General features: G+C 45.0%; 4 protein-coding genes, 1 long non-coding RNA gene and 1 other non-coding gene across 10 annotated transcripts in view; all 6 read right to left on the reverse strand.

Moving 5' to 3' along the window:
* Positions 1–6,886, reverse strand: part of LOC114583937 (cell surface hyaluronidase CEMIP2-like) — a 78,663-nt gene extending 71,777 nt beyond the window's left edge. Inside the window, exons 1-5 of the mRNA XM_077918920.1 lie at positions 6,818–6,886; positions 6,421–6,676; positions 6,125–6,268; positions 2,969–3,527; positions 110–279 (exon numbers count right to left, since the gene is read on the reverse strand). Coding sequence (XP_077775046.1) covers positions 110–279; positions 2,969–3,527; positions 6,125–6,268; positions 6,421–6,676; positions 6,818–6,886 — 1,198 coding nt within the window. The remainder of the gene's footprint in view (positions 1–109; positions 280–2,968; positions 3,528–6,124; positions 6,269–6,420; positions 6,677–6,817) is intronic.
* Positions 1–7,530, reverse strand: part of CEMIP (cell migration inducing hyaluronidase 1) — a 170,641-nt gene extending 163,111 nt beyond the window's left edge. The window contains exon 1 of one of the 2 annotated variants that reach the window (XM_028705289.2): positions 7,135–7,530. The gene's annotated coding sequence lies outside the window, so the exon portion shown is untranslated. Of the gene's footprint in view, positions 1–7,129 lie in introns of both variants that reach the window. The other variant, XM_028705288.2, reaches the window with a different exon arrangement.
* Positions 7,531–21,719: 14,189 nt separating this feature from the next.
* LOC144325506 (uncharacterized) lies at positions 21,720–28,045 on the reverse strand. The gene is made up of 3 exons (XR_013390660.1): positions 27,645–28,045; positions 24,529–24,795; positions 21,720–22,251 (listed from the first exon to the last, which is right to left on the reverse strand). It is a non-coding gene; the product is annotated as an uncharacterized LOC144325506 (long non-coding RNA).
* A 4,278-nt stretch (positions 28,046–32,323) lies between these two features.
* Positions 32,324–57,350, reverse strand: ABHD17C (abhydrolase domain containing 17C, depalmitoylase). Its single transcript, XM_028707221.2, has 3 exons — positions 55,614–57,350; positions 39,839–40,018; positions 32,324–33,842 (listed from the first exon to the last, which is right to left on the reverse strand). The coding sequence occupies exons 1-3, from the start codon at positions 56,132–56,134 to the stop codon at positions 33,623–33,625; spliced, it is 921 nt and encodes a 306-aa protein (XP_028563054.1). The 5' UTR covers positions 56,135–57,350; the 3' UTR covers positions 32,324–33,622.
* Positions 57,351–72,930: 15,580 nt separating this feature from the next.
* ARNT2 (aryl hydrocarbon receptor nuclear translocator 2) lies at positions 72,931–231,078 on the reverse strand. 4 transcript variants are annotated; one of them, XM_077918873.1, is made up of 19 exons: positions 230,753–231,078; positions 190,066–190,177; positions 182,686–182,733; positions 175,973–176,186; positions 172,842–173,055; positions 150,994–151,096; positions 144,288–144,353; positions 141,184–141,269; positions 121,771–121,847; positions 116,185–116,319; positions 113,900–113,974; positions 108,004–108,155; positions 100,620–100,692; positions 99,468–99,591; positions 90,379–90,478; positions 85,208–85,346; positions 83,668–83,833; positions 79,019–79,155; positions 72,931–77,956 (listed from the first exon to the last, which is right to left on the reverse strand). In XM_077918873.1, exons 1-19 carry the CDS (start codon positions 230,781–230,783, stop codon positions 77,858–77,860), a joined length of 2,151 nt encoding a protein of 716 aa, XP_077774999.1. In that variant the 5' UTR covers positions 230,784–231,078; the 3' UTR covers positions 72,931–77,857. The 4 variants fall into 4 exon arrangements, with proteins under 4 accessions (XP_077774999.1, XP_077774998.1, XP_077775000.1 ...); XM_077918872.1 differs by having other exon boundaries at positions 141,175–141,269; positions 230,753–231,077; XM_077918874.1 differs by having other exon boundaries at positions 141,175–141,269; positions 230,683–230,775.
* On the reverse strand, positions 138,588–138,664 carry TRNAA-UGC (transfer RNA alanine (anticodon UGC)). Its single transcript has one exon. It is a non-coding gene; the product is annotated as a tRNA-Ala (tRNA).
* Positions 231,079–245,203: the final 14,125 nt, after the last annotated feature.

Below are 245,203 nucleotides of genomic sequence, written 5' to 3' on the forward strand. Positions count from 1 at the left end.
GACATGAGATTTCTATAAACTGGGCGACAGCTCAAAAGACATACCCAGGGAGGAGAGAGAAAGCAGATAAACACCACTTGAACAAGAGATTAGAAAAGGGCTTAAAAACCTTTGATCCATCCGCTATGAGCAGCGATTGTAAAGACAATGCCTTCGTATGTCTTAAATTCTCTTGTCGCTGTTGCCAAACTTGTTGTCCCGTTGCGTTGAGAAGGCGTTGCATCCTCTGTGATGGAAGATGCATCACCGCCAAGGGTCCCAACCAGAACCCAGGGCTGCCTGGAGGAGGGGGGGAAGCAGACTTGTGATGCAGAAATGGAACACCCTGTTCACATCTGAACCTCAAATTCATTCAGATATTCAGTGTCCAGCATCGTCTGAAGGCCAAGTCCTGCTCCAAAAATTTGCAATCAAAATATACGACGCTCTCTCGGAAAAACACCCGCTTCCAGGGAAGTGGGACACCAGAAGAAATCCTCTAAAGTTTAGCTTAACAGTGGAGGTAGCTAACTCACGCTGCCGTGACGGACCTGCAGCTAGCTTTGAGAAATTCTGATTAAGCAACGAAGCACCGTAACTGCAAAGACCGACAGAGCCTAGCAGCTATTCTGCAGGCAACCTGTTGCCTTAGTCCACAAAATACAAAACCTGGAACTGAATATAAGTCATCTTGATCGGCGAGAGTATGGGCAAAGTCTCCACTGAGCTTGCACGCAGAAGAAGATGATGATGATTTTAGATTTGATATCCCTCTTTATCACTACCTGGAGGAGTCTCAAAGTGGTTAACATTCTCCTTTCCCTTCCTCCCCCACAACAAACACTCTGTGAGGTGAGTGGGGCTGAGAGACTTCGAAGAAGTGTGACTGGCCCAAGGTCACCCAGCAGCTGCATGTGGAGGAGCGGAGACGCGAACCCGGTTCCCCAGATTACGAGACTACCGCTCTTAACCACTACACCACACTGGCTCTCCTACACAACCCTGGCTCTCAGTTATCTCAGAAGGGGGAAATGGGACCAGCTTATCAGGCAGAAGGCAAACTCTGTCCTTCAAACAACACAACAGCAGCGGCAAAAAGGTAATAGGGGCTTCCGAGTTTTGATAGTTTCAAAACTGCACGCCGCATCCTTTAAATACGGGCGCAGGTTTTCAGCTTTGATGTCATTTGCTTCGGGGACAAACCTTCAGAGGAATGTGGAAGCCAAAAAAACTTCTTGCATGAATTGCCAAGCACAAAGGGGGAGGGGATAATCCTGTTAGATTGGACAGCAGTACAACAGTTAGGAAAAGGGGCCAGGAGCTGTCCATGGTGGCAATGTTAAGTTTTCCAACAGAACCATTTTCTGAAGGAGTTCACTGCTACATGCACCAAGCGCAAGCATGCTCTCTCTTTTACGCCAAGTGTCACAGGTTAATAGACCTAAAAAGGGTTTGCTGGGACACCCTATGCTTATCCCTAGAACCTTGTTTTAAACACCACAGAATTTCTGGTTCCTTGCACTCTGATCAAAATGCCAAGACTATCAAAAATATATAAGGGAGAACACCGTTCAGTTCAACTGGCAAGTTCCACAGGCACTGAACGTGGGGTTTTTTTAGCCCCAGAGTACCAAACCAAAGTATCCACATTGCCTATGGAAGAAAATGGGATTTGTGAGCCATCAAAAAAAGTCAACTCACTGCTTCTTAACCTTGTAGGGTTTCATTTGCTGGCAAACGCAGGTGGCGCTGTGGGTTAAAGCCTCAGCACCTAGGACTTGCCGATCAAAAGGTCGGCAGTTCGAATCCCTGTGGCGGGGTGCGCTCCTGTCATTCGGTCCCAGCGCCTGCCAACCTAGCAGTTCGAAAGCACCTTCGGGTGCAAGTAGATAAATAGGGACCGCTTACTAGCGGTAAACGGTGTTCCGTGTGCTGCGCTGGCTTGCCAGAGCAGCAATGTCACGCTGGCCACGTGACCCGGAAGTGTCTGCGGACAGCACTGGCTCCCGGCCTATAGAGTGAGATGAGCGCACAACCCTAGAGTCTGGCAAGACTGGCCCGTACGGGCAGGGGTACCTTTACCTTTACCTTTATGACAACCCAGGTTATTTTCGTTTCCTTCCCTTTCCCCTTCTTTGGAAACCACCATGTGCATGCACAACACTGAACCCAGGATGGGGAACATTTGGCCTTCCAGAGGTTGCTTAACTACAACTCCCATCAGCCCTAAGAAGCACTGCCAATGGTCAGAGCTGGTGGGAGTTGTAGTTCGGCTTCCTCTGGAGAACCAGAGGTTTTCGCACCACCACTAAAGCAAGACTGCAATGAACAGCCAGCTAATCCTAATTGCCAAGTTAGTGTTAACAGGCCATGCTTAGGAAACAAGCACAACTGAAACAAACAGCATATAATACTACTACTACTAATAATAATAATAATAATAATAATAATAATAATACAGTGGTACCTCAGGTTACATACGCGTCAGGTTACAGACTCCGCTAACCCAGAAATAGTGCTTCAGGTTAAGAACTTTGCTTCAGGATGAGAACAGAAATCGGGCTCCGGTGGCGCGGCAGCAGCAGGAGGCCCCATTAGCTAAAGTGGTGCTTCAGGTTAAGAACAGTTTCAGGTTAAGTACGGACCTCTGGAACGAATTAAGTACTTAACCTGAGGTACCACTGTAATAATAATAAAATTTTATTTATACCCCGCCCTCCCCAGCCAAGACTGGGCTCAGGGTGGCTAACAACCAATAATAAAAACAAGTTGATTGAAATACAATTTAAAAGAATAAGATACAACAATAAAATATTAGGGTGCAATCTCTTTGGATATATACATCCAAAAATCATAGCATGATAATTATCTAATGGGGGGAAATATGGAGGACATATCTGTGTAGCCCCCACAGCACAGGGCACCAGGATGGCCTACACGTTTGCACAATTGCACGCATGAAAGTAAGAAGCCACATTTGCAAAGTTACCTGTATTGCAGGTGCAGGACGTATTTGCTGTGCAGCAGGTTCTTGAGGAAGAGCCGGGTCTCCAAGGTCAAACTCTTGGCTGCAGAATCCCCCACTGCCACGGCTACTACGTGGCCCAGAGATTGGTGGGCAAGGAATTCCCTCAATCTGCGGCTCTCGTCCACAAGGAGGTGGGTGTCAAAGCGTTCAGCGGCCACTACCTGGGCTGTGCCCGCATCCACTACCCGGACATTGAGGCCACGACTACTCCAGCGCTTCTCAGAAGTGTACTGGCCGTACCGAAGTCCGCCCGGGTACAAGGTTTTGGCCAAAAGCGTCCAGGATCGAGGCTTCCTTCCGTGCAACTCCAGAATGCCACCTCTGCCCACTCCCATGAATTTTCTGCCATAGCCATCCACGTCGGCTTCGTCGGTGGCTTTCCCGTAGAGAGAAATGGTGGCCTTGAAACGGTATGGGCGGCATTGGGAGCCCACATACAGTGCCCCGCCATCCTCAAGAAGGATGCTGCGGGCTCTTAAGGTGATGGCTTCCTCCGGGTCATCTGCAAAAACTAAGATCCCTGGAAGGGAAGCAGAAAGAGGAACAACAATTTTCTCAAATTTGTGAGCTGGCATAGCATACTGCAGTGCAGGTGATGAATCTACGACCTTCCAGACATCCTGTTATATACTGAAGTTCTCACCCTGGGCCAGCAGGGGGATAATGTAGATAGTTTTCACTCAGGTCCACATATGCAAATAAGGGATTGAAAGTGATGTTCAGTGATTGGATAGTTACAAAAAATGGTTACTGTTGCGTTCTAGTGGAGCTCTATATAAGCAGGCTAGCTGAACCCTTCAGTTCAGTTCAGTTCTGTTCTGGCCTGTGAATAAAAAAGAGCTGTTTGAAGAATCACTGTGTTGTCTGATATGTTCACCCACAACTTAACACATCCCAAGACTACAAATCCCATCATCTCTGACCACTGGGCCACACTGTCTGGAGCTGATGGGAGCACAATAGCACCTGGAGAGCCACAGGCTCCCCACACCTAGGACTCAGCTACATTAGTAAAGAAAAAGCGTTTTTTATGCGTTATGTGACACCAGATGGCACTGTAGAGTTCCGTCTGTTGCCAACGTGTTTTCCCGCTTTGCGCTTTACAGCGCATTTTCCTAAAACACTTCTTTGATGTGTCTAGATCCAGCCTTGGTGTAATGGCTAAGCAACAGATTGGCAAGTCCCCAGTTTGAATCTCACCCAGCCAATTTACTAGGTGGCCCCCAGGAAGTCACTCTCTCAGTCTCAGACCCCGACATCTGCAATATTGATGATAATAAGGACTAGAGGAGGCACGGGCTCAGGAGTAAGTTCTAAACTGCACCAAAAGGTCAGACTTCAGCTATAAAACTTCCCCACATGTATTGTTCAAAGAACAGGGGATGGGGACAGGAATCACATTCAGGTGCAAAACTTTCCAGCACCAAAAGAGCCTAAAATATATTTGTGGTATCAGCTTACATCACAATAATGAGCCACAAAACATCCCCAATCTGCTCTTTGATGTGACAAACTAACACAGCCATTCCTCCACTGTACAGTAGAATCTGTACTCTTCTATTAGGTTCACTGGGCAATAGTACAATCCCCTCTTGGTTCTAATGTAGCTCTATGAACCTCCAGCATCAACATGCCAAATGCCTCCAAGTACCAGCAGCTGGGGACCAGGAAAAGGTAGCATTTTCCCGCTCCCCAGCTGCTGGTACTTTGCATGTTGATGCTGGAGGTTGCACAGAGCTACATTAGAACTAAGAGGTGACTGTACTATTGCCCACTGTGGTTTCTCAGCCTCACCCAGAGGGCCACTGGGTGGAGGAAAAGGATGCTGTGCTCAGCAGGTCATTGCTCTGATTCAGCAGGGCTCCTCTGATATTCTTATTTATGGAATTAATGCCAACTCTTCATAAGCAAAAATATGTTCTGAACGGAGGAGAACAATGCCTTTGCCCTTTTTAAAAATCGCAAATATAACAAGAACCCGAGAACGTTAAAGGGCAACCAACCCCCATTCAATTTATGTCACTGGAAAGCTCAAGATTGATTGATTGATTGATTGATTGATTGATTGACTGGCTGGTTTTATTGCAGTGATGTCCCACTTCCCCCCCCCCAAGGGGCTCAATGCAATATACATGCTTCTCCCCCCTCCTCATTTAATCCCCTCAACAACCCTGTGAGGCAGTTTAGGTTGAGAGGCATAATCATAATAACAACATTATTATTAAATATGACTGAGTGGGTTTTTGAACCTCGTCTCAAGGGGCCTAGTCTTACATCCTGACCCCTACACTTCACTGTTTCTCAGCCTCTTTCCTCCGTCTTTAGCTCCAAGTTACTTGCACCTGGTGCATAAAATGAAATCTGAATCAATTAGATGCATTAATCAATGCATTCGGTCAATACAAATGCAGAGAGCTTTATACAGCCAAGCAAATAAATAGTCATGAGATCAGTCAGCAGACCTATTCAAGTTTAAAGGTAAAGGGACCCCTGACCACTAGGTCCAGTGGTGGCCGACTGGGGTTGCGGTGCTCATCTCGCTTTATTGGCCAAGGGAGCCAGCGTACAGCTTCCGGGTCATGTGGCCAGCATGACTAAGCCGCTTCTGGCGAACCAGAGCAGCGCACGGAAACGCCGTTTACCTTCCTGCCAGAGTGGTACCTATTTATCTACTTGCACTTTGACGTGTTTTTGAACTGCTAGGTTGGCAGGAGCAGGGACTGAGTAACGGGAGCTCACCCCGTCATGGGGATTCGAACCGCCGACCTTCTGATCGGCAAGTCCTAGGCTCTGTGGTTTAACCCACAGTGCCACCCCCGTCCCTCTATTCAAGTTTAGATCCTATTTAAGTTTACATTTGGAAATAACCACCACCACCCGGCACATCTTCCAAGTTAAATACAGAAGTCAGAGAATACACACCTGAACTTAAACTGGTATGGGTTTTCCTACATGGGATTTGGCCCCTTGGAATTCCTTTGGAATTGAGTCCAAGGTTAAGTGGCACAGGATCGGGCGTAGCTTGAGCACCCACAAACACACACCTCCCTCCCCACCGCCAGCTTTCCCCCTCGAGGTTAACAGCCTGCTGCCCGCGCAAAAGCCTCTCCTCCTTACCTCCTTCCTGGATGAGCAGCGAGTGGAAAGTGGCCGAGCTCTCCAAGCGCAGAGCCGCCCCTCGGCCCACGACGGCAGCGTGGCTGCTGTTATGTCCCGGACGCCACGGGGCGAGGTGCGCGGCGGGCGGCGGGCAGGAGCTCCCTGCAGAAAGGAAGAGAGACCCCCAGGCTTCCATCCATCCTGGGCACGCTTCCCAGGGAGCAAGCGCTCCCGCCCCAAGCTCTGCGTGCAAGAGCACATCCCTTGACGGAGAGGGAGAGCGCGAGCGTGGAAAGAAGCAATCGAAGACCCACCTGCCTGCGCGCTGCGGCTCCGCTCCGGGATCGGGCGCTGTAGCGACGACCAGACCGCTGCCACCTGCAGTCTCCGGAAGGAGCAGCGCCCCGGGCTGTTGCGCCCAGCCCAGCCTGACCCCTCCAAGCGGATCCCGGCACCTGCTGGAAGAACAAGCCGGCCGGGGCGCCGCCGGAGGAAACACGCGTCCGCACCGTCGAGGTTCCTAACTTGTTGCAGCGATTGGGACGCGCGCCCCCTTCTCTGTTTCTCCAATCAACCGTCGGCCGCACGCAAGAATCCCAGTCAAGGCGAGCCCGGATTTCGCACGGGCGCGCTTGCCGCGGGAGAAGGCGGTGTCAAGCAGCACGTGGCCGCGCAAGCCGGCGTGCGATCCTGAGCCGCGCCGTTCCTTACCTCGCCTTTGCAGCCTGCACCCGCCTCCTCCTCCAACAATCTCTGCAAGAACTTCGTTATTGTCGTCATGATGATTGCAAAGGACAAGTTCTCCCTTCCGATCACACACCACAGACCACGCGCTCTCTCTCACACACGCACATATATGCACACGCGCGCGCACACACGGGAACCGGGCTGCTCGGTCTCCCTTCTCTGTTCGGCGTACAGGCTTACAAGCGTCTCTAACTCCCTGAATTTCCACCGGCAGCAGCGCCTCCTGGTGGCAATTTGAAGGGAAAAAAGCCCTCGAGAAAGTCCATCATCACGTACCTTACCTCGGCGCTCTCGGCAGAAAAGCGCACAACGCTTTTATTGAACCCTTTGGTAACAGAAGCAGCGAGGTTTTTTCTCCCCGTTCCCACCCAGCTCTCTGTTTTAGTTGGACGGTCTGAGCTGGTGGCGATCCTCTTTTTCCCCCCAGAAGCAATTAAGAGAAGCGACGTGGATTACTGAGAGACATCTATATTTTTAGACGGCTCTGGAGAGGGACAGACAGAGACGCGCTCCGGAACCCAAAGGCTTTCCTTCTCCTTTGAGCGCTCCGCTGCCCGGCTTTTTTTTTTTTTCCTGCCCGGCCACCAGCCTCGCTATTTATAGGCGATCTCGGAGCCGCGCTGTTTACACCAGCTGAGCGCTTGGCTCCTCCCCGGCCCGTGACGCCGCTTCGCATTCTGGACATACCGCGCGGCTGTTGGCGCCGAGTTGCCAAGAAAGGGGGGCGAGAGCAAACCCCGAAAAAAACAGGGGGGGAGAGAGCACCGCGCGGATCGCGATCTCTCTTCCTCTTAGTCGATCGCTGGACTTTCCCTAGAGCGAATCGCCCCCCCCCCCCTTTCCTGGTGTCCTTGGCTGCTACTCAGTTGCTCGGAAGCGAACTGGTTCAGGTCCAAGTCTGCGCCAACTTGGAGAGCGTTCGGAGCGAGGACTCCCCGGGATCCGCACCCCTGGGCGCCTCTTCTTCCAAGCAGCCCAGAAACCACACGTCGCCTTCCTTTGGCGCTGGAAACACTGGAGCCATGCGCTTCCAAAAGGAGGCTTGCGCGCAGGTTTGCGCCATCGCGCCTGCCTGGGAGAGGGGGTTCAAGTGTCAAGGCGCCAGAGACAGGTGCCACGCGATAGCCACGAACCCTCTGGCCTGCCATGCAAGCGGCACCTGATGAGATTTCCCTTCCTTTACGCTAGGTATCTTCAACCTTTTCAGACCCAGGACTCGCCTGCAACCCAAACGTGCATTTGGACACTCATTTCTGAATTCTTTATTTGAATTTAACCACATATTGGCACGGTGGCGATGCTCCCGTCGCAACGCACCTTGAAGCAGGAGGTCATAGAATGAGAGAATTGTAGAGTTGGAAGAGACCCCGAGGGTCATCTAGTCCAACCCCCTGCAATGCAGGAATCTAAACCGAAGCATCCACGCCATGACAGATGGCCATCCAACCTCTGCTTTAAAACCTTCAAGGAAGGAGAGTCCACCGCGTCCCAAGGGAGACAGTTCCGCTGTCGGAACAGCTCTTACTGCCAGAAAGTTTCCCCCTGGTTTTTAGTCAGAATCTCCTTTCTTGAAGCCTTGGGTTCCAGTCCTGCCTTCCAGAGCAGGAGAAAACAAGCTTGTTCCCTCTTCCAGCCCTTGAGAGATTTGAAGATGGCTATCTGATCGTCCCTTTCCCAACCCACCAGTTGAAGAGCAGTTCTCTCTGCACAACTACGAAAGGAGCCCCTGGCCAAATTTGGATGGGCTCACCCCTTCCTTCTTTGTATCATGGGATCTGAAATAAGCACCCATGTAGTGGCCGTTCTCCCAAATTTCATTCGTGCTCTGTGAGACACTAACATTTGCTGCCCCCCCCATGCCCCATCAACATCATTGTTGCAGCGCCCCCTGCACCCAGGGCAGTCATACTGGCCATGTGACCCTAAAATTCCCTCTGACTCACAAGCTGGGAATGCAAGTCCCATTGTGTTTTGATTAATCAGGACCAGCTTCAGATTAGCGAAGACATTTCTCAAGTGCCTCCCCATCCTCCCAGCAGCCTTATCCAGCAAAGAGCAGCATCACTCTGATCCAGCACTAGGTGTCTGCATCTGTGAGCCACCATTTTAATTTCCCACAATGCCCCACCACTGGAATGCTATGGCTGGGGCATTGTGGGAAATTAAAACAGCGGCTCTGCTTTGACTCAGCCGCTTGTTGCCAGGGGAAGGGTGGGGCTGTCCATGCTGGGTGCTGATGCTCAGCCTGTAAAAGGTAAAGGTAAAGGGACCCCTGACCATTAGGTCCAGTCGTGACCAACTCTGGGGTTGCGGCGCTTATCTCGCTTTACTGGCCAAGGGAGCCGGCGTACAGCTTCCGGGTCATGTGGCCAGCATGACTAAGCCACTTCTGGCGAACCAGAGCAGCACACAGAAACACCGTTTACCTTCCCGCCAGAGCAGTACCTATTTATCTACTTGCACTTTGACGTGCTTTCGAACTGCTAGGTTGGCAGGAGCAGGGACTGAGCAACGGGAGCTCACCCCGTCGCGGGTATTCGAACTGCCGACCTTCTGATCGGCAAGTCCTAGGCTCTGTGGTTTAACCCACAGCTCCACCCTGAGGTCCAGCCGGTACTTAATCCCAAATCACAGAATTGTAGAGTTGGAAGGGACCCTGTGGATCATCTATTCCAACCCCCTGCAATGCAACTGTCCCATATGGGGATCGAACTTGCAACCTTGGCATTATCAACACCACGCTCTAACCAACTGAGCTATCCAGGCTTGTTAGTTTGCCCAGGAAATACAGTCCTGGTTTACCTGTACCAAGCTCAGGAAAGAGATCAAAGAGGGCAGTTGGCTCAGGATGCCCATAGCAAAGGCGAAAGAGCAACAGGATCAACCAGCCCCTTTCGCCCAAGGTGTCATGCAGGGGGTGGGGAACAGGACCATTGCCCAATGGTAAGAGCACATGCCTTTCCAGGTAGGGTTCCCAGTCTGAAATCCATCTGTGCTGTTGCCTCTCAGTGTAGATGCCTCTGAGCTAGGTGGACCAATGGTCTGACTCAGTACAGTGCAGCTTCCTGTGTTTCTACGAATTTCTGTTACTCCTTATAATGAGACAGGATGTACCGTTTCTTACAGATGCTTATCAAACCTGAGATACAGACACACCCACAGTGGAAAATGCAATGTCTGCTGGCAATGGGAGGGCTGCAATGTAGCGAGACATACATGATCATAATTTGTACTAACATTTTGTTCTTTCTTCCAGAATTAAATTACCCAACTGACCACAGAAAAGGAGGGCTTGTTGTTTTCACCCACAATTTACACACACTTGTTCTTCATGTTACCACATTGCTTTTGCAGAATCGTGTAGCCGCAGGTCCCGATCCTGTGCAAATCTTCCTGGGAGCTGCTGACATCTAGCCCAATGGTTGCCATGAATTTGATTTTGAATTGATTTTTAAAGGAATTGATTTTAGAACGTTGTGTTATTTTTATTGTTGTTAGCCGCTCTGAGCCCGGCTTCAGCTGGGGAGGGTGGGATATAAATAAATTATTATTAATTATTATTATTATTATTATTATTATTATTATTATTATTATTATCCAAGAGACAATGGAGTGTGCCTCCAGGGGTGAAGTCTATCTGCTGAAGAATCACAGCGCCTGCTGTGGCTGCAGATACCAGCAGTAACTCATCAATGCTGCCTCTAGTGTTGTTTTTGTTATGTTAGCAGCAGCCAGGTGGCCCTTCCAAGGCGCAAGAATCTGCAGTGTGTATGGAGGCCCTGGGCTGCCAGATGACAAAACCCCTCTCTCGGCCTTGCTGATGTGGTCCAAAGGAAAGCAGGAGAATTATATTTTAATATTCAACCAGCCAATTATATTACCTTCATTAGGGGGCAGTTTTTCCAATACTGCCAAATTAACTTTGCACTTTAGAGATTCGTAAGGACTGCCTTCCGGCATCAGACCAAAGTTTCATCTAGACCAGGATTCTGCTTCCAACACTGACTGGCAAGATTCCCCTGGGAATCCCAAGGGCACAAAAGCAGATGCTTGTATTGAGCTGCCTTGTATCGCTGCCTTGTATTGAGAGATATACTGCCTCTGATAATGGATATTCCACTAAACCACCATGGCTACCAGCTGTTGATTGACCAATGCACCATGGATTTGACTAGAGTCCTAAAGGTAAAGGTAAAGGGACCCCCTGACCATTAGGTCCAGTCATGACCGACTCTGGGGTTGCGGTGCTCATCTCGCTTTATTGGCCGAGGGAGCTGGCATACAGCTTCCGGGTCATGTGGCCAGCATGACTAAGCCACTTCTGGCGAACCAGAGCAGCGCACGGAAACGCCGTTTACCTTCCTACCAGAGCAGTACCTATTTATCTACTTACACTCTGACGTGCTTTCGAACTATAGGGTAAAAAGGTAAAGGACCCCTGGACAGTTAAGTCCAGTGAAAGGCAACTATGGGGTTGTGGCACTCACCTCGCTTTACAGGCCGAGGGAGCCGGAGTTTGTCCACAGACAGCTTTCTGGGTCATGTGGCCATCATGACTAAAACGCTTCTGGGGCAAAGGAATACAGAGGTACCTCAGGTTACAGACGCTTCAGGTTATAGACTCCACTAACCCAGCGGGACGCGGGTGGCGCTGTGGGTTAAAGCCTCAACGCCTAGGACTTGCCGATCGAAAGGTCGGCGGTTCGAATCCCCGCAGCGGGGTGCGCTCCCGTCGTTTGGTCCCAGCGCCTGCCAACCTAGCAGTTCGAAAGCACCTTCGGGTGCAAGTAGATAAATAGGGACCGCTTACCAGCGGGAAGGTAAACGGCGTTCCGTGTGCTGCGCTGGCTCGCCAGATGCAGCTTGTCACGCTGGCCACGTGACCCGGAAGTGTCTGCGGACAGCGCTGGCTCCCGGCCTATAGAGTGAGATGAGCGCACAACCCTAGAGTCTGGCAAGACTGGCCCGTACGGGCAGGGGTACCTTTACCTTTACCTTTAACCCAGAAATAGTACCTCAGGTTAAGAACTTTGCTTCAGGATGAGAACAGGAATCGTGTGGCAGCAGCGGGAGGCCCCATTAGCTAAAGTGGTACCTCAGGTTAAGAACAGTTTCAGGTTAAGAACAGACCTCCGGAACGAATTAAGTTCTTAACCCGAAGTACCACTGTACCATGACAGAAACTAGAATGCAAGGAAATGCTGTTTACCTTCCCGCCAGAGCGGTACCTATTTATCTACTTGCACTGGTGTGCTTTTGAACTGCTAGGTTGGCAGGAGCTGGGACAGAGCAACGGGAGCTCACTCCATCACAGGGATTCGAACCACTGACCTTCTGATCGGCAAGCCCAAGAGGCTCAGTGGTTTAGACCACAGTTTAGAACCCTTCTGTCACTGGCTAAGAATTATAGAATCACAGTCCAATCCCCTGCAATGCAGGAATATACAGCTGTCCCGTATGGGGACCGATCCTGTTATCAGCACCAAGCTCTAACCAACAGAACTATCCATAAGCAGTGCAGCTCTATAATACATCAGCAATAGAGAAATTGCAAGTAATTGTGAACCTCCAGGTATAAGCTGGATGGTCACTTCACATGATCCCTGACCACAGGCCATGTTGGCTGGACTGATGGGGAAGCTGGGAGAGTCTGGAGACCACACAAGTTAACATATATAATATTTATTCTCAGGTATATGTGTATAAGGGTTGCAGCCTAAGCTATAAATCAAGGTGCCTGGTTCAAATGGACGCAAGGTAGCCATAGGGCTCACTCCCAGCCTCACCTCTGCAGTGATAATACTGACCCGCCTCTGAGGGCTGTTGTAAAGTCACCAGGCCAATGCATGGAGAGTGCTTTGAACACTCAAGTGCACTAATGAACTCATGAACAGGTTTCGAGCTATGAGCAACAGAAGTAATTAGATGATAATACAGTTTGACTGTGATTTAATAGCTAGAAGGTGGGATGCGGCAGAAGGGGAGAAACAAGAACTCCATGGGAAAAGGGGTGGGAAGTTGATAAGATTAAGAGAAAAGACTAAATTGTATTTTGATGGCATATGTTAAAAAAATTGAAACAATAATTTGGGGGGGGGGACCACTCAAGAGCACTATATAAATGCTAACAATTAACAGGACTTTCCCACCCCAAACTGTATGCTCCAGTATGATGGAGTACTTGCCCCCGCAGAGCAGGGGTGTGGAACCTTCCAGCATCCCATGGGCCAACTAGGGCAGGTGGGCGAGACCATGCACTTGTCAATCATCTGATGACAGCATTCATAAACTGAAATCCTGCTTTCTAAGCAGCGTTGAGCTGTGCATGGAGTTCTCTAGGATGATCTCCCTCAGGATTGAAAACCCCCCTCCCATCAGCTGATGGATGGAGTGGGTTCGATCCTGCTTTCTGCAGACGTTGGGTTATGGCACCTCCCTCCAAAAATGCCCTGATTATGAATTGCATATCGGGAACATGAATTTGATTAGTTGATTATGCATTGTATAAATGAAAAAGACCTTCACACCTCCCTTTTAAGATCACAAACCTGCTGCCAATAAATTTCAGTGGGGTCCCCAAATTCTTGAATGCTGAGATTCTCTTTGCTCTGGACAATTTCACATATCTCTGGATTCCATGTCATCTCTCTCTCTCTCTCTCTCTCTCTCTCTCTCTCTCTCTCTCTCTCTCTCTCACACACACACACACACACACACACACACACGCCCCTTTACAACTTAAACTAGGGACTGAAATCCACCTGCAGGCCTGGGGACTGAATATGGCCCTCAGAGCTCTCTAACTGGCCCTCAAAATTCTCCCCCTCACCAATCCTGCTCCACACCATCCTTGAGTGCTGTTGCCTGGCTGGATGGTGCAGTTTGATTGCAACCCTTGCTTTCCTGGACAGAGAACAGAGGGATGTGTGTGGAACCTTCAGACTTTTGCATGGCTGTATCGGTTGCTCCCCTTGGCCAACCCACTACAGTCGTACCTCAAAAGTCGAACGGAATCCATTTCAGAAGTCCGTTTGACTTCCAAAACCAAATCGCTGCTTCTGATTGGCCGCAGGAAGCTCCTGCAGCCAACCAGAAGCATCGGAAGTCCCGTCAGACGTCCGGGTTCCAAAAGAATGTCCGCAAATCGGAATAGTCACTTTTCGGTTTGCGGCATTCGGGAGCCAAAAAGTCCAAGCTCCAGGGCATTCATGGCTCCAACAGCCTTGGACCTGTAAAAAACTTGGCACCCAATGGAAAGCCAACCAATGCTCAGATGCATCATCCAACATTGTGGAACAGTATCCATGGATGTTCTCCCCAGCTGACCCCAACCAGGCTTCATGGGGAAATCCTGGCTGATTATTACCTAGTCATTAATCTGGATTCTTTCGTACTCAGAACTGAGGGGTGAAAATGGTTCCTCACCCCATGACTTAAACACACCTAATCTTTAATAGCTGCAGTGGCATGAGCTAACACAAGGACAGGGAAAGCATGTGGCCCTCCAGACCTCCCTGACTGGCCCTTGGGACTCTCCATAGGCCACACGCCCCTTGAGTGTTTTTGCCTAGCCAGGATATGCCCTTGAACTCTGCTAACACCTCCTGAGTGCCTGAATGGATAGATAGGGAAACTAGCCCACTGTACAAAGGTAAGGCTTACAGTCATTGCTTCATCAACCCGGGTCCTTCCAAAGTGTTTGTCCCCCCACGGGGGGGAAAGTCCAGTTATTAGTGGTCTTTGGTTAATCATGCCCATTCATTTCAATAGGTCTACTCTGAGCAGGACAAGCATTGGATGCAACCCCAAACATGGCTTCTTGGCACAATCCAGTTTATGTTTGCCTAGTCATTGCTCAGAATTTTCATGATTTTCCAATATTGTGGAATAGTGTCGCTTCTTAGGAAAAGCAGGTCAATGTTTACCTAATCATTCACCTGAATTATTTCATAATCCTTTATTTATTTTAGAGTTTGATGGCGCTATTTAAAGACATGGGAAATCTAAATTCCCCGAAATCATTATATTTTGCAGCACACACTCAACCAATCATGTTTACTGATAAGTCACCCCCCACAAATGTCAATAGGACTTGCTCCTGAGTAAATGCACAAATAACTGCAGTCTCGGACCATTTCTGATACACTTATTATATGCATAATCTTACTATTTTCATGTTGCTTTTATAATACCTAGTGTATCGTCTGAACAAACAATGTTTCTGGATTCCTCATTTCTTCGGGAAGATAAAATAAAAAGCCTCCACACACACACACACACACACACACACACACACACACACACAAATACAAACACACCACCCAACTATCTAAAGAGGTAGAGCCCTAGAAAAGCTTGGGCACATGATTTTCTTGGTTTTCTAAACTGGCTATGAATGTTAGCGCTAAAATTACAGGGGCGACAGAGGAACCCAACTCCCTAATTTTCTCTGGGTTTTTTTTACACCAATCTTCTTAGCTATTGGTTTATTAGGCTACAGAATATGATATGGCCGAAAGTGGGAGATGAAACAATGGCTTGGACTTAGGCAGTGCTTTTTTTCTGGGGGGACACAGAGGTAGTGTACCCCTAAAGATTTTGTGAATCTAAGTTTGGCCTCATTAAGGGGCAGTATTAAAATATGACTAGGAAAATGAGAGTACCCCTAAACACTTTTTTTTAAGAAAAAAAGCACTGGACTTAGGATAGGGACCGCTTCCTTTCTACCCATAATTAGGGGTGGGCGAATATGTCAGTTTTCCAATTTATTTCAGTTTCTTATTTTTCCAGTCTTAAATTGGATTCTCCAATACTTTCACATCACTTTGCTATTTTTCCCCTTAAAAAAAAAATCCTCAAAAAAATTCATTAGGATTTCTGTCCGAATTTCTCCTAATACTGTACACACATTCTTGCAAAGCAATTTCCCCCTAATATGTGGTTCTGTATGTTATTTTCAGTGATATATGCATTTATATGCACACTTTATCCTAGCAAATGCATCACTTGGCTGGATAACCGCTTTGCAAAATTCACAGAAGTGCAGAAAGAGGGCTTTTCTTACATTATTTCAGAAAGTGCAAAGTAAGTTCACATCTAAGTACAGACTGTATGGAGTTTCTCCTCCATCAGTATCCATAATTCGAGTGTGAATCTGGTGTTGGTGTCTCCTCATAAGAACCACCAATGGGCATGGTTTTCAGAGAAACCAAAGCTCTAAGATGCTTCCAACAACGCAATTCAAACATTTTTTTTTCCCTTTCCAAAATCTGGAAAGAAATATTATGCAGGAACAAAGAGGCGTGGCCCTTTCTTTTCTTTCTAGTCCACTCCCTCCTGACGGGTGTCCTGTTTCCTCCTGTTTGCCCAGATGGAGGAAGGAAGAACTAGTCACTTTTCACTGATGAATGAGGTTCACAGGGATCGAGTCAGTAACCCTGCAAATTTGACATTTCACAGAATATTCTCTCTCTGTGTGTTTTGCATTAGGAAGGCCCCTTTAAGATGTGCAACCCAATAGCATTTGAATGATAAACCACTGAGTTCGTTTGGACTACAGTGGTACCTCAGGTTACAGACATTTCGGGTTACAGACGCTTCAGGTTACAGACTCTGCTAACCCAGAAATAGTACCTCGGGTTAAGAACTTTGCTTCAGGATGAGAACAGAAATCGTGCTCTGGCGGCGCAGCAGCAGCAGGAGGCCCCATTAGCTAAAGTGGTGCTTCAGGTTAAGAACAGTTTCAGGTTAAGAACGGACCTCTGGAACGAATTAAGTTCTTAACCCGAGGTACCACTGTACATCTTTAGTAGGGATAGGGGAGATTCAGTTCAAACTTAACAATTTAACGTTTTCCGAAACGATACCCAAAATGAAACACAGCCCCTCTTTTGAAATCCACACTGAATTTTGCAGTGCAGTTCTTCAGCCACATAACGCATGTCCAAAAATGCATGTACTATATGGTACAGTGTGCATATAAATGCATATACTGGTGAAACATACATACAAAAATGTTGATTGTATTAAGGGGGAAATGGGTTTGCCAAAATGCCTGCATCAATCAGGCAAAATTGCAGATAAGAATTGCATATGAGAAATTCGCACCCAAAAATGCTGATGAACTTTTGTGAGGACGTTGGGGGGGGCAGGATTGCAAATTGATATTGAAACATGGAGAATTGGTTGGACAAATGAGCAACTGAGACCAGGTTGAAATATTATTAGCTTATACCTTCTTTCAAGTAAGTGTGGCTAGGATTCAGCATTCCCACACTTTCTGCCCTGACCAGGCATCTGTTGGACAAGGGAGCACATGGTATTAGGAACCATGTGTGGCCAGGCCTGCAAAATTCTATATCATTAAGTATCCAAACAAACCCCTGTGTTGCAAAGAGAACGTCAACAATGTCTAGGCAACACAATGATCATATACATATGTATTATATAATCTTTATAGAATTCCTTCAAATCATAAAAAGTTCAAAATGAAATCTTTAGTCTCAAAGTTTCTGAAAATCTTTAAATGAAGCGAGGTACCAAACTTTGTACGGTGGAAGACAAGCTGTGAAGCTTTGTGTATTCAACAATGATGTCCAACACTGAACAGTAATTCCGGATATTGACTACTGTTTCGTAGAATTCTTCGTCAGCGTGGTGGGTGGATATAGAATGCTTCATAAACCCATCTTATTTCGAATGAATGACTACATTATTACATGAGCACTGTTCCACAGCATTTGATATTTTCATTTAAGGGTATATACATTTATATACATTCCACCGTACAAAGTTTAGTACCTTGCTTCGTTTAAAGCTTTTCAGAGACTTTGAGACTAAAGATTTCATTTTGAACTTTTTATGATTTGAAGGAATTCTATAAAGATTATCTATTACGTATGTATATGGTCATCGTGTTGCCTAGACATTGTTGAATTCTAGATCATGGCAGAAACCGTATGACACGGAAAATACCAGTTGCCAGGGAACAACAGTAGGGGAGAGCTGTTGCCTTCATGCTCTGCTTGTGAGCTTCCCAAAGGAATCTGGTTGGCCATAGCAGGGGGGAAATGCTTACCCTCTGCTCCGATCCACCAGAGGCCTTTTCACGATTGGGCAAATTCACGGAGGACAAACTCTATCAGCAGGCATTGGTCACTGCAATTAAACTGAGCCGCCATGCTCAGGGAATAGGACGTTGCATTAGCATGGTCCTTTAGCCGGATCCAGCCAGGTTTTTCTTATGTTTTCTTGGCATGGTGATAGTTAGGCCAATAGTGAGCCAAATACCAGAGCTGTGCCTTTGAAATCTGGCCAGTAGATTATTCTTTTCAGATTTCACAATGGTTCAGTCTTTAGGAAGACACAAAATCTGCCTTTAATTGTCATGCCCTACAGCTAGAAATTATTGCAATTTGCAGGGGGGCTGGGGGAGATAACCAGGTTTCCCAACTGCATAAATTCCCCATCCGGCAAGTTACAAAAAGCCGAATGAATAGGAAGTGTGTTTTGCTCCTTGATAAATATCTGGGTCATATTTGCATCATACATTTAAAGGGCTGTGATACCCCTTTAAGTAGTCATGGCTTCACCCAAAGAATTCTGGGAGCTGTAGTTTGTTAAGGGTGCTGGGCATTGTTAGGAAGAGACTGCTTTTCCGCTCGGCATCCTTAACAAACTACAGCACCCAGAATTCTTCAGAAATGAAACAGGGACCCTCTGATCTGAATCTCACTTCAGCTAGGAACCCACTAGATAGGCAAGCTGGTTTCTCTCAGCCTCACTCTTCCCCCGCCAAATTTGCAAAATGAGAATAATGATCATAGCTGTCAACTTTCAGATTTGAAAATAAGGGATCAGCAGCCTCGAAAATAAGGGATCAGCAGCCTCACCTGTCCCGGGGACAGTCTACGGGATATCTAACAATCCAGGATAGGAGCAGGAAGCAGTGGGAAATGGTGCTGGAATAAGGGAATTTCCCGCAAAAAAGGGAAGGTTGACAGCTATGATAATGACACCATTATATGTTGCAGGGTGTTTGTTAAATGCTTTGAACACCTGAAAATACCATATACAGTGGTACCTCGGGTTAAGAACTTAATTCGTTCCGGAGGTCCGTTCTTAACCTGAAGCACCGCGTTAGTTAATGGGGCCTCCCGCCGCCGCCATGCCGCCGCCGCACGATTTGTGTTCTCATCCTGAAGCAAAGTTCTTAACTCGAGATACTATTTCTGGGTTAGCGGAGTCTGTAACCTGAAGCGTCTGTAACCTGAAGCATCTGTAACCTGAGGTACCACTGTAATGCTAAGTATTATTGGAACCTTCAAGCCCAGATCCAAAAGTTGGAGCTTGGACCAATGTTTTTGCCACGAAATAAAAGCTAATTGCCTTGTTAAGGGGAGTGGGGGAAAATAGAAAGTCAGAGAAAAGAAGGAATCAGATTTCACACCTTCAAAGAAAAAGAAAAGAAACATGGGACCCTATTTTGCAGTTAAGAATTAAAGAGAGCCCCCCCTCTGCACAGCGATCTTCTCTAAGAAAAGACTTAAGATAGACAGATTTATGCAAATATTTAAGGGCTGCAATCTCACTTTAACCAACAGAGGTCGCCTTTACACACCAATCACCTCCCTAATGCCTTTCCTATTGATCTTATCATGGAAGCAATTTTGCACCGGGGATCATCAATACGCTCTGTGTGTGTTCCACTTAAATCAAATTCATAAAATGGCAATTTTAGATGTAAATGCCATTTTGGATGCAAGCGCTTTGTCGGGGGGAAACAGGTTAATGAATGCCAACAATACGCCCGCGACTTACACACATTTAACTTCTGCGCATTCAGCCTTGCCCGCTTGGCAAAATACCATAATTTTCCATGTATAAGACTAGAGTTTTTTCCCTTAAAAATAATGTCAAAAATTTGGGGGCCTCTCATACACTGATAGCCATCTCCCTCCCCCCCCCCCATTTTATTAAATCGGACTCCCCAAAAATAGGGGGCCGTCTTATATATGTGGGCATCTTATAGACAGGAAAAATATGGTAATTTTTAAAAAATAAAAAAGGGGGTGGAAAGCAAGTGGACATCCAGAATAGAAGACTTTGGCAATCTCACCCACCATTGCACCCAATGTGTTTTGACTATACGTGATTTTGGCTTTAGGTGCAATCCCCAGAACATAACCCCCATGCAATATTTCCCTCTATTTATAATGTCCAGGCATGGAGTGCCCTTGCAAACAGCAAAAAGGGCACACTATCCACATAGAGCAGGGATGTATCAGCAGGCTTGGGGGAGGGGAACTCAAGTTTTGCGGGGGGGGGGACATTTTAGAAAGCAGTTTAGCAATCAATGCCACTTCCTAAAGAACCCTGGGAATTGTAGCTCTTTGAGGGGAAGAGGTGTCTCATAACAACACTCGGCGCCCATAACAAACTACAGTTCCCAGAACTCTTTGGAAGAAGCTGTGGCTGTTTAAAGTGGTATGATTCTGCTTTAAATGTGTCAGTTTGCATTTCTTAGTACAGAAAGCAATGATCTGATGTGTAGAGATCTTTCCTATTCTATTTAATGCAAGAGGGTTCTGGAAGCTTCTCTATGTGGAAGAAAGAAGCAGAAGGTTCCTGGTGTTTGGGTTATTCCTTCAGAGAAGCTGAGTACAGCTGGCTTAAACTGGTTCTGTTATCTCTTTCAGTCAAGGCAGGGGTCAGCAAACTTTTTCAGCAGGGGGCCAGTCCACTGCCGCTCAGACCTTGTGGGGGGCCGGACTATATTTTGAAGGGGGGGGAATATACGAATTCCTATGCCCCACAAATAACCCAGAGATGCATTTTAAATAAAAGGACACATTCTACTCATGCAAAAACAAGCTGATTCCCGGACTGTCTGCGGGCCAGATTTAGAAGACGATTGGGCTGGATCCGGCCCCCGGGCCTTAGTTTGCCTACCCATGACTCAAGGTCATGCTGACTATAAAAGTAGGACCAGAAGGAGCCTGGGTTTCACTTTATCTTTCTATTTCTTTTCCTTCTGGTGTGGTGTTCTGTACATAGTATGCTTAGTGTTGAGGTTTAGACTTATTATAAGTAATTGTAGGTTTAAGTAAAGTCTGCTGCAACTGGATTTCTTATGTATTGTGCCAGTCCTGAATGTATTGGATTAGTGACCATTATGCTCATTTGCCTTCAGTAGCAGTAAAGCTCTGCTGGATGAAATACAATTACCTCTGGTCTATTTTTGGGAATCCTGCAACATGTGTAAGTTGTTACAGTGGTGCCTCGCAAGACGAAATTAATCCGTTCCGCGAGTCTCTTCGTCTTGCGGTTTTTTCGTCTTGCGAAGCACAGCTATTAGCGGCTTAGCAGCTATTAGCAGCTTAGCGGCTATTAACGGCTTAGCGGCTTAGCGGCTATTAACGGCTTAGCGGCTTAGCGGCTTTAAGAAAAAGGAAACAAACTCGCAAGAACTCGCAAGACGTTTCGTCTTGCGAAGCAAGCCCATAGGGAAATTCGTCTTGCAGAACGACTCAAAAAACGGAAAACCCTTTCGTCTAGCGAGTTTTTTGTCTTGCGAGGCATTCGTCTTGCGGGGCACCACTGTACTCTGCTAATTATACATTGGAATCTACTCCAGATCATACTGAGTAGAATTCAATGACAAAAATGTATGGTGCAGATGGGGACTTCATGTGGCTCTCAGAATGGCTGAAAAGGTTCACACACAGAGCTATATCATGCTACAAACTCCGCCCGTTTTGGTTCTTGCCCCACCCACCATCAGCTGTGACTCCACCCCCATCCAAGACGGTCTCTGTGTGGTTTTCCACGAGTCAATGGCCCTTCACAAAGCAGCGTTCCCCCATCCTTGCCGCAGAGGAACATGCACAATCTCTTTGCACACCTACCATTTTGTTTCGCTTCAGGCCTAGCCAGATGTTTCTTTGTTTCGAGCATCCGGTTCCTTGAGGGCATCTTGGAGGGATTCATTTCGACCGCCACTCCCACATTTCTCAGCAGCCGATGGACCCAGTGTAAGAACGAAGGCTTTACTTTGGAATGCAAGAGTTTGTGAGGATTCAGTTGGATTTGGGGTGGGTCATCTGGATGGTCACAGCTCTGGCGCTGAACGAGAGCAGCAGCCAAGCTAGGCCCGAAAGCTTTCACCAAGACATATCGGGAAAACTTCAGGAGCAGATCACACGTTCCGCGCTCGACCTCCATCTTCGCCGTCAAGTTCTGACTTGTTAACAACTGCATTTGCTCCTCGCGACTTAGCGGGCTGTTACTTCTGAGCGGGTCCATGAATTTAGAAGATTCAGGGGCCTCTGGGAGAATCCTCTGAAACAGCTCCTTATAATCTGTATCCCATAAAGAACTGTTTGGATTCAGGCTATTTTCTGAAACAATCATAAATATCGTAAGAACTCTGTTTGTGGCACTTCGTTGCCCCTAAAATATTTATTTCTCCTATAGGTTATCACAAGATTCATTTGACCACATGCAGCTGTATTTAAAATGCACCTCATTGACATACACTCTCAGGACCCAGAATAACTTTTAGGTGTGTTTTCTCCCATTATATAAATATAATAAATGAATACGCACCTCCCTGTTCTGTAAGAGCAGCTCAGGAAGGTTCACGGAGGTCCAGCTTCAAGGGCCTTCTGCCTGGTTCCCTCCCTGCGAGAAGTGAGGTTGCAGGGAACCAGGCAGAGGGCCTTCTCAGTAGTAGCACCCGCCCTGTGGAATGCCCTCCCAGCAGATGCCAAGGAAATAACAACTATCTGACTTTTAGAAGACATCTGAAGGCAGACCTATTTAGGAAAGTTTTTAATGTTGGATGTTTTATCGCGTTTTTTAATATTCTGTTGGGAGCCGCCCAGAGTGGCTGGGGAAACGCTGATGAAATAAGGCACCAAGGAGATCCCTGTAGGGATCTCGGGCCATCTACTCAGACATTCTGTTCTCACAGCTGCCAGGACACAGATGTGGAATCTCAAGCTCAGATGTGGGCCTCTGGGTCTCTCTATTTGGCCCATTCCACACCCTCCATTGTCATGCTACACCCCTTAATGGCCCATTGTGTACCCTCCTCAAGTGTTTTTGCCTGGGTGGACTGTGTCCTTGCAGTGCAAAAATACCTCATGCTTGCCTGGATGGAAGCCAAAGTGATTGGGGTGGTTGTATGTGGAAACCTCTGACTTTTTCTGTACAAACTAAAGGTTCACTCCTGTTGCTCATTTCTGTCTCTGGTTCCTCCCAGCATTGGCATGTGGCCCCCAGGAGGTTGCCCAAGATGTAAAGTGGCCCTCGAGCTGAGTTAGATCCCCTGCTCCTGAATTAGAGGATCCAATTCCTAGGGGCCAAGGTCCCTTTGGCCCACCAATAAAAAAATTGAGGAGGCCACCCTCCAACCCAAAGTTGATGGGCATCACCAATCAAATACTGTGCATGTGAGATGTCTTGAGATCAATTATGTGGAGTGGAGCTCAGCTGCCCCCCAATAGTAATACTAATTTATTATTTGTACCCCACCCATCTGGGTGGGTTTCCCCAGCCACTCTGGGCGGCTTCCAACAAAGATTTAAAATACATTAAAATGTCACACATTAAAAACTTCCCTGAACTTCCCTTAAGCCTTCAGATGTCTTCTAAATGTCAGGTAGTTGTTTATCTCTTTGACATCTGATGGGAGGGCGTTCAACAGGGTGGGCGCCACTACTGAGAAGGCCCTCTGCCTGGTTCCCTGTAACCTCACTTCTCACAGGAAGGTAACCGCCAGAAGGCCCTCAGAGATGGACCTCAATGTCCGGACTGAGTGATGGGGTGGAGATGCTCCTTCAGGGATACTGGGCCAAGGCCATTTAGGGCTTTAAAGGTCAGCACCAACACCTTGAATTGTGCTCGGAAATGTACTGGGAGCCAATGTAGGTCTTTCAGGACCAGTGTTATGTGGTCTCAGCAGCTGCCCCCAGTCACCAGTCTAGCTGCCGCATTCTGGATTAGTTGTAGTTTCCGGGTCACCTTCAAAGGTAGCCCCACGTAGAGCGCACTGCTTTTATTAAAGTTTGCAGCCCTTCCCTGAATGAAGGGAAGTACAGTCCTACCTTGGTTGCGACTCGAACATTTTGGCTCCCAAACGCCACAAACCCGGAAGTGAGTGTTCCAGTTTGAGAATGTTCTTTGGAACCCAAACGTCCAGCACAGCTTCCGATTGGCTGCAGGAGCTTCCTGCAGCCAATCGGAAGCTGTGCCTTGGTTCTCAAACGTTTTGGAAGTTGAGCGGACTTCCGGAGCAGATTCCGTTCGACTTCCGAGGTACCACTGTATAAAAACCTAAGAACCAATGGCTCAGACCAATGGCCCATCCTCACAGTGGCCAACCAGATGCCTATGGGAAACCCACAAGCCGGATCTGAGCATGAGAGCACTATTTCATCATGGGTGCTTTACTGAGATTCCTGCATCACAGGGGTTGGACTAGATGACTCTTGGGGTCCCATCCTACTCTACAATTCTGTGCTCTGTCCTGAATCTTCAAACATTCCGCTTCCTTGTGCAAACAGCCCCATCCACAAAACTGGGAATTCACTTGGATTCCATTGGCCATGTAGGGGTAAAGCAGATTTATTTCATCAGGGAAATGGATTTAAATGGTTGTTTAAATGTCTTACGTAAGCACCTGGCCGGCGCGCAGGTAGACAGGAGGAGGAGAAAGCCAGCTAATGCCAGGACACTGGACACAGGCACGTGGTGGTAAGCTTGGTCCCTCCAATGGTGCCGCCATTTCTCAGGTCCTCTTCTTGGTCGGAGGGAGGGTGACTTTGGAAGTTCCCAAAGGAACAAATGGGTCAGACTGGTCCCACAAGGGGCTGTTCCTGCTGGCAGCAGCTTCTTAGAGGGAGGGAGCAGGAGAGAAGCAGCCCAGGGCCAGGGAAACCCTGCAAGAAACATAGAACACAGCTTTCCTCTCCAGAATCTGTACACTTTCTTCCTCAATGGGAGAGGATTTGCTTTGTAGGCGGAAGGTCCCGGTTTCAACCCCATGTCTCTCTAGGTCAGGGGTCAGCAAACTTTTTCAGCAGGGGGCCAGTCCACTGTCCCTCAGACCTTGTGGGGGGGTGGACTATATTTTGAAAAAAATAATGAATTCCTATGCCCCACAAATAACCCAGAGATGCATTTTAAATAAATGCACACATTCTACTCATGTAATAACACCAGGACTCACCCTGCTAAATCCCCCCCCCCCAATTATATACAGCACACACAATTCAACGTATGCCAATTACACCGAGTTTGACGATTTACCACATGCTATCATGTGGGGGAAGAAATGGAGGCAGTGAGAGATTTTACTTTCTTGGGTTCCATGATCACTGCAGATGGTGACAGCAGTCACGAAATTAAAAGACGCCTGCTTCTTGGGAGAAAAGCAATGACATACCTAGACAGCATCTTAAAAAGCAGAGACATCACCTTGCGAACAAAGGTCCGTATAGTTAAAGCTATGCTTTCCCCAGTATTGATGTATGGAAGCGAGAGCTGGTCCATAAAGAAGGCTGATTGCCGAAGAATTGATGCTTTTGAATTATGGTGCTGGAGGAGACTCTTGAGAGTCCCGATGATTGCAAGAAGATCAAACCTATCCATTCTGAAGGAAATCAGCCCTGAGTGCTCACTGGAAGGACAGATCCTGAAGCTGAGGCTCTAATACTTTGGCCACCTCATGAGAAGAGAAGACTCCCTGGAAAAGACCCTGAGGCTGGGAAAGATGGAGGGCACAAGGAGAAGGGGACAACAGAGGACGAGATGGTTGGACAGTGTTCTCGAAGCTACGAACATGAGTTTGACCAAACTGCGGGAGGCAGTGGAAGACAGGAGTGCCTGGCATGCTCTGGTCCATGGGGTCACAAAGAGTCGGACACAACTAAAGGACTAAACAACAACAACAAATTGTGTGGGGGGACTTGTGTGAAGGTTGCTGGGCTGCAATCGTGCTGTTTGGGAATCTGTAGTTTTAGACTTCGGACTTTGGAAGGTTCTCCCCTAGAAATGGTTTTAGTGAACAGCCTTTAAAACTGTAATGTCAGCCTGCTCCTGCTGCCTTGCGGTCCTCGCCTGCTCATTCTGCTGGACTTCTGCCCGCAGAGTACTGCCCTGTGGGGACCACTGCAGGACGAGTGAAATGACTCCAGAATACATTTTAGCGCCATCCCTGCAGACGGGAAGCTAATGCAGAGTTTTCCCTAGACAGGAAGAGCAGCTGCTAAAATCTCCTTGGGGGTTGGGATGCCCGGAACAGGGTCTCTCTGTCTCGCCGCCTCCACTGGTCCAGGGAATGAGCTTCATTCACTCTCACCGCCTTCAGGAAGGCGAGGCATGTTTGCAATGCTCAGGAAGAGGGGCGCGGGAAGGACCGTCTAAGGACAAGGCAACCGGCAACCGGCTGAGGCTTCCCTTGCAACAGCTTCAGCCGCTCCGATTCTCTTTTCAAGTCCTGAGCAGGCGGCGAATATGAGCCGCGCGCACATGGAGATGAAACGCATTCGGTGCGCACCCACCCCCCTTGGAAGAATTCTGGGCCCTGTAGTTTTCTAAGGGTTGGTGGGCATCGTAGCACTGCGAAGGGTAAACTACAGAGCCCAGAAGTCTTTGGGGGTCGGGTGGAAATAAATGCGCTTTAAAGGATTCGTGTTCCAAAACGCGCGCACGTGCCTTGGAAGATTGCTTGGCGCATCTAGGACTCCTATCCTGGATGACTCATTAACAAACTGCAAAGCGATGGAAAAGGGTAAAGCTGATTTGAAACGGATCCTCGTGAATTCATATGATTTTTTCATTCAAATTAAATAAAACCACCATGACACTGTAGACCATGTCTTACTCTGTAGGCAGCATAAAAAAAAAATCATGCATCCACTGTTTCGTGGGGCCGCAGGGGCGCAAAATCATGGTTAAAAAGCACGGATCCTCATGATTTTTGCACTAGATCAGCCCAAAGCGATCCTCCCCGAATGATGCATTGTGCATGTATAGAACGAGGTGAATGTGGCTTCGTGCAGTCCCGATCCCATGCATGGTTACTCGAGAGCAAGCTCCGTTGAGGTTTGCTCCCCAGCAAAGTGTGCCGAGGATTGCAACCTTGTGGCTCGATCCCCAGGCGCAGTTAAACTTGGCAAGCAAGTCCACCCGGCTAACTGAAATGAAGCTTACTCCCAAGGAAGCGTCCTTAGGATCGCAGCCGAGCTAGCCCATCCCAGCTTAGGCGCAGTTCTCCGGAAATCCCACCGAAGCCTTCCTTCCCATTAAGTGTGCCTAGAAATCCAGCCGGAGAGGCCCCGATTCACTTGTTGTCGTTACTCGGGAGTCAGCCGCAAGAAGGGGCACAAGACGTACTCTTCCTGCCCCGCCCCCCCCCCAAGGATGCCCCCATAGGATTCCCGCCGCCCGGCCCGATCCACGTGCACACGGGAGCCTGAGTAACGTGAGTGGACGTTTATCCCAAAACAGAACGCAGCGGGCCGGACAGCCTTGGTCTGATCCTAATAATAATAATAATTTTTATTTATACCCCGCCCTCCCCAGCCAAGGCCGGGCTCAGGGCGGCTGATCTGATAGGCAAAGAGAGGCATTTTTTCCAGCTTTTTGCGCCCTGATGAAGGAGTCTCCGGGAGGAGCTAAAGGACCAAGCAGGAGGAGCTTGGGCTGCTACGCTTTCCTATCGGCGCCCCCACCCCTCTACGTGGAACTGGGCTGCGGGTTCGAGTCCTACCCTCTCTCTCCTCACCTGGACGGTCGCGTCGTCTGTGCAACATCTTGCAATGGACGGTGGCAGCTGATCTTTCCCGCACGGCCTCTCTATCTCTCTTCCTCCTCAGCAGACGCCTCCGCCAACTGCAGCCAACTTGGAAGAAGGCAGTGTAACTAGCTGCTAGGCTTGCGGCCCTTCAGCCTCTTTGCATTTTCAGTGCCAAAACTTAGGCTGTCCCCAAGGCGAGATGATGCGAGGCCACCTCCCTCCCGCGTAGTTGCTTAGCAAAGAGCCATCTTCAGCTTGCAATCAATTTTGCACCCCGTTTCTATCCTTGCTTTTAGCTTCACCGTGTCTCCAAGGCACCCCAAACCATTAAATAAAAATAAAAGTAAGGATTAGTCATCGTAATAAACACACACCGGACGTGCACCTCGCGTCTGCTTTCCAAATTTACCCGGCGGCTGTACTCTGAATAACCTGGTTTGCGTTATTTATTTTCTCTCCTTCGCCGAGGTTTCAGGAGTTGCCGTCGATGCAAAATTCCAAGCCTGCGTGCCCTTCTTCCACACCTTCCTCCAAAACTAAACTAATCTTTAGCCAAAGAAAAACTAGGGCTGCTGCAGTTCTGTTCCAACTCACCTGGGACTGAGCTCCATTTAATTCAACGGGATCGAATTTGCAGGTGTTGAATTGTGCTCTCTGCAGGGCTATCAAGCAGTGATGCTGACACCGAATGATCACCTGTGGCTTGACCAATCAATTCAGGTTAGATTAAGGTCTAGACTGCTTTTGTAGACTTGGGAGTTGTATTGCATCTCTCCAAAGGCAAGATGTCCCTGCTGGCAACTTACTTCTTTTTGTGAATGGCTGTCAGTTACATAATACTGGGGGTCCTGCCCCAATGGTGGTGGGGAGATTGGGACAGGTGACATGAGAGGGGGCAGCTGGGCTGGCCGGGAAGTATGGCCAGGTCCCTATTTCAGGGTGGGAGTGAGGAGGGGGGGTTGCCTTCAGTGGGGGTGGGTGGGTTGAGTTTGGAAGTACAGTATTTTCAGGATGGGAAGAGGTTCGTGATGGAGGCATGTTGTTCTTGTTTTATATTATGTATTTTGCTTTTATATTGTGATTTTATGTTATGAACCGCCCTGAGACCTGCAGGTATAGGGAGGTACAGTGGTACCTCGGGTTACATATGCTTCAGGTTACATACGCTTCAGGTTACAGAGTCTGCTAATCCAGAAATAGTGCTTCAGGTTAAGAATTTTGCTTCAGGATGAGAACAGAAATTGTGCTCTGGCGGCACAGGAGGCCCCATTAGCTAAAGTGGTGCTTCAGGTTAAGAACAGTTTCAGGTTAAGAACGGACCTCCGGAACGAATTAAGTACTTAACCCGAGGTACCACTGTATACAAATTGTAATCATTATCATCATCCCATCTGAATTTTGCATTTGCATTTCCTTCTGACCTCTGTTTTCGCCACATATAACACACTCATAATGCACATTCAGGAGGAATTTTTGAACATTCCTGTTTGCCCAGGCATTTGTTGGCCGAAAAATACTGTTCCTGGCAACCTTGAAATTATTAGCTTATGAGGGCATGTGGGTGTTTTAAAATGCTTTTAGATATGTTTGTATGTGTTCTAACTAGGCTTTATTTATTCATCGCTGTTTGCTGCCCTGGACTCCGTTGGGTGAGGTAGAAATGTAAATAATAAAATGATGGAGTGGACTCATGAAAGCTTATGCCATACATTAGTTTGTCCTTAAGGTGCTACATGTCTCTCTAAAGCTCCTGTGATGATGCAAGGATTTATGACATCGGAACTCACTCATTTAATATCATGCACCCCAAACCAGCAAAATGTTGAAAGCTATGTAAATATCATTTTTGTGAGAAGGGATAAAAGTCTTCTGTAGGCAATCTTTTAAAGGTATTTACTGTGGCTGTATAAAGAGGGAATGAAATTCAAGTTCGGAGGATGAAAACTTACGGAGAAAGCGTTGGGTTTGTTTGGTTTTTTGCTAATTCCTCCCCACCAGTTATAAATTCAGCAGGGGGAAAACCCCAGCCTGCTGCAGAATAACACCTCCATAGATTTTTGCTATAAGGAATCTCACTGCAGTGGACTGAAAAAGACCAATTATCCCTTAAGGCCAAGAGGCAAATGAGAACTTATTCAGCATTTGAGCAGAATAGGTAGGTAGTACTATAGCAGTGATGGTAAACACATAGTGTGTGCACAAGTTGCTCATGAATAAGGGTTAATGTGCACAAAAGGAACTGCAGGTATCCACTTTTTAACGCAGGTATCCACTTATTAAAGATGCTACTTTGGTTGGCCAAAAAAGGGTTGCTTTTAAGAGTTTGAGACATTTCTTCTGTTCTTTTCTCTCATTTGAAACAGGGAACATGTAATCTAGTTACAGTACAAGAAAATGCATTACAGAATGTTCTTGAGTGAGGAACCTTAGCCAAGGGGAGCTGCACCCACAGAGGCCTTCATAGAATTTAAAAGGGACTAATCAGACCTTTCTCCTCTGGGTTTCTCTGAGCTGGGGCAAGTGGTTATTGGGGGAGAGGATTTTTCCAGCACTTTGTGTCCTGGCTTTGGAATGCTTTGCTGGCACCAGGCAAACCCTTAATATTTGTTTTACTTGGATTATTATTTTTTTGTCTTTTATAGGCTTGTATTAGTCATTTTATTTCCAGTTAGCCATGCAAATACAACTAAATTTTGTGGCACCTTAAAGAGTAACGGATTTATTAAAGAAACAGCTTCCATAGTGGAGCAGCAAGAAAACTGCTAGCACATTTGCAAAGCTAAGCAGAGTCTGGTATGGTTTCAAACTGGATGGGGAACAACATGTGAATATTCCTGTATTGCAGGGGGTTAGGCTAGATGACCCCTCAGGTCTCTTCCAATTTTATGAGTACACAAGAGCTTAAACCATAAGAAGTTTGGTTCATCTTTTAAAGGTGCCACAAGACTTCAGTTATTTTATGGTGTTGATAATAATTTGAAGAGTGGAGTACAAATCTAAATAAAATAAAAATAGCTGGATATAAGTTTAGAGCTAGACTGGCTATTTCAGAGATTGACTTGCTCCCCAGATACTGTGGATTAACAGGAAGACATTTTCTTCTCGTGTGTTCCGGGTACTGAAAGGAAGCACCACTCTAATGTTAATTACTCTGCCCCTGCGGTTTCGTGAAATCAAATCCGTACACGCTTGAAGTACTGACATGAGTTAATTGCATTCCTGTCAAAGCAAGGCCACGACGGCCAAACTGAAACACAAGTACCAAGCTGTGATTTCCAATGAGTGAATAGTTCCCTCTGAGCTGATCAAGTGTCACTCATAAGCAGTTGCATTACACAAGTCAAAAGGAAGGCTTCCGTTTTAGTGTACTGTACTGTAACGGTCACATTCCTTAACATGAGTATGGTGTGTCATAAATAGCCTTCGGGGTAGATTAGGCCAACAGCAGCCTGCATCCTGTGTCCCAAGGAATGGTGGGCTCAATCAGCAAGGAAGTTCAGAACAGCAGGCTAAGGATCTATGAAAGACAGCTTGCAAGCCCACTCCTGCTCTTCTGCAGCAATTGTGGAAGTAACTGCCACTGCTCCTAGAACATGCAGCAGACTGCAATGTGCTGCAAAGGGCCAATCTGTTCTGGTGATGTGCAAGGGGTCCATGAAGGCAAAAAGTCTGAATGCCCCTGGACTGGGATACAATGGCTGCCTAGTTCAACTTTGAAGATGAAGATGCCTTCGGCAGAGTCTCATCACCATGCCCTCCAACATTTCTCTGATGAAAATAGGGATGTCCTATTCTATAGTGGTAGGGACGCGGGTGGCGCTGTGGGTTAAACCACAGAGCCTAGGACTTGCCGATCAGAAGGTCACTGGTTCGAATCCCCGCAACGGGGTGAGCTCCCGTTGCTCAGTCCCTGCTCCTGCCAACCTAGCAGTTCGAAAGCACATCAAAGTGCAAGTAGATAAATAGGTACTGCTCTGGTGAGAAGGTAAATGGCGTTTCCGTGCACTGCTCTGGTTCCCTCGGCCAGTAAAGTGAGATGAGCGCCGCAACCCCAGAGTCGGTCACGACTGGACCTAATGGTTAGGGGTCCCTTTACCTTTACCTATTCTATAGTGGTAGTAATAATAACAATAATTTTATTATTTATATCCCGCCTAGCTGACATTAAAAAACTTCCCCAAGCTTTCAAGGTTGTAAAGTTATCTCCTTGGCTCAGGGGTCACATAACCCTCCCAACATTCCTCTGATGAAAATAGAGATGCCCATGGAAAAACAGGACATTCTGGGACGGCTTCTGTAAATCCGGGACTGTCCCTAGAAAATAGGGACACTGGGAGGGCCTGTGCCACTGGCCCATCATTTTAGGCCAGAATAGCCTATCGGCAGCAGGGAGAAAGCCAGAGATGGTTTTCAACATGAAAAGCATGCAGGCTACTGGTGACTAATGGGGAGTCAAGATTTGAATGCAGGACCCACTGGACTCAAGCCCAACACCACAGTCATTACACGACATTAACAGTCTCCGGTCTATACTGCAGCACAAAACTGTCTTTACATCTTCAAGTCTTCATCCTTTGATTGGTGTCAGTAATAAAAGACTTATATACGAGCTTTGTGTGGCTTTTGGTGCAATTTGACCATGGGACAAAGTGAAGCCAAGTCCAGTATTCTCTATTCCATGCATCCTTTATTCCATTACAATCACTGTTGTTGCATTCTGGCAACAAGAACACAAACCATAATCCATCGCAATCCATTTTTACAACAATCAGAGGCTTACAGTACATTTAAGGCCGTACAATTTGGGAAAAAACCTCAGGCCTCTTAGTGTAATGATTTAATTGTCTTGCATATTCTGTGCGATTCCAGTGTCAGAGAATGAAAAATTTCCCCTAAACAAAAAGGATCAGTTTCAATGAAAGTTTCTTACATAAATTTGTCAGAAACAAATGTGTAAATATTTTTAGTTGTCCTGGAAATCTTATAAAACTTTTAATAGCAAAATAATGCAGGGATAAAAACTTTAACAAAATGTATTCATATACAAACCAGAATTTGTTAACTAGACTTAAATTTTAAACTACCAATCAGGAGTTATGCATAAATGTAAATACACTTATGTACAATACTTTTAAAAACCTCTATAAGGAATGCTTTACACAAGGAAATGCCAAAGTTGGCTTTTATTCAGAGTGTAAACATCATCTGAATAACTGGGTTTAGTAAATTTACACATTTTTTAAAAAGTAAAAAGAATTAAAGGGTTTAGCCGTTCAGTCGTTATTCCTTTAGGAATATTTTGTAAATATGCAGAAAACTGGTGAAAGGTCATTTCAGAATTAGCCCCTTTAAAAATCTGTGACCCCGGGAAATTTTCATTAATTAATTTACTTAGGAAGGTAAGGTTGGCAAAAAAACAAACAAAAAAACACAATGAGAAATCACCACAAAAAAACCTTTCCAGTTATTACAATAGCACAGCTAGAAATTTTACATGGAGAATGCTCTTAGACTGGTTCCATAAATCAGTAGGAAGCTATCGTCCAGATTTCTTGCATTCCAGATTGTGGGAAGATTTTTTTCTCAAAGAGAAAGAAAACATTATAAGACAAGCAACTTGAAGGGTTGGGTAGGGAAAAAGTTGGAAGTATTATAACTGCTAGATTAAGTAGTATCCCTCAAGTTTAGCTAGCACCCCTTCTAAAACTCCCAGCTTTTCTAGCGTGTTGAAGGTAAAAAAACAATTGGGATTACAGTAGTGACTGTTAGAACAGTTTCCTGATATAAAAAGACAGCCGAGAGCTGATTGGATAAACCCTAATGAGAGGGCATTTATTCATAGTATAAAGCTATTACAGCTAAGCCAGTTAATGCATGTGCAAAAACAGGTAAATTCTTCCATTCACAGTTAACTGAGGTAAAAAAAAAAAAGAAGAAGAAAAGGAAAAGAGATCAAGTAGGTTTCTTCAGGAATTGGGGAGTTCGTGAGATATGAACTGTTTTAGTCGTTCTAGGTACTGTGCATAAAGCTCTATGTCGTTGTGGCCAGCCCCCTCCACCCACAGGGGCTCCACCGCCCGGGGACATCGCTCGTACATCGCCAAACCATGCGAGAAATCTATTACTTCATCTTCGGTACCGTGAATCACCAGGACGGGAGAGGTTACTTTAGAGATCTTGTCAATGCTGAGGATGTAAAAGACAAAAACCAAGAGAGCATTACTGGTTAAGTTCAGTAACCAGAGTAAATCAAGGTTGTCACAGTTGTTTTGGAAAACTCTGGGAAAGATTAATTATTATTATTATTATTATTATTATTATTATTATTATTTAAACCCCGACCATCTAGCTGGGTTTCCCCAGCCACTCTGGGCAACTCCCAACAGAATTAAAAGCACAATAAAACACCAGACATTAAAAACCTCCATAAACAGGGCTGCCTTCAGATGTCTTCTAAAAGTCAGATAGTTGTCTATTTCCTTGACATCTGATGGGAGGGTGTTCCACAGGGCAGGCGCCACTACCAAGAAGGCCCTCTGCCTGGTTCCCTGCAACCTCACTTCGCGCAGGGAAGGAACCACCAGAAGGCCCTCGGAGCTGGACCTCAGTGTCCGGGCAGAACGATGGGCATGGAGACGCTCCTTCAGGGATACTGGGACGAGGCTGTTTAGGGCTTTAAAGGTCAGCACAAACCCTTTGAATTGTGCTTGGAAACGTACTGGGAGCCAATGTAGGTCTTTCAGGACTGGGGTTATATGGTCTTGGTGGCTACTCCCAGTCACCAGTCTGCCACATTCTGGATTAGCTGCCATTTCCGGGTCACCTTCAAAGGTAGCCCCACGTAGACCGCATTGCAGTAGTCCAAGTGGGAGATAACTGGAGCATGCACCACTCAGGCAAGGCAGTCCATGGGCAGGAAGGGTCTCAACCTGCGTACCAGATGGAGCTGGTAAACAGCTGCCCTGGACACAGAATTGACCTACACCTCCATTTTGGACCAGCTGTGAGTCGAAAATGACTCCTGGGATGTGCACCTGGTCCTTCAGCAGCAGCACCTGAAAGAGAACTCTGTCTCCCATTGCAGATGCTCCTTAGCAGCAAATGGCTACAGGAGAGCACTGGGTATGTTCTATGGCCCTGCTCTGAGACAATAAGGGGCAATAAAGGTAAAGGGGCCCCTGACCATTAGGTCCAGTCGTGGCCGACTCTGGGGTTGTGGCGCTCATCTCGCTTTATTGGCCGAGGGAGCCGGCATACAGCTTCCGGGTCATGTGGCCAGCATGACTAAGCCGCTTCTGGCGAACCAGAGCAGTGCACAGAAACGCCACTTACCTTCCTGCTGGAGCGGTACCTATTTATCTACTTGCACACTAACGTGCTTTTGAACTGCTAGTTTGGCAGGAGTAGGGACCGAGCAACGGGAGCTCACCCCGTTGTGGGGATTCGAACCACCGATCTTCTGATTGGCAAGTCCTAGGCTCTGTGGTTTAACCTACAGTGCCACCCGCATCCCCTGAATAAGGGGCAATAGGGCCCAGCTATATATAAACTCAATATTTTAGAGGTAGACAACCTCTAAAAACCACCTGGAGGGAGGAAGAGAGAGGAGAGGGCAACTGTCTTCATTCCCTGCTTTCTGGAGACATCTTGTGGAGCCTTATGAGGAAGCAGAACGGTGGTCTAATTCAACGACTGGTCTTATCTACTATTCTTGTGGAAAGGGTTCCTGGCAGATAACTGAAAAGCCAGAGGGATACACAAGTCATCTGTTTCCAGCATTCTAGAAGGAGAAATGGCTAATTCAGCTTGGCCACTTCTGAAGCCCGGATGAGCGTTCATGCTCTTGTTGTTAAATTAGACTATTCTCATATTCAGAGCTTTACGCTCTGTGTCTTTCCATCAATATGTCCCGAAAAAGAAAGTGCCATTTGTTCATTCTTTTCTGCCAACACTGTCCAACTGTGCCTGGCAGGAAAGCTACAGCTGCTCTTTCTAAGAAGCCACTTGGAGATTCGCAGTGGATTTTGGAAATTCACAATGTAAATAAGTAAATAAAATTAATACAAGGAGGTCATTGGAGGCTCACAGTTCTCAGATTTTGAGGCAGACCTCACTGAGGCAACCATGGGCAGTTGTTGTGGGAGATGCAAGAACCTCCTGTTAATCTTTAAAGAGGAAGAAAGCAAAATATTATGTTCAGCCCTCTCTGAGTACAGCATGGAGGGCTGGATGTCAGCTCATGGCTATTGCTTTTATTAAAGAGAGGCAATATTCTGAACTGAGCAAAGGGTGCTGGCAGAAATGGATGTCCATCCTGCCTCCCACAGGAAATGGGGAACAGGGAAGGGGCCATTTAACCCTCTCCGTACCAGTGTGCACAACATCAAAGTCTCTTTCTGAAGTCTCTCTTTGTGCAACTCAGCAGCTGATGTCCATGCAAGAAGCAAATGGGAAGAACAGAAGAAACGAGTCAAGCATTCTGCCAAAACTTTAGATGCTGTTCCCACCAGGGAGGAGGGGGTTAGCAGGATATTTGCCTGTATGTTGGAGTGAACAGTTGAGGCACACTGGAATTCAATTGGAGCTGTGCTGGGGAGAGTGTGCATAGAAAACTGCCTTATACCATGCTTTATACTGACTGGCCATGGCTCTCCATGGTTCCAGGCAGGGGACTTTATCCGCCTTCCCTGGATATACCAGGGATGGAACCTGGGACCCTTTGCATGCAAAGCACACACTCTTTGCTTTCAGGCTTCCCATAGGGCACTGGAATAGATAGGCCATTGGCCTGACCCAGCAGCCAAACCTGATGTTTTCTACCACCGAGCCATGACCCTGGTTGCCAGCTGGCTACCCCTGCTGTACCACAGCATGCAGCTCCTTTTTGTTTTTTCTGCCAGCCGGTTTCACTATGCATCATTCTCTTGGAGGCACCAATGCTAAAGGGAAGTGGCATGGAAGAGGTCAGGGAAAGCCAAAGGGAATGAGGAATGGGGGTTGCTCTCATCTTGGATGGAAGGTCATTCTGCTGGCAGGACCCTGGGCGAGGGAGGGAGACCAAGGAGCCTCCAATGGACGGCAGCACTGGACATGTCCTGCATCAAAAAGCCTGCCACTCAAGTGCCTCAGATGAAGGGCAAAGTAAGCCGCCACTGTCCCTCTGCCTTGCTGGCATCCCAGCCCTCAGCTCCTGCCCTCCTGCCCTGGCTCTAGCCTCCACCCTGCCACTCAAGGGACTCACTGTCCTGTGCCACTGCTACTGACCCCTTGGGATAACCCCACAGCCCTCTGGAGGTCTGCCAGCCCCAGGTTGGGAACCACTGTTCTATGTCTTTTATTTCTAACAGGGTGGTGAACTGGTGTGAGGATTCAATGAAGACTCAGAGGGATCCTTCCCTAAATATATACCGTATTTTTCGCACCATAGGACGCACCGGACAATAGGACGCACCTTGTTTTAGAGGGGGGAGAACAAGAAAAAAAATTTATCTCCCTCTCTGCCCAGCGCCCCTTCAGCGAAGCGGCAGGAGGCGCTGCGCAGAGAGGGGGAGAATTTCCCCCCTCTTGTTTTCCCCCTCTAAAACAAGGTGCCGTTTAAGGTGCGTTCAGACGCCTTCAGGCGGCTACCTTGGAAGCCTGGAGAGCGAGAGGGGTCGGTGCGCACCGACCCCTCTCACTCTCCAGGCTTCAGGTTCCTTTCGACCTGCTCTTTGGGGCTGGCGGGGGGAAGTCCACCACCAGCCCCAAAGAGCAGGTCGGGGAGCAGCGCAAAGGCACGCGGCTATAGAGGCTCCTGCCATAGCCACATGTCACCTCTCCAGCCGGGAGAGGGTCGCGGGGGGCTTCTTTAGCCCAATGCGCGCTCTCCCGGCTGGAGAGGTGGCGCGCGGCTATAGAGGCTGCTGCAATAGCTGCGTGTCACCTCTCCAGCTGGGAGAGTGTCGCGGGGGGCTTCTTTAGCCCCGAGCGCGCTCTCCCGGCTGGAGAGGTGGCGCGCGGCTATAGAGGCTCCTGCCATAGCTGCGTGTCACCTCTCCAGCCGGCAGAGGGTCGCGGGGCTATGCTGTCTTTGCTCCATAGGACGCACACACATTCCCCCTTCATTTTTGAAGGGGAAAAAGTGCGTCCTATGGTGCGAAAAATACGGTATTTCTTTTAAAATGTATCTTATCCTTGCTAACTTACGTTTTCGAATCCTTGACACAGCCACAAGTGGGATTCTCCCATACATGTATTAATAACACTTAATGAAATTATGTATGCAAAGACTTAACAACAAGATTGTCAGTCCTCACTTTTAGGAAACTTGAGGGGGGGAAGTCTCTCCATTGTGGTGCTCACATAATTAGTGTCATTCATCCCTAATCAGGCATTTCAGCAAAACAATATTTACAGCTTGCTAAACCACTGGAAGGCATCCCACTGCCAGCTCAGCTGCTTGGGAACGCAGCATTCAGAAAGCACATTAGCCTCACTTGGTATTCCTAACCACACCGTTCTGCAGCTAGAGAAATCTACAGAGACTATCGGACATCAGCAAACACAAAAGATTTCTGTGTAAACTGCAATGAACAATTTTCTCTCTCTTACAAGGACAGGGAGGGGGGCATTCGTTCAAGTACCAAAGCATTTAACAGATCAAGTGAATTCAGACCATTGGTAAGAAACAGCTCTCGAGAAAGCAAAGAGAGAAAGTGAATGATATAATACCTCCGCTGTCTCTGCCCCGATGTTTTTCACCTCCTATTTGACTTGGCCTATTTCATCCAAGCTCTGTTCCAAACCTTGTGAATAATTTTTTAAAGCCTGAATGTTCAGAGGAAGAATTTGTCATATAGTAAATATTTGTAACTGTTAGAAAGGCAGGAGGGCAGAGGAATTATACCAAGACACGATAGCAAAAGCACATAATTCCAGCGCACCCCACCAGAAACGTCCCTCCAAGAATGGATGAACTGCTCCAGTTCAGCTCCGGTTCTCAAAGCTTGGCCCATTCATTTCAGTGGATCTTGTACCACCAAAATGCTTGTGCTCTGGACCATTTCAAACTTGCTAACCACAGAGTCTATTAAGTGCTAGGCATTCCCTCAGAACAAGACACAGGAAACCAGTTCAGCTAAGTGACTTTTCATATTCTGAAGGTGGGGGTGGAACTAGAACATCCATACTGAAGTGGGTGCCTACTATGGAGGCAGAAATGGTTTTTGTAACCAGTCATTGACTAATATTCAAGCACCGCTACAAGTTGCATGCAATTACACCCACCATTCTCACCTTCAAGGTCAATACAAGTTGAACTACATATCCTCTTCACAATTCTCCAGTCCAGTCCAGTCCCCACTCCCTCCAAAGTGGAACAAAGGCACACCCCACAATATTTTTAAAGAACACGCGAAAAGCATTTACAGGAGAAACACAGAATACCTTTGGTTTGCAAAGGTCAGCAGTGGATCCGCACTCAAGATGCCAATTCAAGTTAAGAAGTATATAGCAATATGTGAACATTTGAAGATATTTCTGTTGACCCAGAATGCTGGCCCATCTTGCCAAGCATGATCAACTCTGGCTGCCAGCGTCTTCCCACAGTATCAGAGGTCACTTTCTGCTCTTCACCTCCTCTGGAACTCCCTTCCCAGGGAAAATCTGGCAGTCCCCTTCTCCCGACTACTTTCAGGCAGAATTTTAAGACACTTTTATTTCCCCAGGCCTTTTGAAGGGAATAGTTACACCTAGGCACTGTGATTTTTATAGATCATTTTCATTATTGTATGCTGGATATGGTTTCAGCAGATTTTATGCTACTTGCCACCCTGGGCACCCTTCAGGGAGGAATATAAATTTAATAAATAATGTGAAGGTGCCAAGCAGTGAACATGGAACCCTCCTGGTATGCTTTGCAGGTGGTGTCTCCCAATGAGGCCACCCTCATTAAATCACCACCAACATACTTCATGATAAACATTAAATGAAGGATATATCTAGAAGAAAAAACCCTCAAAGCACCACCGAACAGGGGGCTTTTTACCCTCTAATATGCTGATATTCCTGAGGCCACTACATCTACTCTTGGTTAAGTAATGTACCCATGGACCTTGCTTAGTTGTTGCCATTTTGAAAGGCACATGTCCAATTTAAGTATTATAAATGAACAATGGCTTCCTGGGAGCAAGTTCTGTACATACCTTGGGAAAGCATCAAAGCAGTATGTTTTCCTAGTGTCCGGGAAAGCTACCCGCAACCCAGACATCAAGGGCGAGTGAAGGATTACAGCGGCACACTCATACCGAGATGCCAGGTCCACAGTGGGAACGGTTCCAATACTCTGTCCGTACAGAATGATGTTCTCAGGACTGACCCCATACCTGTAAACACAGAAAAGAGGAAAAGAGAAGTGTATTTTGTCTTTGTTTTTTATTTTTATTTTTTAAAAAGGGTATTCCAGGAAAGGGGAACTGGTGTTTTTATTCTCTAGATGTAAAATTCATATTTATTTTTTTTAACTGTCAATTCATGGGATTTTGAAGGTCCTTGCAGCCAACACAATGCCCTCTAGATGTTGCTGGCTGGGACTTATGGGAGTTGTAGTCCACAACATCTGGAGGGTACCATGTTGGTTACTCTTGTTTTGTATGGATATATGATATTTTAAGTGTTCAGTACTCTTGTTGGTGCTTTCAGTTCTGCGTGAGAGCTCATATGTAAAATACCCACTTGCCCACTTGGGATACAGAAACAGGAATGCACATGGGGAAACAAATATGGTGGGAGACTATCAAGCCTGCAGTTGGACAAGACCTGCCATTTTGACTTGGACCATGAAAAGCAGCTGCTTTGCTGCATAAACAAATTTAATATATAGCCACATTAGTAGAAATGCATTTGAGGTCAGGGACACCAACTGTACTGCTGCTGCTCAAATGTGTTTAGATTTAGCCAAGTGCAAAAGATTTGTATGGTCAACCCCCACAGCTGTTGGAGCTTCCAAGCCCCACATGCAGGTGGAAAAACAAAGAGAGAGCCGAGCAAAGAAAGGAAAGCAAGAAAGCAAAGGAGATCTTGACAGTGAACTGACTTAGTGCAACAATAAGAAAAAGTTCCGGGAAGCAAGTGCATTAAAAAACATAGAAGAAGAAGAGGAGTTTGGATTTGATATCCCGCTTTATCACTACCCGAAGGAGTCTCAAAGCAGCTAACATTCTCCTTTCCCTTCCTCCCCCACAACAAACACTCTGTGAGGTGAGTGGGGCTGAGAGACTTCAGAGAAGTATGACTAGCCCAAGGTCACCCAGCAGCTGCATGTGGAGGAGCGGAGACGCGAACCTGGTTCCCCAGATTACGAGACTACCGCTCTTAACCACTACACCACTCTGGCTTCCATAGACTTCCATTTTCAATCAAGAAGCAACACTCAGAATTCTTTACTAATGCACTGAGTGGCTTTGAACAAATAATTGTTCCTTGTTCAGTTTCCCTGCTTGCATTATGGAAACCGCTTTCCATTTAATAAGGCTGTTGTGAAGATACATTGTGAAGAAAGAACTACTAAATTCTACATAAAGAGTAAATAGCCATAAGCAGGACAAAATTTTAGCAAATATATCTTATATAATCAATAATGCAGGATGTTTTTTGAGGGGGGTATACAAGACAGCTTCCCAGATACTACTGAATATTCAACAAGGAAGTTTTAGAGCGCTGCTCCTGTACAAAAACATTTGACCCGCTGTATAGCTTGAAGCAGACTGTCCTAGTCAGCTCTTTGGTGGTCTATCTTAGAGAGAGTGCCCAGTGCATTTTCAAGGAGACTTACTGAGTAGCTACTAAAAATACCTTCCTTGAATCAACAGGGTTGTTGTCTCTTATAAAAACAGAAAACCCAATGGAATGTCCAGGTTGAAATTTATGGGTATGCAACTGAGTTGCTCCTGTAAAGATCATCTCCTCAGAACAGTCCCAAAAACAACAGATGGAGAGCACATTAAAAAATATGGAAGAGGGGAGGAGCACAGTGGAAAGATACTACAGTTTACTCTTTAGCTTTGTATCCTAAACAGTGTGTTGAGAAAGGCTGGCTGCAGTTACGAACAAGGTATTATTAATACATAGTTCAGCCAGAGAGTAGAAGGGGTGAAGGAAAAGGTCCAAAAGGTTCATTGCTCCAATGTACTTTATTGCTTCCTCTAATAATTCTTTTCAGCATTTGAACACATTTTTTTATTCCAAAAAACAGGGAACTGGTTAGCTGGCACAATTCTGCAGAAACATTGGTCTGGTGCACAAACTGAGTGTTTGTCATATCAAGCGATAAGTTGCATGTTTGAGGGAGCTGTCACATAGCTAACAACCCTCAGCAGAACTGGCACATCTCAAATGCAATGCTTTTCAATGGAGTGACGGTTCACACATTCAGCTGCCTATCATCAACTGCAGAGAAATCATCAAGCATGTGTACACCACCCCACAAATCTACATATAACCATCACACAGCCTAACCTCAGGTGTAATTAAAACTCAGCAAGTTCAATGGGATGCACGTGAAGGAAGAACGTTTACTCTTTCAGCCCTAAATGATAATGATCCACATTTTAAGTTATAGGTCTTGAGAACCATAACTGCAGAGATATCGGAAGAACTCTTCAGTTTAGAGATTGCTGTAATTCTCTGGTGCACTTGGAATGGTTCAATCCAATTCAGCTCAAAGCCTCCAGCCATGTCCCAATGCACATTGCTCTGATGGAAATTAAGTTGCGAATCTGAATATTTGTTGCTAGCCGATATTGGTTAGACTCACGAATTATCAACAAATTATTTCAGAGTAGCATACCCTTTATTCATATCCTCCTTTTAAAAAACAGTGTTTCTGCCCTATTTACTCTGAGTCAGAAACTAGTTGTACTGAAGTCACAGCAGGGGAAGAGCCATCTCTGCAAAAGAGACTGCTATAGTCAGTCTCATGGCCACAGAACCCACACAATGAGGCACAATGGGATTGATTATGGGTGAAGCCCCCCTATTAAGTCCATTTCGGCCGTTCTTAAAGTCATTGTGTGACGGCACTAGACACCTTTCCATACTATGAATACTGTGTCTCCGTCTTGTTAGATGGGGTGTGGGGAAAGGGTTCATTCATTCATTTGTGGTGGGAATGTAAGGAGAGTCAATCATTCTGGACCTGGGTTTTCTCAATGATAGTGACTATTACTCAACAACATTTGCCTCCAGATCCCTTCTTTCTTTATCAAATTATGTTAATCCTCCCATAACTTATAAAAGTCTAGTACTTATGTTACTATCAGCAGCCAGATTAGAAACCATCTAAAGTTCCTATGCCTGAAGCATGCTTTACTAATACAGTCATACCTTGGAAGTCGAACGGAATCTGTTCCGGAAGTCTGTTCAACTTCCAAAACAGTTCAGAAACCAAGGCACAGCTTCCGATTGGCTGCAGGAAGCTCCTGCAGCCAATTGGAACCCACAGATGTCACAACATATATTCAGGTTCCAAAGAGCGTTTGCAAACCGGAACAAACACTTCTGGGTTTGTGGCATTCGGGACCCAAAACTTTCAACTCACAAGTCATTTAAGATCCAAAATATGACTGTATATGGAACACTGCTTTATCTGAACAGATGTTAATGCACAGTTTGCAGCAAAACTAAATCAGACATTTTGACGTGGTCTGGTTTCCGGTTTTGAGTTAAATAAAGGAGAATCACATTACTACTCCTCCCATGACTCACTCTTCATTGTGGCTGGGCTATATAGACTCATCTTAAAATCTCAGCTATATGGAATTGCATCTTTGTAAAAAAAAAATTAATACTGATTATGCTCTGTGTACAGTTCTGTTATTGTTTGTAAGGTTATGTGCTTGTACATATGCTTATGATAAATCATATATATATATTTAAGAGACCCCTCTACACCACACAAAAACACATGCTTCTGGATTGGCTAAGGCAGGTATGGGGAGCCCATGGTTTTGTTGGATTAATCCAAAACATCTGGAGGGCCATAGGTTTCCCAGCCTTGGACTAAGGGAACTGGACAGCACTTCTTAGGTGGGTCAGATTTAGCCCTGGATCTACTGGTTGTTGGTGCCTACTGTATGTTTTAAAAGCATTTGTGACCCATGGGTTAATGGAAACAGCATTTAAACTTAAAAATTACTAGGTTGTCTTGCTGAACCATCCTCGTCCTTGAGACAGCATAAACACAATGTCCACATTCAAATGTCTATGCCATCTCTGTTGCCACAACAACATTTTCTTTGTGTATCAAAAAAGCCCAGCTGTTTTGACTTCGTTACTGATGACATATAGAGCTGGCCACAGGCAAGTGTCTTTTGCCCCACACCCTCCACAGGTTTTTAAGGTACTATCACAATGTGAATCCTTGGAATGGGAATGAAAATGTAGAATCAGGAAATAGCCAGTCAAATCTGTACACTAAGTTAAGCTCTTCATTGAAAAGTAAGCCAATCTTGAAAAAGTCTACAGCAATTTTCAACTGTATCTGTACAACAAAACTAACCTGCACTCCAAAGTTTTTAGAGAGCTAGATTGAATGAATTCATCTGACTGGCGAACGGAAAAATGCAAACACTAACAATAATTATCTTAAGAGAGCCCACCTCAGCTGGCCCTACTCAAGCACAGGGGTCAGAATGTTTAAGCAGCTTACATTCTGCTAATATTGAAAGCTGCAGCCCAGAACCAGTTTTGGTCCATAGTGCAGAGGGAGGAAAAGAGACGATACACAGTTCCCACTTAGGCCTGAAAATCCTTACTTTTACCATGATGTCCAAACCGCCACCGCCACCACTAAGAGAGAGTCCAGTGGCAGTGCAAGCACCACAAGCACCATGCAGAGCACTTATCACACCTACCAATGCAAGAGTAGGGGGGATGCACAATGACACCATGGTAGAAACCTGTATGGCTGCAAGCAGAAGTCTGGAACTGGCTGGAAACAGAAGGAAACCACAAACTGACTTGGAACAAAAACATGGAATGCCTCCTGCTATAAATAACCAGGGGAAAGTGAATTCCCTCCCCACCCCCACCCCCCCAAAACCTATGACCGTGCAAGCAGCTTCTCTTGTGTTGAATGCACAGCACAGATCTGCAGAGTTCACATGGCAAGACCAGGGGAGAACCAGAAGGTATGGAAAACAGCTGTTCTTTCTGCATTGGTATATTAAAACGGAACTTGGCGTACTGCGCTCAATTCCTGTGTATTTGCTCTATGGCAGTTAGCATAACACACACATTTACACTAGCTGCTTATTTAGGAAGTAAATGCAGAGCTTAATGGCTTTACGACTATGACTGCGGTGCTTGGGTGTTTTTCTCTTAATGATACGAATGAATGGAAGAGTTAGTTTGGTTTGCTACAAAATATACTTGCGTGCTTCAAAGAAAAATATCCTTGCTGGTGCTACCAGGTAACCCTGCTGTGATGAGGCTACATTGACACCAGAAGACTGTCTATTCTGCTATGAAGGAGACTCCGGTGGAAAGACTATCAAAGCATTTTCTTCCTTAAAAGTTCCAAGTCAGACAAATACAGTGGTGCCCCGCAAGACGAATGCCTCGCAAGACGAAAAACTTGCTAGACGAAAGGGTTTTCCGTTTTTTGAGTAGTTCCGCAAGACGAATTTCCCTATGGGCTTGCTTCGCAAGACGAAACGTCTTGCGAGTTCTTGCGAGTTTGTTTCCTTTTTCTTAAAGCCGCTAAGCCGTTAATAGCCACTAAGCCGCTAATAGCCGTGCTTCGCAAGACGAAAAAACCGCAAGACGAAGAGACTCGCGGAACGGATTAATTTCGTCTTGCGAGGCACCACTGTAAGGATGCAATGGTTGAGTCCCTAATTTTACTTTCTTTTCATTTGACTCCTGCCTTATGTGTGAAGTGTACACCTGGAGATTTAACCCTTTAAGTCTAGACAAGTAGCTGAGATGCTGTACAGTAAAGCAGAGAGGAAACAGTGGTATAAACAAGATAAAAGGGAACTGCCATGCCTTTCATAGGTCCTGCTTCCCCACCTCCATTAATGTTTTTGCCTGACTGTAAATGCATTCTTGAACTCTGATCATGCCTCTAGCTTGTCTGGTGGAGGGCAGACAGAGGTATGGGAACGTGTGCAGAAATTACCCTACTGTATAAAGATAACATTCACATTTGTTGTTCTGCCTCTGGCCCTCCTCACCACAGGTATGTGGCCCCTGGAAGGCTGCCCAAAAGGAAATGCAGCCCTGGGGGTGAAAATGGCTTCCCACTCCTGCCCTAAAGTCTAACAAATTTAGTATGGCGTAAACCTGCAAGGACCACAGTCCAATTCAGATAAATGAAGTGTATTCCAAAATTAGCAGGCGTTTATGCAGATGGTGGGAAGGTCAGAGGGAAATTAAATGCAAAGAGAAGAGAGATTGTGCATGTCTTATGAATTAACTTTTACTACACGACTTCCCTAACGTTATGGCTTCATTTTCCAAGGAACAGCGAGAAGATAAACACCGTCTAATATCATATCAATGTACGCAGCTTCATTTAGAAAACCGCACACAGAGCACTAAATTCACTTTAACTGAGTTAGTTGCATTTAATTAAACGTGACCTGTAGCAAAGGAATGTTAGCAACAGAAAAGCTTACTTACCACAGGCAGCAAGGATTTGCTGGTCACTAAGGAATCCCTTCACTGACCGAAGTATCAATAATTCAGAAGAGCTGAGCTACATTCCATTATATACTTTTAACTGGATTGGTGTATGAGTTCTATACAAAGCTACTCTCTGGGGAATTTTTCTGCAACAGATACCCCCGGACAAAGTTATCTTCCCTGATCTTTAGGAAAGTACAGAATTCACGATGTTTTCTGAAATAGGAAACATGTGTCTCTAAATAGTCTTTGCTATTTGGATTCCTTATAAAAACACACTTTCTCTGGCTTTTAAGTAGCCACTCACCTATGGTAAATAGTGTTCTGAGAATATATTTCCCCCTTGATTTAGAAGTATAAAAAGCATTGTAGAAGTAAATCAAGGGTCTCCAGGAAACCAGAATGGGTTTTTTGAGCACATGTATATGCAATATCTTTAGTAACTTGCCTATGCGTAGCAGTCTTAGTCTCTGTAACCAGATCATTTGCCTGAAACAAAAAATGTTTCAGTTTTTACCAACCGAAAAGTTGTTGCCTTTTCTCCTTTCCAATAGACAGTATTGTGACAGCAATTTAAGACTGTATAAATGGGCAGATTATTATTTTTTAAAGTGAACTAGCAACTTCTGTAGATTTTTTTTTACTCTTAGAACACAACCACCACTAAATGTGGTGCTTAACAGACTAAAACCAGGAAGAGATAGTCTTCTGTCCTGAAGTGCCCAATCCCAGTTAATTAAAATCTTGGATTTCTCAATTGAATTCTATGGGTAATTTCCACTTCTATCCCTAGGACATTTAAAAATAGCTTCTCTCAGTGTGAACCAGGAAATTATATATCCAGACAATGATGGATTTCCTTCCCATCCAGTTTTTATCCATGCAACAGTCAGCCAACCTGTTCAGTTCTGATTAAGCAGGGTCCCCCCCCCCCCCCGGAAGTTTTTTTTATACTATTGCAAACTGATTAAATTTACTTATACAGTGGTACCTCAGGTTACATACGCTTCAGGTTACAGACCCCGCTAACCCAGAAATAGTGTTTCAGGTTAAGAACTTTGCTTCAGGATAAGAACAGAAATCGTGCTCCGGCAGCGCGGCAGCAGCAGGAGGCCCCATTAGCTAAAGTGGTGCTTCAGATTAAGAACAGTTTCAGGTTAAGTACGGACCTCTGGAACGAATTAAGTACTTAACCCGAGGTACCACTGTATGCTGCTTTTCAACAATGAGCTGTACCCAAAGCAGCTTACAGCAAACATTCATAACATCAAAATACAGTGGTACCTCGGTTTAAGAACTGCCCTGTTTACAAACTATTTGGTTTAAGAACTCCGCAAAACTGGAAGTAGTGTTCCGGTTTGCGAACTTTACCTCGGTCTAGGAACAGAAGCCGAATGGTGGAAGGGCACCAACAGTGGGAGGCGTCATTAGGGAAAGCGCGCCTTGGTTTAAGAACTCTATTGGTTTAAGAACGGACTTCTGGAATGGATTAAGTTCGTAAATCTAGGTAGCACTGTACTTTCAAAAATGAAAAAAACAAAAACCCAACTATTCAACAAACACAGAATAAATTCAATACTACAAAGAGAAAAATCCACAATCTAGGTTTAGGTATATAAATACAACACAAAATAAGAATTAACTAACAATAAATGATACTGATATCTCCTCATATGGGGCTTTTGCTGTTTTAGCTACTAAAGCAATGACACTTAAAGAACTGATTTGGAATTATAACATTCAATATACTTGCCAGAATCATTTTGCTTCACTGGTCGTGCAGTATACTTTCAGGAATTTTAACGTTAGCTGACCAACACAAGCAATGTAGAACAATTATGGTTAATCTACCACTGCTGATAATCATATGCAAGAAGCTTGGGACAAATTTCCTTTAGTACTGCTAGTAGTATTTCACCCTCACTATAGTAGATTTTGACTAGTGTGCTAGTCCCCTTCTCTCTGGCAACGTGCAAGCCTTTTCCCACCTCACCCCCAACCATAACAATAGTTACCAACCCTTGCCAGGCTTGTTGGTCATATTAACATTTCTGACATCAGTTCTCACCAATATGTGATTCACTTTACTGTAAAGCTTGATTACTTGTACAGTGATACCTTGGTTCTCGAACTTAATCCATTCCAGGAGTCCGTTTGACTCTCAAAACAGTCTGAAAACCAGGCTTCTGATTGGCTGCAGGAATTTCCTGCAATCAAACATAAGCCGAGTCGGACGTTTGGCTTCTGAAAAACATTCACAAACCAGAACACCTACTTCCGGGTTTGTGGCGTTCAGGAACTGATTTGTTCGGGAGCCAAGCCGTTCGAGAACCAAGGTACCACTGTATATTTCTGGTTAATCCTACTAGTTAATCAGAAAGTGCTAATCCATCCCACTTTGCTATTCAAAATTGGAGCCCATGTCTTCCTATGGGGGCCTGAAGGAATAACTACTACATCCTGAAAAGAACAGACACCCATATTTTCAGAACATTCCATACAAGTACTAGGAAATCCTAAGTATGCTGCAGAAGGTCTGCCCAACCCGTTGCCCACAAGCCAAATGTAGCCTACCAGCTAAAGGCAGTTCCCACTTTCCTCTGCCACCTGCAAAGTAGTGTTGTTTTCTGCAGTCATAAACTGCACTCACATAGCAATCTCTGAAGTTCCCCTACCTTCCTTAAGTGGCTCACAGCAGCCTGTGACAAGCAAGGGTATTTACAGGTAGGAAGTGTATTCGGTTACACAAAGTTCCCGTCATGCTGCCCTAAAACAAAACCACGCTGGTGCTATCAAGCCAGCCTGGCTGCAATCTGAAGTTACAGTCCTAGAGTATTTAGGCATTTGAAACCGGATGCAGACCTCGCCAAGATATCCAATCCAACAATTTTCAGAAGCTTGTATCTAGGCAACTTGAATGCTTGAGGAATCAAGCTGGCAAAAGCACGTGGCTCTCCTACAGTTTGCAGGCTGTTGTACTACAGCTGCAGATTTCTAGTGAGTTACTGTATGCAAGGTGCAGTTGAGAGATTTCTAGACAATGCCCAGTCTGCAGAGCAGAAACAAGATGAGCCCCAATCCAGGACTCTAGACAAAAAACAGAAACAAAATTGAGCTACAGTGGTGCCTCGCAAGACGAAATTAATCCGTTCCGCGAGTCTCTTCGTCTTCCGGTTTTTTCGTCTTGCGAAGCACGGCTATTAGCGGCTTAGCGGCTATTAGCGGCTTAGTGGCTTTAAGAAAAAGGAAACAAACTCGCAAGAACTCGCAAGACGTTTCGTCTTGCAAAGCAAGCCCATAGGGAAATTCGTCTTGCGGAACGACTCAAAAAACGGAAAACCCTTTCGTCTAGCGAATTTTTCGTCTTGCGAGGCATTCGTCTTGCGGGGCACCACTGTATAAACAATTACAACTCAGCTGATGAGATCTACTACCAGCTGGAAGGGCAAAAGTTCACTCTATAGGACCCATCTCTTTGAGGCCTAAAACCAACCATCTCAGCTATTTCCTGATGTATATTTAATGGTCAGCTACTGTGTATACGACACAATCAATTTATTCCATGATGAATAAAAAGGCTACAAGACTAGTCTGGAAGAAAATAAGTACTTAATTCCTAGAAGTGAACAAACAGCACCTTTTTTTAAAGCCGTCTATAAAACAGATGCATGAGGTCATTAAGTTCCCTTCAGTAAGGCACCCACAAGAGAGGAGCTACACTACAACACTCATATATTGCAAGCTGTATTTGTTTCTATGTTGGTTTCTAACAACTTCTTGGTACTTCAAAAGTAAGACCAGCAGAAATGACTAAAGCCTAGTTTTTGTTTCCACACACTTAAGGGCCATAACCTCCTTCAGTATCATTTGGAAGGGATATTATGAAGCTGGCAGAGTCTGTTTTTCCTCATGCCACAACTTCAAGTGCTTCTGAAAACTGCTTTGTGCCCTCTTGGCATGTGGCAGGTTAACATGCTACGGCACAAACCTGTTATTAAAAAACCACAGGGACTAGCCTTTCTACTAATTTAGCACGCAAACAAGTTTTTGCTGTAACAAGACTTAAGAGCTTGCCAGTCGTGTTTCTTTTTAGGTCTGGCGTGGATGTGAGAATAGGCTATGGGGCAGCAATAAAACTGCTAGCACATTTGGAAAGCTATGCAGGGTTTGGTATGGTTTCGAATTGAATAGGGAACCGCATGTTAAGATCCCTGCATTGCAGAGGGTTGGACTAGATGACCCTCAGGGTCCCTTCCGACAATTCTATTACCATTTAACTATGGTTAGGAAATGGGAAACATGCTGCAGTCTCTTCCCTGCTTACAGTTAACCATGGTGCAGTGTTAGAGCTACACTGACCCCAACCATGTGTAACCACTAGTCAGGACTTGCAAAGAGTCCTGGTTCCATTTATTTTATACCTTGAACTACCTGAGCTCTATATTATACTCCATTTCATAGAAGCAGAATCATAAATATTCATCACCAGATAACATGGTGATCATTTTCTTTCCATCTCATAAGAAAACACTGACCTGTCCATTAACCACCAGACTTTGCTACTGGAAAGTTCTGAATACCTACAATAGAATTCTATGAATGTTTACTTGGCAGAAATTCTGAAATGGGACATTTCCAAATAAATGAATTTAAAACTGTACTCTAAGCAAATCGTCTTCCTTAGTAGCCTTGCTATCTTTCCCCTTGCACTAAAGAATATTTTTAAGTTTCATGACCAAAGGACTTATTTATGGCCCTAAATAAATGCTCTATTTAGACCTGGCTAATATGTTGTTTAAACAACCAGTTGGTATCATGCTTAATTAGGAAATTTTGAGTTTGTTTTCTCAGTTCATTAAAGTCCTTTCTCAGTTCATTAAAAAGAAGAGTTAAGGCTTTTCCTCCCTCTAATGCAGGAATTGGAAACCTGTGGCACTCCAGATGTTATTGGATTCCAGCATTCATCAGCCCTAGGAAGCCTCGCCAATGAACTGGGATGAACAGTTACCTTGAGGACTACAAGGTTCCCCCACACCTGTTTTAATGCCTTGACAATGTGAATGGCTGGTGGTTTACTTTTAACTTTATAATAAGTTTTGTTAGCACTTATATCAAGCAGCCTTGAAAGATTCCACAAAGGTTTACTAGCCCACCTGCACTTATATTAGTGATTTATGACAGACTGATGCCACAAAGGGGGGAAAGAACCAGTTCTCTGATTTGCAAAAGTTTCCCTGTTTGGTTGTTTGCAAGAGATTGTTACTAGTCATAGGGAACTAGGTACAGCTCCAAGTAAGTACGTGCATTTAATTTTTTAAAACCCACATATTCAGTGTAATCTTGTAGAAGACTTCACAGAAGAAGTTAAGTGCCACTGAATTCAGTGGGACTTACTGCCAGGTAAGTGTGTATAGGACTGCAGCTTTAACTGTAACAAAAATATAGGCCAGCTGTCTTAAGGGGTTATCACTCTTCTATTTATTACTATTCAACTTGGGAGATCTCAATGGAATGATTACACGCATAATGAATTTCTGGAAATTTAGTTGAGCAATTAAATGCATAATCTGTGTTATATATAAATGCTAAGTATGGAAGAAAATTAAGTGCAAGCTGTTGTTCTATTATGAGGGGTGGGAGGAGACAAAGAATAGGTGATAGGCACCTATTTAGCCATCATTTATGCACAATAACACACAGCTAGCCTAAGGTACTTTTATATTTCTACCAAAATTATTTTCCACTCACTGAAAACCAGATGCAGAGTTTAGTCAATACGTTAAAGATCACAATCTCAAATAATGAATACGATGCCATTTTATATTGTCTGCAGTAGAAAGAAAGAGGCAATTGTTAAAGTCCCAAAGAATTCAAATGCATTCAAGAATGCAATGTAAAAAATCCTAAGTAGATTGTAGTTAACTGTACATCTTGGCCAAAAGCTGGATTTAATTTTCTCCAAGTCAGGCTGAAATGCTCTTCACTTGTTCACATAATGTCATTAAGAGGTATTATTGAAACACACCATAAGCCTACAAACAAAAATCTATTACAGCAGGCAATTTTGTTATGAGATTACTTTTCATATCAAGAATTTCCTCACACAATCAAAACATACTATTTAAACTCATATATCCAAGTATTCCATTCTTCGAAACAAATCGAGGCAGTGTGACCTAAATTAAATTAAGCCTTTAATGCCGCACAAGTGAAGGTTGCTAGACAAGGAACTTTCAGTGGGAAAGCATTTACATTCTATTTATGCATTTACAACATTTATAATCTGCTTTTTAGAATAAATGTCCGCAGAAATTGGCTTCTACAAGACTAAATACAATTACAAATCACAAAAATATACAACGTGAAAAAAGCACAACCCAGCTAAGTCATAAAACCAGTCACACAACATTGCTTTTAAAGCCCATTTAAACATCACTAAAAATCAATAGGATCACAGCACTTATTTAGAAAATGCAACCTGAAATAACTTAGTGCCTGCCTGAAGGCTTTCATATAAGGTGTCTTATATACACCACCTGGGAGATAATTCCGTAACTGTAGGGCTACTGCTGATAATACCATCTCTCTCATGTCCATCTACCCCAACAAGAACTCACCGGCTGGCAGACCAGTAGAGCCCCCAAGGCCCATCTCAAAGCACAGGCAGGCTAGTACCAAGGGTGGCCCTTTAGACAGCTTAAGCCAGAAAGGTGTGTGGCCACTTTAAATCACCAGATCAAGATTTGATGCCAATGAACAGTACGTGGGTCCATCAAACCTACTCAGGAATCTTAAAATAAAGTACCAAGAATGAGTAGAGGAAATTAGGCATAGAACTTTACAAAAAAACAAATTTACCAGATCTCAGAAACCGGCTTCTAACAGTACATTCATCAGATGCCAAAGAATCATACAAAAACAAAAGGGCCATATTAGCAAGATAGCTTTCTTTAAAAATGTGAATGCAGCCTCTGTCATTAGCTAGTAGTCAGCTTGCGTGCCATTCATAGGAAAAATGTGGCACACAATTGTTTTAATACACCCCACCGCCAAATACTCAAGACAAGACTGCACAGATTTGAGATGTTTCAGTGGCCAAATGTCCTTCCTTGTGAATCCAGTCCCAAATCCCCTATGGGCTCCTTTCTGCCCTCTAATATTGTTCAAATTCCATCCCTCCTTGACTACTCCCTGAACATTCATTTTCAATTAAGACAGAGCCTCCCTAGCTCAGTTAGCCTCTTCTCAAACTGAATGGATTATCAGTGTTTCTTATTACATCAAACACATGCATAACCTATGTTAATTACATAACTGATTATTCTGTTCATGGGGAACATGCTTCCTGGGTTAGATAAGTTTGTTGTCAATCCTAAAGAAAGCTAAAGACAAAATGGCATGTAATTGAAGACAACCTCTCCCACTAGTCAAATCTCAAGCCCATAAAGGTGAAAACAAATCATTCTGAGCTGAAAGGTCACAGTTGTCTCATCAGGATAAGTATGTTTGTTTGGAGGGAGGAATGGGGAAGAAGAACACTTTTAGTCATTTATACAACCTGCGTTTCCACATGCAATGATGGGTTCAAGAGCCTCCCAGTTTAACTGAGTTTAAATCAGAGATGGGGAACTTTTGGCCTTTCAGATGTTTTGGGCTTACAACTCCCATCATCACTTGACCCTTGGCCATACTGGCTGAGGATGGTGCAAGCTGGAGACCAACAACATATGGAGTGCAACAGGTTCCCCCTACCTGATTTAAATGCTTGGGACAGTAAACAAAGCAAAGTCAAGAACTTTTTCACTTTTTTCACAGAGAACAAAATTACAAGACATTAAACTGGATTCCATTTGCAAGTGAAAAGTCTGTAGACAGTATTGAGAAACTGCAAGGAAACATGCAAGACACATAAGAATATAAGAAAAGGCTATTTGATCAAGCCAGCGGCCCTTCTTTTCCAGCATCATATTCTCACAGTGGTCAACCAGATGCCTATGGAAAGTCCACAAGTAGGACCTGAGCACAACAGCACTTGCCACCCCTGAACTTTACAGCAACTGGTAATCCGAAGCATACTGAGAAGTAACTGGTCTTCTCAGCCAGCAGCCAATCTAGCACAGCCTTTCAACATTTATGCTCAAAACTATACAGTATCTACTCAGCATTAGCTCCAAATCAAACAAGTTGCATTGAGGGCAAGATCCATCTTGGCGTCGTTGGAGCAAATACTCAAAACTACACCATCAACTACCTGCCAAGAACTAAATCTAAAGTAAAGACAAAGCCCTAGAAACAAACACTGATAGAAACTTCCTTGTTGTAGGTAGTTATCAAATGTACCTGAACTTTGGATCTTTTAAAAATAGACAGACTGTGTGGGTGAAAGGTCTTTGCATAAGTTCATCACGTACTAAATAGATTAAGAACTCTGAAGAGTGCAGCACACCAGCTCTGGTACTCCCATACTCACCTCAGTGCTGAAGCTGCATCATAGTATGCAATGATGCAACTGGTACATTTAATACTTGGTAATGCTACTAGCATTCTAAAATGTCATATTTTACCCTGTTGCGCTGTCCAAGAATACAAAGAAACCATGTTGTATAATAATTAGACATTACTGTTCTCTTGTACCATTTAGCTGTCATGAGTACATACAACAAGCTATGTGCTATCTCCGCTGCTGGAAGCAGTATGCGTTTGAATAGCAGTTGCCAGAAATCACAAGTGGCTATCACACTTAAGGCCTGCTTGTGGGATTTCCATGCACATCTGGGTGGTCACTATGAGGACAAGGTGCTGGACTAGATGGGCCTAAATCCAGCGGGGCTTTCCTTATGTTTCTTAATGCCATGTTTTTACATTGAGCATTTCTTGCTCCATGATCAGAGCAGCAAGTCAAGAATACCACCACCTTTCAAAATCTAGGATCTAAAGATACTTTAGGTTCAACTAAGACCCCCAGCATTCCCCACCACTCCAACTGTAGCTCGCAATGCTATGCTACAAGCTGCTTATGAATACCCTCTCAGTTTCAGGAGAGATTTGCTAAACAGCATGGGGGGCTGCCGTTCAAGGAACATAAACTCCCTTGAATGTCAGTAGCCTGTATGATTCTGAGGTAACTCATCATCACAAAAAAGGGGTGGAGTGGTCAACTTTACTGCATCAAAGGAGGCCAGTTTACAGTGATTCCACAACAAGGGAAAAGTATAGGGTCAAACAAGCAGCCCCAAAGAAATCAGAAATACCCTCCACCATGTTCATAGGCATGTTTACCCAACAGCCGTTTACCTTGTTCTGAGGGCCTGCCAAGCTGCATCGATGTCTGCATAAAGGTTTTTTTCAGATGGTTTACCAGTGCTCACTCCATAACCAGAGTAATCATACGAGAAAACATTGCAGTTGATGCGGGAGCCTAGACCAATATAGAAGCTGCACATCTGGCCCAGGTCAACAGCATTGCCATGGGAGAACAGCAGTGTATACCGGCTAGAAGGAGCACAGCGTACAAACATGCATCCCAGCCGGTTATCCCGGGCTGTGCGTGAAAAGAAGACTTCCACGGCATCCAGCTCTCTCTGGGAATACTGCCAGTCCGCCCGCTCAGTCAAGTGCAGGCTGCAGCTACCTGTCGGCGTCCCCACTGCAGCAGCCCCACCTTCCTGCTGTTCTGGTTGCATCACAGTGTACGTGGGCTCTGGGGGCAGAAAAGCCAGCTTGGCAGCTATGCGGCTGGGGCAAGGTGGGCAGCAGAAGAGCCAACATAGCTCGCCCAGAGAGAAACCGTTCATTCTGGGGCCTTGTTCTGGCATCAGAGGCGCTTGATGGAGAACCGCACCAAGGAGAGATGGAGGGAAATTCACAGCGGATACGGGATGAACTGTCTCACCCCAAGCAACACAGGCTAATTGCAACCCGTTTCATTAACTACCAGTCTAATTACTAGACTACTACTAGTCTTCCACACCCAACAAGCCAACTACCTGCAGGGAAACCCAAGATGACACCCAAAATTCAACACCATTCTCTATAGCTCCTTGAAAACTGCCTCCCACCCAAGCCCTCACAAAGTGCTTCTTTCTTCCAGCAACGTGAAGCCGCTTAAGTTCAATCTTTACACCCTGTAAGGCCCTCCACCTCATGCGCTACCAGGCCCTCCTCACCTCCCAACATTAAAACTGTCACCTAACCCAGATTTGGAAACCCCGCATGACCCCAATACAATCCTGTCAGCGAAGGAGCCCAAAATGCACCACAAGGGTTTGCTCTCCCGACCTGTGCTATACAGATCTATCTGAACTGAATGGGTAGAAGAAGCCCCTCCCAGAGCTCTGCCAAAATACCGGTCCTCCCCCCCTTTTAAAAAAACACAATTCCCCTTCAAACAGAAGACCATGAACCCTCCAAATAAAAAAGACCTTTCCAGTTCTTCCCAATATCTACCTAGCCCTACTCTGAAAACCTTCCCTTCTATCGAGTCCCATAGGGTCTCCAAGGAGCCTCGCCCCTTAATCGGCTGAAGCCCACTTGGCCCAACCTCAAAAAGGGAAAATCTTTTTTCCCCCCCTTCCTGCAGACCCCTCAGCCGCTCCCTCCTCAAAGGAGAGCCTCACCGAACACCTGAGCTCACTAGGACGCCCCCCTTCCGCCTCCCTCTCCACACTGAAGACCTAACCAGGCCACAAACAACACGCTCGCGACCTCCAAACTGCTCCCCCTACACTGACGGAGACCTCGAGGGGACGCCTAGCAGAGCAGGGCAGCAGCAGCAGCAGGAGGAGGAGGAGGCCGAAGCCCGGAGGGGAACAGCTGGAAGTCTGAGTGTCTGCCTGTCAGTCAGGGGATGGAGAGTCGCCCCGTTCCCGCTCGGCCGCGGCTGCTTCCCTGAGGCGGGCAGGTCCACTTCGGGGAGAAAGAGAGGCCGGGGGGTCGAATGAGGGCTCTCACACGGAGCTGCCGGCGGCGGCCATCACGTCTCGGGTCCCTCCTCGTCCTCTTCTTTTCCCCTCCCCACCTCCCCCCTCCCCCTGCAACACCACTTCCGGGTTAAGGCCCGCCCCCCCTCTTGACCCTCACTTCGCTGTATCTCTAATAAGCGGACCCTGCGGCGGTCGGCGGCGGAGGAGAGGAAGAGCGAGATAGCGCGAGGGAGCGAGGAGCCGGGCGGACCAATCAGGAGCGTGGGCCGACGGCGGCGTGCGCATGCGCCTCCCGCACCCCTTACCTTCCCCACACACACCCCGTTCCTCTCAACCATAGAGTTTTAAGCGCCATAAACTCTCTTCCGCCCCCTGGATTGGCGCAGGTGTAATAAGGCGTGACTGCGGCTGCTGCCGCGCCGGGACGCGGCGCTGGATTGGGTGAGGGAGGTGCCGGCCTCTTTAAAGGGAGCGGGCCAATCACTGCTCTGTTCTCTCCCCCTGACGTAACCCTCATAGGAGAGGGCTCGCGGAGTGTTTCATTTTCTGTCCCTCGCCCGCCGCAGCAGAGCGCGCTGCGCAGGCGCAGCTGGCCTTAGCCTTTTGCCCTGGCGCTGTAGCAGGAGGGGGTTTGCTGAGTTGCTTTCTCTCACTCGTGGGGCTGTCAGTCATAGAATTGTAGGGTTGGGAAAGGACACAGCGGGTCATCTAGTCCAACCCCCCCTGCAATGCAAGAATCTGGAAACGTGGTCTCCCATCCAATTTGAAACCATACCAGACCCTGCTTAGCTGTGCCAATGAGCGAGCAGCTTTATTGCTTTCGCTTTCCAGTAACTTACGTGTCCTTAAAGGCTCCTTGCCCCGAAGATTTAAAGTCCGTGGAGGTTTTCTGTCTTCCCTTCCCAGCTGACTCCTAGAGCAGAAAATGTGAAACAAGAATTAGAACCAGTCTGGAATCAGGACCAGTCTGGATAGTTGGCCTTGGTGAAGACTTGACGTTTTTATCCCCCCAAAAGTTTTTGATTTGAGTTCCTACTGAAATGAGGCTGCATTTTAATGTTGTATTTTAATCTTGTTTTTAAGTTGTATTTCAATCAATTGTTTTTCTACCTGGTGTTAGCCGCCCTGAGCCCGGTCTTGGCTGGGGAGGGCGGGGTATAAATAAAAATTATTATTATTACTATTATTATTATTACTACTACTACTACTATTATTATTATTATTATAGAAAGTGTTTCCTATTTAGAATCCTAGAATTGTAACGTTGGAAGAGAACCTGAGGATAATTATTAATATTATTATACCCCCACCCATCTGGCTGGGTTTCCCCAGCCACTCTGGATGGCTCCCAACAGAATTAAAAGCACAATAAACCATCAAACATTAAAAACTTCGCTAAACAAGGCTGCCTTCGGATGTCTTCTAAAAGTCAGATAGTTGTTTATTTCCTTGACCTCTGAAGGGAGGGCATTCCACAGGGCGAGTGCTACTACCAAGAAGGCCCTCTGCCTGGTTCCCTGTAACCTCACTTCTCGCAGGGAAGGAACTGCCAGAAGGCCCTTGGAGCTGGACCTCAGTGTCTGGGGGTGGAGATGCTTTTTCAGGTATACTGGGCTGAGCCCAACCCCCTGCAATGCAGGAATATGCGGCTGTCCCATACAGGGTTCGAACTTGCAACCTTGGTGTTATCAACACTACTCTAACTGATGCTTTTGAATTATGGTGCTGGAGGAGACTCTTGAGAGTCCCATGGACTGCAAGAAGATCAAACGTATCCATTCTTAAGGAAATCAGCCCTGAGTGCTCACTGGAAGGACAGATCCTGAAGCTGAGGCTCCAATACTTTGGCCACCTCATGAGAAGAGAAGACTCCCTGGAAAAGACCCTGATGTTGGGAAAGATGGAGGGCACAAGGAGAAGGGGACGACAGAGGACAAGATGGCTGGACAGTGTTCTCGAAGCTACCAGCATGAGTTTGACCAAACTGCGGGAGGCAGTGGAAGACAGGAGTGCCTGGCGTGCTCTGGTCCATGGGGTCACAAAGAGTCGGACACGACTAAACAACAACAACAATCAGGGATTGCAACAGATGTTGGCTGTGTCATTTTGCCAATTTCCCTCTAAAATAGCTCACAAGCGTCCAATTTATTTGGGATTACAAACCTCAGCAACTTTGCCAAAATCTGATTTTCACTTTTTGAAATACGGCAACCCTAAATAACTGCCCTGTTCCAGGTGCCGCATTATACCCGTTCCACAGTTGTAAGGAATTGATCTTTTAGTGCAGTGGTGCCTACACTTTGGAACTCCCTGCCCATTGATATCAAGAGCCTTCAGGGTACTTTTTTTTGCACCTGCTTGAAACATTTTAAGTTAGGAAAACCTATTCAGTTACATATAAGTCGATGTGTTTGAATGGCCTTTATTGTTCATTGTAATTATGCTTAATTTAAAATGTTTAAAACAGTTTATTTATTGGTGATTTTCAATATTTCTTGCAAACTGCTCAGAGGTTTTACTACCACCAAGCGGTACATAAATTTTGTAAAAGAAATCAAACCCTCCTTGGGTATTTTGGCCTGGCCATTGAACTTAGACAATGCTTTTTGTTCACCTTGAGGATAAAGTGGAGTGGGTGCAGAAAATAGCCTAATTTCGAAAGGTAAAAATTACATTCGTTGTTCCACCCATGCTTGTCTCTGGTTTCACCCAACAGCATTTGGCTCCTGGAAGGTTGCCCTGCAGGGAATGCAGATTTTGGGCTGAAATAAGGTTCCCATCTAGAGTTTCTACAATACTTTTTTATGCTCCTTACGCCACTGAATATTGTTCATTTCTACATGTAAAGCTATGTAAGGGGGAGGATTTGAAGCCCTCCAGACCATAATATCTCTCACACACCCCACTCCCAAGTCTGATCTCCCCTTGATAGGAAATGCTGAATGCTTCATTTGATAATCTGTGTTTCACCTCCAGGAAATTTTCTGAAGGTCACTGGAGATAATAGCTCCAGCTTCCACTCACATATTTCTACTCTTCTAACAGGAAGAGAAAAGTGAAAGTAAGCTTATGCAAACAGAACGTCTCCCAAGATTAATCACGGTCTGGCCGGTTCCTTTGGAAACTGCTGAACTGTTACCAAGGGAATCAGGCTTTGCACTTGAGCGGCGTAGAGGATTTCTGCTCTCTTCTCAGGAACCTCCAGCCTAGAGTTAGATTCATTTGCCTGCGGTGCTGGAAGACAGTTTAGGAGTTGATGCAGTCTCACAACTGCATTAGGATCATGGGGAGCTGCCTTACACCAAGTCAGACCATAGGACCATCTACAGGTAGCTCAGCACTGCCCATGGTGACTGGCAGAAGATTACTAGGATTTCAGACACAGTATTTCCCTACCTGGAGATGCCTTGGGCCCTTCTGCATCAAGAACCAGTGCTTTCCACTGACCTACACCTCTTTTCTGTTCTTCTGTTTGTTTTCCCTTCAGTTTTGTTCTGACTTTTAGAAATACGAATGAAGATTCAGACTAAGCTCAACAGATCTGGAGTTTTATTCTAGAGTTCCTTCCTTGCATTCACTCAAAAGCAGACTCCTGTTTTCCCATTCATAATCTGACTTTGCCCTTCCCTGCTGGTTTAAATCTTGGGTGGACTTCCTTGTGCTGAAAAAAGTTCCCAATCTCTGCTGCCAACAAATCTGAATTAATCCTCAATAAGTAGCTGCTAACCTCTCCCGCAAACATTGTGCAAACAGAACAGGATGAAGGCTTAATAAACAAGTTGCCTGGAAGTGACTTTCGTCCACAGCCTAAAATTATATTTAACTGCACCCCCGCTGTTTTCTCCCACTTGTGCAACATGTGAACGTTATGGTCTCCTTATTTCTGCACCGAGGTCAATGGCAGACGAAAGCATCATCACCTGGATTTTATCCACCAAGATAAAGCCTAGTTATCCACCTAGTTCCCTGAACCCCAGTAAATAAGCTACGTGGTTTGATCAGCAACTCACAGTTGGATCTTCGATCCCTGCATTAGCCACCCAGAATGTCTGGAGCAACCCAGTCAGATGGGTATTATTATTATTAACTCATGGTTGATACATCTAGGTCTCTTTGTTAACTGTCCACCAAGTGTGGCAATTATCATGATAGTTTTAGCCTGCCAAAGCTATCAGCCATATGTTCTCAAGGGTAAGATAGTTACAAATCACTAGCCCTATCTGGTGTATTTTTCGGGGTGGGGTGGGGGGGAATGTTTATTTCAAGCCACAGAAGCTGTTCTCTGATAAGAGACATCTGGCGCAACGAAGCAGAACTGCCATTAAGCTGCTTTGCATCTGTTTCCTCTTTCACTCATGTGTCCTCGTATGGTGTATTTATTTTTAATCTCCCCCCCTACTCACCCACTCCCACCCAGCTGTAATGCTTTGTAATTGTGCGTACATATGGCCTGGTCTACATATGCAGCCAAACTGGGGGGGGGGGGGTTAAGATAAAATAATCCCCCTATGGTAGAATGGACTGGACCATTTCAGACTATGGTAGTGGAGCCTGTTCTATTTGCACAAATGGGAGGGCTTTTCCACCAACATCAAGCCTGCCCTCAGCCAGCCCCCACCTGCCTGTTTGCTTATTCAGAGTTTCAGGAGTTGGTATTGCCTGTCTCCTTCCACCTCCTTAGAGTTGCCTCCTCGTAGAGCTCGGCAGGAAGGACGATGGAGACAAAACTGGAACTAATTGGCTCTGCCTGTCATTGGCTCTACTGCCACCTACTGTTGGCCTCCCTGCCTTCTGCCCAATAAGAGAGCTGATGCCACTGGAATACAGCAGATGTCCTCAGTAGCAATGAATGTTCACAAACATAGGAAGCTGCCTTATCCTATAGTTACCAGACGTCCCCGTTTCCCGGGGACAGTCCCCGGATTTACAAATCTTTCCCCAGACAAAATCCGTCCCTGGATTTCATTTAATGTCTCTGGATTTATATTTTAAGTGTTGTAGATTTATTAGTAGGGAATGAATGTTGTGTGATTGGTTCAATGGCACAAGACACATCATATGGGGACTTCCGGCGAGGCAAAATAGTGGGCGCCAGCGAGCAGCTCCTGAAGCCAGCCAAAGCCAACTGCGCTACGAGGCTGGCTGCTGAGACTGCCTCTACCGCTGCTGAGGGGAAACCAGGGACGCCCAGCGCGTCAACTCGAGGAACAAATCTGACCCAAATATTCCACCCGGCCACCCAGCCAACTCCCCAGCGGCGCTCCAGGGCCAGTAAAAACCCCGGGGCTGATGCAGGGAAGAGGAGAGGAGAAGGAGGAGAAAGAGGAAGAAGAAAAAAGAGGGGAGCCCCAACCTTGCGGCGCTGCTGCTGCTGCTGAGGAAGAGAGTAGGAGAGCACCAGGAGGGCAAGGACACGTGGCCGAGCCCAAGTCCGAGCCGAGCTGACTCCACGGCGGATAGCACTCCAAGAGATCAGGCCGGGGCCCAGAGAAAGGCTGCACAACACAGGAGTCCACAGAGGAGAAGATATTACTTCTTAATTTTTTCAAAAAAAGAAAATTAATAACTTTTTTTTCCTCACTTTTTTTTTTTTTAAAGTGTCCCCGGATTCTTTGAAAAAAAAATCTGGTAACCTTACCTTATCCAGACTCGTACAATTAGTGCCTCTGGCTGAAGTGTAAAATCCAGATTGCTTAGCCAAGGGCCATCATCAAACTATATAACAGTTTGTGTGGGTGGGTGTGTTTACAAAAAATGAGTTGGTTGGCAGCAATCTGTCTTGGGAGACAATGGAAGAGTGTGCCTTCAAACTTCTCTGAGTTATGCAAGCCCCTTCGCCACAGCAAGGCAGTGATCCAGCTCCCCCCTTATCTTTGTACAGTATAGCAAAAGTCAGAGGTTTCTATGGACAGCCACCAGCCAAACTATTGGTTCAAACTATTGGAGAGTTACAGTGCTTGCTGTGGCTGTAGAGAATGATATGGAAGAGACATGTTTTGTTGCAGGTGGGGCAGATGAAGGCATCCAGTTGTGCTGATGCAGGTGTACCATGGCGTTTCTTTCTGGGCTCCCCCCAGCATAACCCATTGCAAATTCCAGTCTAGGTCAGTATTCGTCAAAGCTCTCTACGGCTCTCCAAAGGTTGTTGGCCAGTGGATGGGGATGATGGGAGTTGGAGACCAACAACATCTGGAAAGCAACGGGTTCCCCATCCCTGGGCTAAACTAACTGGAAACAGATCTCCAAGGCAACCAGAGACAAGGGTTATTTCCAATGCTGGCTCCAGGTTTGGGCAATATATCTTCAATGGGCCCCTTTCCCTCACTGTCACTGTTGCTCATTCCCTCCACATCTGGGCCAAGTTTGCAGCAGCATCTAAAGAAGATATGTGAAACCCTTTTCAGCCTGAGGGTGGCATTCCTTATGGGCAGTCTTCTAAGTGCTGTATGCCAGCCAGAGGAAAAAGTGGCTGGTGTAAGAGGTGTGACTCTAATCTGTTGTTGTTGTTGTTGTCGTTTAGTCGTGTCCAACTCTTCGTGACCCCATGGACCAGAGCACGCCAGGCCCTCCTGTCTTCCACTGCCTCCTGCAATTTGGTCAAACTCATGCTGGTAGCTTCGAGAACACTGTCCAACCATCTCGTCCTCTGTCGTCCCCTTCTCCTTGTGCCCTCCATCTTTCCCAATATCAGGGTCTTTGCCAGGGAGTCTTCTCTTCTCATGAGGTGGCCAAAGTATTGGAGCCTCAGCTTCACGATCTGTCCTTCTGGTGAGCACTCAGGGCTGATTTCCTTCGGAATGGAGAGGTTTGATCCATGGGACTCTCAAGAGTCTCCTCCAGCACCATAATTCAAAAGCATCAATTCTTCGGCGATCAGCCTTCTTTATGGTCCAGCTCTCACTTCCATACATCACTACTGGGAAAACCATAGCTTTAACTATACGGACCTTTGTTGGCAAGGTGATGTCTCTGCTCTGGATCACTGCCTTGCTGTGGCGAAGGGGCTTGCATAACTCAGAGAAGCTATGAGCTATGCCGTGCAGCCCCCCTATCTTTGTACAGCATAGCAAAAGTCAGAGGTTTCTATGGACAGCCACCAGCCAAACACATTTCCCTGTTCTCCATCCAGCAAGCAAGAGGCATTAGCTCAGTCAAAGGTCACATTTGAGCTGGGCAAAAGCTGTTTATGGGGACATGAAGCAGGGCTAGCGAGAAGTGTAGCCTGGGAACAGAGGGGATGGGGAGCTCATGGCATGAGGCTTGTTTGTGTAATGCTATATCATATTTTTGCATTGTGTCTGAATGAGAAGGTTGTTAGCTGCTTAGGGGAGAGGTCTTTGCAACATGCAACCAGGCATATGCTTTGCAGCGTAAAGAAAGAGGTGTGTCGTGAAATAGTTTTTGTGCAGTTGAGGATATGGTACTTAACAAGGTTGTTTCTTAAAAAGAAAGAGATGTGAACAAAGTTTTTAAAAGGCTAGAGATGAAAAGGAAAACTTGTTTCTTTTCCATCTTCACAACCTTTTTGTAACAGTATGTTATGGGACTAATTACGTGAGTAGTCAAAGCCATTTACTGACTCATACTGAGTTCTGCTTAAATAGTATATGTTGGAATGCATCACTACAAAATAGTTCAAATCAAAGAGAAGACTTGTGCCATGGGATTGTGCCATGGTGGTCTCTAGCCTTGCATTATGCTGAACACCCCAACATTTATTTTGTGCTGAGATGGTTTCACTTTAAAAACTGAAAGTCTTGGTACACACACACACACACACACACACACACACACACACACACACCACTGGCAGATGGCACAGATGTGTCTCCCATAACCCCTGCCCTCTATGTTTAGGACTGCAGCTCAGATTTGCTTTCACTGCAGTAGGACTGATGGGAATGGAAGCATTTTCTGGGCCGGTGGGGGAATTGCATCCACTGGATGCTGCCTCCTCCCAGTCTGAATCAATTTAATTTTGCCGCTGCTTCACAATTCATCCCACTTATGAAGAAGTTACTAACCCTGAAATCCCAAAAGGTTTGTTTATGGATTTTTCAGTGGCACGGTTCTCGGCCGGCTTTTCTCCACTGAGGATGTTGATGCCTTCAGCTATTATTCCGTCAAAGGAGCATTAGGGAGGCATTAAAATGGACAGGAAACACAGGGGGGATCTCTTGCGTAACGACGAGGGCGTTGGCTTTCCCCATTTCTCCTGGAAACTGGATTTATTGCTGGGCACAAAACCACAGCTCACAAAGGAAGAGGATTGTTGACGCATGAATGTGCATTGAAAGTCCAGTCACCTAAACAAACAGTGCTCTCGGAAGAAGAGCCCTCTTGACGTCACAACGCGAGGAAATTACTCATCCTTTATTTTGCAGAAATTAGGCTTCGCTGATATTTTCTCCCCTTCCCTCCAAGAGCTTTCCCAATAGGGCTCTGGGTAGGGCCACGTACAGTAGGTCAGCGTTATCTATGCTTATTTGTTCTGTTCAAATATGAACTGGGAAGGCAGGAACACCACCTGGTTGCAGCTCATAGGGGTTAATATTTTCGTAGCTGCAGCCACACCAATCGCATCCTGATTATTCAATCTCACCATCAGCATCAACATTCAGAGCAAAGAAAAAGGAGGTCATGAAAGCAGAAAGGATGGGTGGAACTGGAAACAGACATCCTTTATCTTTCCCAGTGAAGCAACTTCCTTTCAGCTATTTGGCAGGCCTCAGAAGTGCTTTCTCTGGTACATGCCCTCCAACACTTCTCTGATGAAAATAGGGATGTCCGATTCATTCATAAATATACCCCACCTTCCGATTGGGTTGCACCAGCCGCCCTCGGCAGCTTCCAACATATATAAAAACATAAAGGACCCCTGACCATTAGGTCCAGTTGTGGCCGACTCTGGGGTTGCGGCGCTCATCTCGCTTTATTGGCCGAGAGAGCCGGCGTGCAGCTTCTGGGTCATGTAGCCAGCATGACTAAGCCGCTTCTGGCGAACCAGAGCAGCACACGGAAACGCCGTTTACCTTCCCACCGGAGCGGTACCTATTTATCTACTTGCACTTTGATGTGCTTTCGAACTGCTAGGTGGGCAGGAGCTGGGACCAAGCAACAGGAGCTCACCCCGTCGCGGGGATTCAAACCGCCAACCTTCTGATCGGCAAGTCCTAGGCTCTGTGGTTTTACCCACAGCGCCACCCGCAACATAGCAAAACATTAAACATTGGAAAACTTCCCTCTACGGGGCTGCCTTCAGATGTCTTCTAATGGATGTGTAGTTACTTATCTCCTTGGCTCAGGGGTCTCATAACTCCATACCCTTCAACATTTCACCAATGAAAATAGGGATGTCCTGAGGGAAAGACAGGCATTCCAGGATCAAATCAGAATCTGGGGTGGCTTCTGTAAATCCAGGACTGTCCCTGCAAAATAGGGACACTTGGGAGGGTCTGCTGGTATAAGCTCAGTGGCAGAGCTTATGCTTTGCATGCAGAATGTCCCAAGTTACGTCTCTGGCATCTCCAGGTAGAGAGAGCCCCTTGTCCACAAAGCCAGAGAGCCACCGAGCAAGATGGACCAGTGTTCTGACTCAGTATAAAGCAGCCTCCTGTGTTCTTGTTATTTTTCATACAGTTGTCCTACTCATGATTACTTTGTGGCAAGGTCAGGTCAAGAGTTTTTGAGCCAAGCACTGGGTCTTCCTAATAAAGAGTCTTTTATGAAGGTAGATGACTGTACTGGTATATTGGAGCTCTAGGTAAACATGGGAACAGAGTGCTTAAGAACATTATGATTATTGCTGTTTATTATGTCTCTTCATCTGTCTCCTTGCAAAAAGAGTCCTAAAGCAACTTACAAATGAGTAAGATGCAGCTGACATGAAAGGAACTAATTCTACAGCCCGGGAGTCATTTTGGACTCACAGCTGTCCATGGAGGCGCAGGTCATTGGGGTGGGAGCTCACCCCATCACGTGGATTCGAACCACCGACCTTCTGATCAGCAATCCCAAGATGCTCAGTGGTTTAGACCACGGTGCTACCCGTGTCCCTTTCACTGCCTGACATCAGGCAGGCCTGCTATAAAAACATATTGTGCTGCAAGCCTGTGTTTATAACCCTGCTTTATAGAATTTTATAGAACACTGTTGGGTTACCAGGACCCCTCTGCAACCTGAATTCAGTAGCATACCCTCCAACATCCCACTGATCAAAATTAGGACACTAATTTTTTTGGTCCTGAACTCTCTAGCTGATGAGACGCTAAAAATGAGTGTCTTTTGGTCCAGCGCTCTGCTGAGAGGCAGCTGACTTGCGCTAGAGTGCCAGATAAAAAAATGGGACATTCCAGGATCTGGTCAGAAACTGGGATGTGTTCTGTAATTCTGGGATGTCCCGCTCAAATCAGGACGCTTGAGGGGTATGCAGTAGTCAAGGTTGAACAAACAGTGCAATGAAAAGTAGATCAGTTCTCTCTGGAAGACGTGGTTAGGATGGAATCATTACTGCTAACACTTTAGAAACGGGCCTCTCTTAAAAAAAATATGAAAGAAAGCAAACCTCTATAGGCCACCCAAGTTTGGGAAAGTACAAAGTGGAGACAATGTGAGGTTTTCAGGGTTGTGTGCTTTTTAACGATTAAAAAACACAATTGCTTCATTTGAAAAAGCAAAATGAACCTGGGAGGGAATTTCTGGAAAACTGTTTCTGCCCTAAATAAAAAGACACACTAACACAATAATTAAAGAAAGATGATGGCGGTCAGGCGCCAGGAGCCAAGTGAAGAGACGTTCCAATTTACAGCAGCTCTTGGCTGAGGAACCTCCTCAGGCTCCAGGTTTTCTACTTTTGTTTTCTTGTCCAGTCTGAATCATTCACTCTGCCTTACCCTTCCCCGCTGATCGCCACACTTGTTTGTTTGCGTCATTTAATGCAGAAGCACTAGTAAACATCCTTTGCAAGGCTGGGAAGCGCCTACAACCTAAAAGAAACTGAGTTAAGACAAATTTGCATGGACAATGATTTTGCCCGCTGTGAAATAATAATTGTGTTCCTATAACCTCCCTCTCCTGCAGCTTGGAAAAACTGCACCAGCTCAAAAGGGACTAAACTGAATATTGGGGTCGCTCCAGAACAATGTTTTATTACAGCCTTATTCTGCAACATGTTCTTGATGCAAGAATAGTGCTTTAGTGATGGATTTAGTTTGCTTTAAGGCTATCTATACAGTGGTACCTCGGGTTAAGTACTTAATTTGTTCCAGAGGTCCGTTCTTAACCTGAAACTGTTCTTAACCTGAAGCACCACTTTAGCTAATGGGGCCTCCTGCTGCTGCCGTGCCGCCGGAGCACGATTTCTGTTCTCATCCTGAAGCAAAGTTCTTAACCTGAAGCACTATTTCTGGGTTAACAGAGTCTGTAACCTGAAGCGTATGTAACCTGAAGCATATGCGCCGCCAACATGCGATTTCTGTTCTCATCCTGAAGCAAAGTTTTTAACCTAAGGTACTATTTCTGGGTTAGCGGAGTCTGTAACCTGGAGCGTCTGTAACCCAAGTACCACTGTATATATTCCCTACACTTAGAAAAATGGCATGTCATGTATAAGATATAGAAGCTTCCCAAGGAAAGTTTTCAGACTAGTTTTTTCTTTTCGGGGGGGGGGGGGAATCATTCAGATATGCAGCCTCCTGCCTCTCAACATCCTGCTGCCAGAAATGGTTCTATACTCCAGAAATGTCTTACCACTCAAGTTGCTCCCTGGGCAGCCTGGCTTTGTTGAACTGCTCTTTAGTGACCCCAGAGCTCTCCTGCTTAGGAGACTTTTGCCAGCGTCAGCTGCACTTGTTTCAGTCCAATACACTTGGGTCTAGACTGATTTGGCATTGATGCAATTTGGCTGTGTCTCAACATCTCCTGTCTCCTTTTATTTACACACCTGCCAGCTCAGAGCATCTTCCTTCTCTTCTGCGTTGTTTTCTTAATGAGTCAAGTGTTGTTCACACTCTTGCACCATTGATTGAGCCCCCCCCCCAGTCACGCCCCTTGTGCAGTCTGATCTCACATAAGAGAAAGCATCTTGGTCACCATCCAAGATGAGCATGGGAACAGGCTGATTCACTTGTAATACCCTGCTCTGGGGGCAAGGATCACTGCCTTAGCCATCTCCAGGAACAAAGTAGCTGCGTTTGGATGTCACAATAAAACATTATGAGTTTGTGGGGTGCGAGACACCCTAAATTCCTGGGTCCAATAAAAGTTAGAATTAATCAAAGTTTGTGGAGTTAAACTGAGCCAAACTGCTTATGTTAAAAATACAAGCCAGGCCAACCTGGTGATCCATTGCTGAGTGTGGATCATTAGGGGAACAAAGCCTGAGAATGGAAGTCATCAACAGGACGCGGGTGGCGCTGTGGTCTAAACCACTGAGCCTCTTGGGTTTGCCAATCAGAAGGTCGGCAGTTCGAATCCCCGTAACAGGGTGAGCTCCCATTGCTCCCTCCTAGCTCCTGCCAATCTAGCAGTTCGAAAGCACACCAGAGTGAGTAGATAAATAGGTACCGCTGCGGCAGGAAGGTAAATGGCATTTCTGTGCGCTCTGGTTTCTGTCACGGTGTTCTGTTGCGCCAGAAGTGCTGAACATCTATTTCGCCCACTATGAGGCAAAAAGAGCAGATATCTCAGTTCCTGTCTGCCAGCCTATAAACTCACAGCCACTTGTTTTATATGACCATCAAGTGAAAGCTGCATTGCGGGCGGTGAATCCCAGCAAAGCTGCTGGCCCAGATGGTGTGCTGGGAACAGTGGTAAAAAATTGTGCCGATCAATTAGCAGGGGTCTTGATGAGGATTTTTAACATCTCTCTGCAAACCGCTTGTGTTCCATCATGTTTGAAAGCAGCCACCATTATCCCAGTCCCAAAGAAAACAGCAATTAACTGCCTGAATGACTATAGACCCATTGCATTAACATCTGTAGTGATGAAATGCTTTGATAGATTGATCCTTCAACACCTCAGAACATGTTTTCCACCGGACTTTGATAAACACCAGTTCACCTATAGGAGAAACAGGTCAACAGATGATGCCATTGCTACAGCATTTCACCTTGCAGTGAGTCATCTAAAGAGTCCAGGGAACTATGTCAGAATGCTGTTTATTGATTATAGGTCAGCTTTCAATACCATCCTTCCGGACTTTCTCATCAGAAAGTTAAGAGACCTGGACCTTTCCTCTAACATCTGTGATTGGATTAAAGACTTTCTGAGAGATCGGACACAAATAGTGAGGATTGGGCCTGTTACATCTACCTCCCTGAAACTCAGCACTGGTACTCCACAGGGATGCATGCTAAGTCCATACCTGTATTCGTTGTATACATATGATTGCATTTCATCTGACGCATCTACTGCAATTATTAAGTTTGCTGATGACACCACCATAATGGGTTTAATTACAGGCGGAGACGAATCTGCGTACAGGGGAGAGGTTCAAAAGGTATCCACATGGTGCTCAGAGAACAATCCGCACCTAAACATTGGCAAGACAAAGGAGATGGTGTTGGACTTTCGGAGGAAGAGAGGGGAGCTAGCCCCGTTGTATATTGGGGGGTGGGCTGTGTGGAGAGAGTCCCTTCCTTTAAATTCCTGGGAGTCCATCTTAGTGAAGACCTTACTTGGAAGGTCAATACAGCCCAGGTGGTTAGGAAGGCCCAACAGAGACTTCCTTTCCTTAGGGTCTTGCGAAAGAACAATGTTAGACAGCAACTGATGATTTCCTTCTATCGGTCCACAATAGAAAGTGTACTCTCATACTGTATTACGGTGTGGTACGCTGGTTTGACAGCCATGGACAGAAAGTCCCTACAGAGGGTGGTGAAGACAGCACATGATATCATGGGCTGTCCCCTGAGTCCGCTAGATGTTATCGCAGGAGACCGTTGCCTCAGAAGAGCGAGGAACATTCTCAGGGATGACTCACACCCTGGCCAGCACCTTTTTAATCTCCTGCCTTCAGGCAGGAGATATAGAAGCATGATAAGCCGCACCAACAGGTTAAAGAAGTTTCTACCTGTGGGCAGTGAGGCTGCTGAATGGAAGACAGCAACATTGCAGCTGACGTTTGGGGTTGGTGGTCGTACAACAGCACACAGAGTGTAACAAGCACTGAGAAATGGGGGGGGGGGCTCATTTAATCTAACAGTAAACAAGTGGTGCAGTGACAATGAAGTATTTCTATTAGTCATGCTGGCCATGTGACCTGGAAAGCTGTCTGCAGACAAACGCTGGCTCCTTCGGTCTGAAAGCGAGATGAGCACCGCAACCCCATTGTCACCTTTGACTGGACTCAACCATCCAGGGGTCTTTACCTTTTACCTATGAAATTAACAAAGCAATTACTCTGTGCCAGATAGCAGAGAGGTGAGTCCCATCTTTCTCTAGATAGGTAGTTAGGTAAAGGTAAAGGTACCCCTGACCGTTATGTCCAGTTGTGGATGACTCTGGGGTTGTGGGCATGCAATGAAGCTGAATGCTGGAAGATTCAGGATAGATAAAAATTGCAGCATTTTTCGCTCCATAAGACGTACCTGACCATAAGATGCACCTAGTTTTCAGAGAAGGAAAGGGGGAAAGCCCTGTTTTGGGGGGATCAGCTCACAGTTGTGCAGCTTCTTTTGCAAAGGGGGAAAGCCCCATTTTTTGAGGTTCAGCTCACAGTTGTGCAGCTTCTTTTGCAAAGCAGAAAAGCCTTGTTTTTTGGGGGGTTCAACTCACAGTTCTGCAGCTTCTTTAGGAAAGGAAAGGGAGCCATTTCTATAGTTTCCAGACAGATAATCTAATCAGCCAGTCACATGTCGCTGGGGAAACAAACAGCCTCCATCTGCAGAACATTCAACAATGGAGGCCCAGGCTGGGGCTGGAAAGGGAGCCAGTGATTGACCACACATTTGCTCCGTAAGACGCAAAGACATGGAATGGAAAATACGGTACTTCTTCATGCAGCACAAAGTTGAACTATGGAACTCACTCCTGAGGAGGGAGTGATGGCCACATAGATGGTTTTCAAAGATTAGAGAAACTAATGGAGGAAAAGGCTCTTGATGTCCACAATCTGCCTCCGTAGTTGGAGGCAGTAATGGTTCTGAAAACCAGTTGCTGGAGGCCACATACGTGGAAAAGGCTCTTGTGTTCAGGTCCTGCTTTCAGAGTTCCCCTAGGCACCCAGTTGACCACAGTGAGAGCAGAATGTTGGACTACATGAGACTTTAGCCTGATCCAGCAGGCTCTTATGATGTTCTCAGGTGTAGGAGAACATACAGTCTGAGGGACTTCACAGGGAGCCTTCTGGGAATCACATGACAGTGGTAGGTGGGCAAAAATGGGTGGATCAAAAGATGTGAGTCTTACTTTTGTACAGTTGGCTACATTGCAGCCATGTGAAAGTCGGAAATTCCTACACCACACCCACCTCTCTCCACACTCCGTCCAGGCAAGCAAAGGGGCATCGTCACATTTCAAGGGCACTGTCCAGCCCCACAAAAAGACTCAAGGAGTGTAGGAAGCAAGACTGTCAAGGAATGTGGCCTGGAGAAGAGACCTGTGGGCTGGCTTGATGGTTGTGTTTGGCTCTCAGGACGGAGGTTCTCCACCCCTGCGTTACACGACAGCAGCAGTTAACAACAGCTCGTGATGCTTTATTATTTTAATGAAAATTTAAAAGGCAGGTTATTAATTATACAGACACACAAAACTGGTTTTGCTATACAGAACACTTAGAAGTACAAAATACAGTTTTATCCACAACACAGTTCCACATTGACACCAAAGGGCTCTAACAGATACGGATGCAAATGGTAGAAAAAGTCAATTAAAACACGCACACACACACACCATTGGCATATATTTTTAAGGGGCAAAGGTATGGCACATAATCTGAAGCTCTGAACTGAGCACTTTCAGTTCTAAATGAAAGAGAGTTCCAAACGCCTGCTTACCTCTTCCCTGCTGAGGTCAATGAGGATGATCTTGCCATAGTTAAGCACATTGTTTTCAGTGGGAAAATACTGTTGATAATGCTTGGCGTTCAAAAAACGTTTCCTCCTTGCTCCCACCTAGAAAGGGGCCTGAGCTACAGTTGGAAGAATCTGTTCATTTTGGTTTTACTCAGGTTCTCATTTTTCCTATCTCAAAATCAGCGCAGATTGAGTTTCAGTTTGAAAATTCTTTGTTTTTAAAAAGTTCTTAGGAGAAACTTGCACTGAAATTGTGATGAAATTTCATAACATACACGTTTCTATGCAATGTACACTCTTTTATTTTTGCAAAGCAATTTTCTTTAATATAAGAATTTTTTTTTTAAATAACTCTATTCTATGCATACTTTACCCTGGTATATGCATTTTTGTACACACTACTTGTTTGGGGAACTGCACCACAAAATTTGGAGACGTGAATTGCAAAGGATGGCTGTGTTTTGTTTTGCGTATTCCCAGAAAGTGTGAATTAGCTATGTCCACCTTTAAATGTGAACTGTGTTGAATTCTGCCCGCCCCACAGGCAGAAATGAAGGATCAAGGGCAGAGTCAGGGTAGAAACCAATGTCTCGGGATGAATGGGCAGACCAAGGGGTGGAGTCAAGAGGAGGATGAGGCAAGTCATGGTAGTCAGAGCCTGCCAGAATCTTGGGTTTGCTGGCTTGTCAGATCTCTGTGCTGGTCACATGACAGGATGTGATCAGACCAGCAAATACATTTAGTTAATATACTTAGAGGGCACTTTCCCAATGTTCAAAGCAGTGTATGATAATAACAACAATTTAATGTAACAGCAGCAAATAATAATTACAGATTTAGTCCTCAACCAACCAAATCCCTGCCCCAAAACAGCACATCAGATTTAAAAGCATGTTGTCTGCAAGTCTTGAGGCCACTTTAGCAAAATGCCTCCTTTTCACCGTTGCAGTTTTAACTGCTTGTTGTGTGGACAACTCAAGCAGGGCATAATCAGCTGACCGCAACTGATACATGGGTTGGATATACTTAGAGATAGCCCTAATGGGATGCTCTAACTAAGTATTTGCTTGCCACTCGTTCCCATTAAATCAGTGGGGCTTTAGTGCTGGATTGGGTTCACTACAGTGGGACCTCAGGTTACATACGCTTCAGGATACATATGCTTCAGATTACAAACTCCGCTAACACAGAAATAGTACCTCGGGTTAAGAACTTTGCTTCAGGATGAGAACAGAAATCGTGCTCCGGTGGCGCGGCGGCAGCAGGAGGCCCCATTAGCTAAAGTGGTGCTTCAGGTTAAGAATAGTTTCAGGTTAAGAACGGACCTCCGGAACGAATTAAGTACGTAACCAGAGGTACCACTGTAATATGAAAAGTGCTTAACTTTGGCTGGATCATGCCAGGAGTTACTATAAGCAGAATGGCCTGCGTCCATGCAGTTGTTAATCCAGAAAAACAGGTTTGACAATTTAGCTCATCTTTTGCTCCCATATTTATAGCAAAACATTACCATTCTACCCTTTGCCTACCCATATTTAGCAACACCTTCTACCCCCTCCCCAGCCTAAAGAGCTAAGGGCCAGCCTTGCTTCTTGATTTCCAAGTTGAACACAGCCACAAAAACAAACTCACCAACTCTCAAACACATCTGTCCATTGCCCATCTTGCGAGGCTACAAATCGGACAGTATGACATTGATAAGGCATTGATGGCTGCATGGCTGAGTAACTTTTGGAAGGGAGAGGAAAAACAAGGATACAGGGTTGTATTCTATGTAGCGCTATGCAAAATGTTCCACTAGCAGAAGGATTTCTTCTTGCACAATGGAATGTTCTCTCCTCCTGCTGTGCTCCCTAAATCTGTTCTGGGGATTTCTCCAACCCTTCAGAGCAGATTTGGGGATGGCATGGGGGGATGAGAGGAGAAAAAACCCCACTGCACTAGTTTTCATCCTTGAACTAGTGCAACTATTTAGTTGAATGCTGTCCAGTGTGTAAAAATGCACATTGTGGTAGTAGAAGTTATCCAACATAGTGGTGAACACTGTACCAGGAATGAACTAGAAGCTTAAGTAACAGTAGACTTGTTAAGAGGTACCTGTAATTACATACTGTGCTTTAATGCAAAGAAAGGAAATCAAACCAAATATGGAAACAGATGGTTTAAATTATAGGTGGAACTACATGTTACACTCAGTGTGAGACTTCTGTTGAAAATGGCACTGCTGCACCAGGCATATCAGGCTCATTTGTAGAGTTGGATGAATTTGTCAGTTTCTGGTTCTCCAAGTTTCTCCTTTCCCCGCTCTTATGTTCATTTCTCCAGCAATTTGCAATGGGGGAGTGGGGGAGGGAATCCTCATTAAAATTTGTCAGCATTTTAGTGCTAACTTTTCCTAATATACACATTTCTATGTGCATTTCTGACCATTATACAAATTACTGCAATTTCCCTTTAAAAAAACTGCATGCTTATGTGTCATTTTCACCAATGCATGCATTTTTATGCACACTTTCCACCAATTTACGCATTTTTGTATGCATTTTCTGTCTGGAGAAACTCCATTGCAAAATTCAGAGAAGTGTGAATTCCAAAGGATAGTTGTGTTTTGGCAGGCTTAATGGTACAGAAAGCATGAATTAGGTGGTTTCTCTTTAAAATTTGAACAAAATGGCTAATCCCTTTATTGGAATGCTGCTGCCATTCCTTATGGGGAACGGCTAAGGGAGCTGGGCATCTTTAGCCTGGAGAAGAGGAGGTTAAGGGGTGATATGATAGCCATGTTCAAATATATAAAAGGATGTCATATAGAGGAGGGAGAAAGGTTGTTTTCTGCTGCTCCAGAGAAGCGGACACGGAGCAATGGATCCAAACTACAAGAAAGAAGATTCCACCTAAACATTAGGAAGAACTTCCTGACAGTAAGAGCTGTTCGACAGTGGAATTTGCTGCCAAGGAGTGTGGTGGAGTCTCCTTCTTTGGAGGTCTTTAAGCAGAGGCTTGACAACCATATGTCAGGAGTGCTCTGATGGTGTTTCCTGCTTGGCAGGGGGTTGGACTCGATGGCCCTTGTGGTCTATTCCAACTCTATGATTCTATGATTCTCTGCCCCAGCCAGGAGTGACCAATGATGGACAGGAAAGCATTCCATAATATGACCTCATGGCCATAGATAACTGATCCTACACATTACAGCTGAGCAGGGCTGGGGGTTAAATTTTATTGCAAGTGGGAGATTTGATAGCAGCTCTAAGCACAGAGTTAACATGTCTTTCCACCTTCCATTTGATAAGCATATTTAACTAGCCTCTTCAACAGAAGTACCACCACCATCATTTTGTTAGCTAAAGATGGCTAGGAAGCAAGTTAGGCTCCACATTAGAACCTGCCCCTTTCCAGAAACCAATGGCCCAACACAGCTGCTGACTCCAGCTATTGCTGCAATGTTGCTTGCCAATTTCTTGCTGAGCTTAAAAAGCAACGACAACCCACATGTTTTGTTTGTTTTCTAAACCACTTTCAAGCAGTATTATGGTCACAATCCAGCTGTAGGGTGCAAAGGCGCACTGCACAGAAACGTTATCATAATGGTTTGGCTGAGTGTTACCAGCAGATGAAACCGTAGATTGCCAAAGCCACATTAATTTATATAGCCGGTGGAGTGGTGTGCAGAACCCCAATGGGCATATAAGGATTTCAAAACGAAATACATGTGCAACCTGTCCCCTTAAGCTTGGACTGTAAGCCCTGCAAATATATTGCTACCCTCTTCAGGCACAGACTTCCCTTGTATATGGTAAAATAACAAATCCAAAACTCAAGATCCAGTTTGTACAACACCAGATATACAGATAGTACTAAAATGTACATACATTCAAGCCTAGCTGTGTTAAAATGAGATAGGAAAGGCGCTGGAATCTCCTGCCAGAAAGGACTAGGTTATAGTTACACAACCTTACATTCAAACTGGCCTAAAATGAGCATAAAAAGGATCAAAATGGCTTCAATCTCTGTTGTCATGGGGTGAGGGGACCATTTGCACAACCATGTACAGACACTCTCAGCTGTTCTGCTACCTTTCCAAGAACCACCAGAATGGAGCTCTCTGACCCCCCGTGGTCTATGAGTCACAGCTAGGGAGTCTCACAACTAGAGGTCTTGTCTTCAAGTAGCCAGCAGAGGACTGGAGTGCTTATGTCATTATCTGTTCACACAAGCAGCTTTCTCTAAGGAGGGAGGTTAGAAATGGTTCACATTCAAATATTAAGAGCTGAGAGAAAGTTAAAAATCAAAGCGCCTCCCTGCTCGTCCCCACCACCCGCCCCACCCAAGCTCAAAACCCTACCACAAATGGGAATGAAATACAAAATGAATCCTGGTGGTGAATGCCAACCAGGTGGCGTTAGGTTATTTCATTAGAACTTGCATGGTCAACACTTGGAAGGAGCGCAAGTGATTATCTGAAGTACGAGAAGGGGGCATTTCTTGTTTTATAGCTTCTATGATAATGTTAACACAGGGAAAGCAGATCTCATACTACCCTGGTATGCTGATTTCCTTTCCCAGAATGTCCTTTGCAGAGGTTATCTGGCTAGGTAAAATTTACTCAGAAAATGGAGGAAACATTCCCAAATCAGCAAAATCTTCAATGTTGTAATTGCCGGTCCCTTGGGTTGGATCTCCTGGAATAGGCAGCATATCCTGCATGATAAAAGAAAATGAAAGGGAAAGGTGATTTTTCTTGTACAGTGGTACCTTCAGGTTACAGACGCCACTAACGCAGAAATAGTACCTTGGGTTAAGAACTTTGCTTCAGGATGAGAACAGAAATTGCATGGGGGCGGCGGGAGGCCCCATTAGCTAAAGTGGTACCTCAGGTTAAGAACAGTTTCAGGTTAAGAACGGACCTACAAAACGAATTAAGTTCTTAACCCGAGGTACCACTGTATCCTTATCTAGGGCAAAGCCCCTTTAGCATCTCCCCCCTTTGTTGCTTAACTGCACCGCAGGCTTCCTCAACCTCGGCCCTCCAGTTGTTTTTGGCCTACAACTCCCATGATCCCTAGCTAGCAGGACCAGTGGTCAGGGATGATGGGAATTGTAGTCTCAAAACATCAGGAGGGCTGAGGTTGAGGAAGCCTGCTGTACAGCAACTAACGGCAAAAGCAGCAAGGAACAGTCAGCTTACAATTTAAGGAAAGAAGTGCTCTGTGCAAAATCTCAGGACTGGTGTAGTGCATTGCCCAGCCAGGTAAGCCCACCAGGGCCCACACCTGCGTAGGGCCACTTAAACCTGGAGCTGGCACCAAACTTCAGTTTCTGTAGCTCCACATACAGCATCTTGCCACCATCTAGCTTGGATGTGACCAGATGACCGACCATTTCTTTCCATAAGGAATAAACCAGGGGTAGGCAACCTAAGGCCCGGGGTCCGGATGCAGCCCAATTGCCTTCTAAATCCAGCCCGCCGATGTTCTGGGAATCAGCGTGTTTTACATGAGTAGAATGTGTGCTTTTATTTAAAATGCATCTCTGGGTTATTTGTGGGGCATAGGAATTCATTCATTCCCCCCCCCCCCAATATAGTCTGGGCCCCCCCATGGTCTGAGGGACGGTGGACCGGCCCATGGCTGAAAAAGGTTACTGACCCCTGGAATAAACGATATTTGTTGACAGTTTGCTGCCTTTTACACCAGGACGCAAAAGGTCACCTGCAAGAGACGGATCACCTTGCCATGCTGAATCACAGGTCTAGGGACTCACCTGGAACACTTCTGTCTGGCTGGTTTGCTGGTGAGGATGCTGCTCACTGTTTTGCTGGTTGTGATGTTGGCTTTGCCACTGGGACCACACCTCCGAAGGCCTCCCTTGGAACTGTCCGCTGCTTTGGCTGCTTTCAGCTGGAAAATAAAATAAGGTTACAAGAGTGGGTCTTTTAAAAGGTACTTCTGCTTTTCTTTTCTTTTTTGACTAAACAAATAATAATAATAATAATAATAATAATAATAATAATAAAGTATAAACGTAGCACATCTGGCTGGGTTTCCCCAGACTCTCTGGGCAGCTCACAACAGAATAAACACGATAAAACACCAAGCATTAAAAACTTCCCTAAACTGGGCTGCCTTCAGATGTCTTCTAAAAGTCAGATAGTTGTTTATTTCCTTGACATCTGCTGGGAGGGTGCTCCACAGGGCGGGTGCCACTACTGAGAAGGCCCTCTGCCTAGTTCCCTGTAACCTAACTTCTCGCAGGGAGGGAGCCACCAGAAGGCCCTCGGATCAGTGTCTGGGCAGAACAATGGGGGTGGAGACGCTCCTTCAGGTATACTGGGCCGAGACTGTTTAGGGTTTTAAAGGTCAGCACTTTGAATTGCGCTTGGAAAAGTACTGGGAGCCAGTGCAGGTCTTTTAGAACCGGTGTTATATTCATTCCTGCCGACCTTAGGTCTAGTCCTCTGTGCCTGAGGTTTGCACAGTGTTCCTTCATGCATTTAGGATTAACTTCTCCTTTATAAAGTTACACACACACTCACATGCATTGCCTGTCAAGGGCTAAAGGAGAGGCTCTGTTCTCGTTCTGCCCCCATCCGCACTATGCATTTAAAGCACTATGAGACTGCGTTAAACAGCCATGGCTTCATCCAAAGAATCCTGGGAACTGTAGCTTGTAAAGGGTGCTAAGAGTTGTTAGGAGATCCCTATTCCCCTCACAGAGCTACAATTCCCAGAGTTCACTGGGATGAGGAACTGACTGTTAAAACCACTCTAGGAATTGTAGCTCTGTGAGAAGATTATAGGTGTCTCCAAACATCTTTCAGCAGCCTTTACAAACTACACTTCCTAGGATTTGCCGTGACTGTTTAAATTGGTATGATACTGCTTTAAATGTATAGTGCGGATGTGGCATCTGTCCAGAGGGAAACTGAAAAAGACAGGGCCTTTCCTGTGGTGGCTCCCCAACCCTAGAACCCCCTTCCAAAAGAGGTGTACCAAAGCCAGACACTGCAATCATTTAAGCGGGGATGTGAAACCAGATTAAAAAAAAGTAAGTTATGTAGGCATTAGAGATTGTTAGGAGCTTTGCTCTGTATAACTGTATCAACCAATGAGATGGGTTCTAAAGTATGCTTAAAGACTGTATTTCACTGGTTTCTGCTGGTTAAATTTGAAAGCTGCCTTAAACATCTTGATAAAGTAGGAAGGATATGCTATGTATATACAGTGGTACCTCAGGTTAAGAACTTAATTCGTTCTGGAGGTCCGTTCTTAACCTGAAACCGTTCTTAACCTAAGACACCACTTTAGCTAATGGGGCCTCCTGCTGCTGCTGTGCGATTTCTGTTCTCATCCTGAAGCAAAGTTCTTAACCTGAGGTACTATTTCTGGGCTAGCAGAGTCTGTAACCTGAAGCGTCTGTAACCTGAAGCGTCTGTAACCCGAGGTACCACTGTAAAAAGTTACAACAATTACATAAACATATAAATAACATTCATCACCTAATCCCACTAGTCTGAAATCAAGGAATGGGTCAAATGCGTTATTTTTTCTAATTTTTTTTTTAAGCCAAATGCCATAGCCGCAAAATGGTTCCGTATCTGCACTTTTGTGCAAGAGTTAAAATTACTCCTTTTTCTTAATCATAATAGCAATGCCCTGAATATACAGAGCACATGCAGAACAGCTGCATCTGGAATCCCAGCAGTCGTGCGTGGGGAGGGCAGGACTTTAGGGCAGAAGTCAAGGGCCTCACTTAATGGAATGAGCAGGAAGCCCCCTCCCCACAATGCAGGTGGGCTGACTTGACACATTTTAAAATGTGAAGCAATCCTATGCATTATCTTCTGAAGAGCACCCCCCACCAAGACCATTAGGTACAGTCTTAAATGACCTAGTTTAGAACGCTGTGGAATCCCATGGGGAATGCAATTTGCCTGACTAATCTCAAAACCTTGCATAACCCACCCCTACCAATTGCATTGGTTAAATCAATCTCATCTGGCCCAACCTGACCCCATCCTTGGACAGAACAGCCACTTTGAAGGAGAACAACCTCCACAGATTCTGGAAGGTGCAGAGACTCTGGTGAATCTCCTGTAAAAAGGAAGAGAATTTCAAAGCTGAGAGGCACCCAGTGAGAAAGTCTCCCTGTGTCCCTTGAGCTCATGGATGGTAAGTTAAAGAGAGTATTATGGCCATCTATTATGTAAATAATTTGTAATACAGTGGTACCTCGGGTTACAGACGCTTCAGGTTACAGACTCCGCTAACCCAGAAATAGTACCTTGGGTTAAGAACTTTGCTTCAGGATGAGAACAGAAATCGCGTGGCGGCAGCGGAAGGCCCCATTAGCTAAAGTGGTACCTCAGGTTAAGAACAGTTTCAGGTTAAGAACGGACCTCCAGATCTGATTAAGTTGTTAACCCGAGGTACCACTGTACCTGAATTAGGAAACTTGAACGAAGTCTGGTAAGGTCAAAGCAAAAGACCCTTCCTGAATGGGAATATTTTGGTCGAGTTTTGAGCTTCTCTGAGTGTGACTTAAAAAAGCAACAGTAATAATAACCTCCATGCTTACGGGAGGCTTTGGTATCTAAGTGATCTCTCTTCACCTTTTGTTCCTGGCACTCGCCTTCAAACCGCAGAAATTGATTCATAGCCTGTCCTGAATTATCTGCTACAAACTCCGGGCTTGAGATATGCTCTTCAGTTTGCTGACGCGATAAAATATAAATTCAAGCTCTCTCCCCACTCAACACAACAGCATTTTCTCCAAGTGCAAACAAACTAAACAAAAAAAGACTGCCAGGTTTCAGGGCTCAAGGTGGATGGACTTTGTGATGATCAATGAGCGCCATATATCTCCTATGGACTGGGGTAGTCAGCATCTCTCTCTTGCATATGTTGTCGCACCACAATGCTCATCATCCCCTTGCTCTGCTGGCTGGGACTGATGGGAGCTGGGGTGCAGCAACATATGGAGGGCACCATGTTGGCTGCTGCCCCTGCTTTAGACAACTGCCTCTACACACACACACACACACAGAGAGAGAGAGAGAGAATAATGGATTTGACTATATCTTTTAGGCTTGCAGGTGTACAGTCGTGTCTCCTACTCATTTCTCTGCATTTATACCCCACCTTTCTTCCAGGGAGCTCAAGGCAATATATATGGTTCTCCCCCTTCTCATTTTATCCTCACAACAACCCCATGAGGTAGGTTAGGCTGGGAGAGAATGCCTGGCCGCAGGTCACCCAGTAAGAGGTTCACGGCTGAGTGCTGGATCTGAACCCTGGTCCTTCAGCAATTATTCCTTCAATATATATTCCTTCACTGCGAGAAGTGAGGTTACAGGGAACCAGGCAGAGGGCCTTCTCGGTAGTGGCGCCCGCCCTATAGAACGTCCTCCCATCAGATGTTAAGGAAATAAACAACTACAGTGGACGCTCATGTTGCGAGCGTGATCCGTGCGGGAGGCATGTGTGCAACCTGCAGTGCCACATCTGCGCATGTGCGGGTTGCGATTCGGCACTTCTGCACATAGCGCAATTTAGCGCTTCTGCGCATGCGTGACCACCAAAACCCGGAAGTAACCCATTCCGGTACTTCCGGGTTTTGGCACTTCTGTAACCTGAAAAAATGCAACTTGAAGCGTCTGTAACCCGAGGTATGACTATCTTACTTTTAGAAGACATCTGAAGGCAGTCCCGTGTAGGGAAATTTTTGATTTTTGATGTTTTATTGTGTTTTAAATATTCTGTTGGAAGCCAGCTAGTGTGGCTGGGGAAATCCAGCCAGATGGGTGGGGTATCAATAATAAATAATAATAATAATAATAATAATAATAATAATAATAATAATAATAATAATAATAATTATTATTATTATTATTAACCAAGCTGCTTTCTGGTTGTGCACCCTGGCTCACCAGTTTAGTCAATGCCCAGTTTAGTTACATGCCCACACCATACATATAAAGCACACAACCTTCCCCCAAAGAATTCTGGGAACTGTGGTTTTTAAGAGTTCTGGGAATTGTAGCTCTGCGAGGGGGTAAACTATGGTTTCCAGGATTCCTTTGTGGAGGGGAAAGGGAAATCACGACGGTTACAGTGGTAGAAATGTGCTTTGAAAGTGCAGATACTCTCTAGCCTCTTTAACTGGCCATTCTGCTTGCTGGGCCCCCAGATCACATGAATCGTGACAGCTGCACATCATCGTTGCACTCAAGTCTTGCTTGTGGGCTTCCCATTGGAACATCTGGTTGGCCACTGTGAGAACAGGATGCTGGACTAGGTGGGCTATGGACATGGGCCTGATCCACAAGAGATATGTTCATAGTAAGTCGAAGAGACCTCATTGTACCTTGTGGCGCTTTTGTTTTAGGCGAGGCAGCCAGGTTCGATACCTACCAAATCCTGCTGTCCTGTTAGCTAGGCTGGAGTAGGCATTCCCGCTCGGAGAGGAGGTAGCAGGACTGGACAGGGGGCTGTACGACGCTGGGTCAGCAGAGTAAGTGTGACTGGTTCCAATTGCAAAGGGAGAAGACTGAGCCTTGCCAGACTGCGAAGGAATTTGCTGAATGGGAGAGTGAAAGACAGCAACATCAAGGGGTTATCATCCTTCCCGCGGCATTTGACCCAAGAACAAAGTGGCGCAACAGACTTCCATCTCTATTTGGAAAACAAGCATCTTTGCAGAGCTAGTTAGGTGGGTTGCTGTGCTCCAGCAATGTGGGTTCTGGGCTGTTCAATTTCAAGAAACCCAAAGCATAGCTATGTGCTACAAACTCTTCCCAGGCTAATGGTGGGGAACCCCTCTCTGTCCGAAGGCCACAATTCCCTTCTGGGTGGGAATTGGGGGGGGGGGGCACATGCCAGTGGCCAGCCAGACCAGAGGCAAAAGTGGGTGCAGCACTGAATGTAAATGTTACCTTTGTACAGCACACACACAAACACACTCCATCCTCCATCCAGGGAAGGGAGAGGCGTTATCAGAATTCAAGGACACATTCAGCAAGGCTTTTTTTAAAGTTTGCCAAACTGCTTTTATTGCTTTTCCAAATTTTACCTAAAAAGCTAAAGGTACCTCGACTGTTAGGTCTCGTCACGGATGACTCTGGGGTTGCACGCTCATCTCGCTCTATAGGCCGAGGGAGCCGGCGTTTGTCCGCAGACAGCTTCCGGGTCATGTGGCCAGCATGACTAAGCCGCTTCTGGCGAACCAAAGCAGCGCACAGAAACGCCATTTACCTTCCTGCCAGAGCAGTACCTATTTATCTACTTGCACTTGATGTGCTTTTGAACTGCTAGGTGGGCAGGAGCTGGGACCGAACAACGGGAGCTCACCCCGTCGCGGGGATTCGAACTGCCGACCTTCCAATTGGCAAGCCCTAGGCTCTGTGGTTTAGACCACAGCTCCATCCGTGTCCTTAAATTTTACCTAATCAGCCACAAATTAAAATAAATTTAATACTTTTTGTGTGTGCAAACAATGGTTTCCTGCACTCTGTTCTTGATGCATCCAAAGTTTCCTCTTGTTGCTGATTTAGTTTCCTTGTTGCTTCTAATACACATTCCGTTAAACTTACCTATCCTTAACCATCAGCTATTCACTTGCCAATTCCTGCATGTACAATACTTTAACTGCTCTGTGAGGTTACTTGGCAAACGATCAAATCCACAATAAATCAGTAATTAACACATCCAACCAGGCTAAAGCATTCCGTGTACAAACAGAGCCAGTGAGAGATGGGGCCTGGGGTTTGTTCCAAGGACCAGATCAAGAGACCTTGAGGTTAGCTAGTGCTGGCTCAAGGCTTTGCGAGAGTCTTTAGGCGATATGTATTCAGGAAGGTCCCCTCTCAGAGTAAGACTCCTGTCTCTACTGCCTTCTCTCTTTGGGCTCAGGAAGTGAAACCTTTTCTATAACTTTTTCTATTAACTCTCCTACCTGTCCTGGAAATGGAGGGCGACTTCCCGTCCAGGCAACTTGACTCTGATTTAGCTGGCGTGAGATCTGGGACAGGTTCTGACCAGCTGATGATGACGACTGGATGTCGTTGACGCCGGGCACGTGGACCACAGACGAGCTTCAAAGGGAGAGAACAGGAATGAGTTTGACGTTATACGGATGCTCACGGGTTGCATCCAATGTTACTCATGGAATAGACCTAGCAAAATCAACAAATACCTTAGGTCCATTAATTTAATGGCTCTGAGGAAAACGTTGTTGAATGCAAACTACTGTTTACAAGAACACCTGTAATTACAGTTTGTAAACCTCCCAATCAACCAGTAAACCAGTTAACAAATCACATTTTGGGATACATGGACTACAACTCAAATGCAAAAAATGCAGACTATTACTTTTGCTGCATTGAACATCCCAGAATAACCCTTTGATCTTTTCCTAGGACGCATGGCAATATTTTAAAAGTATACAGGGTTTTTTTTTTATTGCCTGGTAGTCTATATCAACCTACAATGAAGATATATAGAAAGCTGAAGAGGGACCTTGATAAGCAATTAACAAGAATATAAATACAGTGGTACCTCCAGTTGCAAACGGGATCCGTTCTGGAGCTCTGGTCGCATGCTGAGGAATTCGCAACTGGAGGTGCTGCTTCTGTGCATGGCAAAACCCGGAAAAATACTTCCGGGTTTGCCATGTACGTATCCCAAAGGATACGTAACTGGAGGTGAATGCAAGTAGAAGTACCATTGTAGCTTATATGCACACAGATACTTTCAGAGTGTGCAAAAGGAAGGAATACCTGCCTTCAGAGATGCCCAATGCCCATTCTTTCTGCAGAAGTCACTAACCTGGATGTGCCTACAGGAAGGAAGTATTAAACCCGGAACAATTACTTGTGCAGAAATGCAACAGGCAAGTTCATCTGAGGATGAACCAATTCAGCAACGTTTCTGAACATTCTAGTCATATTTGATGGAGAATTGCAGTAGAATTCCCCCCCCCCCCCGAGGTTGGTTAAAGGGAGGCATGGCCAGGAGCAGTGAAACACAAAAACACAACAGGCAGAGATTCTGGGCTTGCAAAACACTCTTAATTATTTAATTTATTTCTCATGGTATGCTAGCACTGCACTCATGGCACACACAAATGTACCCTGGCAGTAATTTGGGGGAATTGCTCTAGTAACAGAGCCAGAAAGTGCCAACCAAGGGACTCAAATCTTGGCAGCATAAAGGAGAAGATGAAAACAACTCTCCCCCCAGCCTTTTGCAGGTGTTTTTAAGAGATCCTCCTCAGCCTACATGAGCACACACAATGGGCAACAGTCTTCTTAAGCAGACCCGTGCAACCTCCATTCCTTCATTTTACATGGATCAGTTCAGATATAACTGAAGGCTGGATGCAATTAATATATTTGCTATGGGTGATATTGCCTCCTCCTGCACTGGTTTCAGAAAGGATGCTATTCATAACTGCAGAATGCCCAAAAAGTATACTTTTCCTACAAAAGAGATACAAAACTTTTGTTTCCTGAGTTTTGTTTTTTGCAAAAAACAAACACAAAAGTGCTATGCAGCAGCCTAAAGAATATCTCCTTCCCCACTTCTCAGTTCATTATATATTTTCCATTTCCACTTTCTTCTCTGCAGAAAACAAAAAATAGCAACACACAGCATTTGTTTAACAAAGGCCAAGGGTTCAGAGTGCTTTGCAGGCATTCTCTCAGTCGCACTTAAAACCTTTCTAGAGGGGCCATAGCTCAGTGGTAGAGAGCACACTTCATATGGATCCAATCCCTGGCTCCTCTAGGTAGGGCCGGGAAAGACTCCTGCCTGAAAACTACACATGTGGTCTGTTGCTGAGCTATGGACCCTCACTGGTGGGCAGTCAGATGATGCGACAAAGTCATGTGCCCCAGGGCCCAAGTGTAACATTCTAAGGGTCATGGGATGCAGGCAAGACCCACCCAAGTCCGCACGCCAAGTAAATCAGATCACTGTAGCAAAACAGTGAGAAGACCCAGACCACAGTTCTCACAGTGGCCAACCAGATGTCTGCTGGAAAGCAGGACCTGAGCACAAGAGCACTTTCTCCCCTTCTGTAGTTTCCAGAAACCGGTGTTCAAAAGCATACAGCCTTAAGACTGTGGAATCACAGAGTTGGAAGGGGCCGCAAGGATCCTCTAGTCCACCCCCTTACAACACAGGAATCTTTTGCCCAAAGTGGGGCTCAAACCCACAACCCTGAGAGTTTCATGCTGTAGCAACTGAGCTATCCTCGGTCCAGTATACCTGAAGGAGTATCTCCACCCCCATTGTTCTGCCCGGACACTGAGGTCCAGCGCCGAGGGCCTTCTGGCGGTTCCCTCACTGCGAGAAGCCAAGTTACAGGGAACCAGGCAGAGGGCCTTCTCGGTAGTGGCGCCTTCCCTGTGGAACACCCTCCCACCAGATGTCAAAGAGAACAACAGGCACCAGACATTTAGAAGACATCTGAAGGCAGCCCTGTTTAGGGAAGCTTTTAATGTTTGATGTATTACAGTATTTTATTCTTTTTTTTTTTGAAGCCGCCCAGAGTGGCTGGGGAAGCCCAGCTAGATGGGCGGGGTATAAATAATAAAATATTATTATTATTATTATTATTATTATTATTATTATTATTATTATTATTATTATTATCGTCCCAAGTTGAGGGGTTGTAGAGTATTAATATCCAAGCAAACTCAAAAGTAAGCCCTGCTCAGTTCAATGGGACTTCCTCCCAAGTAGATGTGTGTAGGATTGCGGACTTAGGAAGCCTCACCATTACAGACTTTGAGTCTTTAAGATCAAAGAACCTGGGAAAAATAAAATACATAACTACTTTGTACTGCATGATCACTGTCTTGTTATGACTTCTATGACATGATGTACCTTTCTGGAATTTCCCTGAATGGAGAATTGAATCTGGTTCAAAATATACTAGCTGTGCAGTTATGTTACGTAATAAATTATGTTCTGCAATAAATTTGCCCTGTACAGATTACTAACACTACAGAAAAAGGAGATCAGAGATCTTCTGTGCTGGGTCTGTTTTCATGATTATGTAACATTCAAAAGCAAATAAATACTTCTTAACTATACCGGCCTCACTTTTATGTTGCAGGAGACACCCAACAGAATAGCATAGAAATCTACACGCAACCTTCAAAGAAAACAGTTCAGGAATCCCAAACCTCAGAACAGCCATGGGAAATTAGCTGCACTGTAATGCAGCCCTGGCTTCACATATCAGATTTAATTAAAGCATATTTTAATATTGGCAATATCCTCTAGGGCTACTTACTGATTGCTTTTTCATTCAGGCAATAAACACCAAGGAAGGTTTTTTCTTTCCAAGAAAAGCGGTTCCTTCCCAAGAACAACACTATCAATTATACGCTCAAAACAAAGCACACCACACTCATTTCTACAAAAACATAGCTGGCATTTGATTTCTAATTCCCTCTCCTGGGCACCTAACTGGTGAATGGCGTGCTCTCTCGCCCTCTCTCCTTTCTTGTTCATTGTTCAGCCTGCGTTACCTTTTTCGGCTCTGAAATTTAGGGTCACTACACAATTCAATGAAATCCTACTTGAATAGCTGCATGAGTTACAGCTGTTTAATGTGCATTTAGATGATGCACATCTGTGTATAAAAACAGGCGTTCCTTTTTTGGAAGAGGCATTTTATCAGAAAGAGAGAGACAAAGGGGTTGCCTCTTCTAAGACGGTGTCTGCCTTCTGCAGTTTTCAAAGCTGCGGTTCCCAACGTGGGACACACGCCCCACAGGGGGGCAATTTGATTTTTAAGAGGGGCAATTTGAGAATGAGTTAGACCAAGCCTTTTAGGCTTCCTCCATGTGAATAGGAGTTCACTTTTAGAATAATAAGAATTATATGTCATGGGGGGGGCAGCTGTCAGGATTTTAGAGATGCTTAGGTGGGGCATGGCCAAAAAAAGGTTGGGAACCACTGTTTTAAAACTAGTTGTATAAAAATTATATCACACACACACACACACACACACACACACACGAAATATAATCATTTTGATTATTATACCGTATTCCTTTTAATGATTTTATATTGCTGAATGTTACACTATATGAATATTTTTCTAAATAAAAAAGGGCACTTTTTTAATCAGGCAAAACGTTTTTAATCAGTTAATCTAACTAATAAATCTATTAAGCTGCTTCAGACTTTACCTTGTATTTCAACACCCCCCCCCAGGCTGTTGTTACTATTATAATGCCCCTCTTTTGGTTTGCTTCTGTTTCCATCTTGCTCCTCCTCCTCCTCCTCTGCAGTCCCCTTTTCGCTTCTTCTCATTTTGTCTTAATTCCCCCCCCCCCCGCATTCTACTAGCTGTCTTTTCTTTACTGTATCCAGGTGAGATTTATACTTTTGCGTCCCGAGCCAGGTTTATTAGTCGCTCTCTAAAAAGGCATTTACCAAATTTTATTTTTTATTTTTATTCCAAACTCAACCTTTCAGCAAAGACCCTCAAGAAATGGCAAAAAAATGATAGTCAGCTATATACATCAGGGCAAGAGACCTAGACTGCGACTAACTGTATTGTATCAACATTCCCAGAAGGTGAGCACAAGTCTATTACAGTGGTGCCTCGCAAGACGAAATTAATCCGTTCCGCGAGTCTCTTCGTCTTGCGGTTTTTTCGTCTTGCGAAGCACGGCTATTAGCGGCTTAGTGGCTATTAACGGCTTAGTGGCTTTAAGAAAAAGGAAACAAACTCGCAAGAACTCGCAAGACGTTTCGTCTTGCGAAGCAAGCCCATAGGGAAATTCGTCTTGCGGAACGACTCAAAAAACGGAAAACCCTTTCGTCTAGCGAGTTTTTCGTCTTGCGAGGCATTCGTCTTGTGGGGCACCACTGTACATTTGCAAAAACACCATGATGCGGCCCATACAAAATTTCAGATCCCGAAAAATCCAATTAGTGGATGATTCCAGGGCAAAGTGATTTCTGGAATGTGGCCACAGGGATTCTTTCCAATAGGAAAAATTAAGCCATGATGCTGTTAAGAATTAAGGGTTGTCGTCATCTATGACTCTTACACAATTGTGTTTCCTTTCTTGTGATTCATTCCGCTGCCATGTACAATACCTGAACGACTTTCCAGAATGTCCTGGCTGGAAGGGGCTCCCTTGAGAGTAGATCTGCTGGTTACCGGCTGTGGACGCTGAAGGCATCATCTTTTTATCTGCTGCAAGAACAAGCACGGAAAAAGCCATTTCAGGATAACGGGATGGGAACGCACAGGGAATGCACATTGCGCAGCAATAGGAAAATGGTCTCTTGTAGCTAAACAACAACTATTACAGAATGCACGCAACCAAAACCAAAAGTTGGTAGGGCTCCCTTTCAATGATACCTTTATAAACAATGTGGAAATTAACAACTTGTTTCAGGCCTAATGGGAGAATCTTGCACTCCAGTTATACTAGCAGGGCTGCTCCCAAGGTCACAGTTATGCCAATGCACACTTTTTCAGGCTAGTTACATTCACGGCCTTATGTGCAAGGCTGCTACAGACAGGTCAATTTTTTAACCACATTCCTTTAAGAATAACCCACCAGGAAGCTCTGCACATCCCATCAAAACTTTGTGTGTGTGTAGGGAGGGACTATGACCTGCCAGGGGAGAAGCTGAAGAAGAGATGCTGGAGGTAGAAGGGGAGGGCTTGTCACTGTGAGTCCAGGGCTGTCTTTGCAGGTGGCAGCAGCTGCACCCATCCTGAAGGAGCAGGCAGCTGCACACACAGATGGATCATAGAGTGAGAGTCTCATGAGTGAGCACACCCTGCCTCATCTTTAAAAGCTTGGCGGGAGGTGCATGGCAGTTGTTGGGACATCTTTGTAACTTCTGTTTGGGTCTTGCCATTGCCGTATCTCTTGCCTTCCCCACAGATCCTGAACTCTTGGCTCCTGGACCTAGTGCTTTCTACTAAACCTGTACTGCTATTAGCCTGAGTAAAGATCTGAATAAAGGCTGCTGGCCTTGTGTTGCAGGGCGTGGTGGGGGCAGGGGGTGGGAGATGGGGATTTGGAGTGTAGCAGCACACACTCAATTATCCACGTAGCACTATCCCTGTCTGCTGCTTCTCTGCTATAGTTCGGTGGTGGAGCACATGCTTCTAATGCAAAAGGTTCCAGGATTAATCCTTAGCATTAAAGCTGGATCAGGTAGCCAGTGATGGAGAATACCTCTCTCTAACTAAGACCCTGGGGTGTCACTGCCAGTTGAAATGGATAATCCTAGTGTAGACAGATGTACCCCTATGTCTGACCTGGAAAAAGCTTTTCATTTTGGACCTTGAACGGGGAGGTAGAAACAGTTCCCTCCCCAGGTGCATCATTACAATACAAAACGTACAGTACATACAATTTGGCACCTTTAACAGTGCTCAAAATCTAACATCTACAGCAGCTGCTTTGTGGCGCGGTGAGTGAGCACGTTCCTTATATGCATAGGGTTCTGGATTCTATCCATAAATTGCAACACCCTAGAGGTCCCGGGCCCTAAGGAAGTTAGATTAGCCTCAACCAGAGCCAGGGCTTTTTCAACACTGGCTCCGTCCTGGTGGAACGCTCTGCCTCATGAGACCAGGGCCCTGCAGGATCTGATTTCTTTCCACAGGGCCTGTAAGACAGAGTTGTTCCGCCTGGCTTTTGGCTTGGAGTCAATTTGATTCCCTCCCCCTCTTTCTTTTTCCTTTCTCCTCCTGCGATGGGGCTGCATTTTAATGTTTTAATGTTGTATTTTAATCTTGTTTTTAAGTTGTATTCATTCAACTTGTTTTTATTATTGCTTGTTAGCCGCCCTGAGCCCGGACTTGGCTGGGGAGGACGGGGTATAAATAAATAAATTATTATTATTATTATTATTATTATTATTATTATTATTATTACTACTACTACAGTGGTGCCCCACAAGACAAATGCCTTGCAAGACGGAAAACCCGCTAGACGAAAGGGTTTTCCGTTTTTGAGTTGCTTCGCAAGACGAATTTCCCTATGGGCTTGCTTCGCAAGACGAAACGTCTTGCTAGTCTTGCGATTTTTTCCCCGCCCCCCCTTTTTCTAAGCCGCTAAGCCGCTAATAGCCTTTTAGCAGCTAAGCCGCTAAGCCTTTAATAGCCGCTAAGTCGCTAATAGCGCTAAGCCGCTAAGCCGCTAATAGGGTTGCTTCGCAAGATGAAAAAAACGCTAGACGAAGAGAATCGCGGAACAGATTCTTTTCGTCTTGCAATGCACCACTGTACTACTACTATTATTATCCCTGACACCTCCAGTTTAGAAGGATGAGGCACACAGGAAGTGATGGGAAAGACAGCTCTCTGCTGGAGGAGATTCTGGCAAGCTGCTGCCAGTCAGAAAAGACAGGGTTGGACTAGACAGAAAAGGCTTGAAGGACCGTAGCAGAGTGGTAGAACTTGTGTTTTGCCAGCAGGTTAAATCCCTGGCATCTCCAGGCAGGGCCGGGAGAGAACCCTGTATAAAAGCTACTGCCAGTCAGTGTAAATAATAGTGAGATAGATGGATCAATGGTCTGACTTGGTACAAGACATCTTCCACCATTCTTAAATAATCAGACCTGATATAAGCCTGTGTTGCTTTGCTCACAAGCCGCAAGCTATTCTCCACACCCACAAGGTTCAAAATGTGAGTTTCTGTGCAGGAGTTGTGAGACTGCAGAGCCAGCAGCTGAAGCATGTGAGGAGAGGGCTGGCCTCACCGCCAGAATGTGTATGCTAAAACAGCCATTTGCCCGGCTCCTGGAAGTGAGTCAGAGGCAGTTAAAGACTTAGTTGCTGACCAGGGATGGATCTAGTTCAGTTCAGTTCAAGCTTATTTGTCTTCCTGGCCTTCGGCCATTAACAAATCTCGGGAACCTAAAACGCACTGCAAACAACAACTGCAACGTTACATAGAGCCGCAAATTGACCTGAAGGCATTGCACAACAATTAAAAAGCATTTCCTCAGAGCTTGATCTCAGATATTTGGAGACGAGTCGGTGGGCAGCTGGTAGGATTTAGCAGCTGTCAAAGCAAAACTGGTGACACTAGAGCACTGTGTGGAGGTCAAGGTGTCAGGGCTGCAGTTCTTCACCTCTGGGTCCCCAGATGTTGTTGGACTGCAACTCCTATCATCCCCAGCCAGTTTAGTTAATGGTAGGAATGATGGGAGTTGTGGTCCAACAACATCTGGGGAGCCAAGGTTGAAGAGCAGTAGGTTAGAGACTAGGGAGACCCAGTCCCAAATCCCCACACAGCATGCAGGTGTGTCGGTCAGTCATTCTCTCTCAGGCTAAGCTACCTCATAGGGTTGTTGTGTAGATAAAATGGGAAGAGAGAATTCATTGTATCACCTTGAACTTCTTGGAGGAAAGATAAGGGGAAAAGCTTAATAACTACATACAATGATTTTTTAACATGACCTCTTTGTTTCTCAATGTCAACTTTTGTCCATTAGACTCACATACATGCCAAAGCTCCAGAAACTGCTAAACAACTTCTGTTTTAGATTCCCTAAAATTGGACATGAACACGTAGTAGCATTTGTCGTCATTACTGCCGAAAGGAAATCCCCCACAAATGATTGTATAAAAACAAACAACTTCTGTTTTAGATTCCCTAAAACTGGACATGAACACGTAGTAATATATACCGTCATTACTGCAGAAAGGAAATCCCCCGCAAACAATTGCATAAAAAACGAAGGAATGTTTTGTGTTTGATCCAGAAACTACTCCAAGGTGCATGAAATGAAATTTAAGTTGGGTAAAATCTCTTCTTAATGAAAATTTTGACAACTGCAGCATATAAGGTTCTCAAGTTCACATACCGTATTTTTCGCCCTATAGGACGCACTTTCCCCCTCCAAAAATGAAGGGGGAATGTGTGTGCGTTCTATGGGGCGAATGCAGGCTTTCGCTGAAGCCTGGAGAGCCCCACCGCCAGCCCCACAAGCTTGGGGGACAGCGGGGAGGCGGAACGCTGCCATCCCGCTCTCTTCCGACGCGGTTTGGAGGCTGGCGGCGGGCTTCCCCCGCCCCCAGCCCTGCAAGCTCCCAGAGCGATTGCGAAGCTGCACACAGCTTCGGGATCGCTCTGGGACCCGTTCTGGGGGCTGGGGACGGGGGAAGAACATCCAATAAAAATCTAAAAACAAAGCTAGACAGATAAAACACCTCAGGGCTTACAGATTGCACCCCCACACATTTAAAAAGCCACAATGCCACCCCTTAAACTAAGGGCTAAAAGCCTGGGTAAAGAGTAAAGCCTTTGCCAGGCACGTAAAAAAAAAAAAAGATATTGCCAGGTGTGCCTGCCTAGGGAAAGCATTCCACAAGCAGGTGGGGGTCACCACCAAAAAGGCCTGCTCTCCTGTTGCCACCGTCCCTTGGAAGGGACACACAGAGAAGGGCTTCAGGTGATGATGGCAGATTCACCGAAATGACATTAGGGGACAAAACTGGACAGAATGAACACACTGGGGACCCTCAATTTTACATTCTCTTTTTGAAGCAGCATCATTCACTCTATCTCTCACGCTGATGTTCAGTGGTTGTAAGAGCTGCCGCTTAGGGTCTCAAAGTGACACTACCTACACCTAAGGGGGAGGCACACGGGTGGCGCTGTGGGTTAAACCACAGAACCTAGGACTTGCCGATCAGAAGGTCAGCGGTTCGAATCACTGCGATGGGGTGAGCTCCCGTTGCTCGGTCCCTGCTCCTGCCAACCTAGCAGTTCAAAAGCACGTCAAAGTGCAAGTAGATAAATAGGTACTGCTCTGGCAGGAAGGTAAACCGCATTTCCGTGCACTGCTCTGGTTCACCAGAAGCAGCTTAGTCATGCTGGCCACATGACCCGGAAGCCGTATGCCGGCTCTCTCAGCCAATAAAGCGAGATGAGCGCCGCAACCCCAGAGTCGTCCATGACTGGACCTAATGGTCAGGGGTCCCTTTACCTTTACCCCCAAGAGGGAGGCACCAGCAGGTTCAGGGAAACCCCAAGTAGTTTGCAGAAGAAGAACAATAAAAATTGAGGGGGGGACACCTTAATGGGAACAACTCAGACATCCCAGTAGGAAGTTGGTCAGTGGCAGAGCACCTGTCTTGGATGAGAGAAGGTCCCAGGTCCAGGTAGGGCTGGGAATGCTGCCAGCCAGTGTAAGGAACTCTGAGCCAGATGGACCAAGTGATCTGACTCAATGTAATATGTTCTATGGCCATCCAATTGTTCGTCATATGGAAAAGCAATAATAGCTCAGTGGTACAGCATCTGCTCTGTATGTTTAAGCTCCAGGTAGGGCTTTGCCTGAAACCCTGGAGAGCCACTGCAGGTCAGTGCAGACAATATTGAGCTGGATGGGCCAATGGCCTGATTTGTTAGAAAGCACCTTCCTCTATCCTAGTGGCAACGGAAGGTTGACTGGGCATGGGGAGGCAGAAACAGGGTTTTTTTTTGGGGGGGGGGAATGGAGTGGCTGGAATCCAGAACAGAAACACTCTGCACTGCAACATCTGCTTGTAGGTCCCACTTGCTAGGCCAAGATGTGCCGACGGAAAGCCATCTAGTGAAGCTTCCCTGGAAAATCTGATTTCTGGTATTCGGCTGTGTGTTTCCACAGAGGCAGGGGGTAGGAGGAGAGTTCCTTAATTTCAAATTTGGACTCTCAGCAAGTGCAGAACTTCTGACCTCAGCCCATGTCCTCGACAGTTTTATATATATAATCTGTCTCGTAAGACATGCTGCTTATAAACATATGGCTCTTTCTTCCTGCTAAGATACGTGCTTGACGGCTGCAGAGCAAACGTCCCCACCAAGATTGGCCCCTCTGCATGAGCTTGGACTATTTGCACAAAACCAGTCCAAAATCAACACAATGCTAAATCCTAGAAGTAACTTGCAGGTTTGACTGTATATTTTTGATCACACCTAAGTGAAAAATACGACTTTTTATCATTTAAGGAAAAAAGGACACGGAATTATAAATGGTGCCTAATCTAGAGAAAGCCATAGGTGGAACTTATTAAGGACACACACACACAAATGAAAACATCTCTTGTGCCGTTCATCTAAGTCTTGTAGTCAACTTCCACCCCTTGCATATTTGCTTTAATTAGTTCCTTCCTGGTATGCAAAACTCATACAAACAGCAAACTATAGTTTGCACTTGCCCTACAAAGTAGGATCAAATCCCAGTTTTGCAATCCTGTTTGCGGGAAAATGTAAATAATGAGAACACAGGAAGTTGCTTTCCACTGAGCCAGACCATTGATCCATCTAGCTCAGTGGCTCTTCAGGGTTTCAGAGAGGAATCTTTTTCTGCCCAGCTCAAGATACCAGAGATGGAACCTTTTGTATACAAAGCATGAACTAGGCCAGTGAGCTGTGCACTTTCTCTAAAAACAGGAAGCTGCCTTATACCCTGTCATACCCTGGTTTTCGAACAGCTTAGTTCTCGAACGTTTTGGCTCCCAAATGCCGCAAACCCAGAAGTGAGTGTTCTGGTATGTGAACTGATTTTGGAAGCCAAACATCCGACGGGGCTTCCGATTGGCTGCAGGAGCTTTGGTTTCCAAACTTTTTGGAAGTCGAATGGACTTCCGGAACGGATTCCGTTCGACTTCTGAGGTTCAACTGTATTGTTGTTTTCCGCCATTCAATCTAGCCCAGCACTGGCTACACTGGTACCTCGGGTTACATACGCTTCAGGTTACATACGCTTCAGGTTACAGACTCCGCTAACCCAGAAATAGTACCTCGGGTTAAGAACTTTGCTTCAGGATGAGAACAGAAATCGCGTGGCAGCAGCAGGAGGCCCCATTAGCTAAAGTGGTGCTTCAGGTTAAGAACAGTTTCAGGTTAAGAACGGACCTCCGGAACGAATTAAGTTCTTAAGCCGAGGTACCACTGTACTTTGACTCTCTATGGTTTCAGGCAGAGATCGATAACATCCCCCGCTATCTGATCCACTGGGTAAAAGCGCCAAGGACTGAACTTTCTGCATGCAAAGCATCTACTCCTCCACTGAGCTATGGCCCTTCTCCAGAATATGCCATTTTGCCTCAAACCAGGAACCAATTAATTAATTAAGCTACAGTAAGTGTGTAAGGAGAGGAGGAAGGTGGTGTTGGGAAGAGAGATCGCCTGAGAGCAAGGGGTTGTTAGGAGTACAGGAAGTGTACTGGGTCAGACCAGGCTTCCTCAACCTCGGCCCTCCAGATGTTTTGAGACTACAATTCCCATCATCCCTGACCACTGGTCCTGCTAGCTAGGGATCATGGGAGTTGTAGGCCAAAAACATCTGGAGGGCCGAGGTTGAGGAAGCCTGGGTCAGACCATTGGTCCATCCGGCTCACAACTTGTCTATAATGACTGGCTATAGCTGTCCAAGGGACGCGGGTGGCGCTGTGGGTAAAATAAATAGGGACCGCTTACTAGCAGGAAGGTAAACGGCATTTCCGTGTGCGGCTCTGGCTCGCCAGAGCAGCGATGTCACGCTGGCCACGTGACCCGGAAGTGTCTCCGGACAGCGCTGGCCCCCGGCCTCTTGAGTGAGATGGGCGCACAACCCTAGAGTCTGTCAAGACTGGCCCGTACGGGCAGGGGTACCTTTACCTTTTTATAGCTGTCCAGGCCCATTGCTACCATTCCCACAATTCTTCCGACATTTGGGAGCCTCCACGCAGCATGAGACAATTATTGCTTGGGATGACACAGGCTGATGCTGTAGGTTAGAATCTTGTTGGTTGCTAATGGACTGTTCCTACGGTGTCCCAGATCGACTTTGAAAAGTCAAGGCAGGGTGAGGTAAGCAGAACAACAAGTTCAGGGAGACCTAATGTTTTCCCCTGTTGGCCAAAGGTCGTTGTGTACCTAGAAAGGACCCCCTGGCGGCTATCTTCTCATTCTCTTTAGTTGCAAACAGTGGGATGTTTCGGACTTAGCTGAGAGCTACTTGCACGATGATTAATTCAAAACAAATGTAAAAACTTCATCCTCAGCAGGGAAGGTTAGGAACAATAAAAAGGGGGGAAACATCACTTCTTTAAACTGTTACTGAAAAAACACAGCACTCCTCCCACCCAGGAAGAGACTAGGCTTGTTTACGGATGGAATAGCTACTTGCTGTACTGTTCTCCACCAGGCTGACAGGCTCTGTTTGAGAAGCAAGCCCCTTGGTTTTCCCTTTTACTAAACTTAACTTTCTTTATTAATCTGCTGCATTGTAAAACTTATCTATGAGACCAGAGTTACTTACTGGGTTACTTTTGCTGAAAGCAGCACAGAATGTGGTTGTAAGAACTTGGCTAAAATGACTGCATCTAACAGTGTTTTACTCAGAGCAGAACCATTGAAATTAATGGATACGGCTAACATAGGTCCATTAAGTTCAACCAGCTTACTGTCAGCAGAACATTGTTGGATACAATCCTTTGTTACTGCCTAGGCAGGAGCCTGTGGCTCAGTTGCAGAGAATCTGCCTTGCATGCAAAAGGTCCCTGGTTTAATCCCTAGGTAGGGCTTGGAGGGAACCTTGTTTGAGGCCCTGGAGAGCTGTGCTACTTGATCATGGTGCCATCAGACTCAGATTTCCCCCCTTCCTATAAGGAAACGTAATTGCTTGGGGCCTGCTAGCCATCCTCAGCTACTAGCCACTATAGGAACACGGGTGGTGCTGTGGTCTAAACAACTGAGCCTCTTGGGCTTGTTGATCGGAAGGTAAGCGGTTCAAATCCCCGCGACGGAGTGAGCTCCCATTGCTCTGTCCCAGCTCCTGCCAACCTAGCCGTTCAAAGGCACACTAGTGCAAGTAGATAAATAGGTACCACTGTGGTGGGAAGGTAAACGGCGTTTCCATGCACTCTGGCTTCCATCAAGGTGTTCCGTTGCACCAGAAGCAGTTTAGTCCTGCTGGCCACATGACCCAGAAAGCTGTCTCTGGACAAACGCAGGCTCCCTCGGCCTGAATGCGAGATGAGTGCCGCAACCCCATAGTCACCTTTGACTGGACTGTCCAGGGCTCCTTTACCTTTATTTTTTTACTAGCCCCCTCCCCAAGGTATGCACATTGGAAGGGAATGTTTGGTTCAGTATCTATTGAAGATACAAGTATTTTGTCAGAATAGAGGATCACAAATAGCAGCGATACCAACAACAATCTTAAGAGCAGAGTTTACTTACTAGTAGTTATGCCAGCGAACATCTCGGCAAACCTTGGATCCCTCTCTTGGGAGAAGATGGCATCAGGCTTCTCCACTGGCTTCCCACCCTCATGAACGTTAGACTGTATACTTGGAACAGGTACCTATTTGCAACAGGCAGAAAGAAGGAAGTCACACACCCCTTTATGGCTAAGCTTCTTCCACCTTTTCCAACAGCAGTAAGCTTCAAGATTCAATTGTCTTATGATTTTCTGCACTGCCACAGAGCAACTCTGGCCCATTTGAATGCTCTTCAGGACATGAACCAGGGGTCCTCTGTGTCAGGCATTCATTCCCAAACAACGGCTTATCATGTAGCATCAAGTATTCCGGTGGACAGGGAGAAAGCTGTGGTTGATGTTGCTGCCATGGTTTGGCTTAGTGCTGCATCAGAACTTGGGGTAAACGATTTGTTTCTCCCAAACAAACCATGAGTGGCAGAGCCAAGAATAAACCTTGGTTACAGCTCATGGTTTGTTTGGAGTGAGACAAACCACAAGCCTGTGTTCACCTGTGATGGTTAGATAAAGCATGGTTTAGCTCTCATGACTGTGATCTTCTCCCTGTGCAACCACATACTTGCTTGTTCCCATTAAACTGTTAGCTTAGTATTATGGGTAGACCCCACATGGTTTGTATGGAAGTGAGAGCTGGACCATAAAGAAGGCTGATCGCTGAAGAATTGATGCTTTTGAATTATGGTGCTGGAGGACACTCTTGAGAGTCCCTTGGACTGGAAGAAGATCAAACCTATCCATTCTTAAGGAAATCAGTCCTGAGTGCTCACTGGAAGGACAGATCGTGAAACTGAGGCTCCAATACTTTGGCCACCTCATGAGAAGAGAAGACTCCCTGGAAAAGACCCTGATGTTGGGAAAGATGGAGGGCACAAGGAGAAGGGGACGGCAGAGGACGAGATGGTTGGACAGTGTTCTCGAAGCCTGGCGTGCTCTGGTCCATAGAGTCACGAAGAGTCTGACATGACTAAACAACAAAATGTGTAGACCAGGCCAGTATGTGCTTGTGATGTTGTTTAGATTTCCAATTCCTGCCTATTTTTATACACAAACAAACAAACAAACAAACAAACAAACAAACAAACAGGGAGTCTACCTCACCAGGTATGTCTCACCTGAGATAAGTCATATGATGATAGTCCATCTCTCTGGTGCACCTCAAGCTCTGCTTGTTGTTGCTGAAGTTGCCTGGAAGAAGGAAAGAGAAACTGTTGCTGCTGGTTCATTCGAGGCTGCAGGACTATATTTAACAGACAGGAAGATTGTCTGGCTGGCTGTGACTTGCCAGCTTAATATTCAACGTGCGCCTCCTTGCCCTATACACTCTTGGTCCAACCTGTTCACCTTCCCAAATGATGAAGCAAGCATGGTTTTAAATTTTGCCCCAGCACAGGAGAGGAAAGATGGGTGACTGGTGGGACCAGGAAGGAACAAAGCAGGAGATGTCTGCGTATGCAGAACCATAATTAGAGACATGCAGGTGTTTGTAACCTCCCCCCCCCCCCCCGTAAGGTATTCCAGCAATAAATCATTTTCCAATTTAAAGAAAAGGGCATTTGGGATGGGAGCTGCAGAAAACTCTGAGCTCCTGCTTCTTTCCGGCAGGCAATTTTAGAATTTTTTGAAGTTCTCAATTGCAACCTACTAAGATTGAAGGAAATAAAGCCATCTGAATGCATGAGGGGGGCACCCTGCGGCTGATAGCCTTAATCCAATTAGGAAAACTTTGGAAGTAAATTAAAATGTGCAGTAGCAAGGCCCTCTACATCAAAGGAAACTGACACATTCAATACAGGGGAGGTGAAATGAATCAGAATGAGGAAGAGAAATATGTCAAAAATGCCTGTATAAATCTCTCGGATGCAGACATAATCTGTGTCCAGTGTCAGGTGCTTTTTAGGAAATGCCAAAAGTAAGTTTATTTGAAACCAACGAGGCTGGTGGTTCATATACCATACATTTTTCTCTCCGCATGAATATTTCCAGTTGGCATGGGTCCGCTTTGGGTCTGTTACCCAATTAAAGAAATCTTAGTCCATTAATCACATAAGTTTGAATCGAACAACTGATTCTTTAATCAATCAGATCTGCATAGATTTCTACACTCATAAAATCAACTCTAAAGATGATGGCATACAGTGCTCTCTCTCTTTTAAAAAAGACCATCTTCAATAATATTTGTACTGCTCACAGAACACCTTACATGTTATCTATCGGGACAGCAAATTTACGAAATTGGCTCCCCTCATATTCACCTCTTATAATACTAAAGCCCTGGTTTAGCCACTGAAGCTGAAAGGTGCATCATCTCTCTTGGGGGCCTCAAAAAAATTTAAAGAAAAAAACCTGGAAGTAAATTTCCAAAATATGAGATAAAAAACAAATAAAATAAAACCTACATACAACAACAGTGGCAAATGGCTCTAGATACCTATTAGATCCCTAAATTACCATATAGCATATATTCAACACACAAAAAAGCAACAATTTGTTGTTGACAAAGGACAGCTGGACATATAAAGTAGCTTAGGGCGTCATCAAACCTAAATCCAGCCCTGATCATATCCAGGATAGACTTAACATGGAACATGTTATGGAATCTAGTACCACAAGATGTGGCAACAGCCACCAATTTAGGTGGCTGGCCTTTAAACAAGGAACTGACAATTTCATGGAGGATAAGACTATCAATGGCTATTAGCGATGATGGCTATATTGAACCACCAGGATCAATGGCGGTATGCCTCCAAACACAAGTTGCTGAGGAGCCACAGTAGTGGAGGGGGTATCAATTTTATGGGCTTCCCAGAAGCATCTGGATGAGTCATGGTGGAAAAAAGGATACTGGACTGGATAGACTCCACACAGTTCTTCTTATGGGTTCTTATCATATTACGAGGACACATCTCTCATTCCACTTTAGAGTTCATGGGAAAGGGGCATAAAGCCCATTCAACATCATTGGGTCTCATATTTTGGATGGAACCAGCGCACTTGCCATATTTTCTTCTGCCGAAAGTCAACGGAAATTAACACAGATGGGAATGTTGGTGGGAAGGCAAAAATTTTACATGGGACTCTCCTTTGGAGCAGAACAAAGCACAAAGGGCTAAACATTAAACTCTTCGCTTCTCCAGGAAGTTCATTTTGGATGTTTGTGCCCAAAATAATCTTTATTATTATTATTTTCTTTTGCAGGGAAATAAGTGAACATTTGAACCTAATGTTTAGTTGTCTTTCCACTCGGAAACCAGATCTGGAAAGCTGATGGCTTCCAGCCGGAAGGCAGTATCAAATAAACACAACCAACTAATGCAATCTTCAGCTCCCCCTACAGCTCTTTGTAAAAAAAATTAAAAATAAATCTATGCATTTGCTTTATTTTTTTTATCTGATGGTTATGGATAGCTTTTTCACCCTGGTTTCTATACAGATGGTCTCTTGATTTTTGGTTAGGGTTTTGTTTTGTTTTTTTAATTCATTCATTATTTCCTTCTTTTCTTTTTTGGGTCTGAGTGTTCTTAACAGAAAACAGTGCTCACTAAAAAGATTTATTATTGAAGTACATTTATATCTATCTGCCTCTATTATCAGCAAATCCCAGCCTATTGATATATGCTAATAAAATGTTACCGTTCACTCATTCTTTCTTTTGTTTTCCAGTCTGAGTGTTCGTATCAGAAAGTAGCATTCACTACCTATATTTATTATTAAAGCACATTTTTATTTATCTGCCTCTTTTAATAACAAATATCATTCTAAGGGAGTATAATGGGTAATTGCACTTCATATGTAAACAGTTCCTAGAAATGCTGTTTATCGCTAAAATAACTGCACTTAAGGTGGCATCACATAGCTTCTGAGAAATATTGAAATTCTGGTTAGTATTTAGCTAGGCCCAATGGCAGAGCCAGGATTATCACCAGGTTTGAAGTGGTCCTGGGTTTACCCAATGGGGGCATTTCTAAAACTAATTATATTTATTATTTATACCCCGCCCATCTGGCAGGGTCTCCCCAGCCACTCTGGGAGGCTCCCAACCAAATGTTAAAAACACAATACAGCATTAAACATTAAAAACTTCCCTATACAGGGCTGCCTTCAGATGTCTTTTAAAAGTAAGATAGTTGTTTATTTCCTTGACATCTAATGGGAGGGCATTCCATAGGGTGGGCGCCACTACTGAAAAGGCCCTCTGCCTGGTTCCCTGTAACTTCACTTCTTACAGTGAGGGAACTGCCAGAAGGCCCTCGGTGCTGGACCTCAGCATACAGGCTGAACGATGGGAGTGGAGACGCTCCTTCAGGTATACTGGGCTGGGGCCATTTAGGACTTTCTCTCCCAACTGGCACCAGGAAGCCACCACGCTTATTTCCCACTATACGCCAGATGCAGCATAATTTTATAAGGGGTCCTACCAGAGTGCTGGGGACTCGGCAGCTGCCCAAGGATGCTTGTGCAGCACCTGTCAAAGATAAAGGTAAAGGGACCCCTGACCATTAGGTCCAGTCGTAACCAACTCTGGGGTTGCGGCACTCATCTCGCTTTATTGGCCGAGGGAGCCGGCATACAGCTTCCGGGTCATGGCTAAGCCGCTTCTGGCGAACCAGAGCAGCGCATAGAAACGTCATTTACCTTCCCGCTGGAGTGGTACCTATTTATCTACTTGCACTTTGACGTGTTTTCAAACTGCTAGGTTGGCAGGAGCAGGGACCGAGCAACGGGAGCTCACCCCGTTGCGGGGATTCGAACCGCCAACCTTCTGATCGGCAAGTCCTAGGCTCTGTGGTTTAACCCACAGCGCCACCCGCGTCCCAATGCAGCATCTGTTAGGTCACAGCAATTCAACCAATGACCACCTGCCAACCTTAGGATAAGAATAATTCCGCCAATTGCAGTCCAAGGCCCTGAATCATCCGTCACTGTCAGAAAACCGCTTGGCTCATTTCGACAGAGACGCGAGCAAATGCCAACCAGAGCAGGCTTTCCAAGTTCACGGACAGAGCTCTCAAAAGAGGAACAATCTGCCAGAATTATCAACATGTGGAAAATCCTAGCTTCTTCTAATATTTATAATTCTACAGGCACATCTTTCCAAAAAAGAAAAAGGAAAAAGGGCTGCCAACATTTCACTTAATGCCAATAATGTCACTCTTTGACATTACCATTTCACTTGGAAAGAATAATAACAATGCGTTAGCCGGAGACCTTGGTAGTAGCCAACCACCATATTTGGGCAACAAGTCGGGCTTGTTTTGCGAAGCCAACTGAGGATAGCTATAACAGGATCCAAGGAAGGCCCCCGCGGCATCATCTCTCTCAGAATGCACTGCCGTGCCTATGTATGCAGCCTTGAAAGGGAAAGGCTGGCAGAACAGTCAACACCGGCTAATTTAAAGGCCAGATTCTTGAAGCCTTCTGGACGGTGTGGAAACAGAAACTTGTTTGTCAGAGCTGGCCCCTTCTGCTCCTCCAGTTCGCTGATGTGGAAGAGACATTGATTTATTGTCAAGTTCCTAACCAGCGCTTGGACCCAAGTCAGGCCTCTCAATATGACTTAGCAATCAAAACAACATAAATGTTTAAAACTGCATTAAAGGAGAAGGGGAAAAAACACACACAATAAAAAAGCAGCAGGCATTTAAAAAATCTGGGGGGGGGGGGGGGAACCAGCACAGAGATCTTGGAGGATTAAAAAAACAGTGACACCACAAGCAGTTTAGCCACCCACCTCCAAAGCAAAACAGAAACATTTCCCCATCAGCCTTTTAAAAAGAACCACTAGCTTGGAAGGCTTCCATACAGACAAGAGTTCCACAGTGAAGGCAATATCACTGAGAAAACTTTCCTCAATCTGGTCTCAGGTGACAAAGAGGTCACATCCACAGTATAAAGTGGTACCTCGGGTTACATACGCTTCAGGTTACAGACTCCGCTAACCCAGAAATAATACCTCGGGTTAAGAACTTTGCTTCAGGATGAGATCAGAAATCGTGCTCCAGCGGCGCAGCAGCAGCGGGAGGCCCCATTAGCTAAAGTGGTGCTTCAGGTTAAGAACAGTTTCAGGTTAAGAACAGACCTCCAGAATGAATTAAGTACTTAACCCGAGGTACCACTGTATATTGGAAGCACATGACTTCCCCCAAAGAATCCTGGGAACTATTGTTTACCCTCACAGAGCTACAATGCCTAGCACCCACTGCAAACTACAGCTCCCAGGATTCTTTAGGGGGGGGGGGTCATGTGTTTTAAATGCGCCTTAAAGGCACAGTGTGGATCTAACCTGAGAGCAAGCTGTTCAGGCCTGGCACAAGGCTTCTCCATATTTCCCTCAGACTTGTTTCACCTTGCTCTGGGAAAAGGCCAAGGTGGCCCTTTCTCCAGAGCGAGGCATTCTGGGCAAGATAGCAAGGAGGATGCCTGTGTTGCTGCAGCAGCTACAAGTATTTTAAAGCTTATTATATTTTTTAAAGCTTTCTAAATATATAAAAAAACTGTTTCAAAAGCCTTCCTAGCTGCTTTGGCAAACCACCATGATGCACACTGCCACCTCGCCAAGAATGCCTGGCTCTTTTGAATTATATACCCAACACATGGAATCTAACAAAGGGGAAATGTGAATGGACTTCTCTGCGCCCTTACTAGAGTAAAAAGTATTTTTACTTTTTTGGTATTGATGAACTGGAAAAATAAAAATGCAGATCCCCTTCATGATTGGATTGAAGATATGTACAAACTCGCTACACGTGAACAAGTTGTTTAGAAACGTAGTCTTGTTATGGACAAATTTAACAATATTTGTGACTCATTTTTATAAATGCCCTATTAGGTTAAGGTCTAGTGAACTACAGGAATAATTTCCCCCCTTTTTGCAATGTACTCAATATCTTTCTGGGGTTTTTTTCCTCTCTAAAGTAAAGGTACCCCTGCCCGTACGGGCCAGTCGTGTCCGACTCTAGGGTTGTGCGCTCATCTCACTTAAGAGGCCGGGGGCCAGCGCTGTCCGGAGACACTTCCGGGTCACGTGGCCAGTGTGACGAAGCCGCTCTGGCGAGCCGGCACCAGCGCAGCACACGGAAACGCCGTTTACCTTCCCGCTATAAACCGGTACCTATTTATCTACTTGCACTTAGGGGTGCTTTCTAACTGCTAGGGAGGCAGGAGCTGGGACCAATAGACGGGAGCTCACCCTGTCACGGGGATTCGAACCGCCGACCATGCGATCGGCAAGCCCTAGGCGCTGAGGTTTTACCCACAGCGCCACCCGCGTCCCTCTTTTTCCTCTCTACATGGGTACTATTTCTTGCTTCTTCTTCTTCTTTGTGTCTTATCTTACTCTGTGCACTTGTAATTTTGTACTTTTTTCTTTTTCAACAAAGTATATAAAATAAAAAATAATGCCTGGCTCTGAAGGAGGACCCACGAGTATTTTTCTCAGAGTGAGGCAATGAGAAGCAGGGAAGAGGAGGTGGAGAGGAGGTGGAGATCTCATTCCTTATTAGGTTGGCCTGCAGGTGTTTCCATCATCCCATCCACTCCCTGCCTGTACTCATGATTTTTTCTACCAACAGAGGACAATACTTGAAGGTTCAGATGAACTGTGATATATATGGTCCACTGAAAGCTTATGCCACAAATCTGCTAAGACTTTTTAAGGCACCGGAGGCCCCTTTTTCAAGTTGCAGACCAGAAAGCTTGGGAAATGGCTGCTGGATCTCCATAAGCATGCATGGGATTTCATAGACTTGTAGAGTTGGAAGGGACCCTAAGGGTCATCTAGTCCAACCCCCTGCAATGCAGGAATCTCAGCTAAAGCATCCATAGCAGGTGGCCATTTGATTGTGCAAAGCAATCTTCCTTCCCAGTGTATCATTAAACAAACAAACCTTGCAGCAGGGATCAGCACCAATGGTGCTGGTTTGGACCATACGGCTTGCCTCTGGCCCTGCTGAACTCTGACACCCAGGAAAAGGGGGATCATTTCACACATTACGTTTTTTCTAGGTGCATGTGTAACATCCCCACCCTGCCTGAGTATATGCATTAAAATGTAAGCATGAATGGAAACACATGTATCATACAGGTACAACATATCAGTTAAGATGGATTAGCTGAGCTGTCAAGGGAGAGACATAGCTTAGAGGTAGAGCATCTCCACTGAGTGTAGGAAGACTCATGATAAATCCTCAGCATCTCCAGGTAGGACCTAAAGAGGTCATCATCTGCAACCCCAGAGGACCACTGCCTGTCAGTTCAGACAATACTAAGCTAGTTGGACCAGTAGTCTGACTTGATATGAGGGAGCTCCCTATGTTCTTAAGTACATTCAGTGAGAAGCTTGGGTTTACTCTGTCATAATACATGGAATGGCTTTAAGCAAGGCCTAGTGCAGACAACATACCTTTTATCTTTAGAAAACCACAAAGAGAAGGGCATAAAAGTGTTTCAGAGAAGGGAAGGCGATGGGGAAAACCGTAAATTTAAGGGTGAAACACGTACTTTACGTTAGTGTTGGTGCAGATGATGTACTCAATCTCGTCCGAATAAGGGTTCTGAAATGTGAAGCTGCTGGTCCGGATTAGCATCCATTCCCGGTTCTTGGTACGAAAGCGATACATCACAGAGAGCACCTGTCCTTTCAGTTTAACAACCTGCAGAGGCCATTGTAAAAGAAGAAGAAGAGGAGGAGTAGTTTGGATTTGATATCCCGCTTTATCACTACCTTAAGGAGTCTCAAAGCGGCGAACATTCTCCTTCCCCTTCCTTCCCCACAACAAACACTCTGTGAGGTGAGTGGGGCTGAGATACTTCAGAGAAGTGTGACTAGCCCAAGGTCACCCAGCAGCTGCATGTGGAGGAGCGGGGAAGCGAAACTGGTTCACCAGATTACAAGTCTACTGCTCTTAACCACTACACCACACTGGCTCTCACGGAGAGAAGGTGGCGGAGGTGAGATCAGTAACTGATATGGGCTGTGCTCCCAAGGAGCAATATTTGTGATTGTAGGGGAGCCCTATATACAACAGAAGGTGCTTCTCCTCCTTTTTACATAGTTCTGTAGATCTTTCAGGTGATGAGGCAAGCTGCTTTTACAATGGAAGGGCAGCTTGCCTCATCCAGCAAAAACGACAGAGAACATTTTGGTAGACAGATCCCTTAAGTACACATAAACACAAATGGCCCCTTTGTGGGCACTAGCATGAATGGGTGTTGGTACCATAGGCCCTTTTCGATATACAGTCCACAGTTCAACCTTAACACCTACTACTGTACGTATTTTTCATGGAAATAACAGACAGGGCCTATGAATCTTCAAGGCATGACCTGTCTTGGCATAAGCCTCAGTTTCAAGATGGCCACCAACTTCCCACTGTGGAGTCCTTTCCTTTAGCCATTTGCATTGGGGTTTCCAAATAAGACTCATTCCATCTTGTTTACCTGAAGAGAACCCACATCCTGACAGCAAGTCATTATTATATATTTTTGCATTCATATCTTGTTTTTCCTCCCTGGAGTTCAAAGAGATTATCTGCTCCCCCACCCCCTTTAAACAATCCTATGAGAGTGAGAATCGTGGCTGAATAGGAATTTTGAACCCAGGTTTCCCAGTTCCAAGTATGGAGCTCTGTCTACCACACAACACTGCCTTTTGGGATTAACTGGTTGAGGGACCTGCTGTAAACTGGTTGGGGATCTATGAGTAAAGTGGAATCTTCAGTTCCAATAGAACAGGCAGAATTGGAAAGGAGTTTCTTCTTTTTTCCTTCCCCTTTTACAGTTCCCAGAAATTCATGCCTGGGAGAAAAAAAACCCCAAAGAGCTCATGCTTTATTTAAAATAAATCTCTAGCTTCAATCAGATGAGCCATATCCTTTGAACAACAACTTTCTACTGCCACACCCAACAATGGGATCGTAAAATGAAACAGAACAGTGTGTAAATGGCCAGCTGAACTGTTTCCTAACGGGTATTATTAGATAGCCATCCTCTCCAATTTTTGATACAAAATTCTCCTTGTTGTTTTTGGCCTCCAAGTGCCTCATTCAGACTTAATTTTTCCCACCCCTGACGAACGACTTTATCTTTGACAGGAAGTAAAAACCCTGAAACGGACACTGGCCAAACACTCCAAAATCCCTCACCACACAATCTTGCCTTAAACAGCTCCTGATAAGGCCAGAAATTCAAAAACATCTGATTTTCAGTGGCTTATTATACCCACTGTTAATCTTGTAACAACGTATTGATTGCCAGGGCCTTTGATGAGATAATCTCAGAGTTATATCTTAAGAGGCTCCCCTGCATAACAAATCACAGAAATTAAAACAAAAATATTGGGAGATCAGTTGCTTCCCTGACTTTATTATTATCATCCCACTTTCATTTTTTTGGAAGCAAAAATTATATCTATGGATAAATGTCCCTAATAGAACAAAACATTTCTGAGTTTGCTTGTTTTTTGCAGATCTGCAGAATGAAGAGGGTAGGGAGAAGGGTAGGGAGGTGAGCAGAGTGGGGAAAGGTGTGCAATAGTGTGGACCCAACATGGGATGAAAAAAGTAAGCTGGTCCCCAATCTGAATGAGATGTACAAGAGCTTGGCACTGGTAAGGAATAGCAGAACTGTTAGCAATTTGAACGGTGAACAACGGCAAGAAATAGCCTGTAAAACAGCAAGCCAGTCAGCAACATGAATGGGGAAACGAAGGTGACTAAGACTATTGCACATTACCTAGGATTCAAAATACAATGTGAAGTAACTACCGTATTTTTCGCCCTATAGGATGCACTTTTCCCCCTCCAAAAATGAAGGGGAAATGTGTGTGTGTCCTATGGGGCGAATGCAGGCTTTCGCTGAAGCCTGGGGAGCGAGAGGGGTTGGTGCACACCGACCCCTCTCGCTCTCCAGGCTTCGCACACCTCTCCGCAAGCAGCGGGAGCCCAGCGCTGGGCTCCCGCTGCTTGCGGAGAGTTGCCTGCATGCTGAAACCTGTGCGCACTGAGCTCAGCGCGTCCAGCCTTTGCGCACCTCTCCGCAAGCAGCGGGAGCCAGCACTGGGCTCCCACGGCTTGCAGAGAGCTGCCTGTTTGGGGGCTGGGGTTGGGGGAAGCTCAGGCTTCCCCCGCCCCCGCCCCGCGCCTGGGGAAAAAAATAATTTCCCCCCCTTTATTTCCCCCCCAAAAAACTAGGTGCGCCTTATGGGACGGTGCGTCCTATAGGGTGAAAAATACGGTATTCAAAAACTCAATCCTTGCAATAATTACACATTCCCTTTGGCTGATAAGATCCTGAATAAGCAGTGTCTCTTTCGCAAGGCAAAAATATTTTGGGAGAATAAACCAGGAATGGTTTTCACCCTTTATATATTGTTGGAAATACAACAGCAGGGATTATTTAATAAGCAACCTTAGGGTTAATTCTGCTAACTGTTTAAGTCACCAGCACCCTCTTGGTTGCCAGCAACCAGTCAGAATGCCATGATTCTTGCTGGGTTGGCTCGCACACACTGATTGGCTGTGTAGTTCTGAGGGAGTTTCCTCCTGTATGTGCTGTTGAATATCTTCCTGCTGTGAACTAGGCAAGAAACATAAAACCTCTCTGCTTATTCATCCTCCTATTATTTACTCTATCCGGTTTACTTTATCCAGTTTCTTTTCTCTCTGAACTTCATTTGCGTTTTTCAAGCCACTCTGCTAACTTATATAACCCATTAAAATTAGCCGTCCACATTTCAACTGGAAAATTTGAATTCCAGTAACCGTCCGAAGTCGATACATAGTACTCGCTGTTAAATATGGCAAGAAAAGCATCTGGAAGGTGTGACTGGTAACATGCCAAATTGCTTGGCAAAACACATGCTGGATCAATCAGATTCAATTTGTCGTACAATGACATGAATTCTGATTATATATCACTGGTGCTCTAGAAACCCAAAACTAGGCTTGGAATTGCTTCCATATGCTTGTATGTTTCTGCTGGAGAATCTATATGCTACATTTGAATTCTTTGTATTGAAAGCCAAAATATTCAGAAACTATACATTTATTCTTGGTGATTTTAAGTAAACAACTTTTTTTTTATTAAAAAAAATCAATTATATCGTAGGGGTGGTATTTTCTAAACATGTTAATTGACAGCTTAAGTATGTTTGGCCCTGTTTAAATTGGCAGAGAAACACCCACTGACTCCTGCAACGAGAGTTGAGCCAACACAGCGTATATTTCAAAACATTGCCTTTTATAAAATTTGGTCAACGGCCTCAAGTAGCAACAAGGGACAGTGACTTCTTCGTGGTGGCTCCAAAGCAATGGAACTCCTTCTGCAGGGATGCCCGCCTCAGTTCTCCCCTTATGGCCTTTATGGATATTTTTACGTTCTTTTATGGCAGGGGTGAGGAACCTGTGGCCCTCCAGAGGTTGTTGGGACTCCAACTCTCATTGGATTCAGCCAGCATGGCCAATGCTCAGGGATGATGGCAGTTGAATCCCAGTAACATTAGCAGAGCCACAGGTTCCTCCTCCTTGGTTTATTACCACTGCTTGCTGCTTTTAGCCATTTCTGCCATCTGATTCCATTTGTTTTAGAAAATGTCTAAGGAAACACAATGTGTGACATGACCTCATCATATTGTGAGTTTCCTTGTCTCCATGGGCCATGGGTGGGCAGGGGATAATTCAGAGCACAATGACATTGCATCACATGTTGAATTCCACCAGATGGTATTTGGTAGACCTTCACTGTGGCTTGGCATGATGTGACTTAGCCTATTGACTTGTTACAGGACACTGGACAATTATTATTTTACAAATGAACATGGATTCCAACTTGATTTTTCCCCATGGAAACCCAACATTGCAGTTGCTGTACCACACTGGTACTTAATATTCAAACTATAAGCCAGTGTTGTTGGTTCAATGTGATACCAACTGCTTGGTGCCACCACTGGTGTAGACACCATGTGTGTAATGTGATTGTACAATGACTGTTTAAGGTAGTAATCCAGCAACCATCTGCGTGTTTATAAAAGATACAGTGATTCATGAGTGAGTCTGCTTTAGGATTTTAGCATTAATGGAGAGAGATACCCAGGCTACCTAATATACCCATATATAACCAAGGGTTATAAATAATAATAATAATAATAATAATAATAATAATAATAATAATAATAAATTTTATTCATATCCCACCCTCCCCAGCCGAAGCCGGGCTCAGGGCGGCTAACAACAATAAAGCAATACAACAGTACAACACAACACAACACAACACTCTAAAACCATTCATTATAAAATTAATCCAAATCAAACCAATGGCAACCATTGGGCCAGAGCTCCGCGAAGATTGCCGAAGGAGGGAGTCAGGCTGTGCCCTGGCCAAAGGCCTGGTGGAACAACTCTGTCTTGCAGGGCCCTAGTCTCTTGTGACAGAGTGTTCCACCAGATCGGAGCCACAGCCGAAAAAGCCCTGGCTCTAGTTGAGGCCAGCCTAACCTCTCTGTGGCCTGGGACCTTCAAGATGTTTTTATTTGAAGACCGTAAGTTTCTCTGTGGGACATAGCAGGAGAGGCGGTCCCGTAGGTACAAGGGTCCTAGGCTGTATAGGGTTTTAAAGGTTAAAACCAGCACCTTAAACCTGATCCTGTACTCCACCGGGAGCCAGTGCAGCTGGTATAGCACCGGGTGAATGTGATCTCACAGCGAGGACCCCGTGAGGAGTCTCGCTGCAGCATTCTGCACCCGCTGGAGTTTCTGGGTCAGTCTCGAGGGCAGCCCCACGTAGAGCGAGTTACAATAATCCAGTCTGGAGGTGACTGTCGCGTGGATCACAGTGGCTAGGTCAGGGCGAGAGAGGTAAGGAGCCAACTGCTTAGCTTGGCGGAGATGGAAAAATGCCGCCTTTGTTATAGCTGCAATCTGCGCCTCCATGGAAAGGGAGGTGTCGAAGATTACACCCAAACTCTTAACGGACGGTGCTGGCACTAATTGCACCCCCGCAAGAGATGGGAGTTGCCCCCCCAATCCCATATCGCCCCGTCCCAGCCACAGGACCTCTGTCTTCGAAGGATTTAGCTTCAACCGGCTCCCACGTAACCATCCAGCCACAGCTTCCAAACATCTGGTCAGTGTGTCTGGGGCCGAGTCAGGATGGACATCCATCAACAGATAGAGTTGGGTGTCATCGGCATACTGATGGCAACCCAGCCCAAAACTCTGAACAAGCTGGGCGAGGGGGCGCATAAAGATGTTGAAGAGCATCGGGGAGAGTATAGTTGTCTGTCTAAATTATACTTTTATATATGTATAATGTATCTATATACTTGGATAACACAATACCCAACAGTACTGGTGTTAAAAGTAACTGAGGAACGAGGCACAGTTCCTAGGTAAAACGTTACCTGCTGGAAGCTCTCTCTTAAATGGCTTTGATCTTCTGGATGGCAGAATTCTATAATGTCTTTCCCCAAAAGGTCCTAGTAAAGCATCCACAAAAGGAGAAAAACAGAAATGTAAAAATTACAAACAAGTTTCCAAACTCCATAGGGCGTCAGATAAGTTTCAGTATCGGTATAGCTATTATAGATAGCTAGATTCAGAGACAAAATGCAACAGTCGCTCTAAGTAGGATCTGTATTCTTTCAGCTGCTCCAACCTTAAGACCTATGCAGTGAAAGTACTACAGTGGTACCTCGGGTTAAGTACTTAATTCGTTCCGGAGGTCCGTTCTTAACCTGAAACTGTTCTTAACCTGAAGCACCACTTTAGCTAATGGGGGCCTCCTGCTGCTGCCACGCCACCGGAGCATGATTCCTGTTCTCATCCTGAAGCAAAGTTCTTAACCCGAGGTACTATTTCTAGGTTAGCAGAGTCTGTAACCTGAAGCGTCTGTAACCCGAGGTACCACTGTATTATTATTTTTACTTTACAGCTACTTTTCTTCCAAGTAGTTTAAGATGGCATACATGGTTCTTCCTTCTCCCCATTTCATCTTCAAAACATCTTGTGGTGTAAGTTAGGCTGAGGGAAAGTAACTGGCTCAAAGTCACCCAGTGAGCTTCATGACTTGAGTTGGGATTTGAACTCTGGTCTCCCAAGTCCTAGTCTGACACTCTAACGAATATTTCACACTGACTGTATTCTGCAGTAAGCTGTACAAATGCGCTAATTTATATGTATAGATGCCTCTGAGAAATCAAGCTGGTGGGTGGCTGAGGTCTCATCAGCACTGTGCTTTATGGAGCACCCAAAAGCAGTTTTTAAAAAGTGGGGAAGGAGTGGGAATGTTGGGGGCCCCTGTAAAAGACCCCGGGTTTGGACTCCCAAGCCACTCCCCAACACATTTGGCTCAAAGGCATGCAGTCAGTTAAGGTCCCATCTGTCAGTTTGCATTTCTTGGTGCAGAAAGTATTGATCTGATGTGTAGAGATCTTTCCTATTCTAATAAATTCAAGAGGGTTCTGGAAGTTTCTCTGTGTGAAAGAAGCAGAAGGTTCATGATGTTTGGGTTATTTCTTCATAGAAGCAGAGTACAGCTGGTGTAAACTGGTTTTGTTATCTCTTCTGTCAAGGTCATGCTGACTATAAAAGTAAGGCCAGAAGGAGCCTGGGTTTCATTTTCTCTTACTATCTCTCTTCCTTCTGGTGTGGTGTTCTGTTCATAGTGCTAAGGTTTAGACTTAATATAAGTAAGTTTAAGCTAAGTCTGCTGCAACTGGATTTCTTATGGACAGTCCCAATCCTGAATGTATTGGATTTGTGACCGTTATGCTCATTTGCCTTCAGAAGCAGTAAAGCTCTGCTGGATGTAATACAATTGCCTCTGGTCTACTTTGGGGGAATCCTGCAGCGTGTTTAAGTTCTTACTCTTACATTGGAATCTACTCTGGATCAATACTGAGTAGAATTTCATGACACCATCTGCCCTTCATGGGGGCTGTTAAGGATTCTAAGAGCTGTTAGGTAGAGTTGCCATATTCCCCAAATGTTAGGATATTTCTGTTCCACCTTAAAAGGGAGCAGGCTGTGAGTCACAGAGTCTGCGTATTTCCTGTTGCATAGGATGTTTATGTTTTCAGTTGCTTTCGTTTTCTTCCTTCGTGCCTGAACGCTGTAGCAGGCAGTCATGTCTTTTCTTTGTTCTGACCAACGTTGAATAAACTGTAAATATGCTCTCCTGCTGTGCATCTTTTGCTGTGTGGATTCTGCTGAAAGAGTGTGCACCAGCCTAAGAATGTGGCAATCTATTTCTGAGGCTTCGTGTCGCTAATTGCTGATACTGCGTGACTGCGTGACTACGGGAGATCGATGGATCGTCCGGCAGCCGGCTTGGGGGCTCAGATGGACTTTATCTCCCTGGCAGTATCCCAACACCAAAGTGCAAATCCAAAGTGTTGAGCTTTTTCTTCCCCCCTTTCTTCCCTTTATTTTTTTTCCTTTTTCTTGAAGCTCTTGAGCTTGTTTTGGGAACATCTCTCCCCCCCCCCCCATCTATGTCTTTGGCCTTTTAAAAAATTATTAACCCCCCTTGCCATACGTCCGGGTTTCCTCGGACATTTTGCTGATTTGCCGAAAATCTGCCCGGACGCCGTTTTCCTGCCTGATTCTCGGACGTATAGCAGCCCTACATTAGGAGACCTATATTTCTCTCACAGAGCTACAATTCCCATGAAGGTAATGAGCAGACCTGGGGTTGATAGCCAATGACACTGATGCATCTTGGATCCACAAAGGTGATGATTCCGTCTGAGTTGTGTCTGGACAAGAATTCTGTGGGAACAGACATTCCATTCATGTCCATGCACATCGGGGAACTGGTAACCTGGGGGAAACAATATGAGATGCTAAATTCCAAGGAAAGGGAAGATCTCCATGTAGAGTCTGATTTCTGCCTGCAATAAAATCTGTTGAGGTATTGCCCACATTTTAAACTTTCACCCCACTCACGTGACTTCCCTCTTAGAGCAGGTAACATCATTCAAACACACAAGCAAAAAGCACAAGGGATATCTAGTGTCCAGCAGAATTAAGAAAGAATAATTCATGGGCCATTTTCAAGTTGCGCTGTTCCAAGTGTCTCACACAGTAAACAAATACCATACAGAAATAAATCTTAAGTCAATACACTTATTATAAGATGATCAAGACTCTCAGGATGTCAAGTGTTTATCTGAAAGCTACTGCTTCATCAAAGTAAAATGGTTTTGTTTAAAATAATCAAAGGTCTTTGAAAGCGGTCTAAATAAACCCTGGAGTCGAATTTTAAAATAGTTTTATTACATTTTGAGCTATGCAAACTGTAATCAACCGCATAAAATAAAAGTCAAAGAGGTTGGTTGTTGTTTTTTTTTAAAAAAGCACGCAGTGTTTTCATGCTCACATTGCCTCACATTTACACACAATATTTCTTATTGAGCCAGCTAGAGGCCTGTTTTAAAACCTGTAGGCAAAGATGGAACTCTCTCTCACTCAGCTACTCTAGAGCAGGGGTTGCGAAAATGGCACCCACAGCTGCAAATTCATCTGCAGAAGCCTTCTCTGGTCCCCAAAGCGTCCCTTCCCCTCAATGAAATTAGGCTTGAAAGAATCATTCTTTTGTAGCCAACATAATGGGTGGTGTTGTGGTATTTGGTTGTGGGAGGGGAAAGGTGTGGCGTCCACAGCAGTTTCTCCAGTTTGCCCCAAAAGCTTGATGACCCCTGCTCTAGAGGACTGGGCCATTGCAGGTGAGGACCTAACCCTCCGCGCTGTCCAAATGTACTTCATATTAACGGAAGCACTTTGAGCAGAACTTCCCAGGCTGAACACAACTTCTCCTCTGCCCCAAAGCAGCTCATGGGATAGAAGTGCGACTTCCTTCATCCATGCCTTGCTCCAAGGAATGCAAGGATCATGTTGCAACTAATGGCTGCAACTGAAGGTATAGCCAAATTCAAACAATACAAAAAAACGAGCCAAGGCGAGACTTGAACTCATATGCTCCCCCCATCCTGCCTTGTGCATGCAATGAGTTTAGAGGGTTCCACTTCTGTTTTTAAACCATCTAATGTTCCACGTCACGTCCAAACTCAGGGAACTGTGAGTTGTTTAAACTATGGTTAGTATTCATTAGCCACGACTGAACTGTGGTTGCAGATACTGGCTTGTTCTGACATCATGGTTTAAATAAACTGCAGTCCCCAGAATTTGGGCATCGTGCAGAACTGTGGACAGTTTAAAACTAAATGTGGGTGTTTCTGATCTCTTCCTTGGGCATGTAAAAGAGGAGAAGGAAGGAGGAAGCTCACTGTGGCCTGTGTGTAAAAGGTACAGGTAAAGGGACCCCTGACCATTAGGTCCCGTCATGACCGACTCTGGGGTTGCGCTCTCATCTTGCTCTATAGGCCGAGGGATCCGGCGTTTGTCTGCAGACAGCTTCTGGGTTGTGTGGCCAGCATGACTAAGCCGCTTCTGGCGAACTAGAGCAGTGCAAGGAAACGCCGTTTACCTTCCCGCCGGAGCGGTACCTATTTATCTACTTGCACTCTGATGTGCTTTCGAACTGCTAGGTTGGCAGGAGCTGGGACCAAGCAATGGGAACTCACCCCGTCACAGGGATTCGAACTGCTGACCTTCTAATCGGCAAGTCCTAGGCTCTGTGGTTTGTGGCCTGTGTGTATTTCATACTTAATTAAAAAAAAGTTAAGGACAGACAGCCCTGGCTGATAGCATATTTAAAGAGCAGTCCACTCTAACCCTTTCTTGTGGCAGTAACATGGCCACTCAAGAGTTCTGGGAATGCAAAGGACTTTATGAGGAAATCAGCAATTTGTTTTTCAGGCTGCAAGCAATATCTCTTTCCTACGACCTCTTCTCCATACCCCACAGTGCCAGATCGGTTTCTCGGGTACGGACAGCACGTACAATGCTCCTTTCCTTTCCTTAAAACTGTCCCCTAAACAGCAAGTGTCAGGATGTCAGTCTAAGGAAAAACAAGACTTCCAGCTGAATGATTTACTTCCTGGGGGAAAGGAGTTAATAATTTCTGCCCCCTCCAACTTCTCTGCGATTAAACCTGCCCTTATCCCATCGCATGCCATGATCTCCTCGGCTGCTCACAGTGAGCCTTCTATAAGAGATGTTTGGTTGCTCCATATGGACAACAGTTTGTTTTGGCAGCTGTATCATCTGCAAAACATCCACACTGGCTCCCTTCATCTCCATCACTTTGGGATCTTCAAGTGTGATTAAGACCGCAGTGCAAAGATGCACTTCCTTGGAAGTGCGGATGGGAGAGGAATTCAATTGTTTGCATTTCAGTGAGAAATCATCTGTTTTGCACTTCTCAAACCAACATGTGAACTGAAACACAACTACCCTTAAAAATTTGCACTTAGAATCATAGAATTGGAAGGGATCCCAAGGGTTTTCTAGTCCACGCCCCCCGCAATGCAGGAATCTCAACTAAAGCATCCATAACAGATGACCATCTAATCTCTGCTTAAAAACCTCCAAGGAAAGTAGGAACTTCTCCAAGTTTTGCAATGCAGCTCTTCAGCTAAACGGTGTGTACAAAAACACATGTACTGGATGGGGGAACGCATTATATTTGGGTTAATTGCTTGAAAAATACGTATGCCAGTCAAAATTGCATAGAAAAATACAGTGGTGCCCCGCAAGACGAATGCCTCGCAAGACGGAAAACCCGCTAGACGAAAGGGTTTTCCGTTTTTGAGTTGCTTCGCAAGACGAATTTCCCTATGGGATTGCTTTGCAAGATGAAAACGTCTTGCGAGTCTTGCCATTCCCCCCCCCCGCTTCCCCCCTTTTCCTAAGCCGCTAAGCTGCTAATAGCCTTTTAGCAGCTCATCCGCTAAGCCTTTAATAGGCGCTAAGCCGCTAATAGCGCTAATCCGCTAAGCGGGTTGCTTCGCAAGACGAAAAAACCGCTAGACGAAGAGAATCGCGGAATGGATTCTTTTCGTCTTGCGAGGCACCACTGTATGTGCGATAAGAAAAAAGTGCACTAAAATCTCAAGATTTTAATGATGTTTTTAAAAGCGCGGTTTGATGAGGAAATGTGGAAAACTGAATTTAAGATTGGAAAAGCTGGGAGAAGTGAAATCGACGTTTGTCCATTCCTACTTGGAAGTAAGCTCTTCCAAAACCAGTGGGTGAAATAACCGAACCAAGACCTTTTCAGCTGCACATCTAAGGTGCCACACATACTGATGTTTTTTACTTTGTGAGGGATTGCTGTATTCGTATTTTTCACAAACGCAACTGTCGCTCAGGGGTAATTGTGCATTTCTTCACCACGCAACTGTGTGACACACATCGCTGCCGGTTATAACTGTGCAGGCAGTGGGTGGTGTTTGAAAGGTACAGTGGTGCCTCGCAAGACGAAAATAATCCGTTCCGCGAGTCTCTTCATCTAGCGGTTTTTTCGTCTTGCGAAGCAACCCTATTAGCGGCTTAGCGGATTAGCGCTATTAGCGGTTTAGCGGCTTAGCGGCTATTAAAGGCTTAGCGGCTTAGCGGCTAAAAGGCTATTAGCGGCTTAGCGGCTTAGAAAAAGGGGGGGGGGGAGCGAAAAAAATCGCAAGACTCGCAAGACGTTTCCGTCTTGCGAAGCAAGCCCATAGGGAAAATTGTCTTGCGAAGCAAATCAAAAACGGAAAACCCTTTCGTCTAGCGGGTTTTTCGTGCTGCCAGGCATTCGTCTTGCGGGGCACCACTGTATTTTTTACGCAAACGGTCATTTGTGTATAGAACGTGCTAGCCTTTTCCTGCTTTCCCCGCTTAATGCATGTCCACCTCAACATGACTATTTAATATTAAACGAATATTGAGGTGATTCTCAAGTTGAACCCCATCCTTGTACTTTATAAGGAGGATGCGATTTGGGTTAGGTTGCAGGGGTGTATAGGAAGGCCATGGTGTACTTTTGTGTTCCTTCATTTTTGCTGCTGGGAGAAGGACCTGCACATAGCTATTATCAATCCATCAGTATGGACAATCGAAAAATTGGGTACGTAATGCATGGTACAATGCACTAATGAACACTCACCACAAACATAATCTGTAGCACCAGCAACATTTTCCATTTGTGGTTTCTGACCGCAGAGAACTGTGCAATACAGAGTGTGTTGAAAAAAGACCCCCTGCCTGCCAAAATGAGGAGGAACTTGGAATACAATCACAAACATCCCCCTCCTCTCCCCAGCGAACAGTGAAGGTTTAGGAAAATGGGCTTTAAATTAAGCACAGCTGCAGAGGTCCATACGAGAAGCAGCATCCCCCCCCAAAATTCAATAAAAAATACGGCCACCTTCAAGTTGTTAAGATAAAGAGAGATGATAAAACATCTGTCCCTTAGATTCACTCTCAGCCGCTTGAGCTTAAAGTTTAAAAGATGGGAGCGGAGAGGAAAGGGGTGGGAACGATGGCAAATCGGTTGGGCAGGACTGTGTGGTTGGTTCGTGTGGATGTACAATGACAACACAAGACAGCCAGCATAAAACAGCTTCTGAAGAATCCATGTAAAACAGGGGTCCCCAACCTGCGGCCCATGGGCCGGAAGTGGCCCATGAGTCGCCCCGAACCGAGCCGCCCACTTGGCGAGTCCCCTCGTACTGCGCTAAAACGGCGCGGCGCAACATGGGGACTCTCTTCTGCGGCTCTGGAAATTGCTTCTGCGCATGCCCAGACACCAGAAATTGTGTCTCTGCATGTCTGTGGCACCAGAAATCGCTTCTGCGCATGCCCAGACGCCAAAAATCGCTTTTGCGCAGGCACAATTTATAGCGTCTGGGCATGCGCAGAAGTGATTTCCAGCACCGCAGACATGCACAGACACAATTTCTGGTGTTGCGCTGTGCCAGCCTGGCCCACGAAGGATCTCCACGGGAGTGATCCGGCCCATGCCCGGTAAGCCTTGTTGACCCCTGATGTAAAAGGTAGCTTCATCTTACAATTAGCTGCGTCTTATGTGGAAGCACCAGTATAACATTTCCACACACATAAGCTAAGGAACTGCCCTCCAAGGATGAAGCCACCTGTTTTGTTATAATCAGGGACAAGTTCATGACTGCTGCAACACAATGAGTGTGAAAACCTTTACTTTCAAACAGACAGGATTTAGGATCAGGGTATTTGAAAGGGCATTGTTGGATTTCGACAACCTCTTGTTAAGGCCAGTTGATCACATCATAGGTGAGATTTGATGGGGAGTTCCAGTGGTCCATGGCAATAAAACATACAAACACCTTTGAAAACATTTTAAAGTATTTACCTGAAGCCTCCCAATTGCCACCAGGCAATATTTGCTGCCTTGTCCCACCTCGGCATCTTCTTCTGGTATAGTCATTCCTAAGAACAACAACAATGTAATAATTCCACTGTTATACAGGTTGTTGTTTTTTACATTTGTACGCTGTCTTTCTTCCAAGGAGCAGACAGCAGCTCTGAGCCCCTCATTTTCCTTCACACCAACCTAAAAGAAGTGCAGTAGTGAAAGGGAGCCCAACTCTGATAGATAGATAGATAGATAGATAGATAGATAGATAGATAGATAGATAGATGATAGATAGATAGATAGATAGATAGATATAGATGATAGATAGATAGATAGATAGATAGATAGATAGATAGATAGATAGATAGATAGATAGATGATAGATAGATAGATGATAGATAGATAGATAGATAGATGATAGATGATCGATAGATGATAGATAGATAGATAGATAGATAGATAGATAGATAGATAGATGCAGAGTAATGATGTCATTTACTAGAACATCAGGGGAACTGACAGACCCTCCTTGCTCTAGCAAGTGAATAAGGTGATAGAGGCTTTCAAAGTTTATTTTGGTTTAAGATAAGCACAGAGGAAGTTAGGGAATGAAGGAAATAATCCAGAAGAGGCTGGGTACTTTTTGTTTTATGGGGTTCCCACTTCACGCTAGCAGTTTATATGGCAACACATTTTTGCAAAAATTATTTGCATTTTAATTAAGTGCTAGTTGTTGCATTTCAGCTGGTTTAATGTATTTTGTTGGTGTCCAAAGTTTACAAGCCAAACTGACGTGGTCCGAAATAAGCATCGCTGTGATCAATGAAGATTGCTCCCAGGGTGCATTCATGTATCATACTGGCTTCTTTAGGGCAGTTTTGTTTTTTTGCTTTTACTGTAGAACAAGAACTCTGCATTTTCTTTAAAAAAACCAAAAACGGATCACCAACATATTCTGTCATACTGAAAAGGAACCAGCAAACTGAAAAAATATGTGGGTGTTTCATTATGCTTTGTGTGTTTCCAACCTTTTAAATAGGATTTTATGTTCTAAACATGAAAAGAATAGAAAGGCATTCCAGAATACTATTTTTGGTGCCTCGGGGTTGCACAAATAGCGATGTTGGGTACATTAGCTGCCCACTAGTTTTCTAAATCTTTAACTAATCAGATTACCCAAAATGTGTTTTGGGGCCATAAACTTCCTACAAATGCTTGAGTGATTCTAAGCTATTTAAAGCCCCATTCCCCAGAGTTTCTTAGATTCACGTCGCACAAGAGTTATGAATTGCTCAGAAACATATTTTGGCATATTAGTCAAGTGGATTAGAAAGCAAGCCAGTATTTTGAAAAGAAATTCAATTCAAAGTATTTTAATCTCTTCTATATGGGCAGTAGTGTGTATGTAAGAGAGAGGAGGAGGGAGGGAGGATTTGGGGGGGGGGCCTGTGTATGCAGCACCCTCACCTGGAAGAATCAGGCCATGCAAATAGAATTCTCTTGCATCTGAATTTTGAATACAGTGGTACCTCGGGTTACATACACTTCAGGTTACATACACTTCAGTTTACAGACTCCGCTAACCCAGAAATATTACCTCGGGTTAAGAACTTTGCTTCAGGATGAGAACAGAAATTGTGCTCCGGCGGCGCGGCGGCAGTGGGAAGCCCCATTAGCTAAAGTGGTGCTTCAGGTTAAGAACAGTTTCAGGTTAAGTACGGACCTCCGGAACTAATTAAGTACTTAACCTGAGGTACCACTGTATTCTGTGCAAAGTGGAAATGGTAGCACTATCAGGCTGGTGGCCTCTCTTGCTGGTCGTGGGGCCCTGGCATTGCCTACTGCTCTCCCTTAAATACCAGGCAACAACATACACCTTGGCAGATTAGGCATGGTAAAGGTTACGTAAAGATAACAACAGCAGGTTCTACTTGTGGGTTTCTGCCATGCATTTGGTTGGCTCCTGTGAGTACAGGGTGCTGGACTAGTTGGGTCGCTGATCTGATCCAGCAGTGCTCTTGTACAGCTAGTGCCTTGGCAAACATGTGAGCCTTTGGCATGAGTCGAAGAGCAAGAACTAAAGGACAGTTATTCTTCAAAGTTACACGAATGTTTTGTGACCAGGTGGAATGGTCGCTGAGGGAAGCACTTCTGGAAGAGGAGAAGCCAAGGGTGCACCAGTCATTTGGCATAATGGTAAGTTTAGTGAGCCAGTGTGATATACAGTGGTACCTTCTAAGTTTTAATTTATATATTTTTTAACTGTTGCTATACCTGTATTGTCCCTGTTATACTTAATTGCAAATTCAATTGTATCCCTATCGTGTTTTATGACTTCCTTGATATTGTATGTGGGCTGAAACTGGTCTGTGACCGAAATAATAAAAATTCACAGTGGTACCTTAGTATTCAAATGGCTTGGCTCCTGAACAAATTGGCTCCCGAATACCGCAAACCCAGAAATGAGTGTTCCGATTTGCGAACGTTTTTTAGAAGCCGAATGTCCGACGCGGCTTCCGCAGCTTAACGAATTAAGTTCGAGAACCAATGTACCACTGTAGTAGTGTTTGGCATCAGAGATTTTCCTGCTGCTGTTGCTGATGCACTATTCACATCGCCAAGGCCTTAGTACAGCTGTCATATTCCTGGTATAGTCACATGTATGCTCCCAGCCAGTGAGGGAATCATATAGTGAACAGGATGGCATCACTACACCACAAAGCCAACCAGATTGGGCTAGGGGATGAGCTCACTAAAGGCAAATGAAGTCCATCGAACAGAGTGTGTGCAGTGCAAATGACCAGGCAGACATTTTCAAAAACAGTTTGCCTACTGTAAATGTAAAGAAACATAAATAAATGTCCAAAATTGAAACCTTGTTGAGAAATGAGGTTTTTGATAGATGGAGTACTGGAAAGGGGGGGAAAAGTAGATTAAATCTAAGTAGCAGATACTATTAAAGCAACACCATGTTGGAAAATTTATTAGCTGTGCTATCCCATCATATGCACAACTCATAAGAAATCAAGTAATTGGTCTGGTATTAATTAATTCATGACTCAATAGACCTTTCAGAGCAAATATGCCAAAAAATTAATCCAGTCACAACTCAGGTGCTACTATTGGTAAAAGTCCACCGTTTACATTTCTGGCTTGGGAAAAAAGTCATTCTTCTCCTGGCTGATAGTTGCAAAAAAGTAACTTTAGAACATTAGCAAGGATTTAAGGTGGATTACCACTTTTGTAATGTTATGTATAATTTTGCATACATATATGGCTACACCAGGAAGACTGATGCCTGACCATTATTTCATATTGGAAACACGGTTGAACCCAAATGCCAGCCCCATAGACCCCATTTCACGGCACCATATGGGTGTGGTATTTTGCATATCATGCAATGGGCAGAATTTGTTGTCATTGTGGAAGTGGGCTTACCATTTGGGGTATGTATGTAGTGCTTCTATTTAAATGACAGTAGCTATTTCTAAATACGGATTAGTCCATGCAATTTCTTTTGCAGACCTGTCTTCTTTTGTCCTTTGTTCTTCCGTGAAGGTGGCTAAAGGCAAGGAACAATCTCCTAACCTCAGTGTCCCCTCCCATTTGCAAATATTGAGATAATATCATTGAGCTCCTTTTCAGGGCTGTTGTAAAGATGGCTGGGCTAATGCAGATAATATACTTTGAGTAGTCAAAGGGTAGAGACAATGAGTGTTTGTTTTTGAAGAGTATTGCGAGTGGGTAGCACAATCTGTTCCACCCTGTGCTAGTTTTCTGCTTACATGGAGGTGTGTGTGAGGAGGGGTGTGTGTGGGTGTGTGTGTGTGTGTGTGTGTGTACATTAAATTTCCTACCCAAATTGGTTCAATTATTTCCTCCATCTCCAGTCATACCTGTCAAGCGTCCCTTATTTGGCGGGACAGTCCCTTATCCCAGTGCCATGTCCCGCTGCTGTCCCTTATTGAAGATGTCCCTTAAATAAGCTACTGAAGGTAATGGGGCCCTTTCTATGTCCAGCTGTGCTTTCTCAACAACAAATTGTTGCTGTTTTTTTGTGTTGAATATATGCTATATGGTAATTTATGGATCTAATAGGTATGTAAAGCCATTTGCATGCAACAAAATATGTATTTTATCAAAGTAATTGTTGCTCCCTTGTTTTGGCTGCTGGTCCCTTATTTTCGAGGCTGCTGGTCCCTTATTTTCAAATCTGTAAGTTGACAGCTATGTCTCCAGCTACTTAGGCTGTTTACACACCATACATTAAAAGCACAATACCCACCCAACCACCCAAAAAGAACCATGGGGGCTGTTAATTTGTTAAGGGCGTAGGGAACTGTAGCTCTGTGAGGGGGGAAAAGTCACTGAAACAAAAATGGAGATGCAGGTTGCTTGACTATAAGGCTCTCTGGTTAAGCAGTAATGGCAAACAGGGCTAGCTCAAGACATCTTGCTGCTTGAGGCAAAACAGGGCAGGGGGTGCTGTGTCTATGACACAGATATGCCACAAGTTCTGGAGCAAGGTGTCCATTTCTAAATTCAATAGATCCCACAAAATCCTAAGTAGTCTGGCTTTTAGTGGGGGAAAGCTGCTAGTCCTTATGATTTCACAGAACATCAGTACAGTGGTACCTTGGATTAAGTACTTAATTCGTTCCGGAGGTCCGTTCTTAACCTGAAACTGTTCTTAACCTGAAGCACCACTTTAACTTGTTTGATCTCGTTTTTTTGACAGAATTACAAGCCTAGTAGATGAAGGGAATGCAGTGGATGTAGCCTACCTTGATTTCAGCAAGGCATTTGACAAGGTGCCCCATGATATTCTTGTAAAGAAGCTGGTAAAATGCGGTCTTGACTATGCTACCACTCAGTGGATTTGTAACTGGCTGACTGACCGAACCCAAAGGGTGCTCATCAATGGTTCCTCTTCATCCTGGAGAAGAGGGACTAGTGGGGTGCCACAGGGTTCTGTCTTGGGCCCGGTCTTATTCAACATCTTTATCAATGACTTGGATGATGGACTCAAGGGCATCCTGATCAAATTTGCAGATGACACCAAACTGGGAGGGGTGGCTAACACCCCAGAGGACAGGATCACACTTCAAAACGACCTTGACAGATTAGAGAACTGGGCCAAAACAAACAAGATGAACTTTAACAGGGAGAAATGTAAAGTACTGCACTTGGGCAAAAAAAACTGGAGGCACAAATACAAGATGGGGGACGCCTGGCTTGAGAGCAGTACATGTGAAAAGGATCTAGGAGTCTTGGTTGACCACAAACTTGACATGAGCCAACAGTGTGACGCGGTAGCTAAAAAAGCCAATGCAATTCTGGGCTGCATCAATAGGAGTATAGCATCTAGATTAAGGGAAGTAATAGTGCCACTGTATTCTGCTCTGGTCAGACCTCACCTGGAGTACTGTGTCCAGTTGTGGGCACCACAGTTCAAGAAGGACACTGACAAACTGGAACGTGTCCAGAGGAGGGCAACCAAAATGGTCAAAGGCCTGGAAACGATGCCTTATGAGGAACGGCTAAGGGAGCTGGGCATGTTTAGCCTGGAGAAGAGGAGGTTAAGGGGTGATATGATAGCCATGTTCAAATATATAAAAGGATGTCATATAGAGGAGGGAGAAAGGTTGTTTTCTGCTGCTCCAGAGAAGCAGACACGGAGCAATGGATCCAAACTACAAGAAAGAAGATTCCACCTAAACATTAGGAAGAACTTCCTGACAGTAAGAGCTGTTCGACAGTGGAATTTGCTGCCAAGGAGTGTGGTGGAGTCTCCTTCTTTGGAGGTCTTTAAGCAGAGGCTTGACAACCATATGTCAGGAGTGCTCTGATGGTGTTTCCTGCTTGGCAGGGGGTTGGACTCGATGGCCCTTGTGGTCTATTCCAACTCTATGATTCTATGATTCTAACTAATGGGGCCTCCCGCTACTGCTGCGCCGCCGGAGCACGATTTCTGTTCTCATCTTGAAACAAAGTTCTGACTTAACCTGAAGCACGTTTTCTGGGTTAGCGGAGTCTGTAACCTGAAGCGTATGTAACCTGAGGTACCACTGTACATAATGGGACAAGATGGCACCCCTCAGTTGAATCTTACTTCAAAACAAGAATCATCATAATAATGTTCTCCTAGTACAGTGGTACCTCGGGTTACATACGCTTCAGGTTACATACGCTTCAGGTTACACACTCCAAGCCAGAAATAATGCTTCAGGTTAAGAACTTTGCTTCAGGATAAGAACAGAAATCGGACTCCGGCGGCGCGGCGGCAGCAGGAAGCCCCATTAGCTAAAGTGGTGCTTCAGGTTAAGAACAGTTTCAGGTTAAGAACAGACCTCCGGAACGAATTAAGTACTTAACCCAAGGTACCACTGTATGGGGAAGGGGGGGGTGATAGTTTCTGTGGCACAAACAACTCAAATTTCCAACAGAGGGGAATAGCCAGGGAGCATAGGAGGAATGGAGGCTGCTACTGCTGCTTCCCAGTATCTGCCGCCTGAAGCAACTGTCTCACTCTAATAGTAGAGCTGGCCCTGATGGTAAACAGAACCTGGATAGCTAGAACAAAACAAAAAGTGACAATTTGGAGAGAATTAACTGAAAAAGAAATATGTGCTTTTATTTTATTGACACTTGGGTGGGTTGAGGGTCTTTCTGTGTGCGACGTGCACTTGGGAACTCTCCGGATGGGAACACTAGTCTTGGCTTTGCTTTAACACTTATAAAACTTCCTACACACACACTTTACAGTTTCTCTCAACCAAATATTTTCCATCAATTGTTATGCGATGAACAAAACCGATTAGGAAAAACATCATATGGACTGCATAAAAATTCATTTCCTTCTCAGAAATATGAGATCCCTTAATTGAGCGGGATGAAGGGGAGACAAAAACTTTTTAAAATTAAATTTAGAACGACAAATACTGAGGGATGGGGGCATTTCGTTTCTGCACTTTGTGGGCAGGGTTAATGCAACAATTTATACAAAGTTAATATGTCCAGCCAGCTAGCCAAGCAGACAAAGCAAATGGATGATCAAAGGTCTGGGCAAAGGGCTCATTTCATCGAAGGCGTCTCTTCCTACTAATGTCCCAGTGCTCAGTTTCACAATCTACCAAAACATGCATTACGCATGTCATAATAACCTACCGAAATAGCTGGATAACAAGAGTATGGGTTTTCATGAGGCAATTTCAAACATTTCCCTCCTGGGGTGCAGAATTAACACTCACTTAGTTTATTTTGTAGGGCAATGGGGTTAAAAACAAAACAAAACCCTACATTCAGCTAGAGAAAAACCTTTCCACATAAACATGCTAGAGCTCCTTGGCAGCCAAGGCCACATTCACACCATACATTTAAAGCACGATAAACAGTCGTGACTTCTTGCAATGAATCCTGGGAGCTGCAGCTTGTTAAAGGTGCCGAGAATTGTTAGGAGACGCCTTCGTAGGGCTGCCATGTGTCCTCTTTTTCCAGGACACAACCTCTTTTTCAGGTCTGGTTGCCACATGGTCCTCTTTTTCCTGGATATGTCCTCTTTTTTAGGATAAACATTTATGTCTGGGCAGATTTTTTAAAATTGGCAAAATGTCCAGGTTTTTTGTTTTGTTTACGGTAACCCAAGAATTTTTTTCTAGTGCATTAGACTCAGATCTAAGGCACCCGGCTAAGCTAGTCTGCAGCAGAGAATCACAACAGAGCAGCATCTTAAACAGGCCACATACTGTGTAAATCCCTTCTCTTGTGGCTGAACTAAAAGGATGCTGGCTCAGCTACAAGAGGAGCCTGGGAGGGCAAGAGTTAACCCCCTCCTGCCATTAAAGAGAACCCATATGTACATGTTAAACAGTTTAATAAATTGTTATGTTCACAAAGATGTGAATACTTTCATGTGGCAAGTGAGGGAGCAATATGTATTAATTATTATTAATTATTATTATTATTATTATTATTACTACTACTATTTTGCTGTTGCTGAAAGTTCAGAGCATTGCTACTAGTGATATATCACAGCTTCTATAGCCTACATATAGTAGGGGTATTTAAAATGAGAGTCATCATAGCGATCCATAGTTAAAAGTCAGTAAATGTGCTCTCTCTTTTTTGCTCTTCAAAATATGGCAGCTCTACTTTCCCCCTCACAGAGCTATAATTATCAGAGTGGTTCAGCAATCAATCCCTTTTCATAGTGAACTCTGGGAATTGTAGTTCTGTGAAGGGAATATAGAGGTCTCTTAGCAACGCTCAGGGGGTAGAGTCATGACTGTTTAAAATGGTATCCTGCTGCTTTCAATGTTCGGTGGCCCAAGTCAATCACTGAAACACAGCATACTGTGAAAGGTTTTCAGGCCTGCTACTTATTACATTTTTATCCTAGAGGAGTTTTGAAGGAAGCATAGGTTATCCTTCCATTTTATCCTCACAACAACCCTGTGAGGGAGGTTAAGATATTGGGGGTGGGGGGTAGGGAGAGGGCCAAGGTCACTTAAAAGGTAAAGGTACCCCTGCCCGTACGGGCCAGTCTTGCCAGACTCTAGGGTTGTGCGCCCATCTTACTCAAGAGGCCGGGGGCCAGCGCTGTCCGGAGACACTTCCGGGTCACGTAGCCAGCGTGACATCGCTGCTCTGGCAAGCCAGAGCCGCACACGGAAACGTTGTTTACCTTCCCGCTAGTAAGTGGTCCCTATTTATCTACTTGCACCCGGGAGTGCTTTCGAACTGCTAGGTTGGCAGGCGTGGGACCGAACAACGGGAGCGCACCCCGCCGCGGGGATTCGAACCGCCGACCTTTCGATCGGCAAGCCCTAGGCGCTGAGGCTTTTACCCACAGCGCCACCCGCGTCCCTCAAGGTTACTTACTGGGCTTTAAATAAGTGGGGGTACTATGAAGACATTTTGCCATAAGGAACTGGATGCTAACAGCTGCCAAGATCTCTATAGCATAACAGTGGAAATAGTTATAAAATCTGACTATATCCTTATGGTATAAAAATCTCTGGAATTCAGTTATTGCAGAAAAAACGAGTTATAGGTCTCTAAGGGACAGGAAAATCCTGATCATTTCTATTCAATATGGTGGGATTATATTTCATATAGTTTAGTTTCAGATTTACAGATACTGTATCTCTCCCCGCGCCACCATATAAAGAATTATGGCTGTGATGATTTTAGACTGGGTATTATCATTTAATATGTTTAGGTTCTGTATGCCTTGCCTTTAGCTGGATGCATTATTAAATTTTTGTTATGGTTGACTTGTCTCTAATAATAATTTGAAAACTGGTAAAAATAAGCATTACAAAAAATAATAGGTAAGTGAAGATTTGAACCCAGGTCTCCCCACTGGAGGCTGGTCCATTAGGGTGAAAGAGACGCTGTCCCACCAACATCCATCTGCCCTCAGCCAGTCCCCCATCTGCGCCCCTTTGCCAAGGCGTAATGACTGACTGACTAGGCCACGCTTGTTCCAAACATGACCCCCAAATTCCTTATATGAACTTTGAAGGGTTTGAGGGCTTTTCTCCAGAGAGGTGGCCACGGAGACTTGAAGTAATTATCATGAGGTAGTTCTGGAAAAGAGCCGCCGACGCTCTGCATCTCCTTCCACCCACGAGGAAGACTTCAAGGAGCGTGCCAGCCTTTTTCTCAAAATGGATGGAGGGAATCAAAGAGCCGCTCCCTAGCGTAATGACCTCCAGACAAAAGGAGGTGAAAAGACTGTGAAATTAGGTCATCTGTTTGCTCACTAGAACAAGCGTCCTTGTGACTCTGATCTCAGGCGCATTCAGCTTTGGGAAGAGGTAGGGGGAGAGATAAACCAACCCTCTACCTAATCCCCCCAAAAACCTGCTGCTAAGTGTATTTAGCTGGGGGTGAGTTGGGGAATGTTTTCTTCTTCTTTCCCTGAAACTCTTATTAGCTGCCTCCCGTACTGCTGGAAAGCTGAGTGTGTATCTAGATGATTCTGAGACAAAGAAGTCTGGTTTCATTTAGCTTGGAGACATCTGTTTGGTACTATATAAATAAATAGCATAGGACCATGAGGAATGTTTGGCAGGCGAAACACATAAAAAATAGATAGAGAGAGGAGGGTAGAGGAAAGGTTGGTCTCTGAGAGGTCAACGCCAGATCTGGGCACATGCGAGTACTTCGGTCATGAAAGGCCAGGATCTGGTCTACAGGGCAAACTCTAGGTTTGTGGGGGCCCTTAGCACAGCGTCCACCTTACGAGAAGTCCTGGAAAAGGACAGCAGCCAGCTGATGAGTCCCAGGTGTCTTGGAGTTACCATTTCAGCTTTTTACAGTGCCTTGCCCTGATGTAGCATTGTTCCATACCCTCCAACATTTCTCTGAGAAAAACAAGGAGGTCCTATTTCATACCCTCCAACAATTCTCCAGTGAAAATAGAGATGTCCCCTCCAACATTTATTTGATGAAAACAGGGATGTCCTATTCCAGACGCTCCAACATTTCACCAAAGAAAATAGGGACGTCCTAAGGAAAAGCGGGACATTCTGGGATCAAATCAGAAACCGAGACGGCTATTGAAAATCTGGGACTATCCCCGGGAAATTGGGTCACTTGGCGGGTTTCTTGTTCTGGGGCATTGTGGGAAACTTAAATGGCAACACTAAAGGCATGTATTTTAATGTCCCACAATGGTACACTGGGGTGCTCCTCGGCATTCTGGGAAATTGAAATGGCTGCTCACTGCCCACTGGAGCACCATGCAGGGCACAGAGCTGAGATCCTGATGCAGAATTAACTGTATAGTTTTGGACTGCAGGTGGGGAGGACCACATATCTTAAAAAGTTCTCTGGCTCTGATGCGAATATAAGGAAGTTAAATGGAAGGGAAGTCTGCTGCTTCCTTCTTAAGAACACAAAAAGAGCTCTGAGATTTATAAGTTTTATAAGATTTCTGTTTATTTGGTTTTGCAGAGAGTGCATATTTCATATATTTCATACTGTTCAATATTCTGTATAGATTACACAAAGAGTTTATATTGACATCACATTGTTGTACAGTGGTACCTCGGGTTAAGTACTTAATTCGTTCTGGAGGTCTGTTCTTAACTTGAAACTGTTCTTAACCTGAAGTACCACTTTAGCTAATTGGGCCTCCTGCTGCTGCCGCACTACCAGAGCACAATTTCTGTTCTTATCCTGAAGCAAAGTTCTTAACCTGAGGTACTATTTCTGGGTTAGCAGAGTCTGTAACCTGAAGCGTATGTAACCCGAGGTACCACTGTACTTGGTCATCGTGTTGTCTTGGATATTACTATTACTACTACTACGGATCAGCCCAAAGGCCTATCTAGTCTGCCATCCTGTTCTTACAGTGGCCAACCAGATGCCCCAATGGGAAAGCCACAAGCAGGACCTGAGAGCAACTGCTCTCCCTGCTTGTGGTTCCTAGTAGCTGGGATTCAGAGGCATAATGCCTCCAACAGTGGAGGTGGAACATAGCCATCATGGCAAGTAGCCATTGGCAGTTCCCCCCTTGCAGCCAGCTGAGCCTCTGATAAAGCTCTCAAAAGCCCGAGATAGGCTTTGGAAAACTGCAGGCCAGTTTGCAAGGTATGCAAAAAGGAGAAGGTTTCAAATTAATTACTTGCGCTAAGTACCTCAGAGATAAACGCTGTACATATTTAGCTTCCAAAGAACAGTAGCAACAGCTATTCAGATATGAGGAGCTTGCTCTGAATTCCTTGGTTTTCTGGTGTGAATCCAAGGAGAAGCAGCGAGGTGGGGGCCATGTTGGGGCCTGCTTTCAAGGTTACTGGCTTCAGCGTTCAGAACAGGTTGTTCTAAAGTTTCCCGCGAAGCAAGCCAAAGCCAGCCGTTTGCTGCTCTCCATACCTGATCTTAACAGCCGTAATTTTATACAAGGCAGAAGAATGTGAACAAATTCAATTTCCTCTGCGCTTTATTTTGTGTGCTGGGGGGCGGGGGCTAGGGAATTAACACGTCACCACTGTGGTGGTAAACTACGACTCCCAGGGTTCTTTGGGGGGGACTCACGTCCCTTAAATGTATGGTGTGCAGGCAACGTTGATAAAAGCTACACCATCAAAAAAGCCAGCTTCTTTTGAGCAATTTATGGCAGGGGTGGGGAACCTTGAGCCCAAGAGCCAAATGCAGCCCTGCAACCCACTCCATCAGGCCCCTGGAAAACTCCCAGGGCAGACCTCCACATCACAGCTACACCATCTCTCCCCAAGTCACACACCTCAGCAGCCATGCTTCATGCCCTCAATAATGCCTTTTGCTGCCTGTAAGGCAAAAAGGTAAAGGACCCCTGGATGGTTAAGTCCAGTCAAAGGTGACTATGGGGTTGTGGCACTCGTCTCACTTTTCAGGCCGAGGGAGACGGCGTTTGTCCACAGACAGCTTTCTAGGTCACATGGCCAGCATGACTAAACTGATTCTGGAGCAATGGAACACCGTGACGGAAACTATTTATCTACTTGCCCCGGTGTGGTTTTGAACTGCTAGGTTGGCAGGAGCTGGGACAGAACAACGGGAGCTCACCCCGTTGCGGGGATTCGAACCACCGATCTTCCAATCAGCAAGCCCAACAGACTGAGTGGTTTAGCCCACAGTGCCACCCACTGCCTGTATGGAGGATCTGCAAAGGTAAAATTTGCAATCTTCGCTCCACCCACTTTGCCTCTGGCCCTGCCCTCTACTGGCATGCGGCCCCCAGAATGTTGCCCAGAAGTGAATGTGGCCCTTGGTTGAAAAAGGCTCCCCTCCTCTGATCTACAGTAAAGTAAGGAGCCACAGACTCTGATACATAAACAAGGCATAGCATGGCTGTAAAGATGCAAAGTTCAGTCCTGTTTTAAGTAACACCCAGTTGAAGGAAGCATTCAAAGTCTTGATTATTTTGGGGCCTTTTGGACCTGGCCAAGATTCTCCACTCACAAGGGCGAAATGGCCGAGATTCATCAAAGCGCAGGAAAAGAAACCATTTTTTCCAGGCCTGTTAGGCATGGAAAGCCTTTGTCCTTGTCTTAGCTTGAAACCTGCCCGGTTGCTAGGCATGCAAATAGGTCTGAGAGGACCATATGCACAGTGTAAACAGCAACTGGCTTCATAAAGGCCCCAATGGCTTCCCCTAAAGACAGAAAGTGCAAAAAATATTTCCCAGTGAAGTTCTTAGAGAGAAGGGGGCTTTGGACGTTCTCTCCCACCCAAAAGGCTGTATGCTCCCTGAATGGCAGCTTTTATTAGCCATCCCTTCATTTCACCTTTCCAGCTGTACATTTCCGGCCCATGCCAGTAGCGAAATGGTTCAGAGGCAGAAGGTGGACAGAGAAGACTCACATTGGCATGGAACATCAGAAGTCAATATTTTTCTTGGCTGCTGCAGGAGTGGCATAGTTGCCCAATAACTTTTTAAGTAAATGTCAGCACTTTGCTCCCAAATCTACCCTCCTGCAATCAGGGGTGGGAGTATCCTTATGATAAGCAGGCAGAGTGATACCCTTAATCTGGCCCAACTTCAAATCACCAGTAGCCGGACTGAAGGAAGTGGGATGAGGCCGTTAACAAGACGGTCAGCACTTGCGATTGATTGATTGATTGCTAGCTAAGCTTCTAGACAGGGGTAGGTAACCTAAGGCTCAGGAACCAGAGCATAGCTGTCAACTTTTCCCTTTTCTTGCGAGGAATCCTATTCGGAATAAGAGAATTTCACTTTTAAAAAGGGAAAAGTTGACAACTATGGACCGGATGAGGCCCAATCGCCTTCTAAATCCGGCCTGCGGACGGTCTGGGAATCAGCATGTTTTTACATGAGTAGAATGTGTCGTTTTATTTAAAATGCATCTCTGAGTTATTTGTGGGCCTGCCTGGTGTTTTTACATGAGTAGAATGTGTGCTTTTATTTAAATTGCATCTCTGGGTTATTTGTGGGGGAATAGGAATTTGTTCATTCCCCCCCCCCAAAAAAAAAATATATAGTTGGGCCCACCACATGGTCTGAGGGACGGTGGACCGGCCCACGGCTGAAAAAAAGTTGCTGACCCCTTTTCTAGACTGCTTCTGTGGATTTAGCAACCAATGGGCTTATATTCCAATTTCTGCTTGTCCCTTTTGACGAGAACCAAGGGTTCCCAAACTATGGTCCACACAACACCAGTGGTCTGCAAGCTTCGTTTAGGTCAGGGTTTCCCAAGCCTGGCTCTCCAGCTGTTTTTGAACTACAACTCCCATCATCTCTAGCTAGCAGAGCCAGTGGTCAGGGGTGATGGGAAGTGTAGTCCAAAAACAGCAGCAAACCCAAGTTCAGGAAACCCTGATCTAGGTGGACCCTGGAGGGTCTGAGGATTTGTGGTTGAAGATGGGAGACAGTACAACTGAATGGTTATTTCAAGTCTAATTTCAGAGGTAGAGGGGACTCCCTGGGTGCCAGAGAAGGCACATATGCACAAACGTCTACCCACAGCGGTCACTCAAAGCCCTCCAGCGTTGCTTGACTCCATTGAGACTGAACATAGTATCTAAAGTTATAAGCAAACTGTCTTGCCAATGGCAACCAGCAAATGATTGGTAAATGGGATCGATATAAAGTTTCAGGTGTGGTTTATGATTATTGGCTAAATACTGGTGAAAGACCACAGCACGCAGAATATCCCATATTCCACCTTGCTAAAAGGACCAGGGAAGAAAATATGGGAAAGGCTGTGTCTGAAACCCCATGAAGCTGCTGCCAGTCAGTGCATGAAATACTGAACTAGGTGGATCACTGGTCTGACTTCTAAAGCAGCTTCGGTGGAAAGCCATAGCTCAGTGATTAGAATACCTGCTTGACATGCACAAGGCTACAGGTTCAACTCCCGACATCTCCAGGAAGGGCTGGGAGAGACCCCAGTCTTGAAATACAGAAGATCTGCTGCCAGCTGCAGTATGTAACACTGAGTTACCTGGGCGACAGAACACCTGCTTTGAATACAGAAGGACCTGGGATCAATCCCCGGCACCTCAGTTAAAATGATCAGGTAGTAGGCCATGTGAAGGACCCCTGGCCTATGATCCTGGACGGCTGCTGCCAGCCAGAGTAAAGAATACTAGCTGGATAGACAAAAAGGCTTACTTGGTACAAAGGCTGCTTCCTGTGTTCCTATTGTTTTGCCGACCTTTTCTTTTAAAATCAGTTTAAATGATGTGTTGTTGTTGTTGTTGTTGTTGTTGTAGTAGTAGTAGTAGTTGTTGTTGTTGTTTTGTTATTTACAGTAATCCAAAAGCGAAATTGAAGTGGTTTTGTGATTTACAATAACCCAACCATCTTCTTAAGTGCCAGCTGGAAACACAAAGGAAGGATTCTGACCTTCCCCTGCCCCACCGCACTTTCCATAGCTGCAGCCATGTGATGTGAATTAGGTCCGTTTGGTTTAAGTGGCTTCTGAAATGCCAGAAGAACGTACTGTGCACCATCTACGTGCATGCATGCAAAAACACACACACAAAATAATCAAGCTATCTTTAAAACTGTCAAGAAGATGCAAAAGAGAATACAGCACTACCCACCAGAAATATGTACGGCCATAAGTTAAAATTGGCTAAGAGAGCCTATGGCTGTGGTGTGATTGGGATGAGGGCATTTGCATTCTTCGGGGAGGAGGGGGGCAGAGAAAAGAAAGCCGCCGCCAGTTTGTGTTTGTGGCATGTTCCAACTCAGGCAACGAAAGGGCAAGATAACTCCATTTCTGATTCATATCAGCAGGAGCTGTCAGAGGGAAGAGGAGTTCTTCAGCTCATCCAAGTGGTAAGGTCAGCCAAACCACCCCTTAACAATGCTGGATTCTACTCTTGGTCTCCTGTTGTTTTTCACATTTTCCCATATGGAAATATTCCCCTGCGAGCGATTGAGTTACTGGTGTGTGTGTGTTTTGAACGGTGCAATGGACCAAGAAAGGGGAAAAGAAATGTCATTCCCAGAAGCCCTCATTCAAAACAGGATTGACTTACTGCAGAGGTTATAATGCCTAGGCTCCAAAAAGCTACAGGGCCTTTGGCCAACTGAACAATCCATGACCTTTTAAACGATCTCCGTCTGTGTCTCCTTACTGTTGTTTGTTTGTTACTGTGTTATGTATTTTTGTGTTTTTATATTGTAAACCGCCTTGTGACCCTTGTTTGAAGGAAGGTATATAATTTTTAACAACAACAACAACAGGTTATGAGACTCTTAATCTCCGAGTCATGGGTTTGAGCTCCCACGTTAGGCAAAATATTTCTGAATTGCAAGCGGTTGGATGACCCTCACGGTCCCTTTCCAACTCTACAAATTATATTATTCTAAAATGTACATACACAGACACACAAAAGCGAAGCATCTGATGGGAAATAGAAAAAAGCAGAACTCATTTCAAGATGCTGAAGAGTACAGTGGTACCTCAGGTTAAGTACTTAATTCATTCTGGAGGTCCGTTCTTAACCTGAAACTGTTCTTAACCTGAAGCACCACTTTAGCTAATGGGGCCTCCTGCTGCCGCCGGGCCGCCGGAGCACAATTTCTGTTCTCATCCTGAAGCAAAGTTCTTAACCTGAGGTAATATTTCTAGGTTAGTGGAGTCTGTAACCTGAAGTGCATGTAACCTGAAGCGTGTGTAACCCGAGGTACCACTGTACTGCATTTCTATTGATACCCAATGTGGTTCAGCCAGAACATCGGAAACTGCCTTATACCGAGTCATGCCATTGGCCCATCTAGCTCAGTGGTGTCTACCCTGATTGGCAGGGGCTCTCCAGCGTTTCAGAGAGAGGATACTCCTAGCCCTACCTGGAAATGCCAGGGATTGAACCTGGGACCTTCTGCATGCAAGGCTGATGCTCTAACCACTGAGCTACAGCACCTTCCCTAGTGTGTTTCGGCCAGAACACAGGGCACTGTCTTGTACTGAGTCAGACTGAGAGGGAACAGGACGTCCTAGGGGGGTTTGATGCTCAAAAGCATCCGTTCTGAAGCAAATTGCAAGGCAAAACTCTCACTGACTTCGAACTGGGTGCTTTTGAGCTGTCTACAAGGATACATAGAAGTCACCCAGTTCATTTAAGCCTGTTCTGGCCAAAATGCAATGCTCTTCATCATCAGCACTGCCCCCCCCATGCTGTTATCACAATCCGCCTGTAAAGCTCCATTCAGTTCCAAAACTGGTTTGACATCAGAGATAAATGGCTGTTGTGTGTTGCAGAAACTAGGTCAAACTCGACAAGCGAGAAGCTGAAGAAACAGCAGCCTTGTGTTTACCTAAGTCCTCTGCCTCCAGAATGGTCTTATTAAGGAGTGGTCAATGGGGTACCCCTCCAGAGGTTGTGGACTACAAGTTCCAACCAGCATACCTGACATTCAGGGATTCTGGGAAGTGCAGCCCCAAACATCTAAGACAGCAACCTGATGGCTATCCCTGAACTACTATAACTTATGCCACATCTGCACCATACATTTAAAACACTCCTATACCACAGAATAAGGGACGCAGGTGGCGCTGTGGGTTGAACCACAGAGCCTAGGACTTGCCGATCAGAAGGTCGGCGGTTCGAATCCCTGCAACAGGGTGAGCTCCCGTTGCTCAGTCCCTGCTCCTGCCAACCTAGCAGTTCAAAAGCACATCAAAGTGCAAGTAGATAAATAGGTACCGCTCCGGCGGGAAGGTAAACGGCGCTTCCGTGCACTGCTCTGGTTTGCCAGAAGCGGCTTAGTCATGCTGGCCACATGACCCAGAAGCTGTACGCCAGCTCCCTCGGCTAATAAAGCGAGATGAGCGCCGCAACCCCAGAGTCGGCCATAACTGGACCTAATGGTCAGGGGTCCCTTTACCTTTTTATACCACAGAATCCTGGAAACTGTAGTTTATTACGGGTGCTGGGACCTGTAGCTCAGTGTGTGAAAGCACCCTTAACTACAGTTCCCAGGATTCTTTGGGGGCGGCGAACCCATGACTGTTACAGGGTTTTGCACGGTGTGAACTGCAACCATAGCTAGATCCCAAACTTCTGCATTTCCACACCAGTTCAGCTTCAGAGGTGGTTGCTGGCTGGGGACAGAGGGCCAAGGCATGGCTGTGCAGCTGGACTGCCTCTTTCCTTTGCATGCATTACAATATCCTGTTGGAATGCCAGATTCTTCCAAAGAAAAACCCTACTGAGCCCATCCGAAAGCTTGGATGACGAGATCTGACCTGCCCATAAGGATGGGTGAGCTGCAGGCTGCTTGCCCTGAAAATGAATCAGAGTCCTTCGTGGGGGCCCAATCAAACATCAAAAACCCTTTGGGGAGAGGGGTGTTCCATGTTTGATTGGGCCATTCGAGGGTCCCCACCCATCAGCTCAATTCCTTCTCCACTCTGGTCACGTTTCACTGTCCATACTGATTTCCCATTGCCACCTCCAGGCCCAATTCTTTCCCCATGCACTTGCCTGCCAACACATCCCTGCTCAAAGGGTGTGTGTGTGTGTGTGTGTGTGTGTGTGTGTGTGTGACAGCTCAGATCCCAGCTCCCAAAGTACAACTCCCATCACCCCTTGCCATTGGCACTTTCGGGCAGTGATGATGGGAGCTGAAGTTCACCCCCCACCAGTCCTGAGAGGAAGGAGATGTTGCAATGTCAAGACATTGCAAGGATCTATGGTTTTGGAAGCAGCATGGAGGAGGCTACTTTCATCCCACAAGGAGATGCTGTGCTGCTATTGCTTGCCTGGAGCCTCAGGTAAGCTTCCCCCACCTTGGGAACCAAAACAAGCTGGCAGAATGTATATATGGGAATAAGCAGCATTGGGTGGGTTATGCTCTTGAGTTGGGCTGTAACACCTGCCTAGATTCAACTTGCAGAAATAAATCAGGGACATTTGGCTATGGAAGCCCTCAAACTTCCTGAGAAGACTCAGGGCATTCCCAACCCTTTTGGGGGCCGAGGGGCACATCTGGAAATCTAATAAACCGTCGTGAGCACCAAGAAATTGCCATTTCACAGAAGGTGATGCTTAGAACCCTCTCCCCAAAACACCTATGGAAATCCAAAACAAATATAACGTGGACCCAAAAAAAGCAACACTACCCAGAAAAGTCAACCACCCCACCAAACAACATAAAAGCGCCTCATTATTGTGATTAACAGGGGCCCTTGATGGAAGCCAAAGGGGGATGTTATGGACTGGTTGGGTACGGAGGAATGGTAGGAGGAACCAGCTGGGGAACCCCCGAGGGAAGAAGGTTCAGAGCCCAGGGAGTGGTAGTAGGACAATGATGAGTGGTCAGAGGGATTAAGGCTGTCTGGGCATGGATATGCTCCCATCCATTTCAGCAGAACATAAGGAGACACTCCCCAAACCAAAAACATTCATATAGAAAGAATTAAATATGTGCCTTGCCTATTTTACCTGCCGGAGGCCAGGCTTTGATGTAACCAGTACAATGGACCACAGCATACTGGGCCTCTCCTTCTTTCACTGGGCCAAGGCCATTCCTAAATGGAAATAAACCACACTTGTATCATTAAGTTTGTGATTGACAGAGCTCAAAGGAAGCATTAAAAAACCCCAAACAAACCCAAGAGGACTGTTGCTTTTGCCACAGTAAGACCAAACTATAGGTAAAGGTAAAGGGACCCCTGACCTTACGTCCAGTCGTGGCCGACTCTGGGGTTGCGGCGCTCATCTCGCTTTATTGGCCAAGGGAGCCGGCGTACAGCTTCCGGGTCATGTGGCCAGCATGACTAAGCTGCTTCTGGCGAACCAGAGCAGCGCATGGAAACACCGTTTACCTTCCCGCCGGAGCGGTACCTATTGATCTACTTGCACTTTGACATGCTTTCGAACTGCTAGGTTGGCAGGAGCAGGGACTGAGCAAAGGGAGCTCACCCTGTCATGGGGATTCGAACCGCCAACCTTCTGATTGGCAAGTCCTAGGCTCTGTGGTTTAACCCACAGCGCCACCCGCGTCCCACAGACCAAACTATATCCATCTTCCAATTATTTTATCCCTTCCGTGTAAGCCCCCACCATTGCGAACATCCAAATAATTTTTCACGCTCCTCAACATTGCCTCAGTTGGGAGGCTGAATTATGCCCCTCTCAATTTTGAGCCCAAAGTTCTCATTTAAGCACCTTTGCAGCAGCACTAGCACAATTCACACTGAACCATAGTTTGTGCTAACCATAATTGAGTACCCTGAACAGGGCTTACAACTGCTTGTCTGCTTCCGTTCTCTCTCTAATCAGCACTTGCAGTGACATCTGGAAGTGGAGCAACAGCCTTAACTATAGTTTGTTAATTCGGGAATCAAGCCAAACCATGGTTTGCAAACTTATTTCAAGCCACCATTTTCAATTTGAATTTGTTGGCCAACTGCAAACTGTGGATTTATTATTATTATTATTAATTTCATTTCTGTATCAGGCATAATGCCAAACCTTAAAGCTTCCATAACCATGGTTTGACATGATGGTTGAACTGAGCCACTAGTTTAATAACCAGTATACAATTAGAACAGACTCCCCAGAGCAGACAGTGGCATAGGATGGAGAAAGGGTGTTCATCGCCCTTCCTCCCAGTTCATTCACTGATTTCACTCAAAAGATGAACACCTGGATAGCGTATGAGATTAAGTCTTATCTACCTAAATAGGGATGTAACACACTGGCATTAAAAAAAATATATTTCTAATTAAATGTACTTAACTAAAGAAAAGTACAGGCAGAGCTGTGTAAATTAAAGGAACAGGCACACCCCACACCAAAAAGAATCATAGTCCTCACTAGAACGCAGGGCGAGAGCATGAGATCAGTTCTTTGCTCATCGTAATTCCACTCTTTTGCCAGTTGTTAGCTCAATTGCTCTGCTAAAATTAAATCAGCACGCTGGCAAAGTTACTGAATTCTTTAGCTTCCACATATCAAGCAATTAACACTCTTTTGCTCGCCACGCAAATATGATCACTGGCCAGCGGTAACGGCCCATATGAGCTTGCCTTCCTTATTGCGAATCACATCACTATGTAGCCTAATATTGGGGTGGATCCAAATGTTCACATTACCACTTACTCCACATTCAGTGTGCTCCCATTGTTAGTTTTAGAAGCCACGTTCATACGACGTTAGCCCCAATCCAAATCGACCCTGCAGTTCCTTGAGAAATACTGCTGTTTGATGTGGGGTTCTGCCCCCCTTCAAACCAGCTTCAGTGTAAATAGAAAACTGGATGTGGATTAAGTGGCAATGTGCACACTTGAGAAACATGCGCAGAAGAGTGCACAAGTGCAGGTGGCTGTTTGATGACTAGGAAGTTCCACACGGGTTGCAGGGATAATAATAATAATAAATAATAATAATAATAATAATAATAATAATAATAATAATAATAATAATAATTTTTTTAAATTTATACCCAGCCCTCCCCAGCCAAGGCCAGGCTCAGGGCGGCTAACAACCAATAATAAAAACAAGTTGAATGAATACAACTTAAAAACAATATTAAAATACGACATTAAAACATTTGGATAGAAGAACCAAAACAGTAATGAGCACCAGGGGAAGGCATCCCTGACCCACCTCTGATCTGAACACCACCATGAATATGCGGCTTCAAATCAGGATAGATAAAAATCAATGGTTTTTTAATATATATATATTTTTAAATCATTTAAAAAAAAATTTAAATCGGATTTTTAAAATAAAATGGTTTTGGATGAACCATCTTTCTAAAGAGAGTTTTCTATTTAAGTTACATTATATTCATTAGGAAACAAGAATTTGTTTTAAGTTTTTCATGTGTGCTAAAACTCAGTCTAAGGTTGGTTTGTTGGTGTTTTTAAATTGTTTAACCACATCAGTTAACAAACATGGATACATATGCTACAATGTTATCATTTTAGTTAAATAAATTGTTTAAATTGTTATTAAGGGAATGATTCTTTTTCTCCTTCCAATAAAGTACAGCAGAAAAGTTGTCCAAATAGTTAACTTATTAAACCTCACAATAATTTCATGATTATCTGTCAATGTAGTTCTAAGAGTATAACCAAATCAGTAATTTTCGATACAACTGTAAAAACTACTCTGAAAACTTATTATTCCAAAAAATGAAACCTTCATCTGGTTGTAAATATTACGATTACACCAGCAAGAATGAGTCTCTGTTAAAAAAAAAAGATTTAAATCAAGTCTTACTGACTAGTGATTTAAATCATGATTTAAATCAAATCCACCCTGCTCCAAATGCAGGGGGTGGGAATGACTTCGCTGTGTCGTAAGCTGCAAACGTGAACAGACTCTGAGTCAACCTTAAGAGAAGGGGGCCCATTGAATTCAATGTGACTTAACTTGCACACGAAGTCCCACTGATGCCAAGAGGAATACTCTAAGCGTGGCTAAGTCTGGATCTACCCAAATGTCTACTCTGAAAAGCAACAACTCTCCAGGGTCCCAAGAGGAGACTTAATGAAACAGGCAACCGGATGTCGAAACAGCGAAGGAAAGACACCTACCTGTATCTTTTTCGCATGGTGGTTATTCTGTTTAGAGGCAAGTGATCCAGTGGGGCATTTCCACACCTGCAAGCAAACCAGCACATCAATGAGAGTTGAGTAAAAACACTTGATTGCAGAGGGAAGGGGAGAGACCATACTGTATTGGCCCGAATATAAGCCGCACCCAAATATAAGCCACACCTTTAAAACGCATGGGGGGGGGGGGAGAAAAAAAAGACAATACCTGAATATAAGCCGCTCCCTTAAAATTCTGCGGGCACTCACACCCCTTCCGTTTTACCGTATGTCTGTTTCAGCAGCGATATTGTAAAAGCCAATTTTTGTAGGGTCGGAATTTGGAGAAAAAGTGAGGCTTATATTCAGGCCAATACGGCATGTGCCATCAGGAATCTTTTGGGGTAGCTGATTTTTAGCAAACCTAATTGGATTGAGAACTGTAGCCTATTTTCCTTGAAACTGTCCCTTGACCTGTTTCCACCCAATACACTGGCTGCCTTTCAGATGTTCTGGACTACAGCTTCAGGCCCATTGCACTATACATTTAAAGCAGTATTGTACCACTTTAAATAGCCATGGCTTCACCAAGGCATCCTGGGATCTGTAGTGTGTTAAACGTACTGAGAATTGCTAGGAGACCCCCTTTGCGCTCACGGAGCTACAGTTCCCAGAGTGCTTTAACAATCAATCCCTCTTCCCAAGGAGCTCTGAGAATTGTGGCTCTGTGAGGCTATTAGCGACCTGTAGTTAGGAAGCTGGGCGCGGGTGGCGCTGTGGGTTAAACCACAGAGCCTAGGGCTTGCCGATCAGAAGGTTGGCGGTTCGAATCCCCGCGACGGGGTGAGCTCCCGTTGCTTGGTCCCTGCTCCTGCCCACCTAGCAGTTCAAAAGCACGTCCAAGTGCAAGTAGATAAATAGGTACCGCTCCGGCGGGAAGGTAAACGGTGTTTCCGTGCGCTGCTCTGGTCCGCCAGAAGCATCTTAGTCATGCTGGCCACATGACCCGGAAGCCAATAAAGTGAGATGAGCGCCGCAACCCCAGAGTCTGCCACGACTGGACCTAATGGTCAGGGGTCCCTTTACCTTTACTTAGGAAGCTATAGTTCCCAGGATTCTTTGTGGGCGAGCCATGACTTTTTAAATCATTATAATTGTGCTTTGAATGTATAGCGCATATGGGGATCTCTATCAAGCCCAACCAGTATGTTTAGTTCAGAACGGTTCCTGGAGACGCCAGGCTGCCCTGGATGTTCCAATTGTTCAAATTAGGGAGGGGTAGGGAAACACACACCAGAAAACTAACTCATAAAAGAAAAAGGGTGAAATGCAAATTGCACAATCAACAGCAGTTTGGTGAAGGAGCTCCTAGCCCACGATTCTTTTTTACTAGCCCATGCCTGTGTTAGTCATTTTGTGGTGAGCTGAATGAAAACAAAAGAATCTTCTGATCTGCAAACGTTCTCCCTCTCGAGGGGTCACCTGGAAGGGATCGATTTTATCTCCAGGTGGCTGACTGTTTGGAAAGACTGACCAGTAAATATAACAACTCATAGAAGTTCGTTTCCAGTACTTGGAGAGCGCACACCACAAGGATTTTCAACTAGAGCTGAGCTGGAATTTATCTGAAGACATTAATTTCTGAGGATCTTTCTTTGCCTTCTCCCCACCTCAGCCCTGCAAAAGAATAAGGTGACTTTACACCTTTCTCTGAATATTTGTCACCTCTTCTTTCCCCTTTGTACTGTCCTAAACATCTTCCAAAACACCAGGAAGAACTTTCTGACAGTAAGAGCTGTTTGGTAATGGAACAGACTCCCATGAGGTGGCAGACTCTCCTTCCTTGGAGGTTTTAAAGGAGAGGTTGGATGGTCATCTGTCATGTATGATCTAGCTGAGATTCCTACATTGCAGGGGGTTGGACTAGATGACCCTCAGGGTCCCTTCCAACTCTACAATTTTATGATTCTGGAAAGATACAAAATGGCTGCCAGCAGTTGTCATGGCAGGAAGAACCACCTCTCCCCATACAAACCAACCCAGAACCTGCACTTGTCATCCAAGGCCCTTCTCTATGTCTCCACTCCCCCAGAAGTTTGGAGGGTGACAACATAAGAACATCATTACATGTCTTTAGGCTCCAGGCAAAAACATTCCTCTTTACTCAAGCCTTAGCCATTAAATAATAATAATAATAATAATAATAATAATAATAATAATAATAATAATAATTTATTATTTATACCCCGCCCATCTGGCTGGGCCTCCCCAGCCACTCTGGGCGGCTTCCATAAAAACCAAAAATACAATAAAATATCACATGTTAAAAACTTCCCTGAACAGGGCTGCCTTAAGATGTCTCTTGAATGTCAGGTAGTTATTTATCACTTTGACATCTGCTGGAAGGGCGTTCCACAGGGTGGGCGCCACTACCGAGAAGGCCCTCTGCCTGGTTCCCTGTAGCTTTGCTTCTCGCAATGAGGGAACCGCCAGAAGGCCCTCGGCGCTGGACCTCAGCGTCCGGGCAGAATGATGGGGGTGGAGACGCTCCTTCAGGTATACTGGACCGAGGCCGTTTAGGGCTTTAAAGGTCAGCACCAACACTTTGAATTGTGCTCGGAAACGTACTGGGAGCCAATGCAAGTCTTTCAAGACCGGTGTTATATGGTCTCGGCGGCCGCTCCCAGTCACCAGTCTAGCTGCCGCATTCTGGATTAGTTGTAGTTTCCGAGTCACCTTCAAAGGTAGCCCCACGTAGAGTGCATTGCAGTAGTCCAAGCGGGAGATAACCAGAGCATGTACCACTCTGGCGAGACAGTCTGCAGGCAGATAGGGTCTCAGCCTACGTACCAGATGGAGCTGGTAAACAGCTGCCCTGGACACGGATTTGACCTGTGCCTCCATGGACAGCTGTGAGTCCAAAATGACTCCCAGGCTGCGCACCTGGTCCTTCAGGGGCACAGTTACCCCATTCAGGACCAGGGAATCCTCCACACCTGCCCGCCTCCTGTCCCCCAAAAACAGTACTTCTGTCTTGTCAGGATTCAACCTCAATCTGTTAGCCGCCATCCATCCTCCAACCGCCTCCAGACACTCACACAGGACCTTCACCGCCTTCACTGGTTCTGATTTAAAAGAGAGGTAGAGCTGGGTATCATCCGCATACTGATGAACACCCAGCCCAAACCTCCTGATGATCTCTCCCAGCGGCTGCATGTAAATGTTGAAAAGCATGGGGGAAGAGGACAGAACCCTGAGGCACCCCACAAGTGAGAGCCCAGGGGTCTGAACACTCATCCCCCACCACCACTTTCTGAACACGGCCCAGGAGGAAGGAGCGGAACCACTGTATAACAGTGCCCCCAGCTCCCAGCCCCTCAAGACGGTCCAGAAGGATGCTATGGTCGATGGTATCAAACGCCGCTGAGAGATCCAGCAGAACTAGGAAACAGCTCTCACCTTTGTCCCTAGCCCGCCGGAGATCATCAACCAGTGCGACCAAGGCAGTTTCAGTCCCATGATGAGGCCTGAATCCCGACTGGAAGGGATCCAAATGGTCCGCTTCTTCCAGGCGTGCCTGGAGTTGTTCGGCAACCGCTCGCTCAATCACCTTGCCCAGGAATGGAAGATTTGAGACTGGGCGATAGTTGGCCATCGTGGCCGCATCTAAAGATGGTTTTTTAAGAAGCGGTTTAATAACCGCCTCTTTCAGCGGGTCTGGGAAGGCTCCCTCACGGAGGGAAGCATTCACCACCCCACGAAGCCCATTGCCCAGTCCTTCCCGGCTAGCTTTTATAAGCCAGGATGGGCAAGGATCCAGGAGACAGGTGGTTGGTTTCACTCGTCAAAGCAGCCTGTCCACATCCTCGGAGGTAACAGATTGGAATTGATCCCACTCAACTTGACTAGACAGAACTCTAGCACTCTCCCGCCCCGGCCCTGCTCCCACGGTGGAGTCTACTTCTTCCCGAATCTGAGCGATTTTATCTGCAAAAAACTTAGCAAAATCATTGCAGGAGAACATGTGGCCCGTACTGGGCCCCGATGTTGCAGGTGGTTCCGCTAAATTGTGAACCACCTGAAAAAGTCTCCTGCTGCTGTTTTCTGCAGATGCAATAGAGACGGTGAAGAAATTCTTCTTCGCCGTCGCTATCGCCACTTGGTAGGCTCGACGTTGAGCTCTAACCTGTGTCCGGTCAGATTCGGAATGAGTTCTCCGCCACCGGTGCTCTAGCCGTCTCAACGATTGTTTCATTGCCCTCAGATCCGTGGAAAACCACGGGGCTGTCCGGGCTCCATGCAATCGGAGAGGGCGCTTCGGAGCCAAACAGTCAATAGCCCTGGTTAACTCCACATTGTCTATAGCCTGGAGGGGGGGGGGGAGAGAGACTGTTGTTGTTATTATTATTTCATTATGCTGCCTAGTATTTTGCTCTGTATGTTTTATATTATTACACTCCCTAAATTATGTTCTTAATGTTGTACACCACCCTGAGATCGTTAGATAAAGGGTGGTATAGAAATCTAAGAAATACTAAATGATGATGGTGATTGTGATGATGATGTTCAGCATCTCAAACTGAAAAAACAATGTATGAGATAGAATGAGTAAAAGAATCCCAAATATATTCTGAGGCCAAAGAATGGCTAAATCATAACCCACAGACCCATGGGATGTTTAATTACTGCAAATGCAATTGGACCGAGACAATAAAACATTTAACAGGCAGTCACCTAAAATGTTTGAAAATTGCAAAATGAAGATGTTCTCCAGATTTGCTCATCTGCTAAAATTAGTTGGTGATTAATTCCTCTTGCCTTTCAACATGCTTTTAAATAATAACATTGGTTTGTTGTGAAAGACAAACACAGTCCCCATTTCCATTCCGTTGTGGAATGTTTGGGCCCTAAAGTGCTGGTTTCAATAGTCACACATTAGGGTGACACAAAGGCTCACATTCCGGTGGTTGATTTGAATCATTTTTTTCCTCCTGAAGAAGTACAGGGGAAAATTAAGTTCTGGTAAACACGACTGTAGAAAGGATATGAGCTGTTGGTTCTTTTATTAATGGCAGAAAAATGCAAAATTCAGATTTATTGACGTGGTAATGAAAGCAGGCACCAGAGGGTTCACTGAACAGCACATGCTACTCATGGCTTGGCAAAAATCCACCTTCGTAAAATGATGTGTTTGTTGCACATCGAAAGCAACGATCGGACCTCTTTTTCATGGCCTGCTGAACCACCAATATGGAGGCTCATATTTGAATGGAAACTTGACTTGTGATACTGAGCCAGGCCACTTGTCCATCTAACTCAGCACTGGCTGTACTGTCTGGTAGCGGCTCTGCAAGGAAGGAGCAGGTAGTGGTGAGGGGTTGCTGCTGCAAGGTAGAGACAAGGTCAGGGCAGTGATAGTGCAGCAGTGGAGCCAACCCAGAGTTTCCTCCAATGTCCCTGAATTTTCCTGACCTTGCCACGCCCTCTCACTAGTCCAGTTTGCAGCTTGGAGATGCTGGGAGCTGATCCTTTGACCTTTTACATGCCAAGCATGGAGATAAAATAGAACCCTTCCAGGTGACCACGCAAGAGGGAGAACATTTGCAGATCTGAAGGTCTATCATGGGGTCATAGACCCCTAACTTTGCCAAGCATTCATGTTCCCCATATTTTACTGCACAGGCTGAATTCAAGGGAAGATACCCATCAATGTATCTGGATGCTTTTCGGTTCCAAGGGTCTGCAGGAAAGTCTGTGGACGTTATTTGCTATCCAATGAAACCCTATTAGAAGTTTATTTGTTTTTTTAGAGGAACAATTCATAGGAATCCTTGCTGGTCTAGGGAGATGCCTCTCCCCTTGCTTTCTACAATGGACATCCACGTGTTTATGGGAATCCCACAGGAGGGAAATTGGGGTATTTGTTTTGCATGCATCTAAGTTCAGTCCCAGGGATCTCCGGCTAAAAACAGAGGTGGGGAACCCTTTTCAACCCTTCTGGGTACCACACACAACTGGTGGGCCTAGCAAGAGGCAAAAGCGGTCAGAACAACAAATCTAAATTTTACCACTGCAAATTGGCAACGCCACTCAATTGAACTCCACCAAATCCTTGCAGTATTTTCATCAAGTCTTGCCAACAAAGGTCCGTATAGTTAAAGCTGTGGTTTTCCCAGTAGTGATGTATGGAAGTGAAAGCTGGACCATAAAGAAGGCTGATCACCAAAGAATTGATGCTTTTGAATTATGGTGCTGGAGGAGACTCTTGAGAGTCCCAGGGACTGCAAGAAGATCAGACCTATCCATTCTTAAGGAATGAGTGCTCACTGGAAGGACAGATCGTGAAGCTGAGGCTCCAATACTTTGGCCACCTCATGAGAAGAGAAGACTCCCTGGAAAAGACCCTGATGTTGGGAAAGATTGAGGGCACAAGAAGAAGGGGACGACAGAGGAAGAGATGGCTGGAAGGTGTTCTTGAATCTACCAGCATGAGTTTGACCAAACTGCGGGAGGCAGTGGAAGACAGGAGTGCCTGGCGTGCTCTGGTCCATGTGGTCACGAATAGTCGGACACGACTAAACGACTAAACAACAACAAAAACCCAAATATTTTGCAGCTAATCTCCACTGGAGGCTATTCCACCATATTGCTGCTTCTGGAGGCACACAAAAAGCAATGAAGCACTGCATGTTTGAACAGAAGTGTATACCTCATTCTGCATATGAACGACCGCCTCGATCCCATGCACATTCTCATTGAAGACTGCTGGCCCTCTTTCTTCACTGTCCCAGTCTTCAAATCCAAAATCCTGCCTAAGAAGATAGAAGAGGAAGGGAGAAGGAGAAAACAAGGAGAAAAATGAGTCACAAGTCTACCATTTTCACTCACTCACCCATAATCCCCTTTTCTGTACCTGCCAATCTGCCACGGAGCCTAAGTGTGTAGTGAAAGATTCTGGGGGCATATATCTCCCATACATACTAGCAGCAGATAAAGGACTAAAATCAAAACAAGCGTGCATTTTGTAGAACTGTAATTAACCAACAAACATGACTTCAACAAGACCATTATTCAAACCTTAATAATAAAAAAAGTATTTCAAATAAAGCAATATAACATTTTTTAATTTTACGATCAAGTCACATACTGGAAAACTTAGGAAAAACCCCTCCCTTTCGGCTCCCAATGCTAGACAGTTATGAAAGTCGTAATTGCATCCATGTGATATTCTGGCATGGGACACCTTAATGAAGCATGCTACCCGCAGTCATATTTTTGACAATTACATCTTCACTTTGGAATGCATTTAGAAGATGCCTCAAAAGGTTGCTGCACAAGCCAGATCTTGCCCTGAAGTATACCCGTGCAACCCCGTGACCTAGTTTAGAGGTGTGACTCAGAAGACTATTTATGACAAGGGAAAAGATGACAGTGATCTCAAACAATCCGGTTTTCGGTTGTTACATTTCTTCATCCAGAGACGCAAAGGGCCAGTTTTCTCCCTGCAGCTGATGAAGGCAAGAGTCATTCAAATCAAATTCCGCAGGAATCCCTGAGGTATGAAGGTTAAACAACTGATACATCTTTAGCTGAGTGCAGGATCCACTCTGACTCCCCCCATCCCAACCTCACAATTTTACAGCTATCATTCATATCCCCAAAGGAGACTGCTAGGTTCAAATGGGGAATACACTCAACGGCGCAATGTCCTGCTTTGGATAACATCTTATTTCTCAACATTTCGTTCTCTCCTGCATAGAGACATCTGGGAAGATGGCTTCATCAGCTTCCTCATTATGCAAGCAGGAAGTCAGGACTGGACTGTGGGCAGCTTTTTGGTGTGAGCCAAGGAGCCCATGCAAGCAGTCACTAAAAGCAAATTAGAACCAGAGGACAAGCCAGAAGTTAAGATCCCAACCCCCCCCCCCAAAAAAAAAATATAGGGTCAAACCATAGTTCAGAAAAACGTTCCTCAAGAAAAGGTCAACGGTCTCTTCTCCTTGACCATCAACTCTTAGACAACACACTCAGCCAGTCATAGATTAACATCCTAATCATTTTAGATTTCAGCCTCCCTCAACCTGCCATGATATGGGCCTCACTCCCACTGCATACAGAAGGATGCAGGAAACAGCATCAGTCAAGTAAGCGCGTTCTGCCCAGACACTGAGGTCCAGCGCTGAGGGCCTTCTGGTGGTTCCCTCGCCGCGAGAAGCCAAGTTACAGGGAACCAGGCAGAGGGCCTTCTCGGTGGTGGCGCCCACCCTGTGGAACGCCCTCCCAGCAGATGTCAAAGAGAAAAATAACTACCAAACCTTTAGAAGACATCTAAAGGCAGCCCTGTTTAGGGAAGCTTTTAATGTTTAATAGGTTATTGTATTTTAGTGTTTTGTTGGAAGCCGCCCAGAGTGGCTGGGGAAGCCCAGCCAGATGGGTGGGGTATAAATAATAAATATTATTACTACTACTACTATTATTATTATTATTATTATTATTATTATTATTATTATTATCATCATCATCATCATCATCTCAAAAAGTAAGAGCTTCTCCCCAACTACTGAATCACATGTTGTACCACAGTGCTCTCTCTTCCCCTACTAATTCCCCTCCCCATTCAGTTCCATCTGTTTTCTCATCTCCCATTTTTAATTTCCAAGTCCTTTTCACTGGTGGATAGTGAACTGCAAATCAAGAACAAATAACAGCACAGCTGCGTTCCACATGAGAGGCTGAGCACAGGAAGGCAGTAAACTGTGTTCTGATTACGATTCTGTCAAATGACCACAAAGCATGCATCTTTCTTGTGGGCTTCTACATCTGAAGCGCTACTTGCAACGGATGCAAATCCTAAGACCTCACATGAGCAGCATTGGTGCAAAATATGCATTAAAATCTGGTCGTCATGCATCACAGAAATATCAGTAAGGAAACAATGCAAAATGTAAATACAGATTCATCTGATTTGATACCGTTACTTAAAGTGTGGAGTTTGCTCAGGGGCAGGAATTGTCTTAAAGCTGGGGGTGTGTGTGTGGAGATTTCCCTATTAATATGAAACTGTTCCTAAAACAATACATAAACCAAAGCACAGCAAACATGTGAATTTTGCACTTCTCTGAAAGTTGTGGTGCTGTTCTAAAAACCAATTAACATGGACAAAAATGCAGCATATGTTAGTGGAAAGTGTGCATAAAAATACGCTATTAGTGAAAAATAACATACTAAAAATGCATTAATTCGGAAAATTTGCTTGTAAAAATGTGCATATTATGCAAAATTGAATACAAAAATGTGCACACCAGGAGAACATTGCACTAAAATGTTGATGAATTTTCATGAGTGCGTGTTGTTTTTAAATTGCAAACTGATGTGGAAATGTAGAGTACTGAACTTAAGGTTGGAAAAATAGAAATGGAGAGATGGAAACAGACAGATTCATCCGCACCTGCTTCGCCAACCTGGTGTCCATCCAGAAGTTTTGGACTACAACTCCCACAAGCATCAGTCAGCATGGCTATGATGGCTGGGATTGATGGGAATCATAGTCCAAAACATCTACAGGGCAGGTTGCTGAAGGTTGCCTTTAAAGTGTTTTTCAAGAAGGGCCTCCTAAAGGTAAAGGACCCCTGGACGGTTAAGTCCAGTCAAAGGCGACTATGGGGGGCAGCACTCATCTCACCTTCAGGCCGAGGGAGCTGGCGTTTGTCCATAGACAGCTTTCCAGGTCATCTGGCCAGCAAGACTAAACCACTTCTGGCGCAACAGGACACCGTGACAGAAACCAGAACGCACAGAAACACAGTTTACCTTCCCACCACTGTGGAACCTATTTTTCTACTTGCACTGGCATGCTTTCAAACCGCTAGGTTGGCAGAAGCTGGGACAGAACAATGGAAGCTCACCCCGTCGCGGGGATTCGAAGCACCAACCTTCCAATCGGCAAGCCAAAGAGGCTCGGTGGTTTAGACCACAGCGCCACCCACGTCCCTCCTAGCATCTATGCTACAGTGTAAAAATAAAGACTCCTCTAAGGATGAAGTCATTCTTACTCTGGTCCACTTCAAAAGTACAGAGTAATCTTGCCTTTACAAGCCGTTCAGACCTTTTGCTCAGTACTGTCTATCTGGAATGTCAGTGGCTCTCCAGCACAGACAGGTCATTCCACGACCTGCTAGCCAATTCACATACAGTGGTACCTCAGGTTACAGGCGCTTCAGGTTACAGACTCCGCTAACCCAGAAATAGTACCTCGGGTTAAGAACTTTGCTTCAGGATGAGAACAGAAATTGTGCGGTGGTGGCGCAGCGGCAGCAGGAGGCCCCCTTAGCTAAAGTGGTGCTTCGGGTTAAGAACGGACCTCCAGAACAAATTAAATTATTAACCCAAGGTACCACTGTAACTGGAGATGCCAGGGGGGTTGGTGGGTGGAAGTATTAGCTATCCAGTTGATCAAATCAATTGTCCGTCACCTATCAGGAAGTATGAGAAAACACCAATTTAACCGCCTACCGTACGGTCCACTCAAGTGAACAATGTAGCGGCAAGGAAGGGACATACAGAACCTGTCTTAATAGCTCCTGGGAGCAGGGATTTCCCCTCCCTCCAACATTGTTCCACTCACACAAACAGATAATTTGTACGAGTGGCTAAACACTTGTATTGGCAGTTAAATGCTCGTAGTCGAACAACAGATAGGTAAATCCAAACATGAGAAATTTGTATTTTAATTGACACATGTCGGCTGGCAGCTTCTGCCACAACGATTTCCTAGGGCCTTAAATGTTTTCCCTGGATGGAAGGAGCGCTGGGTCCATTTCCTGGTTTGGTACCTAGTCCAGCATGACAGCACTCGTTCCATCATTGCAAGAGAGGCCCATAATCAACACAGCAGCTGCACAGCCCAAATTATATTGCTCCTTGCATCATAGACAAACAGATGGCTAATAAAGAAAAATAAAATACTGTCTCAATTTAGGTCTAATTTATAACAGTGAAAATTGCTTTCGATAGCCCAGAACTGACATACAGCCTGATATGAAATCAGCAATTAACCAGCTGTCCTCCCCACACCCCCACAGTGCCACTGTATGACAATGGCTGGCAAGGTGCAAGCAATATAGCCTGGACTCGATGCCCCTAAAGTGCTTAACTTGGCCTGTAATTGCTTTTTAGAATTCCAAGAATCCAGTTGTGATTCTGAAGTGTCTAGCCCTCAGGGGGTTGGGGGTGGGGTGGGCAGATAAAGCTGCTAAAAGGAAATTGCAGCCCAGTAAACTATTTGTGCGTTTGCATCAATGGACTGCAGTATTCCTAACAATCCAACATCATCCACAGGAGCATCTGCCCTCCGTGTAATAAATATAACGCTGCTGCTGTAATAATTTATATATCCATCTGGTGTTCAATGTATTTTACATCCATTACCTCAGTTACGACGACCCTGTGAGGCAGGTTAACGTTACCCTCATGTTGCAGATGGCACGAGGCCAAACTGGTAAAACAAAATGGAAGCCGCATGTTCTACTCCCCAGTCTAATTTTGCAGAGTTTAGTCACAGTGCCTGGTTTTTTCCTGTGTCCACTTCACATTGCTGGCTGCAACTGAAGAGCAGGAGGCAGGGGAGAAATAGAGCCAGCCAATGGGCCAGATCCCTCAATCCCCCCACTCTTCGTGGTGGCCAACTCTGACAAGTGGCCGAAACCACTGGGCTGTCAGTCACCTGACATCACAACCAAGTCAGGCGGTTAACACTTGTCAGGGTTCACAGAGGATTTCTGTAACGGCTGCTTTGTTGATGGGCAGTGACAGAGGCCTCCTTTTAAGGACTGCGCTGTGAAGAACACATTAATAAGATGCGGTTAATATTGCATCACTACATGATATTTAATATGGTCAGGCTGATTGCAATTAACACCTATGGATATCACACACAATTTACCGTGTTTTCCCCGTGTATAAGAAATTAAGTTGTTTAGCTTTTTCAGAGGGTGCGGGAGGTCACTTCCGCCGATCGCTCACCCGTCTGCCCGCCACTGCCAATCGCTTGCCACAGCCACTGCCAATGGCACACCTTGCCACAGCCACCAATTATCTGTCCGCTCGCCGCCACCAATAGCCCACCCACCTCTTGCCGCAGCTGCCAATCGCCTGCCCAATTGTCACAGCCAATCGCCAGCAGGTGTTGCTGCAGCCACCAATCACCCGCCCAATCGCTGCTGCCAATCTCCTGCTTGCAGCTGCCATTAATTGCATGTCCCCCCTCTGCATTCACTATCTGTGTATAAGACAACACCCAATTTTTGCCTAATATTTTTTAGCAAAAAGCATTGTCTTATGCACAGAAAAATATGTTATGAATATGATTTTCTACGGTGATATGAATTACAGTTTGTTGTTCTTCCAGTGTCCCTGAGGAAAGTTTCGAATGAAACACGTTGGGTAATTTACCATTTTATTAAAATTCCCTACATTTTCCAGCATCCCTTTGATACTTCTTCACCCCCTTCCCCACCTTTTTTCTCCCTTAACAGCTAAGTTTGACCTGAGGGATATGGTGGCTCCTTGTTTATGGAATTCTCTTTGTAGGGGTGCTTGTCTGGTGCCATTACTATCTGTAGGTGCCAGGCAAAAAATGGTCTTATTTACCCTAGTCTTTGGATCTTAATCTTCTCCTTATCATTTACTGTGGTGGAGCTGGACCTGATTTTTAAAAAATATATTACTTGTGTATTTTAGATTATTTTACACTTATTTTTAATATTCATTTTTGTAAGCTGCTCTGAGTTTCCTGTTTTTAAAAGAGACTAATAAATGTAATGTAAACAAGGGACGCGGGTGGCGCTGTGGGTAAAACCTCAGCGCCTAGGACTTGCCGATCGTCAGGTCGGCGGTTCGAATCCCCGCGGCGGGGTGCGCTCCCGCTGCTCGGTCCCAGCGCCTGCCAACCTAGCAGTTCAAAAGCACCTTCGGGTGCAAGTAGATAAATAGGGACCGCTTACTAGCGGGAAGGTAAACGGCGTTCCATGTGCTGTGCTGGCTCACCAGATGCAGCTTGTCACGCTGGCCACGTGACCCGGAAGTGTCTGTGGACAGCGCTGGCCCCCGACCTCTTAAGTGAGATGGGCGCACAACCCCAGAGTCGGACATGACTGGCCCGTATGGGCAGGGGTACATTTACCTTTACCTTTAATAAATGTAATAAATAATAATAATAATAATAATAATAATAATAATAATAATAATAGTGGTTCTTTGCCTTACACAGCCTAGTGAATTCATGGATAGGACAAGACCTGAAGCCAGGGATTCCTAAATTGCAGGTCACCTGCCAAATGCTCTCCACTTGGCTCCTCGGAATAACCGAAGAACGTATATAAAAGAACACCCAATATATTCCAATGTTCTTTTTATCACTTTACAACACTTGAGATGGAGTCCATCCATCAAGAGCTGGGCTGCCCCCTTAATAGTGGGGGATTCTTCCCAATCTGGCTCCAGCCCATCTTGACACAATAGAAGCACACGTTAAACACAGCCATGTTGAGGTTTATAGGCTGATAATAAAATGCAGCCCAGGTTTTATTGCCTAGGTTTCCATTCTCTTCTACAACCCCCACTGGGCAGCTAAATCTAGCTCCTTTTCAAAGTCACCCTTCTCTCTAGGATTCCTAGATTCTATGGCACTTCTTCCTAGCACCAAAAGATAAAAGGAAAAACAAGAGGGAATGTAGAGCACACTTACAACAAGCCAGCTTTCATCAGGTGCTCTAAAATAGCACATTGTAATTCCCTGCTTCCCAAGGGGGAAAAAAATTATTGATTCCCAATTTGGGGGAAGGGCTTTACTTCAGTGGTGGAGCGCAGGCTTTGCATACACAAGTTCCCAGGTTTAATCCCCAGGTAGGGACGCGGGTGGCGCTGTGGGTTAAACCATAGAGCCTAGGACTTGCCGATCAGAAGGTCGACGGTTTGAATCCCCGCGATGGGGTGAGCTTCCGTTGCTCGGTCCCAGCTCCTGCCAACCTAGCAGTTCAAAAGCACGGCAAAGTGCAAGTAGATAAATAGGTACTGCTCCTGCAGGAAGGTAAATGGCATTTCCGTGTGCTGCTCTGGTTCGCCAGAAGCGGCTTAGTCATGTTGGCTACATGACCCAGAGGCTGTACGCCGGCTCCCTTGGCCAATAAAGCGAGATGAGCGCCGCAACCCCAGAGTCGGCCATGACTGGACCTAATGGTAGGGGTCCCTTTACCTTTACCTAGGGCTGGGAAAGATCCTTGTGGAAGACCTTGGGGAGCTGCTGCCAGTCAGTGTAGTGAGTTAGATGGACCAATCTGACTTGGGATAGAACAGCTTTCTGTGTGCATTGCAAGTAGTAGCACTGCTGAAAAACTGCATACCTAAAGCTTTAAAATAAAGATTCTGTATCAAAGCAATCCAAATTTTGCAAACTAAGAAACTGTATAGTTTTATCACCTTTTCCAAATTCACCCCCACCCCCAAGATTTTATGAAACTATTTTGAACGATGTGTTCTGCTGTTAGTAACACAAGCCTCTGCAAGACACACACTTCTTGTTCCCAGCCACTGCAGAACTTACCCAGCCATCTCTCTGCCTTTACAAATTCTCACACACTTTCAAGCATTTCTTTGTGGCCACTAGGGATACAAAAGTGCTTTTCAAAATAAAGAAAGTAGCAGGGGTAGTCTTTGGGTCTTTCAAATTTCAGCTGTGCCCTGTACAAGGCCAAAATTCAGCACCCCCCCCAACCTCTCACCTTCCATTCTGCTCAGTTCACTACAGTATATACTTTTTGTTTTATAAATAAATAAAGCAAATGAGTTTGCAGGAAGCCTTTTGTTTCACAAATCTTCCTTAAATTCTCCACCTTGCCACATGCAAGCCAGGGACACATAGAATCCTAGTTGGAAAGGATCGCAAGGATCACCTAGTCCAGTGGTGGCCAAACTTGGCCCTCCAGCTGTTTTGGGACTACAACTCCCATCAACCTCAGCTAACAGGACCAGTGGTCAGGGCTGATGAGAATTGTAGTCCCAAAACAGCTGGAGGGCCAAGTTTGGCCATCACTGATCTAGTCTAATCCCCTGCAAGGCAGGGATCTTTTGTCCTACGTGAGGCTCAAACCCACAACCCTGCGGATTAAGACTCTCGTGTTCTACCAACGCAGCTACACCTGCTGTGATGGAACTGATAGCATAACACTTAATTATGTTTGGCTATTTCAATTCTGGTCAAGAGCCCAGACATACAGCAAAACCATGGTTTAGCTAGCCCTAGAGAGCATACAGAAGGATTCCACCAGGAGGTGGAGAACTGCCTTAACCATGGTTTGCCGGTCGTAGACCTTAACACTTTGCCTCCATCAGCACAAATAGCTTTTGGCAAACCACCTTCAAGCCATGGTTTCACAGCCTAGTTTTCAGCCAACCTTTAGCAACAGAGGAAAACCAACCAGGGTTATACAGCATTTTTGTAAAACAGTCCTTAATCTGTGTAGAAAAATCACCCCACCTTCTGCAGCAGAACTCAGTGTCCTAGTACCTAACTACAAAGAAATAAAAGGAAGCTCAATCTCCCATCAATTATCCTGAGGCACCTCAACCCTTACACCCTCCTGATCTTCTGCCCTTCAGCTTTCCCTTCAGTTGATATAAGAAGACTGACAAATTAGTTTGGTTTGGACAAGATAACAAAAGATGGCTTTGTACTCCAAGAAAAATACTCCACAGGCTGCTCTGAAAAGACAAACAGAAAACAGGAATGAAAGCTACCAGAAGAATCTTGGTAGGATCCAAAAACATCTTTCTCTTGGTGCAAGAAGAAAAGGTAGGGAAGTGGGAGAGGGGAACCCCCAAGACGGAGATGTAGCAAAACAAAACAAAACAAGAGGAAATGGTCAAAAACGGGAGCAAAATGTTCAGCAACAAACGTTATCTGATGTGGTTCCAATGAGAAGTGGACCTCTGGTTCAAAGGCTGGCTGGACCAAAGTACTAATTGACATCTGTGCTTCTAAGAAACATTCTAGTAACCTTCAAAAACACGTCTTGTTCTTAGTCCCTTGGACAATGTCTAGCAACAGAGCATAGCAGGAAAACAGGGAGCTTCCAAAGCAGAGGTGAAGAAACTTTTTCCGCCCGAGGGTCACATTCTCTTCTGGACCACCTTCCGGAGGATACATCCATTGGTCAACCTAATCCAGAATCAGCAATATGGTATCCTCCAGATGTTGGAGGGATATGGTTGAGGGATGGTGGTTAGGGATGATAGAGGACAACACATCTTGAGGTCACCATGTTGGCTATCCCTGACCTAATCTCATGGGGCAGATACGTAGTTCCACATACAGGCTACTTTGGTGATAGTGGTAGAGATGTAAGGTTAATCTGCATCCTACTTATTTATTACTGTATGCAAATCTGCATGTCTTGTCTCTAATTTGATAGTTTATAAGCTTCTCTACAATCATGAGCACCCCAAAAGATCATCCCAAAATGACTTTAGAAGTAGATTAAAGCAGTTGCATGAGAAGAAAATGTAGAGATTTACACTTGCCTAGAGAAAAACGGGGGGTGCTGCGGTCTAAACCACAGAGCCTAGGGCTTGCCGATTAGAAGGTCGGCGGTTCGAATCCCCGTGACGGGGTGAGCTCCCATTGCTCAGTCCCTGCTCTTGCCAACAAAGCAGTTCGAAAGCACGTCAAAGTGCAAGTAGATAAATAGGTACCGCTCTGGCAGGAAGGTAAACGGCGTTTCTGTGCGCTGCTCTGGTTCGCCAGAAGCGGCTTAGTCATGCTGGCCACATGACCCGGAAGCTGTACACCGGCTCCCTCGGCCAATAAAGCGAGATGAGCGCTGCAACCCCAGAGTTGTCCGCAACTGGACCTAACCATCAGGAGTACCTTTACCTTTACCTAGAGAAAAAGAGGAGGAATTCCCAAACTCTTCCAAGCTCATCCGGAAGAAAGGATGGGAATGTATTGTATCCTTTTTTTGTAGCAAATAGAAAAGGTTGCAGTGTGTGTGTGGCTCTTGGCAGTTTGCATTTCTTAGTACAGAAAGTATTGCTGTGATATGTAGAGATCTTTCCTATTCTACTTAATTCAAGAGTGTTCTAGGTGGTTTCTTTCTATGTGAAAGAAACAGGCAGAAGGCTTCTGATGTTTGGGTTGTTCCTTCTGGGAAGCTGAGTACATCTGGTTTAAGCTGGTTCTGCTATCCTTTCTGTCAAGGTCATGCTGACTATAATAGTCAGGCCAGAAGGAGCCTGATTTCTCACTTTCTCTTTCTATCTCTTTGTTCTAGTGCTCTGTTCTGTGTGCTATAGTGTTAAGGTTTAGTCTTATTGTAAGCTCTTGTAAGTTTAGGTTATGTCTGCTGCAACTGGATTTCTTATGGACTGTGCCAATCCTGAATGTATTGGATTTGTGACTATTTATGCTCATTTGCCTTCAGTTCTCACAACACTTTCTCCGGTTTGCAAATGGCTGGTAGCCCCTGCAGTGTAGTCTGACCCTTACACATAACTGTAACATGGGCAGGTGTGGAGAAGACACACCTGTCCACACAAACATCCAATGGGGAGTTGGAGGCTCCAACATTTGCTCCTCCAATATGAGAGCTGACACTAGGGAACTTTATTTTACCTGCCCCATATCAGCCCTGCCAGTGGACCAAGTTTTCTGTATGAACCAAAACTTTCTCTGTGTCGTAGTCCTCTGTCCCTCCTTCTCAGTGCATCCAAAACAAGGCAAACCGTAGCCAACCACCATGGGACCCAACAATCCACCACCAAACCAATTCTCGGTGGAACTGTTTGGCCCTCCATGTGTTCTGGTGTTATTTGCAGTGACCTCATTGGATTGCAAAGGAAAGAATGAGGCTGGGTGTGTGTGTGTGTGTGTGAATGGACATTGTATAACTTTTACTGGCATGGTTTTCCCACTGCTCCAAGGAAGCATGGATCCTTATCAAGGGCAATAAAAGCAAAATGAAACATGACTGAAATGTAGCATACTTCAGGGATATTTATAGTTGTTGCTGGCAGCCACTACAGCTGAACTGCAGCAAGGGAATTGTAAAGGAGCCTTTTATGTCAGGTTTTCCCCCCACCTCTCCCTCAAGGATGCCCGTTCCAATGTTTTCTTCATCTTGCTCAGAAGGCTAAAGGGACTTTCCAAGTACATATGCCTTTTGACAAATGGACCAAGGTTGTGTCATTCCTCTAAGCACTTAGAGGGAGCAAGCATAATTCCTATGAAATTATGGAATAAAGCATGGAACGTGATCCCACAGGAGGCAGTGAGCAGAGGATTAGACACATTCATGGAGGATAAAGGCATCAATGGCTGATAGCCATTGATGGCTATGTTCTGCCTCCATGGCCAGAGGCAGCAATGCTCCTGAATACCAGTTGCTGGAAACTGCAGGTGAAGAGAGTGCTTTTGTTCTTGAATCCTGCTGGCTAGCTTCCTATTGGGGCATCTGGTTGGCCACTGTGAGAACAGGATGCTGGACTAGATGGGCCATTGGCCTGATGCACCAGTCTCTTCTTACATTCTTAAATTAGAAGAATGCTAAGGGTGCCTTGGGACGCGGGTGGCGCTGTGGGTTAAACCACAGAGCCTAGGACTTGCCAATCAGAAGGTCGGCGGTTCGAATCCCCATGACAGGGTGAGCTCCCGTTGCTCGGTCCCTGCTCCTGCCAACCTAGCAGTTCAAAAGCACGTCAAAGTGCAAGTAGATAAATAGGTACCGCTCCGGTGGGAAGGTAAACGGCGTTTCCGTGCGCTGCTCTGGTTCGCCAGAAGCGGCTTAGTCATGCTGGCCACATGACACGGAAGCTGTACGCCGGCTCCCTCGGCCAGTAAAGCGAGATGAGCGCTGCAACCCCAGAGTCGGCCACGACTGGACCTAATGGTCAGGGGTCCCTTTACCTTTACCTTATGGGTGCCTTTGGGGTCTTGCAATAGATTTTTTTCAGAAAAATACCTTCTGCTATCTTGTGCATGTATCACACCCAAAAAGACATACGGTGCTGGAAAGAAGCTAAGCTCAGAATTCATATCCTGTGTTTAAATGCCGTTGCGTCTGGGAAGAGAGAATTGCATCAGGGCTCAATAATGTGATCTAAGCATTACAGATTTGGGACTTAATCTAGAATAGGCATGGGGAACTTTTGGCCCTCCAGATGTTGCTGAACTACAAGTCTCATCATTTCTGGCCATTGGGCATGCCTGCTGGGGCTGATAGGAGTTGTAGGTCCACAACATTTGGAGGACGAAAAGGTTCCTCACACTTGGCTTGGAACATAGTTGTCCCTACCTTCACGGTACCATTTCTCCATGATTTGTTAAATAGACCCCCTGTGAGTTTCAGAAGGCTCTAAGGTGTCTACTATGTGCACAAAGGCCTTGCTCCATGAGAACCTCAATCAAAGCTTGAGAGGGGAAATAGGAAGCCCTCGGGTAATTTAATTATAGATGGACAAGTTTGAAGCTGAGCTCTAATCAAAGCTATAGGAGCTTAAATAGGATAACGGTTAGGATACTGGATTCCTCAAGCTGACCTGTTTGTTGAGTAGTTGGTCTGTTTTGCTTGCCCAAAGTTTACAGTGGTCAGATTATGCCCCGTCTTTCCTGATCATTTGTCCTGATTTATGTGCAGGGATCTTCTATGACAACAAGCATTCAACCCCCTTTGCTTGTGTTGTGTGTATACTTCTTCCCATTAAGTCAATTGTTCACCCCACGCTTTTCAATACCATTCCCCATCACTTCTCCAACTGCAATAGGTCTATTTAGTTTTTGCTTTTGAAGTGGATTGGCTGTGCTAGGGTGAAAGAGCGCTTTAATCCACTTTATTCGTGTGAACCCAAAGTTCTGGCTTGCACTGGAATCCCTCCTGCAAAAGCGTGACAGTCTGGAGGCACCCACTCTAAACACACATTCCTGCCTAGGAGGAACAAAATCTAGCAGCGCTGAGCTCCAAAACACTTTTCAGGCTGGAACAAGGGCAACTGGCCAGCGTATATGGAAACTGTTACTTTTATATATATCTTTTTAATTATTAACTATGCCAGAAAGCTCATAGAGGCTCATAACTCTGCTGAAAAACGGGTATCATGTGCTGATGTGGTAGTGTTGGGACAGCATTGGCCATTTCTACATCCAAAAGGCAACAACAAAGCAAGCCAGGCAAAAAGCTCTCAACTCACCATTCTCGTGAGTCAAAACAAAAAAAAATTCGTTCCAGTAGCACCTTAAAGACCAACTAAGTTAGTTCTTGGTATGAGCTTTCATGTGCATGCACACTTCTTCAGATATTCTTCAGGTATCTGAAGAAGTGTGCATGCACACGAAAGCTCATACCAAGAACTAACTTAGTTGGTCTTTAAGGTGCTACTGGAAGGAATTTTTTTTTGTTTTGACTATGGCAGACCAACACGGCTACCCATCTGTAACATTCTCGTGAGTGTTTAAGCTATGTGAACTGTTGGTTCAAAAACTCTCTCTGGTTTTAGCAAGTAGGAATTTGGGTCAGACTCCATAGAAGCACACAATACATTCACTGACATCCTAAGGAGAGCCCAACTGGAAGACGGCCCATCTAGTAGAGTAACTTTCTCCCAAAATTGGCTTATTGGGAAGGCAACAAACAGACCATAAAGGCAACAGGCTCCCTCCCACATTGCTCTCTTTCCCTCCTTGAGCAACTGGCATTCAGAGGTATGTTTGTTTTGAACACAGAAGCTCTATTTCCCTGAGGTGGTCAAATTATTTTTTATTTTGTTTATTTAATTTAAAAACACATACCCCACTTTTTACCATCAAGGTCTCAAAGTGGTGTAAAGTGATTCAAAAATATACAACATACAGAATTTCAAAACACAAATTAAACCTCATAAATTTAATGTCTCAGAAATTTGAAGTAGAACACGAGAATTAAAACAAAACAAAACAGAGATGTAGTCACCTTGCAAATAGTCCGGCCAATTACAAGGCACCTTCCTATTCTATATACTAATGGCAATCTCATTCCCTGAATATGGATTCTGATGTAGCCAGAATCCCACCACACACACACAATTAGTAATCAGTGGGCTAATCCCAAGGTTTGCACAAGTACAAAAGAAACTTTGAATAAGCAAAGCATAATGGAGGGAAGGAGGGAGGGACAATGAGGGCTGAGCATGCTCAGTGGCCACAAAGTGCTGTCTGTCTGTTGAGAGGAAATGGAGTTTCCTGGAAGAGAATATACAGTGGTACCTCGGTTTAAGAACAGCCTTGTTTATGAACTATTCAGTTTACGAACTCCGCAAAACCAGAAGTAGTGTCACGGTTTGCGAACTTTACCTTGGTCTACGAATGGAAGAAGAGTTTGGATTTGATATCCCGCCTTTCACTCCCTTTAAGGAGTCCCAAAGCGGCTAACATTCTCCTTTCCCTTCCTCCCCCACAACAAACACTCTGTGAGGTGAGTGGGGCTGAGAGACTTCAAAGAAGTGTGACTGGCCCAAGGTCACCCAGCAGCTGCATGTGGAGGAGCAGAGACGCGAACCCGGTTCCCCAGATTACGAGACTACTGCTCTTAACCACTACACCACACTGGCTCTCAACGGAAGCAGAACGGTGGAAGGGCACCGGCGGCAGGAGGCCTCATTAGGAAAAGCTCGCCTCAGTTTAAGAACAGTTTTGGTTTAAGAACAGACTTCTGGAACGGATTAAGTTTGTAAGCCAAGGTACCACTGTAGTTTGGTGTCAAACTCGGCAGGATACAGGGCTTACTTGAGTTTCCCTAAAATCAAACCAACCGTCCTTCATTGCTATTGAACACAAAACAATTCCACCTTCGTGTACCTCAACATGAAGATTCTTCTAGCGATCTTCTATTCAGAAGGTTGTGTGTATCAAGAAACTTCTAGTTCTGAACTTCCAAATAACATTCATTTTACAGATGAGATTTGTTTGATTAAAAGTACGTGCGCACACACATCCCCATACTACAGGAATATGTTTTAAAAGCACATGCAAATACCAAGGATTTCCCCAGCTTTTAGATTGGAACGGGTCCTTCCTGTATGCAAAGTCTCTACTCTGTCTCTAAAAATGCAGTCCCCTTCCCTGCGGAAAAGGAAACTCACTGGGCAAAGGCCTCTGAAGGATGTGTCATGTCCAAACCAGCCTTGTACATCAGGCAGCTGCTTGTATCTTTACGGCCACCTGGGATTGAAAATGGGATAGCACCAGTATCGCAAGTTCCCTCCCTGCGACCATTGTTGCTGGAACTGGGAGTGATTCCGGAGCTGGCTTTTATCCGGTGGAGCTTTGATTTGGCGTTGACTTTCCTAGATATCGCTTTGCTTCAAAATGCCGTAATCATATTGGGAAGTGCCTCCGGAATAACCAAGGCGTGTTTTGTTTTGATAAATGTGGTGCCCGTTGAGAATGGAAGACAATTGCCAAAATCAGGAGCTACCTTGGGAAATCTGCCACACTTTGCTACCTCAGCATCAATGTCTAAGCTGGTGAAGTCCTGGGGTGGTGGCTTGACAAACAGCAGCAATTATTTAATCTTATTCCTCTTACTTTTTCAAATCTGGAAAAGCCTGGACACTTCCTCGGGGAACTGCCTATATGATCCGAGAGAACACAGAATATCTGTGCTAAGGGAAACCAAAAGGTAGAAGACTCCAGAGTTCAAGGGCATCCATACCTCTCTGTCCTGGACAAAAGTGCTGAATAACAGGCAAAAGAGGGCAGGGAGGGGGTTCCCTCAACCCTAATAGCCAATACAGGGCTATATGGACCAATGGTTGGATCTGGTAAAAGACAACTTCTTTTGTAAATTATCATTTTCCTCTACACCAAATGGCATTCAGGAGGAAAAAATCACAAGTGTAGAAACAGCATTGGAGTAAACAATATTTGCAGGAAAGGTCTTATTTGATCTTTAAAAGGACAACAACAAAGCTATTTCCAAATTTCCATCTCTGGTGCTATTTATTCAACAATGACTAACAGCGTCCTCTTTATAGCATCCTTTTTTTCTGGCCTGATGTTGTAAATTGCTTCGAAGTTGCTCCGCTGATTAATTAATCCTGCACCACGCACAGACAATCTGACTCCACGGACAACATCTGGATTCTCTCTGGGTGCACAAACTTTGCTTGCTAACAGCATTCCTTGAAAGCTGGACATAAAACTGAACCCGGGTGCAGCTGTTGAAGCTATCAACATCTGCAGTTCTCATGGTTTCCAAATGGAAGGTTTCCCCCCCGCCTCTTGTCCAGATCTCTGCAAACTCCCTACTGTTTTACAAGGCTCAGATTCCAATATTACAGTCTAATGCTTTTTGTGCAAAGTCACTGCAGAACTTATGCTCTTTAATTCAATAAAAGGCGTCTAATCAAAACAAGCCAGTCTTCACTCTCTATCACTGTTTCCATTATAAAAGCTTATTTCCTGCTATAGCTCCTCACAAAATAACTGTGAATGGGGAGCGCAATCAGGCTCGTGCCAAGCAAAATAAGATTGGTTAAATCTGCTTAGTCATGCTTTTCAGTTGCACAATAGGAAAAAGGCGCAGATACTTTACGTCTTTGATCAACTGTTTTCCTGAAACTTAAACCTATCAAAATTTCTCCAAGGAGACACTACAAAGCCACAAGCTTGATTAGGGGAAGAGTTCACAAAAAACCCCCACATTATTCTTCTCCAAAATTAATCCAGATGGCATAAATCATACACATTAATATGGATTAGAATTATTTTCCCCCATCAGTCCTTGAAAACCAGCAACTGACACTAGCCTGCTATAAAAGAACACTCAACATGGTATGTCCTAGAAGAACATGGAAGTAGCTGTCTTGCACAGGCGGATGAATTGTCATTTAGCCTAGTAAGGGACAGGGAACCCGTGTACCTCCAGATGTTGTTAAACTCACAATTCCCATCAGCTCCAGGGATGATGGAGAGTTTTAGTCTGGCAACACCTGGAAGGCCACAAATTCCCCACCCTAGCCTACTAGAATCATCTCTTTCTCATGAAACTCCTTTACATATTCAAATCTTCTGAGTCTCTGCTCTACATTCCCACCACCAGTTGTGGTAAAGGAAGCAGGTAGTTGAGACAGGACATTCTCGGTGGTGGCACCCACTGTTTGTTTTTAACTTCACTATAAGCTGCCTTTGGATTTTTTCGTGAACAAAAGAGGTTGAAGGTAAGAATTCCTTAAATAAACACATCCAGAACACACAGGAATGTGTTTCACTTCTGAGCTATGCTACCTGCCTTAACGTGCTTCACATATATTATCTCTCCAAGCCTTACAAACTGTTCTCCCCTTGCTGAAGATCTGAAAAAAGGCTCAGGGTACTGGCTTAAGGGAAAGACCATTCATTATTCATGGGCAGGATACCTTCATTGGAAGCAAAACGTCTAAGGTTCAGGAGAAGGGCCATAGCAAAGTTGTAGAGCAAGACTGTAAATAAAATAACCTGCAGTTCCATTCTTACAGCACTTGGGACATGCATTCTCAGGTTCCACTTCAAAAGCACTGCTGCAGGCAGAAGAAAACCAAAAACTGAACCCAGTTGGTTCCCTGAATGGCCTTTATATCCTGAATAGCTGCCAGTCACGGAGAAGCCTTTGAGCACATTCAAGTTTCCAGCAGCCTGTGGAGAACGGGACTTGTGTGTGTATGTGTAAGTAAGGAAAGAAAAAAGCCAAAAGCAAAACAAAACAGCTGGCTACACAACAACATGCTCTTCTTTCAAGGCTTCAGCTGACCTTTCCTTCAGTACAAAACTGGTTTCCCTGGGGGGGGGGGAAGTATGAGAAAGGCCCAGGGGCTGCCCAAATAGTTTGCCAAAGTTCCGAATTCAGGCATCCATGTAGCTCTCCCTTCCGTCCCTCCTCAAACCATTTTATTTGACATCGTTAACCCCACCGCTCTCCCACAGCTTGCCAAACCATAGAAGTAGAAAATGAAACAGTTGCTTATACTACCCATTTGAATATTTCAGCAGTTTCCCCAAACTGGCCGCTTTAGCCCACGAGAGCATGCTGGAACACGGTTTCGTTCTGTCTGGACAGCTGCAGTCCCAGGCTTAAGTGGACATCATGTGTGATGGACAGGGCCCCAAAAGACAAGTAGGTCTTTTCCACTGTGCTCCCGACAAAACCTACTTCCTGAGTAGATGGAGTCTAAAGGGAACGGGCCATAGCTTAGTGGCAGAGCATCCGCTTTGCATGCAGAAGTTCCCGGGTTCAATCCCAGGCATCACCAGGTAGGCCTGGGAGAGACGCCTCTCTGAAACCCTGGCTAGCTGCTGCCAGCCAGCTGTAGAGCACACTGAGCTAGATGGTCCAATGACCTGACTCAGTGTAAGGTCAGATTTCTCCATCCATGAAGCACAATTTGATCAGAAATGAGGAGATGGTTGTGATGCTCCACCACAAGGTATGGTGATAGGCACGAGCTCAGAAGGCTTTGAAAGGGGAATTTAGAAACTCTAATTTAGGAGTTTCTAAACCTAGACAGCATCTTAAAAAGTAGAGACATCACCTTGCCAACAAAGGTCCGTATAGTAAAAGCCATGGTTTTCCCAGTAGTGATGTATGGAAGTGAGAGCTGGACCATAAAGAAGGCAGATCGCTGAAGAATTGATGCTTTTGAATTATGGTGCTGGAGGAGACTCTTGAGAGTCCCATGGACTGCAAGAAGATCAAACCTATCCATTCTGAAGGAAATCAGCCCTGAGTGCTCACTGGAAGGACAGATCCTGAAGCTGAGACTCCAATACTTTGGCCACCTCATGAGAAGACTCCCTGGAAAAGACCATGTTGTTGGGAAAGATGGCGGGCACAAGGAGAAGGGGACAACAGAGGATGAGATGGTTGGATAGTGTTCTCGAAGCTACCAGCAAGAGTTTGACCAAACTGCGGGAGGCAGTGGAAGACAGAAGTGTCTGGCGTGCTCTGGTCCATGGGGTCACGAAGAGTCGGACGCGACTAAATGACTAAACAACAACAAAAAATTTAGGAGTGGGGAACCTATCATCCTCCACTTGTTGTTAAGACGACCATTCCCATCAGCTCCAGCCAGCATGGCATAGATCAGGGATGATGCAGTAAGGGACCAGCACAATCTGCAACATGGATGGGAAACTTCAGGCCTAGGGGAGAAATGTGGCCCTCCACGTCTCTCTCATTGAATCATAGACTTGGAAGGGATCCAGAGGATAATCTAGTCCAAACCCCTGCAATGCAGGAATATGCTATGGCTGGGCGATATATCGTCCAAAACCCATTTGAAGTCCATTATCATGATATCAATTTCATCGTTTTTGACCTGGCAGTATTTCATGGATCATGGTGTGTGTGCTATGCAAAAATCACAATGTGGGACAAACCATGAAGCCAGCCAATGCCTCGACATATATCACAATGTCTGAAATAAGGATGGAGCTATCAGTATATTGCGATGTTTAGCTGGTGATATATCATTGTAGGCAGCCTGTGGTACACAACATGGATGGGGAGTCAGTGTGGTGCAATGGTTAGAGTGAAGGGTTAGGACTAGGCAGACCCAGGTTTCAAACCCTGTCATGAAGCGTAATAAGTCACCTTGGGCCAAGCCATTCTCTCTCTCAGCCTACCCTACCTGGAAGGCTTGTTGCAAAGACAATATGAGAATGATGAGGACCACGTGAACGTCTTTAAGCTCTCTGGAGGAAATAATGTAATAAATAAAATGAACAGAAGCACAGAAGAAAACCCAGTGCTGTGTTAAGATATACAGCATAGGGAAGAGCAGGAATGCTTACACTGCCAGAGCCACATGTGAATCTGAATTGCCAAGAACTAGATCTTTTCAAGCCCTTTTATAACTGCCTCAAAGAATTTTTTTACAGCAAAAACAGACTAAGTTCAAGGTCACAATCATAAGGAAAAGGAAGTTAAACCCATAAACAGAATATGGAATCATAAAATGAAAAACATGTACACAGATCTAGAAAGACAAAAAAAAAAAAAACACTCTCTCACACACACAAACACAATTAGATGGAAATTCAGTCACGGAGCCAAGTCGATGGGAAGGCAGCAGCCAAAATAAACTTGAGACAGTGGCTAAGAGAAAAAGGATAACCATTATAAACTACCTACATCAGCATTAAACCAACAGGAAGAAAATGTCAGAGTGCTCCTTTGTCCTCCTTGACCTGAATTTCCCATTAAAACCACAGAAGAAAAGACCTATCTTGTCCCCCTTCTTAAGGGCAAACAATACATTAAATTATTCACACTTAAAAAGAAAAAAACAATCCCCCAAACCTCTTGCTTAAAACTTGCTTATTTAGAAATAAAATGTGGTTATATCAGCAAAGATGGAGACTGATCGTAGCCAGAGAGGGAGGCATGGGAGGGAGATGCGAACCCAAGTAGCCAATTATCTAAATTTTCACATTGAGGAAGAAAGCAGAGAGATGCAGGCAAGAAGCATAGACATAGCCATGATTTATTGGGGGGTGGGCAGGCTTCATGTTAGGATGGGAAGAACCTTAGTTAAGTATTTTTATTGATTTATTTGATTGAGGGGGCAGCTACCCCCCTGCCTACGCCCATGGTGAGAAACAACAGTAGACAAAGGGTAGCGTGTGGGGCAGTGGAAGTATATGTTCAATTTATAGTGACACCTTGAAACAGGCATGCTCCGGATCAGGGCCCTGCACCTGCTTTTTCTTCCAAAGAAAATTGGCATTTTTAAGCCTTTTCTTTCTCTAAAAGTGTGAACAAACTGGTTCAGACAGTAACATCTTGGCTTAATAAGCAGAGATAATGCACAAACCTTTTGTTTACACATGGAGTGCCTGTAACACATGCAGCAATTAAATCAGGAAGCTTCGGCCATAGTGTTCCATTTTATCCTAACTAAGAAATGGTGGTCATCAACTTTGGTTACTGACCACAGCTGGCTGCAGAAACCAATAGGAGGAAACCTTGATGGCCTTGTATAACAACTATCCTAAGGTTTCCTTGACTTGAGCAACTTGTCAATGAGAGATGATGAGCAGACTTGCCTCACCTACTCAAGAACGTGACCATTAGGCCTGTTTGGACCATGTACCTTGCGGTTGGATTACTGGTTGGGGCATTTCGATGCGGAGGGGGGATGACCATACCATTTTTCTGACCCGGTCTTCTTTTCTGCTATGTGGCAGCCTCTTTGTGCTAGGCCACAGCCTCATGGCTGCCATTTTGTGAATAGTGTCTTAGCCTGTCAGTGGATAAGAGGGAGCTGATCTGACCTCTTTGTGCTAGGCCACAGCCTCACGGCTGCCATTTTGTGAACAGTGCCCAAGGAACGTTTGAAAATTCCCTTCAAAAATCGGCAACATTCAAAGCAAAGATGCCAGAGCACGCTGGAATATCACACAGAAAACAGCCAAAAACTTTATACTGCTTGAAAAGAAAAAAATGTAAGTTCTGTCCTGAATGCCAAGCGATAGGTGTACACCTCAAGGAAACAGCTGACCTGTCATTGAGTTCTCGGATGTGCAGAGCTGCTCCCTCAGCTTTTCCACGTCATCAGGGTGAACCTGCTCATAGAGAGTGCTTCCAAACCACTCTGACTGGGGCTGGTTGAGAACAGGAGTGACAGAATCGGACACGTAGATCACTCGGCCTGTCTCAGCAGCAACAACGAAGAGGAAGCCATCTGCAGCTTCAAGGATGAGGTGTTTCAGTTCCTTGCCAAGAAAAGGAGAAGAAACAAGTAATTTAGGGAGCAAGCCTAAATAAAGGAAAAGCAATTTTCAACAGGAGTGCATAATTATTTTTGTGTTACTTCTTTTCAATACTGCATTCATTTCCATTAGCAAAGGCTGGCTTTTGTCGGACAACATATTTGGATAAAACTGCAGTAGTTTAGTGAATTGCTTTGTTTTACTCGCATTCAGTCTGTCATTCCTGTTCACTGGGCTGCATTCAATACTCCCTGTCCACTTTTGCAAGGACAAGTATTAATGTGGATAAACAGAGGAACCCAACACAGCAGCTGTGCTCATGGAAATTTACTATGTTGTAAACAGCTTTGGGATTTTTTTCTTTAAAACATAAAGCTGTATGGAAATGAAGTTAATAATAATACTAATAACAATAGCAACAACAACAACAATTGCAAGTCAGGATATCAAGTCACGTTTCAAATGTAATGTGCTGGCTTGCCTGTAAGCCAATAGCTATAGTTTCTGGTTACACATGTAACAGGAAACTGTGGTTAAGAGCAGAATCCTGGCTTGTTCACTTGAAGAAAGGAGAACTCTTTGGGCATGGGTATGTAGCTGCATGTAGCTGAACACTATTCATTTATACCCTGGCTTATTTAGTCAGGATTTGATTGTGTGAATTTGCCTAGCATCTTGGTCTGGTCATAATGCTAACTCGCTACTAGGTGGAATCTGTGGCCCTCCAGATGTGGTTGGAAAACAACTTGCTTCAGCCCCAACCAAGACAGCTTATGATGGATCCCTGGCCTCACAAAAGTCAAAGGCTACAAAATAAGCAACATCTGGTGGGCCATGGGTTCCTCATCCCTCTGCTAAACCATGGTTTAGTGTTACATGTATGAGCTCCCCCTCCCTCCCCTTCTTTTGTCTCCAGCTAACCACAGTTTGCAATTATGTGCAAATCTGGAACTAATGTTAGTCTTACCTGTGGCATCCCCAACCCCCACTCTTTTACACATATACAATCTTCTCATTTGGATCAAATGCAGGGGAGATAACTCTGGGCCACAGATGAAGTCACATATATGTTTGGCTTACCTTACTGATCTCAACGGACGAAGAAGTATACCAGTGGTTTTCAACCAGTGTGCCCAGCACCCTGGAGTACCTTGAATGATGGTCAGAGGTGCCGCAGTCAACACCAGCCTCTATCTCTCTTTCCTTACCTCCCTCCCCTGATGCCCTCTTTTGTCTCTGCCTCCCAAAGGCTTGCACAGCTGTTTGTTGCAGCACAGTTTGCACAGCTGTTTGTTAGAAGCTACCAAGAAATGGTGCCTCTGGGGATGGCCAGGGGGTGCTTCCCAGGGTTCTGTGGGGGCAGTGTGAGGAGGCACCTCTCTTTGAGGTGGGGGGGGGCAGCTCAGAGACTGGGGGGGGGGCAGCTGTGGCTGCCCAGAGGATTCCCAAGGAGAGGGGAGAGGAGGCTGAGGGAACCCTCCACAAGGGAGGGTGTTGGAAAAAGCGTGCACGTAATGGGTGACAGAACTGGGCTCCTGAGCCGCACAGGGGTGCCGCAGAAAGCTGGTCAAGGGAGCCATGGACTCAAAAAAGGTTGCAAACCTCTGAAGTATACAACCAAAGACTTAACTATGCAGAAGCCATTTCCCAAAACTAGTGATAGCACAATATCGCTAACAAAACTAAAACTAATACGAAAAGGGTGGCACTCATTCGAGCTCAAGCCACAGCAACCAAAAGCTCGCCGCAACGACAAAGATTTTTTTTATGGTGCTTCTGAAAATGCTGACATGTGTCTGCAGAGGAAGGGAGTATTCCACAACTGTGGAGCAGGTGTGGTAAGTCCCATGTGCACATGAAGTCCCATTCCTTTTACCTTATGTTTTTAATGCAGACTAAGATGTTTTCTGCACATGCTGCCAGACCAGGAAGTGCAAGTCTGGGGGTACACATTCTCATGACCCCTCTGATGAGGTTCAGGCAACTTCCTTGTGGGGAGAACTGCCAGTATCTTATTCAGGATCCACCCTGGCACCATCCTCTGACTCAAGAGAAGGAGCCCCTCACAGTACACCCAGCCTCATAGAAGTCTACAACACAAGGCAATGGCCCTATAACCAGCCAGTCAGCTCTCCCAGGAGTTAGAACCTACTATACTCCAAGTATGATCACCCCTCTATCCTTTGTTAATTTGTACAAATCGCCTCGCAATGCAACATAGCAGTGATGTAGACCTCTCTCCCCCCGCTCCCTCAAATACAATTCCATGGAGCAAGGAAACCAAGGCATGCCATGACACGAATAATACCATATAGAAGAGGGCTGGGGGAATACGGGCCTGTATCTAATGTTCTCTGCTAGTGCAAAGGCTCATTCACAAGCAGACGGGTGAATTTCAACGCTGAGCAACAGGGGAACCAAATGCAACAGGTGCACACATGGAAACTTGCTGCGCAACAGATTGCACATATTTCGCAACGAAACTACTGGCATTCTCTTGCACAATGACATTCCGCTAGCTTAAAACGTTTCACACCAGCAGAGGTAAACCGCTAAGTGACTTGAACTTAGCACTACACCACATACAGTCCATGGCTGACGTTTTCAGTGGCAGCTGTGTGTTTCGTATCACACCACCCCCAAACATGGCAAACATCTGCATCACACTAGTTGACGGAAAGACTAGTAGACTGGAGACTGAAAGGCACAGGGGTTCGAAGGGCAGTTTCCACCCACTGCACAACAACAAGTCTAGTTCTGCCATCCCGTCCAGGAAGTGCAGTCAAAGTGGGGCAACCTTTGACTGAGCTTCTCCGTTGGTGGCAAACAGATGCTTGCTGCCGTGAGTGTGAAACTGCACTGAAGGCTCCCACCCCTTCGTTCAGGGCCACGGCCTTTTTCCCCAAAGAAAGCCACCCACCTGCTCAGTGAGGAAGGAAGGCTTATATGCTCCATCGGTAGATTTGTTCCCAGTGCCCCTCATGGACTTCATGTGTGACACTGCCATGCGGAGAATGGTCAGCTTGTCAGGTTTGCGCGCCAAGGCGCTGCAGGTGGGCACCATGTCAGAGAGCTCGGTGATGTACTGGGTCATCTTGTTCCTCCTGCGTCTCTCGATCTCACTATGGTTCTCCCTAAACGCACATAAGAAGGAGCAAACCGAGAGAGAAAGCGAGATGCTGTCGGTAAAAGATGCAGTGCTTGGAAATCGGTACAATAGTCAGAGCACGTAGGAGGGTTGCGTCACACTCTAGCATGGCCAAGAGACGGAGAACCAAAAGGACAAGGCTGTGGAGAGTGTCGGGAGATTCTTAGGGGGTTCCAAATATGTTCTATGGACCAGGGCAGAGCTTCCCAATCTTGGGTCTCAAGTTATTCCCATCATCCCTGGCCACTGTTCCTGCTAGCTAGGGATGGTTAGAGTTGGAGTCCAAAGCTGGAGACCCAAGTTTGGGCAACCCTAGGCTAGGGCAACTTTTCCCAACCAGGTGCCCTGCAGATGTTGGTAGACTACAGCTCCCAAACCCCTCTTACCATGCTGGCTGGTCTGGTTGGAATCCAACAACATCTGGAAGATACCACGTTGAGGCAGCTTTAGCACCATCCCAGTGATGGCCCTGCACTTATCCTGGTACAGTAGGGATGGGGAACCTGTGGTCCTCCAGGTGGTGCCAGATTTCAGCTCCCATGAGCCCCAAACAGTTTGACCAATGGTTAGGGATGATGGAAGCTGTGGAGGGTCATAGGTTCGCCACCACTGTGTTACAGCCTTCTTATGGCTGCCATCCAGTCTTACAAAAATAAGCAATGGTAAAGGGACCTTTGGCAATGGGTGGTCCAATTTCCACCAAGAGGGAGAGATTCATTGCACCTCCCTCCCCTACATCACAGGTCAACGTCCCAGCCTGTCCAAGCCATGCCATGTTGGTAGAAAACAAACTTATCGGGGCACCTTTCACTCAGGGACTTTCGAAGCGCATAGCAAGGTAAAGCATTCTTTTGTCTTCCATTTTGCATTTTGGGAAAACTAAGGCAAGCAACCCTAAGCCTAGTGATTTCTTACAGGCACAGGAGCACAGATGGAGCCCCCCTGTCCACAAAGCCTGGTGTTTTTAATGGAGGAAGTAGATCCACGTTCACATTTATTTGTATGGGCAGATCTTCCTCCTCCACTGAAGTGAATGGTGTGGGTCTCTGCAGGCCGGGGAGCTCCATGCGTGCCTTGAAGTAAACACAGAGCTCGACATTGAGACAATAAATTGGTGAACACCTGGGTCACGTAACCACTTCAAGTCCAATCTGAGCTGGTGGGGAGAGAAGGGAACCAATAGTTTCAAAGAGAGCTGTAGGATTACAAAGCTTGAAAACGAAGCTTTGAAACACTTATAAATAGGACTTCCCATACTTGAGCCAATCTGTCCAGCGAAACCTTCTATCAGTTCAAAGAAATGTTATGTTCCAAGCAAAGTGAACTCCATGCTATTTTTTAACTGCCCCCAGACAACCCAGATAAGAAATTCAGTGATTAAGAAGTATCAAAATAGCCCAAAGGAAAAATAAATAAATCATGCAATAGGAAAAGTCAAATTCTGCAACATGCATAAATTATACAACTGAGCAGATTTTATTTATATTTTAGTTGCATAATCCATTCTAGTTTTGCAGATCACAGGGAGGGGACAGGAAATTATGGAAAGTGGTGAAACTCCAGGCATCACACAAAATGGCCACGTGCCCAGAGCCACGCAGGTTATGATGTTCAAACTTGTATCTTGTTAGTAAATGTGTTGGATTGTAAGTTCTTTGCAGGAGAGAGGCAGGGTCAATAATATTGGGGGGGGGGGTGTTACTCTAAAAAGGCTTAAACACATTTTGCATTTTGTTCCAAGAACTTAAGTGAGGGGCAGCTATAAAATGGGGAGGAAAGGATAAAATGTATTCCAGAATTTCTGCCAGATTTTAAACATAGAATCCCTCCAGGGAGAACAAGAGAGTTCAAACAGAAATTTTCTATAAATATATGTCCTGAAGGCATCAAAAACATATATATCACAGAGGGCATTAGTGCATTATGCTGAAATGGGTGCCTGTGGTGTGTGGAGATATGAGAGAGTTGGGAGAGGTATCAGAGAGGTATTAGTCCCTTGGTATACCTGAATTTAAATGCCCAGCATGCATGATAAGTTACCTCTCACCAAAACCCATCTGCAGAACAAGACAGCTTGATTGCATCGATGGCATCCGAGCATTGAGTGATGCCTCAACAAAGGAACAAGTCAGACCACTGGTCCATCAAGCACCATACTATCTAAAATGAGTGGCAATGGCTTTCCAGGGTTCCAAACAGATCTCTCTCAGAGTCCAACCCATTGGGGATTGAACCAGGGACTTTCCGGCTCTGCCACTGAACTGCAGCCCTTCCTCTTTACCCTTCCCTCGGCAGAGATCTCCCAGAGCCCGCCTTCTGAAAGCACAGACACATTTAGATACTGCAGTGACGTCTTTGCTGCAGATCCCAGACACACCGCCCAGGGTTCCATACACAGTTTCCTACGCGCTGCCTTTAGTGTTAAAATCATTTTGCCTCCCCAAAATTGCTTAGCCGGGTCTAGACAGTGGCGGGAAAGTGATTCGCAAGATGCAAGCAAGAAGCTAGGCCAGCTGTTCACTTACTGGATGGCAGTAAGTGAGATCCTTGGTCAGCATAGAACACAACTGGTGCATCTAGCTCAGCATTGTCTACACGGACTGGTAGCAGCCCTCCAGGATTCCAGACAGGGTTCACTCCCAGCCATACCATGAGAATCATAGAATTGGATGGGAACCTGAGGATCATCTAATTCAACCCCCTACAATGAAGGAATATGCAGCTGTCCCATACGGGGATCAAACCTGCAACCTTGGCATTATCAGCACCATGCTCTAACCAACTGAGCTACCTGGAACTGAACCATGGGACTTTCTGCATGCATAGCAATTGTTCTACAGCTGAGCGTCAGACCCTTCCCAAATGTCCCCCTATTTATCCCAGCTTTTTTACATCCATTATCTTCTGACTGTATATTATAATTGTTAACGTTCCAATATATGCTCTGGCAGTTATCCGTGTTGCTAGATGAGGTTTTTAGCTTGTTTTTGTTCACAACTTTATTTTTCATTGAAAAGCTTGGTTCTGTTTATAAGACAGGCTTGTCCCTCACTGTTCTCTCAACGCCTACCTTGAGTATTTCCTTATCCCCAGAGATTTGATCATCATACCTGTAAAAGACCAAAAAAAAACCATAATAAATAAATAAATAGGGTTACAGAGGACAAGCATGACAAAGATATCACCATGTACTCACGTTCAGCCAGATGGGCGGGGTATAAATAAATTACTGTTGTTGTTGTTGTTGTTGTTGTTGTTGTTGTTGTTGTTGTTAACAACACATCTGGCAATCTTACAATTGACTTGCCGCAAAACGTAATGGCAAACCATTGTTTAGTGTTGTGTGCACAGTCTCAGATTCACACACTCCTTCCTCTAGTGCAGGCATGGCCAAACTTGGCCCTCCAGATGCTTTGGGACTACAACTCCCACCATCCCTAGCTAACAGGACCAGTGGTCAGGGATGATGGGAACTGTAGTACCAAAACATCTTGAGGGCCAAGTTTGGCCATGCCTGCCGAGTGCAACCCATGTAATGTAAATTAGCAGATTCGTTTCCACGTTTAAAGTAACCACAGTTCCCTGTAATGTCAAAACTTGGAGAACTGTGGTTAATTTAAACCACAGGTAGCCAACATGGCGCTCGGTCGGACCACCATAGCCATTAGCCCCAGCCAGAATGAGCCAAAGGTCGAAGGTGATGGTAATTGTACATCTAGAGGGCACAAACTGAAATCCCTTAGTTTAAACTATGGTTAGTGAATAGGCTAGGGCTATCAGCCAGCTTGCTTGAATGAACCACAGTTTAAATCAACTACAGCTTTGATGTAATGGGCAACTGTGGTTAGCTTAAAAGTAGTTGTGGTTGCTTTTCATCTCCTCCTTGCAGCTGAACCGAGGGGAAAGCGGCAGCACTTGGTTTGCTGTGGCTTGTGCAAGCAACACTGAAACTATGTTATAATATTTCATCTGAAAAGGCCCAGGTGCCATTTTCGGATACTTTCTGTTGTCACACACATCTGACTGTGGTTCACGTGAAATAACACCATATACGTGACTTTTTCAACATACAAAAGTTATCCATAGCCCCTTTTATAAGAAAGAAAAGAAAAGCCATAGGGCTTTAAATACATTTTGAATTTTGCCATGATGCTGCAATTAGACTCACTGAGCAATGCAAAAACTTGAGCCTAAAAAATAGCAGCCAAGAGGTTGTTAACGCTGCATGCAGCTGATGGATCTAAGAGCTCCCGGGAAGCTGTTAAGATAAATGCTCCTTTGTCATTCCATTCATTTCAAGAGAAACTGCTGTCTCAGGTTGTGCGATGACAGCGCAGTAAAACTGCAGTAATAAAAGCTTACAAAGTTTGACATATTACAGAAGACAACCCCTGGTCATTCTGATTTACTTTCAATACACTGCAGCACTGTAGGTTGCCAAAGCATAGGAAAATTATATCCAAATAAACCTACTACATTGAGCGATTCTGTCTTGAAATTGGAGAGGTATAAAATTCTCTAATGAAATAAAAATAGGGCTGTGATGCTGAATAAATTATTACAGTGGTACCTCGGTTTATGAACTTAATCTGTTCCGGAAGTCCGTTCTTAAACCAAAACCATTCTTAAACTGAGGCGCTCTTTTCCTAATGAGGCCTCCTGCCATTGGTTCCCTTCCACCGTTCGGATTCCATTCTTAGACTGAAGTAAAGTTCTCAAATTGGGACACTATTTCCGGTTTTGCGGAGTTTGTAAACCTAATCGTTCTTAAACTGGGCTGTACTTAAACCGAGGTACCACTGAAATAGTTTTTACTAGTAAATTTTTAAAAAATGATTTGAAAGATGAAAGCATTGCCAGGAGACATTAACAATGAGAATACTCCATTAATTCTAATTCAAAAATATAGATTGATATAAGCAGTCCTTATGTCCAAAGAGGTGTCTAAATTAGATTGACGATTATAAGCTTAATAAATAATAATAATAATAATAATAATAATAATAATAATAATAATAATTTTATTTATACCCTGCCCATCTGGCTGGGTTTCCCCAGCCACTCTGGGCAGCTTCCAACAAAAGATTAAAATACAATAATTCACCAAATATTAAAACTTCCCTAAACAGGACTGCCTTCAGGTGTCCTCTAAAAATCAGATAGTTGTTTATTTCTTTGACATCTGAAGGGAGGGCAGTGAGATCATTTGGCCACTGAGTGGGTGGTGTTTGATCTCCCAGCCTTGTAAAGTAAGGCCACATTTACACCATAAATTTAAAGAGTGATGATACTGCTTTAAACAGTCATGGCCTCCCTGAAAGAATTATGTGAGCTATAGTTTGTTAAGGATGCTAAGAGTTGTTAAGCTGTCCTTCTAATCCCCCTCACAGAGCTACAACTCCCTGAGTTCCATATGAAGAGGGGTTGCTTGTTAAACCACCCTGGGAACCATAGCTCTTTGTTAGGAATAGAGATTTCCTAAGAACCCTAAACAACAAACTACATCTCCCAGAATTCCTGGGGGGGGGGAGCCATAATTGTTTAAAGTGGTATCATAGCTGCCATAAGGTTCAAAAAGTTAAAAAATAATTTATAAAAAGGACTCCCTCAGAAGAGGCACATCCTGGCCTATGTATGAGGAAAATGGGAATGATACTTTTAAGGGAATGTCTGCCATAAAACAGGGACGCGGGTGGCGCTGTGGGTAAAAGCCTCAGCGCCTAGGGCTTGCCGATCGAAAGGTCGGAGGTTCGAATCCCCGCGGCGGGGTGTGCTCCCGTTGCTAGGTCCCAGCGCCTGCCAACCTAGCAGTTCGAAAGCACTCCCGGGTGCAAGTAGATAAATAGGGACCGCTTACTAGCGGAAAGGTAAACGGCGTTTCCGTGTGCGGCTCTGGCTCGCCAGAGCAGCGATGTCACGCTGGCCATGTGACCCGGAAGTGTCTCCGGACAGTGCTGGCCCCTGGCCTCTTGAGTGAGAAGGGCGCATAACTCTAGAGTCTGTCAAGACTGGCCCGTACGGGCAGGGGTACCTTTACCTTTACCTTTACTGCCATAAAACATGAGTGCATCACCTCAAAATCTTCAGCCTGTAAGCCTGCGCCCAGAATCTGTGTTCATTTTTAAAAGTTGCAAAACCCCAAGCTGTGTTTCAGTTACAATACTACAGGGCACACTCTGGGCTTCAGAATTATCTGGACTATAGGGAGACTCAGACAGACTATTAGTTCATCCAGCTAGGATCATCCACATGCACAACAGATGATCTATCACTGAAACATGGCCCTGGTTGCATTGTTTCCTCACTTGTAAATTTATGTAGCACTGATGGATTAAAACTTGCGATGACATCTTCAATTGGCAGCCCTATTATTAAGTGTAATAAATTTCAGCAACAACCCTGGCAGACCAATAATCCAAGTTTGTTTACTATCTCCACTAACACCGTCCCTTTTTGGAACCCTTAAAAAAACAAAAAAACCTCACCTTGAAAATTTGCTGGGTCCTTCACCATCTTCATCATCAAACTCCATCCTGGGGGAAAAGAAAAAATGGTAAGTCTTCTGAATGAGTCATTCTGATTTAAAGAAACAAAGGCTTCAATGTGGCCTGTTTCTGTTTTTTATATTGAAAACCCTTTCCCCCCTTTTTCTGTTTGCTAGTGCTGCTTCAGAAAGGAAGGAAGGAAGGAAGGAAGGAAGGAAGGAAGGAAGGAAGGAAGGAAGGAAGGAAGGAAGGAAAAGACTGGGCTAGATTTGATTAGCAGCCCTATCCAAACGCCACATTTTAATGAACTAATTCGAAACAGATACGGCATGGCCATGTAAAAGAATCATTCTACCTCAGCCTAGCCCAGTTTCCAAAAACAGGATTCTAAGACCACCTATGACCTTCCCATGTTTCTTTAGTTCCTGCTTCCCACCTCCAACTTCCCAGAAGGAGGAGGAAGAAACTGCTGGAAAGCTGGTCAGTAGCTCCCACCTAGAGTTTGGCTCTGCCTAGACTCTTGGTATGTCCAAGGAGCTCTGGGCAGGAGCACATGACCAGTGTGGTCCCCAGAGCATCCTTCTGAGGGAGTTCTGGGCCCAACTCTCAACTCCTGGACCAGTTTCTTTGCCCACAGCTTTCCTTAATGTTCCTCAATGAACTCTTGTTCTGCTCTCTAGTCACCGTCTGGAATATCTTTAACTTTTCATGGAAGAACTCCAAGAACCCAAAATAAACTCTGACATCCACGTACCCTTCTTTTTTCGCCTCCTATGGATTCTAAAGGGTTTAAGAACAGACATAACTCCCAGAATGCGGTGCGGTTTTATAACTGCAGGGAAACATTTGCAGCCATGTGGAGATCAGAATCCAAAACCCACAAGATACGAGCGAGGAACGCTTAGGCCAGCCTTTGCTGACCTGGTGCCTTCCAGCTGCTTTAGAACTATAACTCCCACCCATCAGCCCCAGTCTGTATAGCTGATAAGAGTCGCAGTCCAAAATGTCTGAAGTGGTTGATGAAGGTTGTCTTAGGACTTATGCTACCCTGGTTTATTTTTTAAATTCATCATGCATTTTAAATTCATATTGTATTATTTCTATGATGTTAGCCCGGCTCCAGCCGGGGAGGGCGGGTTACAAAGAAAAAATTATTATTATTATTATTATTATTATTATTATCTAAACCCCCTCCCCCCCAGGAACTCGAGGCGGTGTACATGGTTCTCCTTCCCCCCATTTCATCCTAACAACAACCCATTGAGGTAGGCTAGGCTAAGAGAAAGTACAGTGGTACCTCAGGTTAAATACTTAATTCGTTCCGGAGGTCTGTACTTAACCTGAAACTGTTCTTAACCTGAAGCACCACTTTAGCTAATGGGGCCTCCTGCTGCTGCCACACCGCCGGAGCACAATTTCTGTTCTCATGAAGCGTATGTAACCTGAGGTACCGCTGTAATTGATCCAAAGTCACCCAGTGAGCATCATGGCTGAGCTGGGATTTGCACCCCGGTCTCCTGGTCCTTGTCCAACACTTTAACCGTTACCACACAATGATTTATATTGCCTTTAAGTACTTGAAACTTCAACTAGATCATGCTCACAGTTTGCAATTCCATCATTTATATCTTCCTTGACAGAGAGAGAGAAAATGACACACTCTGCATCAAATCAAATTCTTTCAAAAAAGCCTTTTAATTCCTCGGTGGAAGCTGTGGCTGTACGTACATTGGTGAAGAAACAGTGACATCCAGTGGCCAGTTTGGCAAACTGAAAAGTGAAATTTGTTTCGCAAATGAGCCAACCCAATATAATTGTAAGTCAAACTGAGACAGCATGTCTGCTTCTTTGAAGGTCTTCAACCATCATATTCACTGTATCGTTTATTTTCATCTTCAATATCCTCCTTACATCAATTATATTTCACTATATGTCATGTATTTACCATGAACAATCTAGATCTATCCATTTATATTTCCTCAAAAAAACACAAGATGGGAAAGTTTAGTGCAAAAAAAAAATGCATGTATAATGCATTTTAAGACTGGCTGAGATATTTGATGCCTCCTCCATAGAGAACAAGCACAGAGAGTGGTGGGCAAATGGCCTCTTGAAATTCAGTACAGTGGTACCTCGGGTTACATACGCTTCAGGTTACATACGCTTCAGGTTACAGACTCCGCTAACCCAGAAATAGTGAAAACAAAAAAAATTCCTTCCAGTAGCACCTTAAAGACCAACTAAGTTAGTTCTTGGTATGAGCTTTCGTGTGCATGCACACTTCTTCAGATACTTCAGATTCTTCAGGTATCTGAAGAAGTGTGCATGCACACGAAAGCTCATACCAAGAACTAACTTAGTTGGTCTTTAAGGTGCTACTGGAAGGAATTTTTTTTGTTTTGACTATGGCAGACCAACACGGCTACCCATCTGTAACCAGAAATAGTGCTTCAGGTTAAGAACTTTGCTTCAGGATGAGAACAGAAATTGTGCTCCAGCGGCGTGGCAGCAGCAGAGGCCCCATTAGCTACAGTGGTGCTTCAGGTTGAGAACAGTTTCAGGTTAAGTACAGCCCTCTGGAACGTATTAAGTACTTAACCCAAGGTACCACTGTACTCTAATTGGGGAAATGTGCAGTTCTCTACGTTTTGTGATGCAATTCTCCAGCCATAAAATGTGTGTTAAAAAGTGCATATCGGGGGGAAAGTGTGTGCCTAAGATTTATACTTTACCAAGAAAAACCAAAACAAAAATTCATTAAACTGGGAGAAACTGCTTGCAATATTCAGCAAAACTGCATACAAGAACATGTGTTTTAGGAGAAATGCTAGAAATTAGGAGACAATTATTCGTAAGGGGTTTTCTGTCTATATTATAATTTTTTAAAAGTGTCATCACACTGTAGTTCACATGGCTGCCCATAGGCGGCTATCCCAACTACAGGGTGAAGACAGAACAGCAGCCTGGTGAGTGGGAAAGTGGCGTGGGTGGCAGGCAGTCCAGGCGACCTGCTGGGGGGAAAACGATGTTTAGAAATCAGAACTGTTGAGTTGGAAGGGATCACGAGGGTCATCTAGTCCAACTCCCTGCAATGGAGAAATCTTTTGCCCAACGTGGGGCTTGAACCCATAGCCCTGAGATTAAGGATTTATCAACTGCATTATCCCAGCAGAAGGAGAGTTGTTCGACAATCTGCTCTCTGAGCTCCCCTCCCTCAATTAAATGCTGCTGGAGCGGCAATTTAAGGAGGGTGGGAAGCGCTTCAGAGAGTGTTTTAGCAAACTGCCACCCTCCCAACCCCCTCAGGGTTGTAAGTCGCTTTGTGTTGCCTTTGGCAAGAAAAAGCAACTAATCAATTTAATAAAGGAATAAAATCGAATAAGCAGTTCACACGGATTACAATCATGCAATCGCAAACTAAAAACCAAATGAACACAACATTGAAACACAATGAAATCCCAACAATGTGCTAGAACAAATCACTGAAATAGAATACTGAGCAGGGCAATCTAAAAGCGTTTAAAAGTCGTATTTACATATGCGCTTTATTTTTAGGCCTTATAATTTATTCCTCGCTATCTTTTGGCTTTCAACTCATTGATTGCTTTTATTGCTGCTCTTTGAATTTTCTCTCATTTGACAATGGACAGTGGTACCTTGGTTTAAGAATAGCTTAGTTTATGAACAACTTGGATTAAGAATGCTGCAAACCTGCAAGTAGGTGTTTTGGTTTTGAACTTTGCCTTGGAAGCAGAACATGTTCCGCTTCCTGTTGAGTGTGTTCCATCTGTAAATTGAGTCCCCCACTGCTGTGGGAAAGCACGCCTTGGTTTAATAACGCTTTGGTTTAAGAACGGACTTCCGGAATGGATTAAGTTTGTAAACCAAGGTACCGCTGTATTTTGAGGAACACTTGTACAAGGCATAGCAAAGGATTTGAGGCCGGTGAGAAATGTTTCCGGACGCATTATCAGAGGCTGTGCATGCCTTTGAGGAGGTGGAGTTAACAAGCTCTACACCTCATTTTTTGCACTGGGGGAAACTGAGTCACACCCCAGAACATACCAAATCTCTAATCCAGATAGATTTTAAAAAATTCTAAAAATTCCATCCCAACAGAAGCTATGTTTGCATCAGTGGGGTGCGTTCCATTATGTTTTGAAGACTGGGCTATTAACCTTTAGGATCGTAGTAAATGGTGTGTGAAATGCAATTCCTATCTCACTTGTCCACATCAGATGAGATCCCCTAGCTAGAGCGAGTAAATTGCACACCACACAACAACGGCAGAAGTAATTCTAAGAAGACAAATGGTATCACTGCAGAGAAAGACATTTCTTTTGTTTTGTTTTCCAAAGTACACAAGGGATAGAGAGAGAGAGAGAGAGAGAGAGAGAGAGAGAGAGAGAGGTCCTTTTTTCAAAATGGAGGAATAATTCTCTTTCCCATTTCATACATTAATTGCCCATTGCGAAAGGACTGACCAAAAACCAGAGAAATAATTATATTAATTTGAATTTTTCAGTTCCAAGCTACTAGATGTCTTAAATATAAGAAAAATGCAAGCTAAAATTTAAAAAAGAAAGCAAACAAAGCCTTTTGGATTGCAGTAATATATACTTACTTACCTGAGAGCAAACCCTGTTGAACTCAATGGGACCTACTTCCAAGTAGGCATGTACAGGATTAACAGTAAACTGATGCAAGGGTGAGAGGCATGTATTATAAAGTTCTCTTCAGTACCATGTGAGAGGGCAGGGAAAACTTGTTTAAAATGTCAGTAGAGTGAAATTTAAAGGCATTTAAGGAAAGAGTTGCATCTCTTGGTACCCAGTCAAGAGATGAAAGCTTTGTTCGGGCCAGTTCCATCTCTAGGCTGCAGGTGGAGACTTGCACATTTGAAAGCTTCCCCATGAAAACACAACTTCCTACAGATAGATTGGGAGGAGAGAGGGAAGCCAGGACTGCCTGGATGACGTCATGTCTGAGTGAATGTACAGAATAAGATGAGAATCTAAGCAATGATTTAAAACACACAGAGACACCAGGTACCTGGCCCTTATGCCATAAAGGTGCATCCTTCAATTAGTATGGGAGGCCCCTGGTGGAAAGTTCAAAAGCCACAGCATTTCCCCATCAGAGCCTTACACAGCATCTTGCCCCTTCCTAAGAAGAGGAGTTTGGATTTTATATCCCGCTTTATCACTACCCGAAGGAGTCTCAAAGCAGCTAACAATCTCCTTTCCCTTCCTCCCCCACAACAAACACTCTGTGAGGTGAGTGGGGCTGAGAGACTTCAGAGAAGTGTCACTGGGCCAAGGTCACCCAGCAGCTGCATGTGGAGGAGCGGAGACGTGAACCTGGTTCACCAGATTACGAGACTACCGCTCTTAACCACTACACCACACTGGCTCCCAGTGGTAAAACCAGCATAAATGATGCAAATTTCTTTCACCTGCATAGCTTCTCTGTGTTATCAAATGAATGCGTTTTAACACATTAAAGAATTGTTTGTTTTTGTTAGTCAGGTCTGAGTTATACATGCCGCACACTATCGAAGTTTTACTCTGGACAGAACTGGCATTTAGCTACAACGACAACCAGGCCAGGGAGGCTGACCAGCACCCCCAGATTCCCAAATACAGCTGGCGAAGAAGAGCGGACAAGGGCTTTGATGTCACTAAGCCTCCTCCTTCCCCTGTATATCTTCCTCTACCTCTGACTCTCCCCCTACCACCAGTGGCAGATCATATGCCCGCACTGCCCAGGGTGGGCGCACTCCCGAGGGGGGCATGGCATGGAGGATGCCCTCCCAGGCGTGGGATAGCCGCTCGGGAGCCAACCATGGTGGAGCGAGCCACCCATGGGAAACATTTGGGGTGCCACCAGCCCACAACTCCCAAGCCTCCCCCAAGCTGTCAAAACTAGGGGGGGAAGGGGGGAATTCCACAGCTCAGGATTGGCTTGGGAGTCGCAGGTAGACGGCACACTGATTGTCACCCCCCTCAGTGAGGGCACCTGGGGCAGACTGCCCTCACTGCCCCCCTTCCTACGCCCCTGCCTACCACAGGGATGGCCGCCCCACTCCCATAACCCCTCCCAACCCTGACCAAGACACATAGTATCACTGATGCACCCACAAAGACTAGAGACATACAGCAGAGGGCAGCATCAGGAAGAACACCCACAAGGAGACAAAGAAGATGACAATAAAACATGACTCACACCCCAGTTCTCACCTAGGACAAAACCTACACTCCCCCTCCTGTCTCACAACCAAGAAGAGCAAAGGTCCATGTTTGGACTCTATGGTCATAGTTAATTTACTGATATGCCCCATTTCCCCACAAACACATCTGTGCACAAAATGGTCCCTGAAAAAGTGGGTTGGCTCCAATGCAGTGCTAGCCACTCTGTTCTGTGAGCATGAGGATTTCCGCTCCCTTCCTCCGCTTGTGCACCCCCTAAATCTGTTCTGGGGGTTGGGCCAACCCTCCAGAGCTAATTTAGGGAACAGGGCCACTTGGATACCTCCCGCTCTAAATGCAGTACTACAATAATAGTGCGTAATAAAGAAGTATAATATCACTACAACATAATTGTTGCATCAAAAATCGTTAGCCTAAAGCTCACCAAAAGTAAAGCTACCCAATAACTTCACGTCCAAAAGTCGTCCCAAAGTTTATAATATTAGTACCTAGTAACCTAAAATTGATTGTGCCTCAAGCTCAAAGGCCAGAACAGTCTGCCCAGAGTTCCTCTGGAAACAATATTATATTATATCATATTATATTATATTATATTATATTACTATATTTTTTACAAAGTTTATATACCGCTTACTTGACAGTAGACTTCTAAGCAATTTGTAAAGAACCATCCAAAATAATCACTGAAGCAAAACATTTAAAGCAACAAAAAAAAATTATTATTTTTTAAAAAAACAGCCATTTTACGATAATCTTACATAGGTCCATGAATTTTAACGGTTCTACCCTGAGTAAAACCTAGCTGAACCCAAGCAAAATAGTCAAATAAACAACTCGGTGCTATTCAGGAAGGTTCAGGGAGGTTCTGTAGGAAAGAAACTTTCAGCTTTACTTCAAGCATAAATATTTATATATTTATAATCTGCACCTTCATAAAGCCTATCAAGGTGGTTTGCAATATAATTAAATGGTCCACAAGCATCCATTTAACATAAAGACATCAATAAAAAACATCAGCAGATAGAGGTTGGTTAAAAAGAGAAATTCGTATTGTGAAGGCCTGTATAAAAAGTAATGGCATTTTTAAGAAAGCAGGGATGGTTCCTGCCGAACATCTATTGGTGGGGAGTCCCGCAGGGCAGGGCAGGGCCTGCATGCTAAATCAACTTACCCAGAGCGTCTTTTTCCTCCTCTAGCAGGCATGGGCCCGGCCATTCTCACTTGACCAGCTGCCATCGGCGCCACCGGCAACGTCACTGACCCAGGTATGTCCGACGCCATCTCTGCAAGGGAGACGGGGAAGAAAGAGCCAACTTAGCAAAATGAGTTTGATGCAGGGGATGGGGAGAGTAACTCCCAACCCAGCAGCTCCCAGTTTTACTCTTCAGCCAACGACATGGTTCCCCTCCCATATATTCAAGTAAGGTTGTGTCAATGGTTAACTGGCTTGAGCCATTTATGGATGCAGGAGCCTGCTTTATAAAGAGTCAGACTCTCTTTTTTTTCTCCAATTTTTTTTATTGATTTTCCAAAAATTTTAAACAAACATACATAAATCTTAACTGTACTTAATCCAATCTTCATAACATTGTTAGGTGACTTCCTCTAATCCCTCTGGCTGAGTTTCAGTGTATATCATTGTAACAGTTTTCCAAAACCAAATTTCTCATAAAATTAACTTAATCACTTAACATCATTATTTCTTTTCATTTTAACTTTAAACATTTTATTCTCGAACATCACATATTTAAATCCTAAGCCTATCTGGTATTTGCGAGTTTTCCCAATTAAGTTATCTTAACATATTTAACTAAATAGTCTTTGAATTTCATCCATTCCTTCTGGTACTCCTCCTCCTTCTGGTCGCGGACTCTTCCAGTCAGGTCGGCTAGCTCCGAAAAGTCCATCATCTTCATCTGCCATTCCTCCACTGTTGGGACTTCTTGTGTTTTCCAGTTCTTAGCTAACAAAATTCTAGCTGCAGTTGTGGCATACAAAAACAATCTAACATCTTTCTTGGGCAATTCCAGGCCTATTATTCCAAGAAGAAAGGCCTCTGGTTTCTTAGTAAATGTATATTTCATCATTTTTTCCAATTCATTATAAATCTTCTCCCAGAAGTCTTTCACCTTGGGGCAGGTCCACCACATATGATAAAAGATACCTTCTTTTTCTTTACATTTCCAGCATAGATTATCACTATTATGATATATCTTTGCTAATTCTACAGGAGTTAAGTACCATCTATACATCATTTTCATAATATTTTCCTTTAACACCGTACATACAGTGAACTTGACCCCTTTCCTTATAGAGAGTCAGACTCTTGGTTCATTTAGTGCAGTACCATCTATGCAAAATTGAGCTTTGCTACCCTCAGAACAGTGTTAGAAATTAGCCAGGGGCCAGGTGCGTTTTTGCGACTGGCTCAGCTCCAATTGCGACCAGGTGAACATCTCTGGTTGCCAGGTTGGCAACTGACATCTCCACCTGTCTGGCCCTCCAGCTTTTTAAAGGATAAGCACAAGGGCTTAATTACTGCATTTATATCCCACCTTTTCCTCCAAGAAGTAAGCTTCATGACTGAGTGGGGATTTGAACCCTGATCTCCCAGGTCCTGGTCCAACACTCTAACCAGTACCCCACCCTGGTTTGCTAGAGTACATCTGCTACAGGGTAGTCATATAAATCAGGTAGGCAACTAAATATGGGGAAAGCTAAATATGTCACTTAGAGAAGGATCTGAAATATTTTCCTCAAAGCTTGAATTTGCTTTATTCTGGATGGTTTTGTTTGATGTTTCAATGTGCTGTGAAGTGCTTTGGGATTTTTTTCTTTAAAATGTAAAGTGGTATATAGAAATGAAATTAATAATGACAAAAAAAACTTCATTGAGGAAAACATGGTGCTTATATATACTGCTTTGGCAACCGAAACCCAGGTTTAAAGGTGTCATTTGGCGAAGAGCTTACATAGCTGAGTTTCTAACACTGCCTAAGAAGCGTGTGGAGATGGCTTTTTCTAAATTGTGGAGCACCCTCCACACAGAGCAAGAATCATAAAATTGTAGAGCTGAGACCTCAAGGGTCTTCTGGGTCCAAACCCCTGCAATGCTACTTGCATCTCTAGCTTTTTCATTGCATAGCTTCTGCTGTGTGAATACACATCTCTTTACAGGTAAGGTATTTTTGTGGAACACACACCTGTGTTTTGTTTAACTTATACTACGCTGCTTTTGCTTATAATTGTTTCACTTTTTATATATAACTGGAGAAACTGCTTTACTTGTGTTTTTTAAAAATTGTATGATTATATTGCCATAACTAGGAAACATGTGGTAAAGGGTGGATAAAAACAATCTTATCAAAGAAATTCACTGACCAGCAATGGTTCTTCTGGGTTTCTCTCAGGTGAAAGTCTCTCCCAGTCTTACCTGGAGATTCTGGGGATTGAATCTGGGACCTTCGGAGTGCAAAGTATTTCCTCTACTACTTTCCTTTCCTACTTTGCATCATTTTCCTAATTTGCATCACAAGCTATTCTGATGGTATTGTTATGATGGTGGTGGCTGTGGTGATTATTATTGTGGTTGCAATTATTATAACTTTCAAATGTTATAATTTAGTTTAAATGAAATGAAGTACTGTACAATAAAGGTTTAAAAGGTTTAAAGGGAGCGGGTGGCACTGTGGTCTTAACCACTGAGCCTCTTGGACTTCCTGATTGAAAGGTTTGAATCCCCGCGACGGAGTGAGCTCCCGTTGCTCTGTCCCAGCTTCTGCCAACCTAGCAGTTCGAAAGCGTGCCAGTGCAAGTAGATAAATAGGTACCGCTGTGGCGGGAAGGTAAATGGTGTTTCCATGCACTCTGGTTTTCGTCACAGTGTTCCGTTGTGCCAGAAGCGGTTTAGTCATGCTAGCCACATGACCCTGAAAGCTGTCTGTGGACAAACACCGGCTCCCTTGGCCTGAAAGTGAGTTGAGCGCCGCACCCCATAGTTGCCTTTGACTGGACTTAACCGTCCAGGGGTCCTTTACCTTACCTTAAAGTAAGCCATAAGCTAACAGCAACCATCAAAAAAAGGCACAAATCAAATGCAGACAAGAGCTCAAATGAAAACAAGCGATCAATTCACACGCAGACAGAAAAGGCCCATAGGGGAACAGTTCATTATTAAAAGCCTGATGGAACAAAGTGGTTTTAAGAGCCAATGGAAAATGGCAAAGAAAAGCAACAAGATGGTAACTGCATCTGGGATAAGGCCATTAAAGTGGTCATAAGGTAAAGGTAAAGGTACCCCTGCCCGTACGGGCCAGTCTTGACAGACTCTAGGGTTGTGCGCCCATCTCACTCAAGAGGCCGGGGGCCAGCGCTGTCCAGAGACACTTCCGGGTCACGTGGCCAGCGTGAAATCGCTGCTCTGGCGAGCCAGAGCTGCACACGGAAACGCCGTTTACCTTCCCGCTAGAAAGCGGTCCCTATTTATCTACTTGCACTCGGGGGTGCTTTCGAACTGCTAGGTTGGCAGGCGCTGGGACCGAGCAGCGGGAGCGCACCCCGCCACGGGGATTCGAACCGCCGACCTTTCGATCGGCAAGCCCTAGGCGCTGAGGCTTTTACCCACAGCGCCACCCGCGTCCCTAAAAGTGGTCATGTTTGTCACTAAACCACCAAAACATGCATACATACAATAACGGATTTATGCACATCCAACTGATACTTGATTGCGCACATGTGCATGGCGCCAAACCTGAAAATGACCTGAAAACGTCACTAATAGGGCGGAATAGGGGCCCCACCGATGCACACAGGGGTCCAGAACATAACCCCCACGCAAAATGAGGATTGCCTGTATTGTGGTATAGTGGGTGATGTAGCAGAGTCAGTGTGGTGTAGTGGTTAGAGTGTCAGGCTACAGCCCAATGTTATCTTTGCTCTGCAGGCCAAATTCAAGCCATGGTTTATCAGCTCAGGCATCACATCAAACCACAGTTAAGCTTAACCACGATCCGGTGCAATGTCTGAACGAAGGAAAAGAAGTGTAATATCTCAACACATATCTATGGCAGTTCCACTGTGACTGGAGAACTCCTTAAAGTCAACTTATATTGTACCCAGTCACCATGCAATGATGGGCATTTTATGTAGTATCATTGCTACTGAATATTACTTTGAGGAAATTTGCCTGGTACATTAGATTTTATTGGGAGAACTCTTCATCTGCCAAAAGTGCTACAGAGCAGAAAGACTGAAACAATGCATTTTAAGAGGAAACCCAGGTGAGAAACATCTCCCTTTTATGCCCAGGAGGTGCAGTCAAGCTGCAACTGAAGTCTCTGATATGTCAAATACTTGCAATGTCCTCTATGAGCACAATTCAGAACCAATTACATTGGGCGGAACATTTTCTGCTATTATATTTTTTCCGCAGAGCATTTCCCACTTTTAGAAATGCATTATTTCATAAAGCTCAAGTCAAGTCAAACTGAGCAACTGGAATGGATATACGATATGAGTCAAATAAAAAAAACAACCAAGGTTGTAACTAACTTTCCCCCCAGGTGGTTCTACATAGGAAACATGTTTCTTTATGCACTTGTCTAGGAGGCAATTCATCCATGCTAAAATTGGCATGGTAACCATTTTTGACGCCTTCGTTTTAAACCTTAAAATCTGAAGTCAAGGAAGTGCTCGCTACATGAGCTGTCACGCTTTCCTTAACATTTACAAGCATTCAAATGAAGTTAATTTAAAAAGCAAAGCTTTACATTTGTTTGAACTGAAGCCATACTGTGGCTGCAATCCTAAAGCCACTTATTTCCAGGTAGCAGCAGAACCCAAACCCAAGATCCTCCAAGATGAGATAGCTTGGATCTGGTGGATATTGGGATGTCCCAGCTGAACTAGGGCTTAACTGGCATATGTCCCTCACCCCAGATCAGCAGTGGCTCAGCTAGGGAAACCAGGTGCGACTTATTCTGTTGTAAGTACCAAAAAAAGGACTGGGGGGGGGGGGGGAGAGAGATGGAAGGTGTTATGTACTGAGTTGAATAGGATCCAAAATGCAGCAGTCTGATTGGTCCTAGAACAATAGGATTCAGAATGCAGCAGTCTGATTGGTCCTAGAACAATGCAGCAGTATGATTGGTCTGCAGGAGCCACCCAATCCGGCTCCAGATGGAAGTGAATCCACAACCTGATTGGCCTATAGGAGAATTCCGGAATTAGCCAATCACGTGCAGCCCATTGTGTAAATAATGTATATAAAGCAGATACTTTGAGGGGACTTTCATTTCTCCTCACCACTATGAGCTGAATAAAGAGCATGAAATCCACTCTCGACTCTGAGTATATTTCAGAAGGTATGGGGGAAAGAGAGACTTACATCTATTTTAAACACTTTTCAGCAACCCAGCAGAACTGAGCCAGCAAAAAGCGTAGCGTATATCAAATTTCTCCAAAAACCGACCGCAGAGTTCACAACAGAGGAAACCTATGCCAGTGTAACTTACACCAGCTCTTTATTAGTTAGGACTGTTCTGTTAGTCTCACTAAATTCAATGCCTGCATATATTGATTCAATATACTATTTTATGTAAGCCGCTTAGGGTTCTTTTCTATAAAGCAGTATATAAATATTGCCAAATAAATAATATAAACAAAGATGCTGCAGTATGGACAATCCTTGAGACAACACACACTGTCCGCTCCCTTCTCTCTTCTTGGTGCACCACAATAAAATTTGGAGGTCTTTGATTAATTGTGCTTGCCTGCTTCTTCCAAACTAAAAAACAACAACCTGGTTATCAGAGTCAGAACAAGAAAAGATTTTACACCAACTTCAAACAATCGTTTAAGATGCTGGCTTGTTCTGAAGCTTTTAACCTTGTATAAAATGGGAAACTGAGGTTAATTGAAAATTTCTGGGTTTGGTTTAAAAGGGAGAGGGGAAGTACCTTCCTTTTTGGTAAATTACCGTATTTTTCGTCCCATAGGATGCTCCATCCCATAGGACGCACCTAGTTTTTTGGGGGGGAAATAAAGGGAATTTCCCCCCCCCCCTTTATTTCCCCCCCAAAACCAGGTCGGGGAAACCAAACCAGGTCGGGGAACAGCGGGATGGCGGCGCTGCGCTTCCCCGCTGTCCCCCGAACTTGTGGGGCTGGCCGATGTCTGCCCAAAGCGCGGGGCGCTCTGCTTCAGTGCACCCTGCGCTCCGTGCAGCAGGCTGCTATCCGCTTGCTGATAGCTTCCTGAAGCCTGGAGAGCGAGAGGGGTCGGTGCGCACCAGCCCCTCTCGCTCTCCAAGCTTCAGCGAAAGCCTGTATTCGCTCCATAGGACGCACACACATTTCCCCTTCATTTTTGGAGGGGAAAAAGTGCGTCCTATAGGGCGAAAAATACGGTATATATAGTGCTACAGTAGGCAATATTGTCAGCTGCTCTTAATTTCAAAGAAAAAAGATGACAGGGGTTCAGGTACATATGTCAGCTGCCACATCACCATTCCTAGATCCTGGGAGGAGACAGGTGGAAATAATTCAGTATGAAAAGGGTACCTTCTCATGACTTTGTTATGTTCTAATACTACATCTATAAGAACTGAAAGCAGTGTTAGAAACTCAGATAACTAAGCTTAGGCGCCAAATGGCTCCTTAAACAAGGGTTACAGTTGCCAAAACAGAATACCTTGCTGACATTTGGGGGCCATATTTTTCAATGCAACTTTTTGGTTCCTGAAATTCATTCCAATTGTGCAGATAAAATATCTACAGGATGTGTTGCTAGCAAGATGCAAGGATCTCCAGGCATGCACCTCCAGATGGTGGAGACGTCAGGCCCCATCCTGGCATCCCAGCATCTTCACTTGGTTGCAAGTGGCCGATAGCCAGGTGCAAAATGCGCCTGGTGAATTTCGAACCCTGGGATGAAAGATCCCAGTGCTGCATACCAAGAGATCAGGCACAAAATTAAACTTTGCAATTAAGTCCATAATAGTTAAAAAGGTAAAGGGACCCCTGACCATTAGGTCCAGTCGTGACCGACTGGGGTTGCGGCGCTCATCTCGCTTTATTGGCTGAGGGAGCCGGCGTGCAGCTTCCGGGTCATGTGGCCAGCATGACTAAGTTGCTTCTGGTGAACCAGAGTATCTCACGGAAATGCCATTTACCTTCCCGCCGGAGCGGTACCTATTTATCTACTTGCACTTTGACATGCTTTCAAGCTGCTAGGTTGGCAGGAGCTGGGACCAAGCAACAGGTGCTCACCCCGTCACGGGGATTCGAACCAACAACCTTCTGAACGGCAAGTCATAGGCTCTGTGGTTTAACCCACAGCGCCACCCGCGTCTCATAATAGTTACTAAGCTACAAACAGCCTTAAGTATCCCATTTGCCTCGATACCTCTACTTCTCTCATTTGTGGCACATCAGTGGCCTTAAGAGCAAAAACTCTCTTACCATTTATGTTTTGGCCTGGTCACCTGGAAATGAATTTCTATTCACCTCAGGTAATCAGGTGTTACAGTACAGAGGCATCACTGGAATAAAAAAGCTGGATTGTATCAATCTTTGATGTGCCCCAGGAAGAATGTTAGGACTTTGTAGATGGCTGCTTACAAGCCTAAATTAACCAGGTTATCAACCCGATCCTATACGTCTTTACGTGGAAGTTCAATGGAATTCCCAGACATGCATGTGATTGCAGCATATAAATCTGTGGTTTGTGTGTTTTTTTAAATACTAGTTTTAACATATCTGGCTGCGTGCCCTGAATTACCTATTCCTTCCAAACAACTCTCCATTTTACATGAATGCCAAGGAGATAATATTTCTTAGCTTGAATCAGCAGCACATGAAATTATCCTTTTGTAAAAAAGTCAGACTAATAATACTGGGTTCTGAGCCTTGCAAATTAAAGGCCTTTTGCCACCAGCAATAGGCAGCGGTTTTATGAAAGAGTTTCATACACAAAGATTTCAAGAGGGAGGGAGAGAGTCTCCCAAGCCACTTGGCAGCAAAGAACTCACTGAAATAAAAGCCTCAAGAGAACATCCACTGTAAAAGATTGTTTCAAAAAAGGCTGTGGCTCAGCGACAGAGAATCTGCCTTGCATATCGAAGATCCGAGGTTCAACCTTTGCCTGAAACCCAGGAGAGCCACTGGCAGCCAGTGCAGACAGTCCAGAGCAAGAGGCATCCATGGTCTGACTCAGCAGAAGGCTATGTTGCAATTACATCCCACCTTTTATCGCATAGCACTTTCCAGCACAATATAAAAATGAATCCTGCAAGCGCAATGGAACGATGAACGGACACAGAATATTTTTGCATCTGCCTTTAAAGAAAACTCCAAACCGACAAACAGGTTATATAGCAAATTGCCTCTCTCTCGCCACAAATAAAACACACAAATTAATAAGGAAATGCCCTCAAACCCAGACTCAGCAACGCTATGCAAGAGATCAGATCCCACCCACCCTGATGTCTCCCACCTTCGTAGGCAAGAAGTCCTGCAAAACTGCTGTTTTCTTCTTGGAGCCGAACCCTCCTTCAAAAGGAATTCGTAAGAAATGTCAGAAAACCTCTGGGAAGAAATACGACGGCATTGGTATTCTGCTCAGAAAGTGTCATCCCAGATCTGTTTACCTTAACTGTGGACCATGATTCAGCTGGTGACAAGCGTCTTGCATACTGATCAATTTATTTGCAAGGCAAAATTAATGCCATTTTCTGCATTAACCACTTGCATTCTGGTGGTGGGGGAAAGTGTGTGTGTGTGGGGGGGGTGTCTCTCTCTCTGTGCATCAAGCCAGTTTTCCAAAAATGCAGGGACTCACAAGCCCAATTGCCAGTGTAAATGCACTGAGCCCTCTGGCAAGCGGGACACCTGGTTCCTACAGTTCTCTACCCAATGGTACCAACTTAAAAATAAATAAATAGGGGGGGCAGGTAAGCCCCACCCCACACAATCTATCACAAGACGCAGTGCACGCACACCACATCAATTGCAATGCTTATCAACTTTTGGGGGCCCTGGTCCCCTCAAATGTTTTATGGGGCGGCCAAGGGACCTTGGCCCCTAGGAATTGGCTCCTTTGTCCTTACCGCAAATCCAGAAGTCTTTTCCAAATAGCATGAGAGAGCTCCCCTTGCTTCTTACTTTCCCCATACCTTGCACAAATCAGAAATCAGAAATGACCTTGCCTAACCCACAAGTCTTTGCTGGATGCCAGAGGACTCAAAGCTGGAAAGGGAGTTGGCGGTGACCACAGATAATGGCTGTCTAGTAAGCCAAGCCAGCATTTGTGGGCCTCTGCCAAAACTCCAGAAGGAACAGCTGTTTCCCTGATAAGAAAATAAACTCCCCCCACCCCCTGTATCTGTGCGCCTGAGGAAGTTTGTGTTCTCTTCTATTGAGATTGCCAACTGTTACGGGTCCTAGATGTTATGTACTGAAGTTCTCACCCTGGGCCAGCAGGGGGATACTGTAGATAGTTCAGGTCCACGTATGCAAATAAGGGATTGAAAGTGACGTTCAGTGATTGGATAGTTACAGAAAATGGTTACTGTTGCGTTCTAGTGGAGCTCTATATAAGCAGGCTGGCTGAACCCTTCAGTTCAGTTCAGTTCTGTTCTGGCCTGTGAATAAGCAAGAGCTGTTTGAAGAATTGCTGTGTCGTCTGATATGTTCACCCACAACTTAACATTAGACACATCTGTGGTTTCAAGTGAGCGTTGTGGGGACAATCCCTGCTTATCATTTCTCTCTCCCCTCCTCTAGATCAGTCCCTGTACTGCCCAGGAGAAAGAAAGAGAGAGATATGGACTTCACTTTCCCAAGGGATCTGGGTAAAAGTTGTATCCAGCAGATTTGATCTGAACCTTGAAAATGCACATAGTTGTTGCTAAGCATTGGGCATACTGGCCAGGGCAGATAGGAGGTGGATTTCAGCCATATGTCCAAGTGTCCCTATTTTCCAGGGACAGTCCTGGTATTACTAAAGCCATCCCGGTTTCTGATTTGATCCTGGAATGTCCCACATTTCCTTAGGATGGCCTTATTTTCATCAGAGAAATGTTGAAGGGTATGGTGGGACAGCCCCTATTTTCATCTGAAAAATGTTGGACTATGGAACTATGGAACCCCCGAGCCAAGGGGATAAGTAACTATACAATCTTTAGAAGACATCTGAAGACAGCCCTGTAGAGGGACTTTTTTAAAATGTTTAATGTTTTATTATGTTTTTATATATGCTGGAAGCCACCTAGAGCGGCTGGGGCAACCCAGTCAGATGGGCGTGGTAATAATAAATAATAATAATATAGGGCGTCCCTATTTTTATCAGAAAAATATTGGGAGGGTATGATGTGGGGGTGGTAACCAACTGAGCTGTACTCCAGAGTAGACCTACTGAAGTTAATGGATCTAACCAAGTCATGTTCCTCAATTTCAATGGGTCTGCTCTGAGTAACATGTAGTTGATCACCATCCACAAACCACAATGACGGTACCATGTATTATGGTTTGTCGTACATTTAGCAGCATTTCTGTTCTCCACTCTGCAGCTTTCCATGACTTAATAAAGTATTTATTGTTTCATTCATATACCAAAGAAACTCAAGGTGGTGTTGTGTGTGTCTCCTCCTCCTCCTCTCCATGTTATCTTCACAACAATGAGTGAGATAAGTTTCAAGGCTGAGTGGGGAGTTGAACCCTTAGCCTCTGAGGTCCTTGTCCAACACTAACGGCTACACCACACTGGCTCTCATATGCCAATTTAGCCTCTTGTTTGGGACACAACGTTCATTGCATTTGGGGAGAGCACATTGTTGTTAGAATATACATTTTAAAAAACGAAGAACGATACTCTTAAAGAGAGAACAATATTGGGACGCACATGAATATTTTATGGAAAGCTCTAGCTGTCTTGCTGGATCAGCAAGCCAAGTGCATCTTGCTTGACACTAGAATAAATGAATCCGCCTTTTATCTGCATCTAAGGCCCTATTCATCAACATAAACAAGCTGAATCAAACTTCTGAAGTGGAATCTTTGACTGTGTGTGTATGTGTGTAAATGATGATGTAGTATTCCTTACATAGCTTCATTTTGTGATGTGCATATGAAGGCATTTTAGTTCACAAATGCACACACAAAGGGGTTCTCCTGCCCTACGGGAAGATGAGCATGGGCCTGTTGCTTTGCCTGTACATCACTTCTTTCCATTTAAATTAATAGGGAGACTCAAAAGGCTCTATACACAGGAACCAGCAAAGCAACGGTGCTCTTTCCTATGCAAAGAGGTTTCCCTTTTTTGTGCCTCAATACACGGGGCGCCTCAGAATTTCTCTAGAATTTCAGTTGGCAGAGAGTTTTTGAGCAAGCTCATGGCTGCGAGTGTGGGGTGGATTTTATTTCCCTTTTTTTCCTCCTTTGCCTTGTGATTTAGTTTTCCCCTCTTCCATAATACTCAAAACCATATAGAAATTCAATTAATTATGTCATACTTAATTCATCCATAATTATCACATTGTTTTGCATTGATTCCATTGCCACAGAAATGGCCACCAATCTTTTCTTTGAAAATCTGTGCTGATCCTTCCCACCCATTACTGCTAATATCTTCTTCTTGTTGTTTAGTCATTTAGCCGTGTCCGACTCTTCGTGACCCCATGGACCAGAGCACGCCAGGCACTCCTGTCTTCCACTGCCTCCCGCAGTTTGGTCAAACTCATGCTGGTAGCTTCGAGAACACTATCCAACCATCTCGTCCTCTGTCGTCCCCTTCTCCTTGTGCCCTCCATCTTTCCCAACATCAGGTTCTTTTCCAGGGAGTCTTCTCTTCTCATGAGGTGGCCAAAGTATTGGAGCCTCAGCTTCACAATCTGTCCTTCTAGTGAGCACTCAGGGCTGATTTCCTTCAGAATGGATAGGTTTGATCTTCTTGCAGTCCATGGGACTCTCAAGAGCCCTCCAGCACCATAATTCAAAAGCATCAATTCTTCGGCGATCAGCCTTCTTTATGGTCTAGCTCTCACTTCCATATATATATGTGTGTGTGTGTGTGTGTGTGTGTGTGTGTGTGTGTATATATATATATATATATATATATATATATATACACACACACACACACACATATGCTTATATCTTATTTTATTCATAAACAGAATCCTTCCCCCAACCATTGTATATTAAACATTTGTTCAACACTCTAAAGTTTCCAGTGTAGGCTTACCATACATCTCTTAACCTTGGTCTTTGACCAGGGATATTTGTTTTCAGGGCCCACCCTATTCTTGGGATTGCAATTTGTTTCAATTGTGTTTAATGTTGAATTTTAATTGTCATAACCATTCCTTGGATCTGATGCTAGGCAGGTATTAAATTGAAATTATTATGACAACAACAATGGTGATGCCTTCACAAAATCATGAGGAAGCGTGAGACTGCAGTGCCCACAATGGCCGCCACACAAAAAACAGGATGTCCCGGTTTTCCCAGGACAGTTGAGGGTTATGACATTTCAACTGCAAAGCCCCCAAGGCAGCTTACAACTCCTAACTAAAATCAATTATCTACATAAGATAACCAAGACGGAGCACAGGAAAAGACAGAGCTGAGTTTACAACAAGCATAAATTTTGTTTTAAGTGCCTCAGCAAAGACAAAACAAAACCCCAAAAAGCAAAAGAAGCCATGCTAGTCCTTAGGAACCAAAAATAAACCGATGGGCAATAAATGCCTTTAGTACTTAATCCAATTGTCATGCAAGTGAGCAAGCTTTCAAGTTCTCCAGAATCCTTCCTCAATCTTGATGTTAAACAAAGTTTTGTGGGTGTTGGAGAGAACTGGCTTGATGCTGAACCCACAGAGTTTGCATTTAGTCAGTCTTAAGTTGGAGACAGGGAGGGAGAAAGCGGGCTGTAAAGCCTACCAGGAAGACATGGCAAAGGGGTTTCAGAAAAGGCGGTGCCACCACCAAACAGGACTTTCTCTGGTAGCCACCCAACATATTTCCAAAGGTGGGCCGACTGTTATGCGGATTTTCCAGGACATTAAAGCAATTTCTACCCGGACACTGCTTATGAGGGCTGAATACTGTCTGTATGGCAACCCTGCTTTACATCTAGCCTGAAGACATACTCTGCTGATCCTGAAAGCCTGCATGCTAATTTGCAGTTATTTAGCTAATTCTGATCAAGGTATATGATACTACAGATCAACTTTTGTTTTTCCTCCTGAGAAAAAATTAAAGGCGGGGAGCCCCCCGCTGCCTCCTTAATCTAAAATTGAATCCTTCCTTTGTGGGTAACACATGCAACAAACCTAATCTGGGAATGGGGAGAAAATTGGCATGATGTTTCCGAGAGCACAGAGAGGGAGTTTGTGCTCTTTGCAGGAGAAACCTTGCATTGCATGCCAGGACCCTGGAGGAGTACAGCCTGCGAAATCAAGTGTATATGAGGCATGAGAGGATCTCCTATTTTCAAGCATCATTTTGCAGCCTGCACAGCAGGAACCCGCCTGGCTGGGGACAAGCGATGGAGGGGAAAGGGAAGAAAAGGGCTCAACAGAAACCCAGAGGGATCCCCCTCTGCATAGAGCTCTGTTACGTAGGAACTCGGCCCACAGAGGATGAGGTAGATTGGGAGTAGAGCACCTTTGGTTCTGAAGATGTTGCTGAACTACAACTCATCATCCCTAGCAAGCATGGCCAATGGCCAAGGGTGATGGGAGTTGTAGTTCAGCAACATCTGCCAGGAGCAAAGGTGCACCACACCTGGAAGGCACCATAACCTATGTTTACCAGATTTTTTCCAGTGACTCTGGGGACACTTTTTTCCCCTTTTCTTTTTTTGAAGCTGAGTAGCAACAGGGAGTCAGTAGTGGGGATGGCATAGCTGTCAACTTACAGATTTGAAAATAAGGGACCAGCAGCCTCGATAATAAGGGATCGGGAGCCAAAATAAGGGATTTTCCAAACACAGGTATGTTCAACTTCTGAGCCCCTCCGAGCCAAAGGCAGAAAGCCCAGCCAGCAGCCAAACAAAGCCTCAAGCGGTGGTCCCCACAGCGCAGCAACCCAGCAAAGGGGATGCAGCAAGGAAAACCACCGTCACCTCTCCGCTGGGAAGCGCTGAGCAAAGGCGAATCCCCAGGCAACGCGGCCGATTTGATCGGCACAAGGCATGCAAGCTCCACCCCCCCAGTCGTTCTTAGACTCCTTATTGGGTGAGCAATGCAGCCAAGCAACACAGTTGGAGCCTCCCACCTCCCTGGCCGGCAGGGAGGGAGGGAGGGAGAGGAGCTGCTTCCTTTGAAACCCAGGAAATTTAAGGGACATCATCAATAAGGGACAGCAGCGGGACATGGAGCTGGGATAAGGGAGTTTCCCACCAAATAAGGGACGGTTGACAGCTATGGGGGGTGGTGAGGCAAAAGACTCTGGGCCCAGGCACACATGCATATTGTATAAAGGTGCAAAGCCCATCTTTCGCACCCTGTGAAACATAAATGCGCAGAGTTTTCCGATCTCCTTCCCCCTTTGTTTTGACAGATCAGGGGAGGCTTGGGAGTCGCGGGCGGGTGGCTGTTGCCCAGGAGGGGCCAACCTGGTAGTGCAGTTGGCTCTGGCTGGCTTCAGGAGCTGCTCGCTGCCTGCTACCGTGGCGCAGGAAAAATGGCGGCCGCCACAGCAGCAAGCAGCTCCTGAAGCCAGCCAAAGCCAACTGCGCTAACAGGCTGGCTCCGGACTGCTGAGGCTGACGCTGTCACGTTTCCTGGGGACAGATTTGCAAATCTGGGGACATTCTGGGGATGGAATTTGTCCAGGGACAGAACTGCAAATCCAGGGACGTCTGGTAACCCTACCATAACCTTTATACAGTGGTACCTCTGGGTGCCAACAGGATCCGTTCTGGAGGCCCGTTCGCAACCTGAAAAGAATGCATCCCGCGTCTGCGCATGCACAGGTCACGATTCGCCGCTTCTGCACATGCACATGACGTCATTTTTAGTGTCTGCGCATGCGCGAGCAACGAAACCCAGAAGTAACCCTTTCCGGTACTTCCGGGTCGCCGTGGGACACAACCTGAAAACCTGCAACCTGAAGCAAACGTAACATGAGGTATGACTCTACTTAGGTAAGAAATTTTTAAAAAGAGCCCTGCTGGGCCAGGTCAGTGCCCCGTCTAGTCCAGCATCCTGTTCTCACAGTGGCCAATCAAACATCTATGGGAATTCTGCAAACAGGATCTGAGCGGAAACAGCACTCTCCTCACCTGCAATTCACAGCAATTGTCATACTTTCTCCAAGAGTGGAGGCGGAACATAAGCATTGTTGCTAGTAGTCATCGAGAGCCTTAAACTCCATCTTAAAAACAATTCCAACACAGATGCATACTCAGATACAGTAGTACCTCGGGTTACATATGCTTCAGGTTACATACGCTTCAGGTTACAGACTCCGCTAACCCAGAAATATTACCTCGGGTTAAGAACTTTGCTTCAGGATGAGAACAGAAATTGGGCTTGGAAGGTTTTAATAATGTATTTGGTTGGCATGCATATTTGTGGTATGACAAGGTTAAAGCACATAAAGCGTTCAAAAACCATATTGTTAGAAAAGCACTGTTTAATGTTTGGGTAAGATATAAGGACTTGCTGGAAAGCAAAACCCCAAGATGGTTGTCACCAATGGAAGCAAAGGCTCAGAAAATACTCAATATGGAGGCCAAATGGCCGAAGTTTTGTGAAATTTTGGAACAAGAGGGAGACAGACTAAAATTGCAGAGTTTTGAAAAACTAAAAAATAAAGTGCAAGACTGGCTCCATTGTTATCAAATAATGGAGGTATATAATGTGGATAAAAAAATAGGCTTCCAAGTGGAAAAATCAAAATTGGAAACAGAATTGTTAGACTCTAAAGTTAAGAACTTGTCAAGAATGTATAACTTGCTGTTGAAATGGAATACTCAAGATGAAACGGTGAAATCTGCTATGATTAAATGGGCACAAGATGTTGGACATAACATTATGATGGCTGACTGGGAACAGTTATGGACCACAGGTATGAAGTTTACGGCATGTAATGCCTTAAAAGAGAACGTAATGAAAATGATTTATAGGTGGTACATGACACCAGTCAAGCTTGCAAAAATCTATCATTTGCCTGATAATAATTGTTGGAAATGTAAGGAGACTGAAGGTACTTTCTTTCACCTTTGGTGGACATGCCCAAAGATTAAGGCATTCTGGGAAATGATCTATAATGAAATGAAAAAGGTATTTAAATATACCTTCTTGAAGAAACCAGAGGCCTTTCTCCTGGGCATGGTCGGCCAATTGGTGCCAAAGAAGGATAGAACTTTTTTTATGTATGCTACGACAGCAGCAAGAATACTCATTGCAAAGTACTGGAAGACACAAGATCTACCCACCCGGGAAGAATGGCAGATGAAGCTGATGGACTACATGGAGTTGGCGGAAATGACTGGCAGAATCCGAGATCAGGGAGAAGAGTCGGTGGAAGAAGATTGGAAAAAATTTAAAGTATATTTACAGAAATATTGTAAAATTAATGAATGTTAGAAGGATGCTGGAAAGAAGTTATATGGCTTTAGCAGAAATGCTATAAAGAATTAAGTAAGAATAGATTGATAATGGGTAAAGGTGTAAAATTCAAGGCTAAATTGCGTTAAGACAAATTATGGAACTAAATTTGAGAAAGAGGGAAAGGACTTGCTGAAACAACTAATTGAACTAGAATACGAAAAAGGGAGGTGTGAGGAAGTCAAGGAAATAAGTAAATGAAAGATGAGGATATGAAAATACTGGTTTTTCTTTTGTTTTTGCTTTTTAAATGTTCTTGTTTTTTCTTTTTTAATGTTTTGATGTACTGTTGTTTTTTCTTACTGTATTTTTTAAAATTTATTTTTGAAGTCTTGTAACTTTTTTATTGTTCGCTTTTCTTTTCTCTGTAATTGTTAAACTCTAATAAATATTTTTTTTTAAAAAAAGAGAGAACAGAAATTGGGCTCCGGCGGCATGGCGGCAGGAGGCCCTATTAGCTAAAGTGGTGCTTCAGGTTAAGAACAGTTTCAGGTTAAAAACGGACCTCCAGAACAAATTAAGTACTTAACCCGAGGTACCACTGTAATTATTTTAAGTTAATTTAATTTATTACTTTTATACACCACCCTTCATCGTAAGATCTCAGGGTGGTTGGCAGAATACAGGATAAAAACAAGTAAATAATTAAAAACAAAACAGCAAAACAGTAACTTTTGGCTTGGCTGGTTAGTATATTTGGGTGTTTCTGGTGCTGTTAAATCGGCATTTTCTGCATTATTTAAGTTCTCTGCAGCAGCTTCAATACTTCGATGGCATTTCTCGTTCCATTAAGGGAGCCCATATTTGCATTCTAATTTGCTTTTCACGCCCACTGGTCGGGGGCGTCTGGGTGGAAATCGAGAACAGCACTTTTCAGAAGGTAGCAACAGACTCATTTATTACACTTTCAGAATCTTCACTCCACTCTTTGCTCAAAGGGAACCACCTTCAGAATATGACTTCAGGGAAGGCTCTCTAGACGTCCGGTAAATACACGACACGGCCATCTAATGAAAGACATTTATTGTTTTGTGGTGTTGCAGGAAAATCCCCCAAGCCACTTGAGTCTTTCATTATTCAGCAAGGAATTTGTCATAAAGGTTAATAATAGGACTGCCAGGCAATTAAATAAGTCTTGTCAAATCAATAATAAAAGAGTTTAAATTGGTCAATTAAATCTGCATAAGCTAGTATATGAGGGGGGAATTGTTCTGAAGCGGGGGAGACACACACAAAGACTTTCCAAATTCTTAATGCGCATGTGTCTGTTGAGGAATATGCCACGGTAGTGGTGCTACCGCTGGGATGAATGCCTCTTCTGAGAGTCACATTAAACCAGAGTGGATTTGATTTAAATCAAATCGATTTCAAGCACTAGTCAGTAAGACTTGATTTAAATCATTTTTTATAGACAGACTCACTCTTGCTGGTATAATCTTAATATTTAAAACCAGATTAAGGTTTCATTTTTGGAATAATAAATTTTCAGAGTAGTTTTTACAGTTGTATCAAAAATTACTGATTTGGTTACACTTTTAGAAACACATAGACAGAAAATCATGAAATTATTGTGAGGTTTAATAAGTTAACTGTTTATATTTGGACAACTTTTCTGCTGTACTTTATTGGAAGGAGAAAAATAATCATTTCCTTAATAACAATTTACAAGATTCATTTAACTAAAACAATAACATTATAGCATATGTATCCATGTTTGTTATCTGATGTGGTTAAACAATTTTTTAAAAAAAACCCAACAACCCTTAGACTGAGGTTTAGCACACATGAAAAACTTAAAACAAATCCTTATTTCCTGATGAATAGCCTTTGGACTATAATGTAACTTAAATAGAAAACTATATTTGGAAAGATTTTTCCTCCAAAAGCATTTTATTTTAAAAATCCGATTTAAATTTTAAAAATCCGGTTTTTATTTTTTATTTTAAAAAAATCATTTATTTTTATCCATCCTGCATTAAACATTAAGTTGCTTGTGTAGTTTGTCTCTGTATAGTTGTTTTTAAAATACCGTATTTTTCGTCCCATAGGATGCCCCTAGTATTTTTGGGGGGAAATAAAGGAAAAAAATTTCCCCTTTATTTCCCCTGCAAAACCAGGTCGGGGAAACCGAACCAGGTCGAGGAACAGCGGGATGGCGGCGCTGCGCTTCCCTGCTGTCCCCCGAGCTTGTGGAACTGGCCGATGTCTGCCCGGCGCGCGGGGCGCTCTGCTTCAGCGTGCCCTGCCCTCCGGGCGGCAGGCTGCTATCCGCAGCATGGGGAGCCCTGCGGGGAACTCCTGCAGGGCTCCCCATGCTGCGGATGTCTGCCTGGCGCGAGGGGCGCTCTGCTTCAGGGCGCCCCTCGCGCTGGGCGGCAGGCTGCTATCCGCAGCATGGCGAGCCCTGCGGGGAACTCCGGCAGGGCTGCCTAGGCTGCGGATGTGTTCCCGAAGCGCTGGGCGCTCTGAGAAGCAGGCTGCTATCCGCAGCCTAGACAGCCCTGCGGGAACACCCACAGGGCTGCCTAGGCTGCGGATGTCTTCCTGAAGCCTGGAGAGCGAGAGGGGTCGGTGTGCACCGACCCCTCTCGCTCTCCAAGCTTCAGTGAAAGCCTGCATTCGCCCCATAGGACGCACCCAGATTTCCCCTTCATTTTTGGAGGGGAAAAAGTGCGTCCTATAGGGCGAAAAATACGGTAAGTATGTGAGGGGGAGCGGGAACAAGCTGGATCAGGACTTGAATGCGGGGAAAGAGAGAGGCCCTTACTATACTCTCACAATCAAAATTATCCCACACCATAGGTGTCAACCCTATGGGCCACCCCCAAAGTATGTGGCTGAGCCCACCCAATCATGAGGGGCCGGGCCTCCCTGAGCCTCCCCACGGCGTCAGCAGGCCTCGCAGCCTCCTCCCGATGTGTATGACATCACACATGTGTGTTGCGCACGTGACGTCACACGCGCACAACGAGCCCCCCAATGTCAAGCGGAACTCGGCGGCTGTGTCCTACACATTAAGAGGAAAGGTCCCATTAACAGCAATGGGAAAGGAGGCAAGCAGAGGGGGAAGATTTCAATTAGGACCACAGTGATGTCCAAGGTTTAAAGTTTCCCTCCCGCCTAAATTTGGAGATAGTTAAATAAATGAGATTTAGATTGTTAAGAAAAGTTAAGAAATCTGATTATAAATGGTATATTGTTTTTTGAATAATGATATTGGAAACTGCTGCGCTCAGATACAAGGAAATTCATATGGGAGGGACTATGTTTAAGAGATTAGAAGTTTAACTAATTAATTAATTTGTGTTGTTTAAGTGTTTGTTGTTATACTTTCTGTTTTAATTTGTTTCATTTGTTTTACAGTATGTGTGATATTTGTATAAAATTAATAAAAAATATTGGGGGGGGGGGGAGATAAAGTTTCCCTTCTGCTTTGTTCCAGTCCAGTTTCCCAAACAAACCATTTCCCTTTAGGAAAAAATAACTGCACAAGGGCAAACTACCAGTTGTACCAGTGCTAGTTGTACTCATTGTAGACCCATCTCAAGGTAGTTGTGTTGATCAACCTCAATGGATCTACTATGAGTAGGGTTAGCGTTGGATAGTCCTCTGTGAGAAACATGACATATAGCTTTGCCATCAGCTGGTGTCTTCCAACTGACACTGGTGCCTCTCCTGTTCTCACATATTCAGCCCTCAGTTTTGAGGACCCAAATATTTTCAAACATAAAGCCAAAATAACCCTCCTTCCAGAAGAACAATAACAAACCTAGGGCTAATGACTTTTCGATAGAATATGGCTGCCTGCCTGAAGGTCTTAATCCTGTGCTGCCAGCCACAGCAGAACTCAGTAGAAAGAGAAACCAGCCCACCAGCCAAGTCTCAGGGGGATACTTTCCTGGAGGCAGAGTCCATATACAAGGTCCAGTCCAGTGCTAAGGTCAGGAGTATCTCAGTTCACGTAGTCAGATGATCCAGGGATCAAGAAACCTGAGGGTCCAAGGTCACACGAATCAAGGAGCAGCAAGGTCCTAGTCAGGAACGACAAATGTTGTTTCCAACAACTCACTGAGGCATGAAACCCTGCTTAAGAGAGCTGAAGCCAGCTGGTTCTCTTCAGGAGCAAGAAGGCTGATCAGCAGCAGGTGGAATCACTTCGCCTTCTGCTCCTTCAGGCTGCTGTTCAACAGGTGAAGCCGTCTCCTGGCCCATGAAACTGAATATTTTGCAATACAGTGGTACCTCGGTTTTCGAACGTCTCAGAAGCCGAATGTTTTGGTTTCCGAATGACAGAAACCCGGAAGTAACTGCTTTGGTTTTCGTACGCTTTTTGGAAGTCGAACGTGCCACACGGCTTCCGTATGGAGTTTTCTGGAAGTAAAATGCTTCGGTTTTCGAATGCTTCAGAAGTCAAACGGTCTTCCAGAATGGATTTTATTCGAAAACCGAGGTACCACTGTACTGATTCCAATTGCTGAAACAGGGCGCTTTTGTCAAGACTGCCCATTCATTCCAGTAAAAATAATTGTATTACTAGGATAGGTATTTTGTCTAATTGTGATACAACGCAATTGAACACTGCATCGCAGGAGGCTATCTTAAAACAAAACAGACCACTGGGCCTTGTAAGCCTGTATTGCGACGCTCTGACTGGCAGGAGCAATCTTCATGCTGAAGTTTCCCACTATACCTGCTACCTAAGCATTTTCACTGGAAAATGCTCTGAGCTATGGCTCCCAAAAATTATTTCCCACCCCAATTTTCTGGAAATGATTCTGGCTGCATTCAAAAAGAGGCTTTCCCTTTCCAAAAGGCATAAAGAGAGCACTTTTATAGAGGCCTTAAAAGCATCGGAGTGTAAATAAGGTGCTACAGGGAAGCTAAATACTCATCTATAAATCAACAGAACAGGCCCTTCCCTCCCCCATTTCTGTTTGCAGAATGGACAAAAAAAAAAAGCAAACCAGCCTTTTCACATGCAAAATAGGAGCAAAGGACAAACCAAAAAAACCACACAAAAAAACACCACAGGCTGTCAGATTGGGCAATTTCATTCTTCTAACTACCACTCCACACAAAAAAAAAATCTAAATAATGACACGCCGAAATAACTCAACGTTTTGAAGTGAGCTTTGGCGAAAAGATGCGAAGAGAGTTGTGTGCAAAGAACGAATGAATGCTAGTTCCAGTGAAAGAAAGAAGATTCGACAGGGAAATGGGAGGAATTTGGCAGAATTATATTGCACCGTAACTTGTTTTGGGATACCTCATGGGAAGATATTCATAAATAAATATAATTTGTATACCTTGGGTTGTATGCATATAAGTCCTACCCAGAGTATTTTATTTTATTTACTGCATTTCTATCCCACCTTTTTCTTCCAGGCAGCTTAAGGTGAATACAAGGTTCTTCCCCTCATTTAATCCCCACAACGGCCCTACCTGTGAGGTAGGTCAGGCTGAGAGTGAGGCCCAAGGGTACCCAGCGAGCATCATGGCTAAGTGGGAATTTGAACCCTGGTCTCCTAGGTTCCAGTCTGACACTCTAACCACTATACCACACTGGCTCAATGTACACCCATTGAAATAAATGGACCTAAACTGGCCACGTCCATTCACTTTAATGGGCATATTCTGAGTAGAACTAGCACTGAATACCACCCATTATAAAAACAAAACATTATTTGACATAAGCTTGAAACACATTTGGATGCTATTATTTTAGTTCTGTCCAGTCGACATTTTGAGGCAAGGAGGCCTAAGATTGGTTTTTCTTCATTTTGCAAGAGTAGCCTTCGTGGATACTGACTATTTGTGAGGTAACAAACTTTGCCTCAAGGGTCAAACCCTATCTGCTGACTTCCGTGTTTACTGTTACAGGAGTGATGTATCCACGAAACAGAGAGGTAAAAGCATTTTCGCAAGCTGAACCAAGTTATTCAGAGTCAGCAGAGCTTTTAAGGTCAACCAACTTTCTCCAGGAATCGAGGAGCGCTCTCAAATTAGCATCGCCAATAATGGTTCTGGAATCCTAAATGAGGATCTAACAGAAAACAGAATTAATCTTGGCTTGTGTCCGTTGGCTCTTATTGCGCCAAGGACCATAGAACGTGCCTTTTTCAATAAACCCCACAAAATGTGAGGGGGCCATTAGTCTGTAGCAGGCAGGTGCTCCTTCTACTGTGTGCTCTGGAACCGTTTTCCAGTGGCTAAACGGCCATAGTGATTGGTCACAAGTAAAAACATGTGGAAAAAAGAAGAGGAGGAGGAGTTTGGATTTGATATTGCTCTTTATCACTACCCAAAGGAGTCTCAAAGCGGCTAACATTCTCCTTTCCCTTCCTCCCCCACAACAAACACTCTGTGAGGTGAGTGGGGCTGAGAGACTTCAGAGAAGTGTGACTAGCCCAAGGTCACCCAGCAGTTGCATGTGGAGGAGCAGGGAATCAAACCCGGTTCACCAGATTACGAGTCTAGTGCTCTTAACCACTACACCACACTGGTTCTATAATGCCATGGCTGAGCATGTTGGGGTTTTTTGTGTTGTTGTTGTTTTTGCATGCAGAAGGACCCAAGTTCAATAAATGAGTTAAAAGTCAGCCAGGAAAAACTTTTCCTTGCCTGCGACCCTAGAGAGCAACTGCCAGTCAAGAGTAAACAATACTAGGCTAGATGAAAAGAGCGTCTGGCCTAATACCAGGTTGGACAATCTAACTGCAGAAAATTACTGCAACATACCACATTGCTGACCTGGGAAAGGGACTCAACCCTATAGCCCTATGCAGACGTCCAGACGACGCACACCAAATGCGTAGCAGGAGAGAGAGGAAGGAAGAGTAGAATCATGGCAGCGAGCCCTAACCCTGACCGATTCCTGCACAGCTGAATGTCTACAGCAGGAAAAGCTAACCTGTAAGGTAAAAAAAGATTTTAAAAAAAACCTGGACGGTTAAGTCCAGTCAAAGGTGACTATGGGGTTGCAGTGCTCATCTCGCTTTCAGGCCGAGGGAGCCATCATTTGTTCATGTTAAATAGTGGGTAGACATAGCAGACGAAGCAGCGATTTCTCCAAAGCAGCTCTTTATTTGTAAGCTGGAACAGAACTGAACAGCAAACAGCTCAGCCGGCCTGCTTTTATAGACAGCCGGCTGTCAACACTATAGCAACAACAACCCAGGGTTTCCTGCCTAAAGTAACTGACGTGGACCTGAGTGAAAACTATATACACGATACTCCTGGTGGCCAGGGTGAGAACTTCAATACATAACAGTCCACAGACAGCTTTCCGGGTCGTGGCCAGCATGACGAAACCGCTTCTGGCACAACGGAACACAGTGATGGAAAGCAGAGCGCACGGAAAATGCCATTTACCTTCCCGCCGCAGCAGTACCTATTTATCTACTTGCACTGGCGTGCTTTCGAACTGCTAGGTTGGCAGGAGCTGGGACAGAGCAACGGGAGCTCACTCTGTCGTGTGGATTTGAACAGCTGACCCTCTGATAGGCAAGCCCAAGAGGCTCTGTTGTTTAGACCGCAGCGCCACCCCTGTCCCCCTGGACGTTGACGGACAACAACTTCCATCATCCTCAGCTAGCATGACCAACTAGGTGGGCATTTAATTTATTTTATTGCATTTGTAGATTGCCTTTCCAATTTTAAAGTATTAAAACAAATGCATGATATATAATGTAAAATTGGCCCTGGGACACACACTGTCTGTCTGTCTGCATCTATGCTGCCTTTGTCCACCTCCATTGCTCTCTTTTTCTTTCCAATAGGGCAGACTGTGACAGCACTGGGGCTGAGGTGGGGAAGAACCTGACTGGACCAGGCCTCCATGTTGTCACTGCCTGCCTCCCTTGCTCTTGTCTTCCTTCCCACTGGGCATGTGATGGCCAGTGGCCCTGTGGTGGAAGGAGAAAGCCAAGCATGAGCAGGCCTCAATGTTGCCTTTGTCTAACCTACCTACCTTCCTTCCTTCCTTCCTTCCTTCCTTCCTTCCTTCCAGATATTGACCATTGGCCCTGTGGTGCTGGAGCAGTTCCTGGTGCTGTCCCTTGTCCATCTCTCTTGCTCTTTTCTTCTAGAAACATCTGGAGGGCCACAGGTTAGCCATGCCTGGTCTACCTGGAAGCCACACATGTACACTTGCATTTGGAGACCCACCTGTTGCTTCCATAGACAAATGGGACTCAGGAGCCCCTGCTGATCTACTGCAAATCACCCAGAGATCTACAAGTAGATCCCAACCTGCCATCTGTCCTGCCCACCCTCACTCTAAACAGACCAAAAAGGCAAACAGGTTATCTTTGCGGGGTTCTTTGCTCTACCGATTGTCGTGAGGAAAAGATTTCAGGACCTCATCATTCCAACAGTGAGAAACCGCCTCTTCAAATCAAGCCTAAATGAAAGCAAACACCCCGAGGCTGAAGCTCTACAGGCACTAAGATGGGGTGGAATAAGCTCCATTGAACCCAGCAAGATATTTTTTGAGCCAATATACCTACAACTGGGCTGAGAGGAGGCAGAGCTGTTAAACCAGAAGCAGCAGCAGCAACGAATAATAAAAATAAAAAGTCAAGCTAGAATATTTAATTAAAAACAATGGTACAAAGAAAGTTGTTAAATAGTGTGCCACTCTGAGCACCAAGGGAGGGACACCATAAATGTTTCAAAGCGTCTGCCAGGAAACCATGTAATTAAACATTTCCTCCTCTCTGCTGGTTTTAGTGGAATAAGTGACTAAGTGCTTGGGGCACTGAATGTCAGGTGGATAGTCTGCAGAACCCTGCAGCATGTTCTTAAGCAAAATTATAGTTTCCCCCCCTAAACATGGATCACATCTGCACTATACATTTAACATACTATGCTACGTCTGTAACACTCATGGCTTCCCTCAAAAGAAACCTGGGAAATGTAGTTTTTTAAGGGTGCTGAGAGTTCTTAGGAGATCCCTGTTCCCCGAGTTTCCGGGAAAGAGGGATTGATTGTTAAAGCACTCAGGGAACTGCAGAGGAATAAGGTAAAGGTAAAGGGACCCCTGACCATTAGGTCCAGTCGTGACCGACTCTGGGGTTGTGGCGCTCATCTCGCTTTACTAGCCAAGGGAGCCGGCGTACAGCTTCTGGGTTATGTGGCCAGCATGACTAAGCCACTTCTGGCAAACCAGAGCAGTGCACGGAAACACCATTTACTTTCCCGCCGGAGTGGTACCTATTTATCTACTTGCACTTTGACGAGCTTTCGAACTGCTAGGTAGGCAGAAGCAGGGACCGAACAACGGGAGCTTACCCCGTCGCGGGGATTCGAACCGCCGACCTCCTGATCAGCAAGTCCTAGGCTCTGTGGTTTAACCCACAATGCCACCCGAATCCCTGTAAGAGGAATAGGGGTCTCCTAACAACTCTCAGCACCCTTCATGAACTACAGTTCCCAGTATTCTTTAGGGTCATGATGGCTGAAGTGATATCACAGTGCTTCAAATACATAGTGTGGTTATGGCCCCTGGTACGTGTGCACAAGAAAAACAGACTGTTCTGCAGCTGGGGACGGACAAATCTGCCTTTTTCAGTTTCTCTCAGTTGTTATTTTTTTTCCAATCCTGTGTTCAGTTCACTCCACTTCTGCATCAGTCTGCATTTTTTTAATTTGAAAACACACAAAATTCATATAAATATTCTGCACTTCTCTTATTATACATGCCTTTTGTATGCCTTTTGATTTAATATACACATTTTTGCAAGCAATTTATCCAGAAAGCATTTCTGTGCACTTTCTAATATACACATTTCTGTATGCATTATTTTTTTTAACTGAAGAACTGAGTAGCAAAATTCAAGAAATAGTTCTGCATGGGGCTGCCCCAGAATGGCAACTAGACATTCAGTATTGGCAACAGCAAGCTTGGTTTAAGGAGCCATATGGCACTTAGCGCATACAGTGGTACCTCGGGTTAAGTACTTAATTCGTTCCGGAGGTCCATACTTAACCTGAAACTGTTCTTAACCTGAAGCACCACTTTAGCTAATGGGGCCTCCTGCTGCTGCCGCCGCACCGCCAGAGCACGATTTCTGTTCTCATCCTGAAGCAAAGTTCTTAACCTGAAGCACTCTTTCTGAGTTAGCGGAGTCTGTAACCTGAAGCGTATGTAACCTGAAGCATATGTAACCTGAGGTACCACTGTATATCTAAGTTTCTAACAGCATGCAAACAAACAAAGCTTTCAAACCACACACACACAGAGGGAGCCCGTGTGATGTAATGGATAAGAGTGTTGGAGAGCAGGATTCGAATCTGAAGGAGCACCTATTGCTCTCTGGTACCACCAGTGGTAAGTGTGATGGAAGCTGTGGTCAGGGAACAGTGAAGGGCCAGGGAGGAAGAAGCCCCTCTTGACTTCGGGAGATGGGCTTCTTCCAATCCCAGGAGACCATTGTGGTTTAAACACAACATATGCTAATAGAATTCAGAATTTCTCACCAGCATACAGTGTTGCGTAGTGGTTAGCGAGTTTGGCCTAGGTTCAAAATCCCCACTTAGCCACGACATTCACTGGGTACCCTTGGGCCTGTCCCTCACTCTCAGCCTAACCTACCTCACAGGGTTGTTGTGATGATAAAGTGGGGGAGGGAAGAACCATGTACTCCTGAGAGCAGTGGTCCCCTAACTTTTTCAGCCCACTGCCCCATTGATTCCATAAACTCATCCCCGGTGCCCCCTAACCTATGCTATAAAAAGCATTCAGAACAGCAGTTTTCATAACCCACTAAGAAATATAATGACACAGAAAAAATCAAAACAGCAACAATTAATTGCACATTTATTCGAAGCCCAGTTAAAACTGTTTGGTTTAATTGATTCAACAAAATTGATGAACTCGATCCACTGATGCCAGCTTTTCAAAACCTGATGGTAATTTACCCCGGCAGAGCCCCTCTGCTGCCTCCTTACCTCTTAGTGCTCTCCTAGGTAACCCCACTGCCGCCGCCCCCCTGGCAGTAACACCCACTTTGGAAACTACAGTCGTACCTTGGTTTTCAAACAGCTTAGTTCTCGAACGTTTTGGTTCCTGAACGCCGCAAACCCGGAAGTGAGTGTTCCAGTTTGCAAATTATTTTTGGAAGACGAACATCTGACGGGGCTTCCAGTTGGCTTCCTGCAGCCAATCAGAAGCCGTGCTTTGATTCCCGAACATTTTGGAAATTGAACCGTTTTCTGGAATGGATTCTGTTTGACTTCCGAGGTACGACTGTACAGTGGTACCTCTGGATACGAACGGGATCAGTTCCGGAGCCCCGTTCGCACCCTGAAGCGAACGCAATCCATGTCTGCGTGTGCGCAGGTCACGATTCGCCGCTTCCGCACATGCACATGACGTCATTTTGACAGCCTGCGCATGCACGAGTGGCGAAATCTGGAAGTAACGCATTACGTTATTTCCGGGTCGCTGCGGAGCGCAACCCGTAAGCGCTCAACCTGAAGCATATTTAACCCGAGGGTTAAACCACAGAGCCTAGGACTTGCCGATCAGAAGGTTGGTGGTTCGAATCCCCGTGACGGGGTGAGCTCCCGTTGCTCGGTCCCTGCTCCTGCCAACCTAGCAGTTCAAAAGCACGTCAAAGTGCAAGTAGATAAATAGGTAAACGGGAAGGTAAACGGCGTTTCCATGCGCTGCTCTGGTTCGCCAGAAGCAGCTTAGTCATGCTGGCCACATGATCCAGAAGCTGTACGCTGGCTCCCTCGGCCAATAAAGCGAGATGAGCACCGCAACCCCAGAGTTGGTCACGACTGGACCTAATGGTCAGCGGTCCCTTTACCTATAACTGTACTGCCTTAGAGGAAAAGGTGAGATAGAAATGTAACAAAATAAGCAAATAAATACATCTGATTAGTGAAGATCTAGGCTGGGAGGCCATTCCTGATCTTGGGCCAACAGTTAATAAAAACTTTTCACATATGTCATTTATTTCAAAAGGAGGGGGTGAAAGAAATTGGTGTTCAGGAACAACTTTCTCCTTCCCCTTGGGAGAAAGCTGGCTGGCCGTCTCTCCCCGCTGATCAGAACTGGGACTTCCTTAAGTGCTGTTTAAGCACTCCAGAGGGCCTGTAGTACAAGGCAAGCATTCATTTATATTTAAACAATGGTAACAGAGAAGAGAGAAGACTGCTGAGCTTGGCACTGCAATCCCTGCAAGAAATTCTGGCAGGTAGCTACAGTAGCTGTAAAAGGATTTGGATAAGGAGCAGTGAGGGTGGGGGGGAGGGTAGGAATTGAGCGAAAAAGCAGGGAGAAAGTTGGAGAAAGGAAACAGCAAGGAGAATGTAGCAAAGGAGAACTGCAGGAAAAAAGGAAATGGGAACAGAGAAAAAGAGAGGCAAGAAAAAGTAATGTAGCACTGCAGAACTGGGCAAAAGTTGAAAGAATGGAGAAAAGCCTCTATGTTTCCCAAGGATTAATAAGACCCACAATATCCTTGTATTTGAACTCAGAGGCCTTCCATTTTCCTGGGGGTTGGGGTGGGCGATTTGCTATTGCACAAACTATTGCACCTCTTTTTAAAAATAAAAATGGTTTTCATAATTTTGTAAAAAAGGCAAATGTATACATCCTAACACATGAGGAAAACACAGCACATTGATTCAGAGTACCGACGCCTCATTTTAAAGCACAATAAACCCTGCTGTGAAAACCTACAGCTCAGTTGGCAGTGCGTGAGACTCTTAATCTTGGGGTTGTGGGTTCGAGTCCAGCACTGGGTGAAAAGGGGGTTGGACTAGATGACCCTTGTGGTCATTTCCAACTCTACAATTCTATGATTCTGTGATAAGGTCAACATATGCTGCCTGGGCATGGTGGACCAGAAAGTGTTAAAGAAGGATAGAACTTTGTTTATGTATGCAACTACAGCAGCAAGAATCCTCATTGCAAAGCACTGGAAGACACCAGATTTACCCACGCTGGAAGAATGGCAGACGCAGTTGATGGACTACATGGAACTGGCTGAAATGACTGGCAGAATCCGTGATTTGGGAGAAGAAATAATGGAGGAGGACTGGAAAAAATTTAAGGACTATTTGCAAAAACATTATAAGTTGTATGAATGTTAAGAATGTGTACGATTAGGAAACGTTTGCTTCAGCAACTTGAATAGGTGAATTTGAAATTAAGTTATAAGAAAGATGAGGTAGACAATATGAAGTAACCATACTATGTTTATTTACAGAGTACAAATAACTGAGATACAGTATTTTAAATTTGGAAACATAGTATTTGAAAGATACAGTAAGACATGAAATAAGGTAACAAATTGCTGATGTTACAATTGCAAAGAACACAGAATTTGGAAGATGTGGGGAAGTCCGATTGGAACTGTTAAAGTACTATGGAAAGTTGGAATTTATGTATACTTTCTTTTTTTTACTTTTACTTTCTACTTTTTATTCTGTAAATTTCTGAATATTTGAAAGAAAACTTAATAAAATATTTTTTAAAAAAAAAACGTATGCTGCCTTGGGTTCCTGATGGAAGAAATATGGGCTATAAATGTAAGATACGTAAGTATATATATTATGGCAAAAATCTGCCACTTTAAAACAACTGTCTAAATTAGTGGCATAATTTTGACATGCGGTACAATTTTGCTACGGGTTTACTCAGACATACAGTCCAATGGGCCTTACCCCACAAGGCCATTTTTTGCAGGCTATTCAAACATGGTTAAGGAATCACCATAACGTCTGCACTGCTCCTCAAAAACTGAGCCTAATTTAGGCCTCTGTAATAAAAATTATACGCCCAGATTTAAGAATCGCTCTCAGCGGCTATAAAGCTCTAAAAATGGGCATGCATCAAGAAGGTTCTGGAGCCTGTGTCTCCTTTTTTTAAAAAAGGAAAAAGCTGTAAACCCCCCCCCCAACTTCACTCTCCTACCCTGTAAATCAAAAATGTCAGTAGAAATTGCTGCCCTTTATCACAAGTTATGGTTTTGCTGACAGTTTTAAAATTAAAAGCTATATCACTGGATGACTTGGAGTAACGCATGGCTGGACTCAACACACACACACACACAGGGGCAGTTATGAAGTTCCTAGGCAGAAAATATTTCTGTTCACAGCCTCTTCACTTGCTCATGCTAAGCTGGCAAGATCTCAGCAAAAATATTATTTCGCAAACTGGCAAGTCTTTTTGCTCGCAACTGTGCCGCATCACAGCTCATATTTCACGTGATAGAGCACCCTGCTTGAGCCCCAAGGATGAAGTTCAGTGGATTTCGGGACGGTGTTGGATGGTTTGTGCTAAAAGCCAAGTCACAACGCTACAACAACAGCAATACAAGAAATCCGTATTTGAGCTTCTTGCGGACAATCCCATGTGGAGTTGAAAACTGTGATTCCTAGATGAGACATGGCAGGTCTCATCCAACTGTTCCTAAGAATTTTTTAACTAAGAAGGTTCTCATACAGTGGTACCTCAGGTTACATACGCTTCAGGTTACATACGCTTCTGGTTACAGACTCCGCTATCCCAATGCATGCTGTTAGAAACTTAGATATACAGTGGTACCTCAGGTTACAGACTCAGAAATAGTGCTTCAGCTTAAGAACTTTGCTTCAGGATGAGAACAGAAATCGGGCTCTGGCGGCGCAGCAGCAGCAGGAGGCCCCATTAGCCAAAGTGGTGGTTAAGAACAGTTTCAGGTTAAGAACGGACCTCCGGAACGAATTAAGTACTTAAACTGAGGTACCACTGTACTGCCTTTCAATATGAAACTGCAACAATGGCCTCTGAAAACACAGCAGAATATTTTCCGACAACATTTTAAAAATCGAAAAGGAACATCGGAAGCTGCCTTATTCCAAGTCAGACAACTGGGTGCATCTAGCTCACTATTGTCCACACTGGCCAACAGCAGTACTTCAGGGTTTCCAGCAGTGGACATTCCCAGTTCCTCCTGGAGGTGCCAGGAATCGAATCTGGTACCTTCTGCGCACAATGCAAGTGCTCTACCACTGAGCTAAGGTGTGCAAAACACAAAACCAGGAACTGCAGAGAATTTGTGCTAACAAATTCTAAAAAAGCCTAATTAAGTGAAGAATGGTTTAACCTGCTTCTGGAAGGGCCATGTTGTCTTCTAAAGGTGAGCATACCAAGGTTCTAAAGCCGGTCCTAGACTTCATGAAAGTTGACCTAGGCTCCATGTACAGTGGTACCTCAGGTTACAGACGCTTCAGGTTACATACGCTTCAGGTTACAGACTCCGCTAACCCAGAAATAGTACCTCGGGTTAAGAACTTTGCTTCAGGATGAGAACAGAAATCGTGCTCCGGCAGCACAGCGGCAGCGGGAGGCCCCATTAGCTAAAGTGGTACCTCAGGTTAAGAACAGTTTCAGGTTAAGAACAGACCTCCAGAACGAATTATGTTCTTAAGCCGAGGTACCACTGTAATTATTTTAAGTTAATTTAATTTATTAGTTTTATACACCACCCTTCATCATAAGATCTCAGGGTGGTTGACAGAATACAGGATAAAAGCAAGTAAATAATTAGAAACAAAACAGCAAAACAGTAGCTTTTGGCTTGGCTGCTTAGTATATTTGGGTGTTCCTGGTGCTGTTAAATCGGCATTTTCTGCATTTTTAAAGTTCTGTTTTAAACTATTAACTCCTTAAACCTTGGAAAATCAGCTAATAAGTGCCTTTCATAATACTTCCTTGGTTATATTCAGCACAAAAGACATCAGTTTAAAGTATCCTACCATCAGGTGTGGACAATAACAGAAGCATGATTGAAGACTGATATATAAACATATATTGAAATCAAACATGTAAGACATAGCAAGTTCTGATGAGTTGGGTCTTAAATTTGGGGAAGGCGGTGTCATTCGGGATGGTGCCAAACTGTTCCTTCCAAGCTACCCAGAATCATAGGAAGCTTCCCACTACCAAGTCAGACCATTTGTCCATATAACTCAGTATTGTCTACTCTGACTGTTAGCAGCTTTCCAGGATTCCAGATTAGGATCTTCCCCCAACCCTATCAGGTGATCCTGAGAATTGAACCAGGAACCTTCTGCAGCCAAAGCAGATACTCTTCCACTGAGCTACAAGCCTTGCCCATTCATTCTTAACAGACCTAAACCAACTACTTGCAGAGAGCTTTTGGTATTAGGCCAAGGGCCACATGAAATGAGGCTGGAGGCCACATGTGGTCCTTGGGGGGGGGGGTACCCTGGCCCCACCCTTATGCCCAGATAACAGTCCTATGTACAGTGGTACCTCGCAAGACGAATGCCTCGCAAGACAAAAAACTCACTAGACGAAAGGGTTTTTGGTTTTTTGAGCTGCTTCGCAAGACGATTTTCCCTATGGGCTTGCTTCGCAAGACGGAAACGTCTTGCAAGTTTGTTTCCTTTTTCTTAACACCGTTAATACAGTTGTGACTTGACTTCGAGGAGCAACTCATAGCACGCGGTGTGGTAGCCTTTTTTGAGGTTTTTAAAGACTTTGGTGATTTTTGAAGCTTTTCCAAAACTTTCCTGACACCGTGCTTCGCAAGACGAAAAAAATCGCAAGATGACAAAACTCGCGGAATGAATTAATTTCATCTTGCGAGGCACCACTGTAGCCCAAAAATGCACCTAGAAGCCTAACAGGTATATTCAGTGGCGTAGCGTGGGGGGTGCAGGGGGGCCGGCCGCACCGGGCGCAACATCTGGGGTTAGGGCAAATCCACAGGTTAGGGGGCGCAAATCCACGGGTTAGGGGGCGCAAATTACTTGCCTTGCCCCGGGTGCTGACAACCCACGCTACGCCACTGGGTATATTATCTCATGTTTTATTGCTCTGAGTTGTAGCCAACTAAGTCTTACTTGGAGCAGACCGACTGAATATGACAGAGCTAAGTTAGCTGCATCCATTAGTTCCAATGGGTCTACTCTGAGTAGGATTAAGATTGACTACAACCTTATGTTTCTTGTTTCATAAGACCAGGGGTCACCAAACTTTTTCAGCAGGGGGCCGGTCCACTGTCCCTCAGACCTTGTGGGGGGCCGGACTATATTTTTGGGGGGTGGAATGAACGAATTCCTATGCCCCACAAATAACCCAGAGATGCATTTTAAATAAAGGGACACATTCTACTCATGTAAAAACACACTGATTCCCGGACCGTCCACGGGCCGGATTTAGAAGGCGATTGGGCCAGATCCGGCCCACAGGCCTTAGTTTGCCTACCCATGCATAAGACCAAGGAAGATGCAAAAGATGGTAGCCAATCTTAGTCCTACTCAGAGTAGACCTGCTGAAATGAATGGGCATGGCTGACTTTCATCCGTTAATTTCAATGGCTCTACTAACAGAACTAACAATGGGTGATCCAACCCTAAGGCTGGAATCCTACAAACACTTACTTGAGAGTAAGTTCTGTTGAACTCAGTGGGACTTACTTCTGAGTACAGATAGGTAGCCGTGTTGGTCTGCCATAGTCAAAACAAAAAAAATTCCTTCCAGTAGCACCTTAAAGACCAACTAAGTTGGTTCTTGGTATGAGCTTTCGTGTGTATCTGAAGAAGTGTGCATGCACACGAAAGCTCATACCAAGAACCAACTTAGTTGGTCTTTAAGGTGCTACTGGAAGGAATTTTTTTTGTTTTTACTTCTGAGTAGACATGCATAGGCTTGCACCTTAGATTGCCATTTTCAAACCATCACATTTTGCTTAATTCCCAAAACGTGACTCTCAAATTGAGAAGAATTATGGCCTGAACAAAATTTTATTGAACCACAGAACCCACAGAAAATTCAAATGATTGCACAATTTCTTGAAAAACAGTCACACCTTCATGAATTTCTTGTGCTGCATTTAACCTGTCTTTCCTTTCATGTCTCACCCTTAATTTAATGAGAGAGAAATCTCAGTCTTTACAAGAAAACATATTTAGGCTTCCTACACACTTTAAAATTTTATTACCAACTTCAGCATAACTTGGAGATGAAGAAAAGTCTGTTGTATCCAAGACTTCAACTGTTCTGGATCCAAAGCAGAGATAGAAAACTCTGTAAAATTTTGTGATCCCTTCCTGATCACTAAACATGACAAATCAAACTGCAGGATCACACACACAAACTATGCCTTACATGCAAGTTTCCCAACCACACAAGCTCAGCATCGCAAAAGACTGTTTTTGAACCAATCGTAGTCAGATCTATAATTATTCAGTTTTCCTATCCCTAGGAAGTCCCTAAAATTAGTATGTTATCAGCTTTCATGGCCTTTCACCCTTTAAAATCTGAGCAAGGGAAATTTGTGTTATTAAGTTGGAAAGTCTTTAAAGATTTTAAGAATCATTCCAATCAAAATAAATTTCCAAGCAGGGTTTTGAATTTGTTTCAGTATGAAACATTTAAGCCACAACCTAAGTAAAGTGGGACTTCCTTCTGAGCAGCCGACATGCATAGGATTGGACTGTAAATGTATTTTATTTTATTTTTCAATCACAGCCATGCATTTCGCACAACTACTTTGGCCACTGGGAAAGAAAAATATAATAAAGCAGGGGTAATTAATGTGGTGTGCTTTTTTTGTCTAGTTCCGCTTTCTAAATATAAGTCAAATGAACATGCTAAATTGGTAGAGACAATGTGAAACTCTCCCAGTTCAATCCACCACTCCCCTGAAAACCCACTGGACACGGTGGGACTTACTCCAGAGTAAACATGCATACAGTAGGTTTGTGTTGTATGCCAGATCACAGCATCTGATTCTGGAGTCGTCCTTTCCAACTTCAGAATCTTTGATAATTGGCTAAAATTAAAATGCTCCTAAACTCAATTTGAGAACTCTCATTTAAAAACCCATAGAAAAGGGGGTAGATCAACTGCTGGAACAACAAGATTTCTGATCTTGTGAGGTCTACTTGCAATTAAGAATAGGAAAAACAAAACCGTTCACCATTTTGCTTTTCTGCATCTACTCACTTGGCTTTTATGGAGGTAAAACGAATTCCACCTTTTAAATATTCTTTTTTTAAAAAAACACCACATGAAAACATAGGCTAGGAAATATGCATTTCATCATCTTTTCATCAAATATTGATTTTAATTAAAGATTTAAAGCTTTCCAATTAAAAATGGATCTCCAGGCCAGTGATCTGTTTTGGACTAATCATCATGGCGCAGGACTCCTCACCGAGATAACTGGCTCCGCTTCAACCTTGGCAGATTTTTAAGGGTCATAAAACGGGCAAATGCCAAGATTCTTCCTTGATTAACAGCCTGGTCCTAAGTGTGTTTACTCAGAAGTAAGTCCCAATGTGTTCAGCTAGTAACACAGCATTAGGATTGCAGTTCTGAAGACCAATCCAGTCTTCACTTTTACACAGGACTAAGTTCTTCCACGGAATTCAGGAGGATTTGACCCCAACAATGATAGCCCTAGACTTGTGTTAAATTGTTGAGGCTTTTGTTCTATTAAGGTAAAGGTAAAGGGACCCCTGACCATTAGGTCCAGTCGTGGCCGACTCTGGGGTTGCGGTGCTCATCTCGCTTTATTGGCCGAGGGAGCCGGCGTACAGCTTCTGGGTCATGTGGCCAGCATGTCTAAGCCACTTCTGGCGAACCAGAGCAGCGCATGGAAACACCGTTTACCTTCCCACCGGAGCGGTAACTATTTATCTACTTGCACTTTGACGTGCTTTCGAACTGCTAGGTTGGCAGGAGCAGGGACCCTTTAATTAGACTGCTTGTTCCTGAACTTTCAGAGGAAAGAACACTGGGCTCCATCATGGCCAATGGACTCAGGGATGATGGGAGTCATATTCCAACAACACCTGGAGAAGATCAGCTGGCCACACCTAGGGATGTTGGGAGAATTCCATCAGAAATGGTAGAGAAAAACCACTATAATCTACACGATCGCCCATAGTCTGGAACCCAAATCATGCAAGCCAATGTAAACTACTGTTGTGGTTTTAGTCCATAAATGATTTTGTTGTCTTGTGCATGGTTTTTATGTTTTCCTTCCAATGAAATCCATTTAATTACATAATTAATTGAAGGCAGCAACAAGAGGAAATCTTGGACACATCAAGAACCAAGTGTGGGAAACAAATTTGGGGGGAAACTGACTTAAAATTTGTCTCAATTTGTGGCTGATTTCGTAAAAATTTGGAAAACTGATAAAAACAATGTGGCAAGAAATAATAATAACAACGTAATATTAGTTTTGGCCAATGTAATGGCAAGTTGAAGGATGAAGGTTTCAGTAGAATCTGAATTGTAGTGCCTGCTGCTTCCTGGCTATAGTGCTCTGATAATGCCTCCTTAAACCAAGGTTACAGTCACCAAAATGGAATGTCTAGTTGCCATTTTGGGGTAAGACAGCTCTAAAGTCTTATTTTTCAAATGATGAACAGACTGTGATTGATTCTCAGTTAAAAACCTGGCTAGTTCAGATGACAACTTTAAGCTAGGTTAAGAGCTTTGAGAACTTAAAAGAAGAAAAGTCACTTAATCTAGAGACAGTCCACATATATATTGGCCTATTCCAACCACTTTTTCTTAATGATGACACAGACCATTCACAACATAAGAATATTCTTCACAACTAGGTGCAAAGATGGAGCACAGAGTGGGGGGCATGGCCCCGGGGCAATTTTCAGAGGGGGTGCGAACAGGTGCCTCCACAGCAAGCACCTTCATTGGAGCCTGGGTCCGCACCAGAAGGAGCCGGGCCTTGGCCGCAGCGCTTGTCCCTGGCAAAGCTCTGCCCATCGGGTCAGGCCTGACCCTAGGGAGGAGAACAGGTGAGTGGCCAGCGGCAGCAGTTCTGCCTCCACTGCTGGGTCAGGCATGAAGATGAAGAGTTTGGATTTGATATCCCGCTTTATCACTACCCTAAGGAGTCCCAAAGCAGCCAACATTCTCCTTTCCCTTCCTCCTCCACAACAAACACTCTGTGAGGTGAGTGGGGCTGAGAGACTTCAGAGAAGTGTGACTAGCCCAAGGTCACCCAGCAGCTGCATGTGGAGGAGCAGGGAAGCAAACCCGGTTCACCAGATTGCGAGTCCACCGCTCTTAACCACTATACCACACTGGCATGACCTGGTGGCAGAGAACATGGGGGGCGTGGGCAGCAGCTTCCCCACCCCTCTCCTTGGGTGGGGTAAGTGAAGACAAGCCACAACAATTAACTATAAAATTATTCACTGCTCCTGCTCAGGCTGCACAGAAAAAATGCCAGATTAACGTATAAGCTAAACAAGCTATAGCCTAGGGCCCCACTCTCTCGGGGAGCCCAACAAAATTTAAAGGAAAAAAACAACAAGCTGTACATTTCCAAAATATAAGATAAAAAAAACTAATAAAATAAAACCTACATACAGCAACAGTGTTTTGTGTTGTGTAGGCTAATATGATGTAAGTTATGAGCTCCGCCTGCTAGCCTGCTCCCTAAAATATCACTGGTTTGCTCATTTCTATATACAGTGGTACCTCGGGTTACAGACGCTTCAGGTTACAGACACTTCAGGTTACAGTCTCCGCTAACCCAGAAATAGTACCTCGGGTTAAGAACTTTGCTTTAGGATGAGAACAGAAATCGCGCGGCAGCGGCGTGGCGGCAGCAGGAGGCCCCATTAGCTTAAGTGGTACCTCGGGTTAAGAACAGTTTCAGGTTAAGAACGTACCTCCAGAATGAATTAAGTTCTTAACCCGAGGTACCACTGTATAGGGTGCCTGCATTCTGCATGTGCAAATGGCTTTAGATACCTATTAGGTCCATAAATTACTATATATCATATGTTCAACACAAAAACTGGCAACAATGTGTTGTTGGCAAAGGACAGCTGGACATATAAAGGGCCCCATTACCTTCAGTAGCTTGGGGCCTCATCAAACCTAAATCCGGCCCTGCTCCAGATGGTGGAGATGTCATGTGCCATCCTGGTGCCCAGGTATCTTCACAAGTGGCCGGTAGTCATGTGCAAAATGCACCTGGCACCTGGCTAATTTCGAACACTGTGTTTAAAGGTATACAAATGTACATCCATTGCTCCACCCCCATTTGCTTCTAGCCCCACTACCACTGCGTTGTGGCCCCTGAAAGGTTGCCTAGAAGAGAGTGTGGCCCTCAGGCTGGAAAAGGGTTTCCCACCCCTGGCTTGAAAAGGGGGGGGGGATGTTAAGGAGAAGCTTGATAGAATATGGATGGGCAACCTGTGTCAGGGATAGAAGGAGGCAATGGCACTCCTAGGCTACAGCATGAGGGAACATAGGCTATGCTGAAGCATAGAGTTGGAGTGAACTGCTGGTGACATTTTCCAGGCTTCACTGCTGCCAACTGGCTTGATAGCCAAGGCACTGAAAGGCACCAAAACTTGGAAGAACCACAGAAGAGGCTGGCTGCTGGACCAGGCCAATGGAAGCATCCTGTTCTCAAAACCTGATGGCTGTGGGAAACCAGGGAGCAGGACATGAGCAGAACAGCTCTCTTCCCACTTGCAGTCCCCAGTAAAAAATGGTAAAGGTAAAGGACCCCTGGATGGTTAAGTCCAGTCAAAGGTGACTATGGTGTTGAGGCGCTTATTTCGCTTTCAGGCCAAGGGAGCTGGCATTTGTCCACAGACAGCTTTCCGGGTCAGGTAGCCAGCATGACTAAACCGCTTCTAGCACAACTGGACAGTGTGATGAGTTCCAGAGCTCACGGAAACGCAGTTTACCTTCCCGCCGCAGCAGTACCTATTTATCTACTTGCACTGGTGTGCTTTCAAACTGCTAGGTTCGCAGGAGCTGGGAAAGAGCAACGGGAGGTCACTCCGAGATGGGGACTCAAACCGCCAACCTTCTGATCATCAAGACCAAGAGGCTCAGTAGTTTAGACCAGAGCGCCACCAGCGTCCCTGGTACCCAGTAACTAGCATTCAGAGGCATACAGTGCTGGAGGTAACACACAGCCATCATGGCTAGTAGTCAACAATAGGCTTCTCCTCCATGCCTTTGTCCAATCCTCTCTTAAAACCAAAGTGCCACCATCCTAGGCTTTGGAAAACATGTGACACACTTGCCATAAAAGCTGGTCCATACTACAGTTTTCAAACAAATACACACACACCCCACACGTGTCACAAGTACTCTCTCCCTGACCCCAAAATAATTATTATTAGAAGACAGAAGCATAAAGTTATGGCAGAATTGATTTAGGTTCCATATCCATCAAACCTCCTGAATTCTAAAAATGCATGAAACTATTGATGAAGTTAGTGCAGAAATTGCGTCCCATCAAAGGAGGACATGAGGGTCTGAGGGGGTTTCTTGGTCAACGGTTTCAGAACATAATCACAAAAGGCCAACATTTCTTCCAGGGCTCATACAAATGTAAAGGCAGGTGCCTACGTTTCTCAATAGCTGCAGGAGACTGGCTCCTACAGAATTTGTTCTGGACTCAGTGCCAGTCCTGTGGATCAGTTTTGTCCAACACAATGGAGGAAGAAGTGGATTGCAAAGTTGCCAACTTTTTAAGCATCCCCAGTTCCTGTGCCTTCTACAGATGCCTGATCTGCAGAGATTAGCAGTTGGCAACTTTCATCCTTTCCTAGCACTAAGAAGCTCCACCTGCTAGTTCCTGTACTTCAAGCACATACAAGAAAGGAACAGGATTGGGATTTGTTTTTAACTTATCAGTTGGCACCCGTAAGGGGACGGGCCTATTATCTCAGATGGCAGAACACATGTTTCCCATGCTGAATATCCCAGGTTCCATCTCCCTCACCTTCAGGTTTCCAGAAAGAGATCAGATTGTGTGGAAGATGACACCCAAAGGGCCAATCAGAAGAGACAAAAGAACTGAATATGTCAAGGAAGGATTCTGGGGCTGCCTGCTGCCTGGGTCTCCGCTAGAGCATTATAAATGTCCCCCCTGTGGATGCATCCGTGGGAACATCAGCATGCCTACTCAGAAGCAAGCCCCACCGAGTCCAGCGGGGCTTTCTCCCGAGGAAGCCTGCAGGCGCCTGGAACCTTAGTAACAGCAACGGGCGACAGTAACCAAGGGCGCAGATGGTGAGGGCCGGTGACACGGCGGCGCTTTCCCCCCGGGGGCCATCCCTCGGGGTGGGGGTGGGGGGACACCCCTGCGGGGTGGCCGGTGTGCGTGTGTATGTGCGAGATCGCACCGGTACCTTCCGAGCCAAGGCGTTTCTGTCAGCAGCAGCAGGAGCAGCAGCAGCAGCAGCGCCCACAGCTACTCACCGGGTGGATTAACAGCCGCCGGCGTTGCCATCTTGTCTCTGGAAGAACTAAGATAAATTGCGAGCTGGGGGCAGCTGGAGGGGGCTGGCTATAAGGTGGACCGAGGAGGAGGAGGAGGAGGAGGGCTGATGCTCTGCTGCGCAGCCCAAGGAAGATGGGGAGGGACGGGTCGGAGCCGCCTCCCCGCCCGCAGCCACACAAAGGCAGGCGTCCGCGCAAGGGGATCCGCGCGCGCGGCGAGGCTGGGAAATGCAGCTCGGGGCGCGCGGGCTGCTTGCGCGCGGCTGGCCAAGATGTCTGATCTGATGAGAATCCCTTTTTTTCTCCCTCTCCCCTTTTTTTTTTTTGCAATCGCTTCTGCACATGCTCAGCGCGCGCACACCCCTCCCCTCGCTGCCCACCTCAGTCCGAAGTGAGCATGTGCCAGGGAGCCGCACATGTGCGCTGGCCAAGTGAAGCTGCTGCCCTCACTTTGCGCCCTCAGCCTCGCTCGCTTGGGTACCTCTCCATCAAGGGGGCACGCTGTCGCTGCGTGTCATATGCCGCTAATACGCAATAAAAAAAGAAAACAAACCCCAAACGCTGTAGCATTTAATACATTTAGTGTTATTACTTACTGCTAAAGTAATTTAGTGTCATTACTTACTGCTGAGGTGTTTTTTTTACCCCCTAGTTAAAAAAAAGGTATCAAATGCAGAAAACCTAATACAGACGGTTGTGTGCGAGCGCTATACAGTGTTACCTCGGGTTACATACGCTTCAGATTACATACGCTTCAGGATACAGACTCCACTTACCCAGAAATAGTGCTTCAGGTTAAGAACTTTGCTTCAGGATGAGAACAGAAAGCGTGCTCCAGCGGCGCGGCGGCAACAGGAGGCCCCATTAGCTGAAGTGGTGCTTCAGGTTCAGAACAATTTCAGGTTAAGAATGGACCTCCGGAACGAATTAAGTACTTAACCCGAGGTACCACTGTACCTTTGAAGCACATTCTTCCCCGCAAAGAATTTTGAGCATTGTAGTTTACCCCTCAGGAAAGGTAAAGGGACTCTGGGGTTGCGGCGCTCATCTCGCTTTATCGGCTGAGGGAGCCGGCGTACAGCTTCCGGGTCATGTGGCCAGCATGACTAAGCTGCTTCTGGCGAACCAGAGCAGCGCGCGGAAATGCAGTTTACCTTCCTTCCGGAGCGGTACCTGTTTATCTACTTGCACTGATGTGTTTTCAAACTGCTAGGTTGGCAGGAGCAGGGACCAAGCAACGGGAGCTCACCCCGTCGTGGGGATTCGAACCGCTGACCTTCTGATCGGCAAGCCCTAGGCTCTGTGATTTAACCCACAGCGCCACCCGCAACCCCTTATGGAGTTGCAATTGCCATCAACCCTCAACAAACTACAAGGCACAGAATTCCTTGAGGGGATGAATGTGCTTTAAATATGATACGCAAACAAGTAAATTTATATTTCATTATAGTTCTTAATGCTATGAGTTTGAGAGGCAGGGTTAGGCTATGTGCCTGAGTCCCCTTTCTAATTCCTGGATCCAACAAGACTTCAATTGCTGGAATAGCCAGGGCAGCTTCTTGGGGAGGTAATGGCCCCTTCAGTATGGCTCATTAAGGTAGGTGCCAGAAAAGAAATAGATGGGGGGGGGGGCCTCCCTCAGCTGTCTGTTAATTAGAAGGCAAAGGCAAAAGTTGGTGTGTGAACTAGAAGTGTGAAGCTGGAAGCAGGCTGGGCAACTGGAGCGACAGAGCCATGCCTGATCTCTGCTGGGATCCAAGGCTGTGGCTATGGGAGAAGCAAGACTCCCTTGGGGTGTTAATCCTGTGAGCCAATCCAGCAAACGCTCACATTGTATATATGGGCAAATATCCAGCATTTCTGAACCTATTTATTCTGAGTGCACTATGTTTATGATTTGATAAACAGCACAAAGAACTTCATTGCCTGGTGGAAAAGAAGTGTAAATAATAAAATGGGGGCGCCATTCATTATCCTAGGACAGGGGTTCCCAAAGTGTGGCCCGTGAGCCACAGTAGTCAGTGAGCTCTATTCAGGTGGTCTGCGGCGTGTTTGCATTAAATGAGAGTAGCAGTGTGGTGTAGTGGTTAGAGTGTTGGACTAGGACCAGGTGGGAGACCAGGGTTCAAATCCCCAGTCTCCCATGAAGCTCTCACTGGGTGACCTTGGGCCAGTCACTGCCTCTCAGCCTAACCTACTTTACAGGCTTGTCCTGAGTTGTAAAATGCAGAGGAGGAGGAATTTGTAGGCCACCTTGAGCTTCTTGGAGGAAACATGGAATATAAAGGCATTTTTTTAAAAAAAATCATATTGATTTTAAATTGTTTTTAAAATGCAAATTGTAAGATAAGGTAACAAAGAAAAGAAGCAATAAAAATAGAATTAAAAACCATGCAGCATCTAGCATGGCACATTACAAGTGCTACAATAGGCAGAAAATTCATTAAATAGTTCTCAAAGATCATCAATCATTTTCAAGTGGTCCAGCAGGGCAGACAGATGTGGCGTTTGGGAACTGCTGTTTTAGGCTGTGCCAGAAGCCCTCCTCCCAAACAGGTAGCTTGTCCCACCCTCTCCCTTGCAGGAGCACCAGGATTTAACTGAAGGAAGGGCACTATTCAGAGACCTTATGTAACTGAAAAATACAAACAAGGCTGCAATCCTAAACTTGCTTACTTGAAAATTTATCCCATTATCAAAATCAATGCTTACTGTTTAACTACATATTGATCTGTTAAACTTATTGCTCTGTTGAGAGTATTTGCTTTGAACTTAAATTCTAACAAACAGAGAAAAGTGTGAAATGTGCTATTATTTATGCTTTGGAAAGCTACAATTCCTGGACTGGTTTAGCAATCAATCCATCTTCCCAGGGAACTCTGGGAATTGTAGTTCTGTGAGGGGCATAGGTGGTCTGCTAACAATGCTCAGCATCCTTGACAAACTACAGTTCCCAGGATTCTTTGCAGGAAGCCGCGGCTGTTTAAAGTGGACTGCTTTAAAGCAGACAGGGCATAAGGAATGCAGTTTAGTGGGTGCTGCTAAAAGAAGCGAACCAACTCACAGGAGTAAGGAGCAATGCAAGGCAGGATAGGCCTTTCATTTACTGGATGAGTAACCTACAGTCTCCTAGTCATTAAGATGCAAATTGGTATGGGCTATATTTCATCACGCACACTAGGTCAGCTTTGGCAGAACAATAATGAGCTGCACCATCCTGAGAAAGTGCTTAAACTCTAGCCCCTTGATGGTTTATTGGTTTTATATATAGACAATTTTAAGAAAATGATTAATTAAAAACATTTGAATATTGCACAATATATTTTCTGCACCACTCTCTTTGGGGGGGGGGGTTAATGAAAACTCATAGGACTTCCTTCTTTCGAAAATTATAAAAGGAGAAATGAATATATTTCCTTTAAACTAGGGGGTTTGCCTTAGAAACAGCCGAACAAAATTAGATGTGGGTGATCTGTGATCAATGCCCCTGATCCTCTAGGACTACAAATCTATTGCAATTCTGGGGCAGGAGTCAGAAAGACTCCCATGACTGTTCCACCAAACAAAACATCTCCAAAGACTCACAGATCTGGGTATATTTCTAAAGGATTTACATGTGTACAGCAAAGATGGTCTCTGGAGTTGGACTACAAGTCCCATCATCCACAGCCAGCTAGCTGGCAAGAATGATGTAAACTGTAGTCCAACAACAGGTTATCCTCCATGCCAGGTGGGATCCAGAATATTGTGAGGGAATAGTAATAATAATAATAATAATAATAATAATAGTACCCCGCTCATCTGACTGGATTGCCCCAGCCACTCTGGGTGGCTTCCAACATATATAAAAACATAATAAAACATTCAACATTTTTAGAAATCCCTATATGGGTCTGCCTTCAGATGTCTTCTAAAGATTGTAATGTATAGTTATCTATCTCCTAAAGCAGGCATCTCCAAGCTCGGCCCTCCAGCTGTTTTGGGAATACAACTCCCATCATTCCTGACCACTGATCCTGTTAGTTAGGGATGATGGGAGTTGTAGTCCCAAAACAGCTGGAGGGCTGAATTTGGGGGTGCCTGTCCTAAAGTGATGATTCCCCCTGCCCCTTTTTAGCAGCACTGTAAGCAAGTCTCTTATAAGATGTAAACATTTGGAAATCTGGTTTTAAATGAGACTTGGCCTCTCCATCTTTCTAACAGCAACTCTTATTATGATGCCAATGACATTTCATGCGTAATTCAATTTAGTCTTGTAGATGAAAGGAGAGAGGAAAAACTCTCAACAACACTCCAGTCCTAATCAAACCCCTCAGTTGTATTGTTTTATCTTGAGCAGACTGTGTAGCAGTAGAGTTCTTTATTTATGACCCAACTGGAAAACATGCATGAGATACAGATTACCTCCCCCAACTAAAAAAAAAAAAAGTGAATTAAAATTGCATACTATACACATTGAGAAATTCTGCAGTGCAGTTAGCCTTTGAATCAAATATATGGAACAAAGGCATCTTAGAGTAACTGCTAGAAAGAAAATCGCCATTGACCTGCACAGCATTTCTACCTCTCTACAGAAGGCGGATCAACCCATTGCAGACATCATTTATGTTGACCAAGACACCCCAATATATGGCAATATATTCTGTATACCCAGGGACAGATTCTAAACACACCAACTAGTCGCTTAATCAATGTGTGATGCTGATCAATACTAATAATGATAGGACATAGTAGCAACTCTGCAAAACTGCATAGACGCCTCAATGAACATATGGGGCTTCCTTGCAAAAGACTCATTTGTGCACATCAACAAAACGGATCGAGCTCTCCTCCTCCACGTACTGTTTCAGTTGCGTGCTGCATTACTGTAGGTAAAGGAAAAGGACTCGTGGACAGTTAAGTCCAGTCAAAGGCGACTATGGGGTTGCAGCGCTCATCAAGGCTGAGGGAGCCGGCATTTGTCCACAGACAGCTTTCTGGGTCGTGGTCAGCATGACTAAACCACTTCTGGCACAACGAAACACCAAGACGGAAATCAGAACACACGGAAATGCCGTTATACCTTCCCGCCACAGTGGTACCTATTTATCTACTTGCACTGGTGTGCTTTCGAACTGCTAGGTTGGCAGGAGCTGGGACAGAGAAACGGGAGCTCACCCCATCGAGGGGATTCGAACCACCAACCTTCTGATCGGCAAGTCCAAGAGGCTCAGTGGTTTAGACCATCACTGGATATCCACGAGGACCTTTGGCAATGGCATGCTAATGCATGCAACTGGGCCAGCACTCATGGGACAGAAATGCTCAAACATTACCCCTGTGAAAGGACATAGGCTTGGGCTTCCACCTAGGGCAGTTGCAAAACATTTCTGTGTCTCTGCACGACAATCTAAAAGGCACCTCCTTCCCGTTCCATGGGGCCCAATCCCCTGTGAAGTTCTTCTGTGCAACCCTCGTTGAAAGGAATGGGTGACACTCAAGGGAAGCCGTTTTGCGGCGAATAGAATAAGCCAGCAGGTGATTGGGAAAGTAACCTCACTGCTCCAACAGTGGGATAAAACGCGAATTGGGGAAAAAAAATGTTTAAAATAACTTTTTTGTCTTACAAAAAACCCCAGAAGCTTTTCTATTAGGAATTGTATGTACCAATATTCCAAAGGAGCAGAAAATACTATTAATGTATGCAACGACAGCCACATGGTTGCTATCAGCCCAGAGATGGAAGAATATAAAGTTCCTACCAGAGAAGAATGGCAAATTACACTGTTGGACTATGCCGAAATGGCAAAACTAACCGGAAAGCTCGGGAACTAGGAAGACCAGAACTTTAGCAAAGAATTTATCTTGGAGACCACTGTAAGCAGATGAAAACATTAGCAGGATTGCAAGAACACTCGTAATGTAGCAAGTACTATGGAGATAATGGATTTATATAAAATATGGACTATTGAAAAAGATGCAGTAGAAAAGGTTTGATAAAAGGACCCACAGAGGGTAAGGTTGGAAGTCCACCGATTCGGAGGAATCTCCAAATGTGTATGTGTATGGTTGTATTGTTATAATTTTATACTTTTAAAATCAAATAAAAATTATTTTTTAAAAAAATAGAAATAAACATGGAGATGCCAGGGATTGAACCTGGAACCTTCAACACCCAAAGCCGATGCTCTACCTCTGAGCTATGGCCCTTCCCCAAGAGATAGGTGCTATGGTCTCTAGACATACTGGCCTGGAAGGAAACCCCTTGAAAATCCCCTTCATGGGATTTTCCTCTGGGTAGACATTTGGCTGAGAAAGGTGGTGTAAGAAATTATAACACTGCACATAAATAAAATAGCTAGGCAGTTTTGTATTGCCAGTTGGCAACCCTACCCACTCTCAACCTTAGCCAACAGCCAAGAGGCAAAGACCACGATGAATAATTTGCAGTTTTATTGCATATCATTAAATATGAATCCAGGTTCTTTTGGGTGCTTCCTGATCATCTGACTGTGTAACAACATAAACAGCTACATGAACCTTAATATGTTTTCTCCCCAGAAAACAACAACAACAACCTGTGTTGCTCTAATGGAATAATTTAACTGAGCTCTGCATGACCAGAAGCAGTCTCATCAAGACACAAACTCTCTCTCTCTCTCTCTCTCTCTCTCTCTCTCACACACACACACACACACACACACACACACACACAGAGAGAGAGAGAGAGAGAGAGAGAGAGAGAGAGAGAGAGAATGAATAAAACATTGTGGAATGTAGTGTGCTGAATGCTATGACTTAGCACTTATTTACCCTTTTACTCTCTTAAAAAATAAATAAATATGTAGACATTAAAAATTGAAACTATAATCCAAGTCTCCCTTCCCCTGGGAGAGTAAAGAGGCCATTGCTATTAGGTACTATCATTGGTATATAAAGCCCTCAACAGCTTGGGGCATCTGCACTGCACCTCATTGCATCTGTGACCACGCAAGTACTTTGGTCTGTGGAATCAGCAGGGCTGTTTTTAAGATGGAACTCGCTGCAACTCAGTTCTGGCAGCTCTCAAGTGGGCACCATTGCCATTTTAAGAGAACAAGGGAGGCGATTGTGGTGAATTCTGGCACCTCTTTTTATAGAAAAATAGCACTTGAATCAGCATTTTACAAGTGGCACATAATATTCGTTCTGCATTTGCAAGGAACTGAGCCTTTGGTGTGGCAGCACCTATAAAGTGGTACCTCGGGTTAAGAACTTAATTAGTTCTGGAGGTCTGTTCTTAACCTGAAAGTGTTCTTAACCTGAGGTACCACTTTAGTTAATGGGGCCTCTTGGGCTTGCTGATTGGAAGGTTGGCAGTTCAAATCCCTGCGACAGGGTCAGCTCCCGTTGCTCTGTCCCAGCTCCTGCCAACCTAGCAGTTCAAAAGCACTTCAAAGTGCAATAGATAAATAGGTACCACTGTGACAGGAAGTTAAATGGTGTTTCCATGTGCTCTGGTTTCCATCAGGGTGTTCCATTGCACCAGAAGTGGTTTAGTCATGCTGGCCACATGACCTGGAAAGCTGTCTGTGGACAAACACTGGCTCCCTCAGCCTGAAAGCAAGATGAGCGCCGTAACCCCATAGCCACCTTTGACTGGACTTATCTGTTCAGGGGTCCTTTTATTTTTTTAACCATACTCTGGAACTCCCTGCCTGTTTTGGGCACTGGCTAAAACCATTTTTGTGTGTGTGGTAAACCCAGAGATGCAAATCTGATGCGCATTCTAGTACATACTTTTATTTTTATTTGTTCTTTTTGTTGGTTTTTCGGTGGTGGAGTGGCGGTGGGATATATATTATTGTCTTATAACACATTTTTTTAAAAAAACACTAAAAAAAACCCCTGCTAACTCTATTTAGAAAAGAAAAGAAAATTAGCCACCCTTTCACCTGAGAGGGAAAATGTTCGGCTTGTTTCTGACATTTTATCAGCAATTGGAGTGCATATTTTATATCAGCTGCTTATGGGGTTTTGATGCTCAAGCAGCAGGTATATAAATCCTGATAGATAGATAAATAAATAAATCCCACGTTAAGGGAGATTGATGAGGAGACAGATGCTTCATTTAAATTTCATAATATTTAGAAACAAAAGTCTGTTGCTTGACTGATCTCCCAGCGTCTTTGCATTCATTGGCCAGGATTGTTGGAAAGACCAGAGTAGCTTTACTTCTTAAGTATGTTTATTTATTCACGTGGTATCGTTGAGACATCGGGTTAGCAGAGGGGACCTTCTGACCTGCTTTGCACTGGACGGCCCACTGTTTGAAGGCCTGTACAGGCAAAGAGATGAAAAATGAATAAGAAGGAAGAGCAGGGGCCTCACACCTTCCCATCAGAAGTGAGCAGTTGCAAGACAGAAGAATGAGCAGGCAGTTCCAGTTTCTCCATGTTTCTCATTTTTCCAACCTTACATTCAATTCTCCATGCTTCCACATCAGTTTGGGATTTTTTTTAAAAAAATGCATGCCCATGTGAAAAATTCATGAGTGCTTTAGTGTGAATTTCTCCTAACAGACGTGCTTGTATGCAATTTTGCCTAAAATCTACACATTTTTTGCAAATCAATTTCCCCTAATTTGATGCATTTCCATGTGCCATTTTCACTAATGAGAGTGTTTTTATGCATGTTTTACCACAGGCATATGCATTTTTCTAACACATTACATGACTAGAAAGCTGCATTGCAGAACCCAGAGAAGTGTAAATTTCAAAGGATAGCTGTGTTTTAGTTTGTGTAAGGTTTCAGAAATGCATATTAGATAGATTTGTCTTTAAATGTGAAGGGAATCACATTCTCCCCCCCCCCCCCCCGCCCATCCCTAGCAGGGACACAAGTCACCTGGTCAATACACCTGTATTTCTATTTAAATTATAGTAACTTATAGATTTGCATCTATTCAAATAAATTAGCATATGCAAATGAGTGTCCTCTTTTTCATTCTTTGTGTAGGCAAAAGTAGCTACCCTATTGGATAGTTTGTTGTTGTCTTTCTACCTCCTCATTTCACAGGCATTAACTTGGTTTGCTTTGTCTTCAATTAAAAGCAACCCTATTACAAAGCTACAAGCTGAAACCTATCTGCTCTGCAGGGCTTAGAATCCAATATCTTGAAAACTCAGGCAATCTTTACAGAAAGTGGCTCTCGGAGAGCTGTGCCTCTGATTTCCACCCATCCCTTTGGTTATTTTGCTCAGCGAATGCAGATAATGGCAAACTTTTCGCTCAGTACATCCAAAACAAGCAGTTTTTTTCAAATTCCAGAAAACCAATGGCTACCTGGATGGCTGTTACCTGTTTCCAATGTTGGAGGCATTGGCCACTGTGAGAACAGAATGCTGGACAAAATGGGCCGCTGCCCTGATCCTACACTATTGCAGGAAAATTGCCCTAATCAGGGTCAGGTCAAAAGCGAGGGGCAAAGATTTAACGTCCTCTACCACTTGCCTTTGTTGGCAAGGTGAAAGGTCCGTATAGTTAAAGCTATGGTTTTCCCAGTAGTGATGTATGGAAGTGAGAGCTGGACCATAGAGAAGGCTGATCACTGAAGAACTGATGCTTTTGAATTATGGTACTGGAGGAGATTCTTGAGAGTCCCATGGACTGCAAGAAGATCAAACCTATCCATTCTGAAAGAAATCAGCCCTGAGTGCTCACTGGAAGGACAGATCCTGAAGATGAGGCTCCAATACTTTGGCCACCTCATGAGAAGAAAAGACTCCCTGGGAAAGACCCTGATGTTGGGAAAGATGAAGGGCCCAAGGAGAAGGGGACGACAGAGGACAAGATAGTTGGACAGTGTTCTCGAAGCTACCAGCATGAGTTTGACCCAACTGCAGGAGGCAGTGGAAGACAGGAGGGCCTGGCGTGCTCTGGTCCATGAGGTCACAAAGAGTCGGACACGACTAAACAACAACACCACTCGCCTGCCCCCTCTAGCTCTATTGGATAGATCTATCATTGCCAATTAGTCATGACTGGTAAATGGAACATCCATGGTCAAAATCAGTGTACCTTAGCAAAATGGGAGGGCGGTTGCTGGTGCCATCTGCTAGGCCAATGTTGGAAACAAAATGCTGATCCAGCAGGGCTCTACATATGTTATTAACTTTTAAGGTAGGAAAGTATTTACTAGTTAGTTATTAAATTTATATCTCACCTCCTTCCTCCCAAAGGAGCCCAGGAAGGCTAAGCACGAAGATGGGGAGAATCGCTTGTACAGATAAATAAATTTAAATAAGGTCGCTCAGTTTTTCTCTTTCTTTTCCAGCATTTTTAGCCTGTGGTGAGTCTTTCCCCATTTCTTTGGTGAACAAAGTAATTTCATTTACTCACGTTATCCTATTAAGGACTAGTCCCTCAGCTGACAACGGGATTCTCCATCCACAGCCTACGCTTCCTGAGCAATTTCCCTGTAGCCTGACATGTTTGGGAAGTGGCGAGAGGGAGCCACAATCACTTCAGCCCATATGCAAATATAGATCTCACATATCAAAACGTTCCACAGAGTTCATTTTGGTCTGTGTAGGAGGGGAGGGAGAAGAAGCAATTTATCTTGCAGACATCCCTTTGGGACAAGATATCAAATATAAATTTCTCATTAATTATAAGCCTTTCATTAGACAATATCCATTAAAGAAGAGGCTTTTGACATTTACTGCCTTTTTTACCATGCCTTGTTATGTAGCTGAGTGCAGCAAAGATCAAACGCGAGGACTTTTCAGCTTTGGAGAACAAATAGGTTGATCAAAGAGGAGAGGTTTAGTTTTATTTGTAAGTGCTGGATTGGAAACATAAAAGCTGCTTTCGACCAGCCTCCTCCCCAATCTAGCCCACTGTTTTCTACTCAAGCAGCACCCGTCCAAGGTCTCAGTCAGAAGTCTTTCCATTGGTTTGTTTTAGTCTTTTAAAACTGTAAACCACCTAGGGCACCTTATCAGAAAATATTAGGAGACCCTGCAGCTTGGGTGAATTAGGTCAGAATAATCAATAGTTTCTGTAGACCAAAGGCTATATTCATGCAGGAAATATTTACAGGATAAGTGGAGACAGTAGGAGAGAAATAGCAGACATCTTGTCTGGAGAGAAAAGCAGACAAAAAATGGCTCAGCTTTTAGAGGTGGGGCTAACTTAAGACATAGAGGCTTACAAACAAGCGCTGGTTAGCTTGCTAGAGAAAACCATGCCCTTGTGTGATTTAAACTAACACATGTTTTAACTAGAATCTCAAAAAAAGAAGAAGAAAGAAATGTATTTGCTTTCCTCCAATAGAGAGGTGGTTTATAAATGCAATAGGCAAACCACAAATGTTATTTGCTGCTTGATCTTTTAAACTGGAGACACTACAGACTGAACCTGGAACCTCTGGCATGCAAAGCACTGAATGCTCTACCACTAAGCTGTGGTTCCTTCTCTATTAGGTTTGGGAGATGGGAGTCTCCAGGTGTGTCATGTGGACTGTTGGTGTTCAGGATACCTTAAGGACTGCTTGGTGCCTTATATCTCTGCCTGATCATCGAGGTCTTGGGTGAGGGGCACCATTAGTGGTCCCTCATGGCTTGTAGGTATGGCTTGCATCCACCAGAAGCATTCAGTGCTGTGGGTCCAGTTCTGCACAATGTGGGAACTGTGGCTTTAGTGTAGCGGCACCTGGCCTTTGGAATTCCCTCCCCCTGAATATTAGACAGGGGCCATCTCACTTGTCTTCTTGGCACCTACCAAAAGCCTTCCCATTCCAGAAAACCTTTTAAGTTGAGTTATTTTCCCATCTGCATCTGTACTAGAATTATATTTAAATATGTTGTTATTGCATTATTACTTGTTGTTTGCCAACAAGTGCAAGATATAAATTTCATTAATGAATTCTGTGGAACTCGCTTCCGGCTGAGATCAGACAGGCCAACTTCCTGTTTGGTGTTTGGCGAATACACACACACACACACACACACACACACACACACACCACCCGTCCTACTGACAGGGACTCAAGGTGGTTTACAGGTAAAAATAAGAGCAACTAAAAACATAGAAAAACAATAATTAAAAACAAATATTGATAGAATTAAATATCTCTCTCTCTCTCCTAAGAAAACTACAGTGGTACCTCGGGTTAAGTACTTAATTCGTTCCGGAGGTCCGTTCTTAACCTGAAACTGTTCTTAGCCTGAAGCACCACTTTAGCTAATGGGGCCTCCTGCTGCTGCCGCACTGCTGGAGCACGATTTCTGTTCTCCTCCTGAAGCAAAGTTCTTAACCCGAGGTACTATTTCTGGGTTAGCGGAGCCTGTAACCTGAAGCGTATGTAACCTGAAGCATATGTAACCCGAGGTACCACTGTATACAAATACAATAAAAACAGCATAACACCAACTTGGGTCTCCAAAGTATTCACTTTGGTGTTCAGGATACCTTAAGGACAAGGAGGGAGCCAGTCTATCTTCTTTAGGGACTGAGTTCCAAAGTCTGGGAGCAGCTTTTTAAATGTCAACAGGCATTTTAAGGAAACTTTTCCAATTTCATGGTTATTCTCTCTCTCTCTCTCTCTCTCTCTCACACACACACACACACACACACACACCCACACACCCACACCGCTCTAGATCATCAGTACAATAAGTTGACTCTGGAGACTCAAGAAATAAAGATTATCTCCATTTGAATTTCCTTACTCTGTGATGAATGTTAGCAATCTCTTGCAAAGGCCAGTGTCTGTCAGGTCCAAGCCACTTCGCAATAAGGAAATAGTGTTTCCTCTCTCTCTCTTTCTCTCTCTTTCTTCTTCTGCATGGGTGAATATATTCGACCTATATCAAGTTGAAGAGGTAATTCCCTACCTGACAACTCACTGATAATGTAGCTCACACAACCTGGCACAGTATTTACTGATCCACATCCCTAACAGGAATGAAATGCTATGATTCATTTCATCTTTTCCATGCGGCATTCGCAAACTGGGTGGATTATAGAAATTGGAAGTTCTTAAGCTCGACACTTTGAATGGAAATGAGCCTGTATCTGCTTATAACTTCTAATACAGAGATGGCAAGATATAAGGCTTTTCCAGTCAGCAGAAAGACTGCTGTGGATCCCAGGGAAGGGAGGACAGGACCCAGAAACAGGAGGGATGGTGCAGCGTAGGAATTCTAAACCTATAGAAGAAGAAGAAGAAGAAGAGTTTGGATTTTATATCCCGCTTTATCACTACCCGAAGGAGTCTCAAAGTGGCTCACATTCTCCTTTCCCTTCCTCCCCCACAACAAACACTCTGTGAGGTGAGTGGGGCTGAGAGACTTGAAGAAGTGTGACTAGCCCAAGGTCACCCAGCAGCTGCATGTGGAGGAGCGGGGAATCGAACCCGGTTCACCAGATTACGAGTCCACCGCTCTTAACCACTACACCACACTGTTGTAGCAGATAGAAATGAGGGAACCCTGACATTTTTGAGCCCAGAGGGCCCAATTAGAAATCGGGGTGGGGAATTGTCACGGGCAACCATAAAATACCTATTTTACAGAAAATGCTTGGACATCTACATGCACAGACACAACCAGGCAGAATAACCTCTCTCCCAAAAGACATAGACAAAAAAAAGCAGTCATACCCCCAACCAAATAATAACAATAAAGCCACTTTCCCAAACTTTGTTAAAAACATGCTGGGAGGGGGGAGCAGGTGTACTTGATGGGGGAACAGCAGCATCTAAGTTTGCTGTACAGTGGTACCTCAGGTTACTTATGCTTCAGGTTACATATGCTTCAGGTTACAGACTCCACTAACCCAGAAATAGTGCTTCAGGTTAAGAACTTTGCTTCAGGATGAGAACAGAAATCGCATAGTGGTGGTGCGGCGGCAGCAGGAGGCCCCATTAGCTAAAGTGGTACCTCAGGTTAAGAACAGTTTCAGGTTAAGAACGGACCTCCAGAACAAATTAAGTATTTAACCTGAGGTACCACTGTAGTGCCTATGAGTGCGTGCTGAAGACCCTGTGAGAGGATCGAACTAGGACTGGGGAGACCAGGGTTCAAATCCCCACAGGGCCATGAAGTTCACTGGGTGACCTTGGGCCAGTTACTGTCCTACTTCACAGGGTTGTTGTGTGGATGAAATGGGAGAGGGAGGATAGTTCGCCAGCGGAGTAGCTAGCCGCTTGGGTGCCTGGTGCGGGGGCACGTTCTGCAGCCAGGGGTGGGGCGAGCTGCCCGTGGGGGCAGGACAAGCCCCCCGCCCGAAGCTTGGAGCCTCTCCACCGCCTCCCCCTCAGTTGTAGGGCGGCTGAGGGAGAGGCAGTAGGCAGACGCAAGTCCCACGCTGCCATTTCAGGCAACGCGGAACCTGCAGGCGCCTAAGCCACCACGTCACTCCTAAAAAGTTTCGTGAGCCCAGTTTATTATTTTTTTAAAAAACTCA

Source organism: Podarcis muralis, chromosome 14, assembly GCF_964188315.1.
Source record: "Podarcis muralis chromosome 14, rPodMur119.hap1.1, whole genome shotgun sequence".
NCBI classification, from domain to species: Eukaryota; Metazoa; Chordata; class Lepidosauria; order Squamata; family Lacertidae; genus Podarcis; species Podarcis muralis.

Excerpts from the sequence above, each read along its gene's own strand:
- ABHD17C (XM_028707221.2), bottom strand. The coding sequence starts at position 56,134 with ATGCCAGAACAAGGCCCCAGAATGAACGGTTTCTCTCTGGGCGAGCTA. Across the intron at positions 40,019-55,613 it reads TGGCAGGCCCTCAGAACAAG|GTATGGGGTCAGTCCTGAGA; the intron begins GTAAACGGCTGT and ends CTGTGTTTACAG. Across the intron at positions 33,843-39,838 it reads TGCTTTGATGCTTTCCCAAG|CATTGACAAGATCTCTAAAG; the intron begins GTATGTACAGAA and ends TTACATCCTCAG.
- ARNT2 (XM_077918872.1), bottom strand. The coding sequence starts at position 230,783 with ATGGCAACGCCGGCGGCTGTTAATCCACCCG. Across the intron at positions 121,848-141,174 it reads GCCTCCGGCAGGTAAAATAG|GAATGACTATACCAGAAGAA; the intron begins GCAAGGCACATA and ends TGTTGTTCTTAG. Across the intron at positions 90,479-99,467 it reads GTTCGCTGGCATAACTACTA|CAGATAAAAAGATGATGCCT; the intron begins GTAAGTAAACTC and ends TTGTTCTTGCAG.